The sequence below is a fragment of the Alosa alosa genome, chromosome 12, assembly GCF_017589495.1.
Source record: "Alosa alosa isolate M-15738 ecotype Scorff River chromosome 12, AALO_Geno_1.1, whole genome shotgun sequence".
Taxonomy (NCBI): Eukaryota; Metazoa; Chordata; class Actinopteri; order Clupeiformes; family Clupeidae; genus Alosa; species Alosa alosa.
Window position 1 is genome coordinate 18303323 of NC_063200.1, and position 281956 is coordinate 18585278.

Genomic DNA, 281956 nt, shown 5'->3' on the forward strand with positions numbered 1-281956 from the left:
TCAAACGTCAAGCCCAGAAGATATGTGCACATCCTATCAGCATCATAAAGCATTCTGCATATGGAGTTCAACTTCACAACCTTTTTCCCCCCCTTAAATCAGGAAATGGTATCAATGACTCCCTAAAATCAGACTAAGTACTTGATGTCAATTTATTTTATCAGTGGGATGTTTTCTACGTTTGCCCAAATACCATGCAGGTGATAAGGGTGAGAAATCAGGAGGGACAGGTAAGAAGTTATGTGTGTACCCAGGTGAGAGCTTGTGCAGACTGAGGTGAGCGCGCTGATGAGACATGATGCTGAGACGTGTGTGAGACTTGTGTGAGGTGAACGCAGAGCCACAAAAGACGGGATATGTGAGATGAGGTTTACGTTACAGCAATTGAGACAGGCAACGTAAAGAGGACAGACAAAATGGGGGCGAGTAAGGAAGGGCACGGCAGGTGAGATAACAGGTGTAGTGAGTGAGGGGTGATCAAGTGAAACACACAGACTGATACTGAATTGCTAGCAGAGCCGAAACTCCGATTCTTCAAAGTTCTTTGGGGTTGCACGTGCAACAAACGTTGTTTAAATGTTTAGAAAAAAAACAACAACAGTAAAGTTGACTCTTTTCCACAATGCAGATAGCCAGATTAAAGCTGAGAAAACAGAGAACCAACAGATGTGCAAGAAAATAACTACAGCGGGACACTTCTGTTTATTAACTAGTATGTCAGTGATAGAGCACGTCTATATGAGGGCACCAGCGTCAGAGGGCTTCACAGATGTCTTTTATAAGAACTACGTGGGGCTTCATTATTCAATTAATTCAGCTGTGTTTCAGGAGAAAAATCCAGGAAAACCAGGAAAACTGGTTAGCATTTTTGTGTTGGAGTGGGAAACATTTCTCTTAAAAACCTACCTGTAATTACTTATAAGAGGCACGCGTAGACAATCTGTAGGACTTGCCAACCAAAATATCTTATTATGTGTATTTGTGTCAGTGTGTGTTTAAGAGAGAGCGAGAGAGAGAGGGAGAGAGAGAACGAAAGAGAGAAGAAATCTTACATCACCTGCTGTGCCATCTTTGTGTGTGTAGCTCTTTTTAGAGCACCCGTTATGTGTTTGTGCCATGCCATGGTGTGTCCGAGGCACAGCTCTGGTCATCTGCGTAATTACGGCAGGAGGGACGGCCCTGCTTGTGCCCCTGATGGCCGGCCAGATCACATGACCTGCACTTCTTAGCCTAAGACTGATTATGGAGGAGCAGGTTACACAACCGCTCCTTAAGATGACGGGATGCAGATGGCCGGCAGCTTTAGGGGTGTGTGTATGTGTGTGTGTGTCTTTACAGTAGGCCATGGCACCCGCAGTGTTGTTCTCCCACACCTGCAGTCAGAGGTTTATTATTACGTAGATCCAAAGCCTGTCATGAGAGCCCACCCAGTCTAATTCCATTCAAAGAGCAAAGACAGACAACACTACTGTCCCTGAAGCACACAGAAAGCCACTTAGTTAATAACTAGTTAATCCATATTTAGGTGAAATGTCATTCAGATAAAAAAAAAGAGATCTATCAATAAAATGATTATTAACAGAGATTCCTAAACAAAAGGTATAAAACCCTAAAAACAAGGACACAAAAGTAGACAGATGATAGGCTGTCTCAGGAAAACTGGTCTGCAACACATTTCTGTTCCATATTCACAGTGGACCTCTAGACAATAATGTTGTCAACAATATTTGTCTTGAATCATAAAAACTATAATGATGATTCAATGTGCAGGGTCCCTCAGCATTCTGACAGTCTAGCCTATAATCTGACTAATCAAGCGTTTGCATTAGTGAATAAAAACACAGAACTTCGCTTCGCCGGCATGTATTAGTCCTGTAATACAATGAATGGGCCCTATCGTGCACTCAAGCACAATTGACTTTGTATACTGGTGCTTTTGTCTTGTTTACAAACTCTACTTTAAAGAAAATATTGTAAATAGTCTACTGTCATGCAATTAATGGGATACTGTGCAGAGTTGGAATGTTAGGTCAACTTAATGTGAATACACACAGAGGAAATTGTTTCTCGTTGTTGAGTTGCCTGATGGTAAGGTACGGCCATAGTACACCTGCAGGCGCGCTTGCTTGGCCATAATGTAGCATGTTCTGCACAACGCACACTTTGCTCCTCTCATCTATACAGACACAGTAGTTCCCATTTCTGCAAACCATACATAATCACAAGGAAAAATATTACCACACGAGGAAAATCATTGTGGTGTCCACTAAGATGTGAAAAAATAGGCATAAATCTAGCATAAACATTTCCACGAATCATGGATGTGTTGATGACATAAATTAGGAAATATTAGAGGACTTAAGGAGATGTGATGTTGAACTGCATGCCGATGCCATTTAACCCAAATGCCCAGCAGCAGCACGGGAGAGGAGAGCTTATCTGACAGAAGAGCTGCATCGTCTATAGTGAGGTAATGTTAGATTACATTGCAAAAATATCACCATGCATTCATAACCTCATGATTCAGTGAGAGTGATCCCAAAACATCGGAAGGTACGTCTTTGTGACGTTTCTGTATTACATTTTGTCAAGAAGAAAAATCAATAGCAAACTGTTCCCAACTGAACAGTCCTTATAGCGCTGTGACCCGCTCCTGGCTGCGCCTGACAAATCTGCCATCATAATAGCAATCCGCTATGGAACAAGCGTGCCTGTTGTTAAAGGGAATGTGAGATGACGCTCTGATTGGTTTATTGCACGTTACGCCCAAACCACACCCATGAGTAATGTAGCTACTTCAGACCCCCCCATTTTAGATTTGCGTCGGGCGCAACAGTCATTTATCCTGCCGGTAAAATAGCAACAGCGCGCACTTTGCGTTTGATACTTTCGTTTCAGATCGTTACCACAAACAGATACAGTGCACCATGCATAATGTACATGACAAACTAATGACATTTTTAGATAATACATCCAATACTATTAGGCTTACCAACTTGATAAGAACAGTAAAATGGATGTTGGCATATTAATGATCAATAATAATGAGGGAGACCCCAACCCTGGTGAAAACTGGTACCATGCTGATAATATTGATTGGGTGAGTGTGTTAAACTAGGGCAGTGTTTGGGTGGTTAAGTGTGTGTGTGTGTGTGTGTGTGTGTGTGTGTGTGTGTGTGTGTGTGTGTGTGTGTGAGAGAGAGAGAGAGAGAGAGAGAGAGAGGATGTTAAACTAGGTCGACGGATAGCCTAGCTAGCGTGAGAGTGTGTGTGTGTTTTGTGTGTTTTAAAGTGGGTCAGTCGCATAGTGGACAAACAGCTGCGAGCTGTGCCACTGAAGTAGCGTGTGGCTGGAGGACACCCACGAACTTTGACCCGTCGGCACAGGTCACGGACATGTTATCCTTCCAGGGTACTCACAACTACAGATAGGGGATAAATGCTCCTCCACGTTAATTGTCTGTCTTGTTTGTCATACATGTACAGATTCCAAAAATAATTCAGTGGAAATGCATGGATTCCAGTTGCTGCTACTGGAAGAAACTGGAATCCATGCATTTCCACTGAATTATTTTTGGAATCTGATCCCTTATCATACCTGTTCATTCTTACTCGTTGCTCGACTTATCGTGACTAAATTCAAGATGGCTGCAAACGCTAAACTTTGTGAAGATACTGTCTGTATAAATCGTCTTGTAAGTAAACTACCAGTGCTTTTTCAAAGTTCTCAGTGTCTCGTTTTAAATGTCAGGGCCCTCGGAAGTCTACCAATGAAGTGTGGAGATACATTGAGCCTCGTAAATGGGTGTAAAACAGTGATTTATTTGCATGGCTAGCCCGATGCGGCACCACTATTGAAAAAGCTGTTGGTAGCATCGGCTAACTAGCGCCAGATTTTGGAGTGCAGGGGACAAGCCGAGATGGGCTATGAGACATATGTTCACACTCGGTATCATGTTTCAATACACTTTAGGTCAATATCACACCGGAATTCTCCTTTAAAACTTGTGTGTATACGTACTGAAGACACAAACATTATGGGGACCCCATCCCAGGACCCCACTTGGATTTAACAAAAGGACTTTAATTAACTACATAATTGAGCCACTACATTGAGTCTGGTTTGGTCTCCTTGGCAAGCCACAGCCTCTGACCTGAAGAGGCTAATAGGCCAATCTCTGGCTTTACTCTAGTGTCCTCACCAGTCTGTTTGCCCTCACACACACCTGAGCTGGCAAGTCCCCACTCCACTCTCACTGACACACTGCGTTCTGGCAAAGCCCTGAGCTCACATACAAATGTGAATGACATCACCACCACACCATGGTAGGTCCTGCAGAGCAAAATGAATACTGAAGTCAAGGATAAAACACCCAGGGAATGAAATGATTTTGCATACTGCAGGCTGTTCTCATTGGTCAAAATGTGTATGACATCTTCTTGTACATCTTGGTCTTTTTTTGCTGCCCTTCTGTTTTTTATTATGATGTATTTTGGCATTACTTCATTTCAGGGATCAAACTGATTCAAGGATAAGTGGCCCCTTCTCCCGAGCTAATAGTGAAATCAACTTGAGCAGCATATTTATCCATTTACTCAAACAGGTAGCTGACAATTCAGCAGAGTCCCTTGGGAAACACCCGGTGCAAACTCAGCACACTCCGCCTGGCACAGCACATCCACAGAGAGACACCCGAGCCAAGAGATGCATCGCCAGTCTGCACTGTACCGGATAGGCTAGCGGTGACAGGCTGCCTTCCAGCTACTCCAAGCCCTGACCACACCCACCCAAAGGACTACAGTTCTGTTGCCTCTGTATGTGGGGCTATAAGAGAAAGTACATTTCATTTACGTTTTTTTTTTTTTTTTTTTCATTTAGCAGACAATCTTAACAATCTTAAAATCTTTTAACAATCTTAAAAAACGAGGAGTAACATTTAAGCTGCATTGCAAAGGAGACCTTAGGTAACAACATCACTATAATAAACACTACTACCGGAGGGAAGGAAACAGGGGAAGGTGCATGAAGTGCATGTGCTGTGTGAGTTTAGTCACATTTTTTTGACAGCTGTGCAACTGTCACTTGTAAAAACAAAAGCTGTCTTTGTTATCTGGTGAATTTACTCAATATTAAACCACACAGACAAAACAGTTCTCATTTCTGGTCTGGAGAGTTCTCTTTCAATACCACTACATGTAGAACACTAGAGGTCCCGCAGCTGTTTCATGTCCTGAATCCCCCCCACTGTAACTACCCAGAGAGAAGATGTTATCCCTGCACATCATCATAGTTCCTCTTTCCCATGTTTCTCTGATGCCTGTAACAGCACAGCTTTCAGTCTCCCCTGCCCTGGTCATGCAGGCTTGTGCTGTGGCTGACTGAGCCAACTGACCAGCCTAGCCCAGCTCCAGCTGGTAGCTCTCTGTGAGTCCTGTTCACGGTCAGATGCAGTAGTCCTCCATCCTCAGGTGTGTGTGTGTGTGTGTGTGTGTGTGTTTAGCTGTTTGAGACAGATAACTGCCTGCCAGGCGTCCTCATTAGGCTGTATGTACACACAGCGCACAACAACAGCGGCTTATTTATCCAAACTGAAACATTGGCCGGGTGTTTGTCGTTAGTGACCACTCAGTGGTTTTGTGATGACAGTGGTAAATCAACAAAGATTACCCTTTAAAAGTTCTTGGAAAGACATTTCCATTAAGCATTTGTTTTGCGAAAGATGCCTCAACAGGCATTTGTACAAGACATTTGTCCACCCACTATGGCAGGCAAGGGTGGTACATCAAAATGTGTTGTATGCAGACTGGTTTGTGAAAAAGCTTTACATGTGTGTATGAAAGATAACCTGACAAAGGCCGGGTGAGATATGAGATGCTTTAGCGAGCTTGTGCAGCCAACCATAAAATACAGCCATAAAACACCAGCAGGACAGGACGGCTCCGCAGAGGTGGTCGAGATGAGATCGTTTTTAACATGCCAACTACCTCTCTCCCTCCAGCCACAGAGCTGAGCCATCCCTGAACCACCCGTTCCCCACCATTTCATTCACAAAGCACAGCAGCACAGCACAGCACAGCCCAGCCCAGCCCAGCTCACCCCAGTCTCATCCTTCTCTTTCTCTGTCTAAATCCTCCTGAGCTGCGTGTCGCGCCACAACACACCACATACCTTTCCTCCGATTCTTAATGAGCAACCTGCTGCTCCTTCGCAGTATGCGCTTGGAAGCATGAACCCTTAGGTCTGGCTAGAGGCAGCAGGGCCAGATTGCAGGGGAAAACAGGGAAAACACAACAACATCTCCATCAGCCTCCTTACGAAACAGACCGGGCCTCATAAGCAAAAGGTTTGACAACTGACATTAAAAGAAAATCACATACATCTCTATACATACACCTATGTTTATAATGATATATATTCCACGGCCGAGTCCTGCAAAGTGTACAACGCTGAGATGCCAGACATGTTGAGGACACAAATTACCTGTTTGCTGGCTTACATCAACATGGCATGTTTATCCCACTGATCCAATCAATCTAGGAGGACCATCCATTCCACCACTGCCTTCCACGCGATAAACAGCAGAGAGGGTTGTCATTCTATCATCTCTATTTGGGTTTTCCGCTTGTAATCCCACCCATCAGAGAAAGATGAAGAGCAACAGGAGCAGTGGAATCAGTCAAAAGGAGAAAAAAAAAGCTGACACACACACTCACTCTCTCTCTCTCCCCCTCTCCTCTCTCACTGGCTTGGGAGCTGTTTTTTCACCCTTCCCTCCTGTCTTCTTCCCTCTTCTTATGTCTCCACCTCTCTTGGAGCTATAAAGGGCTGTTTCCATGGCGATGCAAAAGGCTGTGCGAGGATTGGCTGTGACCGCTGTGATGCATTCGCCTCGGTGACAGCCAGCTCTCTGACTAATCAGGGGCTCATTCACGCAGACAGGCCCCTCCCCCTGCGTTTACATTTCCTCTCCGCTCGTCTTGTGGGCAGGCAGCTCCTGTGGGCAGTCACGAGGACTGGCCGAGGGCTGCACAGCACAGTCACTTCACTGCTCGGACTGGCCTTACTGCTCAGCATGCACACACACACACAGGCACACACGCACACACACACATAGGCACACACGCACAGGCACACACACACACACACACACACACACACACACACACACACACACACACTGCAAACAAACAGTATTCCAAGAGGGAATTTTCTACTCATGATAAAACACATGATGAATAAATACAACTGAACTATATATCAGAAATAATAATTAATCATTTAACTCACATAATACAGTCCAGTATTACAACTGTATCCTGTGTGTACAAAACTGTGTTGAACTGCTGGTGGAAATTTGATTTTACAACGATAATTCTTGGTTAATTTGTTTCCTTCTTGAGTTTTCTCTGGAAAAGAGGAGAAGTTGGTGCCATTACGATAGCCATGGTTGACATGAATGGACATGATCTGAGGGAGCCCTCACTGGTACAGCAGGATGAAGATAAAATCATGTGACATACAGTATGACCTCAGGAAAGGCGCAAATACACTTGGCCTCATTATGTCTGTGTGATCATACATTCCTTCACCACAACACATGTCAACAACAACAACATGCCTCAAATGTTAACTTGATGCATGCAGTGAGTAAGTAAACTAAATTAAAATGTGCTGTGAAGGCTAAAATGAGGGGTGAATAAAAGGCTTCAGAAAGACCTTTAAATAAAAGATTTCAAACATGATGAGGTAAGGTTTCCTTTTTGAGAGGCATATATGGGCAGGATGAAGATAGAGATAGAGATAGATAGATAGATAGATAGATAGATAGATAGATAGATAGATAGAAAGATTCTGTTCCCCAAAACAGAAAAAGTTGGGACGTTGTGTAAAATGCAAATAAAGACAGAATGTGATAATATACAAGTCTCGTAAACCCATATTTAGCAGCAAAAAGGACATAGACAAATATAAATTTAGACTATTTTATGGAAAATATATGTTCATTTTGAATTTGATGCTATCAACATGTTTCAAAGAAAGTTGGGACGGGAGCATGTTTACCACCATGCTGCTTCACCTCTTCATTTAACAAAATTCTATACATTTTTAGAGACCATTTGCTAGAGTTTTGAGAATGAAATATTGTCCCATTTCTCCCCGATATAGGATTTCATTTTAGCACCTGCACTCTTCCTCTGTGGAGAAATAATATTTAAATATTTGCAGAATTCTTTTTGGCATTGTTTTCCTGAAATATCAAGGTCTTCCCTGGAAAAGACATTGCCTGGATGGCAGTATATGTTGCTCAAAACCTTTATACATCATTCAGAATTGATGAGTCCAGATGAGTCCATGATTTCCAAAAAGAATGGCAAATTTTAATTGGTCTAACTACAGGACCTTTTCCATGTTACCTCAGTCCATTTTAGGCCCAAATAAGATGGTGGTATTTTCTGTATCATGTCTCAATACATTTTGGGCTGTTATAATATATAATATAATTTTATAATATAAAATATAATTTTGTTATAATTCTGCAGTTTATGAATTGAGTATTAAACTGTGGACATAGACAATGGTTATCAGAGTGTTTCCTGAGCCCACACAATGACAGGTCTGGAAACAGGTCTGGTGTTGATGCAGTGCCATTTGAGGTCCAAAAGACCATGGCCATCCAATTACTTTTTCAGCTCTTTCCCTTGTTTGCAAAGATTTCTCTGGATTCTCTGAATGTTTTGATAATATTATGTCCTGTATATGAGGAACTCACCAAATACTTCACAACTTCATGTTAAGAAGCATTAAAATTACATTGTTTCATCATTTGTGCACATAAGTTTACACAGAGTGATGAATACGCCTACATCTTTACTTCTAGGAGACCCTGCCTCTCTGGGATGCTTCTTTTCATACCCAATCATGTTGCCAGTTACCCTAATTAGTTGTGAAACATTCCCTCTTTTGTTTTCTTTATCATTACACAACTTTTCCAGCATTTTGTTACCCCCGTCCCAACTTTTTTTGAAACATGTTGCTGGTATCAAATTCAAAATTACGTAACATATATTTCCCATGAAATAGTCAAATTTGTAATTTTCAACATTTGATATATTGTCTGTGTCCTTTTTGCAACTAAATGTGAGTTTAAGAGATTTGCAGATTATTACATTCAGTTTTTATGAGAGATACTTTATTGATCCCAAAGGAAATTAAGGTGTCCGTAGCTTATACACATACAGTAGGCACACACACATATGACATCCTCACACACATAGTACACAAATATAAGGGATATAAGTGATCAATATAAGATATCAATAGTGTGCCATTACAGTAAGGTTAGTTTGTAACCTGTTAAAGGAGCGATGTGGAAAAAATGCAGAAAGGTGCAATGGTATAATAGTGCAGGAGAGTGCCATTGCAAGCACATTGCCAGTGCAAATTATATGTCTTATTCAAGTACATTCTGTCTTTCCTTGTCAAGCCTTTTACTTCTATGATGAAACATGTCCACTTGATCAAAAAAATGGTACCCTTACAGAGAAAATACAAAGTAGTACCTTCAAGATGACACTTAGAAGTAATCAATTATATGCCATCCTGTTCTTTTTCTTGTCTACTTTTAGTATCTAAACCATTTAAGCTCACAGCCACTGCTCTAAATGTGTAAATAATTTGATAGAATTTATTGCTGGAAGTATGTCTAAACTATCTGAGATGTCTTTCATGTTAATGATTTGCACAACTGCAAGATGGTCATTGACACCAGCATTGAGCCAGGCTATAACATGACACTGTCCAATGCTGTAATACAGTACATGAGTCTGGTTTCTGCATCTAACGTCACACCTGTAAGAAACTTGAACTGAAGTTGAGAGCAGTCGATTGGTTTGACATTCAAAACTCTGGAAACAGATTATGCGGAAATGTCTCACTCTTCAGTGAGGTATTAAAGTCATCTATAGATGTCAACGGTGAAGTATTAAAATGTCAGCAAGATAGAAGTAAGAATCTCAGAGAAAAAAACACTGAACTGCTTTCTAAAAAAGGGAACAGAATATCATACTTCAAAAGGCATCTTTCAGGAAAAAGATTTCCTTCAGGAAATCATGTGACTCAAATGACTTGAACGCTGCTAATTGTTTTTTTGTATTTCCATAATTGGGGCTGCTGGAACTATACTGTAAATGGACCTTCTCGTAGCCTGATGATGCTCTTTGATTGTGATACTCTGAGTCAGAGATCAAGGATAAGCTAGAATATTCATTGTTACTCTGAATGAATTGACCTCTCATTCTTCAACACTGGCACTTGGTGAATTTTTAATTCCCTTGTGCAAAATATGGTGTTACCATACGCTAAACTCTAGTGGGGTGTGAAAAGGTTTCTGTGCCTTGCTTTAGTGGGAGCGAATATTCTCCAATGCAGGCAGACTTCAGAGTGAGTGAACCCACCTTTGTGGCACACTCCTAAGGCTATGAGCACACCGATGCGCTAGACTACCTGGTCTGGGGATGTTCCTTTTCCTTTACCTCAGCTGAACTGTTATTCTATTCTATGAGTAGTACTTATTGTTGCACTAACAATGTCCTAGAGGCACTGTACCTTTATTGTACCTTTATTGTACCTTGATTGTTGTAAGTCACCTTGGATAAAAGCATCTGCTAAATGACTAAATGTAAATGTAAAAGCTAGTCCTTCAGTGAAGGTAGCCAGCTGGTACGATAGCTGCACAGTATGTATGTTGAATAAACTTCCCTCCCAAGGCCTTGGGAGACGTGCTAGTAAGAGAGGCTAGCACCCATGGGTTTTAGTTCCCTTGCTCGCATGCCTACCTCCCATTTAAATACTGCTGCAAGTTCAAGTTCAAGCAGGTGCAGGGCTAAACCGCACGGTTGGTAAAACACAACAACAGGTATCATTGCTCATTCTGATGTCAATAAACATATTTGTTTTTAGAAGTGAGCCTGTGGGGCTAGACTCCTCTCAGTGAGTCAGTGAACACGGCACACGCACCAGGGCTGGTCGTAGTTAACATGCAGCCATACTATACTCTGGATGTGCCTGTTCCAGATTCTACTGGGAGTGAACACACCCCTCTCCTGGACTAGTCACAAACACACAGGATGCCATATTGTACTCCAGAAGACAGCATTGTGCCTGTTCTTGACTCCCCTGTGCTAATGGGAGTGAACACGACCCTGTGCAGGACTAGTCATAAATATACAGGCTGCCATATTGTATTCTAGAAGGCGTGGATGTGCCTGTTCTAGACAAGACTCCTGTCGGAGTGAAGTGAGTACACCCCTGTGATGGACTAGTGATGCTACACAGGCTGCCATATTGTACTCTAGAAGGTGTGGATGTGGCTCTTCTAGACTCCAGTGGGAGTGAATTGAACACACCCCTTTGCTAGACTAGTCATAAATACAGGCTGCCATATTGTATTCTAGAAGGCGTGGATGTGCCTGTTCTAGACAAGACTCCTGTCGGAGTGAAGTGAGCACGCCCCTGTGCTGGACTTCAGCAAGAGTGACTCTCGGGCTGCCCACCATTAATCAAAGACACTCAGAGAGGGAGGTGGGCGACGGGGACGGAGGAGGGGCAGGAGAGCAAACCAGCACACTGCCCAATCCCATTAGTGTCTGGATGCACTCCAAGCGTGAAGACTGGAAAATATACAGTTGCCTGTGGCAGCAAGTAATGACCCAACCCGCTGCCTGGAGCTGCCGGTGACACAGGCCTTTCTCTGCCACCCCTGGGGCCATTTGTTACCAAGATTAAGGATCTATTAAGACCAACTGCCCATTTCCTGATTGCATTCATTAATAATGGTTCTCTCTCTTTCTCTCTCTCTCTCGCTGTCCTCGGCGGGCTAAGAGCAGCGCCCACGCACTGGCGCTCACAAAACAAACGCCATGACAGCTGAGCCTCTCCGCACTGTGGGGCCACCGACGCTGTGCTGACTCTTAACTACATCACACAGGGCCCCCGCGGGACTAGCTGACTGGGCGTCACAGTGAAAAAGTAGCATCCAGGTTTGTACATAATTGATGAAGCTTTGACAAAGGGCAGGTGATTCGAGACAGCGCTGACAGCCCTAATGGAATGCTTACTTTTCCTCTTGATGTAAACGCTTGCTTGGCTCTGCTTCGCTCAAGCAAGGCTGGCATAGAACACAGAAAACTCTGGCTACACTCTTTGACAGATACCAAATACTACAACACACAAATGTGGGATGGTGAATGGTTTTTGAAAAAGCCTATTCAAATGGTCGGAGAAGTGGATAGGGGCTGAGGGATCAAGCTGTCAGCGCAAGAACTCCCTGATCCAGCCCAGGCTAATAAGCTGACAAGAATGCAGCAAGATGGATGGATGGGCAAGGCCAAGCAGTGCAGGATGGAAAATGAAAACCATGCATTTTCATTGGCAGCAGACTATACTGTTGGCCCACCTGTACATACTGCAGCAGTGAATTACCAATGCACCATCTTCAACTTAACAATACACTTAAGGGCTGGTTCATAGTCTACACTAGCAATGTGGACGCCACTGACAACCCAAGGCTCCCACACGTTTTGAAGTGTCTTGTCATAGTTTACAAAAGCAATGTGGACGATGCACCCCCACCGGAAAACACATGACATGGCACTTGCGCTTGAGTAGCATCACAAAAAAATGGACAACACATTTTGCTATGCAAATGCCAAATTCTCCTCGCATAGCTAGCTGGCTGTGTTAGCATACTTTGCATAGACTATGAATCAAGCTTAGGCCTAACTCAGCACTGATCCATCAGTGCATGACACTCACTTGAACAGCAAGTGTACACCCACAGCTGTAAAGATGTATCTGGGTCATTCCGGGTCAAATAAGACTTATAAGAAGGTTGCTGCTGCACCATCTCAGATATTGTTCAAATCTTGTCTATATGAATGGGTCCTAAAACCAAAGCCTGTAAAATATTTCAGTTTTCAGCTTGTGGTATTACTTCAGTTTTACAGCTTGAAAAACACATTATCTAGGAGGAAGCAATGTTTGTGCATTAATATCATAAAATGTATTATTCATAACCATCCCAATCTTTGTACTGTAGGATGGAAGACAAACAAGTATGACTGAACCATTATCTTTGTATGGCATGCTCACTGATTTTCAACAAGGCTCTAAAATTTCTGTATACATGTGGTATCAATCATTATTTTTGTCTTTAAAATAAATTGTACTATGACTTAAATGCCATGTGGGGTAGCTAGTGGAAGTTGCTCAATGTTTGGGGTTTAAGAGTACAAGTATTGTACCATAGATAATTAGTTTCTCAAGTTTCTCAGGAACAAGCATGAAGAAGCAGAGGTATAACAATGTAATTAACAGGGTGTATGTATTCTAAAACATGGTACAATATTGGGACTTATTGGTAATCTAAATAATTATACACCTCATTTTATTTTTTATATCTTCATGTACATGTGCTGTTGATGCATCAAATATTGGCACAATATAAATAAGAGTATTGTAATTGCAGACAAAATACTGACTGAAACCACAAAAACAGGGTTTATAATTATAATTTATAATTTTTACATTTTGTTCCGAATGTGCCTTACATAAAATCAATGGGCATTCAGTACAAACTTTTAATGGTCCAGTCATACTGATAACATGTTTGTCTTCCATCCTGCAAAGTCTGCGCCGGCTAGGAGTAATACTTTTTAAGATATTAATGTCAATATGGCTCCCAAGATGAGCCATTTTTAGAGTGTAAAAAAACAAAGGCAAAGAAAATATGCAAACCTTGGAACTGAACAAAAAAATATTTGAAAGGTCTATGTTTTGGAACCCAAACATTATACAGTAGACAACTCTGAGATGGTGCAGCAACCATTTTCCTGGATTGGATTTTGTCTGATTTGACATGGCAAGTCAAGTCAAGTCAAGTCAAGTTTATTTATATAGCGCATTTCATACACAGAGGTCATTCAATGTGCTTTACATAAACAAAACCAAACAATAATAACAAATAAAAGCATAGAAGGGCAATATAGTCAAATAATCGTTAAAAGGTAAAGATCATAATAAAAAGAAAACATAAAACACAAGGTAAAATCATTTAAAAATAAAAAGAATAATTAGTAAGCAAAACAAAAAGGCAAAAGTAAAAAAAAGTAATAAAAGACAAGGTAGAATAATTATCAAGGCAGATTCAGAATTTGTAACTTTCGGCACAGTTAGCAGAAAACATCTGAGAACAGTTTGGTCTTAAGTCTAGATTTAAAACTGGCTACAGTTGGGGCCTTTTTGATGTCATCCGAAAGTTGGTTCCACAGCTGAGCCGCATAGCAGCTAAAAGCTGCTTCACCATGTTTAGTTCTAACTGTGGGTTTTACTAGCAGGTTTTTCACCTGGGACCTGAGAGGACGAGAAGGTGTGTACTGCTGAAGCATGTCTGACAAGTATTTAGGTCCTGCTCCATTTACTGATTTATAAACAAGCAATAGTGCTTTAAAGTCAATTCTGTGACTTACTGGAAGCCAGTGCAAGGACTTAAGAATTGGAGTAATGTGGTCAGTTCTTTTAGTTTTTGTTAGAATCCTAGCTGCTGCATTTTGTCACCTGAAGCTGTTTAATAGTCTTTTTAGGAAGGCCTGTGAACAGTCCATTGCAATAATCAACCCTGCTGGAGATAAATGCATGAATGAGTTTTTCTAAGTCATGTTTTGACATCAGCCCTCTGAGTTTGGCAATATTTTTGAGGTGGTAAAAAGCTGATTTAGTTATCGCTTTCATGTGGCTGTTGAAATTTAGATCACTGTCAATTAATACACAAGATTTTTAACAGTATCCTTTGCCTTCAACCCTTTTGTGTCAAGGAGAGTGGCAACCCTAAGTCAAATATAATTACTTCAGTTTTTTCTTTGTTCAGCTGAAGAAAATTTTGAGACATCCAGGTGTTGATTTGTTCTATACACTGACACATAGATTCAAGAGGACCATAGTCGTTTGGTGATAGAGCTAAGTAAATTTGTTTGTGTCATCTGCATAGCTATGATATGAAATCAAATTATTTTGAATGATTTGTCCAAGTGGGAGCATATAGAGGTTGAATAATAGTGGCCCCAAGATCGACCCCTGGGGAACACCACAGGTCAAGGACGTTGGTGTTGAGGTACAGTTACCGATGGCAACAAAGAAGCTCCTTTCTTGTAGATATGATTTTAGCCAGCTGATAACTATGCCTGTAAATCCAACCCACTGTTCTAGTCTGTGTAGTAAAATATTGTGATCAACAGTGTCAAATGCTGCACTACAGGTCCAGTAGCACTAGGACTGATGTTTTACCTGAATCTGTGTTGAGGCGTATGTCATTGGAAACTTTAATGAGAGCTGTTTCAGTGCTGTGATTTGCCCGAAAACCAGACTGAAAGTAATCAAAATACCCATTTGATGTTAGGAAGGTGGTTAATTGATTAAAGATTACTTTTTCAATAATTTTGCCAATAAAAGGTAGATTGGATATGGGCCTGTAATTGTTTAGCATGGAGGCATCCAGGTTATTCTTCTTGAGAAGTGGCTTTACAACAGCTGTTTTCAGTGACTTAGGAAAAGTGCCAGACAGCAGTGATACATTTACAATTTGAAGGACATCCGCCGCTATGAGGTGAAAAACAGTTTTGAAGAAATTGGTAGGCAGAGTGTCTAAGACACATGTGGAAGAGCTGAGATTCTGTACCGTTTTTTCAAGTGTTTCGTAGTCTATCAAGCTGAACTCTGACATCAAGTTTAGTTTCCCTCTGTTTGTTGCTGGAAGTTCAGGTTGTTGAATTTGTAATTGAGCAGATATGTTGAGTCTGATTTTGTCAATTTTACCTTAAAAAAAAAAAGATGAAAACTCATTGCATTTATTAGTTGAGAGAAGTTCAGGCTAATTGTGAGGGGGGATTTGTTAACTTATCAACAGTTGAAAATAGAATATGAGTGTTATTTGAACTTCTATTGATAATGTTAGAAAAGAAAGGCTGTCTTGCTTTGCATATTTCAGAGTTATATGTGCGGAGCATCTCTTTATGGATTTCATAGTAGATCTGAAGTTTGTATTTACGCCATTTTCTTTCAGTCTTCCTACACTCTCTTTTTAGAAGTTTAACTGCTGGATTTTGCCTCCATGGTGCTTTCTGTTTGTCCTTAACCTTCTTGAATTGTAATGGAGCAATGTCATCCATAATGTTTGCCATTTTTGCATTAAAGTGATCAAATAAGTCTTCAGAGTCTGACAGTTGACTTGACTTTAGTGAAAGTGCTTGCTCAAAGAGAGCACTTGTCTGATCATTTATGATTCTCCTTTTTACTATCATAGCTGTGTTTTGAGTGTGTGGGGACATAGACACATCAAAGAACACGCAGAAATTGTCAGATAACGTCAGGTCTTTAACAGCTGTAGAGACATCGAGACCCTTTGTGATAACAAGGTCGAGGGTATGGCCGAGAGAGTGTGTTGGCCCCTGTACATGCTGTGTTAGGGAGAAAGTATCGATTAGTGCAATGAATTCCTTGGCATAATTGTTTTCAGGATTATCCACATGCAAGTTTAGATCCCCTGATATAATAAGACAGTCAAACTCTATGCAAACAACTGATAGCAGTTCACCTAGCTCTTCAAGAAAAACTTTAGCTGAATGTTTTGGAGGCCTGTAAATTGTCAGTAATAAAATCTGAGGAGAAGACTCAGTGACCCATCTGCTTTTCCACCTGCTCGCATCACCTGTGCATCAGCTCCGCTTTGCATGTTACCCAGGGTTACAGCAACACCATCTCTTTCACACATAACAGACACTCACAATGCGTCTTTTCCACTCACCCTACCTGCTCCACCTAACAACAATAACAACATCATAATGTATTTATAGCACTTTTCAAGACACCCAGAGCACTTTCACAGTGAAGGAGACCACCAATGTGTAGCACCCACCTGGGTGATGCATAGCAGCCACTAAACACCAGAAGGCTCACCACCTATCAGCTGACACACATTCCCATCAGCTTATTAGCCTGGGATGGATCAGGGTGGCCTTGCTCAAGACAGCTTGGTCCCTCATCCCACTTGAACCACCTGAATAGGCTTTCTGAAAAATTCACCTAACTGTGCAGCAGCAGCAGCAGCTATGAGCCGTGAAGCCTCTGGTTTTGGATGTGATTGGCAGAATCACACTGTGTATGTGTATGGTGTGTGACTGGCCATGGCGGGCACCTCCCTTCCTCCAGGCCGAGTGGAGCTGCGGCTATTAGCAGTCTCCCTCTGCGCAAGGGCCGGGGCAGAGGAGAGAAAGGAGACGAGAGAGAGAGATCAATACTGTGACTCATTCTTTCTGCGAGGCCTGCTTCATAACAGGATTCGTTCGGGATAAACCTAATCATTTTGGAATGATCATTAGATACAGTGCAGCTTTTTCTTCATTCTGGCCATAGACACCCTGCAGCCCCCCGGCCCTAAATTTCATTTCAGAGGCTCTCAAGTAGCATTCTGCCTGTAGTTTAGGAGCCTCGAAGAAGTCAATAATGTACACAGGGTTTAAATTTAGCACACCATTTGAAACATATACAGACAGATATAGACATTCATCTTTCATTCATTCATCTCAAAACCAGGACAACAACAACAAACAGAACAACAACAACAACAACAACAAGTGGTTTCATCCAATCAGTGTCCATTCTGGATGTTTCCTATCTGTCACTATTTTTTACAGTCTATGGTGTAGAAGGCTACTTGAATTTAGGCTAATTTTCTCTATAGAGAAAAAAGTACCCAATTAAAATGTAAATGCTATTTCTGTATTTCTAACTCTAAAAGCAAAAACATGTGAAAAAGGACACATCATTTCAAACTGTAAAAATTAGGCCTAATGGACTGAAAAAAGTGGTAATTGCATCCTGCCTTTTCAAGCCAAGCAAGCCTAATGCCTTTTGCTTTGAGCCTATCCTAAGAGCACACCATCTGAAAGCATAGTTTTCCCCTAAACAGTGTCTGTAAAAATGAACACACATTCGAACACTCCAGGTGAGAGACAGAAATGAGGATCCGGGGCTAGGGCAGGGCAGGCCCAGAGTTTTGCTGTCTCCCAGGCCAAAATGATGACTAATATCTGCCTCGATACCTGCCAAGACTTTGGAAAAAAGCATCTCCATACCTTAAAGTAAAGGGCCCCATCACACTCCAAAAGGCCTACATCTCAACCCCGTGACAGTGACTGTATTACAATGGTTTGTACAGGGCCTACATAGTTTGTTGGTTATTGTTCTTTTGATTTGGAGTAGAGACATAAGAAGAAGACTGCATGCATTTTGATCTGATGGTTGAATCTGGCTAACGTTAATAAATCCTTTCAATGGGACCTCTGAGAATCTCAGTGTCAGCTAGGCTCCGACTTGAAGCATGGTCATTCATCAAGGAAGACAGACAATCCTAGTGTAACGTAAGCTCACTACACTGATAACGGTAAAGGTAACTCAACACAAATAGGTCAAAGGACCACTAGGCCATAGCCCGTGAAACAGTTGTTTACAGCGTCTGCAAAACCACAAATGGTGCAAAACTGTTAGCCAGGGAAAGGGACGTTGCATTAATTTAGGTGGATTTAATTTCTAGACATGAAACGCATATGCGGCATGGCACAAGGTAAAATCACAAGGTTGTGATTACTTAATCTGACATTGAGTAGAACGCTATCTATAAATTATTCTTGGTAAGCACATGAACTATCCATTAACCTGCAGCTAGCCTCCGTTAAAGCCATGGGTTTGACAACTGCAATAACGACGTTAACGTTAGAACTACAATGAACATTAATCAGAGAATTGCTAGAGGATGGAAACATGACAGACAATTCCCGCAAATTAACAACGTGATTCCACGCTGGCACTGTAGATAAACTGTACAGTTAAGCATTCCGACACTAAATTACACTGTTTTAGACACTGCAACATCAACTGTAACGTAAACCCGTTTCATTAACACAATTGACACACTGTAGTTTCCCTTCAGATAGCTCTGCTTGCTAACATCCGTCTCCTAGCAACATCGCTATCTAGCTAGCCACCGTACTCATTATGACAATTGCTAACATTGGGTTTTAGGCATGCAATACCAATATTTCGGTGCATAGGTTGCAAAAAAAACAACAACTTACCTGTGTTATGTCTGGCTAACAATTAGCCGGGGAAAACATTTCCTCTGACAGCAAAGGGATGGAAAGGGGCATTTTCAAGAACACACCAGCTTGTGGAGACAGATTGGTGTAACGTTAACGTTATTATGCTACCGCATCTGGTGGTGGCTTCATGGGTAGCTATGATATCGATAGCTAGCTGACGGACTGTGCATTTATCCTTGCGTTACAATAATTTAACGGTAGCTAAACGATCATGATAAATTAAATTAACTATGCGGGGAGGAAAATGAGACGGGGTCCCAGGTGTCGTTTCAGTCGCAGTCGGTTATTTTAAGTCTGATCTAACCTTCACCCAAGATTGTTTTCTTTGTAGTGGGATTAAGTTGGCGGACTAAAAATATTGTCAGTGATGGGTGTCATTGGACAGTGGTATTTGTCGGCTGTCTTGCTGTATTAGTAGCCAAGTTTAAGGTAATGTTGGATGTTATGTTAACTGGACTGCCTCATCGTCCTATCTTTTTTTGCAGGCTTGGCAAAGTGATTTGCAAAGTATTATTCCGTTTGCATGATTTTTTTTTTTTTTTGCAAAGCCAACATGCCCATCTAATCATATGTCCCGTCAAAGTAATTTTCCTCTGAATACTTGACTTGAAAGTAAACGTAACGTTAACGTTAAATGAAAATGTTGACATGAAACGAAAGGAAGACAGTCCCAAGTAGCATCCTCCGTTCTGTGTCGGGTCTGAGCTTTTCCACTAATGGCCAGGGTTTCATGCGCTATCCAGTGGTGGTTCGGTTATAAAACAGACTCGATTTCAGTCTACACAGCAGTGAAATGGAAAATTGTAGTTGAGTCCTGTGACGTTCTTCTGTTTGAGCTGCGTCACTCCTGTAGCTTCATAAAGCTCGCACTTTCTGCGCTCACATCAGTGCAAGCACTTTGTCACATAACCAAAAAACATCACTCCACTCACTGCATCAAGGCATGGTTATTTTGACTAACAGGCTGAGGGCAAGAACGAAACAACAAAGCATCAAATGCACAGAAAATATATATGATCAATTTTTATGTTTATTTGAGATACAATTTTGATGTAGGAGTAGATATTTCCAACTGGGTTACAGAGTATTGTTTTTTTAAACACAGTATTTTTTACTGTATGCTATTTATTTATTTTAGGAAAGGCTAACAGTGGAGGGAAAAAACAGTAAGACTGCACAATCATCTTTTCATGCTTGACCATTCGTGGCAGGGGTTGTATGGTGTCTGTGTAAACAGTGGGCTCATTTCTTTTGGCATGCCCAGCATGAGTGGAGTTACATACAACACGTCTGCATGTCTATGTGTGTGTGTGTGTGTGTGTGTGTGCGCGTGATAAAATGAAAACTGTGCAAAACAAAATGCACCAAGTCTTTGCTGGTTTTGGTGTTTGCAAGAGGTCAGGAGAAATAGATGGGACGGAGGCTCAGAGCAACTCCCTGGAATGGGGTGAGAGTGAAATTTGGAATGATTGTGAGTATAACATAAAAAAAGGCCTCTACAGAAGTGGTGATTTCACATACATTATTTATCTATTACATTGCCATTGTGAGACATTCATTCAAGTCAGTGACATCAAAATGAGGATAAAACTCCATTAAAAAGCATTCTTTACAAAACAATTGAGGAAAAGATGTCAATGTTTTAAACTTCAATAAATTAAACAATGCATTGTATGTAAACATAAAAAACAGCAGGGAAACTTCACATTTTTTTACATGGAATGGTTACAGCTATGTATCCCCATTCAGATGACACCTCAGAACTTTCAGAAGAGTAGTCCTACAGCTGGAAGACTGGCCGGTTTATTTTATGCCAATCTGGTGAGCATAATCCAAATAAGCAGTAAGTTCTTCTAGTCTAAGGTGGTCTAGTTAGTGTACAATAATACAAGACCCATTCCTCGTTTTTGTGCTTTGATGGTTAAAATCACTGGACCCGATACCCAGCTACAGACTGCTTTGTTATAATTTTATACACTATATCCATGAAAGTTGAATGTTCATACAGTCCTGTTCTTGAAGATTTACTGTAAATTCCATGCCTCGCTAGTTTAAAGGCAACTGTACACTGTCCGCCCATTCTTGATTTGTTTAAAAGACCAAACAGTACCAAAGCTTCTCTTTGCTGGACCTCTAGTAGTAAATAATGCCATTTAGGAGCGACTCTCTGAACTCCCAGGCTCATGTGAGTGGGGATCTTGGATTGGATTTTCATTCTTTACTTTTTTGTCATTCAAATGGATCACAAGATACAAAAGCTATATCTAAATGACCTGAAAGAGGAGTAAAGCATAAAAGTTCATATCTCACCGACATAAAAAAGTAAACGGTTTATAAATCTGAAGTTTACTAAAATATATTTTTAAAATTCTCCATCTTTTTTTTCTGTATCATAAAAGATCCAAAATATATTCTTGAAATCTACCGTAATAAAAGTAGAAAATATGTACTTCACATATACACATTGCATTTCGTAGAGGGGACAGGGAGTGAGACTAAAAATGAACCTGCTTCCTGCGGCTGTGAGAGACTTGAGACCAGAGAGAGTACTACGTATGAGTGGAGGACCGCAGTACGTTATATCTCTTAAGAGTCATGCGTAACGATCCCAAGTCACGGTTGACTTGCTCCAGGCGGTTTTCTAATGTAACCTGTGACACAGAAAATGTTTAATGAGTTACGTGCAGAGACCTAATGTGATTTGACTATAATTGTTTTTCAACAAGAAAAAAACGAATTTCGATGTCAGAAATAGCCATAACATTTCCACTTTGTTCACTCATATGTCAACTTGAGTTAAAGGTACACTATGCATAGCCATACAGCATAGCCGTAGCGAGTCGCCAACGAGAGAACCAGCCATGCAACTTCAAGAATAGTCAACCCGAAGACATCTCGCGAGAATCGTGAAACATTACCTTGTCAGTAGATATAGATCTTTGGAGATAGTTTTTTCCTGTTGTTATACTTCACCTCCACAACAAAACCATTTTCATTGTGTACAGGTAGAGAACAAGCCATGAGAAGTAGGCTATTTACAACAGCAGAGTAAAATATATCGTGACTGTAGGTGGAGCTCTAGTCTCCAAAAATACCTGAAACTGCATAGTATACCTTTAACTTGAGATATGTGTGTTCTGATATGATAGCATATCTTTTTGGCTAATTATGTTGTTATAGTTTTCTATGTACAACCTGCTACTCATATTCAGTATATATGTGAGAAGTAATAGTTATTAAAAAATATATTCATTCAATGAATTGTAAATTAAAATGTATACACATACATTTTATTCAAGCAGGTTGGTGCAATTCGTACCTCATCTAACCTGGTCTGCAAGGTGACCCTGCCTCCAGCCCCTGGCATCCTGCTTAGGGCTGCCTCAATCTGGAGGGGGGGAGAGACAGAGAGAGAGAGAGAGAGAGAGAGAGAGAGGACGAGTGTGTGAATAAACACACTGAGCTAAATGTGATGCATTCACACATGAGGCCCGCGGGCCACGTCGGGGCACTCGGCTGATGAGCTGAAGCCAGCGTGGCAGCAGTGACCATGGCATCAGGATAGGGGGGCTTTCACTGATCCTGCCCTCTGTACTGGAACATCAATGAGTGAGGACACACACACACACAGGCACATACACACATACACACAGGCACATACGCACACATTATACACACACCTCTAAAAATAGAATTCATTATCTGGAACAACATTCACAACAATGAAGTCCCCATTATGCAACAGGTCACGTCTCGTCGATGTTGTTGCCATTGCGCAGGGCGATGAGACCGCTCTACCCACCCATCCCTCCTACTCCCCCTCAACAGAGGTCTCGCTGTACACACATTATTAAGAGGGTTTACGCCAAAATTATGGGGAGAATCCTGGCAAGCAGCCAGGGCATACCAGATCGTATCTAGACCCACATGCCTGGGATCTGTTAGGTATCGTGTTCTACATTTTTGCCTTGCACTTCACAATCCCCATCATATATATTCCCAGTATCTCCATGGAGGAGATAATCTACCAGCACGCAGCATATTCCACAGCTAAAAATAAAGCAGGATTAAGAGGCTGCAACAATGAGTGCGTATTCCACTAATTGTGGAATTGTATGTACTGAATGGGTTCAGGGATGAAATGATCAGGCCATGCCACGGTTCCCATGATGACGGAAGCAGTAGGATTATCAGGGTTATATTAGGACACTAATAGTGGTAGTGAGAATGAGAAGCAACAGGCAGATGAAGGCAGGAGAGATGCAAGGAGAGAAAGAGGACATGAGGACAAGGACCAATAACAACGAGGAAGAGGAGAAGGAAGATGAAGGACAGGCAGTGAGAGATAAAATGATGAAGACAACGGCCAGAAAGAACACGAAGATGCCAACAGTCAGACAGATGGATGAATGGATGGGTAAGTAGATAGATAGAGAGAATATATGCAGATACAGGGTCAGTACAGGAAGCCGTGAGAGACAGAGGAGTAAGGACCTGTTGCTTCTCCTGTGTCAGATCGTCCAGCAGTCGCTCGGCGTCCGCCAGGGACTGCAGCCGTGACTGGTAGGACAGCGGCACCTCGTCTGGAAGCTCCAGCACACAGCTCTCCGTGTCCGCCACCTCACTTCCTTCCGCCTCCTGGTCCTCGCACCCCTCAGAGCCCGCTGAGTCGCCCGAACCAGGCCCGGCCTGCTGGTCATCTGTAGACCAACCAGCCCCAACTCTCCAACATTAGCAACCGTGTGTACAGCAACTGAGTGTACATTTCAAGAAAAATACCTTTTACTTCTGTTTTTACTAGTTTTCCTGTACATAAAGCCTCTACACACTGTCTTGTTGTGTGTTGATAAAAAACATCCTGAATGAGTCTTTGCAGTTTTATGTGAATCTAATTACTGATGTCCCTATTCATAGAGCCTTATGAGCCACATTAATTGTCTGTGTGTAATGTGTGTTCAATACTAAGTAATAAGGATGATGTACCTCTTGTATTAAAACTTGTAATCCATTGTTAGATCTCTGGAGGTTAGGTACAGAATGAACTAATAGGAATTTACTTGAGAAGTGCTTCCTTGAGATTTTGTTTTAGAACAAAAAAGATCACATAAAGAAAGACATGCCATGTCCATCTGAAAAAAACTGTCTGTTGGCCAAAAGTTTCGAAATTAGTCTTTTTTTAGCTGGAAATTACTATGACCGTAATGAGACTCAGTGAGAATCTTGTAGCAGCAGGTTCAGAATCTCAAAGTTTCTGTGATGGACAGATTACTTAATATGAATAACACTGCAAAGCAGAGTGGTCTCTGGGAGTGACAGAGCAAATGCATAAGGGATCTGAGAAACATCTTAATATCACTTGATTTCTCCTCTTCCTAATGTCTGTGTTTTCTGGGATAACATGAATGACAGGCAGGAGTGTCTTTGGGAAATACCTTCTGTTCTTTCAGGTGCTGAATAATGTAGTCTTTTTCGTGGGCTGCCTTTGAGTGGAGATGAACCAAGCCCCCTTTGATCCGATTTAAACCTGGGACCAATGTAAGATTGCATGTAAGTGACTAAACAGACAACATCATATATTATAGATTATATCATATCATATCTCACACACACACACACACACACACACACACACACAACAATGTATGAATGTATAAACACACACACACACACACACACACACTTGTGATATAACTATATTATTACATTGTGAGTAATGTGTGTATCCCTCTGTGTTGTGCTGTGTTTTGCTGCACCCAGTGGTACCTGGAAGCAGGGTTGCTGAACGCTGTGGAAATGTTTTCCGTTGGGCTGCGTTTAGGACTGGACTTTGCAGAGAGTGGCGTAATCAACGTGTTCCTTGCTGTTAAAGACAAAACAATTACAGGTCTTCATAAAATAAACAGTGCAATTGATTATTCAATGAAAGCATGAACTTGCTGGAAATACTAAAAAAGAAACGACTGAGACCAGCCATTAATGACCTACTATGGTACACAGTTTCCCATGACCTATGGTATTTTGTTTTCTCACAGAAACATGCATCCATTTTAAACAGGAATTTCATGGACTTGGACATGCATGGATATTCAAATACCATGTGGCTTAACAGACAATCTGAAGAGTAAAAACAACCATAGTGCCCGTACAGGGAGTGGCGACAGGTAGAGGTCTCTGGGTTCTGGGAGGGAGAGAGGAGGAGCGATGACCCTCAGGTGACAGGCTTCTTTGGGCCCTTAAAAAAGCTCCTCCTCCTCTGTGTGCAGACCCGCCTCTTTGTTCAGCTGCGGCTGCTACATCGGCTACTCCCATTGGCTCGGCCTCGGGCTTTGCTGAAGCTCCTCCCCTTGTATGCACGGACTGGCATAGGTTGCTGTCCACGAAGCCTACTGTTGGCCTGCTCCTCCCTGACCCTAACACACACACACACACACACACACACACACACACAAGCATGCATCAACACAATCACATACACACGCACGTACAAACACACACACGGACACACATAAACATACATGCATGTACACACGCACAAACACATTGTCATGCAAATGCAGAACACGCAACCATATCCACACATATAGAGACAAGGGAGAGACAAAAAAATAATATTAGTGCACTTTGGACAGAGCAGCAATCAAAGAAACACCTGGGTGAATCTGAGCGTGCATCGTACTGGTAGAGCCACGGTTGGTCTTGGACAGCGCTTTACCCTCCGTGGCTTTGGTCCCCTCCAGCTCGATCAGAGCCCTCATGACGGGGGTCAGTGCCGCGTCCCTCCTCCCTGTGGTGTGCGTCTGGGAGGCCGAGTCGTGCTGGAGCTCCCACACGGGCAGAGACACACGCCTATGATACGGAGAGCGTCAGGGATACTGGGACTTCAAAGCAGAGAGCTACACCTGAGTATTGTCCGTCAGGCTGGAGTAATGTCTGTCTTTCTTCCCTTGTACTTAATGACTGTTCCACTCAAAATGTACTTTTTGTCACCACCAGAAGTTTTATACACCTCTGTGAGTTCATAGACCATAGACATTGCTATTGTATATAGCCATCTATATTAGTCTAATGCAGACTGACAACATAATATTACTATATTTACTTAACATATAACTATCTTAATTAACAGTGACTTGGTAGCATAACTTCCACCATCTACCATCTAACTTCTACCAAATTGCCATGACGTCCGTGTATTATAGAACAACCGAATAAGCTACCATATCCACTGTCATCTATCAACACAGTCATCATCATTACCACCAATAACACCATTATGATCAGCACAATTAGGAGTTCAGAAAGAATGCTACCTTTTGTCTGAGACTCCAGTTTTGTCTGGGGCTTGGCTGGACGCCTGGTCAGCTTGTAGAACTGGGGATTTCCTCATTCCCCCGTCCACCTCATGGTACCTTCTGCTCGGCGACATCAGCAGGTCAGGGTGATGGAACAATCTGCACAGAGTTCAGAGAGAATTGGAATAAATCAGCCTTCATTCCTGCCATCAGCTGCAGTCAGGCACTCTTTGTTGCAGTGTGTGCTGCCCCCTGGAGGCTTGACAGAGCAGCTACAGCATTTACAACTATAATATAAATAGTTCATTACAAAGTTACTGTACATCTAACCATTAAAAGGTTTGTTGCTCCCAGCTAAGTTTTCATATTCACAAAGTGAAGAAGTATCTAGCTTGACTAGAAGCTTGACTTTATTTCAATTAATTCAACTGTAAAAAGCACCACCAACCAAACACCTAAATTTTAAGCGGTGGATGTTGTAAGGAGTGTCTTACCCTGTGGACTGGGTGTGAGCGTGGGAGGCCATGCGGAGCTTCGCTTGGCTCTCATGCTCCAGCTGCTTCACCTGCGACTCCAGCTTAGAAATCACCCTGAGAGACAAAACAGGAGTAAACGTTCTCTCTGATTGCAAACTGATCAAATTCACAAGTTTGGATTTGAGCGTCCAAGAAATAAAAACATGATAGCAAAAAAGATGTCTATTCACCTTTTGAGCTCAGAAATCTGCTCAGTGGCTTCAAACAGCTTGTTCTCGGTTGAAAATAATTTGTCCTGTTAAACGGGATTGAAAACACAACAGATGTTTAGAGTGAAGAAATGGCCTAATCTGCATTTAAAGTGTTAAGAGTGTTATGAGTGTATTATGGTAGAGGAATGTTTCTACCTTTGGCACCATCATGCTCTTTTCTGAGGGATTCATACTCAGTCAGAAGCTAAACAAAGAAACAAACAGTAAGCATGCATCATTTTAGTCTCCATACTCCAAAACTTACTCTGAACAAAGCCATCCACCAAATACCATAGTTATAACTCGGGGTTAAATTGGGCTGGGGCTGTCTGGGGCTCAGCCCTGGCACATAAACCTAAATTGTACTGTGTCTGGTGCTGAGCCCCTGTGCATACTTAGCAGAGGGCAGTCATTCTTGCATATCTTTGGCAATGTGCTTTTTTTGCTAATAATAATTCAAAGTTTTCGCAGTTTGTTTTTAGATGTAGAGAACATTAGAAGTTTCACAGGGTTTTCTTTTTTTCTGTCAGTGGGTTGAAGCTATGTCAGCGCTTGTCAGATGGCAGAGTAAGGTGGATATGGAATATTGTCAGAAACAGACAGTCAAAACAGAATAGAGCCTACATTTACATTCTCTTTAAACATTCTTTTGATTATAAGCTGTTAAATGACAAACATAACTGTTGCATTAAGATAGCTCATGCTTTTGTTCAAATTGGATAAGCAAGGCAGCACATATTCTGGTTTGAGAAGAAATATCAGAGCAACTCAGTTTACTTTGACTAGCAAATGACCAGTACTACAACTACATGGAGAAGGCTTCAAAAAAATAAAATATTTTATAGGCCTATGATAGAAATATACTCCCCATCCCCAGTTAGGACAGCTCTGCCACATAACAAATCCAAATTTAACTTCTGATTAAAACTATATAACATAAAATTCTAGTATTCTAATATTACAACCAATATGTTGTCAAAATGCTGTGGTACCCAGAAGCAATCCACCAAATCATGCCAAACCACTAGCTACCAGCAGGGGGAGCACTACTCACATCCAGCAGCATTTTGTGCTCCTGCTTCCTGTGGGCCTCTTCGCCTTCCAGCTCCTTGCAGGCATTCTGCGCGGTCGCCTCTAGCTGCCTGAGGCGGGTCCTGAGCTTGGTGACCAGCGCGTCCTTCTCCCGGTTGGAGCGGTGACTCTCCTCCAGTCGCTGCTGAACAGCCTTCACGGCACTGCTCGCCACCTCGTAGCGCTCGGGCCACTCTCTCTACACACAGTGGGATGTCACACACATGTACACAAGCACACACACAAACAAATGCACATAAAACACAAATAGAATATAATGTTGCTAATATGGCACCTGGTGAGTGTGGGTCTCCATCAAGGGTTGGTTGCAGTGCATGTGTTTATGTACCCGAGTATGTGTGATGTGATCCTACAACTCCAGCTGCTGTACCGTCAGATTCTCCACTCTGATGTGTGTGTGTGTGTGTGTGTGTGTGTGTGTACTGTACCAGTTGTTTCTCCAGCTGCTGATTCTGCTCCTCCAGCTCCCTGATACGGCGGCTCGCCTCACTCAGTGCTCGATCCAAGTGATTACACCTGACAGACAAAAGCCATCACAGTCAACGCCAAAGTCCATGGTCTTTTCTTTCTGTTACACTTATAGCAATGCAGCGATGGTAACAAATCACAGCCTTTCCTTTCCTTTCCTTTCCCTGTGCAGTCTTAGAAACTTTCTGACAGATTTTGAATCCAATAACACAGCTGAACACATCTGATCATGTTTCAGAATTTGTGTTTAATGCCAAAGATTGTGTGCGTGTGTGTGTGTGCGTGCAAAGGAATGTGTCACAGAAGAGTTGGCGTGTAATGGTGAGTAATATTGAATGTAAGAGTGTAAGAATATAGGTGTGTGTGTGTGTGTGTGAGAGTGACAGAAACAGAGAGACAGGGCACATCTGATAAACGTTTTTCTATGGGCATCCTCACCTTCCCTGAAGGATCTGGTTGCTCTTCTCCATGTCCCGTGGCAGGTGGGTCAGGTCCAGCTTCTCTTTCAGAGAGGCGATCTCTGACTCGTAGTATGCCCGCAGGTCTGCCACGTGTCTCGCATGCTTCTCCCGCAGGTTCTGCCTCATTCTACACACACATACACACACACACAAACACATACACACGTATGATCCCCTGGGCCATAGGTATAGTGAGGACTGCGTACTCTGGCTTTGTAAATGGCAAACAAACAATGGAGCACAGTCCAGGCCACACACTATTCCACCAAATCAACATGTTGCTTCAGGGGCATGGAAGGAAAGGATAATTTTGTAATTTAGTTTAAATATGAATAACCTCTAACCACAATCACAGACTGTACCTTTAACAGGACATGTAAATATGATTAAAAACCAAAGAGAGGAATTAGTACCGCTCATGTTTTAGAGTACACAACTCAGCCTAAGAGTAGGACATGTCATTATTAATATTAAGGTTTTACCTAATGTATCATACAGTTTCTAATTAATGGACTGTACAGTTTCATAACCTGTAGAGTGGCTCTTGCCTTGGCACTTTAATTTGAGCCTCACAATAACTTACAATATATGGTTTGGATATTGAAGGTTAAAAAGTTGTGTATGTTTCTCTTGTCACTTTGTACAGTATAGGTCGGGTAAGCAGGGAGGTGGTGAGACAACATTCAAATGGTGCCACATTTAAAAAATTATGGAATCGTGTTTGAATCATGGTGTGCGCTAGCACCAGTTGCTGTCATAATAATGTCATAATAATTTAAGGTTAAAGTAGTCTGGATGAACCCAGACGACCCGGTTAGCTAATCTGATTTTGCTCTGCAGGTCGGTCTGGAAAGGAGTCAATTGACCCAGGAACGTGTAATAAATCAGGTCACATCACCACCAGGTGAATAGTTAACAGTGACAAAGAACCCAAAGAACCAATTCAAAGGTAGGACAACAGTCTGAATACATGAAATGATAACTGGTGTGTTACACTACAAATGCTGGTTGTAATCTCAATTGATGTGTTACTACAACTAGATTGTTATTCAGTCTTGGGACTATAATGAATAATGTAATGTAATTTTTCTTGTATTTCCTCATTTTTTTTTACTTAAGGCATTAAAATCAATTTCCAAAAGATGATTTTATATTCCTCTTTTTAGTCAGCTTTAGCAGAGGTGCCAATAGTTCTGAAGGGTACTGTACATGAGCTTAGCAGTGGTCTGTAGGATAAATTAGCGGTGTTCAATAGCATTAAGCAGCAGATGGAATAAGGTCAAAGCTCATTGTATTAAAGTGAACATGGTGTTCATGCTTTATGGAGTAAGGCTGTTCAGGACGTTCAGGAAAATATGTAGTACTTGAAGTTCTTCTTGTTTTTCTGGACTGGAATTGCGAATGAGATTTGATTTGCGATATTATATATATAAGTATTCAGTTTTAAAATTGAACACTGATTTCAGGATGAAAATGACTGAAAGAATTTGAGTGAACAAATGGTATTTTGATTTCTTTTTCCAACTCTCAGGTCTAGTCATTAATAATAGCATACAGTTATACAAAATAATTACATACTTTAGAGAACACAGACATGTGTTGGCGGAAATGTCAATTGCTTAGCGTTACTTGGCAAATCACCCATAAAATGGAAGTGTACAGGGAAACTAGAATACAAAGCAAACTGCTTTTTTCACCACTAACTAGGCTAAAATGTCATTACACGTGCCAGACTATGGACCAAGGCAATGACTTCACTTTGACGGTGTGAACAGTGCTGGAATTTTATGAATTCCACACAATATATTTAATGATCAATGACCATTTAAAAGTTTAGATATTTCCATAACATGTACTGCTGTCTGTGAACCAAACAAATGTCAGAATACAATGTCAGAATACCTGCAGGGCATAACTGGCTCCAAAGACACATTCAGTGGCACAGCCATGAATTAATATGCAGTTTCACCACTTCCATGAAGGCTTAACATAACCCTTGCATCCCCTGACTGTATAGCAATTAATGATTCACATTATTTAAAAAAAAAAAAAAAAAAAAAAAAATGTTTAAAAATCTCCTTCCTTTAGATGTTGCGGCATTTGTGCATTTTCATTTAATTCGTCACACACTTAGACCATAGTTCATCTTCCTTTCAAATGAGGGCCAAAGATTTCCATACATTAAAGCTTTAGCAATTTGGTGTTTAAAGCAATTGGTATGTCAACTCTGTAGTTTTTCAATTACCTTTTTTTTAAATTAAATCAAACCATGATTTTGATCTAATATTCTGCATATACATTTTTATGGCCATAGTCCATCGCATGAAAAATATGATGGTCAGGCAGAAAGAAAAGATAGTGAAGAAGAGAGCATAAATGATGACCAACTGTGAAAGGACCTAAAGGCCACACTGACTAATACAAATCAATTTTCAAAACAAATAGGAAACTAAAGCTAAAGAAAAAGTTTTTAGCAGTTAAGTATTGGTTAATAAATTCCTTTCCTTTATCATAAACAGGACACTACAATGGCTTCCTTTTCCTACACATCAGTTATCCAGCTCTATGATGAGTGGCTCAAGAAAGGAGGTATGTTTATGGCCATAACACAGATACTTATAGCATGCTTTAGAAAGCCATATTAGATGTGAGCATTTTGAACGTTTAGAACTTTGGGCTCCTTCTTTAAGACCCGCGGGTGGGAGACTGGCTGCTGATGTCTTCTCCATTGCCCCAGACTGTCATCACTATAGCATACCTCTGCTTCGTCATTTCTTTGGGCCCACAGTTAATGGAGAACCACAAGCCCTTTGATCTTAAGAAAGCCATGTTCATCTACAATATCTGCATAAGTTTTTTCTGTCTCTATATGTTCTATGAGGTTAGTCACTGAAATTATATATATTTTTTAATTTACGGAAGTTAGCATTTTCAAATGAACATTGGGTCAAGGAGCCGAACAAGCTGATTTTCTCTGTTTATGTTTTTTAGTTTCTCATGTCTGGTTGGGCAACTGGATATTCTTACAGGTGTGACATTGTTGACTACTCCAATTCTCCCAAAGCTCTTCGGGTAAGAATGATATTTTACCTTTTAACCATAACATAATCTAAAGGACAGAAAAGATTTAAAGGACTTCTGTAAATCTTGCTTTTATTTCCTCTCATGTAGATGGCACAGACTTGCTGGCTGTACTACTTCTCCAAGTTTATTGAGATGTTGGACACGGTGGATTTCATTTTTAGCTTTTCTTGCCCTTAGTTAACTGAATTTCATTCAACCAAATAGCCGTAGGTTAAGTCGGAAAAAGACGGTTCAACTTACATTCCTTCATATCTACCATCACATTGTGGCAGCGTACACCTGGTGGTTTGTTGTCAAATTTGCTGCAGGTAAGTTAGCAAATTTGTTGGTTGCAATGGAATATAACAGGTTAGCAACTATGGTTTTGGGAAACACACCCCTGAACATTAACACTAGACATTAAAGTGGCAGTAGAGAGTTTTGGTTTAACAACCTAACAGGCATGCAGCATAAACCTTGCAATCACTTCCAAACAGCCCTTACAAACACCTCCAACAGACACTGAAGAAGCTAACTGGTGTATTTTGGTGATCGAGTTGGCCATCTCCTGCTATTACAATCGTTCATATCCACATGGTGTCTCCGGCCTGGAACATAACTCCGTAGTATATGGTCCAGGTGTAATGTAGTGATTAAAGTGGGCTGGGCTAACAAGCAGTACCCAGAAAGTTGTGGGTTTGATTCACAATTGCCACCGTTGAACAAGGTACCCTAAACCTAACCCCAAGTTGTTCCAGGGGGACGGTCCCAGCAGATGGTCTATATACTATAAGTCACTTTGGACAAACACATCAACTAAATAAATAAATAAGTAAATAAGCAAATATGTAAATAAAAAAAAAAAAAGACAAAAAAGAGAAACAAATAAATTAAAATATATCCTCAATAGCTGGTGGGAACGAGCATTTATCCGTAATATGTCACCAAAGTAAAATTGAAGATGAACTTTTTGTAAATTGTAAAAAAAATGTAGTGACATAAAAAACCTAAAAAATATTGCATGGTGTGACACTCTCTGCCTTCTCTAGGTGGCATGAGTACCTTTCATGCCCTGATAAACTGCGCTGTGCACGTCCTCATGTACTCCTACTATGCCCTCGCTGCCCTGGGACCTGCCTACCAGAAGTACCTCTGGTGGAAGAAGTACATGACCGTTATTCAACTGGTATGTCCACTATAACAGTGAAAATTTAAAAGGCATGTACTGTATGGTTCAATATGGTTCCAATGCTGTTACTGTAAAGTAAAGATTATCTCTCCTCTCTCTCTCCCGCACACACAGACTCAATTTGTAATGGTGATTATACACCTCAGCCAATTCTTCTTCATAGAGGACTGCCGTTTCCAGGTCCCCTTGATACTGTACATTTTATACCTGTTGGAATTCATCTTCCTGGGGCTGTTCCTTGATTTCTACTACCATGCCTACATGAAAGGCAAGAGGAAGGCAAAGGTTGCACTTGTATAGAACTGAAAATGGACACGAAAGTGAAACTAAAGAACGGACAACAAACCATGTTTAATGTGTTTACGCTCGGAAAGTACAGGATGACCTAAAGCCCACTGTCCACCAGCACTGACATGTGCGATGCATTCCACTTCCAACGTTCAATAAGTTCTATTGTTTTCCATACAACCCCACATACCCAAACTAAATCATTTCTCCACTGCCATATCGACTAGTACTACTCTCTTCTACTTTTGATGACGCCGCTCAATAAAACCCATCGATATTTATTAAATACTTGTCAGCTGAAGATTTAGCGCTGGCATACAGGGACCACTTGGAATTTGTCAGTGTCAACGCACTCATGTATAACGCTCTACTTGAAACATAGTTCAAGCTACAGTATATCAAAAGCAGATCATCTGACAGTACAAACTTTGAATTTAAATGGTTTCTTCACAATTAAAGAGTTGAAAATGCATCGTTTTGTCACGTAAGGACCTTGTTCAGGTTGCACAGAACTTTTAATGTCTTTTTGAGTATATTAAGAGGGGAAAAAGGCACGTTTAGATGATGCCCCCAGACCCTCCTTTCATGGGTGTAAGATAGCGATTACGCCAGGCCAAGCCTTTGTTCGTTCATTGACACACCCGTGGGCGCAATATTCAATGGAAGTGGGGAGCATGGTGGGGAAGTCATCACTGACTTGGGTGTATGATATGAAAAAAACTTGTGTTGCGCTTTGCACCACGTTGCGCCGGGTGCAAGATATGGACCAGTCAGTCTTTGAAATCCCTCAGATTGCTCTCAGCACAAGTGAAGCTTCAGTCCTGATTTATTATTGAGCTTATAAGCAGTCAGCTCACCCAAGATGTGACTGCTCAATGCTGATATAAATGTAATATCAAAATAGACACGCTATTTATAAAAGTAAATAATTCAGCCAATGCTTCAGAAGCACTTTTCTCAAACAGTTAAAGAAGGACTTTTTTCATGAAACGCTCTAGTTTTATACACAACATTGTGTATAAAACAGAGTGTAGGTGCAGTTGTAGTCACCTGATTGATATTGTGGTTTGAAAGATAGTGTTTTTTGTGTGATATATACATGTACTAAAAATAAAAGTGCTACACGATCTTAGAAGAAATCTTTGTAAGCCACTCGTCCTGCTTTGGTCTGCAGTCTACAGAGGTCTCAAATGGTACCTGAATTTATATGTTTGGTGGTGTGGGTGCATGTCTAACTTGCATTGAGCAGGGTCTGTAGGTGACAGGAACACACACACACACACACACACACACACACACACACACACAGCTAACTCACAGCGAGAGTGTGACGGGGTCCTCCAGAGAAGCGGTCCTCTCCAGCTTGGTGGCACAGCTGAGGGCAGGACTGGTCCTGGGGGCGGAGCAGAGTCTCAAGGCAGACTTCTGAGTGTGCAGCGTGGAGGTGGGCGTGGTGCTGGAGGTGTGTCTGCCCTCGTCCTCGCTGCAGGCACCGCCCTCCTCCTCCGCACCCTGGCTGGCAGCGTCTTGGTGGGCAGGGTCGGGGTCTGGGTGGAGGTGCCAGGGCCCGTGCGGGCTGCTCAGGGAGGACGGCGACGCTAAGCCGGACGTGCGTTCCGACGTGCCCTCTGGTGTGACCTTGGGCTGCTTCAGGCCAACCACAGAGTCAAGGGTCAACACCTGCAGCAGAACAGAAGGGAAAAGGGTCATACATTACAGCAATGTTAACAGTATGATGATGTTATGCATTTAGCAGACATGCTTAGAAAAGGATAAGCTGGGACTTCCATGTGACAGTAAAATTAAAAAAATACAATGACAGCATTGTGTTTTGAGCCCCGGGGTGGACATTTCAAGTACGTCAACAAAAAAGACATTGTACGGATTTAGCATGATCAGCTGGAGAACAGAGTCTCCACACACATGCAGCTGTGGCATAACCCCTTGGTGTTCTTCTGCACTGACGTGGACAACGAGACTGAAACTTCAGTTTGAACAACAACTATTGTACCAGAGTATAAGATACTTAGTACTAGTGCTGACTTGATATGGGTCAAGGACATCTGATTTGATTCATATAATTATTGTAGGTACTGTATTTCTGAACTTTATTAAAGAAAATGATGTCACATTTGTTTTACTATAAATCTACTCAGGCAGGGATTATGACACTGCTTCACTATGCAGGGAGACATACACATACACATACTGGACAGCAGCATACAACTCAACTGTGCAGTGCAGTTAGTCACTTTGGATCAAATCTGACCACAACTTGGGGGAGCTGCAGCTCATGATGCACCCTGATCATATTAGGGGTGGATCAGGACACAGGTTCGATTTTGACCCGAGGTATTACCCAATCCTATCCCCATTCCTCTCCCACTCACTTCCTGTGCCATCCTCATTGTCCTACCACATAAAGGCAAAAAGCCCCCCAAACATATACTGGGAAAACAAACAGTCCATGACGAGCTGTTGTGTCTAACCTGTGGTGGTGTAGAGCTGGGACCGGCCAATGGGTCCCAGTCTCGGCACTTGAACTCTCCGCTCTTCCTGGTCTGGTAGATCTTCTTCAGGGAAACAGACAGGGTGCGCTCTGGTGGCGGGGTCTGTGGATAACACACACACACACACACACACACACACACACACACACACACAGACACACACACAAGCTATGGTTGCTGACATAAAAGCTTATTCCTGAGGGTAGTCCCAGTAAGGATGATTGGATAAGCAATATCTGTGGGTTTAGATTATCTTGCATTTTCAGACACACGAAAATGCACAAGCATTCTGTGTTCAAAGATTTTTCAAATTTATCTAAACATAGAGAGACTTAAATGACCGTAGATAGATCAATATACATAGACAGACAGCTAGATGACACAGACAGATGAGTTAGATAACATAAACGCTGTCTGACCTGGCATTGATCTGGCCATAGGGTTGCATTAGGACTCCTGTCAGGTCCTGTGGTCATGCCCTGTAAAGGGAGGGGGGACGTGCTGCAGAAGCTGTCAGGTAGGGGGCGGTAGAGCTCCGATTCGTCCAGCCGCCAGTAGGTCAGACCTGACCAACCAGAAAGGAAGTGAACATTTGGATCAAAAGCATACAAAACTGCATTCGAGTGAATAAAAATCACAAAATGTATACTGTAATTTCCTGTCTATTAACCATGTTTTATACATTGATTTTGCCAAATTTATTCAGCTATGAGGTTAATACAAAGGGGCAGGCTATACATGGGAATACATTTCTTTTTCAGTCTCCTTTATGATTAAAGTGTGATCTGATTCTGTTTCATTGGGCTATTGGGCACTGTGGTTAATACACAGGTGCAGTTAATAAAAAAAAAATCTCACAACACTGTCCTGCTGTTTATACACAATACGGCTAATACCATGGAAGTCTTTTTGAACTTTTTGATCAATGTTGCTGGGCAACCACACAACTATTTGCATGTGTTGTGGTTGGATAATCCTGAAAAGTGGCCAACTGATGATTGAAATTCTCTAGAAAAAATAAAATAAAAATGTTGGTCAATATCAATGGGAATGTGCCAGAACCACAACACTCAGGAACATTGCCCAAAAAGTTGGCAAGGCATTGTTCACATTTCTTTGCCGACACAAAGATAAACATCAGATGAGAAGCAACAACAACATTATCTATCAGCTTGCTTTTACTCCTCTCCTATGGTGCTTGAGTAATGTTCAAGTTTGGTTCACCCACTAACGCTGGGGAAAGATCAGAACAGATCTGTATTTGTGGAGCATGAAGGCAAGACCCGGCTCTGACCTGAGGCTTCCGACACGAGGCTGTCACTCCTCTTTAGGGAGCTGGGACTGGAGGAGTCTGCTGGGCAGCCAGGCTGGAAATGGGGACGAAAAAAGAGACACACAAAAACAACATGTGGAGGATGCAGTAGAGAGCACAATATGTTCTAGATTTTTAGAACATTTTGAAGCAACCACCACAACGCAGAAGATTTTTGGCCATTTTACATTTCTGCTTCTCAGCACTTTTACAAGGTCACTGCTGGGGATAATAAGATTGCCAGTGGGAGCATGGAGACAACCTAATCACTAGGCAATTTCCACCTGTGACAAATCTTTGCAGAATCATGCATACAAATCATGTCTGCTCTCCTGTTCTTCCTCGATAAAAATATAATAAGAGTGCATATATCTCTGTCTGGTGTCAGCAAATAGTGTCAAACGTTCGTGGCAAATCTGTTTTCTCTCTGAGCACTTAAATTTGAAAGATTTTGTGTAAACATTCCATTTTAACCATTTAACCTGGTATCCCTTTATCCAGCTACACTGTGTTGAACTATGTTAGCAGTGAAGTATCTCGCAAACTGTTTGCAAAGAGAAAACTGTTTGCATATGTTCGCCTATGTTTGCGAATTTGAATGCACCTCAGGAATACCTTAACCCACACATGGGTAAAGCCAGACTCACCTGTTCCTGGTGGTCAGCTGGTGGCGTCCTGCCCATAGCTCCGGCCTCGCTCTTCTCCTGAGCCGGTGGAGGGGAATGCCGTGACCTGCGACCTCCCCTCTTCTGGCTGCGCTGATGCCGCTGCGCCCATGAGGTCAGCGCTTGCCTGGGGTCGTCAGAGGAAGAAAAGAGTCATCACGGACAGACACAGGAAAAGAGCACTTCAACTCCAATCAAAAATCATCAGTGATTTAATAGTTAAAAAGTTGCGTACAACAGGGAAAAACTGTGCTGTATGTGATTCTTAGATGAGTGTGATAATCCCATTTTATACCCATGTGGTGTGTTGTGTGATGTGTTCTGTGGTGTGTGTTGAAGTGTTGAGAAGATATTTACGGGCCAGGCAAGCGTATCAAGACCAGAGACCCAGAGTATGAAGCAAGATTAGTGGGTTAGCGACGCATGTTCTGTCTAAAGCCAGGGTTTGCAATGACAGAGAGGTGACCATCTTCTAACTTGGCTAGATCAGCATGGTGATTTATGCTGCGAACTTAATGTAACCAAGAGATTTGTGTTTGAACATGTTGCCATTGGTGTTGGGAGACTGCTGTCAGTCATGAAGGGGTGTTCTGGTGATTGTTGTTGAGCTGCAACCTGCCTGCAGGGCACGTGCTGGTGGGTGGGTCCAATAGGAGTGGAGGCGGGTCTCTGCTGGTGCTGCTGATTGGCTAGGCAGGAGTCTGCCAAGGGGGAGGGCAGAAGATGAGACTCAGCCTCCAGCTCCACCTCCCAGGTGGAGAGCGTCCCGTATCCGCTGACAGCGCCCTCTTCCGAGCTCTCGCCCGCACTGACTGCCTGGGGTGGGGCGGAGGGGGAGGAGCCTCGGCCGTTCTGTAGGCTCCCAGAGTCGGCCCCTAGTTTGGCGTTGGCGCCCTGCTGAGTGGCGGCTGCTTGCCCCGCCTTCTGTTCCACACTCTGCTTCTGCTGCAGCTGCAATAAGGCCTTAATCTCATCCTGGATGAGCTGCAGACACACAGACAGACACACACACAGACAGACACAGACACAGACACAGACACAGACACAGACACAGACACACACACACACACACACACACACACACACACACACACACACACACACGCATGCACACGAGAGAGAGTGGCACAGGCCTGTCATTACCAAGTCTGACAGCCATTTCTGTTCTGTGCTTGAGACATTGCAAAGGAGTCGAGATCACATTGTCCACCCACACTCACAGCAGAATGACACACACACACACACACACACACACACACACCCCTTGCCATGTAATGTAGTGGCCTCACCTGTATTTGGCACTGGTACTGCTCCTGCTGGGCTAGTATCTGCTCCTGGTATTGCTTTTCCACCAGCTGGAAGAGATGCAGCCATCTTCCCTACAGATGGAGAAGACACACTTCAGAGGATGCACAAACTGTAGCAACAAACCCAGACACGTGGGCTGTTTCATCTTAGGCTGCTGTGGTACAAACACAAGCTAATTTGATTTTCTAAAGTGAACCCTGAGCTAATCGAAAGGGATGTAGTTCATTCTTGTCCTCGTGGGCAGATACAAATAACAAGAAAAAAACATTCACAAGGTCAATTATTTTAAATGCAGCAAGCTGGAAATTAGGTAATGTTTGGCCCAAGCCGTATTCAGCATTTGGATGGTTCTCAATCTCCAGTGCTGATTTTGCTCGTTTCTCTCAATTTCTGGATGAGGTTGGCAGCATCTGGCAACCGCCCGATAGACTTACAGATTACAGATGAGACAAACGCGGCACGGCACAGCACAGCACAGCCCCCAACTGGGCCTTGCCTCCTGTCACCGAATAACAGAGGTGCGCTCCACAGCCCCATCGCCCCTATGTCCTCTACACGCAGCAGATAAACCATCCCCGAGTCCTTCACGCTGAGATGACCATTAGTAATATTTCATGAAGGCAGGACCTTTGGAGGGGGTTGGGGGAGGGGAGTGGATGTTCCCCACATGGCCACAGTAGCCGGGTCAGACGGGTGGAGGGGCAGACTGCAGACAGATCTGCAGTGAAGCCCAAGGCATCAGCTGGGGTGTGTTGTGCTGCTTCACTGGGACGAATGCTGCCCCTACTCCAAGAACCCCTCCTCCCCCCACCTCCGTCCCTCACACAGCAGCCTCTCGTCTGGACCTCAGGGACTCCACATAACACAGTGCCATGCCCAGAGTTGGTTTTTTTTTTTTTTTTTTTTTTTTCTGACTCGGTGTTGGGGCACATGCAATGTTCTCCTCCATCAAACACAATCACAGTATGCAGCAACTCGAGGAAGGAACGGGGAGTTTTAATGCAACAAGGCAAATCAGGCTCCCTCAAACAGACTACAAGCTCCCAGACTGCTTCCCATGGCCAGCTGAATCTCTACTGATGGGGTTTGCTGCAGTGCTAGCGCGCATCTGGCCACATTCTCCCGAGATGTGTGAATCAAAAATGCAGAGGTACTTTGTATCCTATAGGTAGCCAACCACCATCACTGCACAGATGTGTTTTATGCCTTAAGCTACATTTAAGCTGTTGACACCATTTTTGGTCAAATATTTCAGCCCCCTGTAGCATAGAAAGAACACAGGGCAGAAGCCAAATGGAGATTTTCTTCAGCCCAGCATGAACAGGACTAGACCAGCATTTCTATTTGACACACGGTAAATCAACAGCATCATCAACACATAGAAAAAAGCCTGCCCTGTTTCTATACCTGAACATTGCTGCGCAAGTCCCTGCCACTTTGGATGAAAGTGTATTTACTTTCTAGTTCTTACAAAGACAATATTTACTGTTACTCTTAAAGGTATACTGTGCAAGATTTTCCATCTTAATATAACCTTTACGAAGCCAATTTGATGGTAAACAAATGTGTAATAGAGGAATCGTTCACCTAGCATAGCCATACAGCATAGCCGTAGCGAGTCGTTAACAAGAGAACCAGCCATGCGTCTTCAAGAATAGTTGACCCCAAGACATCTCGCGAGAATCGTAAAATATGACTTTGACAGTAGATAGATATAGCTCTTTTGAGATAGTTTTTGCCTGTTGTTAATCCTTCACCTCCACAACAAATGCATTTTCATTATGTACAGGAGGAACAAGCCAAGAGAAGTAGGCTATTCACAACGGCAGAGTAAAATATAAATATATCGCAACTCTAGGGGGAGCTCTACAGCCGCAAAAAAATACCTGCATAGTATACCTTTAAGTGCCTTTTTGCACGGTATCCTGAATATCCGTCCATTAGTAAGTCACTTTGGATAAAAGTGTCAGTTAAAATGAATAAATGTAAATGTACTTTATCCCTGTTGCAGACCAATGCAGCTACACGCTAATAAATGCACAGTCCTCTTACAACTCAAATGAACAACTTGGTGTAGCATCAGTTTGACTACTCTGCAATATCATCATCTCCTCCAATTACACTATAGACATCCTGCATAAACCTGCCATTTGTCATTTTTTGTTTAACACATTCATAAATGACCAGGAAATTGCAACATAAAATAGTTGTTTCCTCACATTAAATACTATAAAAAAAACAGCCTCTGTGCAGCCTCTCTTGTAATACCACTTTGTACCTTAGGTGGCGCCGTTTCAAATACAGTGCAAGTGAATGGAAGAGTGACATCACGAACATAATGGTGTGTTGAAGACATCTGGAATTCTACAGAATTCTACACCAAGCCCCTTTAAACTCAGCTCAGGAGCTTCACTCCATGCCCCACTCCGCCGTGGTCGTCCACGTCTTACCTCGCAGTTCTTCCAGACCTCGGGATCAGTCTGCCCACTGCTCTGGATCTCCTGCACCAGCACACGGAGCGTCTCCAGAGAGCTGGGGTTGATGAAGGGGAGGGGCCTGTCTGAGCCCAACTCTTCTGTGTCTGGACACAGGCCGCTGAGAAGGGGATCCCGAGAGAGACAGAAAGAGAGAGAAAGACTTTTTCGAACCATGGCCTGTTCCAAATCGATCCAAATCCTTCACCATAGCAATGACAGCTCTACACCGGTATCACACATACAAGCATCAGATTCTCCCCACATCCAGAGCTGAATAGCATAGACCAACCAGTGTAAACATTGACCATATTTAACAGCAATAGTTGAATTACTTGTAATGTTGATTGTGCAGTATAGCATCAAAGAACAAAGGAAATATTTGTATTTACATGTTAACAGCTGATCTTTGGATATGTCTTAAGTATATTATTTCAGGTGAAGCAGTGTATTCTGAGGTTTTCTGAGGAACAAACAACACAAACAGGAAAATACTTCCCCACACAGAGTGCTCACATCCCTCATCATAGCCCTCTAACGTCCTCATTCTGACCACTGCTCCCGGCTCTCACTGGGTCCTGTGGAGGCTTCCTGCTGTCCTGACCGCTCCTACCCACTGCACTGACCACTCCCCCTCGCTGCCCTGACCACTGCTCCCCGGTACTCACCGTATTCTGTGAGGGAGACTCCCCGCTGCCCTGCTCCTGCTTGTCTCCTCAGCCACCTGCAGGAGGCCCTCTAGAGTCTGCACCGGCCGTTCCCGCTCCACAGGCCGCTCGTCCTCCGTGCCCACCGGGCCGGACGCCGTGTCCTCGGACGATACGATGGACGCCTCGCTGCCCTTGCTCCTGTTGGCGTGATGGTGGTGATGGTGGTGGTCGGTGGGGACATGGTGGTCTGTGCTCAGGGCGACCGAGCTGGACACGTCCTCAGAGATGCTGTCATCTGTGGACATGCTTAAGGATCCTCAGTGCAGGTGCGGATCTGACGTCTGTAGAACACAGGACAGGAAGGGGATTGGTGCACGAGACAAAACGGTTTTGTATCCCAAAACTATGACATTAAAACTATAGTGTTGTTCACAAGTGGACAAAACCTGATTTGTACACAAGGCTGAAGAAATTCCATTTCATCTGTAAGGAGCCAACATCCACAGAGCTGAATAAATCCCACTTTCTGAGACCGCAAGGCACGTGGGGGCCAACAACAGCAATGTTTGGGGTTTAGCCTCTTTGTAAGAACGCCTGATTCCCATGCCCAAGGTTCTCATACTGATGATTATATAAGGATCTGAAAACACACCCCTAATGCCAACAAACCTAAGTGGACCCACCAGGAAAATCATAAAGCTCCTGCACTGTCCGTTTTTACCAGTGAATGCAATAAATAGTTAGCACATATACACTCTGAGAAAACCATTAGGAAAGACAACCTTAGTCCAAAGGTAAACTAGCATATTTTGTCAGGACAAATCACCAGCAACCAGACATGACAGCTGTCTGTGTGTGGACTAGCGTGCAGATGTGATGTACACCAGGAGGCATAGGCTAGTTCTTCTAAAGCCTAGGCCTACCTGTCAACCAAACTCAAAGGGCCAGAAACAATCTTTTACACCGACAATGACCACAGGAAAGATTATCTTTGAACTACTGGTGACATTGAGTTATAACGAGATCCATTAAGTTGGAAACGCAACAATGCATATGGTTGGTGGAGTGTGTTATCAGAAACACTTCCTATTCTCAACTTGGAGTTACTGACAGACCCCACTGCTGCAGTCAACTATCTGTGCAGCCACTGTGCTGGCTGAATGCTGACGAGCTGAAGTGATTAAGCACAAAGACTGACATTTCTAGGCGAGGGATGCTTTGCTGTGCACACACTGAATAACTCAAACACAGGACAGTGGGGCCGCCTTCAAAAGCAATCTGTCTGACAAGACAGGAAGCTGACAGTTCCGCGCAATGCAGCCTTCTGCTCTGCTCATTCTAGCTTAGTGGCAAAACCAGAGAACATCCGCACCGTCTCGTAGAAAGACCAGGCTGGTGGTTGATTGAGGTGGCTTAGAATTTCAGCAAACTTCGATTGTACAAAGAGTGCTGTTGTTAGCTTTCTGTCTCATCCACAACACAGTGACGTTACGAAAGCCAGGCTTCTCTGCTAACTATCATTAGCTAAACAGGCTAACGTTCACAGAACAGTGAAGTCTCCATCACCTGGTAATGCAGCTGTAACGTTCATCTGAAACTCCGCCTCTTCAAATTCTGTAAGTGTCAGAGGCATTTTATATTCCTGCAGATATCGAAGGGTTATCCAATATAAAAAAAGTTACATTCAGGATAGCTTACCTCTTTATTGGAGTCGTTACTTCTCCCATATTGCCGTTCTCTTTTCAGTTTAACACTGCAGCTGCATAGCGCTGTACTTCCACCCTTCAACAGCACAGTGCCCTCCATCACGCCATTGGCCAAAAAGATTCCAAAAGGACGAACATGATTGGTTCCCAAGCGAACTATCAAAACTTACCCTCATCTAGCACCCTGTGATTGGTTAAAAACACTGAACGTGACACTTTCGGTTGACAAAACAGTGCATCTGATTGGTTTGCCTTTGTACGCGTAGAAGGAAGTGACCTTCGAAAAATCAGTGGCGTGGGATTAAAACATAAATCATAGCATTTTATTTTAGTTTCACTCATTAACATACTTCTTAGATGTTAATTATTTGTCATTTATATTAACGGTACCAACCACATTGTTTGAATAATTTTAAGGTGCGAAACTGACAATTGGAACATGTATTCAAAATACAAACTATGAAATGTTTTATTGGAAAATACACTTTATTACGCAAGGTAATAAATACGTACAAAACGCAAACAACAGGTGTAGCAACTGGCTGTCCAAACTCATTGTATAATGTCATAACATACAAAGTCTTCATTATTTATTGTAATCAAAAAAACGTACACATATTCAGTCCCACATCAATGCTCTTGACTACTCTAACCCTGACACGGCCATGCACTTTCAGTCAATTAAATCAAGGGTGTGTACCCGATTGCATGCATTTTTACATTTCTATCTCAAATTCAAAACTTATTTTACGTGTAACTGGCTCTGACAATATAACTATTTACAGTGCAGGCTTCCAGGTGCCTTTTAAGAGCAATAGCCTAAAACCCCTCATCCCTGCATGTGACGTCCCTCTTCTGTGTAACAAAATACTCAGAGCTCCTGCCTGCCATTCTCCAGCCTTCGCTGTAGAGTTGAGCATGCAGTGCCTCTTTGACCAGGTCTGCGTTCAGTGCGGAGGGGGACAGCTTGCCACGGCTAAGACCTTGCATTCCTCTCTGTTTCTGCCAGACACTCACGGACCAACCCTCTGGCATGGATGATGCCTAAAAACACATACAATAATGTTTTCATCAGATAATGTTCTGGAAAGAAAAGTAGTTGTGGGTGACAGAGGTCATGGTGTGTACTGCAATGTGTATGAATATTTGTGAAGGCTAGAGTTAATCAGGCAAGGCAGAGAGGAAAATATTTACCTCGCTTTAGTCTTTCCATTGCAGTCTTACTCCCAGCATACGTCGGCCGGATCTCCTTCCCAAGCTCCTCAATGATTGCCAGGAGCTCTGCATATTTGTTTTGAGGTACCTGGTTTCCATTTGGCCCCTAAACATACATACAACAATAAGCTACAAGTGAAATGCTGCTTTTTACACGCTCTACAGATGTGTACAGTGTGTGTGTATGTGTGAGAGTAAGTGAGTGAGTGAGAGAGAGAGAGAGAGAGAGAGACCTGTTGGAAGCCCAAGGTTGGTGGCCCAAAATCATTCACCACCGGCCTGAAAGACTGGACTGTTGTCATGTTAGATGTTGAGGATATGTTCCCAACTGAAAAGACAACATTAGATATATGGGTTAGGCAAAAACACAAAGTATTATCAGTGAATGAACACAGATTTTGTACAGAGACTAAGTTTGGTTATTGCCTTGGGCATGCACAGACATCATGCTGTGCCAACGCAGTTGCTGCAGTACTGCGCTCAGACACAGGGTGTCCTCTTAGAGCCGCACCGGTCTGAATCAGATCAATCACCAACCCCAGGAGACAATCATGGAGGCAACGGAACGGGGCTGATTTAAGGAGCTAAAGGATACATCTTTATCACATAGTAATGGCCTCCGCCACGCTACAACCGCGGCAACACATCGACGATATATTCTATGGATACATTGTATCACCTTAACGAAACGTTTTCGGCAGTCGCACTCCAAGGACGGGCTTTTTTCAGTAGTAATAATGGCGGAGAAGAATTAGCCTAGCTCTTAGGATCTGACCTTATATATCTAACTGGACAAAACTACACAAACGGGTCTTTGCCCAGGTATTCTTTGTGAGGCAATTTTTTTACGGTCGACAAAATACGTCGTAGACGAAACAAGAATCTTACTTTTTCGCTCACCTTGGTTCCCTGAAGCACCCGGAATCTGTTGGTGCACATTGGGTTTGTAAGACATGCCCAACGACATTATAAATTGAAGAAATAAAAATGACCCGAAATTCAACGAAGCGTCTGTCTCGGAGACACTTTTTGTTTACAGCAGCGGCGCCGGCAAACATGGCCGTCACTTCTCACTCTGACACCCAGAGCAATCCATCACAATGGGACACATTGGCCTTAACGTATACATCAGATATTTCACACATTAAGAAACCTGCAAGTCGGGATGGTATCCAATCCAAAGTTTGGATAGGACCCAAGTTTCATTAAAAAAAAAAACAACTATAAAACTTAAGCTGTAAAATAATACATGTTTTAATTTCTTAAAAAAGTATGAAATCGTATTTGCTATTCTTAGTTTTATGTTAAAAATGAGGGACACTTGAGTTTGAATTTCATTGAGTGAAATTATACATTTATTATTGAGGGAAATTATACATTTAGTTCTGAAAATACCATTCTTTATGTTTAATGCATACCCAGTGAAATGTGCAACAATGTGAAAAGATGCCAAGCAGATGCATGAGAAATCTTGAGAAAAGCAAGACAAACATGTCATAATGAGTTTGCATAATCAGATAAAAAACATATTTTATTAATACATTCTTAGTAACAGGTTCAAGTAGCATTGGCGTAAAATGAGTTTCCAACCATTATTAAGACTATTGGCCCAGATTTCACAGAGGGGTGGTTTTCAACATCTGGCCATACATGCTCAGGGTGCTATAGGTTGTCCATGTTCAAGCCATCTGTAGGTGTTCATAGCTTGACCTCATTTCATATCCAATACATCTATGGCTATGTAATCTATTTGGGCAAGCTGGATCGATGAGCCCCGCCCCAGACACATGCCCACCAATGAAAAGTGATATTCTCATTTAAGCAGACACTTTAATCCAAAGCCACTTACAGAGAGAATAACATTCTCTAGATATAGTGGTGATCCTCTGGTTATGATTACGCCTTTAGTGGCATTGTGGGAGCCTGTTACAGTTTAATTGCAAGGTCTTAAATGGCATTGAACTAAGTATAGTTTAACCATAAGACTATTGAATGAGTAGTGTAAATGAGACAAGAAAGTCGATTCAATCAAGTGTTTGTCCACAAGGAGTTTTATTGGTCTTTTGCAAGAGGTAGAAGTCTTGCACTGTTCATTTTAATAGTCTTTGTACATCAATCAGTCAGTAGTGCAACTCGTGCAAGGATGAAATGACATTGTCCTTCAAGTGTTTCAACATCTAATATTTTAAGCAAAACATGTTTTTTTTTTCCTTTTAAGATATGCACCTATACACACACTGGTATAGCAAAAAAAAAGAAGCAACCTAAATGAAGCCTACCCTGTCCACTTATACAGCACTCTGAAAAGGGAGGAAAGAAAAATGAAGAGAAAGGAAACAGGAGCTCGCACTAAAGATGCCTTGACGCACAAAAACATTGGCTCGCGATGACGCCCATATTGGGAGGCGCACTGCCACCGGCCACATCGGAGTCCTGCTTTTGAAGAGGTTCCAGTTTGAACAGGGACTCGCGCTTGCTGGCTTGCTGGCTGATTGGCTGGCTGCCTCACACCCGCACAGTGCATTCACATCAAACCTATTCGACCCTCAACTAGGAAAACTGGACATAAAAAAAAGGAGCTCTCGCCATGCAGTCGCAGTTCTCCACTTACTTCGATGAGGAGGCACACACCCCCCCAACCCCCCCCAACCCCACGCTTTACCTCCATCCACCCTCTTCACCAGGAGCATGCTGAGGGACGAAAAAAGACTGAGGCACAAGAGACATGGAGAGAGGGGAAAGAGGGGGCGTTGTTTTGAGTGAGTATGCATGCGTGCTTCGGGCACCTCGGATCGATGCCAAACTTCTTTTGCGTGTCGACGAAAAGAGAGATGACTACGTTCGTGTAGTGATTCCCCTGAGTGTAGACCTGTCAGTGTCATGAGGGGTGCAGTGGAGCAGGCCATCGGAGGGGGGTTCCACTTCCTGCTAGAGGTCACATGTTCAAAAGCTCAAAGGTTACACACAGGCGGAGAAGGAAGAGGAGGTGGTCGCGGCGGCGTGGACAGCACCACCACGACTGTCTGGGCAGCTCTCCTTGCGGCCTCTCTCTCTCTCTCTCTCTCTCTCTCTCTCTCTCTCACTCACACATACACACTACCTGCGAGGAACAAGTCAGGAACCTACTCCTGCTCTTTCCACTTGGAACCCAGAAGTCAGCAGAACCCTGTGGTCTGTCTGTCTGTTTGTCGGTCTGTCTGTCTGTCTGTCTGACTGAGACAAAGCACTCCGGCAGCAGTGACAGCGACAGGAGCAGCAGCCGCGGCAGCATCACGAGGAGCCGACTGGGGCCAGAGGTTGAAAGTTCAAAGGTGAGGAGGAGGGTAAAAGTCCGGAGCCTGCCGGCTACAGGAGGAAGGAGAGTGGGACGGGGTGAGGTGGGGGCTATGTGTTGGCAGAGTGGCTGAGGCTCTGCGGGTGCAGCTGCTGCCACATCTGCTGCTGCTGGACAGCCAGCTGCTGCGACTGGTCCGACGACGACAGGAGGTTGGTCAAAGGGGACACACAGTTGGCTGGGATCAACAAACCTGGGAGATAAGCAAAAAAAAATAAATAAATAAAAAATAACTCAATGGATTCATTTGCCTTAAAAGTAACCACCCAAGGCAGTTATAAATGTTTTACATAATACTGGTTTAAAAACTTGTTTGACCGGTTTTTCCATCCATCTACTTTCCCCCACTCGTCTTCAACCCCAAATTAATTAAAGTTGCAAAAGGCCGATAAACAAAATCAGCTGATCTAAAGCTAGGATTAAGTTCATACCTGTACTCACTCATAAGTGAAATCAAGGTGCAGTAACCTACGGCCAAGTCATTTGTGTTCACCAATTTGCACACATGATATCGAAGTTGACTCTGGCCAACTTACCCACAATTCTCTGCCCGTCTTCCGTTCTCAAACGAACGATCTGCATTTTGACGTTGGTTCCGCTGACGGAGGCCAACACCCCCTCTACTTTGGTCCAGACACTGAGCACCGAGCCGCACAGGACGTAGTAGGTCCTACAGCGTAGCCCTATCTCGCACTGCAGCCCTGCGGATGCCTTCTTGCAGTTCCCACGCCTGAAACGCAAGCGCAAGAGGCATCACAGTGCATTCTACACATCACAGAATCGATTACAGTCCTAAGTTGAGGTATCTCTGCCCCAAGACTATATACATCTATTTATCAGATCTTATATTGCGTCAAATAACCATTGGTTCTTGTTTCATCAGTATAGACTGTACTCTCTACACTAAAATAATGTCATGTATGACATTACCTTGGCAATCCTTTGTGAAAACCTTACATCAAAATACATCACACCGTCCACATATACTTTATGTATTGTGTTTCAGGCACTACAAACGTGTTTACTGAAAGCTGAAGACATTGTTGCAAGGGGGCCTTTTACTTGTCTGTGGGGAACAGGAGTGATCAGGGTTGCCACTCAAAATCAAATGTAAAATTCCATGACTTTCCTGACTTTACCATAACCTATAATGACATAGGCATTGAATAAACTGTTACACTTTGCTTGACAGTATCGTGATACCAGTAAGACCATACAGTGAACATACCAGTAAGCATGAGCACAGATCTCTGCTGAGGAGTTGTACTGATCTATCCAGTGCTGCTTGGCATCATCGGACAGGACCTGACAAATCAAAATCAAACATTAAAACCTCAGCCACTTCACAGAACAAAAGCCCAACAAAACTTTTCTGATTTCTGAAACATTACCCAGCAATGTTATTTAATTTGTCAAATGTGATTTTATTTAATGACTGCAAATTTCCTTGAATCCAAATCTGCCTTGCTTTTATTGAGCATTCGTTACATTACATTAAGCAGACACTTCTTCACTAACAAGAAGTTGGTCTTATCTACATATGGGGCAATGTTTACCTTTTTACACTTTTTCCGGACGTCAGCGTAACTCTCTTGTTTCAGTTGTTTCCCTGTGTTCGGTCTGTAAACCAGAAAGAGCCTCTTCTTGGTGTTGACCTCTGTGACCAAAAGGGCAGTTTTCTTATTGTTCCTCACCTATAAACACATGGGGGAAATATCAGGAGTCAAACAGTATCAAGTCAGATATGTGACATCAGATCCTCATTCTTTGACAATCTAACTTGAATAGATATGAGCATGCAATACTTTTGTGCAGTCCATTTATTTTGACCAGAACCACCAGCAGCCTACTGTGCTACTCTAAACACAAATCATGAAATTAATGAATAAAACACCTTCTTACCTGCACATAGAAGCCATCATCAGCGCCATTGTGTTCTGCCCATATATGGGTGGCATCTTCCCATGACATCCCCCTCTCTACGCTTACCTGTGAAAACCAGAGAATATCAGAAGCCAGCCAACAACCACCTAACTCCAACGAAACACCACATTCAAGAGGTTTTTCAGAAACCTTTAGCATAGCAAGAAAAGCCATGTGTTCCTTCATTACGGAAATAAGTCTTTTCAACAACTCTAAACCAATGAAAAGATCACTTTTTTTTTAATCAAAGACCACTAACAATGGGTTGACCTTTAAACATGAGCACTTGGGCCCTTCAAGGTTCTAAATTCCTTCCTAGTGCTGCTTACTTAAGACACCATGATCAGATTTACACTAGGTTGACTTGTGCTTTCTTATCAAGGATCCAAATTCTTAAACTATATTTACAATTACGATACGTTTATGATTACAATATATATTTTTTTAACTACACATCCATTACTATTCTGGTGAGTATGCAATCACAAGAGTGACATTTTAATTGTTTGACTCACAGTGTACAACTCCACATGACCTGAGGTTGAATATCCAGGGGTCAAGAATTTCTTCATGTCCACTTTCTTCACCTTCTCATCCCCTGAGCCCAAATCTGTAGAGATGAACCAGAACAACACTGAACACAGCTGAATTTCCTCAGAGCAGAGAGGCAAACAAGATGACTCATAATCAAAAACGTACCCAGAATTCCCATGTCATAACGTCCATTCTTCTTGGCATTCTGGATGACTGCTGTTAGTGTTTCAGCAAAGTATTGGAAGAGGGCATTCTGCTGTTGGACTGCCATACCAAGGATCCGATTAAGGAACTTCCCAATGTTGTTATAATCTGCCGACCCAGACAGACATACATACCATCAACACATATATACATGCATACATGACACTTTTATGCAACATAAAATAACAATTACTATCTACTCAGTACTGTAAATCCAATGATTTGTTTTGTTTTGAACCAAAGCCTTAGAATAAAATAAATCGACTGGATGACCATCAGTTGACAATCCCAAAAAGGCAACTCACTATAAGGACACACTAGACAGTAGAAGTCGACCGATTTGTGTTTTTCTATGGCTGGTGTCGATCTGAAGCAGTTTACTTATTAGGTTTGTTTGTTCATTACATGGAAACTCATCTAACCTTTGTCCAACGTAAGGATCCCCGACCGGTCCTCAACATTGATCAGGCCAACGCCTATTAAGCCATTGCGGATTTCTGCAGAAGGAAATGCGAGGAATGTTACATAACCACTCACGTTATGGTGAACTAAGCACATGAGTTAAAGTGTGGTCACATGCTTTTTGTTTTCTGTACCTTTAAAGAAATCCCCTTCAAATTCTGAGGGAGGGGAAACCAGGGGAGAGTCCAGATTGACAATGGACTTCATGACTATTTCCAGCGCATTTCTTCCGTACTGTGGAGGACAGAGAGGTCAGAAGGAGGGCAGACAAGGAGCCGACTTCCTCAAACCACACAGCAATCAAACATCAAACTCACTTTGTTGTCAAAGTTGAATCGGCTCAAGTCTCGTGTCTCTGTTGCTCTTCTGTCACCATGCGTCAGAGCACCCTATTCAACACACATGCACACACAATGAGGTTGGTAGAATGCAAAACAAAAACTTGGCGAAAGCATGTGAGGCAAAAGCAGGCAACATTTGAAATGTTTATGAATGATTTATTGTACAACCTGGAGAATTTTAACACTATGATCCTACACAACTCTACTCATTAGCAGTGAGCAGACCAATTGCAATAAAGGCTCACCAAGCTTTCAAGTCTTTTGGCAACAATTGAGGCGAATCTCTGTTCTCCTGCCAGCTCAGAGATGAGGAACACGTACTCCGGCGCTGTGACCTGATTGGATCTGTGTGTCCGGCCTTAGAGAAGAAGCAGAGCAAAGAGAGAGAGTGAGACAAACGCACAAACCTGTTACTTAGCTGAAATGGACTGCCGGGAATGATCAGAAATGTTCTGAGCCATTAGATATACATACAGTATGTGTGTCACGCCTGAATTCTGGCACAGGGCCTGAGAACTTTAAGCCCTGAACCACACCTCAGACAATGCAGAATGAGAGATTACTTTAAAACCAACATGGAGGTTAGCAGTTTTTGTTACATGGTGCTGGGTTTAGTGCTGCCTTTGTTTTATGATTGCACTAATGCTTTTGCCCTGCTCCTTCCCTGTACTGTCTCCTGTCGCTTCCTGTAGGTGGAACTTGGTGTGCTTACTGGTAGCTGACTGACTCCTTCATTACTGGCGCCAGCCCACTCGTATAAAGCCCGATTTCATTCTCGCGCCTCGGTGTAGACAGACGCTGGCACACCGGCACCTTCTTTTGTTGTTATTTACTTATTACTTAGCAACTACTTAACTTTAACTTTGTTAATATTTCCGTTTTACCTCGGTGGTTACTTTACCTATTTAGTTGACTCGCTTCTTAATTTGCCTGCTCTGCAAACTGTGCGTCAGGCACGGGACTCAGGAGAGCTGATAACATCCCAGCATGTAAGTGTGAGGCTTTTTGTGTATCCTTTTCGGTCCTTTTGTAACCACCTTGGCTTTTATGTTTGTTAACAGGTTTTTTTTTTTTTTTTTTGCTATTTGTAATAATCACGTTTGTGAACTTCGGTGAAACAAAAAGGACAACATTAAAATCAAATGGTTTCCCCGCAAAACCGTTCATCAGTCTTTTATGTTGTGTTATCCAATTTGCCTAAAATTGTTGGTTGGATTCCGTAACAAAGTCTAACAGGCAGGCTACACCACGTACGTAAAGTACTAAACGTACGTAAAGTTTCCGTTCACAGAGTGTATGCTGTAACAAATAGCTTCCACTGTAACCAATGGACCTGGCTACACCACACGTGATATCGGCGCACATTTGGAAAAACCCCCCCCCCTAATCTTACACTATACAACTCAGACGGATATGACTTCAAAACTAAAACAGAGGTCAGCAGTTTTTGCAAAAGTCTAACAGGGAAGCTACACCAGGCGCGTAACTGAAGCCTTCCGTTCGCGTTGCGTCTGCTGCAAAAATTAGCTTACAAAATAGACCAGTCTTCTAAAATGGATTTTACGTGCCGCGAACGGAATGATTTAGTTAGGCGCCTGGTGTAGTGAAAAGGAAACAGAGCCCAGACCACAGCTTACCAAACTGCTGGATGGCTCTGTCTGCACTCCAGGGCAGCTCCAGGGTCATGTGCACTCTCCTCCGCTGGTTCTTCACCCTGCGGTCCGCCTGCAGAGAGATACCCGAGCTGGCCGCCTCCGAGATTATGGCAATGTTCTGCAAACACAAGCAGGGTTTTCATTCACTAGTTCCACACCATCAGTAGGGACTGGGGCAAAAACGTCAGATGAATATGGTCATATTATATCAATGATATGTACATGACATTGTTTTGATTCAAGATATGGGTCTAGATGGGCATCACACCTATCTTTCTTCTATGTTTTTTTTAGGGCTGTCAATCGATTAAAAAATGTAATCGAATTAATTACGTACTCTGTGATTAATTAATGTAAATTAATCGCAAATATAATTTTTGCTGTGAAAGTATTTTAAATATTTACATTCAAATGAATCATTGAATAATCAACATTAGTGACATTAAAGTTCAAAAACTCTTATTATTATTTTCACTGTTCAAATAATGGCGATAATAATCTAATAATATGACCTAATATGTTGAGGAAATAAATTCAAAAGTGCTTCAGGAAGAAGTTTTTTTTCACATACAAGGCATTTCCGGCCACAGATATAACCTAGGGGACACAATGAAAATAAATTAACTCTCCCCTCAATGTCAGCACTATTTCTTTGCATTGATGTGCGACTTTAGAGTTGGCGAACTCCGGTGCAATGCAAATTCCTTGGACTTTATTTTATTCAACACTTTATTTTTATTAACACCATCAGGCCATTTTTTAAAAGTAAATGTTCCAATCAATGATCTAGGCAGCACATTTTCTTCTCTCTCCTTCATTTTACAGTCTAATGGTTACTGACTACGGCTCGGGGTCAAAGGTCATACGGAATCGATTAATCTGCGCTATTTTGTTTTTTTTTTAAATCAGTTATTTTTTTTCTCACATTAATGAATCAAAATTAAATCAGTTATTTTGACAGCCCTAGTTTTTTTTCAGGGTAAGTGTCTTTTATTCAACCCCTTACTATTCTACCAAGAATAGTAAGATAAACCAGATTGAGCCGTGTGCATATGATAGTGACAACAGCAGACAGGTTTCAAAAGGTCAGTTTCCTACCTTCTCTCCATCCATGAAGCGTTGTTTCTCTGTCAGGTTCAGGATCTCCACGGGAACATCCAGCTCCGAGCGTGACTCGTAGGATATGCTGCCGTCATCGTTACTGACAACCCGGCCTTTACGTCCCGTCATCTACAGAGCGCCAATGCACAAAGACATTTACAAACAGTACTGAATGCAAACTCCACAACTCTGCCTGGACAGAGAGATTTAAAAGGTGCTATGAATGGTATTAACTACTGCTTCAGTCACTGTATACAAAAACATCAAACCAAATTGCTGAGAGTGTGTTTGGTGTTAAAGCTGCAGTTGGCAAGTCTGACAGATTGAGGGGACTTAGCCAAAATTTTGAATGTTAACATGTGTAAATTGTGTTCGTCAGTGCGCACCAGACTGCACCAGACTGTGATTGGCAGTCAGATCTCACACAGCCCTGCTCTGATTGGACCAGAAGAACCGAGAGCTGTGGATTTTTGCAAAACAAATAACAGGCTCTAGGTGGAGGTAGAAGTGCGGGTTTTTTCTAAAACCGGCTGATTTATGTTGTTCTGTTGGAGCATAGTGTCGGTTTCAGTGAATGTGATAAAAAAAAAAAAAAAAACCTTGCCAACTGCCGCTTTAAGTGTTTTAGCGTGCGTGCGTGTTAAGGATGCAACGGTACAGTGTGCCCACGGTTCGGTATGCATCACGGTTTGAGGGCCACGATAAGGGTAAGGTTTTGGTATTTTAATATAAACTCATTTGCATATTGAGCACATCAACCTGTCGGTGCTTTGCTACATTAGCAGGGAAGCACTGATAGGTTGCAGGGGTGAGAGGGCCCATGCACTGCTTCTCTGGGGGTGTTTTGTGAATGTCTAACATTTGTGTAGTTTGCAGCACAATGATAAACATTTGCAAATTATGAATGACAGATGTACCGACTTATCGCGGTTCACGTCTGCGTATTAAACCGTGAGGGGCGTATCGCTCAGTTCAATAATATACCGTGGTGTGTGTGTGTGTGTGTGTATCCCACTACTGACCTCAGCCACATTCTCAGGGCCCCCGAGCTCGTCGATGAGCTCGTCCAGCGTGTTGGGGGGCAGCTGCTCCGAGAGCTTCTCCAGCTCCTCCAGTAGGTGGCGCTTCATCTGCTGGGCGTCCTCCACTGCGTCCTGGCTGGTCATGCAGCCATCACTCTCCGTCTTAGCTGGTCAAGGAGACGAGTAGCCAGTTAGTTATCAGGACCATGACCACGAATGAGATCTCAAACATAAACGTCCAGTTGCACATCTGCAATGCCACTATCTAATGACTGCAGCCACTCTGGCTCTGCTTCTCGTCCATGAGTTTAGTCATTTGGTTATTCGTTGATAAGTAAAACACTGACGCGTAGGCTACATTTTAATTATTGTTCACTCGTTTTAAGTGTTGTGTCTTGAAATGCATATGCACATTGTAGGTTGTACACATGTAGGCCTAGTTCTGTAAATTACATGAACAAAATTCACGGATCCTGTCGTCGCCTATAATAAGAGATGCGACATCGGACGGAGGGAGCAAGCAAGGATTAAAAATTAATGTGAAGGCATGTGTGGTTTACGTTGTGTGATAAGCGTATCACGGTATGAATTGAGAGCCATGCTCTGCTTATTACTTGCTCTTGGTTAAACTCACTTGCCTGAAATCCGAAATATTTCCGAATATTTTCTGCTTCTGCCACCTTACCTACAAAACCCTGAGGAACCTGAGGATACGCTTTCAAAGAAAAACTTTGGACCTAAACCACAAACAGGGTAAAACATGCCAAACTTCCTTTTGCAGTACCGGACTAGCACACTAATACATACATGACGACTAAGCGGCTATACGGTTCTTTAACAAATGCGATGAGAAGTGTTGTGATCCTGATGTCGAGGGCTACGTCAACCCACCTGCTGGGGTGACGGCGGCAGGCACTTTGGCTAAGGGCGTGGTGAAGGCGGGCCTGGTGGAGCCCAGACCAGACGCCAGCAAGGCACTCTGAATGGAGTCCGGGTCAATGCTCTTCTTCTTCTTCTTCTTCCCCTTCTTCTCTTTGCCTTTCTTGGAGTCTTTCCGAATGAGCCAGGGATCTGGGGAGACGAATGGAGTGTGAGTGGGGAAAAAAAATTCTTAGTCCTTAGTCCCGTTGAGACTGTTCCTCTTTGACTCTTTCGCTGTTAATTACTCACCACCCTCGTCATCCTCGCTGGACTCGTCCCTGAAAGGGTTGAAGTCGTCTTCCTCCTCGCCGGAGCTGACCGACTTAAAGCTGTCGTCACTCTCGGCGTCCTGGTCCGACTCGTCCGATTGGCTCTCTTCAGAGCTGCTTCCAGACAGCCCTCCTGACCGCCGTTTCCTCTTTGTCTCCTTCTTGATCTCCTGACCTGTAAAGGAGGACAGGAAAAATCTCCTGTTAGCCACTGCACACCCCTAATAAACTAAACAGCTAATAAACCAAACTATCAGCATGCACACAGTGTACAACCACAAATAAAACCAACTTCCACATTATCTACAAGCAATACATTTTCAGGGTACAGTCCATCAGCAGACCGCATATTGGTTCCTATATTAGCATGTTAGTAATGTGCTTTACTGAATCTGAATCATCGAGCAATCACTGAATCAACTCAAAGCAGACACCAACTAAAAATCACCCTTACTTCCACCAATCCTCACTGACAAGCCAAAGCCATGTGTGCTCAGGTGACCTTGAAAACCTTCAGGACACAACCAATAACCAATTTGTCTAAAACCTCCTAAACCTACAAAACTTTGCTTTGCAGGGTTCTGAGAACCAAGTACAAGCAACAGTAACAAGACCGTGACACACACCTTTTCTCTTGGTGCTCTTCTGGTCCTGGGCGTTGTTGTTTGCTGCGGTGGGTTTCTTGGAGGGTAGATCGATACCCAGCAAGCTAAAGAGCTTCTGTCTGTCAGGGGCAGGAAAGTGCTTCTCCACCAGAGACTGGAACACACCCCTGCCAGGAAACAGTCACAGAGAATGAATAAACATACCTAATACAGCGGCCCCATTACAGCTCTCCATTATGGACCTATTGTGGTTATAATGACTGGTTATAATGACTCCTTTTGATTTCCTTAATCAATTTATTCATAACTAACCAGCAGTTAATTCATACACATGTTACATGTATTCATCTCTTTTTCCAGCAGCTAAAGTTGGATATTGTTTTATGAAGCTATAAAATTTGTCTTAGGCTTCTTTTTTGTAATGGAATGTTGTACCACACCCCGATTTTTCTCTAGGTAATTCAAGGACTGTGCCACTGTAGGCTGAAGGGCGTCTTGCCCGAAGTGATGAGATTAAAAAAAAAACTGTTTAAAGTTTTTTTGAGTGCGGTCCTTGATTTAAAAACTTTACAACTATTACCTGAAGGATTCTGACTGAGATTAAGGTGTTGAGCTCATTATTGCAATTCCTTTCTCTAGTGAATTCCTCACAGGTTTCGCAATATGGTGGTGTTCTGTTTGTACATCCAATCACAGTATATCCAAGAGCTCCGTCTTAAAGTCAAGTCAGGAGTTCAGTTCAGTTGAAGTTTGAGGAGTAGCAGAGGAGAGGCAGTGAGGGCACTCACTTAGCAGTGGACACAAAGTCGTTGAGCTCTCCACCTCCCTCCTCCAGGGCCTCCAGTGTTCTGGCCTCTCCTGTCGACTGGAGACCGATCACAACACACTGTGGAGCAGCAGGGGCAGACAGATTAACTAGTGGACACACACACAGACACAGACACAGACACCTTCCTGTCTTAGGTAAGCTTAGCTTATAGGTTGGCCAATGTTGCATAGAGATTCTTCAGAATTGCCTCAGGTGTAAAAAAAAAAAAAAAAAAAAAAAAAAAAAAAAAAAAAAAATAAATTTAAAAAAAAAAAAAACCACCTCAGGATTTGTGACCCGCCTTCTTCCCAATGCTCAACAAAATATGAAGGAGGTTAAGTATTTACATAAACTATACAGTTTATTGGATGGTCACAAATAAAAAGAATAAACATTTCTAAATACGTTAAGAATATGAACAATGTTGTCACTTGTCTTTAATTCTAAAATTAAATCAGTATTGTAAAGTTTTAAATAAGATGGACAGCATTAGTACAGCAGGTAACCATGAAAATTGTGCACTTTTTGAAAGAAACATGAAACTTCTACCATAGTTAGGTTATACCATGAGATTTATTTTCAGATTGGGAGGGAAGTCAAATTTGACCTCTGAGGCCCGGGAGAGGTCAAATCCAAGATGGCCGCCAATAATATTCAAAAGTGCCTCACGTTGGAACCAAACACAGTAGAAAAACACTTAAGGTGTCATTTCCCACTTGGGTGCCCATTCTGTATCTGATAACTTTGAAACCACCAGAGTTCAAGAAAATGCATTTATGTAATGGTCAAGGTAAACAAAACATCAAAATATTCATTTTTTATGTGTCCCAATTAATTTCTTTGTCGTCGCTGTATTATTCAGTTATTAGTTGTTATTTCATGAGATGTGTGGCTAATTTCATTTCTTCACAGCACAGAATTATCCACAGGTGACCCCCCTAGACCATTTTCACAGACCACCTGCCATACCACCGCTGGTTAAAAAAACCCTGCTTCAGAGAGTTGTTGCTACAGGCCACAGTACGCACAATGTAGAGAGCACTTCAACCGACATATTCTAACATGTAAACAGATTGACTATGAACAAACAATATTATTACATAATATTATTTATGTTGCAAATTAATTTAACCATAGCCAGGAAGGAGTTTTCCTTGGTAGTTAGCTTTTGAGTTAAAAAATCATGGACATCGGTCAAAATAATTATACCAGCTAAACTAGAAGATAGTCTGGAATATTTAGTTAGCTGAAGCTAGTTTAATAATTGAACAGATATATTGTAGATATGTCAGCTTGGTAATGTGAAATTTGTTATGGCTGAAATAGGTAATGTTAACAGAGTAGCCTAGTTAAAGGGACACCAGGCAACGTTTTCGTGTTAATTACTCATCTTCGTAAGTCGGTATATGGTTAAATGACTCGTTACAGGGTGAGTGAAGACTCTCTCGCCCGCCCCTATTGCCTGTAGGAAGAATATCCCGCTTGCAAGTTCAGTGTACCCTACCCGCCGACCGAAGCAGGCAGGCTAACGAAACGCTAGAGATTGTTGAAAACGTGTATATGGCAGAGCCGGCGAAGAAGCAGCGAAAACCCTTGACGGAAGACGCAAAGAAAAGGAAAAGAGCTTCAGACCGAGCGAGGGGGAGTTTCGTAGCGAAAAAGCAGCAGGCTTGCCTGGTGTCCCTTTAAATAACCGGTCAACCGGGATTGAACACATTTGTAGCTAGCATGTTAATATAAGGCTGTGTCTTTAATTACTACTTAATTAATTACTTCTTACTGTTAAGACTATCAATTGGGAGATTGTTAGGGCAGGTTTTGTGGTGGACTGATGCTCAATGTTTGTACCATCAAGTACCATGTTGATAAAGGCCAAGAGAGATGGTGGCACAGCCCTCTGCTGGCAGTTTTCTTTGAATGACCCGTCAAAAGAGAAAGATGAATTAAGGATCTCTTTGCGCACTAATAATAACTTAATACAGGGACAACAAAGAAATGAATTGGGGTACATAAAAAATGAATATTTTGATGTTTTGTTTACCTTGACCTTTACATAAATGCATTTTCTTGAACTCTGGTGGTTTCAAAGTTATCAGATACAGAATGGGCACCCAAAGGTTAGTGGGAAATGACACCTTAAGTGTTTTTCTACTGTATTTGGTTCCAACGTGAGGCACTTTTGAATATTGTTGGCGGCCATCTTGGATTTGACCTCTCCCGGGCCTCAGAGGTCAAATTTGACTTCCCTCCCAATCTGAAAATAAACCTTATGGTATAACCTAACTATGGTAGAAGTTTCATGTTTCTTTCAAAAAGTGCACAATTCCCCTTGATTTGAGGGCTTAACCGCTGTACTACATGGTCCAACTTCTGTTTAAACCACCATCACACAGTCACACATGTTCATTGGCATGTGCATTCACCCACATTCAACAGAACACTCACCTTTCCATTCTTGACCTCCTCTCTGGCGAGCTGCACGACTCGGCGCACCTTGGAGGCGATACACAGGTACTTGAAGAAGCGCTGGTGCGCAGACCAGAACTGGCCCCACATGGATTTCTTCATGCGCTGCTCTGCGTCCATCAGGTTGGCTGCCGCCTGGAACTTCTCTCGGGCGCTTACCCACTGAGACACGCAGGGGGGGAATAAATGCTTAAGTAAGGATTACTCTATCTAACAATATCCTAGTGGCACTGTACCTTTATTGCATCTTTATTGTACCTCAATTGTTGTAAATCACTTTGAATAAAAGTGTCAGCTACATAAATGTAAATTACAGCAGAAAAATGGACAACCTTAACAGCAATGAATCTAAACACAACCACCATCACGACACACACACACCATCATAGGAAGAAACCATGATATACCCAATTCGACTACCTACAAAACAAACATAACCTCGTGTGTGGCGGGGACTGACAGACAGACAGGCACTTTTATCACTAAGAGTGACAGTGACCTCACTGATAAAAAGGTGTGCACACAGGATATGACAATCACATGAACTCTGTTCTCTGTAGCAGTGGTCAACTCATGAAGGAGGGGGATATGCACACAGCCACCTCTTTAGAAACCTCATCAAGGGCCTGTCTACACAACGCTGTTTTTTTTTTTTTTTAAACTGGGGGATTTATTTTATCGGTTAGGCCTTGCATCTACACAATCCTGGCATTTTAGGAGGCTGTAACCGGGTTCCGAAGCGGGATTTTTTTAAACCACCGGTTAACTTTTGCCATGTACGGCAAAGCTAGCAATTTTATGAAGACATAGCCCCACCCTCAAATCAGCCACCGCACTTGACCTAACACGCTGCTTGTCGATGAGGGACCTCCTAACACATTATGAGGATTTACAAAAGGGCATTCAACATCTGTACATACCAGCCGCACTGCCTTGTTGTACATCTTGATGTAGTCGTTAGATAAAGGGACTTCTTCAATTTTAAATGTCACACCCTGAAAGCTCAGCTGCCGTGCAATGTACATCCCTCTCAACTTCATGTCCATGGCAACAATCTCCATGGCTCCCACACCCCTGAGGATTGAATAGATCAAAAACCAATAAATTCAAATGAGATACACATATAAACTATGGTAAACAACAACAAGCACTTCCCTCATACACAGAGGCATATAAAGCAAAGCTTAATTGAGTAGATTTGGAAAAAGCGTCTGATTAATGAATGTTTGTTTGTTTGTTTAATTTAAGGCCATTTCTGCAACTAACAGTACCGATCCGAAGCCCATCTTTATGCAAATGAATCCGTTGAACGCGAGGCGACTCTCCAATGAAAGGATGAGGTTGTAGGTCCTTTGTTCTACCACAACGGTGCCTGTGAAACTTTGGTTCCGCTTACAAGACAAATAATGTTTTAACGATCTCTTCCACGACCACCTAGTAGTCCATAAAACAAACGAAACTAGGATTTGGATTAATTTATTGACTGTTGGTGTTTCTGGTAAGGATTTGAGATTGCATTGAGTAGTTTAAATAAAACAAGATTTCCAAATGGCTTGCATAGTTTGTTTAGGCTATTAATGTGTTGTATACTGTTAAGTACATGCCTAAAATTGTGGTCCATTTGTGGAAAAACACTTAAGATACGTTAAAACGAACTGAGTATGAGCTGGTAACTGACATTTTAAACAAAACGCCCACACACGACTGAACGTGGGGAGGCAGCGCGACATCTATGCGACACGACAAAATGAAGTGTCGTGCAAGTGGATCGGTACCGTAAGGCTATTTAATGGCCAGAGCTGATTAATGAATAAATGTAAATGTAAAGCAGGCAGATCTTTGTTTTTCCTGAAAGGTGGGTTCTAATTTGGTCAGATTCCTGCTATTGTTCCCTACACACCCAACCAAAGTGCTCAAGACCTAAAGCTGTTACTGCTGACCGAGAGCCACATACCGTCTCTCCACTGCCTGAATAAAGTTGGTGAATTCCCTGAAGGGCGTTCCTTCACCCCAGATACCAAGGCGGTTCATGTAGGCCATGTTCCGTGGCTCCGATGCACCTGTAATGCAGATTACAACATTGAACAGCTAATGGGACCGGGAACTATTTGCATATATATGTGTGTGTGTGTGTGTGTCCAACATTCTGATGTGGCATTTCTGTATGTCACTTTACCTGTGGCGCTGGCATACACCACCCGGGCTTTGGGCAATTTGTTCTGTAGCTCCAGCACAGCCAAACCGGTCTTTGTGGGTTTTGAAGACCCAATCGGGCAAACATTTTTGGCTTTGTGACACTCATCGAATACAATCTGACAGGAACAGTCAAGGGAAGAACCCACAAATGCATACATGATACTGATGACATGTTCCTAAGACTCAGGTCATCCATTAAACAGAATGTCAAACTTAAAAATATTTCTTAATTCATGACAGATCTTATGTGAACCAATATAACTCCTAATTTATTACATAACTGGAAGGTCATGGTAACCTTTAGATTTGACAGCTTTCAAACATCTTTGCAGCAATGCGTGCTTTTGGCAAAGCTAGACAACACTGATTAAGTGCAGCAGAAGGGCATGTTACGAAACAGCTAAACAAACATATCTAAGCATTGACTCCTCAAGGAATATCCTGGAAGTAATCATTTTTATGGAGGGGGGTTACGCACAGAGAAAGATTAGGCACTTCCTTTGTTTACTGCAAAGGTGTTACTTTCCTACAGCCAAGTGTGTTTACTGATTAAAAGGATACAACTCCGTCAAAGTCATCACCACACCAGTGCAGTAGCTGCTTAAATCGAGTCTTGTACTTCCCTCCCGACTGGCTCTCTCCGATGAGGGAAGAGTAGGTGGCAAAGATCACTCCTTTCTTAACACTGCCGTTGTGTTTCGAGGAGATCTTCCCGTATTTAAACTGGAAAAAGAAAGCAGACAAAATACAAATAAATAAGTAAGTTGTGTAGGCATGTGTGGGAGTGAGAGACTGCATTGTCAGGAGTGGGTTGGAACATGAGTCATAAGCAGCAACTGGTGAAGTGTTAAGACTTAGAGAAAGGAAAGCATTTTCAACCCTAGTTGGACTCAGGTCCTCAGCACAGGCAAGAATCAGAAACAACGAGTTCACGCTCCAAAAAACAAACAAACAAACAAAATGGAAACCCTTTAGTAATGCCACATTCTGACCTTCATGTCAATCAAAGAATAAAGCCCCAAGGGTCAACCTTTTCCACTGATTGCATTTATTATAGTTTATAGATGTGGACGCTGCTCCCTTACGACTACTGTAATGCTCATGGCTACTCTTTTCACCTTGTTCAGTGAGTGGACTTGAATGTTCTTGGCGCCAATATCCCGCAGATCCCTCTCTGCATCATACTTCAGATCGTTGGAGACGCTGAACCTGAGGAACGCAACATAAACCAAGAAGGCATAGAATAGCTCTGTAAATAAAACAATTTCCGGAGAGGTCAGTAAGGCAGTAGGGAAGAAAACAGCTGCACAGAGCTCTTACCAGAGGGAACGTTTCCTCCCCAGTAGGTAGTTCTCGTAAATGACTCCAGCGATGGTTCGGCCTTTGCCCACTCCAGCCCCGTCCCCAATCAGATAGGCCGCTCGGTCTTGGTTGGGAAGGAATGTCTCGTGTTGCTGTTGACGGCAGAGGTCAAAACACGCACATCACAATTCAGTCCTATACACTCCAATCAATTTTACATTAGGTTAGACAGTTGGATCTGCTACAAGGCAAGACATCCTCCTTAGCAAAATCAAACTGATCTCAAATATACAGGAATATTTAGATTTTAAGCTCTACCAGCTGATGACAAATGATCAGTTCAGTTGTTCCAGCCTAGTCACTACTGCTGTAATACATGCAGGGTGAGCATTTACATGCGACACGTTTAACTGTCTGCATGTGGACCGACAGCAAACTGACTGTGGACTTTTCCAGGTAAGAGCACCTGGGTGGTCTGACATTCTTGTCCTACCTGGCTGGCGTAAGTGATGGCCTCTAGCTGCAGGGCAGAAAGCCAGCCGCGGTCGATGATCTCCTCTGGGACAGCCATGCGGTACCACACGTCTGGCGGGTTCACGCTGGACAGTGAGCTGGTCTCCACCACCGGGTCAGGGTGCCGCAAGCCAGTCTTCACTGCAGGAGGAAAAAAAAACAGATTACATTCCATCATCCACTAACAATCTTCTCTTTTTGAACATGTTTGTATAGATAAGTATATACACTCTTTTGATCCCGTGAGGGAAATTTGGTCTCTGCATTTATCCCAATCCATGAATTAGTGAAACACGCTCAGCACACAGTGAACACACAGTGAGGTGAATCACACACTAATCCCGACGCAGTGAGCTGCCTGCTACAGTGGCGCTCGGGGAGCAGTGAGGGGTTAGGTACCTTGCTCAAGGGCACTTCAGCCGTTCCTACTGGTCGGGGTTCGAAGTCCGAAGTCCTAGCCAGTAGGCCACGGCTGCTTTGTCTTTAGGTTGACAGGACAGCTGAGTGTGACAGAGAGCGAAAAGAGATGGGCTAGGATCCGAGAAAAGACTGAGGGTAGGAACCTGGTTCCCCACAGGCCCTTCGACCCGAATATCGACCCTTCGACCGCATGGATGCTGCTGCCTGCTTGAGCCACAACACCCCCGCCCCCCACAGCCCCTTTTGATTGTGATTCCACCCTATGATAAAACTTTCCTAGCTCCAGAAGCCACTGTGATATTAGACTTCTTTATTTCCTCACAGCTTCTCTGGCAGAAGCTGCCTCTTTCTTCCGAAACAGACTCTGACAGGCCCGTGGAGCACCCATCTAAGGGGCTGAATGTCAACTGAAAAGCCCACTCGTGACTAAAAATACCCTTCAAAAATGCATGTGTTGAGTGCGCTTGTGCTCACGTTTCATTGGCATGTACTCCGCATACGTCTCTGCATGGCCCATTTCCTCTTCTTCCTCTTCCTCTGGTTCCTCTTCATCTTTAATGTGTGGTATCTAGAGACACACAGATGAAAAGCACAACATAGATGAAACAACACTCAGAAGAATGATGGCTACAGATGTGACAAACCTATTTAAAAAAAAATTACCGAGGTTGTTGTTCTGCACTCTACAGCGAGCTTTACTATGGTAAACTCATGAACTTTTCAGTGGTACTTGTGTATTGAGATGAACAGCACCATAGTTGGTTACCACAGGCAGAGAGCAGCTTACATTAGTGGGGGAAAAACTCCGCATCTTCAGGTCTTCGTTCACCCAGATTCTGGCCACGTCTTTGCTGGTCACCTCTTTCTTCACGCCATTGTTCAACTCCGCTGTGGGAAGAAGAGCTTAATGAGAGCACCAGTAAACCAGTCACCAAAAAATTAAAACAACCGACAAGTGCACACTTAAAACCCAGCCACCAGACAACAGAATAGAACACTCCACAAGAACCCGTTCAATGCGTTAGGAGAAGAAACTACTAATACCTGCTCTACTCATCATCTTGGAAGAGACCACAATTATTTCTGCAAGAGGGAAAATCATTCCACTTTGTTGAGAGAAGTTCACAATAACATGGAGGAGGCCCGATAGAGCCATTAAAACAGACTGCATTCTAGACACTCAAACAAGCATTTTATAAATAATTCCCAATTCAAAGGAAGAAACAATTCAATTCTGCTGCTTATCAGAGCCCCTACAAAGGTTATCAGCAGTTGTAAGGGGAAGCACACACACACACACACACACCAATTCATAACCCAGCAGTTGAAAGCAGACACACACACACCAATTCACAACCCAGCAGTTGAAAGAGGAAACAAACACAGACACACAAAAAGACTCAAATTCACTCAAACACAAAACCAAATACAGTGCACACACACAGGGCAAAAACCTCACTCACTGGCGGCTGTGGCCGTGGCAACAGGCGGGGCGATGTCGGCCGGTGGCTTGAGCTTCATTAGCTCCCCCAGGCTGCTGGTCTTCAGGGCCCCCGGCTTCAGCAGGTCCTTCAGCTTCACCTGTTCCCGGCCAGGGGGCACAACCGAGCACACGGGCGACGAAGAGGCTACCACGGCTGCCGGGCTCATCCCACGCGCGTGTACCACCTTCGTCACCGTGATGGTCTGCCGGCCGGTGGAGCCCGAGGCGGGCTTGGTGACCACGATGGTGCCAAGTGAGGGCAGCTGGTTGAGTTGGTTTAAGACGAACGTTGTGGTCGACGGCTGTGGCTTCTGCTGTGGAGGTTTAGGGACGTTGCAGTCATCAGCCAGTTTGAAATGCTATGCACTCGTCACTTAAATATCGCATGTCTAACAAAACTGTGTGCATGAGCATCTTAAACAAGAGTGCATGAACAGGAGTCTCTTCCAGAACTAAACAGTTTGAAATCCACTATTGTGTCAAAGGCCTTTAAAGGAGAAATCCATAAATTTTTCACATAGATCTCCGTTTCTCGAGGTCACAGAGTACTGTTGGTACGGAACTGTACGGTACGAAAACCAATTGTTTTCGTTTTTTTGGCACCAACAGTACTTGTGACCACGAGAAACAGACATCCATGTCAAAAATCAGCAGATTTCTCCTTTAACCAAGGTTATATGGTTCCGTTGACAAAATCTAGCCAGCTCCCCCTCCCATAAAATTGCTGAAAAAAAATATTTTTTCTTAACAAGTGGCAGTGCATCTCTTACTCTGATGGTGATTGTTGGGGTGGTGGTGGGCACAGGCGTGGGAGATTGACCAGGCTCCAGCCGCACGATTCCAGCGGCCTCAGCTGCCAGACTAACTCCATCCAGTGCACTGACGGATACCGACTGCAGGTACATGCAAAACAGACACCGTACATTTAGTAAATACCTCTTGAAAAACAAATCCCTACATCAACTGTTAAAATCACTTGTTGGTGCTGTAGGCAGCAGTCAACTAGCGTGGACAAAATGGTTAAGGGATAAACGGGCTAGACATGGAAGTACTTCACAGAAAACGACACATGTTCTTCAGCGACATCTTTTGCATCATCACTGCATACCTGTTGAGGCACAGGGGGTGGAACCGTGTCCTGTGGGTCGAGGTCAAAAAGGTCATTTGGGCAGATTCCACTTTCGCTCAGGGCCGCCAAAAGCAAATCCTGTCCAGGATCCATCATCTGAAAACACAAGAACCAGCACATGAGAACACACAAGCTTTTCCCTCCTGCCCCTCAAAAAGAAGCATAGCACATGGCCCCAGACACAAGGCCGAGTGACACACACACACACACACACACACATACGGTGTGATTCACTCCTCGACCATGCAGCGCACATGCTTAAACTAAAAGAACAAAAACCACACATATTTCTGAACTAACCAGCACCACTGTCGAATAGACAGCACCAACGTATATTTAAACCTTTAAGTGATGTTTCAGAGTCAGCCAGTGAAATAAACAGGTTTACAGAAGCCGAGATGCTAATTGAACTGTTCGCTAATCGTAGCCACATAACTTATGTTCTGTGTTAGAAAGAATGCATAAGCTTATTTTACCTTCGATATGCTACTTCTCGTCTGGTCTGTTTCGAGTTCAAATGTTCACCAAGCTGAGGCTGATCAATCAGTCAAATTTTAAAGTTGAAAAGTTACCAGTTTACTTATCTGTTTCTGATCCAGACCATGTTTTTATTTTGCTAAATGAGTACAGCGTAAAGTTAGATACAATGTTGCTGGCAACACGACTCACTCATGAATATCATAACGTATCATGTGAACTTACACTGGGACACTCAGGTCTCTCTGCGGACACAACATCAACACAAGTGTGGCATTAGTTGACATACTGAAACATCACTGAAACACCACATATCTGAGCACGTGTTTGCAGCTAGCTGCAGTACTTCCTGGTCTGACGCAGCTGGCTAGCAACCTACAGAGATAGCTGGGCTAACCATAGCCTAACGATGTTGAATGCAACCACTGTAGCTATGCAAAATATATGTGCGCGCAACGGGCCATGTCAAAGGGCAGAATAACAGTTAGCTGGGTAAATCACTTACAAAGCAAGCGTCAAACAACCTAAGCGACTGGCTGTTTCCTGCTTGAGGGACACAAACAAGTCACATAACAGCTAATACCAACTTAGTACAACTGACTTCGCTACCTAAGCAGTGACATTAGCTAGGTGTCCTAGCCACCTGGTTCACCAATGTGACCGGTCTCTAGGATGACTTACTATGAAGTTATTATCTACGTATCTGGCCATTGCTCTGTGGACAGAAAGGTTAAATACAACTAAGCGTAGCTAGAACTAAAGAATCTCACTTCACAGCAAAGAGAAACTGTCATGTTACCTATCAATTACCTCCGCATGCCAAGGAGACGATCAATATTCTAACGTTAACGTTACACCCAACCAAAAGGTTGAGCAGCTAACGTTAGCTAGCTAACTATTAAACGTCTTCATCCACTTTGTGTTAATAAACGTTACTGGAAACTGTAAGTCAATCTAAACTATTAACTACGTTGACATATCCTATATTTATGATAGTTGTCAAACTTAGTAAACACGTCATAAGGCAGTGAGGGGCTTAAGCGGTTGGCCTTAAGAGCATAACAGACATGTTGAGAAACGACAATTAACGTATCCAGTGTAATACGAGCCAAGAACAAGCTTATACTCAAAAATGTCTTCAAATAAAGCAAATTCAACCCGTCCTAATGATGTGCTCAGTCACCTCTTGAGGGCTAACGTTATGCTACAAACTGCTAAACTTGGCGCTTGCTAACATTAAGGAGCAGCAATAAGGAGATGAAAACAAACCATTAGGGGCACCAAAACAACCGATTCGCGTTCCTGAACTGATCACTACATTTTAAAAGCCCCCTTGACTTTCAAAAAATGAAATAAAATCAAGAAGCTCACTTGGCGGTGTTCAGGGCTCCCACTTGTCTCTGCTGTATTGAGGATGTTCCTCCTTGTCTACGCTTGTTTGCTAACTACCCGCCGCCATCTTTACCAAACGGCAAAAATCGCGTGTGGGTCACGTGACACTGCGTCCAAATCAGAAGATTCCGTGAGCCAAATTCCGTTTCTTTTTCGCCTTTGACGAACTATGAAGCGTTTGTATAGAAGGCATTCTGGAGCGACTTTAGTTAAATCGAAGTAACCCGTCCTACTAATCATATTTTTTAACTAAACGGATTCGAGAAGCAGAGCGCTTATCCCTAATCACGTGACTACAGCGCCTTCTCCAGGAAATGACGTAAACTGCTTGGTCCTTCAGATACCAAGATTAGGCTACTTTAGTTGAGCCATGCTAGTGAGGTCAAAATCTCCATTTAACATTTAATTTACTTACATTTTCCACAACTAGAGGATCATTCATCTATTAAAATGAGATTTGTGAAAATAATTATGCGTATGAAATATTATTATATACATGTTAATTTGGCCAGAGTCTGTGAAGTATCACATGAAAATGTTGATGCCTCAACCCGCGACCGCTGATCCACTACCATCTGCTACCCTCTCTCCAGCGGCGCCCCCTGATGGATACTCACTGCAGTGCTGCTGATGTAAACATACCGTAGCTGTTCTTTAAATGTTCACATGCTCTCCGCCCGTGAATGAGTTGAGCTCAGAACATGGCGGCACGAAAACTGTGAAAACTGTTACTACAACGGAACCTCAAACACAACCAATGAAATTATCTCATTTTGGTCCAGAAAATAGGTGAAGCTCTGTGGGATGTCTTTCTTTTATCTCTGGAACACATAAAACAGCAGCACAGAGGGCGTATTAGGCTAATAAAGTGAACCGGGACTCTTCTACTCCGGAGAAAAGGGCAGGGAAAACAAGGCTGACATGAACGGGGTACGTGACATCACCTCAGACATTTGGCACTGTGATGTTAGTAATAGGCATAACGCTATAATGGACTGTAACTGTAAGTTACTAATGTTGGCAGCTCGAACTTGTCTTCTGACATTAACATTAACCAACTCTGATGTGACATTAACCACTTTGAACGCGTTTAAATTAAGCCTCCCCTAGGATTACGCTGCCTTAAACGTGTCTCTTTGATGCATAGTAAACGATTTCCTTGTCTGTAGACTCCAATTTAAATATTATGCAATGTAAAGCCGAAACGGCAATTACATTGATATGAAGGGGTTAGCTTTCGACCTCACAGAACTAGCTTGCTAGCAAACAATTAGCTAGAAATAATAAGGCCCGGATGTTGTGGGCGTGTTTACAAGTGTTCCTCAGGAGGCGGATGGCCTTCAGCATAAGTAAATAGTTGTTTTGCTGGTGTTTTAAACTATTCCGCGATAGTTTGTCAATAGACTGTTTTGCCTTTAATCTGTTTATTTTTAGTCCATTTTCATAGTATCTTTTCTTTCAGGACATCTTATGCAATGGACATTCTACACTCCCAAATTACCTGCTCCATTGCAACAGTAAATCATCACACGAGGAAGTAGTTATCATAGAGGGCAAGTCGCAAACGCAAGGAGAATGTATAGGTAAAATGTTTTGCATTTACACACCAATTCAAAGTACAAATAAGCTATTGAAAACATTGATAACTTTAATTTGTAAATATGGCAAGTTAAGCCATAACGTGTGAATAAATATGGAAATGATTAATTATTTGACTATTTAGTTTAATACATACCCAGTAGCTGGGCTAGTCTTTTCTGAGTTGCAGAATGTAATTCTTTCCTTTTCTTGTACTGCAGGTAGAAGGCATGCTATCGTGAGCCCTGACTCGGGTGGGATCAACGAGCATGAGCGTGAGGTGTGGCCATGTGAAGGCGACAGGCTTCCACTACAGTCCTACCCCTCTGTGGAGGTGACGGCAGGTCAATACGCTTCTCGTCCCTTCAACCACAGCAGAGGCCGCAAAATGAAAGTCAAGAAATTCTCCCAGAGAAGGTAGGGACAAATATCTGTGTTCAGATGATTTATTGTGGATGACTGAGGATGAATCACTATTCTGTATAGTTACCCTGTTGTTTTTATAAGATGTTGAATCGCTCTTTTCAGCGAAGAGAGAAAAAACTCCACAAATCGCAAGGTCACAGATTACTTTCCTGTAAGGAGAAGTTCCAGGAAAAGCAAGACTGAATTGGAGGTAAAGTAAATTTGAGTATTTGAGTGAGTCCATCCATCCATGCAGAGTGACTAATTCAATCTCAGATTTGTCTATTGTGCTTCAGCTCACGTTATCCGTCTTCTCAGGATTGTTGTGGAAAGATAATGTGTGGTTTTATTAACATGCAACAACTGAATTTTTTGTTAAATATAACCTTCAGCTAATGTTTTTCTCTCCAGTGTGAAGAAAAGAAACACATAGATGAACTAATCTTGAAGGGGATTGAGAATGGCATGACGGTAACATTTACAAACTCACCTTCAACCAACTTGCAGTATGGTCAACGAAATATGCTAATCTAAGAGACACATTACAATTTTTTCCACCTAGGTTCAGCACATAGAAGGCAAAGGACGAGGTGTCTTCGCAACACAAAACTTTCAGAAGGGGCAGTACGTGGTGGAGTACTATGGCGACCTGTTACAAATTACCGACGCCAAGAAAAGGGAAGCTATGTACTCCCAGGACCCCTCCACTGGCTGCTACATGTACTACTTTCAACACCTGAGTAAAACATACTGGTAAGTCTTATCTTCGTACTCTTTCAGTAGCTTCTGTCCCTTCTACAGGCCATGCATGCATGCAGAACATCAGAGAGGTTGGTGTTTCGACAAGTTGGTGAAATGGGTTCTTTCTGCTACTGTTAAAAGACAATTGTCATCATCATAGTATCATATTTATTTATTTTTTAGAATAATCGCTTTTACTCACTGTATAGACATGCATAGATCAGGGGTGCCCAAATTCTTCCCCGTCAAGGGCCAAAAATGAATCGGGGTGGAGAGCCGCGGGCCAAAACTAAATGTTCATGTCGCTGACCATTAAATTGAAATGCAAAATTAGAATGCAAAAAGGTAGAAAACAGTTCATACGGAAAGTATTCACTTTTTCCACTTTTTGTTATGTTTCAGTCTCATCTTAAAATGGATTCAATCCATTTTGTTTCTCATCAATCTACACACAATACCCCAACATTCCACAAAATAACAGGTGTTTGGAGTGTTTTGTAAATTTGTAAAAAATAAAAGACTGAGATATTCCATTCACATAATTATTCAGACCCTTTGTTATGACTCTTGTCATTGAGCTCTGCATCCTACTTCTATCAATGGTCCTTGAGATGCTTCTACAACTTGATTGGGGTCTACCTGTGCCTAAATTAATTCACTGGACATTATAAGGAAAGGCACACATCTCTTTATATAAGGTCTCACAGTTGATGGTGTATGTCAGAGGATAAACCAAGCCACGAGGTCGAGAGAATTGTCGGTAGACGAGCCATTTTCCCAAAAAAAAGCACCTGGACGACTCTCGGACCATGAGAAGTAAAATCATCTGGTCTGATGAAATGAAGACTGAACTATTTGGCCACAGTTCCCAACGGTGTTTGTGGAGGAAACCAGGCACTGAGCTGCACTAATGTTTGTCCTTTACGCTTCTCTTATCCTCTCAAAGAGATGTGTGCCTTTCCATTGATAGAAGTAGGATGCACGCACCAGAGCTTAATTACAAGTGTCAACAAAGGGTCTGAATACTTATGTAAATGGCATATTTTAGTCTTTTATTTTTTATAAATTTACAAAACTCTCCAAACACCTGTTTTTTGTGGAGTGTTGGAGTATTGTGTGTAGATTGATTAAAAAAAATGCATTGAATCCATTTTAAGATGAGTCTGAAGCATCAAAATGTGGAAAAAGTGAAGTGTTGTGAATACTTTCCGTATGCACTGTCATTTTTAAGAAATAAAGGACACTACTCTTTACTGTGCTTGTCTTTGCACTGAGTTTACAGTACTTTTATTAATATTGTGAAATTATTGAACATCCATATGGCTGTTTTAAGGAGTAGAAATATACAGTGTATCTGAAGCAATCAAAATCTTTGAAGAAAAGCATATGAAGCAATTCTATGTCTTTGAAGGAAGTTATTTGCATCAATATGAATTAATAATTAATATAGAATACAACATGCCCCTATGGGACAAATTACATGAAATGACAATTACATTTTAGCGTAATGCTCTACATAATGTTGATGTTAAAACTTGTTATTTTTTGCATTTTTGTTTGTCCCCAAGTTACCATTAGCTCAATGTTATTTTCTGTGCCACCGAAAATGTCCTAGGAACACATGTTTTGTTTATGCCGTTGAAAGGGTCTATAACAAAAAGTATGTGTCCTTTCTCTTAGTGTGGATGCCACTAGTGAATCTGGCAGAATGGGAAGACTGATCAACCACAGCAGAAATGGCAACTGCCACACCAAACTTCACGATATCAACGGCATACCTCACCTCATCCTTGTAGCCTCCAGGGACATCGACAAGGGCGAGGAGCTTCTTTATGACTACGGTGACCGCAGAAAGTCCTCCATCGCTGCTCACCCTTGGCTCAAACACTGAGGGGCCTAAAGGGAATTCCCAACACCTGGTTTCTTAATAGAGTTTTTAATGTAATTATTGCCTTAGGGATCAGAATGTGTAGACGATGGTGTGTTGGTGGGTAGTAGCAACTCACCTTTAGATGAAGGTACATATTCAAAATGTCCTACATTATTTCTTTTAAAATATTTATCCTATGCTCCTGAGACATGCTAGTTTTTTTGGGGGACACATTTCTTTTTGTACATTTTATATATGAGTAGATCAGTGCTTCCAAAGCATGCGGTGGTAGTGTTCTGTGTTTTTATAAAGATTTTCTTAATCTAACCTGTAATACATGTTTAGCAATAACAATGTCTGGTGTCCAAACATCAGTGAGACACAGAGAGATGCAAGCAAACCCTTTTAACTGCTTCACACAAACTGGAATGTCTTATCCACCTGGAGATGTGTGGCTCCTTTTGCTCTGTGTGTAGTGTCACAAAACCTGAGTAAATCTTTAGCTCTTAACATAGAACGCTGTTCTGTTCCAGAACCCTGCACCTTGTGAAAGTATGTCAATGAATCTTTATGCTGGTGTAGAGGGATTAGTAAATAAATTGTTTTTATGTAAGATGCGTTTTGAGATGAGATGACTTTTCTGTCTTTAATGAAAGATAACCTTCAAGGAAATACTTGACAAAATATGTAATAAACCCCCTATATAGCAGAAGCCTTTGTGGTATAATCTTTGGACATGCCAAAGATGTTATAACTTTGGTCAGGTCATGCTCCCTCAAAAACACATTAATAGCTCATAACTACAAAACATTAACTCATTAAAGACCTTCAAGTTTTAGTGTAGTTGATCTGTTTCTGTTTCAGAAGTCAGGGGTTCCCTTTATTTGTTGTGATTAGATGTAGTAGATATAATCCCTTAATCACAACAAATAAAGGGAACCCCTGATTTGACACCTTAAATGTAGATTAAAGGTGCCATGTGTAAGAATTGAGGTAAAAATATCCAAAAAATGAGCTACACGCATCAAAAGAATGAGAAGAAATAAGGGTGATGATGTCATTAAAAAAATGACAAGGTATAGTGCTGCAGAGATCAAATTAGCATGCTAAATTACTAGCCACAGCCCGACAGGTGTCATAATACCAGTTTCGGCCATGGGAGGCGGTATGCGGGCAACATAACCGCCAGCCAAACTGCAATAGGCCTTTATCACGGCAGCTGAAGCAGGGCTGTTCACTTTCCTGTTGGCAGGCAAACCACAGGTGTTCCTAAAAACATTAACGAGGCCTCTGGTTGAAGTAACTGTGGCCAAATCTGACACTTAATTAGAAACACCTGTGCTCACACTGGAACAGGGCTGTTCACTTCCTACTTCGGCTGCCGTGATAAAGGCCTATACACGTGTCTCGGTTGTTACTCTAGGGTAGACCAACTCACTTTCTGGAGGTATACTGCCCCATCTTTTATGGAATGTGGAGTATGAATTGATTTTTTGGCGGACATTACACATGGCACCTTTAAGGGGTCACACCTTAAAATGGCATTAAAGTAACATTAAAGGCCTGTTTTACAAATTAAGGGCCACTTAATATAAACGTAGTGGTTTTGGTATGTTTTCCGGGGTAAGGTAAATTTGAGTACATCACGTTTCGTCACTGATTCACACTACACCGGGGCACCAGCTGCTGATAGATTTGTTTCCGCACGGAATCTTATAAGTGACGGACACGTTACATGGTTGTTTTTGTTAACATGTTCCATGTAGCTGTGTTAAACATCTCCAATTAGAGACGTTATTACAACTTTGCTGTGAAATTGCCTTGTGCTGTACGTACATTTCTGTGTTTCAATTCGCCTCATGTTATAGTGTGCCCTTTTCAGATGTAATGATGATATGCAATTACAAATGCGAGGTTTTCCTAGCCATCGATTGTTCTTCTAACATGTGTTCTATGTTCTTGTAGACGATGAATGACTGGAGTCCTGTTGCGAAAGTGTATGATCCACTGAAGGCTGGAAGTATAGATGGCACAGATGTGGAGCCTCATGACCGCGCAGTCTGGCGTGCGATACAGGCGCGCTATCGACCCAACAAGGGCATTGGTGGAGACCCTCTCCTCACACTGTTTGTGGCGCGCCTACACCAGCATACCTCTGAGGAGAAGCTCCACCAGGTATTTTCTAAATACGGAGACATTCAAAAACTTCGTCTGGTCAGGGACGTGGTGACGGGCTTCTCCCGGGGATATGCCTTTGTGGAATACAAGGAGGAACGAGCGGTGATGCGCGCGCGTCGGGACGCTAACAAATTAGTGGTGGACCAGCACGAACTGTTTGTGGACTTTGAGCAGGAAAGAACACTGAAAGGGTGGGTACCACGGCGTTTGGGGGGAGGTCTAGGAGGTAGGAAGGAGTCTGGGCAGCTAAGGTTCGGTGGAAGAGACAGACCCTTCCGTAAACCCATCAACTTGCCCCCCACTTTCAACCAAGACAGGCCGACAGAACGAAGGTGGGAGAGAGGAGGCGAGAGAGAAGACTGGAATAAGGAAAGACACCGAGGAGCTTCTCCAGGCAGAGATTCTGGCTATATGGACCGGAGAGGGGAACGAGAGAGGGGCATAGGAAGAAGAGAAGAGCCAGACCGAGGAATGGAAAAGAGAGAAGAGAGGGGGATGAGCTACAGAGATAAAGACTACTATAGAGACAGGAGGGATGACAGACGATCGAGGGATGACCGTTATGAAAGAGACTCAAAAAGAAGAAGAGATGACAAACATGCAGAAAAACACAGAGGGGATGAGAGGAGATAAACTTCAAAATATGACCTCGAAGTCCTCCAAAAGGAGTCTTTTTGGAGGGATTGTGTTGCAGTGCCCTTGGAGTTCAGATAGCCCCAGCCTGCATAGGTGGGTGTGGCTTAAAAATGACAACAACAATAAGTTTAATGCTTCAGTAACTTTAATTTCTATTGGAGAATTGTAACCACTTTTAAAGCACAAGGAGATCCATATGTGACCATGTTATGTGTGACTGGCTGTTGTTGGATTTATTCAGAATGACAGGAATTCAGTCCCCCCACCCACCCAAATAATTAACACACTGTGTCATTGGTAAAATAAAAACCAGATGCCAGATCATCTTAAAGAAGTAAAACTACTACAAGGAATGGGTCTGTGACAAGCCAAATCCTTTTTTACTGTATAAGCCTTGGAACTTCAGTATGCAGTGTGTTCTACAATTTGTAGGCTTATATTCCTTTCTATTATTTCCTAATAAAAGAGAATGCTGCATGTTGTAAATGTCTTGTGCTTTCATTAAGACACTTTTTCTACTTCAATAACTCTGAAGCTGATGCATCAGCATCCACAAGAGAATAACATAGCTGATGGATCCATGTTCCATCCAAGCAGTTGTCAAAGTATCTTAAATTAAAAAAAAATAAAACAACCAAAATATCCCTGTCCAATTCCCTTCAATGCAATGCCAGAGTGCACTTTGATTAGAAGCTGCCAATCATATGCTGATCAATATGGTGAGAAAACTACTTACACAAAAGCTATAAGTTAAGATGGGACTTCAAGTTACTTAATTCCAACAACCCACTGCAAGATGGCATTACATTTTTCCTTGAATCCTTGAGCAGGCTTTCACCTTCAGTTTTTAAGTGCTTTCAGCCTGTCATTGAGCAGAGTTATACATACACACACATATACACACTCCAATGAGCCTATTAAATATTAATATATCCACTTTCAATATGTTTCCATTGCATTGTACACAGATCGCAAAAAGATCTTTTTAAAAAATGCTTCTCCACATGGTAAGTAATCCCTTGTGAGTTTGCCATTTCTTACCCTTACTGGCTGTGCTTTACAAGCCATTAAAAATGTGTTTGTATTCCCTTATCCATTCATCTCCACACCCCCACAGACTTCCTGTTCCTACATGTTTCCAAACTCATTTAGCCTACTCTGAACTGCATTACCTACGAAATCCAACCTTTTCTCTTTCCATCTGGCGTGACGCACTCAGTCTACGTGTCTCGTCCTCCTCGTCTTTCCCACACCTGTGAGCTAAAACAGGGTTAACAGTCTCTTATTTCAGTTTTTGTTCTCCTTCAGGGTGCCTTGTTCCAGTTTGTTCTGGGAGAACATCATCACACCTGCTGATGAGCAGCATTCACACACACACACACACACACACACACACACACAAAGAACCCTTCCTCCAATGCAGAACTCCATGGACCTCTCACCCAAACTTTAGCAGCTTCAGGCCAAGAATGATGCACACCACACGCACAAGTGGAGAGGGGTTGTAACGAGTGTGATGGTTTTGGATAATACTTTGTTGGCTTTCTTTGTCGTTTCTGTTTTGTTTTTGTCTGTTTCAGGAGGTGCTGTTATGGGACAAAGGGGGTGGAGGGGTGGAGGGATGGGTACATGGGATTGGCAGGATTCCCTCTGCGGTGCTGCCATCTAGTGGCTCTGTGGGCTGTTTGCAATAAGCTGTGTGGGTCTGTTGAGGGCATCCTAAAGCGAGCGTTAGTGGAGTCCTTCCGGGGAATCCATGTGCTGTAGCGCTTCCTGTGCCTGCTCTGTATATGGCTCCACCCCTCCGCCCCAGGGGCCGCCTACTTCCTGTCCGGGCTGTTGACCGCTGCGGCGTTTGGAGAAGAGGCTAAACCTTTGTGAGAGAAACAGAGAAAGAATGAGAGGGAGGGAGAAAGAGATGGGAGGGGAGTTAAACTTTGTAATCCTTGGGTTGGGGAGGAGGAATGGGTAGAGAAAATATATTGATACAGAACAAATCTCAAAATGAGCTAAAATAAATAAATTGTATTAGATTAACACACCAGCTGCTAAAAGGTAATCAAAACAATGTATATTGCCTGTCTGGTAAGTGCAGAGTACTGTCTAGAAAAAGACAATGTCATTAACCAGATGCTAGAACAATGTGATGACTCTTTAGTAGTGTGGTTTCTCTTCAGAGGTGATGGCATACCAAATCAAGCAGCATGAGCTGGAAAGGATCTCCGTTATAAGAACAGGAAACATCCGTTTTGCCTCCTTTAAGGCTCAGTATGTAGGAACATAAATTTTGTCTCTGGAATGAAATGAAAGTAATTTTACTTTCTAGTCTACCAGCCAATCAGAACTTGCATGACAGTCTTGCATGAGACTTGAGTCATGCCAAATGTCACGAGAGAAAGAGGCACAGGGCATATAAGGTCCAAGGTCATCTCTGCGTGCTTTATGAATGCATGACAATGGCCTTGTTAAAAGTTTTTACACCCTGAAATGACTTTCATTCCTTCTCTCTCTCTCTCTTTCAAGAGAAGAAAAAAACAAACATGCTATCTCCCATTATACCAGCTCATAAAGCTCAGGAGAATCACCAGTTCATTCCTCCTACAGTCTACTCGGTCACTAAGCCAGAGGCTGAAGCAGTGGGCTGGCAGAGTGTGTGAGTGAGGAGCGAATCACTGATTAAGGGGGGAGGGTTACAGAGGACCACTGGGGTGGGTGGTGGTGGGGGGAGGGGGGAGGCAGCAGGCGGTGAGGAGGCGATGAAGAGACAAACAGACTTAATTCTGACTGGCTGATTCCAATGATCCTTGCTGCTACATATGGAGGCAGCAGCAAAGATGGCCGCCACAAATCAGCCAATCAGAATGCACGGTTCAACTGAGTTTGTTTGATTTAGGTGGGTGGGGGTGGAGTGGAGATGGGAGCGCATGCGGCACATGCAGAATCATTATGTGTTAAAAACAGAACAAGAAGGGGAGGGCGGTCATACAAGAGACATAAGCCGTCTGATTGGCTGTAAAGTGGGGTCATCTGGAATCAGGCCAGCCGCCACCATCGGCATGATGGCAGTAAAGATCCTGTCATAGAGAGGCACACACACACACACACACACACATACATAAAAGTCAAAGGTCATCTTCAGCTCCTCACACACACCCTCCTACACCTGCTGCTTCTGTAGTAGCCATGAAGTAGTTTAGACTGCCAACGGCCCAATAATCCTGATCAGGCTTTAATGGACATGGCAAGTCAGACAGATGGACAAGCCAGCGGTCAACACTCTGTCTCTCTCAGGAAATCTTCTAAAAGAAATTGCTGCTAGAGTAAGAAACTCCTTTCAGGGCCATGGTGAAGTGAGTGTGTGATTGAAAAGTTTTTTTTGTTTTTTGTTTTTGAAGAATGTGAAAAGATCTGTGTGCACAATGTAGTTTAAGTAGATCAAGCCTCACTCCCTCCCATAGGGTTTTTACTGATGTTACGTTGATATGATTGTGCATGCTGTTTGCGTATTTTTCGGGGTTTTACAGATTGTTACATGACTGTGTGTGTCTGGTTGTGTTGGAGCATGCATATGGCTGGTCACCGCTGGCTATGTGGCCAGATACATACAGGCGCTTGATCCCCGACTCAGGCTGAGCAGAGGGACGAGGGCGTGGCATCATCATGAAGGCGGTGTCTGCAGGGGCCGGGGGGACTTCGTCTTCCTGCTCCTCACTGCAGAGAGAGAGAGAGAGAGAGAGAGAAACAAATCCCTGATTAATCAACTGGAAACTTCACCAATCACATGACAGGAAAAGATCAGTCATCCCGTGCTAAATGTACTTCTGCTTTCCAGATGATTTCTTTCCAATCTGCCATTATTTGCTCTCAGTACAGTGCATACGGAAAGTATTCACAACCCTTCACTTTTGTTATGTTATGTTATGTATCTATATGTTATGTATCTATATGTTATGTATCTATTCAAAAAAAATTTTCTCATCAATCTACACTTTTATCTTGGATAAAAGTGTCTTCTAAATGAATACATATGTATGTAAATAAGCCAAATGATTTGTTTCTAATCTGTGGGTGAGTGTAATGATGAGTGAGGGGAAATGTGTGATTGCCTTTTGTAGTAGGCGATCTCCTCCTGTAACATGAAGACTTTGGCTTTCAGCTCATTCCTCTCATGCAGGACGTCTCGAAGCTCTTGCAGTGTGAAGCGCGGGCGGTTGGGGTCTTTGGAGTCCAGATTAGCCGCATCCTCATCACACAGCGCCTCCTGCAGGTCAGGTGGTAAAGTCAGTATCAACCAGCACACAACAGGTTGTGTTTGCGTGAGTATTGTCATTCAGAATGGATTGAAGCACCCAAAGGACACAAACATAGTGACATCTCACTGAAACAGAATTCACAGTTAGCTCATATTCAGTGTATGAGGATGTTTCAAAAAGACACACACACCCATACCCAAACAGTTCAAATCCATGTATTATATTTCAATCATAGGTCAATTAACTCAATTGATCTTTAGCTTTCATTAGCTTTCCATTATGTCAAAACTTTATCAGATCATGAGTTAAACAAGAGCTGTTTAACTATATGAATGTACCATGCAAATCCACAATCTCGTAATCGTAATCCGTTATTATCACAAGTCTAGATCATGGCCTACTTGTATCAACACAACTGCAAACCAACACAACACATGCAAACCAACGGCAATCAACAAGTATCTCACAAAACACATGCAGGCAGGGCACTCTATTCAAGGACTGGACCCTTCTTAGAATGTTTGCAAACTCTGTTAGTTTTGGCTGGGAACACTCCAACGACCAATGCGTTACTCAGCGTTACCCATAGCAACACTGCTTCCTCCTCCTCCACATCATCATCATCATCATCATCATCCTCATCCCGCTCCTCTGCGTAAAAGGAGGCTTGGGGATAGAGAGGGAGGTCAGACCATAGGCCATGTCCTCGAGAGGCACGTGGAGCAGCCCCATCAGACCGCTGGGGGCAGAGATTAGGAGACGCTTGGAAAAAGGAAGGGTCAACTTTCAGCACACCACAGCACTGTAATGTACTGCACTGGGCCGGTTGTAGCGCTATACTGTAATAATTACTGATTACTGACATGGAACCTTGAAAATGATAAAGCTATATGTCAATTTGTACAATGAGTATTCACATGAAAGTCCTTGTGAGTTCACGAGGGAGTTTTTTCTCACCCCTCCAAAACATCTTCAAACATGTATCCCTGGTGCAAATGGACCAAATGTATTCACTGTATAGTAAATCTGTACTTTTACTTATTCCAATGTCGTAGTGCTTTAATTACTACGATTATACAAACAATGACTTCAAGATACAATCACAAAGCATTTGTGTCAGATGTTTCTCAGAGTCCCTCAGCAGTAAAACTGTGTGCTCAATTATGTTTTCTGTTATTACATGAGAGTATAGTACACCTGCTGAAAGTCAGGTGGTATCCAAGGTTTAATGATTAAAAAAAAAAAAAAAAAAAAAAAATATATATATATATATATATATATATATATATATATATATATTTTTTTTTTTTTTTTTTTTTATATAATATATATAAATAAAAAGAGAGACATTTCATATTTAAATACATACAACTAGATGAACTTCCACGTAAGGCCAAATCAGCAAATGTCTGTTTTGCTGTAAGCAATGAGTCCTTCAGAGGTAAACCAAGTTCACTAACCACCATCAATAGTAATAACTTTGGTAGCCAACACATTGCTCAGAGCTATAACTGCCACGTCAGTCGCCTCACGTTAGCAGTCCCATTGTGAGCACAAAAGCAGGACCCAGCAGTCTGTCACTCCCTGGCTTCCTGGCCGAGGCCATGGGTGTGAGTTAGAGTCTCTGGCTGGCCCGGGCTAAATATATCCATAACCTCACCCTACTTCCAGTCAGGACATAACTACACACTCTGTGACTCACCAAATACACTGAAGGGGATTACTCTGCAAGTGTACTGCAACAGCACTGAAAGGTGACAAATCTAAGAGTGGGCAGCAAAATATGTAGAGCGATTGTGTGTGGTATTTTGTTTTACATTACATTTTAAAGGGTGGCCTACTGCTCTGCCATAGGGTGTACGTTCCCTACAAACAATGCATGTCAACAGGCATTCCTATTAACAACATGAAATAACATGGAATGTAATCAATAAAGTCAAGGTGATTTCCCTGTTTGACATATTAGCTCATTCTTTGAACATTGTCTATGACACATTCATGTGTGGATAAAAGCTCTCATTGGTATCAAAGGAAATACATGAGCGTAGTGTATCCAAGTAAAACACGAATCTATGAATACGAATACTACGTGCAGTGTAATGATGGGCAAATGAAGCTTTGGTGAACCACTGAAAGACAGCAGTGTGAAGCTAGCGACACTAATGAAATAAATCCAATATGGCCACCACATGTAGATTTTTCAACATAAAAGTCCTTACCCAAACCAGTATGTAACCAAAAATAATGGTTTGCTTAAGGACTTTTATGTTGAAAAATGATAGTGTGGCGGCCATCTTTTTTTTCAGCTAGTGTCACTAGCTTCACACTGCAGTGGTTCAGTGGTTCACCAAAGCTTAATTTGCCCATCACTAGTGCAGTGCTTGTTGCTATTGTAGGTAGTACATTTCCGAGTTTGTCTCTACCACTGGCATGTCTTACCTGGGCCACCTGTGTCACCGGCTCTTGGGGCTGCTCCTCCTGGACAGGCCCAGTCTCCCGGTCTCCTTGGAGACGCTCGCGGAGCCTGGTCACTTCCTGGCGCAGGGCGTGCAGCTCCTGCTGGCGGGTCTGGCCCGAGGCCTCCAGGTCCACCTTCTGCTCGATCAGAGCCTTGCCTTGCGCCTCCACTACGCTCATCTTGTGCCGCAGGTCGTGGTTGATCTTCATGAGGCGGTTCTGCTGCTGCTGGAGCTGTGAGAGGAGAGAGGAAGAAAGGTGTAAGCGCAGCAGGAGAACAATATACAGCATATAGTGTTCTTACAAAAACATCAGGCATCAGTCAAATTGTCTAATTTACAGTGTTACACTTCTAAGAACACATTCAGAGCATTGAAAACATTGTGATGTATTGTGTAACGTAATAACTTAACATTGTGTATAACAACATCTATTACTGAGTGAACAACCGCTATAAAGTAATTTGTGTGACATTCTGTGTAGGGCTGCACAATAAATAGATGGTGAATTGAAATTGCAATTTGAACTACAGTAATGCAATTAGCTAATCGCAAAGTCTGCAATTAATCGTGTAGCTTGCAACGCTATCCCAATGGTTAATCTTGTCACATCTATGATGTTTTTGATGATTTTTATGTCATCCTCCTTGTGTGACAGTAAGGCTCACCCAAGAGGAGTACTGTGCTTCTGATATACTAAGTTTGCTCACTAATCAGAAGTTACACAACCCCACAACAACCATACACAACACCAAGTATCTCTACATTATAAAATAGTAAAGTGCTGTATCACTAGCACCAGTGTGCTATCAATAGTAAGGTGCAACATCACAAGTGACATTTCAAGTTATTTTCCCTAACTTATTCAGTAGTGTAATGCTGGTAGGAATAAATGATTTGCGAGCCCCACTGGTTTGTAAGGACGGCACCCTATATCTTCTGCCTAATGGCAGCACCTCATACACCTGGAATAGGGGATGTAACCTGTCACTGCAAATTGCTTGTCCTTTCCTCACCACTCTGGATTGTGGTCAAAGAATTGAACTGATGTCCAGCAATCTTGCTGGCCATGTTAACTATCCTGTGTAATTTAATTTTGTTTGTCACTGACAGTGAAAAATACCAGGCAATGGAGCAGAAAGTTAAAATACTCTCAACAAAAGAGCGATAGAAAAGGACCATCACGTCTCTCGCTACTCTGAACTGTCTTAGCTTCCGCATGAAATACAGTCGCTGCAAACCCTTTTTATAAATGGCATCAGTGTTGGAATTCCATGTTAGCTTGGCATCTATTATTGTTCCTAAGTATTTATACTCCCCTACCACTTCAATCCTTTGGCCCTCCATAGTCATCTGCTGGTGGGTCAAATCCCCACTTCTAAAGTCAAATATAATTTTTTCGCAGAAGACAGGACCTGCACCACTCTGTAAACTGATTTACCCAAGCCCGGTAGTTGGTTTCATCATTGTCCCGTATCAAACCTACAATCACTGTATCGTCAGCTAATTTCACTGTAACATGCTCCGGTGTGTTGCTCCTGTCAGAAACATCACTTTGGATATTTTCCCCAAATTGTGCAGCCCTAATTCTGTGCAGTGCTCACTGCTTGGTTAGCGTTAATGTGAATGGTGCGTGATTTACAGCCTCGATGTCTTCACTCTTGAGGGTCAACTCGCGGTCTTTGGCCCGGATCTCGTCCCTCTGCTTGTCCACCACCTCCTTCAGCTTCTTCATCACCAGGCGCTCCCGCTCCGACATCCCTGACCAACACAAAACATCTCATGAGGGGCGCTGTGGTGCAACTGGCTATAACACCCATAACATTCTTGTCCACATGCTCACAGGGACCCAGGATCGAGTCCAACCCAGGTCTTTTCCCAATCCCACCCATCTCTCTCTCCCACTTGCTTCCTGTCACTCTCTAAACTGTCCTGTCATAAAAAAGGCAAAAAAGCCCCAAAAATATATTTACCAAAAAAACACCCCATAACTCTCTCAACATGGCTAACAAACCCCTACTACATGGGAGAAGACTATGGGCCCTGGGATTAACAACATGGGATTATATTAAACTAATAATTCAGGCACATTACAACATCAATCATTACAGTAGTCTTGCATAGAAGGTTCAACAGTTCAATGACTCAGTGCCGTACTTATGGACCTATACTGTCCATGAGCCTGTCTTTAACATTCAGATCTATATGGTGAACTATGGTGAAGGTTCTCAAAGAGAGGCAGCACTAAGGTGCGCTCACAGAGCACTAACATCCATTTGGGAATTAAAAACTCCCCAGATATCAAATGTCTGGAAAACTGGATGTGCACCAGACAAGGCCCACAGTCAGCTGCTATCAAGCTCTATTCTAAATCAGTCCGTTCTCCATTCAGTCTCATGCGTGTGATCCAGTCTCAGGAGAGTCTGAATACAGACAGACAGCTCCCCATCATCACACACACTGACTCATCTCATACACTGCAGGCTGGACACAGCCTGTCCATAACGCTTATGGTAAACACCATTTCATATATCCACCTCAGCTCTACATCTCTCACTAAGCTTCTGCATGGCTGAAATCACAAGGACCTGTTTTTGCCTATAGTGTTATGGGGAGACGAGATAATCAAACAAACTGTACATCCCCCTCACCAAGCCTTTGCATGGCTGAAGTCACAAGGACCTGTTTTTGGCTATCGTTTTATGGAGAGACCAGATAATCAAACAAACTCCCCCCAAAAAAAACATCCCAGTGCTACAGCAAATTGCCGTGCATGCTGTGCCTGTTAAATTGTTAGCCTTGTCAGTTGAACTAGTGTTTCCCTCCCGGCACGACTGCGTCTGGATAGTCTTGCTAATATCAACTGATGAAAATATTCTGCCAACTCGAATGTACATCTGCGGTGGGTATACACTAAGCTCTGACAGAAACAGACTAGAAAAAAGACAAATACAACATAGGTGTGTGAACTGTCACAATGCAGGCGATTGGTAAAGAGGGAAAATATACTGGCTTGTACTGGAAGCATCCTCAGACAGAGAGATAGAGAGAGAGAGAGAGAGAGAGAGAGAGAGAGAATTGAGCTGCTGAACGACACCAGACTCTGATTCCACCTGTCAGGTGGCATCCACGAACACCAGCAGAATACTGAACTGCTGCTGCCCTCTCAGACTCAGTGCAGCTGGCCAAGTCCGAGTTCCTGTCCAGCCTACTCAGAAGCACGTGTGTCTGTGTGTTTGTGTGTGTGTTTGTGTGTGTGTGTGTGTGTGTGTGTGTGTGTGTGTGTGTGTGTGTGTGTGTGTGTGTGTGTGTTTGTGTCTGTGTGTGTCAGAGAGGGAGAGAGAGAGCGAGTGAGAGGAAGAGAAAAAGAGAGACTAGCATCTGAAAGGTTGCGAATGTGAGCTCACAGAGTTTTGTGTGTGTACAGGGTATATGGTTATGGTTATGGTATTTAGCAGACGCTTTTGTCCAAAGTGACATACAAATAACAATACAAAGTTACATTTAACAGTAAATAAAGTTGGTAAGACTACATTAAGGAGAATAGCAATAATAAACAACAATGTCAATTCAATCAACAGTCTAATGAAATACTAATTAAATAAATACTATAATATACAAACCATAACGCATAAGAAACGCTTAATAAACTAAGTGCATGTTGAACAGATATGCCTTTAGACCCCTCTTAAAAGGCCCAAAACTATCACAGGAACGGAGAGCACTAGGCAACTCATTCCACCAACATGGAACCACTGAGGAAAAGAATCTTGAATTTGACCTAGCGTTTATGGCTGCTCATCAGAAGACTGCAGTGGGCGGTATTTAGAGTATAAAGAGGTTAATGACTATGCAGTGGCACACAGGCTGTGCATTGGTGTGTATGTGTGTGTGTGTGTTTCTGTACGTATAGGTCTTTGCGCACAGCAACTCATTAACATTTGAGCATGTGTCTGTGTGTGTGTGTGTGTGTGTGTTGGAGACTGAGGGTTCTCTGTGTGCCTGTTGCTGAAGCGCTCATGTAGTAATGGTTCCTGGCCAAGCTTCAGTCAGAGAGAAGGCTTCCATTGTGTTTGTGCAGAGGACAGATAGAGAGACAGACAGATGGAGAGAGAGAGAGAGAGAGAGAGAGGTGGAGGGGCAGTAAATCGAACTGGTGTGGGGGTAGGCAAAGGTCATCATAGACCACACACCGTTCATTTCTGATTTAAAATACTGGCTGTGATATTTTTGCTTTAGCTTTCGTTGCCAATTGCTCACCTAAAAGGTAGCCTAATCATCTAACAATTACATTGTTTTCAGATTTCACTAACTAGATAAAAAGTCATTTCTAGACGGAAATACAATTTCTCAAAAGAAGCTGATTGGTGCAGGGATGTACCTTCGTGCCTCTGGAGGTCCTCCTCAGTCATGGGGCAGTCTTTGATGGACATGCTGCTGAGCAGGCTCTTGTTTTCCTCCTGCAGCTGGGCGATCTGAGACAGAAGGTCCTGGGCCTCACCTCTCCACACATCCTCCACCAACTCCAGCTCCTGTGAGCACGCGCACACACACACACACACACACACACACACACAGTATTTAAGTGCACACATAAGCACGAACACACACATACAGAAACAGAGGGCATATGATCATAATATCAATGACAGTTCATCGGTAGCGGTGAAGTGGTTAAGAAACTGGGCTTCCAAATAAAACAATGGGAAATTTGATCCCACAGACTGCCACGATTGTGCCCCTAAGTAACCCACTGAACCCCGAGTTGCTCCAGACGGACTATCCCTGTAGATAATGCACTGTAAATCACTCTGGATTTATTCAAAGCTACACAGGGTCAGTCTAATCAGCTTAAATATGCCTTCTCAAGTTCATGCATTCATGCTTCAGTGGGTAACTGGAAGAAAAGACAGACAGAAAGAATGTGGACAATGATGTTTTTTGAAGTTTTTCTGTTTCTGAAATCATCAGTACTGTAAACATTAGTAACAACTAGTTTAATACCTGTGCACAGATTTGTTTTTAAGTCTTGTGAGTGCCACTTCCATTTTAAAATACTGCCTGTCACCATGTCTTTCAAGTGAGGTTGGCATTTCCTGAGAACACAAACAGCTTCCTCTCCATTTGTGGGCCTCTCCTAAACTGCTCAGCTGAATAGCCTACTGGTTATAGCGCCCCCTCCCTGGTAAAGGGTATATGTCAACCTAGGATATAGCGCCCCCGCCTTGGTAAAGGGCATATGCCAACCTATCCCAAGTAACAAACTGCTTGTTGTCATCCTGGATCTTGAAAAACAGGTTATAAGGGCATTCTATAATCGACAGCCTGTGTATGCTGTTGGTTATTGTAGTTTGCTTTACTAAATATAACTCCTGTTCATGACTCATAGGACGCGTAGTTAAGTTGGAATGAGTCCTGACGGACGCTATTTTCCCAGTGGACACCCCCCAAACGTGATGAAGGGTGCAATTGCTCATGACCTAGTTTAGAGTGGGTCACATCCTCATAGCCTCCTACTAACATAAATTGCCCCGAGCACTGCTCTGTTTACCTCGCCTGAAAGTTGGAGCTGAAGCCTACTTACAATAAACTGGGTTGCAAATATGGTACTTCCACGCATGTGAACAGAAAAGAATGTCCCTGGTTTCATTTGTGTTGTTAAACAATTGCAGTCCTCTAGATACCTACTATTACGTGTTGTCTGTTACCTTTTTGTGTTTTTTTTCTTTCTCTAATCTGTCCATCCGTTCCAGACGCAGTTTATCAAGCTCTAGTCTCAGCTCCTCTGTCTCTGGGGTAAGGCTGTTCCGGCTGACCAGCACTTCCAGGATCTCTAGAACCCGCACAACTTTGGGCATGAGCCGTGAGAGGACCTCGCAGCCATACTGGTCAATAATGCGCTCAAACTCCTGGCCCACTACTGCCGCAATGTCATACACGTCCATCACAGTCATGTCGGCCACATTCTTATCCAATACTGTTCCAAAATCTTCCATGATGACAGACTGCCTCCGTTCGCACTCGCTCCAACCGCCCAGATTCTCCACGCCACTGGCGGATAGAAGTTCCTTCCTTTCCAGCGAGACAAACTTTCCCTTGCCGGCTTAAACAGCGAGTTAGGCCGACAGAAGGTTACGCCGAAATCTCTTACGCAGACAATCGTCCCTTCTGCTGTCTTCCACAGGCCATTCTATCGGTTATTTGACAAAAATCGGATGATAATAACAACTGCCCCATTGGAGTCCCCTCGCTACAGCCCGATTCTTTGGTCAGATTGCGCCGGCCACTGCGCATGTCAGAATAGCTGACAGCTGATGTCGCTGCAAGCTGGATAGAATTCAACAATTTTGTAGCTAATTTTACCAGCATGATATTTTATCAGCACAGATGACGAGGGTAGGTTTATTTGTGTTCTATTGATAATAATAACGTTTGCGTGAAAACAGAATGCTTTACATGCTCTCTATCTCTTTTTTTTTTTAGGTGTGTGGGTGTGTGTGTGTGTGTGTGCGTGTCGGCACAGACATGACAACACTGAAATAAGCATTACAGTCCTTTAATGAGGCACTTTGGCTAATAACTCGTGATACAGAGATCTGGACAGCATTTGTTGAGTATTTTGTAGCATATTCACAAAATACTCAACAATAATCAAATGAACATTTTTACACATGAGAGATTTTGACATTTTCCATTATTTCCATAATTTGCAGCTGAAATATTAATTAATGAAAATATTTCAGTTTTAAACAAAGTGGAAAATGTATAAAATAATACATAGTCATAAAACTATCAGAGTGTAAAATACTTGTGATATAACTGTGATTTGGTATCCACAATGACAACTCTGATGAAGTATCAGAGATCTGTGTTGCTTCATGGCCAAGGCTCTAGTGGGAAAGAGGGAAAATCCTTTTTTTTGTGTGTTAGACACATTCACACTCAGAGAAAGCATACAATCTGCCTTCAAACTCAGCACCCGTTCATCTTCAAATGTCCAGTCTTGTTAGACATCAGGTCTGTGACTGTGGTCTGTGAAACTGCAAAACAACAATACAAACAAAAACAAGGTTGAAGTACTTGAGCACTAACATAAAACAACAACAACAAAAAATTGTATATCAAGGGATATACGATAATGAGAAACTGTACAAGGTAGAACACATTCTGAGAGCTTATACATAAAATGTAAACCTTAAAACATAAAAAAATAACTCTTAATAGGCTACATGTATTGATTCATAATGAATACAGTGAACTACAAGGCAAAGATGTCTGATTAAGGGGACTCTTACTGCACTCTTCAGTATTGTCCCAGACTTCTGGAAGATATTGGGTTTCTTGGTGGTCTTCGGGGGTTCAGAGGGATGGGGCTCTGGGGTGGGGGCCCTGTTGGGACTGAAAGCCGGCATAAAGGGGTTGCTTGTAGGAGCCGGGGCAAAAGGGTTGCTGTTGCCGTAGGACTGGGGAACAACGGTGGGAGCCGGGGGGAAAGCTCTACTGTTGCCGTAGGACTGGGGAACAGAGGTGGGAGCCGGGGGGAAAGCGCTACTGTTACCGTAGGACTCTCGAACCATAGTGGGAGCTGGGGGGAAAGGGCTACTGTTGCTATAGGCATCGGGGACGAACAGCGTGGGGGGGAGGGGGAGGGGGTAAGTCGGCAAAGTCGTCCATATTCGGCATAGTCGGCCCTGCTTCGGTGGGAGAACCGGCGATGTCATAGTGTTTCTTCCTGAGCTCCCCGAGACGCACACGCTCTTTGGACAGCTGAGACTCCAGCTCTAGTACACGCACCTATCACACACACACACACACACACACACACACACGCACACACACACACAATAAAGTGTAAACATGTGCTACTACCTCACCCCAAACATACATACAGTACACTTTTATACACATTAGCAGCTACATCAACACAGTCATAAAAACTTTTATGGCACTAGCTGGTATGTTGGGTGTTGGGTGGACTGGAGGGTGTTGGGTGCTTGGCCTACATGCAGCTAAAGGAGTCAGACCTGAGTATTCATCTCTTCAGTCTTCAGCTTGATCAGGGACACCCCAGAGAAGTCCATGACCTCTGCAAAGACAGGAGAACAAGGTCAGATATGTCTTAAACAGACCTAAAGCTCAACCCAACCACATCCCAAACTCACTAAAACACAGCTAGCCAGTGATTACTGCAGTTACAATGCTGACAACTACAGTCTTGCTACAGTTAAGGCCAAATACAGACTCAGTAGCTCAGCCAAGTAGCTTTAGCCTTACCTGGCCAAGCCAAGCTAGTTCCTATCTAACCCAGACAAGTTCCCTCATCTCTTTCTCACCCATATCATCAATCTTCATTTGGCCCGACTTGGTGGAAGTCACCACAGCCGCCGCCATGTCAGTCACATGACGAGAGGCCTGCTGCAGCCTTTGCAACTTCTTGTTGTTGCGATCCGCCTTCACCTGTCAAATCAAGCCACATGTTTCATGTCACACGACAGGACTTGAACTAGAGAGAGAGTTCAGAGATCAAATGTCAGAGGTCATGGCCATGCGGGGTCAGTGGCTGGGGTCACCTACCTTTGAGGCGGCGACGAGCTGGGCTGTGCTGGCAGCAATCTCGTGGGAGCAGACGATCACCTCCTCGTACTTGCCCTGGTCTAAAGCGATCCTGTCAGAAGAGTCACTAGAAGGACAGGTGAAATATTTACTGTATGTGTGTATTGTCTATACAATATATTGTCATTGTCTATTTCCTGTATTGCTAGAGCGACACCTTTTTTGTGTGAACATATTTGGTGAATAACATCCCATTCTGAGTCTGATAAAAATCCAATTCTGATAAACATGTCTGCACACACACAACAGGTGCATGCACGCACGCACGCACACGCGCACACACACACACTTAACATGCATACTCTATTACCCTGAAGCACTCTCCAGCCTGTGTAAAACAGATATACAAGTATCTTATATTCAAAATAAGCACACACACACACACACACACATACAGCAGTTGCGTTGCTCCCCATCCCACTGCCTTAGATGCAGAAATGAGGCCTTCTGTCCAGCAGGAATTCTTGGCGTAGAACTCTTTCACAGATGCTGCTCCCTGTGCAGAAGAAAGGTCAAAGGTCATCACATCCTCACATTACACTGACCCACAGATCATTTCAGCCTTGCTTCCTGTTTCCTGTTTTGTGGCTAGCATGAGTACTGCTCCATGGGGCATTGGTCAGACTGAAATGTAAAAAAACCTGAAAACTCTTAACTACTCACTGCATAAAAGAGTGTGTAGTAAATTCACTTGGTCATATACCTAATACAATCCACAAATTTGCAGTTCAACTTGAACAAATTATTTTCTGGGGCATTCAAGGGGAATGACTTGTCTGTCTTTAGAATATTTATTAGTTCTTTGTCTGCACATCAGCATGGAAAGTCACACTCCCGCCCCACAGCCCTGAGACATCTCGAACATGTTCGGAATACCAACACAGCGAGCGTCTGGCAGGGTAAAGAGACATGCGTTTCACCAAATTCACAGGGGGCTTACCATACTGCAGCATTGTGCATTCACTTAATACATTGTCTTAGTATGATGAAACTGCCCTGAAACAACTATAATTGTGTATGATTAATCATGTTACTATTTTTTGTCAGTCATGCTTACAATTTCACCAACCTTTTTTTTTTTGTTTAAAAGAAGGATGACTGTCCTATGCCATATTTCCTATTTAGTACCATTGACATCTCTAGTTTTATTTTGTATTAATATTAGATACACTTTATGAGGGTTTAAGACTTACTCTTCCACTCTCCACAATGTCTTTCTGGAGGTCTGTCGCTGATGTGACCAACATATGCACAGCCTATGAGAGAGAAGAAAGAAGTGATATGATATTATTGATTAATTACCATCATTACTATCAATGATGTTTTTACAGCATCTCAATTTACCTTCATGAGGTCAGAACAGGAATGGATGATGCTGTTGGGAGAAAGGAATCTTTTATGAGCTCAGAAGGGGGGGGGGGGGGGGGGGGGGTATCATCGATAGCTTATTCAATTACATACATACCAGGTATACATACATTGTACAGGTGTATTTTAATGAAACTGACTGAATGAATGAATTGGTGTATTGAATGAAGCTTCTTCATCCATGACTGACCTTGAGTTGACTTCTAGTTTTACTCCAGGTGCGCCACTCTTGGTGCTGTTTAGTATTTCCTATGGACACACAGACCAATTTCATGATGTCATAATCAAACTGGTTCTGTGAAAATAACGGTGTTCAGTTTCATCCGTGCTGCTATTTAGAGTCAGACCATACACTCATTCTCAGCACAGCCTCTTCAATTGCAGCGGAAGTAGCAGTCATCTCCTGGTCTACAATATCTCCCAACTCTTTCTTCTTGACATCCATGCCTTTAGGCCGCAGGTCCTAGAGAGAGAGATGGGGGGGTAAACACCCATCACACAAGCGATTGTCATATATACATGTCAGCAAAAAACCCTTTTGTCAGTAAAACATATTCCTATTTATCTAACACATAACTGTGATGCCGACATGCACAGGACTTTGACGCACTTCTGTTAATTACACACAGAGTTACACCCAGACCTGCGACTTTTCACTTGTGATTAGCCTTCATATTAGCCCCTGATAAAGGATATATTAATCGTCTCAGCACTCACCTGTCCTAAGGTGAGGATGCGCTGGATGATGTAGCGGATGGCCGAGGGCTCTGCCCCCGGGAGGGTGGGCTGCAGCTTCAGCTCCTTCAGGTACTGCAGGCAGCGGGTGGCGCACTCTCTGCAGTTCTCATTCATACCTGCAGGGGGCAGGAAAAAAAGCCTGTTCGAGCATCACTGCAACACTGAACAGCTAAGATAGGCTAGCACTGGATTCTCAGTAATATCAGATACAGTTAAGTGATATCAAATAATGCACAACAGTCAAGACTATATTTATGTAAGTATGTAGCTTGTTGGTTTAAAGTGTGTTGTTTACTGTATGTGTACAACTTCCATGTAGAGTGCTACTTTTGTGGGTTTTATGTATGAGGTACGCTTGGTCTTGGGAGTGGAGTGGAATATATTTCCACTCCACATTTTATTGACTGCCTATTTGAGTGTCTTTCTGTGTGTGTGTGTGTGTGTGTGTGTGTGTGTGTGTGTGTGTGTGTATGTGTGTGTGTGTGTGTGTTTGTGTGTGAGTATGTGTTTGTAGGTAGTATGTGTGCGTACGGTCAGCTTGGTCCACAGGAGCAGAGTGTGCTGTGGCTGCTCCATTGACAATGGTGTCCGCAGCCAGGTGAGAAAACTGGGTAACAGCTCGCAGCAAACCACTGGCATCTACACACATATGGAAGGCATTGTAAATAATCACACACAAACACACGCACACGCACACACATACACACACACACACACACACACACACACACACAAACACAAATGTAACTAACTAACCTATACATGATTCACACATTAATTCTCTTCTATTGTCATGAGGATGCCTCCCTCACATACACATAAAATATATATTTAATCTAAAATGAAAAGGAATTCTGATCAGAAGTCTTGAAACCTACCATCCTTGTTTCGGAGGTAGCCGGCGTGACTTTGCTGCATCTTGTCGATGGAGCCCAGAGTCGTCTCAGCCCGGTTGATCAGGTAGTCTGGCGAGCAGGTGCTGCGCACATGCAGAGGGTCATCCACCTTGGCCAGGGCATCCAGCACGATGCCCTCGGCCTCCACCACCGCACACTGCAGCAGGGCAAACTGCTCATCCTGCAGCTTCTGCTTAAGGTTAGCTTCACGGCCAGCCTACACATACAGAGTGACAGTTCAGACACCTGTCTGCCATGTACAACTCTGGAAAAAAAAGACAACTGCACATTTTTCTGATGTCATCCTACAGTTGCTTAGTGGCATTTGAATGAGATGACGGTCATATTCAAATAAATTTTTAATATGACCGTCAAACTCATTCGAATGTCACTCAGCAAACGTAGGATGACGTCAGAAAAATGTCCAGAGCTGTATATGCCAATGCCACCGTGTATCTGTCCTTGTGTGCTTGTACTTAGACAAACCTTCACCTGTAGCAGATGTTGAACTGTAGCAATCTCTGCTAATGCTCATGTGAGTGTGTTTGCTAGTATGTATGTGTATGTGAATATGTGTGTATGTTTATGTGATTGTGTGTGTATACTTGTGTGAGTGTGTGTATATTTGTGTGAGTCTGCGGTATATTTGTGTGGGTGTGTGTGAGTGACTAAGTGTGTGTACTGTATGTGTGTAAATGTATGAGTGTTTGTGTGTAGACAGACCGTTTCATGCAGCTGTTGCTGCAGTGCTGCGATCTCCCTCTGGCTGCGGTCCCTGTCCTGCTGCAGGCTGGAGTGCTGTAGAGTTGAGCTCTGCTGCAGCTGGGCGATCTGGGCCTCCTGCTCCATCACAGACCTCCTCAGCTGATCACGCTCAGCCTGCAGGCCCTGCAGCATGCTGTTCATCTGCTCACTGGCCTGCAGGGAGAGAGACAGACACACACACACACACACACTTTAGAAGAATACGCACACACTTCAGAGGAATGCACACACAGACGACAGGCAACATGCTGTTAATCTGCTCACCAACCTAGAGAGAGAAACATATACACACACACACACACAGACTTCAGAGGTATATACACACACACGACATGGAGCATGCTGTTGATCTGTGCACTGGCCTAAAGAGACAGAGAGAGACACAAACACACACACTTCAGAAAAATACACACACACACGCATGTGTTAAGAGGAACACATGCATACACAACCTGTATCATGCTGTTTGTCTGCGGACCGGCCTGAAGAGAGACACACACACTTAAGAGCTGAGAAACAGAACACAATACACACAGGCTCTGCAGCGTGCCATTCATCTACCCACTGGCACACACACACACACACACACACTTAACATGAATACTCTATTACCCTGAAGCACTCTCCAGCCTGTGTAAAACAGATATACAAGTATCTTCTATTCAAAATAAGCACGCACACACACACACACACACACACACACACACACACACACACACACACACACACACACACACACACACACACACACACACAAACACACACACACACACACACACACACACACACACACACACACACACACACACACACACACACACACACACACACACACACACAAACACACAAACACACACACACACACACACTCATAAAGTGTCTCACCGTTTCTTTATACTGCAGCGCCCCTTGAGCCCGGGTCGCCTCCATCATCTTCTCCTCTAGCTCTCTCTTCAGCCGCTCAATCTCACGCCTCTGTTCCTCCTCACGACGCTCCTGACACACACAAACAAAAAACACAAACACACACACACACACACAAACTCTTTGAGTTTACATATTTGAGAGAGCAGGAGAGCCTGAGCAGAACAGGAGACTGGGGCAAAAACAGAAGAAAGTAAGCAAAGCTGAATATAACCCTGAAAATATGAAATCTGTGTGCCACATCTGTAATTAACCTCTACCGTTATCGTTCACTGTCTAACCAGCAGGCTGCACCAGGCACGTAACTGAAGTGTTCTGTTCGCAGATTGTGTGCTGCAACAATTAGCTTTCCACCATAATCAATGAAACTGGCTACACCAGACACGATAGTGGCACGTACATTCGAAAACATTAGACCAGTCTTCTAAAACAATTTTTACGCTCCGTGAACAAAACACTTGAATTGTGCGCCCAATGTAGCCCGGCTATTAGTTTTAAAGAATAAACACTTATTCACAACTCTACTGTACAGGGGTGCGTTTCCCAAAACCATAGTTGCTAACCTGTTAGCAACTTAGTTGGTTAGCAATTGGAAATTGCATTGCAACCAACAAATGGTTTTGGGAAATGCACCCCAGCACGTGTACTTCAGGGACCTAGTAAGATTATGTGAGGGGCAACTTGGTTGTACAGGGCCTCTGTGAGGTATGGCACTGTGAGGTACCACAGAGCATGCAGACAGAGAGGTATGCGAATGCCACCGTTAGAGAGATGCTGCTGGGGGATTAACATCCTCACAACAGAGGGAAGGAATGTTACGACCACATGATGATACTTAAGAGGGCTTCCTGACCATGTGTGAGAGCCTCTTTATTGTCGATCACATAGCAATTGAACATTTTCCTGGGTTAGAGGGAGCATGGAAAAAAACATCTATAAATATTTAAATAAATGAGTGTGTGTTTGTGTGTGTGTGTGTGTGTGTGTGTGTGTGTGTGTGTGTGTGTTGAACCTTGTCCAGGAGCTGTTGCTGCAGTGCTGCGATCTCCCTCTGGCTGCGGTCCCTGTCCTGCTGCAGGCTGGAGTGCTGTAGAGTTGAGCTCTGCTGCAGCTGGGCGATCTGGGCCTCCTGCTCCATCACAGACCTCCTCAGCTGATCACGCTCAGCCTGCAGGCCCTGCAGCATGCTGTTCATCTGCTCACTGGCCTGGAGGGAGAGACACACACACACTTCAGACGAGTACACATACACACAAACACACAACACACACTTCAAGGGAAAATACACATACACACAGACATGTAGCATGGTGTTCATCTGCTCACCGACCTGCAGAGAGAGAGAGAGACACACACACACACACACACACACACTTCAGAGGAATACACACACACACACACACACACAACATGCAGCATGCTGTTCATCTGCTCACTGGCCTTGAGAGAGAGAGAGTGGGACACACACACACATACACACTTTAAAAGAACACACACACACACACACACACACACACACACACACACACACACACTTCAGAGGAATACACACACAATGACATGTAGCATGTAGCATGCTGTTCATCGGCCTGATGAGAGAGAGACACACACTTAAGAGTGGAGGTACAGACACGTGCATACACACTCTAAGAATCAATACACACAGGCCCCGCAGCATGCTTTTCCTGGCCTGGAGAGAGAGACACACACACACTTAAGAGGAACACACTCATACACGACCTGCATCCTGTTGTTGATCTGCGCGCGCGCATACACACACACACACACACACACACACACACACACACACACACACACACACACATAAGGAAACACTGACACTGCCTGCTATTCACTGGTCACTGGTTGAGTGCCTTATTATTCATATACGCATATCCCTTTTTATCATATACGCATCAGGGTTGTGCACAATTCGAATTGCTATTCTGCTTCCGGTTTGCTACCTCAATTGAAATGCAAGTGAAATTCAAGAATTGAATTGAAATTTAAGAGCCAGTTTCAATTCAATTCTGGAATTTTGCACAAGCCTGATACGCATATCCCTTGTTATTCAATATGCTATTCATATTGCATATCACACAGTGCATGCAAAAAAGTATTCTCAAATTCACCTACACAAACCGGTTAAATCACCTTAGTGCATTTTTCTGCAGTTAAACATGTGTATGTGTGTGTGAGAGTGCCAGAGAGAGAGAGAGAGAAAGAGAGAGAGAGAGAGTAGTGTTGCACAGTGTAAGTGTGTGTGTGATGAGGGGAAACACCTACCTGCTCTTTGTTGTGAAGGGTGCTGTTGACCTGCGCCATCTGAGCTCTGCTGCTGTCCAACTCCCTCCTCAAGCGGTCAATCTCCAGCTGCTGATTCTGCAGCTGAGGAGAGCAAGGGCACGAACAGGGTGATCACCTTCATCATCATCATAAACATCTTCATCATTGTCCTCATCCTCATCATCATCATCATCATCATCAATTTCAGACTTCACAGAAAGAAGTATAAGTATAAGTATAAGTATATATATAGAAGGAAGTGGAAAAGGCGGCATGCAGACAGGTTATAATATTTCTGTTCTGGTATTGGGAGGACCTTGTTAGAATTGTATTTGGGGATGAGACTCTGGGAATATGATACAAAGAAGAGGACATTTTGTGTTATTTGGTGACTAAGTGGGACACAAATCAAAACAGGGTAAGAATGTCATATGACTGGGTGAGAGAATCATGAAGACGTAGTAAAAGAAACACACAAACCAGTTATCCCATAGCTAAAAGAGCAACACACAAACCAGTTATCCCATAGCTAAAAGAGCAACACACAAACCAGTTATCCCATAGCTAAAAGAGCAACACACATACCAGTTATCCCATAGCTAAAAGAGCAACACACAAACCAGTTATCCCATAGCTAAAAGAGCAACACACAAACCAGTTATCCCATAGCTAAAAGAGCAACACACAAACCAGTTATCCCATATCTAAAAGAGCAACACACAAACCAGTTATCCCATAGCTAAAAGAGCAACACACATACCAGTTATCCCATAGCTAAAAGAGCAACACACAAACCAGTTATCCCATAGCTAAAAGAGCAACACAAAAACCAGTTATTCCATAGCTAAAAGAGCAACACACAAACCAGCTAAAAGGGAGCTATAGGCTCACTGGTGTGACCCTCTTCCAGTGAATTATGCAAAGCTAGGCTAACAGTGTCAGACTGGGTTATTGCACACACAGAGAAAAGAGGGGCACGCATGCTCTTATCTAACTCTGGGGTAGATGGCAGATAAGCTCATTTTCCCAAAGGCTGGTGTGTTTCTTTAACATGCAATAAGACCAGGTGATGGGCTCATGGGAACAGGGTAGATAGAAGTATATGCCGCAGTGGCGCACCTGAGAGCTGTTCCCCATCCTCATTCTCTCTAGGTCCTCTGCCAGCTGCCGTCTGCCCTTGACAAGTTCCTCCTTGGCCTCCTGCATACTGGACAGCTGCTTCACTGTCTCTGCATTCTGTAGAAAAAAACAAACACACATACACACAAACACAGAGGGAGAGAGAGAGAGACTTCATGTTACATATACATATTTACAATTTAAATTCAGCCATCACACATGCATAGATGCAAATATATGCACATGAACACTCTGAATTGCAAAACATATTGTACACATTCACATTATTTTTGAGGACACACATGTCCAAAACACACTCACACACACACAACATTTACACACACACATATTCATGCTGGTAAATAAAGCATGTGCGTGCACAAACAAACACACACACATACACAAACACACACACACAAATCCTGCCAAAAATGCAGGATACACAAATATGACATAGCTAGCTACAGATGGCTACAGTGGTTGAGGTCCAGCACCTTTCTCATGAGGTCTGCGTGTCTGGACACCAGATCTGCGTGCTTCTCCTTCAGCTTGGAGAAGTGCATCTGTGCAGCCTGTGCTCGACCTGCAGGTGGGATAGACAAAGGGGACACTCAGACAGTGTGGTAGAGGCTTTAACTCCTCTCTTTGGGTCAAATACCCAATGCCTTACATCAGTTCTGGTGCTACCACACCTGTCTATACACATCAGTGCTGTGCTTTTGTATGTGTATAAGGTATATGCACTTCCATCATGTGCACATATATCAAATGTATCTGTATATATGTGGTGTTTAGATATGGGTGTATATGAAGGTGTGCATATCATATGCTTGTTCCTATTTACTGTATATTTGCATATGTGTCTACCTGTATATTATTTATATACTATGTGTCTGCCTGTATACATTTTTGTGCATTTACGTCTGCTTGTATATATTTGTATGCATATGTGTCTGCATATATTTGTATGCGTATACATCTGCCTGTATATATTTGTATGCATATTTGTCTGCCCTGTATTGTAAGCACATGTTGTAAGCACTTACTCCCCGCCTCCTCCACGGCGGCAAACTGTGTGGCGTGGCCGGCGGCTCGCAGCATATCCAACTCCATGCGCATCTGCTCGCGCTCAACCAGCGCCACCTGTTTCTGGTCACGCTGCTCCTCCAGCTCGGCCTCCAGCTGAAGCACCTGTGTTTGCAGGTGGGTGACACTGCGCTGAGCCTACAGAGGGCGACAGAGAGTCGAGGGTCAGGCAGGCATGAGGAATAAATAAATAAATAAATTAATTAATTAATTAATTCGCCTTATTCACCCGGCGGCCAGAAGGAGGCTAAAGGGTACACTTGCTATTACACCTCAGTCCAGCAGATGGTGGTGGTAATGCACTCTGTTTGAAAAAACTGCCAAGAAAAACTCACTGAAGAAGAAGAACAGGCCAGTGAACACTTCTTTTTCGGTGAGCTTTTTTTCTTTGGCAGTTTGCAAGTTTGGCATTTGCAGTTTTAGCCTCGTTCTGGCCGCCGGGTGAATAAGGCGAATGAATTGCGTTACATGGCTGCGTTACATGGCTGCGTTTATGTAGTGTGCTTTAGCACTTTAGTGTCCACACACACACACACACACACACACACACACACACACACACACACACACACACACAAACTTTACCTCAGCTTTGAGTGAATGCAGCTCTGGTTTTATAGCTTCCAGCTGTTTCCTCAGTGTCTCCACCTCTGGTTCTCTGTGAGGGAAATACAGGGCTTACAGGCACAGCTTATCACTATGATCATACTGTCATTACTGTCTTTCATGCAATGACAGAAGTATTACTGCTCTTCGAAATGCTGCAGATAGTTCCATTAACATGAATGGGCCTTCCCAACGTTCAGAGGTCAGATATATAAGGAATAATGCATTGTCTGCCGGTAGTTATCAGAAAATAAGTCACTTCACGTCGGGGTCCTGTTTGCCCTGTCGGGACTTATTTTCCAATAATGGCCGGCGGACAATATATTATCCTTTAGATATTATGAGGTTACTCTTACTTGAGACAGATCTCTAGGCCCTAGGGTTGTCTGGATTGCCAGTGGTCCATGTAGTGATGTTCAGTTGACACTTGACAGTAAACTTTCATTCTATGAACCGAGTTAAATACAGAAGTTGAGAGGGCTTACCTTATTTCAAATCCATCTTCAGAGGGTTCAGGATACTGATTGTATGCATAGGACTGTAAAATTCAGTAAAAAAAACACCTGGTTATAAAACTTTCTAAAACATCATATTGTTCTCATATTATATTAGCTGAAGAATACGTCACTAGGATTATGTCCGTTCATTTTCATGTGAAGATGTAACCCCACCCCCTGAGCCAGCGCTCGCTCACCATTGGGTAGCCCATGGCCGGCCCCTCGCCCCACGCAGGCTGCTCCTCTGCGACTTCAGGCTGAGTCACCACCACGGGCTTCACATGCTCCGCCAACGCAGCTGCACGCAGGAAGTTTGGAGGGGACTGGATACACACACACACGCACACACACGCACACGCACACGCACACACACGCACACATACACACAAATATTATGACAGGCACAGGAGCACACGCGCACGCACACCCATAAGTGCACACACACGTGCGCACGTGCACACAATATTATGACGTCAAATTGAGACATTATGTCTTGTTTCTGTTTTGCAATGTTAGGTCATTTACAGAAATGTAATAATACTGGTGATATAAGTGAATGTATATAATCCATTTCTCGTTAATCATTCCAAAACAGCAATCTATTACCTCTGGTAATTCAGGAATTTCAATGATCTTTCTGAAGAACTCAATGTCCCTGGCTCTCTTGAAGAACGCTGTCAATCTAAAATACAAAAGAGGTGAGGTCTATCAACCTGGATCAGATAGGGTGAAAGGTCACAGATTAAACCAGGTCATAATTGAGGAAGTCTTTACCCATTGAACTGGTTACGGAATCGTTCCCGATGTTCCAGCAGTGAATCCACAGGTACCCCTGAAGACATGAGAAAACAAAAACACATTGGCCACCTCACATCTGAAGATACCGCATCCTAAATGGCTTACATAATATTTCAAATAAACATCATTCTCTGGTGTTTTATGTTTGTTCCATGGAAATATAATCTGTAACTATGGTGCTACAATTACTTTGCCAAACCAATTGAGCTAAACAGTTCCACCCACTTTAGAGTTACCTTTCAACAGATTTGACGTACCACTTATTAATTTTATCAAATGGTCTCAGATTTTACTGTAAAACTATATATGCACTTCCACGCTGCATACAGTACATCTAGGACAATCTATGAAAAAAGTCAGACACAAAAAGGGCAAATCGAGGAGCTCTACTCACGGCTGTGGAGTTTGAAGAGCAGCTTGACCAGCAGGTGGTAGAGGGGACTGCAGTCCTGGATGACCAGCACCAGAGGGGCCAGGCGACACTGGGCCACTACCGCAGTCGGGCTGATCTCGTGGGTGTCCAGCTGCCCAAACGCTGATAGACAGAGAACACACAGAACTCAGGGATAGATGGATACTCTCTCTAGAACTCTAGATAGATAGATAGATAGATAGATAGATAGATAGATAGATAGATCAGGTATAGATAGATATACACAATCAGTCACTATATGATAAGGATTTTGCAAAAAAAAAACTTGGTAAAAAATCCCCAACTCACCTGTTTCTTCGAGTTTCAGAGCTGCATCCATATAGTCTAGCACCTCTAGTGTCATCTCATACCTGAGGAAGAAATCATTCAACATTGGTTCGGGTCTTCACTCAAACAAACACACACACACACACACACACACACACACACACACACACACACACACACACACACACACACACACACACACACACTCGTTCCTATCTGCTTACACTCTATTGATGTCAACGGCCATTGCTCTCTCCAGGACATCCTCTGAGGCTTCCAGTGTCACAGGGATGGTGGAGTGCTGAATGAAGAAGGTTTATGCTTAAATGAACAGTACATGTATTATTATACCTTTATATGGGATGTGAGTGAACGTTGGAGAAAGACAAAGATGTGGATGGAAGGATTGATGGATGAATGGATGAATGGATGGATGGATGGATAATTAGATAGATAGATAGATAGATAGATAGATAGATAGATAGATAGATAAAGAAAGAGAGGGACAGAGAGAGAGAGAGAGCTGCATGTGAGCACCTAGACACCAACATGTGTTTGATAGTCATTGAACTAGATTATCTGAAAGATGAAGCCTACAGTAACTTACCTTTTTGTGGAATTCAATTTTGATGGCCAAGAACTTGACGTACAGTGCAACAATATGACCATATCGATCATGGAGACTCCCCTGGGAGAAACACAGCCATATATAATACCATAGCACCACAATAACTAATACAACATTTCAGCATTCACATCACAATCCCGTTCAATTAACTTGAGCTAACTTGCAAAGGTGTGTGTGTACATTTGTGTGATAGAGAAAAAAATTCTTATAAAAGAACTTGTAAAGAACTTTGTTGGCGTTGCATCGGTTGTGGAGACACAGCTGTGCGCAGTTCCACACGAGTCATCATTGCCCTTGGACATTTTCAGCCGGTTGGAAATTGGACTAATTTTATTTTTATTTATTTTATTTATTAATTTGTTTGTTCTCTGTCTTGGTGTCACTGGTACACTGGCGACTACGCCGCTCCGTCTAGCATTTTTTGTGTTTGTTATTTCTTAAATGTAGTTCTATGTCTTGGTGTCGCAGATGCGGCTGGCGACTGACTACGCCGCTCGATCGCTATTGTCTTTGTTAGTCTATGTGTCAATGACATTGTCTTATATGTGGAGAGCTTTGGGTTGCACTCTGTGCATGTTAAATGCGCTATACAAATAAAACTGACTTGACTTGACTTGACTTATAAGTGTGTCTTTTTAACCCTTCAAGGTGTGGGGTTTTGAACATTCTAACATAAGATTCTGTTCCGCAACAATTCAAGGTTCTAAAAGTCTAGGTTGAATTCAATGAACCCAGAGCCATTTAAAGGATCAAATAATCTTTAGAACGTTCATTTTGCAACATTCCTGTCACACCTATGTGACGAGCCCTAGAGAGAGATCTATCTATAAGGCTCTGGGTGTGACGGTACATCGGGCTAAACACCTATACTCACCCACAGTGAGCCCATCTGTTTGATGCTTGGACAGTGCCCATATGTGTCCTTCAAGGACTGTAAAGTAACAACAAAGAACAGAGTAAGACTCCAGAAACAGCATACATGGTCTTTATGGTCATTCGCCATTATCATCAGCAAATTCCCAGCACAACAGAAACAGAGAACATTTTCAGACTAATGTTTGCATGAAATGAGCAAATAAAACAATCTTTCACTATGAATATGACATGCGACTTAGCCACAATCTTGGGCAGATGTCGAGAGAGAGATTACAAGCTGAATGTTGAACGAAAATAAGCAAAGAAACAACCCTCCATTTTAATTATGGAAAGATTAAACATCCTCCTTTAGTAAAGAAAAGGAAACGCAAGTAAGAGAGATGGTTATGCTTACATTGGGGTGCCCATCTCGTAGGATTTTGTGTACCATGTGACAGTACTTCCAACTGAGGATGGCATTGCTGGACAAGGGCAGGCTCACTGCGTGTGACCAGAAGGTCACCGCACCACCCTCCTTGTGAGTGCCAAGGATGATGTCTAGTGTGGTTAGGGTTAAGTCATTGACAGTCAATCAAAAAATCAGCTGCTGTTAATTAAGCCTTGACATCCTAATACAAACACCTGTTGAAATCGTTTTTTACAATACTTCATGTACATAGAACATGCTTTCTAATACCTCAATCTCCTGTGCGTAGGAGTCAAAATTACAATAGACCTTCACACATGCACATGAGATGTTGCCATCATGGCCCCAAAGGATACTGCGGGCATGTTTCTCCTTGAGGGAAGTCTCTGAAGTGTTGATACATTTGGTGATGCTGTTCAGCTACATCAGGTGAGGAAAGAATTTAGAGATAACTTTAAAAGCAGCTTCAAAAGTTAACTCACAGGGTTGTTTTCCTCAAATGCTCATTGTTTGTCTATACTATCTGATTGTTTGTTTAGAACATATCTTACCAAACAGTCAGAGATGAGGCAGGTGAGCCCAATGCAACACAACAGACAAGAATCTCAAACAAGCTTAGTGAGTTTTAGTCTGGCATGAGGAAATGCTCCATGCAACATGAACACCTTCAGAATAGTTAACTCCCTGAGATTGTTTTCCATAAAATCACAAAAGTGGATTTCACCACAAATACCATGATAATGTAACCATGTCCATAAAGAAAAAATTAAATTGATGCAACGTAACTACAGAAAACCACAGTTCTAGGCCAACAGCTTTTACTCATAGCCTACAACTACAGTATTGTTTACCTGTGATTTGACAAACTGCTCTTTGTCGGCAGCTAAAGCCTTCTCCGATTTTTCCTTGTCTTTATCTTTAGACTTTGAGGTCATTGTGGTATCCCAGTCCAATCAGCGAGTCTTTCTGGTGCTGTGATGATCCCTTTGGAAAGGATTTGGTGTAGCCTGTTCTCTTCAACGTTCTGATGCGCCGGGTGTCTGGGGTAAACTTACAGTAACGACACACTGACTCGCTCACGTAAGCACAGTAGCACACACCTATACACAACAGTTCACTCACTAGTCCGTCCAGAATGACTATATATCAGGGAGTGAACAGCAGAAAAGCGCAGAAAGATGCGATACTGTTTTAAAAGGCAATGCAAGATTATAAAAACAAAAGAAATAGCACACGGCCAAAAATGTAGAAAGGTATGGTATTCCTTTATGGCCTGTTACCTCCAGTGGGTGTTAATATGTTTTAACTGACTAAGGTGTGTTATTGGGATGCGGGAGGACCACCGGAAACGCTTTAATGTGTCAGGAGTGGAACTAAGCAGGGCGTGCGTGGGGAGGGGTCCCTGTGTTTACTTTCACCTGTGAACAAGCGAAACTGCATTCAAACGTCCCCGAAACAAACGACTGAAATCCAAACGCATGGTATTTTTTTTAAGTAATTAATTATTAATTAATTAAGAAGACAGCTTTCTGCACCGCAACACAACATTTCACTTGTCATAAATACAAGTATGATAATAAAATCTCACCAATTAAAAAATGTGACGTAAGAGAAAAGAAGCGGCTTCCATCATTATACTCATCTCTTAAGCAGACCAACTGGTTTGTTCACAGTGGAGCTGCAAAGAAAACCAAGGTCAGGAGTCCTGAGAGACAGGTTTCACTGCTCTTTAGTTGATGTCATTTGGTCACAGACACATATTTGACCCCCAGTGTCCACACTCAAGTTAATTGTGTCCTTTACATGCTAATAGCTAACTAATAGCAACACACCCTAAGAGAAACTAGATGTACCGCATAGCGGTACAAAATATGACCGCCGCTCAGTCCTGTACATCCGTTCCGCGAAAATAAATCACACTAATTAATTTGTCTCCATCTTTTACTCCATCCCCAACTTTTGTGTATGCTTGTTTGGCATGCCTGTGTGTGTGTGCGGCTGCACAGAAAATAGCTACTGGCGCTGCAAAGGTGAATAGATTGTAGAATAGCCAAAAAAGTTGTAGCATTGTTATAAAACCTTTAAAATCTCTAAACAATCACAAGTAGGGCAGTTCATCACAGTTCATCCATTGCAACTAGATTGATGAAAGGTCACTTACACATGTAGGCTACATTGTATTTGGGAAAAGCAGAAGGTATCAGCATAATGTTATATTTTTATTTATTAATTAATTAATTTATTAATAAACAAAAACATCTCTGTCAGTTCCATGCAGTTTTCAACAGCTATCAGAAACAAAGGTCATTTTTGGATGGATGGATTTTTTGTGAATGTTTCTTCTTCTACATACGATTTTAGTCATCTTTAGTTCATATGATTCTTTATTGTCAATGCACAAATTAAGTAGGCTACCAGTAGCCTGAAACGAAATGCAGTTTTACATCTAACCAGTGGTGCAAATAACTGACATGTCCAAATGAGCCTTCATGAAATGCGTCGCTAGACTGTATTTAACGGGCCAAGTTGAAGAGTTGTTGTTCGTTCTTGTTCGTGCAAATATAGGCTGATTCATGTTCCCTTGCATTGTGTAACTAAGGTCCATGGCTAGTCTGGCTTTCACCAGACCAAGCTCAATCTTTTAAGAAATCAAAAAAAAAATCGCCGGCAGATCGCTGGGTTCACCCATGGTAGGCGCCCTTCTTAAATTTTCCGATTGAGATATCCACGGCTATTCTAAATGCAAAAATGCATTAGGGAGTTATGACAAAACCGTAACTGTTAACAAACTAGATCCTAATAGAAAACGGTTAGCTTCCCTAAGCTACAGGTATAAGGTAGCCTATTTACAACATAAATTGCCAACAGGCTATGCTGGCGACACCGATAAAATCTCCTTTGGAAATCAATGGATTACGCCTTACAGTATCAAGCGGACTTAAGCTGCCACATCGTGGCGAAAAGTTGTAATAAAATTCACGCAGCTCCATGAATCACGGAAAGCGCGAATGAAGTAGCCACTTCTAAATGGGACCCACTACACAGTATGCTAGCTTAAGTTGTGTTGCTAAAGCAGCCATAATGAAGCTGTCATTGTTTGGATACTTCACACACACACGTGCTTTTTAATTTCACAGACTACAACTACCAAGCTGGAATCAAAGCACACCATTCCCCTCTCACACCCTGCACGCACTTAAAACAAATAAACAGGCGTCTCAGTCTCACGTATGTAGTCTATATCCATAGGCAAAACTGTATAAGACCGTAATGTTGGTAAATCATCCATTGCACAGAATGATTTTGTAGCACGTGCAACAAATAATATTAGGATTATGTGTACAGCCCTGCCTTGGATACATCTCTCAAAGTGCGCTCTAAAATATTTGGTTTTGATGTAGATCATCATGGGTGCGTTAATTTTGAAAATAGAGTATTGAAGTAGCCTAGTGGGTGTTTGGGAATGAACGTTAGCTCAGATGCTTTTTGAGACTTTTTGTGGTCTTAATGCAACACTTTGTATACAAAGCACTGACAGGGCCACCCAGGACTGTGACCAAATCAACAGCAGAAAAAAAACTATTTAGCAAGCAGAAATGTCCCAGCCCGGTGTTTGCATCAGACAGGTTATCTTTCAGGTATATTTTCCATTAGAAAACCATCGCGTTAGGGAACGTTGTGGCTAACTTAGCTTGTTAGTAGGCCAGAATGAGATGACAGTCGAAAGATACAATTACAGTGCTGCTATCAATTTGCTTGGTATAACCGCATTTATAGTTTCCTACAAATGCAACCAAATTGGCCTCCATCTCTCAATCAATGCTAACATTGTACCTAGGTCCTTATTGATATTATAAGATTAACATACCTGCAGTAAAAACCAAGCATGTCTGATAAACATTCTCAGATTTATTTCGGCTTCAAGAAGAAATGGGAATTACATTTCATGTGAACATCATCCTATCCTTATTAGCCGTTCTCTGCGGTAAACTACAGTCCTTGTAGGAAGCGTCCATTGTTTTTCCAACCCACTTTCATCTTCCAACAAAATTACGTCTCACTGCAACGATGCGCCATCTAGTGGACAAACGACCACGTATCGCCAATACTGGAAATGCAGCCATGATGATGATGAATATTTGGCTTTCCTTTAATCCTACTGAATTTGTAATTATGTATCAGCCTTTCTAATTGCCGATAGATAGTATGTGCGTGCCTGTGTGTGTGTGTGCATGTGTATATGTGTGCACCGCCATCTACAGGCCAATGAGTGTAGTCACTACACATGTACATATAACCTAAAATTTTTTAGACCCCCCCCCCATGGATGAAATTCTACGAAACTTGGCATACCCCCAGAGAATGCCAGGTAAATCATACACATAAAATTTGGTGCAGTTCTGAACATCTTAACTGAAGATAGGGGTGATTAAAGCAGAATGATATTGCATTTTCATTTTTTACCGGGGGGGTGCAAATCACAAATGAGTGATTATGGGCCAGGTTGATGTGGGCCCTTGAGACCAACATACCATAAAAAATTCTTCATCCTCAGTGCCACGGTTCAGGTAGTTATTTAGGAAAAACTGCATTTTTGGGGTTTTGGGGGGCCCAGCGCGGTGGGGGAGTGGCCCCCAGGGACCAAACGAAATTTTTCCGTAAAAGTCTAGTGGGGCTACATACCCACCAAATTTCATATGCCCCGGTGTTTCGGTGTCCCGGGTATCGTTGACCAAAATTTCAGGAAGTAGATGACGGAAAAAAAGAAAAGAAAAAAACGTTGACAATCCCTATATGACCGCTTCGCTAGCGGCGGTCATAATAAACACCAGTTCTGGAGAGAACAAATGCTCACTTAAATATGGGAAAAGGGAATGTCACCATGAAAAAGACCTATGATAAGCATCTTCACGTCTACAAAGTTACTTTTTTTTAGGTTACATCTTGCCCAGGGCTTAAAGCAAGGACACTTTCTCTGGCTTTAGTTATCATCTTTTTGAAACTGTTACGATTATCCATTTTCAAATATTAAACAGCCCAGCCCACGCCTGAATTTGGGTCCATTGCCTGAGAACTTTAAAGGCCTGCTTTCCATTTTCATTTGGAATTCTGCACAGGATAGGAAACTTGTGCAAGCCATCTTTAAACTATTGGTCCTAAGATAGTCTTGTATATCATTGAAAAAAAATTACAATTTTCTTGAGCAAAACATCCAACCTTGTGTATAACACAAAAGCTCAAAAGACCAAGTCAATTTTCAGCAGATGTTCGAACTACATTCTGTACAGTAGAGAATCGAGATCCACAGACAGTCTGTGAAAAATTGTTTTGAATTAGGTCATATATTTAGCATATAAACAAATATTTACATATGTATATTTACAAATGACCTATACACATAGTAGTTTACATCTTTGGGTTATAACACTGTTGGTTTTTGTACATAAAAATCAGGGGGGGAAAGTCTGGAAGAGAAAAATGTCAAATGAAAAAATGCAAAACATTAACATTAGATCTCAATAGCAAAATCTCAATAGCAAAATGGCAAAACCATGTGAAAAAAATATCCCACTTAAAAACAGAGCATAGTCATTTAAAATCTCCCTCACTTTAATTAGAGGTACATGAAGATATCTATGAAAGTTAAAAATAACTTGGCATATGTTCGGCAGTGCCTTCAGTGGAGTATGTAAGGCCTGTGAAGTGAAGTATGTAAGGCCTGTGGCCCACAGGTCTCTTGGTGCTGCTGAGGATGTGTCCAAAGAGGAAATGGCAGTAATATAGCCTCCAAAAGGGGGCGCTATTGGCTTGTGTCCCCTCCAGGCTTGGATGGACTATTTTTGGTGAGATGATGAATCTGAAGAAATAGCAATGTTTGAAGTTATAGTCAAATGAAATTGGTCAACAGGTCAAAAGTAATATTGTATAAGTAGTAATGTTTGTACTTAGCCTATCACATCTAAATGCCTACCTTTCTAATCAGTGTGCTGGAATGGCCAGAAGAATTCTGTGAATGAACTTCAGAACTACTGTGTTGGCTACTGCTGTAGTCATAGCAACCATTGAGGTTCCCTGCTGAGGCGTGGTTAGGGGATGGGCTGTGAGATGGATGGTGGGAGGGGCTAGGAGTATGTGCGTGGGCAGGGCGTGGTGAGGGGCTTTTTGGTTCCAGGGACAAGCCCTCCAAAGTGGCGACCATCTGCCGAGATTCTTCAAGAAGACGCTGCAGACGATGGGTAGAGGTGCACTCCGCTTCCTGAAAACCCTACACATACCAAAGATATTTCTGGTTTTGCTTACATTTCTATATGTTTTTTTTATTGTCGTTATTGTTGTCTTAATATCATAATACACATCTCCAACCAACACATGCCTCTGACACCAACGCACATAGATATTAGAAAGCTAGATACCGCATTGGGCACGAGTTCTATTAGGTGGCATACGTAAACGCGGCCGCCATATTGCTGGGGGCAACATGTGTACTGTCTATGGGCCGCAATCAGAGACACCTGTTTGATTTCCAGTCAGCGTCACGTGTTTCTCCATTGGCCTCCAGTTATTGTTGCCCCCACCAAGATGGCGGCGCTATTTACGTACGTTTGGGAGCCCAATCTATCTAGCTTTCTAATATCTATGCCAACACACACATACACAAATTACCCTATACAAGTCATTATCACTAGTCAATTCAATGACTGGCCATCTTCATTACTTCGATTCATTTCACTGGGGTACACACCAAAGTCCTCTAATGTCTGTTGGCACGCTCACCTGTTTGGGTGTCGTTGGTGAGGAGAGGTAGATGGCTCTGGGGGAGCCTCCAGGGTTGACTGAGGTCCATAAGACGGGGCTGGCTGGTTGGGGGGAACATGTCGCCTCTCCCTGGCTGAGAGGCAAACACAGAGTCACACCCAGTATTATTATCATACAGTTATGCTGAAGAATTATTTCTTCATTTTGTAAGTTGTTTTGGATAAAAGCATCTGCTAAATGAATACATGTAAATGTAATTATACTGCAGGCATGTTACAGCACCGTTCCACAGAGACTTTGCTAGCTTTGAGTTGAGCCCACAGCCTTGCAGTATTGCACCTGGTGGCCCTGTCATCTACGTGTCTCACAGAACTGAAATATGCATACTACTACAGCCACATAGTGAGTCATACTGCCATTAAAAGTCAACAGGGAGAAACAGATGGCAGCTGGTACTATCAGTAGATCTGTCTTGTGTGGTCAAACCGCTTTCGTTCTTATACAAAATATTACTATACTGTACTCTTACTTTATTCCTACTGAACATTTATTGGTAAACTGCAATCTCCTGTCTGACTGGCATTCTTACCACACCCTGCAGACCTGATCTGTCTCAGGATTCAGGTTGAGGTCAAGGGTCAGGGGGTCAACCTCCACCATCTGCACTGAGTACTCAGACTCTGAGTCCACATCCAACATCACTGCCACCTCCACCTCCAAGCCCTCCTCCTCTTCCTCCCAAAGTGTCCCCCTCTCAACACCCTCCTTCATCTTCTTCACCTTCTCCTCTTCCTCCCCAGATGTCTCCCTCTTCATGTCCTGCTCCTCCACCTTCTTCTCCTCCTCCTCCTCCATCTCAGGTTTCCCCCTCTGCTCCTCATACCTGTCGGTTGCCACACCCACACCTGGCTCGTCCTTCTGCTGCTCCTCTGCTCCCCCACACACTACAGGAGTGTCTCTGGGCAGTTCCTCTTGGGCCACACTGTACACATCACCACTGACTTCTGTCACCTCACTGTGTCTGCTAGCTGGGGACTGCTCATTGACAATGGCTGGAGGTCTGGCTGAAGTGCTGCTGCAACTTGGCTGTGCCTCAGGAGGACATGGTGGACCAGAAGATGAGGTCACTCCAGATAAGGCTTCTCCAATAAGCTGGCCAGTGGACATGGTGTCTATGGGTTGAGCCTGGACTACAGGGATAGTGGCCATATGCTGGCTTGTAGAGGTTGTAGCTGCAGGATGGCTTGTAGAGGTTGTAGCTGTAGACTTGGCTATGGAGATAGTAGCTACAGGCTGCTGGCAAGTTGAGATGGTGATCTCAGGCTGGCTCCAGGAGCTGTTAGCTATCGACTGGCATGTGGAGACAGTAACTACAGGCTGTGCTGTGGAAATAGAGGCTACAGGCTGCATTGTGGTAGCAGTGGATACAGGTTGGGATACAGGCTGTGCTGTAGAGGCAGTGGCTACAGGATGGGCTTTGGAAATAGAGGCTACAGGATAGGTTGTGGAAATAGAGGCTACAGACTGGGCTTTGGAAATAGAGGCTACAAGCTGTGCTGTAGAGGCAGTAACTAAAGGTTGGGCTTTGGAAATAGAGGCTACAGAATGGGTTGTGGAGGCAGTAACTACAAGATGGGCTTTGGAAATAGAGGCTACAGAATGGGTTGTGGAGGCAGTAACTACAGGTTGGGCTACAGGCTGCACTGTGGAAATCATATCTGCAGACTGGCCTATGAGGTTTGGAGGTATGGGCTGGCCTGTGGTGGTGATTGAAGGTTCATCCTGGCTTGGGAAACTAGTAGTTATTGATTGGTCTGTGAGTATAGCTGCTGTAGAATGTCCCGTGGAGCTGGTGCCTACAGCATTGGCAGTGGAGATGGTAGCCACAGGCTGGTTTGTGGCGCTAGTAGGTACAGGCTGGCTTATTGAGTGAATGGCTACAGGCTGAGCTGTGGAGAGAGCAGCTACAGGCTGGCTCATGGTACTGGTACATGGTACTATGGGTTGGCCCAAGACAACAGCATCTACTGGCTCGGTTGCGAGGACTCCAGGCTTAGGGTGCTCCACTGACAAACCACCTACAGGCTCAGCGGTAGAGGAGCCACCTCTAGGTTCGCTGGTAGAGACCCCAGCCTGAAGCCACACCACTGAGTCACCATTTAAAGGTGTCTGTGAGGACCCTGAGCTATCTGCAGGCTGGTGAATGGCATCCTGTCTCTCCCTTTCCAACATTGGTGTTCTTCCTCCTCTCCTCAGCTCCTCTGGCGGTTCTATGGCCCTGTGCTGATAGTAAGTGGGCCCTGCCTCTGTCCCTGACCTCTGAAAGGAGCTCTCCACTGCTGCGTAACCTATACCACTGCAATAACACAATCTCACACACACACACACACACACACACACACACACACACACACACACACACACACACACACACACACACACACACACACACACACACACACACACACACACACACACAGTCTAAGCATCTTCAGCATCAATGTGAAAAAGGAACACATCAGAAAAGGGGAGTATCCCCTAAACAGAAAGTTAGCTAAGGTAAATTACCTGCCATGTGACCTTTGAACTTTGAGCGTCTCCTGAGTGCTCTCCAGGTTCAGCTTGAGGAGCTGCAGGTCATTCTGCTGATTCGCACACACCTGTCAAGGAGCAGGAGTGATTCAGCTTTCACTCCATTTAACCCCCTTAAACTGTCTTTATTACGGTAATTATATTTATTAATTAATAATATTTTTTTTTCTATTACAAACTGTAGTGCAGCATGCATGTTCAACATTTTGAAGTTGCCGAAGAGTGTTACACTGAGTAATACTGTATAAGACTGTGGCATTGTGAGCTGTATAAGAATGTAGCACTATGATTGTGGCCAGGGGGAAGCTGGGGGATGAGTCGGGTACCTGTCTCAGACAGCGCAGTTCGACTTCGGTGCGCTCTTGCTTTGAGCGAGACAGTTCCAGCATCTCATCCTTCCAGCTCTCTCCTTCCCCTAAACACACACACACACACACACACAGGCCCTTAAACTTCAGAAAACTGTGTTAAGTGTTTTAGAGAAGCTGTCTCGCTGTGGTTAGGTGTGCTTGCTGTGCTCTAACCGGAGATGAGCAGATCTCTCCTCAGCAACTGCGTCTCCTGCTTCAGGCGAATCACCTCTTCCCTCTGGGTGCTGTTCTCCAGAGTCTTCTCTTCAAGTTCATCTGACACACACACACACACACACAAAGCATCAAGCATATTGTAAGCCTTATCTAAGCCCTGTACTCACACAGACTACATCTTTTAACTAAAGCAACAGTGCTATTTTCAACTCAGGATGACAACCTTACTAAATAATTTACAACATTTTCAATTTTCCAAAAATACTTAGTCACCTTATGCAACCCCGTACCACCAAAATTAAAAGTAAAGTACACATCCCTTGAAAAGAGCAACAGACATGACAGCATGCTTCGGTGCACACTAACTGCACAACTCCATAGATGATGCTATTTTACCTATTTATTCCACAGAATTAACTTAAATGAACACAACTCAGCAAATTAGAAAAAAGAACAAGATGTTTATCTCAAGATCATTTCATTCCTGAGGGGTGGGATAGGGATTTTGTATTTTTTTTTCTGCACCATTTGATAACAACTATCGTGCATGTTGCAGACTGTTATTTTACATGTCTGAATGTAATAAATGGTGCTAATAAAAAGTTGATCACAAAAAAGCTTCTCACTCTTGTACCTTTGAGCCTTGTGTTCTCGTGGCGGACTTCACGGTACAGTCGTTTCACTTCCTCCAGCTCGGCGAAGATCTTACTCTCCCGCGTCCTCAGCTCCCTCTGAGAGTCCTCCTGCATCCTGAGCCGGCTGGACAGATCCTGGATGTGAGCGATGGCCTCAGTCACGTCTTTGTCCTGATGGAGTTTGCACGGGGTTTACATTGACATTTTATCCAGACGTAGGCAGGGGAAAAACATTTGGGAGTGCAATGCAATGCAATGATAGGTGATCTTTGAGGTGAACTACTGTATAGTATAAGTGAGATATGTAACGCTGGTATTGCATCACATTGTGATGTAGTACTCGCACTGTGTACAATTCATCTATTGTGGGAAACAAAGGTGACAAATGTTATCTATATCAAAGTTACCTAAAAACCTAATTATTAAGTAGTATTGACAAAAACGGTGCAGCAACAACCTTATCTGATTTGACACAGAATGACCCATGAACAAATTGAAAACATCAGCTGTTAGATAACTATGGTGAATATTCCTCCTTTTTGAAAACTGTAATATTCTAGGGGGGACTCTCCCTGCAATAGGTCTGGGTAAGTTGCTTTGGATAAAAGTGTCAGTCAAACAAACAAATAATGAAATAAAATAAAATAAAATATTAATTGCAGGGCCTCTGGCATCACATATAAATGGCCTCATAACTGGGATACCTTCAGTTTGAGCATGGCACTGAGTTCCTCCTCTCTGGCTTGGAGCTGGCCAACCTGGCTGGACAGCAGCGTGATGGTGGAGTTCAGAGCATGGTTCCTGTCCTGCAGATGGACAATTCCATCACATTCAGCACCTTCATAGTTACACAGACCTACATTGCATGCCGATTATAGGCATTTTACAAAAATGCTCTGGCCAAACAATAGTTTAAAGTTTATAGTGATACGTTTAACTGACTAACTTAGCTCGCAGCCAAATCGGTATGGGATTCTTTGAAGGTTTTAGGTGTCTTCCTATAACTTGTTCTGTGCATATGTTCATTTTACTGCACTAAAACACTCACATGTGTTATTGTGAATAACAATACAGATTGGATGATTGACAATCTCAGCTTTGACCCTTACAACCAAACAGCTGACTAGTTTTGAAGACAGGTCAGGTCTATTTGCACAGTAGTATTATGACACTTTCTGTGGTGCTAAGCGGATAAGACTCCCCCTGGACGGGACACCAGTCTACGACATGCAACATCAAGTCATCATCTGGAAATTGAACGAGCAATCTTATGATTGCCAGTCCAACCCCTTAGACCACTGAGCTACACGCTCTACGTTAGCACCACAGAAACCAGAGATAAGCTCTGGCCTTATTATCCTACATGACACTGCAATGCAGGACTGTAGTTGATGGTGGAATAGCTTGTGTCATTGAATTGCATTTTATGAAGCTAAAATAATGCAAGCGTGGTGGAACAATGGTAACGCCACCAACAGACAAGTGGTCGGCCTGAGTTCGATTCCCACCGTTGGGAACCTGTGTCACTTTAAGCGTTTGCTAAACATCAGTCAACTTTAACTTTAACCTTAAAATGGTAAGGTCAATGGCTAATCAGTTTGTAGGCTGGTCAGTAGTCACTCACCTCCAGCTCCTGCTGCAGCTGGCTGCTGTGTCGCTGTGTGTGCTGGAGGTCCTGCAGCTGCTGCTGGGCAGCACTCAGCTCCCTCTGGCTGCTCTTCTCCTGGGCCTCGGCCGTCTGGACCCGCCGCCCCACCGCACGCAACACTTCATGCTGCTGCTTCAGCTCCTCTGTACAAAGCATACATATGCACGCATGCACGCGCGCGCACACACACACACACACACACACACACACACACAGATGATCATTCTGCTCTGGGCCTAACAATGGTACAGTTTGACTGTATGATCCATGCATGACACTGGCTTTCTCAACCAAACGGCTCCTGAGTCAAAAGCCCCATGGAGCAAAATCACATTTACAAGACACAGCATCCCCTATGTCTCTCTTTATATGCCTGAACCTGATGTCCCCACCACCTGCATCATGCACCTGTTCAGCGTGCTGGGGTAGGACCTCAGAAAGCATCGTCATTATGCTGTTGACTCCTGTTGACTCACCCTCTAGGCGTGCACATCTCTCCTCCAGCAGTAGCACGCGCTGGCGATCCTGCTGCCAGGCAAGCAGCTGCGTGTGGTGGGTAGCGGCCATGTTGTTCAGCTCTTGGTCCCGGTCCTTCAGCTCAGCCATCAGGAGCTGCAGCTCCCGCCGCTGCCTCTGGAGGGTGCTATACTCCAGATCACATACTGCCGTCTGAGTGCAGAGGCAACATACATGAAAGGGGGTGACAGTGAGCAAAAACAAAAATTCCTAAACATGCAGCTGCTACCTCAGAAGGGTTGCTTCTTCCTTAGATGTCATAGACACCAATGCACTATGCACAGATTGCAGAAAGATAGATAGATAGATAGATAGATACTTTATTGATCCCCAGGGGAAATTTGCATTCTCTCTCACACACATACACACAAAAACAAAGTACATATTTGACTTAAGACTTTAACTCATTATATAGACAGAAGTATCAATGTATCTACAATAAATAGGAATACTTCTCTAACTTGGGCATATGAAGATGAAAGGTTATGTAAATATTATTCAATCCTCTTTTTTCCCTCTGATAAACATAATTATGTTATTACCTGGAGGTGGCAGCATTCTGACATGATTACACTCAAAAAGGCACAGAGGGGAATGATTTATTTATATGCACAGGACTTCTACCAACAAACCATTGTGATGTAACAGAGCAGAATATTCCACCTTAGAGTTTAGAAGCGAAAAACAAATCCCTGTAACTTTTTCTTTTTTTCAGATAGATCCAAAAGAAGTCTACATATATCAATATCACACACACACACACACACACACAGTGGGAAACTAAAACCAAACATCAGTATTCATTGATAGGCAACATCTGCAAAAAAAAAAAATACAATAATAATAATTACTACTTATCATAACTCAATGTAAATAATTTGGTGTGGCCCCACCTGACAGTCCTGTGTGAGGGGCAGAGAAGTTGAGAGTGGGAGCCGCCTCTGGAATGGCCCGTTCTCTTGTTTGACCATCCTGTCTCTTCCACTAGCCACAGCATCAGGCCTCGCATCCTGGTGCTGAGGAGGCACAAACAAACTGTTAAACTGTGACACAAAACAATGAATGGTTTCGATTTGGCATGGATAGGTACATCAAATGGAGCACTCTCTGTGCATCATTTAAGGGGTGCATTTCTCTGATAATAATAATAATACAAGTACAACGTATTCTGATACTATAACTTCACCTTTTTTACTGGGGTGCTGTGCCAGGGCTCAGCTGGAAAGTCTGGGGAGATAACAGCACTTGGTGGGTATTTCAAAGCGCAATTCTAGTAATTCACAGAGGCTAATTTATATTTACACAACTCTGGAAGAGACCACTGCACATTTTTCTGACGTTATTCTACGGTTGCTGGGTGACATTCGAATGAGTTGACGGTCATATTCAAAATTAATTGAATTTGAAGAGTCCGGAGCTCATTTTTAATTCCTTTATTATTGCTAACTCAGACGTTGACAGACTATTCACCCTTCTTACCACTAGACTGCAGGGATGATCTCCGTGAACTGTCAGCTTGTTTCATACATCTTCTCTCCTGGTTCATCTCAGTGTAAACATCGTTCAAGCCTTAACGTTAAACTACAACTCGTTCAACCAGTCAGATAATAATGGGGAAATATTGGTCAAATTAACCCTGAACGGGATATCATTTAACGATGTTCATTTGTTAAAGACGCACATTATCTATCCAAACTGTCAGTACCACTCTCTCCCAGCTCCGTTTGTTGAAGCTAAAGCTTAAAGCTAGCTAATTAAGTAATCTGGCGTGAAGTATTATCAACGTCAGCTAACGTTAGCTAGCACTACCTGGCTGGCTTTTCAAGACACCAAACATGCCATGACCCTGTGCTGTGCAGCGCTAAAAAAGTTTATGATTCTGAAAATGTAACCGCAGAACAAAACTACAGTTTATGGACTACACTAAAGTGTGCGGATTATTTCCATAGAGATATAACGTAGAGCTGATGTCATGGGTAGACGAGAGAAGTTTTCGTAACTAGCTGAAGATTTCAAATTTCTTGCTGACTGTGTGAGGCGTAATGTTTGAGAGTGCTATAGCAGTTACTACAACAGCCTGTCGTAAAAGTTGGGTTAATATTGAAATAAGTTCAAGTGTGTCATTATTTGAATCAACAATATATATATTATATGATGAAATGAATCGTGTAAATAGAATTTAATTATAATATGATATGACAGCATTTAATATAAGCAAAATATTTAGTCAGGCAAAACATCAAGGATCTATTGTTTCCTTGCCAAGCGTCGGTTCAGGACCCACAGCCATAGCAGCCTGTGGAGGTGTGCTCAACCCTTGTAATTCCTGTTGTCTAGAATCGTTTTTTTGAAATTTCGAATAATAATGCTTAAGACTTTGCTCACATTCAAGTAACACCGAGGTTTCATTTAAGGGGTATGTATGTACTTCTGTTTGTATGCATTAATTTCGTTCAGACATGCCTGTCAGTGAGTTAGCTATGGCATCAAGGTAGCTGTGCTAGCAAGCTAATGAATGGGTGCAAGTCCCACGGCAAATCATACCAGCAGCAGGCTGTTAGCTAACCTGTTAGCCACCAAACACAGGCGTCGGTACTAGTGGTTAGCATACGGCAATACACTACTGATCTCCGTTATGACTTGATTAACGTATTGTACCGAAACAGTTAGTAAGTATTGCTATATTGGAACTGTTTTTTGTACAGAATCCGAAAAGCCAACCAGTTAGATTATCATGCTCAAGTGGATAACATAACCTGTTAAACGTTTCTAAATTTATTACAGGATATTGTTAGCCTGATGTGACATTAACCTTAAAGTAGAAACGACATGGGTTAACTTAGTATTTCTAATGTGGCCATTGGTTTGTTGGAAAGCATATATGTTGAGATAATATCGTCTTGTCTATTTAGGGGTTTAGGCGAAGGAGTGCCAGAAAACGTTTGGCCTTACAGTGATCAGCTGGTATGGAAGGGGCCTACCGTTACTCAGAGAAATGAGGAGTCATGTTTGTCTTTAGTAAACCTCTCTGTACATTTATGCTCACTATTATAACTGCCAATGAGTTGTACTAAAAATGATCAATGTTATGAAGCTTACCCATCTTCAGAAGCAGTAGTTTAACTGTACAGCAGTCAGAGGGACATTTTTAGACATTCTCCAGGCTAGACATGTATTTGTCAGGGTATTGTGTTTCTTTTGTGGATCACACAAATAACAAAAATACATGTTATGCTTTTACACTAATGAAGACTGGGAAAATGGAGATGAGCTAACTTGATGTTCATTAATGTCACTACAAAGTCAAATGCCGCTGGTTTTCCTCATAGACATCAACCAGATTGAATGTGTCTTCACTGTACAGGCAATACTTGAAGGTACTAAGAGAGGTTGTTTAGTAATGTTAAGGGATATTAATCTGTGTATTTTCAATATGAAGAAGAGTAACCATGGCTACCACAGAGGAGTCAAGCTCACCAGAGGGTAAAGAACACCGCGGCTCAGCAGACCCGGATGGGAAATACCCAATGAAGGTGCTTTACTGTGGAGGTAAGGGTGCTGTGTTTCTGCGTCTGTGATTGTGTGTCGTGTAGTTGCTACATACAAGGATCTTTATTGAGATGTCAGTTGCCAAATGTCAAACTCATTGAACAGTGCATCATTTTTGTTGAAAAGCCTGTAACTTGTTTTGTAAATGCATAATGAACAATTGCTACATACAAGGCTCTTTGCTGAAAAGTCATGTCAAACTAATGAAACCACACATAGTTTTTGTAATGCGAAAAAGCTTATAACTGGTCTATTCTCTTTCTGCAGTGTGCACCTTGCCTACAGAGGTATGTACCTAAATGTCTAATTTTGCATTATTGACAAACCCAAGTTTAAAATCTAAAGAGACACACTATGTACAGTTTGGTTAGGTATGTCAAAGATGTTTTCTCTTTCAGTATTGTGAGTACATGCCAGAACCAGCTAAATGCAGACAGTGGCTGGAGAAGAACTTTCCAAATGAGTTTGCAAGGATGACGCTGGGTAAGGGTAAGTATCCTCTATCTTTGACCATCCTTATTTGTTTTCATAACACACAAGGCCCATTTGAACATGCTAGTAATAATAGGAATATTATCATCTACATCTACTTACTCTTTTGATTGATAAGGTAGACATTAGTAGATTAGTAATGATACATTGGCGAATATGCATAGTCTTTAAAGATGGACTCCTTCAACTTGAAATGAAATGGCTGAAATGTAACTTCACACCTTCTTCCTCATGTCGAGAATTGGGATCTATGTGACCCTGCCCCCTTTGCACACACTCTGCACCTGCCACTGGTACTCAGGAATGGTTCTGTACCCTTATGATGTAATAATGGACTGATGCCTGATTTGTCCCACCTGGGCTGTGATTTGTCGAAAACATAGATCCAAAGCAGATCCTTGGCCATGACCTTGACTTATTATTTCCCTCATGATATGTCTTCCAAAAACGTGGTAGACACCACCAACAGGGTTAAAAACTTGATTTTCACTGAAGGTGGTCATTAAACCATTTTTTTGTGTGTATGTGGTGAAATAAGTGAAAGTGCAACAAATTAATAACGTGTACATTGCTGTAGAAGTATAGTCTTGTATTACTCATACATGCATGCATACATATGGGTCTTAATAACGATCTGTAACCCGCATAACCATTGAAGAGCAGGGAAAAAGATTATTTGTCATTGTAATGTGGCTGCTGCAAAGTGGATGTATGTGGAGTGTGCATACAAACATAAGTCTGATGAGTTGATATTCGGAGATGGGCTGAGGTTGAGTTGTGAGTTGTTGGGAGCAAAGTGTCATTGTTCATGCATTCTGTTAGGAGTAGTTTACTGTAAGATGCACTATGATGAGTTGACGTGCTGCTTAACATGCTCTGGTGCAGATAATGTTCCAAGGCAGGAGCCAAAGGCTGGGGATGCCCCTTTTGTTGGAGAGGAGGAGGAGAAGAAGAAGCAGAAGAGAGGTAAGAGCTGACTCATACACTGTTAATTATGGGGTATATACCAAGAATATGGTGCAGTGACACACCTGTGCAAGGTAAGTCAGAGCAAGTGGGTAACCTCCTAATACTAGAGGCCTATGGCACCCTTCTCCTCACGAAACAAAGCCGTATGTAGGGGTGGAAGGTATAAAAGGTATATGGTATAAACAATATAAATTCGCCCTAAGGTACGGATTTTGACTATACCGCCATACCTCTATATGCTGCTAGATAGCAGGCTGACAATGTGGCCAAGCAATCATGTACAATGAGATGACGCAAGAAGTTGTTTTGGATTGCAGAGGCAATTATGTCAGTACTTGCAATGTGAGAAATTAGCTACTTTCTCAAGATACGTCTGTATTATGTGAAATATGTCCTAGTCGTACTGTTAAGATATATATTGAATATATATCATTACTGTCTAATGCCAGGTATATCACTGAACCATGTTATTGGGAATAACTCGCAGACATCCATGTAACATAGTCTAGCTGGATCATATATAGTAAAAAAAAATATGTGGACAGATGTTTGACAGCTTGGTCTGTCATTTAAGTTTGTTATTGTGAGAAAAGTTGACATTACACCAACACATGACATTGCTATCCCAGGTGGACGAGGACAGATCAAACAGAAGAAGAAGACTGTTCCCCAGAAAGTCACAATAGCGAAAATCCCACGTGCTAAAAAGAAATACGTCACACGAGTTTGCGGCCTAGCGACTTTCGGTAAGTCTTTCCTTCTGCATCAGCAGGCTCAGCTTGAGCTCTGTACATCGTAAAGATTAAGATACATCCTCCCTTGCTGATCAGTTTGATGTGTTTGCTCCTCTTGAACAGACATAGAGCTTAAGGAAGCTCAGAGATTCTTTGCGCAAAAATTCTCCTGTGGTGCCTCAGTAACAGCAGAGGATGAGATCATCATTCAGGGTGACTTTACAGACGACATCATCGATGTCATCCAAGAAAAGTGGCCTGAGGTGAGTTTGTGATCCACAAGGGAATTCCGCTGCAGACATGTTATATTAAGAGGTGTGGTGCTTTAATGAAGCAGGATACTCAGTAACAGCCGAGCAGGAAAAGTCATAGGAGCAGATAATGGAGATATTACAGTTCATCACCCAGACAGAAGAAATATTCTTCTGATTGGCTGGTAGGGTGGCTATTAATTCTGTATAACGAGACACCTATGAAGTAGATCTGGTAAAAAAGTTTAATCACCATTCCATATCAATGGTCATTTGAATGGTAACTATAACACCTATGGCAAACGGCGGTTGAGCCTGGAAGCAGGCTTCGCAATAATGGAATCAACTGCAAACAAGCTGCCCACAGTTATCACCGTCAGGACCAAAAAAAGTAGTACAACAAACTGAACAAGTCGGCTCCTTTTAAACTGAACCGCTTGTTTCCTTTGCATGCTATAAAGGCATGACCATGGCCTATATACATAGTGGCAACTGGGGGATAAGCAGGATAATGACCTTTGAGGTGTCCCTATACGGAATGAATGGACTCAAGTCTCAGTGGAGGAAACTCCATTCCGCTGCATTTTGTGGAGTTCTTTGTCTCCGCCTTGTCCATTAAATCCTTATACAACTCGGTGGCTGTTATCCCTTTTATATGTAATATTGGGACCTGTAATAAGAGATGTGTGATCATTGGTACGACATCGGTAACGGCCGATAATAGCTCAGAAAATCTATCAATGGCGTATCTGAAAATATGAACATTTCTGGTATTGTAATCAGCTTAACCTATTAGGGTTTCCGAGGAAGCATCATAGAAATCTGTTCGAATTGGATGATGACTAAATTTTTATTTGAAAATATCATGTCAAATGACATATTTGACATCTACACCATGTTGCAACTATTTCCAATTTTTTTTATGAATAAATCTTGTCGTATGCCTGTATCTGCAACGGCCATCACAATTAGATGAATAGGTTAACTTTAGTACAGGAGAGACCCTTAACCCTTCAGCAGGTAGGATATTGAAAAGATGTATATTGGCATTGGCTATTGGCCAAATCCAAATGTGAAATATTGGCAGTAATCCGCAACTTTAATAGTATTTATATCAGTTGTTGTGGAAACATTAATAATATGAAATGTTTACTTTTAATAAGTGGAGACAGATAATGCCTTTATTAAAGGTTGTATCAGCGATAGCGGGGATACAGCACTTCTGTTGATGTTCAAACAAAACAGAGAGCTAGCTCGCTACTCCCTCCCCCCTCCCTTCTGTGCAATTAAAACTCTCCTAAACGCACATCTCGTCGATTATTAGTTGAAACACTTTATTTTGCCTTTGAGTGGGTTGCCAACCCTTGTTGGTAGCAATTGTTTTTGTGTACAGATCTCGGAGCCTAGGCTGCCTACAGAGACGCGTTTTTTTGGCGGCCTGCTTATGGGGCAGACAGCTAGCGGATTGTTAGGAAAGATTAGATTAATGTGATCATTTTTGTTTGGGCCTTTTGTGGGCCTGAAATCACTGATACAACCTTTAAAGGTGATAATATAAAAAAAAATCACTGGAGCACACATATTGACAAGGCCTTTATTAGACCTGAATATAATAGAACTTTTAATGAAAGCCATTTTCCGTCTCCAGTGATTTTCCCTTTTTTGCTGTTAGTGAATTTGTCCTCTGTTGGGAAATGGATAAATTACGTATACTTTTTTCACTTGAAAGGATGCAATGATTCCATTCTACCATATCCTCATCTGTTCCTAAAATGTGTTACAAATCCCTTGGTCATTATCAATAATTCATTGTTGTAAAGACTATTTTGAGACTGAATCAATGGATTTGCTCCTTAAAAGTATAGGGTTTCAATTATGTATTTGTGTTCAACACAGTATGGCGAGTCATCATTTTCCAAACACAACTGTGTGTGTGTGTGTGTGTGTGTTTAGCAACCAGGCAAATGCACATAATACAGTCTTTGTCCAGTTCTCTCTACAATTGACCAACTGCAATTCAGTTCCTTCTCCATGGAAACAGCTGCTTTTGTGATCTAAAACAGGCAGATTTTAGCCAAGTCATCCTTGTCTGTGTGTTATAGTTTTGCCTCTAGGGGCAGGTATTTGTGCTAAAGCTTTACCTCTAGGGGCAGCGTGGAGTAAAATCTGATGTGGCTCTGGGTTCATTAATTCTGCTATGTTGGGCCTCTCACAGGTGGACGATGACAGCATTGATGATCTCGGAGAAGTCAAGAAGTGAAGACCCAACATGCACTTTTACTGAAATGGATGCGATGTGACACAACAACTTGGCCAAATGTACACATTCACATTAAAGTCATTTTATATCTATTTTATTTACTGTATAGAGAGTTGGTCGGTGGACCTGGCCACTTCCTTGGCATTTTTCTTTTGTTTCAGTTCTCGATAGCTGCTTTCTTTCTTGGTTGCCAAAGGTCTGCTATTATGTGAACATCTTACACAACTTAGCTCACTTCACCTCGCAAACTGTAGGCTAATAAATTTTTGCTGTCAGTAGTTTGTGAACTGTACAGTCCTTTAACTGCAATAGTCACCTCTCTTAAATCTCCATCCAGTGACGCATTGTTTATTACAAAAACAAAAACCTTTTGTAACTGAATAATATACCTTTAAAATAATTAATTGACTTGACTCCTGCTTTGATACAATACACAAAATAGGCCTTTTTTAGCCATACCTCATCTCACTGGTATAGACACATATGACCATTTTAAATTCTAAGCAAAATGCAAGTCACAGTCCAGGTGTATAAATTCAGTGTTTTCAGAAACAACAAACAAACAAACCTATCACATGTAACCTTTCTATCAATATTGTTTTGCTTCCTATAACATGATGAACATTTCGTCAGTTACCCATCATGGTAATGTTGATGAATCACCTCGTCATAGCAAGCAAAGTGTCATGAAAATTGTGTTGACAACAAAATAATTGCAGGTATGAGGCAGAGGATTCATAGCAAATAAAGAATAGCTTTCAAACAGTGGCCCTGACTCTAAACTTCAACACGTAAATAGCTTTGCCATCATGAACATAAACATGATCATGAAAAAAACACAGTGTTGTGCTTTTGGCACATCAATTATTTGGTTTCTTAAGGTTCCTGTCCTTCACGTTATAGCCTTTCCTGAAAGCATTTTGAGGCTCCTGGTATGTTGAGGGGTCTGGAGTTTTAATTGCAACTTGGACAAACTTAAATTCCACATGTAGGTGTAATTATTTTTGGAAAGCATTGCTGGAGTCCATATTATTTTCTGTTGTCATAAGGTATATATACTGTCTTTAATGCACAATCTACCAGGCAACAACCCCTTCCCCCAATCTCTGTAAGAAGTCATACTATGAGAGCTGGTTTGATTTAAACTTTATTGCGCTGATAAGAAAAAAAAAACATTATCTGGAAATGACGACAAATAATACAAACTAAAGACTAAATACAAACTTTGTCATTGTCTTTGATTCCGTATTGTTTAATAGATTGGCTTGGTAAAATCTTGGGATGTAATAGGACTTTAACATCTATGCATCTTGGTGTTTTACATATCAAGGTATTCTTCCTTCATCTCAAAGTAACGCTCAAACCTGGCATTGGCATATCTGAAGGTAAAAGACAAGACATAGTTCATGGATAAAGGCACTCATTCAAACTATTGATTTGTATTCTGATTTTTCTTCTTTTTTTTTGTATTTTGGATATGTATATTTTGACTGGTGTTTGTGAGTATACACATTAGCCTGTGTGAGTTAAATGGCTTTAAATTACATTGAGAGACCACCAAGAGTGAATTAGTGCTGATTCCATCAAAAGTAGATTTGAAATGAACAGGGAGCACCAACATTAGGTAAAATAGACCAACTAAAGACATACAATTTTTAAATTAAATAGTGAAGCTCATTTTGCTCAAAATATATATTTTATGTTAAAAATAAATATTGTAGCAGTGGTTTGAAAACACTCCAAGACCTCATCTGTGGCCTCATTCTGAGTGTCCATATTTCAGAGAATATAGAAGATTCTGCAGGTTAAGGGCAACACACAAGAGTGAATGACAGACTTACCTCATGAAGTCAAAATTGATATCTGAATGTCTGGCTTGAATAACTGCCCATAATCCCCAGAAGAAGTGTGAAGCCTGAAACAATAAGGTAAGATGGTAAATGAATGTAACTGGCTACTTGTGGGATGCTGTGTACTGTACATGAGGCTGAGTCAGTGGGTATCTGAAGGACATGCCAAAGAACACAGACACTCATGTCTCAGACCTGGACAGAGTGGAGTGGTAGTACTTAGGGGTGTGGTTGAGTGTGTGTGTGTTGTCGGGGGAACATAGAATAGAATCTGTGTTGTTGATTTCTTTTCCGCTCACTTAGTGACTGAATGGTGCAGTTGTATAAGCAGAGACGTTTCTAAGGAGGAGACACAGCACTCAGAGATAAATACATGGGGTACAATTAGTTTATAACACCAATATGGGGTAATCTCTACACATATCCCGCCCCTTCCTCTATGCCTCCCCATTCACTCAAATAGGAAAATAGCTGCCTGATAACTGCCCAAAGTGCATTGCAAACGGCCACCGAGTGGGGGGACTTGCACTTTTGTATGATGAACTGGATTTCACTATTCCCTCACACAACTCATCTGTGCTGAATTTGCTACTGAGCGATTAGTTTCACATTCATTTTAGGCCATTTAAAGCCATCTAACCACTGTACTATTTTGTGTGTGACAGCGAGGATGTGTGTGTCTGGTGTGTGGTTATGATGGAACTCACCAGATTAAACTTGCAAACTGTGATATAGAGGTTCTTCACGTCATGCTCTGATACTATGGTATCTGTGCCTGAGCAGCTCTCATATCTCCTTAGGTAAGCAGTCAGCCAGTCCATCTGAAGCTCCACGCTGGGATATCGACTGTAGTCAGTGTCGGTCAAACCTGCAATTTTCATTTAAAAACAAAGAATAACAATCCTAAAAGGACCACATATTTAACAATATGAAATATAATGTTTATTTATTTACTGTACCTGCATATTCATTGAAAAGGTTGGCAATATCAAAGGCCTGATAATTAAAATCACCATATTCATAATCAATGAACTTTACAGTGCCTGAGAAACACAGATTGAGAACATGTTGTAAATACTGTTGTTGGTTGTAAATAAGTCAAGTCAAGTCAAATTTATTTATATAGCACATTTCAAAGCAATAGCATTGCACCAAAGTGCTTTACATAAAATAATAATAATAATACATATACATACATATAAACATATTTAAAAAAAGGGAGAGGTGAGGGAGTCAGGGAGTGTTAAAAGCTAGGGAGAAGAGGTAGGTCTTTAGGTTGGATTTAAAACTACTAATAGTGGGGCAGGATTTCACAACATCAGGAAGGCTATTCCAAAGCTGGGGAGCATAGACAGAGAAAGCTCTGTCACCTTTGGATTTAAGAGAGGCAGAAGGAACACAAAGAAGACACTGGGAAGATGATCGAAGAGGTCTAGGAGGACAGTAAGGAATTAAAAGATCACATAAATACTGAGGTGCTAAACCATGTAAAGCTTTGAAAACAAATCATATGGCAAGCCTATAGTAGATTATTATCTAAAAAAATAACATTTCTCCATCTCCTTATGTCTATTGTCTCATTCTGAGTGATATGCAATTGTTGACAGAATGTTTAAGCTTTGGACCTTCAAAGATACAAAGCACCTTTACCTTGTTCCCAACAATGATATGTTCAAGTAAAATGGAACTGACAGTATGGTGAATGGGAAGTCAGGTTGTTTTTTAAAGGGCGATGCTCTCCTGACAACCTCACTCTCCATGACTTGGCACTTAAGCTCACCTTTGGTATCATTGTAGATTATGTTAGCTGGCGAAAGATCATTATGACACAGCACTGTTGGAGAGTATACGGGACCAAGTCGTCTTTTTAACTCATGCATTTCATTTCTCAGAGCTTCCACACTGGTAGTCTCTGGTAGACGCAAGGAGCTGGGACAGGAGGGAAAGACGAGCTTGAACAGGTGCCATTTATACAGTATCACAGATTCATAATATGAGTCATGTTAAAATGCTTTAGCCTTTGGTAGTGTATTCAATATGGTCTTTTCTCAGTTGATGACAGATTGACCATAATCTGATTGTTCATTGATTGATACGCTGCTTTCAAGACAAAACATAGCACTGTTGAAGACACCAGTTTGTTGAATAATTATACATAATTATATCATTCATTGAATTTGCTGAGGGTTAAAGAGCATGAAACATAATAACACCATAAATGTAATTGTAAGACAGAAGCTGTATATGACTGCTGAAGCTTAAACTAAATAATTCTGGAAATAAATGATTTGCCATTGTGCTATAATGTGTTTTTAATTATACAGTACATGACTCACCTTGGCATCTCATCATTTTCAGAATCCTGTACTAGCTGAAGGAAATGGGCCATTTTGGTCCAGAGGAAAGCCTGAGGGCGAGAGCCATCTCTGGGCTTGATGGTGTGGATTTTTGCCATTTCCTCTGCAATTAGCCTGGATATTAGCACAAAGAGCACATACAATATGCATACAATGTATCTGTTATTTGATAAAGTAAAGAAAGTCTACCATTTGAGAGCCATGTTTAAGTTAGGATACCTTCCAAGAGAATAACACAACCAATTCAGCTGTACCTGTAAACAAGAGGCTCCCTCAGTAGCTTATTATCCAGCGCTATGCCCTGCAAAAACTCATAACAAATGCCATTTTCAAAGCTGCAGTACAACTTGGGGCCACAACTGTGTTCGTGAAGTATGTGAAGTATCTCTATCTCTTTGCGTCGGTCCAGATAGAGGTCTGTCATATTGCCATACACCCGCACTAGCACCACATCATCCGACGACCGCAGGCAGCCTGTGTAACAGCCTGTCAACTGGTTGGTAGTGCCTTCTGTAAAGACCTACACAAAATGAAAGGCTTGTCAATGAATAAATATTAGTTTTGGCACATTTTTAGCTGGCACACAATTAGTGGTGCCAGCTAAATGTCTATGATGTGCAGAGGAAGTAAAATTATACACTTATCTCCATGTGAACAAGGAGGCATAAGAAGTTCATTTCTTTATTTATGGCTTTGTAGGAAATCATGGCAGATGCCTCTATTGACAAACATTCCGTGGTTCCCTTCACAATTTGCTCATGTTTTCAAAGACATGCGTTGTCACATTTATTTTCCCAGAAACGTCACCAAAATGCAAATTGCTTTTTAAAGATGTATTACAGTCCATACAAAGGTCTATCTACTATAATTCAATATTGTGTGTTCTCATTAATTCATTCTTTCAAAGACAATCCGCCCAGTTTATCGTGAGTTGAGGATATCTAAAAAATATTTGTAAAGATGACCCAGATTAAGTAATGTTTAAAGTGTCATTGCAGTGTAACATTTACCTTAATTAAATGGTCTGAACAACTTCATACTTCTATTCACATAGAAAAAAACAGCTGCACATAAAAGTAATCAAATGAAAAAGACCTATTATGTATTACAGTACAGAAAGAAGAAAATGCATGCATTATCCACATGAACACACTGTTGCCATTTTAAAGGCATAATACATAGATGGCACTGGCACGAGTAGCATTGAACAACAGACCTTTGCAATGTCAAGGACTGTAGCCTATTCATGGTATTGCATTTGTGGCAGAGAAACCCGAATAAGTGCAATTCAAACCAACAGCAGACATTAATTTATCAAACTTGCCTTTTTCTTAATGTCTTCTATTCTCCACTGTGGCCTAAGAATCCTCAGCAGCTTCATAATACTGTTGTGGGGATCCTCATCCTCCTTAATGCGTATATTCAGGTGAAGACGCCCATTTTTCTTGCCTGTACAAGTGCCCTCCATTCTTAACAGTGACTGCTTTTCAGACTATTTTAGCTACTAACTGAACTGGTGTAGTTGCTAGAGTCCATTGGTCCGGTCAAGGCTGGCAGCTTATCAGAGTGCAAAGTCCAGAGTAAAACATTAAAAAAGGATGAAGAAAATGGGTTTTGAGAGTAGGCTGTTCTTGTGACTTGGTCTCTTTCCACCAGTGGTCAAGACCATAATTCACCCACGGGACAGTTAACTAGCTCACTATAAAGTTTAATTTAAAATATTAAAACTCATTTTCTGAGCTGCAATAATGATCTGAGTTGATCTGTTTTTTATTTTATGCAAATTAAGGATATAAACACAGAGATTTTAATGCTACATTTTAACCTTTTCCCCGCCAATCAGTTTCCAATCCCTCTATCAATCTTGTTTGAATTTGATCAACATCACTATCAGCTGCTTTAATATATGGTGTCAGGGTTATGTAATGCTGACTGTGTAATGTTGATTAGTCATCTAGGTGTCAATGGTATGAAAATGGGCACATTAGCCAAATTTGTTTGCATGTGTGTAAACATTAAAGGCAAAGGCGACCTGAACTCAAAGAAAGCTGGGATGCAGCCACAGCCTTATGTAGACATACTGACTTAAACCAGGGGTTCAAACTCTACTAAAAGCTCCACAGTTTTGCTCTCATGGAGAGGAACTCTACTACGAGCAAGGAGGCGAACTGTTGTTTCTTCAGCACACCACAGCTGGATCACGTTATGGTACCTGTCCTTGTGGTGGAGTTCATGCTGGGCCTCATGTCGAACTTGATAGCCTTGTGGATGTTCGCCTCCCAGAAGATCTGGAAGTCCCACTCTGTTTACCTGGCTCACCTGACCACCGCTGATGCAGTGTTGATGCTCTGCCTGCCCTTCCGAGCCGACTACTACATCAAGAGCCGAAACTGGATTTATGGCTCTGTCTTCTGTCAGATTGACCTCTTCATGCTTTCAACCTGTCGAGCTGCGGGGATTTTCTTCCTAACCACAGTGGCCATTGACCGCTACTTCAAGATACTTCATCCTCAACATCGCATCAACCGCATGGGCCTACGCTGCATCAATGGGATATGCTGCGGCCTGTGGCTACTTATTTTCACCATGAACATCTACCTGTTCACAGGTAATCACCTGATCAACCTTCAATGTGAGACCTTCACTATCTGCATGGACTTCTCCCTGCTACACGAGTGGTCTGATATCTTCTTCATACTGCAGTTTGCTATACCTGCTGGGATCGTTTCTTTTTGTACCTATAGCATCACAGCTCACCTGAGGAACAACACTGTCAACTCTATGGGCAGAATCAGCAGAGCAGTGTATTTTGTGATGGCTGTTGCCTTGGTGTTCATCTTCTGCTATCTCCCAAGTACAGTGTCCTGTTTAGCTGTGTTGATCCTAAAGGCTTTGTACGATGACTGCTCACACTTTCATGGGGCCAGTGTGGTGTTTTATTATTTGATTTGTCTGACCTATTTCAACAGCGCCTTAAACCCAGTGCTGTACTACTTCTCCAGCCCTGCCTTCAACAGAACTGTCCGCAACTTCTTCTGTAAGCTCTTTGGAAAGGAAACACAAGATGCACAGAGCAACAATGGAAATGACAGTGTGGCACCAAATGGTAATGCCAAGTAATCAGAACTCCATTTTTTACCACATAAAACACATGCATTATAATTCAATATACCAGAACATTATCTTTAAGGCCTAAAATGAACTGTGGGAAATCTAAATATTTCATGACTATAACGAAAAAGACAGTAATTTGTAAGTTTGTAATGCCAAGTGCCAAACATTTGGAAAAACACTTTATTCACAATACACAATCAAACAATGCATGTAGCCTACTTGGTTGTATAATTGCTTTAAATGTGTAAGCCATGCCCCTTAAATATGCACTGCTTATTTGAATGATATCAGCATGGCAGCTTTTTTGGTGGTCATTTGCTTTGCATTCAGCCTACTTTGCATTTACCTTCCTTACCTGGTAAGCCTGGAAACATGTTATCTGGAAGAGTTTCTTTGTGTCTCTCTGTGTTTCTTTCTATCATAACCCCTTTGCTTGTTTAGCCTTCATGGTTTATTATTACTTGAGAAATCTCCACTAAATCTGAAATAACAAAATACAGATAAAGCCTTTCAAATAAAAAAAAAAAAATGGTAGCAAGTGGATTCTGTCCAATTCTGTTCAATGATTTAGGGGTCTCATGGGGGGCTGGGGGGGGGGGGCATACAAGCTGAACTCCACATTACTTACATTAACATCATTGTATTTTTTTTTTTATCATTATCCTCCTTATTTTTTCTAAAATAGACTGCTTACTTATATTTGGCCATGACACACTTCCATTGCTGCTGTTTTTCTGTTGTGCTGTGAGTTCCTCTATTTTTACATTACATTACATTTGGCTGACACGTTTTTTATGATGTTATTTTGTTAAAGTATGATAGGACAGCAGAGAGTTAAGTTCTCTTTTAAAATGACTGGCAGCAGGCAAGCAATATGAGAGAGACATATAAGATGGAAAGGCCCAGCAGCAGTTGCAATAAAAGTTGTAGTGCTTGAGTATAGTTGTTCAAAGGGTGGAAAACTTTATTTCTTCGTTCAAGTTTATCCTGCTCTTCTATTTTTGACACAATGTTCTGCAGCCCTCCCATGTGGTTTTACATCCCAGTCAACATGCAAAATGTACAAATGTCCTCAAAGTCAACTAAGAGGTTTGCGTGCAAACAGGCAAATGCTGCCACAGCAAAGCATTATTTCTAGATCTTCATATTTCCTCTCTTCTGCAGTAGTATGTGTTACTTGCTATACAATCCTTCTGTTATTGCTTTAAATCTTATGTTTTATTAATTATATTCAATCAAATGGATAACTAATATAGTGACTTTAATCTTGTGTCATATATGTATTGGGTCTTGGGAAAACTTCCACTTTAGCCTTGCACCTTTGGGGTTTGTGTCCCTTAGAGATAGTTTCCCTCTTTAATTCCAAAATAAAATAAAAACATTGGTAATTTATTTGTCTGTTCTTATTTGTGCAAACACAAAAGCTGCCTATTTCTAGAGACAGGTGTATTGTGACACAAATATCTTTTGTTGTGATGCTGTAGGTTCCTAGCCTGAGGAGCCAGATCCACATCAAGATCAAGACGTAGGGGCTGGGAACTCACTGGGTGCTCAATCCGAGGGGCGGGATAAACGGTTGTCTTTCGAATTCCCTCTGCACGCAATAGGATAGCGCTACAACTCGTGAGTCCCATGCGTTTTCCCACCAGCGGAGCTAGTTGGCTAGTTGATCAAACTTTTGGCAACTTAAAAAAAGCCTAACTCAAGTCGTGCTGTTCACCAGCAGCAGCATCCATATTCTTTGTTTTCAAGTAGCGGGAAATTAACGCGGAACCGCCGGAAGTCAGCCGTCATTATGATAAGCCCGCCCACCGACTCTATACATGATGTGATTGGCCTGATCGAAGTTTGATTTTTCCAGCTCGCAAGCCAAAGGAGAGTTGCTAGACTACCCTGACTGCAAATTAAATTTGCTGCTGCTAGGGTGCGTCTAGATTTCTAGGCTAGGGAAGAACCTCGGGCACTCATTTGCTGCTCCTTCCAATAGCTAATCATATCACAGGGATTGTGGCCCCAGCCGTGGCGCGACTGGCTGGGGCACCTGCACCGTACGCCGGCGCCCTGGGTTCGATTCCCGCCTGTGGTCCTTTCCGGATCCCACCCCGACTATACATTAAAATCAATTTCTGGGAAAGCTCTTGGCTGGTTTGAATCTTACCTTAAAGGGTGTTCTTTTGTTCTTGTGGCAGCCGTGACCTACTGGTTAGCACTTCGGACCTGTAACCGGAGGGTTGCCGGTTCGAACCCCGACCAGTAGGCACGGCTGAAGTGCTCTTGAGCAAGGCACCTAACCCCTCACTGCTCCCCAAGCGCCGCTGTTGATGCAGGCAGCTCACTGCGCCGGGATTAGTGTGTGCTTCACCTCACTGTGTGTACACTGTGTGCTGTGTGTGTTTCACTAATTCACGGATTGGGATAAATGCAGAGACCAAATTTCCCTCACAGGATCAAAAGAGTATATATACTATACTATACTATATTATATTATACTATACTTTCAACATGTCTTGGCAGGGACAGGTATCAAAGTCTCATGAACTCACCACAGGTGTGCCTCAGGGATCATTATCAGGGCCCCTGCTTTTCTCTATTTACACCACGTAGGCCAGTGGTTCTCAAATGGGGGTACGCGTATCCCTGGAGGTACGGTAAGCCACTCCAGGGGGTACATATACATACATATATTTAAAAAGTAGAATCCATGCAAACTACTTTTAAAACAATTATTTAATAAATATTTCAGGAAAATATAAGTTCATAAAATGAATTTTATATTTCAGTAGGCTATTCAATTTCATTATCCTAAAAACCCAGAGTCTCCCGGATGGTTCGACCCAACCTGTCACATGCCACCCGCCATTACCTGTCAATCACTGTCAAAACTCAAACGATGGAGTCGTGGTTGAAGCGTAGCGGTAATTCTTGTGAAAACACGATGGACAGTGTTCTGTTTTAAGTCTTTTTTTCTCAACTAAAAATGCTTTGCACTGGTTAGGGGGTACTTGGTTAAAGCTAGCTGTGTCATCTCTGAGAATATTTGAATCCTTTTTGTAGCTGATATGGTCCCCCATAAATGGAATTCCACAAAATTTGGCATGCATCCAGAAAAGAGTGTCATAATGATACTCTAATGCCTCATTGACACTATACCTCAAATGACTGGATATGGGATGTGTTGACATGGCCCCTGGAGACCAACATACAAAATTAATTTGGTTATATCCAGGCCCTACGGTTCTCACAGATAAGATAAGATATTCACAGAAAACTGTGTCCGGCCATCTACACCCCCACGAACTTAATTCCACAAAACTTGCCATGCATTCAGAGGGTGTCATAATGATCCTCAAAATCGTGTAGCTTTGAACATGTCAGCCAAAGATACCTGATTATAAAACCTTGTTTTTGCTGTTTCATTTTTAACTAGGAGGCAATATACCTCAAATGAGTGGATATGGGATGGGCTGACATGCGAACATACGAAAAAAGTGGCCATCCTAGGTCTACGGTGGGTGGGCGATGGATCAAAACGAAAAACAATGGTTCCGTGTCATCCTTGTGGGGCTACATGCCCACTAAGTTTCGTGCAGCCCGGACACACACACACAATTAGACGCTAAATACGTTTAGTTGTCTCTGTATAATGACAATAAAGTTTAATCTAATCTTAAATCTAATCTAAATAGGAGGTTTCCACCATTGAAAGAAAAAATGTTAAAACACCAGACTGGAATTGGCTAAAATACATATTGTCAAGTCACAGTCCTTCTAGGTAAAATGTTCTTTGGACTGATGAGACAAAACTGGAGATTTTTGGCGAGTCACATTGGTGCTACATTCACAAAAAAATAAAGGTGGCAAAGAAAAGAACACCATATTTTGAAAATAGAGTAGTAATTTTAGCCACGACTGTACCTAGGCGTAAACAATCTTCCATTATGACTGTTCCTAACAAAGGGGGAGCTGAATTTCTTCCACTGTGTCCTTAAACAGAACATATTATATCTTAATCTTTATGGTTTTTCCATGCCCTGATAAGAATTTGGAACTTGGTACTTGGAACTCGGAACTGGCAGATTTTGATAAAATTATTTCTCCTATATTGTATTTTCAAGGAATAATGATAATTTCATGAATTCTTTCAAGCCATTTATGTCTGTAAAGGTTTGTCTGCTGTGAGAGCCATCATTTCCTTAGATATCCTGGTACTTTACTGTCTCTGAAACAACCTTAGACCTATTTGCATATAGGAAAAGGAAAGCACTGGGCTCTTAGGTTGTCAGCCTGTGAACCAAAGAATAGAATTCCAGTCATGCACAACAGTTGCTGCCCTTTCACTTCTCCTATCCTGGATGAGGTGCTACCCCCTGTTCTCATCTTGGAGTTCATCTTTGGGCTGCTAGGGAACGGCCTTGCCCTGTGGATGTTCGTCTTCCATATGGACACCTGGAAGCCCAATTCTATCTACCTGGCACACCTTGCTGTGGCCGACACCATATTGCTTTTCTGCTTGCCCTTCAGGGCTCACTACTACCTGCGGAGGAAAGACTGGATCTATGGCGACGTGCTGTGCCGCATCCTGATGTTCCTGTTGGCCACCAATCGAGCTGCTGGTATTTTCTTTCTCACGGCTGTCGCCGTGGACCGCTACTTTAAGGTCGTTCACCCACTCAACCGGTTCAGCCGCATGAGCTTGGGATATGCCACACTGGTGTGCTGCTGCCTTTGGGTAGTCATCGTCAGCCTGACCAGCAATATACTCTTTTCTTCACACCTCTACGTTCTCGACAACCGGATGCAGTGCGAGAGCTTCAACATCTGTATGGACTACACAGCAGCAAGTGCCTGGCACGACACCCTCTACCTCCTGCAGTTCTCCGTTCCTACTGCGATCATTGTGTCCTGCACCGTATGTATCACTCTCCAGCTGAAGAACAGGACGGTGGACACCGACGGGAGGATCACGAGAGCGGTCTACTTTGTGCTTACTGTTGCCCTGGTTTTCATCGTTTGTTTCCTCCCGAGTACACTCTCCCGCATGGCCATATGGATCCTAAGGGCTTGGTACAATGAGTGCTCTCACTTCAAACAGGTCAATTTTGCTTTCTACACCACTGTGTGTTTGACGTATTTCAACAGTGTCCTGAACCCGGTGGTGTACTACTTCTCCAGCCCAGCCCTTAGCGGAACCATCCAGAGGGTTTGGCATAAACTCCTCTGTAGACCGTTGCAGGAGGAGGAAGAGGAAAGAAACCCACCACCAACCACCACCAGACCTTTCTCAGTGTCTGGGCAACTCTGATATTTGGGGGAATACAGGCAAACAAAAGGTTAAAAAAAAAGGTCAAAGCTGAAGTATGGTGACCATAGAGACATTATGTTGAATAAACAATTGTTGTTGCACTTCTGAGGCACTAACTATATGCACTAAATGTATGTAGCCTACATAACTTCTTATCTGTCACCCAGCAAATCTTCTGGATAATTTGTTAGAGCACTGTCCTGTTTCAGAGGAAAACATGGTCAGGTGAATTTGTGATATTGCTGTGAAAGTAATACAAATGCCTCAAATATGTTCTTTCTGTTCTGCCCAAGCCATTGGTAAAAGAATTGGCAGAAATATTCCCCCCTGGAAAAGTACAATAAAAGTAATTATAGGTCATTATATAGTCAACTCTAAACCACTAACCAGTTGGGAAATTGTTTTACATGTCAACGTCTTTCAGAGTATAGCCTAATGCATGCATTCTAATTTGAATTGTTATCAGAGGACAACATCAGAGATTGATAGAAAGAAGAGTGTACAAGGCAACAATGGCAGCAGGAAGATCCACCATCAACACCGAAAGTGCCCATCACCCCGAAGTGCTAATTAGCAAGGTTAGTTAATCAGTAGTGCTATGAGAGGAGATATTCTCTGAAGAGGTGGGTCTTCAGGAGTTTTTATATCAGTCCAAAAAGGGCTATCAGCAGGGGCCCCTAAATAAAGTGATTGGGAGCCCAATACCGGTGAATACCGGTAGGTTATTTTGGGTGGTGGAGGGAAACCAGAAACCTAACTACCAACATACAAAGAAGCAGCCCTGTGTGTTTTTTCTTCTTCTTTGAGCTGGTGGCAGCTTTGCAGTAGTCTATAGATTGTACAGTATTATTATCAGAGATCATTACAGCTGATTCAGAATGCTGGAGCACGCCTGGTCTTCAATCAGCCAAAAAGGACACATGTAACTCCTCTCCTTACCCTCCATTGGCTCCCTATAGTAGCTAGAATTAAATTGAAATGTCTCACTTTGGCCTATAGGACACTGACTGGATCTGCTCCTAATTATTTTAACTCAATAATCAAGGCGTACATCCCCAACCGCCCACTGCGGTCTTCTGATGAGCGTCTGCTATGTCGACCAGTCTTAAACATACTGTAGGTCTAATTCAAAACTCTTTTCCTCAGTGGTTTGTAGTTGGTGGAATGAGTGCTCTCCGTTCCTGTGGTAGTTTTGGGTCGTTTAAGAGGGGTCTAAAGACATTCCTGTTCAACATGCACTTAGTTCTTTAAGCGCTTCTTATGCGTTATTTTTGTAAACTATTGTTTTATTTCCATTAGGCTGTTTATTAATTTTACATTATTGTTTATTAATGATATTCTCCTTACTGTAGTCTTACCATGTCATTGTTTTATATATATATATATATTATTGATTGAATGGACATTATTGTTTATTATTGCTTTTTCCCTCATTTTCATTGCTCACTTTATTAGGCTATTGATTGAATGGACATTGTTGTTTATTATTGCTATTCTCCTTATTCTAGTTTTACCAACATTCTAAACTGTTCCCTGTTACATTTTTAAATATGTTGTTTTTGTTTTGTGTGTCGGTTTGGGCAAAGGCGTCTGCAAAATCCCATAACCATAACCATAATTAGCCTATAATTTTATGTTTGATATGGGCCAATAGGAAATAACCATAAGGCCTATCTTGTAGGCCTGTTACACTTGTAGGCTACTCAACTAGCTGTATAATCTATTTCATGCACTATTTGTTTATTAAAATAACTGATTAAATATTATTTTTGTAGGCCTATTGCATTTTGAGGACAGTTTTAGTTAAGTTGGCATCTAGGCCTGTTCAGTAAAAGTGCTCTAACGGAAATGCCAACACATGAGGTGTCAGATTTCATTTAACTGTTATGGAAAAAATATGAAAATAGAAGGTTTGTGTAGTTTTGATCGATTCAGGCACATATGGAAGAAAGGTTCTTCGTCTTATGTATGTGCAGGCACTAGGCAGCTTAACTTCTGACTGTCTTGAAGTATTTCACACAGTTGCGTAGTTACTGTAATACCAGAGAATGTCTGGTAATACTATGGTAATACACATGGGAACATTACGTCACCATATCCTCACTGACAGAACAGTCCACTGAAGAACTAACGGGAGTAGGCTACGGGACTTACTGAGTTTTGTGTGGGTGTTGTGAATGATATTTAGGATTGCAACGGTAAGTCATAAGACCTCGTATGTGGAGGCTTTTTCTTAACACCACTGCTTGGTATATCTGGCCGTATTTCTCCTTTGTTTCTGTTAACTCGGTTCGGATAACGCGGTCGTGTTATCAAGAACAGACTGTGTAGTTATCTGTAGCTAGCTGTAGAGATTTCCTTGGAATCATTCCTTCTGAGCAGACAAACGTCATCCAACAGCCATTTGCACCAATAAATCAGGCGAGCCAGATGCTTTTGAATGTAAGCTTTCAAATGTTTAGACAGTAATAAACAAGTCTTGCCTGTTAATGTCAATAATGGAACTAAAAACACCGAGGTTTTATCATAGGTAGCTAACCAGTTAGCTGAACTGCTAACCTGTGCTAACGTAACGTTAGAAAAATATCCTCTGGCAATAGTTACAGTGGCACGCTGGTTAGCCAGCTTGATAATGCACAACACCTCATTTGAATTTATCGATCTGGCCTGCGATCACCAGGCTTCTTATGTTTTGTAAATAAATGCCTTATGTAAATAATCTCAGCATTGTGTTGTTTCCCTCATCTGTTAAAGTTGGTACCTGGTGCTTAACTATTACATTGTACCTATATCTAGCTAGCTAAGCCACAGTTATCTGCTGCAAGTGTCTCGTTTTGGGCACTTTGGTTAGCTATATGCAGTCAACTAGTGCGTGTATGTTTATCTGATAAGTGTATTGTGAAAATTAAGAATGATATTTCTTTCCTCGTTAACTCATCGTTTAGATTATGTTTTACATAACTGTTACAATCAGCACCGATTTCAAAATATTTCAGACCTAACCGACTCCTAGCCAGACTGCAAGTTCCCTATCATACGCCCCTTTGAGAACCAGCTTGTTTTCACTGTTTACTTACAATATCCTTACACTGTACATGTCGTCTGTGTCTTTACACTATGAAAAACATTACGATACCTCCTCTGTCGCACCCTAAATGCATTTGGATTATTTGGTGCGTACGTGCATTACAAATGTATCCTAAGATGTGAAAATAGCTTGATTCCAATGCCTTTGTTAGTGCCCTGTTGTAAACTCACATTTTTTTGACCTGGTAACACAGATAAGATGAGCATGAAGATTATCTCATTAAATTAGTATTAAATCACATGAGATATCACATAATCAGAACAATGGAGTAATTGTGTCTTTGTTACATTTTCCCCCACATTTGTCATGCCTGAAGGTGAATCATATCCAGACGACTGGAAGGGAAAAAACATCCTATAGGTTGTGGGGACTTTGGAGATCAGTTTCTGGATTTGGAGTTAAATGTTTAGGCCTGGGTGACTTGCTACAGTTCTTTTGTCAGGAGTAGGTGAGATAGCAGCACCATTTCATGTGTAAGGAGTGGGTTAATATCTAAGGTACAGATTTGTATGTGTTGGATAGTTTAGTTGGAGATTTCTGGGGACGGGATTAGTCAATACAGGTGGATGCTGGAGACTGGTTAGTGTAGCTTCAGGTGTGAGGGGCACACACTCGGAGAAATGAGCACAGGAAAGCCCAGCGGTCTCAAACCCCCCTCCAAGATCAGCAGGCCGGGGCCCCCTGCCAAGACTTCACCCTCCTCTGGTGAGACCGCCACACCCTCACATTCCCATTTAAAAAGCAGATTAGAGTAAACCTTTAAATGACCTATGGCAGAGATGTGTTTTTTTTTATGTAAGATCCAGGCACCAAATGGAAAATGTCATCATTGTGTGTAGTGAGTTCTGGGTAATGCCTTTGGGAAATGTAGATACCCTTACCAGAGGTGCTCATTGAGAAAATCTCAACTAAAAATGGGAATGCTTTGCACATGGTTGAAAATACATTATATGGATTCTATAGTGATTCCAGGGGATGTACAAACTAAATGCGTAAAATGTATATCTGTCACAAGCAATTATATACTTCTGTTTTCTTGTCTCCTTGGTATACATTTCACTAAACTCACGTCACTGTGTTCTGGTTGTCAGTGGGTTCTAAGGCGGTGCCCCCTTCCAGCAGTGGCTCACCTGCCCCCCAGGACTCCCCGACAGTCGGTGACTTCCACGTTGGTGAGCGTGTTTGGGTGAACGGTAACAAGGCTGGCTATGTGCATTTTGTCGGAGGAACCCAGTTCGCGCCCGGCCAGTGGGCGGGCATCGTTCTGGATGAGCCCATCGGTAAGAACGATGGCTCTGTGGCGGGCGTACGCTACTTCCAGTGTGAGGATCAGCGCGGAATCTTCACCCGCCCCTCCAAGCTGTCCCGCACACAAGTGGCAGAGCCAGATGCCAACGGTGCCCCGGCGACACCCAAGCAGGCTGTCCCTGCTGCCAGTGCCCCTGCTGCCACTGCTGCCACACCTGCCACCCCTATCACACCTGCCTCCGGGGTTAAGGCTGGCTTGAAAGCAAGCGAGTCAGTCTCCAATCTGTCTGAGACAGACTCCACCAAGGCTAAACGAGTACTGAAGTTGGGGGACAGAGTCCTGGTGAGCTGAACCTTTGAGAAAGGAGAATTTCTCTGGTTGCATGCAGATCACATATCCTACTTTTTAACATTTTCTCTTATGAAAATGTATAACATGCTCTTTTAAAAATGCATGAAACAATATTATTTAATTATTTATAGAACATATAGCTATAGGTATAGGCATGATTAATGTTAATTATGTTAGTATGTATTACTAATAGATGCATTGTTGATTTAGGTGGGTGGAACTAAGGCGGGTGTGGTGCGTTTCCTGGGTGAGACGGAATTTGCTAAGGGTGACTGGTGTGGTGTGGAGCTGGACGAACCGCTGGGGAAGAATGATGGTGCTGTAGCTGGTAGCAGGTGGGGAGATAAACGCACACACACACACACACACATACACACACACACAAACAAACACACACAGGAATAATATCTGTGCCACATATACACATGCAAACACATGGACTCACACTCACAATATCCTCGCGTGTCACTTTTCACACCATTAATACCAGTGTGTACAAGTTAAATATGGACACTATGCTTACTTTGTTTGAGTTAACACACCAAATTAGTTTGAGACGCCATTGTCTGATCTAATTTGTTTGAGATGGTTTTCTGTTTGTGGCAGGTACTTTCAGTGCCAGCCCCGGTACGGGCTGTTTGCTCCCACGCACAAGGTGACGCGTATTGGCTTCCCCTGCACCAGCCTGTCCAAGAGCATGAGCAGGAGGGCGGGGCTCCGGCGCAGCCCCAGTGGCTCCTCAGCCAGCTCCCTTAGCTCCCTCGCCTCCTCCACCGGGGGCAAGCCCAGCAGAGCGGGCCTGGTGAGAGCACTCACACACACACACACATACACACACACACACACACACACACACACACACATACACATACACACACACACACACACACACACACACACACACACATACAGTAGTTCACACTCACACACACACATAGTTCACCCACACACACACATACACACACACACACACACACACACACACACATACAGTAGTTCACACTCACACACACACATAGTTCACTCACACACACACACACACACACACACACACATACAGTAGTTCACACTCACACACACACATAGTTCACTCCACACACACACACACACACACACACACACACACACACACACACACACATACAGTAGTTCACACTCACACACACACATAGTTCACTCACACACACACACACACACACACACACACACATACAGTAGTTCACACTCACACACACATAGTTCACTCACACACACACACACACACACACACACACACATACAGTAGTTCACACACACACATACAGTAGTTCACACACACACACACACACACACACACACACACACACACACACACAGTCTAAGCATGTGAAAAAGGAACACATCAGAATTGTGTCGTTGTGGTAAATTGTTTACTGTTTTGTAAATGTGTTATAAATGTTTATGCGTGTGCGTGTGTTCTTCCCATAGCTGACAGAGACATCGGCGCGGTATGCGCGTAAGATTTCTGGCACAACGGCGTTGCAGGAGGCCCTGAAGGAGAAGCAGCAGCACATCGAGCAGCTGCTGGCCGAGCGTGACCTCGAGAGGAACGAGGTCGCCAAGGCGACGAGCCACGCTGGGGAGGTGCAGCAGGAGTTGGCGCTCCTCATGCAGGGCCAGAAACAGGTCCGTGTCTGTCTCATCTATCAACTTACATCTGATTTATTGCAGATGCGCAACATGTTAGGCTTTGTTGATTATTTCTATTGGCATATGTAGTTCCAGGTGTAGATATGTGGTAGGCCTACTATGTAAGTACCAGAATGTAGTATGCATGACATTGTAGCATTATAGTATTAGTATATTCATACTACTATTCATTGTATTGTTCATGAATAAATAATGATAATCTATAGATAATAGATAATGCTAATGAATATAAATTGTTTATTGTTATAACATGTTTACTTAATCTTTCCTTTTTGTTTGTTTGCCTATGGCTCTCCCCTTTTCTGTGTCTGGTGGCCCTCTGTTTCAGTATGCGGTTGAGATGGAGGCTAAGCTGGACCAGCTGAGGAGGATGGTGGAGACTGCAGATCGGGATAAAGTAGAGCTCCTCAATCAGCTGGAGGAGGAGAAGAGGTGAGACTGACACAGGACGTCAGATCCTCATCATCATGTCTCAATCGGCTTGAGGAATAAGACATACTGTACATTCAAACGTCAGAGTAGAGTATTGAGTACAGAGAAGAGTATTGAAACTTTGGAGAGGACCCTGCTTAGCACATGTATATATACGTACTATGTGTATATATTGCTTTTGAATTCAGGTAGCATTGAGGAGGTGTTTTAGGGATTTAAAGCATGATTTCATTTAAATCATAATTTCATGCATAATTTATTATTATTTTTTTTCAACCAGAACCTGTTTCACATTATTTGTTTTGGTACATAACACAACCTTGCCATACCAGCCTTCTACATATTCTCAGTATGTAGAAAAGGAGATTTATTAGGATGTTTGCAGGATTAAAGGATTGGCCCACTGGACTGTACTGTATGTGTAAGCCCTGCAAGCAAGGTTACTTTCTCACAACTGAAGCATGGCATGCGCAGTGTTCAAAGATGAGAAACAAGAGCTTTATTAACACACGGCTTGTGAACAGTAAAAGTATCTGTTTATGACATACACCCCCATATTGTAAAAGTAGTATATTTCACTCTTTTAGATAAAAGTGTCTCCTAAATGATGTAAATATGTAAAAGTCCTTCAGGTTCCTGATGGCAGCTGGTCCTATAGTGAGATTTAGCTCAGCCTAGAATTGTATTTATAGGGCCAGGAGAAATCATGTTGAAGAAGGTCATTGTATCCTTGTTTTATCTACTAGGAGAGTTGAAGACCTTCAGTTCCGTGTAGAAGAAGCTTGCATTACCAAAGGTGACCTTGAGGTAAATAAATATTCATACCTCCACACAGACATATTCTGTCATATCAGCATCCCTGATTGTAAAATGTGATTCAAAGTATTCTATACACTGCAGTTTTTGCAAATTTATGTTGCACTGTAGTTGCATACAAACAACCATGAAAGAATAAGCTTGAGGCAAGATTGAAGTCTTCAATGCCACATAAGATTTTTAAGACTAGTCTTCATATCTGACGTGAGCTTGCCATTGCAGGTTGAAAATGTAACCAACGGGGCTTCATTACATATTGTTATCACAATGTAGGGGTAGAGTTAGATGAAAGAAAAGAAAAAAGTGGAAGAAAAAAGAAGACAAAGAATGGTAATATATAATGTAATATGCACAGAAGTATGTGTACAGATATTTTCTAGAATACCAAATAGCCAACAAACACCAACACTGAGATTAAAACTACAAACAAAACAGAACAGAGACATAAGCAAGATTAAAAAAAGAAAAGAAAAAGACAATATTATCAAGTACACGAAATCCTCATTTATTTCATGCAAGCAGTGACTCTTCTCCAGTGATCCCCAGTCAGCCTCAGATGCTGGTATCGTCCAGAGTGCATGGCTGCCTCTGTCCTCTGCTCTCCCTGCTGCCTGCAGCTGCCTATCTGTCCGTCAACAGTGTCTCCAGTGTGTTAAATGAACATTTAATTGGATTCAGATGGAGACACTGACTCGGCCGGTCAGGAATTTCCTCCTCCCGGCTCTTGCGCTGCTGCTGCTCTCTCCCGTACTCCCATGGCAATATGTTTAGGGCAAATGACCCTGGAACAGAACGAACGACAAACTGTCCAGTCGTATCAGACACTCTCCCCTCGCCCCTGGGCTTCGCCCCGCCACCGTTCGCTGTCAACCCATTCGTATAAAAGCCACTAATGTGCTTGTGCCCTTGATGCAGCATGCGCCGGTCCTCCAGCATGCCAGAGTTTGATCTATGGGTGAGATTTACTCTCCCCCTACATCCGCCAGGCACGCCAATAACTTTTCCACCGAGCTGCTGCCTAACATGTGCTTGAGTGTGAGCGTAGCCCAGTTCTGGCTGACTAGACATCAGATGTGGTGTCAGATAGCCGTCTGAAAGCCAGCCGTGCCCTGGAGTGGATACTGTGCCGAGTGCTCTGTGGTGGTAATGTGATAAACACACAAATAAATATATCTGTCACTTATCTGTATTCATGCACACAGTGGCTGAGGCATGCTGCGTAAAAGCCTAAGTACATTACTGTATATCCATTGGATTTTAAAACTGGAACGTCAGTGTGGGTGATCAAATTTTTACACATTAGCAAGTATAAGTACGTTTCGTTAGGAAGTATTAGTAAGTTTCTGCATATCCTAATTGGATCTCTTGAGATACATGTACACCACCACTACAATCTGGGGTAAGACCACAGGGCTGTCTACAGGAGAGGATTACCTAGAACAATTTAGCCCAATAATAGCAATGTGGGGTGGTTCTATGAACCCCCTGTTGCCAGTGCTCTTCCCATCACCTTGTCTTCTCTTCAGATGGGTCCATTGCTATTGCTCTTTTAGCCAGTACTGTAGATCTCAAACCATACTGTCAGTACTGTCCTTCTTTCCTGTCGCCTCCATGACAATGTCTTTTTTTTTTTTTACCTGCTCACCAATGCTGAAGAGTTGAATAAGAGGTTGAAGGCAAACACAAGGAACACCTCATCTCCATTACTCTTAATGCAAGGGAGACATTTCAGGGTCCCTCTTTCACCTGATCTGGGGATTGATGCTCTGCCTAACTGTTCAACTTCTTTCTTCACCACCTGGCAGCTTTTTATACTGCTGCTGTAGGAGCTGTTGTGTAGAACTGCATCTATTCTCTTAACACTTGCCTTCTAAGCAGATATTTGAGTGATCTTTTACTGTAATGAAGACAATGCTGTTATAGCTGCTGTGTAATCCTCTTTGATTCATTCATTCATTCATTCATTCATTCATTCATCCATCCATTCAATCATGCATTTGTTTATCCATTATTTCACCCATTCATTTGATTCTTGATCCTTGATTCTTAATCCATCCATTCATGGCACGTTCATCCGTTCATTTGTTCCTTCATTTGGTCATTCGACTGGACCGGTGTGGCTCTCATCCCCGCTCTTTCCTCCTCCTCTTTCCTGTACACATGAATTCAGACTTTGGGTCGGTGCTCCATCTTACTTCATTTTTGGTTCTCCACCCCTCTGCCCTCTGGGAGCCTTGCTAAGCTTGGTCCTGCCCTGCCCTCTGCCTGGCTCTCTCCTCTCTCTCTCTCTCTCTCTCTCTCTCTCTCTCTCTCTCTCTCTCTCTCTCTCTCTCTCTCTCTCACTCTCTCCTGCCTGTGCCACTGCCTTCTTTGTCCCCATTCATGAGCAGAGGGTGATGTCAAGGCCACCATGTGTCTCCTCCTCCTTGGCATTGAGCTTGCATGTGACAGCGGCGCTGGTGTCGTCTCTCTTCCTCTTCCTTCCTTCTTTTCTGTCCTTTCTTTCTTTCTCTTTTTTTCTGACTAACAGACGCAGACCAAACTGGAGCATGCCCACATAAAGGAACTCGAACAGAGCCTGCTCTTTGAAAAGACCAAAGCTGACAAACTCCAGAGAGAGTTAGAAGACACTAGGGTAAATGGATACCTGAGGTGTGATCGTGGGGGCCGTGCGGGACGCGGGAGGTGGCTGGACACACGTAGGGGCCACTCTCTCTGTGTGACAAAGTGACACAGTGGTGGGGTGTGAAAGGGGCCCAGCTTTTAGGGCAATAAAAAGCTGAGGTAGGTCACCAAAGCTTCAATTATCGCAGGAGAAAATTATGTCATATCTGATGATGACTCTCTGATGATGAAGTCACAAGACCATGTGGATGGTGTTTGCTTTGTAATTTGTCATGCAACAATTCCATCAATTCCATTTTTTTGACATTTACATTTTTCAATTCTTAAATTCACAAAGACACTGTGTACAAACTAAGGTAATCTTAATTAGTGGAGGGAAATGTAAAGTTTGTTAAGTTCATCTGGACATAGACACAGATGGAAACTACAGGTTCTAAAAGTAATGCTCTTTAATTTACTTAACAGAACAATTTTGAAACTATAATGGGGAAGTAATTGATGAAAAACAGCTGACTTAGGGTATGGCTAGACATCTCACATGCTCCGTGAGGACAGTATGCTGTTGTTGTTGACCATCTGGGGAATTCGGCGTGTTTTGAGCATGCGTGGTGAGCGTGTGGTCTGTCATGTCCGCAGCTGGCCACCGTGTCGGAGCGCTCGCGCATTATGGAGCTGCAGCAGGAAGTGACCGACCTGCAGCAGAGGCTGGCAGCCGCACAAGCCGCCGGGGGACCGGACTCCCCACCAGCTCAGGACAAAAAGGTGAGCGCACACTGGCCCAATGCTCCTCTTCCTCCTCTTCCTCTGTCTCTTTTTGTCCCCTTCCTCTCACCGGTCCTCCTCTTCCTCCTCTTTCTCCAACTATTATCTCTCTTTGTCGTCCTCCTCCCCCTCTTCCTATCTCTCTTTGTCCTCTTCCTCTTTCTTGTCCTCCTCCACTCTCTTGTCATCCTCCACTCCTGTGTTCTCCTCTTCCTCCCTCTATTCCTATCTCTCTTGTCCTCCTCCTCCTCTCCTTTGTTCTGCTCTTCCTTCTCCTCCTCCTCTTCACTGAAACGAAAATAAACCCATTTGCTGCTCCACTGATGCGTTCCTGCCCCACTCTGGCCCACAGGTGAAGGAGCTGTCGTGCGAGCTGGAGGGGAAACAGAAGGAGGTGACGTCCCTCCAGCAGAGGCTCAGCTCCGCGGAGCACGAGAGGACCACCCTGCAGGAGCAGCTCAGCAGCCTGGTACGAGTCCCACACAGGACCAGCTGATGCGTTAGAACGAGTCTGACACAGGACCAGCTGATGCGTTAGAACAAGTCTGACACAGGACCAGCTGATGCGTTAGAACGAGTCCCACACAGGACCAGCTGATGCGTTAGAACAAGTCTGACACAGGACCAGCTGATGCGTTAGAACAAGTCTGACACAGGACCAGCTGATGCGTTAGAACGAGTCTGACACAGGACCAGCTGATGCGTTAGAACAAGTCTGACACAGGACCAGCTGATGCGTTAGAACCAGTCTGACACAGGACCAGCTGATGCGTTAGAACAAGTCTGACACAGGACCAGCTGACGGGTTAGAACCAGTCTGACATAGGACCAGCTGATGCGAGGTTAGAACCAGTCTGACATAGGACCAGCTGATCGTTAGAACAAGTCTAGCCTGGGACCAGCTGTGGGTTAGAACCAGTCTGACATAGGACCAGCTGATCGTTAGAAGCGAGTCTGACACAGGACCAGCTGATGCGTTAGAACAAGTCTGACACAGGACCAGCTGGCGGGTTAGAACAGTCTGACATAGGACCAGCTGACACAGGACCAGCTGATTAGAACAAGTCTGGACATAGGACCAGCTGATCTAGAACGAAGTCTGACACAGGACCAGCTGATGCTAGAACAAGTTCGACACAGGACCAGCTGATGCTAGAAACTAAAGTTCCGACACAGCTGACGGGTTTTGGGACCAGTGTTAGGAAGAGAGGGGACGGGTTAGAACCAGTCCGACACAGGACCAGCTGAAGCGTTAGAAAGTGCATTTGGGTGTTAGAGAGAGGGAGTGAGTGAGTGATGAGCAATGAGTATAATTGTTTCAGCATCACTAAACTCATCTGTGGGTTATGATTAAAGATGCTCAAGGTAAGTTATTTATTTATTTATTTATTTATTTATTTTTAAGATGGGCAAGAATGAGTGGTTAGGCAGAATTTAGCACTTCTACGTCTTGTAGAGTGGTTACCATCCATTGTGGACCACAGTATGGTACGAGCCGGAGGAAGTGAGGTGCTATGAGTGGAGTGGGGTTACACTACAACCGCTTGAGTTGGATGGCTGGAGAGTGGGCCCACAGCTATGGAGGTGTTGGATGACCGTAGAGTAGAATTACAGCCTCGCTGGTTTAAACACAAACAGAGTCAGCTGATGGAGAGCAGTAAATGTGTTTGGGTTTTAGAGATGTGTGACTTTTAAAGAAGAGCAGAATGGGTCATGGTTCAAGATGCTCAAGGTATGATGTTTATTGAGTGAAGAGTGTTAGTTAAGCTAACTGTTTACAACTGGGTAATATTATTGATTTGTGTGGACAAGCTGTTGAGTGGACTTTTGCTCAAGCAGAGCTTGCTGTGCAGAAAAAAATGACAACATTAGCAGAATTTGTAATATATTTTAGTTTATACCATGGTCTAGGTTGAAAAGGGTGTCGTTTTAAAAAGTGATATACTACACCTATAAAATTATTATGACGTTGCTTGACAACGCCTGAGTTAGTCCGTTCAGATGTGACTTATCAACATTCCACAGTGTTGCGATAAACAGCTGAAAACGATTTTAGCTCTAAAACTCATTTAGTATTAATAATTGATTTCATATTTATTTATTTCGTAAGTGACCATGGTATAAACGGGATACTGGCCTTCGATGCGTCCATTATCAGAAATAAATGGACTTCGCGGAAGCTTTGCTTCGCGTTGGACGGTTCACCCCTCCGCGTCGTCCATTTATTTCTGATAATGGACACCTCGTTGGGCATTATTCCTTAGTTATTGGAGGTCAGCAGAAAACACACACACACACACACGAACACAAAAATGATCTACATTTTACACACACACACACACACACACACACACACACACACACACATCTTTACACAGCAAACTTTATCACTTAGCCTTTTATCTTAGCATGACGTGGATTTGTGTGAATTGCTGGTGGCACCGGTGCATGGGAGTTCCTTTCATGCTACTCTGTCATCTGTGTCTGTGCCTGCAGAGAGAAAAACTTGATGAAACATCCCTAGAACACCAGAAGAGTGCCAAGAGTATGCAAGGTAAGCAAACTGCGCTGGGTCATAGCAGAAGAGTAAGGGGAGGGTTACACTGCTTTCATTTGGGCTGCTGTCCATGCTGGGTCCTAAAGCTAGTTGTGTGTCTATTTGTGTGTGTGTGTGGGTTACTAAAGGTGTGTTTTGTGTGTATTTATGCTTGTGTGTGTGTGTGCATGTATATGTGTGTGCTTGTGTGTGTGTGTGTTTCATGTGTGTGCCTGTGTCTCTGTGTGTGTGTGTGTGTGTGTGTGTGTGTGTGTGTGTGTGTGTGTGTGTGTGTGTGTGTGTGTGCAGAGTTGGAGCAGAGCCTGACTGAGGAGCGGGAGCGGCGGGATGGAGAGGAGGAGGCGCGGAGAGAGGAGCACCAGCAGGAGGTGAAGCAGCTGCTGGAGAGAGCTCAGGCTGCAGAGGAGCAGCTGCAGGTGTACAAGGCCCAGGTGAGTGCACAACACAGCACTCACCTACATAGCGGTCTGCCCTGGGGGGGGGGTTTCTGTTTGCCTTGGGTTTTCCGTGAACGTTTTGGGAACACTCACAAACAGTTTGAGGAGGTAGTGCTCTGCGATCATGTTTGAAGTTGGACGGGGAGTTGCCATTGAGTTTACATAAGAACGTTCAAATTATCTGTTCAGACACAAACGTGTTTGATGTGAACGTTTGCCTCTGTTCAAGGAATTGTAATACACCTCAGGTCTTTGGGTTCAGAGCAAATTTGGGGTCTAAAGCTTGGAGTTTAAAGTAAGAAATCACGTCATCTATTGGGGTGACATTATGTTGCTATATGAGTGTACCTTTCACATGGCTTGATCTAGTTAGAGTAGATCTCTCAAGCTGATGATACATGGGACAACATTTTGTGCAATTGCTGAGCAATGTTACTCATTAATGTGGTTATGGCATGTTCCCACTGATATTGGGCAACAATTTCTTTTCTGGAAAACTTTAATCATAAGTAGGCAAACCATCATAATCATCCACAATCAGAATAAATGGCCCAGCAACATTGCTCAAAAAGTTGCCCAAGGTATCATTTCCTTCAGTTGAGCGTGGTAGATAGATGATGTGTAAGACGTAGGGATGTAACGATTACCGGTATAATGGTAAACCGTGATAAAAATGTTGACGATAATAATTACCGTTTTCATTTCAAACATCATGATTATCACTGTTGATTACCGCGGTGTGGAAACCGTGTGTTTAATCCTTCCCAGCTTCACCCGAGCCTGCTTTTGACATACAGTACTGTAGGCCTGGTACAATGAAAAACAACTGGTAACCTACTGATTCTGTTGTCTAATTGATGGTTTTAACTACGATTCGGATTAGGCTTCACCTGATTTTAAAAGGCGGAACTTTTTCACCGCAAAATGTGCACTGTATCATGTAGCCACTCTTTTTATGTTTGCGTCCACATTAAATCCATTCCACTCACGTTATCAGGAGAATACAGTAGCCTAAAGTTTTATTTTGAACGCTTACTTTCGTCTCACACATTGCATCTAAATAACAGAAATAGCAAACTCCAAGTTGTGGTAGGGTAAGTTAAGCTATAAGCACATAGCCAATTAAACATGAAGAAAAAAGTGAACGGGACACTTTTTGAAACTATTTCAGCTTGTGTAGGCCTACCAGTGCTTTCCGAACATATTGAACACACTTTTAGAAATACCGTGATAATACCGAAAACCGTGATAATTTTGGTCACTATAACCGTGAGGTTAAATTTTCATACCGTTACATCCCTAGTGAGACGCCATTAAACCTGAAAATTGCTGAAAAAAAAGTCATTATATGCATTTTAAGAGAAAATTGAGTGTGTCATCCTGTGCACATAGACATCTTCCTTTTGAATGCTAAACTCCATTAAACCTGAACGTTGCTAACACAGCCATGTCTCTCACAGGAGACAGAGTCAGCGAAGAGCCTTTCTCAGGCCCTGGAGACCATGACCCAGGAGAAGAAGGAGATGCAGCAACAGGTAAACAACTGCGCTTCTCTCAAACAAGTGTGGAAGAGAGTTCATGGCCGAGTGGTGTCAGTGAATGTTTTGTAATGTGTCAGTGAGTGTTTTTGTAGTGTGTCAGTGAGTGTTTTTTGCAGTGTGTCGTTGAGTGTTTTTTAGCGTTATGGACTCATGATGATTAACATTAGCCCAGCTGACCTAGTGGGATGGGAACAGACTGAGGGACGTCAGGGAGGACTCTAAGTGGGTCAAGGTCGTGACCTTCATCAGTGGTGATGTGCTGTAGTGAGTTGAGCTTCTACTGGGACAGTAATAACACAGTGTAGATCAGCACAGAATGGCTTATGAAAGACTATGAATCATATAGTGTGATATGAATCATCTCTCTCAAAAGATGTAATTATAGTTGTTTGTTGCACTGCCTACATTTTGGGTTGTGTTTATTGTTTATTGCCACATTTAATGTGTTAACATTCTGTGGGACAGTATGTTTTAGAAGACTACATCATCCTGTGTTCAGCACAGAATGGCTTATGAAAGACTATGAATCATATAGTGTGATATGAATCATCTCTCTCAAAAGATGTAATTATAGTTGTTTGTTGCACTGCCTACATTTTGGGTTGTGTTTATTGTTTATTGCCACATTTAATGTGTTAACATTCTGTGGGACAGTATGTTTTAGAAGACTACATCATCCTGTGTTGCTACCAGTTGTTTTCGGTTAACATAAACATAAGCTGTTTATAGTTGTATACAGACAGCCGTTAGGATAGTGTTCATATGCCTTAGCTTAATCAGCGCAATGAAAACGTATTTTTCTGTTTGGAGCAGAAATGAATACAACTGTGTACCATGGTGGATATCAGTAGTATAAGTTCTGATGTACCAGCAGCACTCATATTATCATTGAGTTCATCATGAGCTCTTCAATGTATGTGTGGGTCAATAGAATGGGTCTGTTAACGCCGTTCCGAGCATTCAGCAGTGGCATTCAGCAGCAGTAGTTATGAGGGGGGAGTGGGCTAACCGTACCGCTGCATGAAAACGCTGCGTTGCCCCGCAGCGCTACATGTAGAGCAGGCTGGCGTGTGTGCGGGCACATGTGCTGAGCTCATGCATACATGCTTGCATAACGTCTCAGATGGAGAGGGTGCGAGCGAGCGAGGGAGCCTGGGGGAGTTCAGACGCCACTGTGACTCCCAGCTCAGGCTGGAGCACTGCTCAGCTATAGGCCGCGGAGAGAGGAACACATGTTCGAGGCTACTGCACTCACCCGTACCCTAGTTCACCCTGTACGGTTTTCAAATGTCAAGGGAATGGGTGTGCATTTAATATTCCATGTTCTGGGGGAAATCTGACCTAACGAGTGATTTAAACTTGTAGAGGATAATTAAGGTTTTGGAAGTCTTAGGCCATGGATATAAATGTGATGACGAACTGTGATGGCATTTGGGAACTTATAACCTTCTACTGACCATGAGGAAAGTGTCTCCTCACGTTTTTTGATAGGTTAGAAAAAGCTTGTCTTTTTTTACAGCCCTCTTTCTGCCACCCACAATTGAAACTTCAACAAGTTGTCTCCATAGATGTTTCCCAGTGTTCCGAATTCCTATTTACTGTGGTGAGCTGCACCTCACCTGCGTCTCACACCTGCAGTGACCTGTATCCCAATATCTCCCCAATTGCATCTGTCCCCAAAACATCTGCTAGGCCTACCCAGTAATACATCTGCACCCTGACACCTGTCCTGTGTGCTGATTGCTTTGCTTTTAGACCCTAATGTGTTCCACAATCTCATTTGTTTCACAAGTCCAACTAGTCAGCCTTCTAATCTATTATTGGATGTATCTGTTTGAACACTAGGGAGTGTTCTTACTCTTCTCTCCTAAAATCATCTTAAATGTTATACTTGAAAAATGTCACACTTCAGTGGACCTTTTTTCCAAATGTATGCCTGCTTTGGGTATAGGCATTTGAAATATCCACTCCGTTGCTGGGCCTCTGTTGTCGTCAGTTACAGTGAAGGTCATGCTGTGAGAACCATTAAGATTCAAATCACCAACTCCACAATGTCTGTGTTGGCGCCTGGGAAACCCTCATGTTAGCTTTTGGGCCTCGGCTACTTTTCATGTCATGTGGAAATCTTATGTTGTATTTTATGTTTAGTCTTAGCTTGTTTCCTTGGTCCTTTACCTCTATTAAATTTGATATTTTTTAGGGTTTGTTTGTCTTGAGTATAGTCATTTTGAAATTCTGCTGTTGTGTTAATGTTATTGTAGAGCAACTTGATGAGAAATGCCATATACGGCCTAAGTTACTGTCATAATAAAAAAAAAAATAGGAGGGAGGCAGATATGTTACAAAATAGCCAGCCTAGTATAAGATACATTTAGTAGATTTTTGCATCGCACTTTGCATTGCAAACAAATATTGTAATAAATGTAAACAAATGCATAGAAGAGGGATGGTACTTATTCATGTTGATGTTAAGTTTGCTTTTAAACGTATCCATGTAACTGTTGCTGTAGGCATTAGTGTCTGATTGCCAGAGGAAGGCTTTAATACAGTTAGAATATTTTGTCTGCAGTAGAGGAGGATGAGAGGCTTGTGAGTTGTTGGCATACATGTTGTTTATTTGAGCATACGTATGACCAGTGGCTGTGACGTAATGGCCAATTGCATGGACATTTGGTCTGTGTGTGTTTGTGTTTGTGTGTTATATAAGACTCAAGCATCACTGTGCCTTCTAAGAATGGCTACTGTGACATCATCCGCCAGCCCCTCCCCCATGAGTGCATACACAGTGTAATGCAAATGATTTGACAGAATGTCAAGTGATGACCTAACAGAAGTAGGAGAGAACACTCTTTGCATTCGCACATAGTGTCACATGATTATGCATGCGCTCAATAGTGACACGTGCAGGTACTTAACGTACTGTATGTCGACAGACTCGTTAGATTTGAGCTGTGCTTTTCTAACTGTAAGATGAATATATGATTGCAGTAATTACAGATTGCATCCTTACATACAATTTTCATTGACAGTTTAGAGACAGCTTTTTAGAAACAATGTTAGAGACATCGAACTGTAGCTTAGATCACTGATTTCTGGCTTATTAGTAGTCAAGCATTTTGCCTGAAAGTACACCTGTGTGTTTGTGTTTGTGTGAAGAGGAACTGGATAGTGAAGACTAGTGGGGAGTTTGTATTGGCCTAGGAGGAGGTGTGTTGGATTGCGTTCATGTGTATGTGTGTGTGAGGACTGAAAGGGGCATTGGGGTTGTGGTAACAGCAATGTTGCTGCTGCTGCTGCCACATGTATTGTGTGCACGTGTGGTTGTAATAACACACACTCACAGAAAAAAAGAAAGAGAGAGAGAGAGATGCTTGTATCGGGACAGCGGCAGCTGGGTGATTCTGCATGGCTGAGCAGAACATCGGTACGCTGCAATAGAACCCCCTCACCCCCAACCCCCTCTCACCCACCCACCTACCAACCCACCCCAGCCCCCTGCCGCTGCTCTTTAGCAGCAGCTTCTCATCACCACCATATTGGGAGCACAGTGACTCAATCACAATAGGTAGGCCAGCGAGGCCCATCACTAGTCACATGACCTGCTCAGAGAGGAGAGAGGAAATACTGAATGGAGAGAGAGAGGATGGAGAATGGCAAGAGATATGACACAAAGAAAATATAGAGGTGGGGATGAAAGAGAGAGAGAAAAAAGGGAGGGAATTGAAAAAAACATATATAGAGAAGATAAGATGACAGAGCTGCACAGAGGACAAAGAGAAAGCGGGAGACAGAAAGGAGGAAGGAAAGTGAAAGAGAGAGAAGTGTGAGTGCAGAGGAGAAGATGGATACAGCGGGATGATGGGAGAGGAGAGGAGAGAAGGGAAGAGAGCAGAGGAGAGGAGGAACAATCCAGTGGACGGAGGGTGGAGCTTGCCCAGTTACATAATGGAGGCTGCTAACGTAACGCATGTTAGACTGTGACTTTGTGTGTGTGTGACAGCAGCAAGCTGTGCCCTGTTGTCCACTCCGCTCCGCTCCACTCTGTTCCGCTCCTCCGTCCCAACTGGAGATCGGAGATGCTGGATCCACAACACAGCTGCGCTGTTTGAGCTGCCAGATCCGGAACACTCGCGCAACAGCACTGTGGAATACTGGGATACGGAGATTTTAGATCTGCGGAATTCACTGGAAAACTGAAGCTCTAGATTTTTTTGGGGGGGGGGGGTGCATCCGACTGCCGTGCATGTAGGTTTTTGGAACATAGAATTTTCGAGGCGGCCGATTTCGTTGCAACACTATAACATTGCTACTGTGAATTCTGGAACACTGAAACACTGACTGTGTAGCTGTGCAGAACATTGAAGTGGTTGACCGCTACAGTGCAAGAGTGCTGCTCCAGGGAGGTAGTGGTACTTAGGTACTTAGTGTACTCGGCCATGGATCTGATCTCAGTGCATCACAGCTTCTCCAGCAACATCTACACCTCTCAACTCCAGGTAACACATGCCCTCATGCATGCAGACATACGCTCCCATGTTCAGTCACATGTAGACAAAAAGGCTTAACACACATACTTGGTATCACTGTGATTCTATGTGATACTTAATGGGTAGGTATTTGTTACAGTTTGTGGTATTCTTGGAGCAAGCATGATTTAGCAGAGATTAAGAGATAGGGGATGAGAATGTGCGCACGCGTGTCTGTGTGTCTGTGTTTGTTTATGTTTTGTCTGTGTGGTGTTGTCTACTAACTTGATTAAGAACCCATCTAGCATATCAGCGATCTTGTAATTAATCTGCAACCGTGCCACAGTACTAGATGAGAAGCAGAGAAAAGCCTCAATGTAAATTGATTTGAAATTGTTCAGTTGGACAACGTTGAAATGAAGTATTGACTCGTGCCCCAGTCTGGTACAGTCACCAGCACGATTAAGGGTGTCAGTCTCATCTGGTGTGACCAATTTTTTAGGTCAGGTAAAAAAACACACAATGCTACAGAATGAAAAAGATCGACTCGGGGATAGAACCAGAATTAGTTACACTGGATGAGACAACAAAACAAGGTGGGACGATACTCTCTTTTTTACTCCGTAATTATTTAAGTCAGTTCAGCATAGTGAAGAATGTTTAGTAGTGTTTCAATTTGGGGATTATTTGGTTACTAGGCAGACAAAACTCCATAGACATTAGGTCGCGTTTTTGTTGCACTTATGAATCAATGATGTGCTTTTGGGTTTAAATGGGATGTAGTGGTCGTGTTTGTAGTAGCACAGTGCAATAATAGCCAAATCTATTTTTAGCTCAAATAAATATCTAACTAAATAAAAAAAAACGTGGGAGATATTTAGGAAACAAAGATATTGCTGAAGGAAATTTGACCAAATGTAAACCAATACTGTATAGTACAGTTATTCAATTTTGGTGTAATGTAGTTAAGATGCCAAAATCAGATTTTCCCAGATGCTTGTTCTCACATGCCTGTGTTATTTATGGCTCAGTCCTTTGAGATCCTTTGGCTTTTGAAGTGTGTTGTGTTTTTCTGTTCTGTGAGATCTGTGTGAGACGTCATCTAATTTAGTCAACCCCCAATTCTCCCTCTACCCCTCTCTTTCCCCCTCTCTCATTCCCTTTATGCCTCTCTTTCCCCCTCTCTCTACCCATCTCTCTCCCTCCCTCTACCCCTCTCTCCCTCCCACTACCCCTCTCTTTCCCCCCACTACCCCTCCCTCTTCCACTTTCTTTCAATTTTTTTCTCTGCTTCCCCCTTCCTGTCTCTCCCCCATTTGCCACTTGATGTCTCCTCTTTTTCCTCACTGTTTCCATCTCCCTCTCTCTCTCTCCATCTCGCTCTTTCTCTGGGCAGCTGGAGGCTCTGAAACAGAAGAACTGTGAGTACCAGCAGGAGCTCAGCCTCTCACAGGAGAAGCTCAGTGTGGAGAGCCATCGCATCGGCAGCCTGAGCCGAGAGATGTGAGTGTGCCCGCCCCCCTCTTATACTGAGCTCGGCTCCTATTCACATATGCACACACGCACGCACGCACAAACACACGCACATATGAACACACACACACACACACACAGAAACACGCACGCAGGCACAAACACACGCACACGGGCACACACGCACACATGGACGTACGCACGCACGCATGCACACATGAACACTTATACAGACAAACACACACAAACACGCACGCACAAAGACGCACACACACCCCAAAGACATCTAAATCTGTCTATTTGTTGTTGTGGATGCTGATGTGGATGCTGGTCTCTGTTGGCCTTCCAGTGAACAGTGACTCCTCTTTTTAGGTGTTTGAGTAGACCATTGCACTCATTGCATGTTTTCCTTATAGCCCAGTGGCTATGTGTAAAACAAAGGAGACTTATTTCACCACCTTCACCTTGAATGAGTCAACATGTTGTGTTGGGGAAAATTGCGCAGGCCTGAAGCAGTCACTGTATGACTGTAATCCTGTTGGCGATGATAATCCTAGCTGATGATGTGGAGTGGAGTGAGCCATGCCTCAACATGTCCATATCAGTGTTGTTTGTGGCACTCAGTGTTCTCTTGAAATCATGTGAGTCATTGCATGGATGGGACATCATCAGCATGGCTCATGATTCCGAGATGACGGCTGCGTGCGTGCGTGTCAGCTCACCACCAGGTGGCCCAAGAGAGTAAGGGCTGATTCAGACTGCCTGCGTGGTGTGAACGTGGCATGTCTGTTGCGTGTCAGTTGCGTGGCGGCTTGTCTTTGCGCACCAGAAACGTGTCTGACACTGCGCTGCGGTGGCCTCTCTGCCTACTAAAACATCTCTTCATTTTTGTCCTTCACTGTTTTGAATGGAAACGCTTCCAACACGATTGCGTGTCGCATGAAAAATAGGCGTCGGCCCTATTTCTAGCATGTCCGCGTTTTCGGCGCGTCTGAGACGTGCGTGTCACCCAGGCGGTGTGCAAGCTCTAACCTGTTAACATGGGAGCCGAAATAAAAACAGACACGCCACGCAGCTGACACCCTCACGCCACAGACCCGGTCTGGATCAGCCCTAAGAGGGGTTACAAGAGGCTGGAGATAACGGCATCGAAGGGTGTCTGCTATCACTCCATGCAGTATGGCTGTGGAGCATAAAGTGGTATAACTTATAAAGTGGTATAACATAGAAGTGGTGTATGTGTAAATATATATTTATAAAGGCAAATTTGCTTTGGTGAAGAAAAGTTTCGTTGATAGATTACAGATACCTGGGTGTTACAGGCTGGGTATTTTTGGACGTACCAGACTTGAATGACAGGTGTATTTTGGGTGTAGCAGAGCGGAGCTGTCTGGTGTTTGTTTGGGTGTAGCGGAGCGGAGCTGCCTGCTGTTTGTTTGGGTGTAGCAGGCAACTTTAATAAACTAAAGCTGAGCTCAGTCTGAGCTCTGGCTGCCTCTGCTCTGACGCCTCGCTCCTGACGTTCAGACTCTCCAGGGAGTATTACATCACCGGCCTGTCCTGCCCGCCTTCACGCTCAGCCTGAAGGCCCGTCACATGGGAGTGAGAGGCTGCTCGACTCGGCTCGGCTGGTGAGGGAGGGAGGGAGACATGCGGCTATTCCTACTGCTGAGAAAAAGAGAGGAGGTCTGGGGATTGTGTAGATTGTGTGTAAGGTTAAGCCTATCTAGTTTTAGAAGAGAAGGATGACTGTTGATTTGAGAGGAGCATCTTTCCCGTTGAGACAGAATCATCTACACAGGTGAGGCTCAGTAAGTTCCAGTAAGTTCCAGACTGAGTAAGTTCCACTAGTAGATGGACTAGTGAGAAAGAAGTAGTTTTTCAGAAGGAATTCTATTGATTCAGTAAAAAGGTCTCTCCTAAAGAGAGCTGTAGATTTTTCAATGAGAGAGGTAGATGAGAAAGTAGAATGAAAAGCAAACAGTCTTCTGAGGTTAGAAGACGGAGGGATCTCTTGCTGTAAGTGAAGACTCTTTCCTGATGAGAAAGATTCTCAGGTGAGGCAGCTGCACTAGTTTGAGAGAAGCATACTGAGGCAGACGAGACACTACAGATTGTTCTAGAAGAGACACTTCAGAACCTTCTTTGTGCTTCTGATTTTTGGCTCACGGCTCTTTTTGATCTTGGGTTTGATCAGTTGTCATTCGGAGACAGAACCGGTTGATTAAAATTCTTCAGAAATGTGTCAGAATAGTTGATTTGAATATATCTATCTGAAATTTCAGATACACACACAGTGGCAGTAATGCCGTTACTGTGTGTTTGTGTCTGTTTATACAGATGCCTCTCTAAATACAGACACTTGACCTTGAGTTGTCTTCCTCTCAGGCTCTCAGAGATAAGTGATTTTGTAGTTAAAATTTGACACAGTCCAGTCTCGCATCGCTGCATGAAGAATCTGATTAACTTCCGCATCGGAGCGGCGCAGGAGGTAAAAATAGAGAGCCGCGTTTGTCACAGTTGAAGGAAAGCGTGTCGGCCTGCGAGGCGTTTGGATGGCGATGGCACACTGTCTACTGTACGAGCGTCTACACTGAGTCACCAAGGCAGCATTTACAAACATGTCTAATCATATTTGTCTTTTGTTTTTCTGTTGCGTTTTCAGTCTTGATTTCGGTTTCATTTAAAGCAAATGAGAAAGAGATACAGTATGTATGAGAGCCAGAACCATCATGTCAGAAGTCCAGGATGCTCTACATCTCTTTCTATTGCTTCTGAAGTCGTGTCCTGCGTAAGGCAGAGTGATGTTTTGAGGGTAAATGTTTGCAAACTGAGGGAGGATTAAGGCAGCGGGAATTGACATGTTTACAGATTGGGCTTAGTCGGCTCATAACTGGGGGAGACTGTGGCTTCTTTGCAAGGGAGTATAAATAGAGCAGAAATAGGATAAACGAAGCAAGGTTGTCTTTTTCAACTTCATGCTCCAGTCCAGTGTATTAATTGCTAAATCATAGTCTGGGCCAGTCTTCCTGTCCTTGCCAAGTGGGCATGTGCAGTGCTGTTTTAGTTACGTGCAACATTTAATCTATTTTTGCAATCGTGTGTGTGTGTGTGTGTGTGTGTGTGTGTGTGTGTGTGATCAAGATGATGTGCACATGTTTTCTTAATGTAAGGCCCTACCCATGAACCTATGATCTTGATCAAAGAATGCATTAAGAGTCTATATGTTCCTTGTATTGCCTACTGCCTGCAACTTTACATTTGGAATTTCTGCAAACCCTTCACTCATTTGTGAACTTCTTCTTCTTGTTTCAACTATTCACACACTAATAGTCTGGCCACACACTAATAGTCTGGCCACTAATAGTCTGGCCATGTGGTGTTTAAATTGAATGACTTAGAAGAGAGCTTTTATTATCAAGGGAACCTAAGAGAGGCTGATTGATTGTTGCGAGAGAAGAGCTTTTCTGATTGAGTCAAAAGGAACACAATGAGCTCATGGGATGCTGTGATTGGTCTGAACGGCTGACCGTATTCTATTTCCCCCAGTGAGGAGCTGAAGCTTGCGACCAATCAAAAGAGCCAGCGTCTGGCGGCGCTCCAGGATGAGAACGGGAAGCTGGCCCACGAGCTTGACCTGAGCCGGCTCGAGGGCCACGCCCACAAGAAGGTAACTTGGCAACCAGGACGCTCGGTTACAATGGATTGGTTTCACACGCTTCATCACAGCAGGGTATCTGGACACAGGACCTTTGGCTGATGGTTTAGCTCTTTTCCTGGTGGGGACGGTATATTTAGAGAGTGTTTACATTTGTCTGTGTCTGTCCTTTTAGATTGAAGATAAGCTCTCCAACAACCAGCTGGAGATCTCTGAGAGGTAAGAAGTGTTTTACAGTGTCATCTTTACATCTGACTGGCTGGTTACTATAAGCAGTATATAACTGGGGTTGTGTTTGATACGTAGGAATGGTTCATTATTTTACTTAATGCAGTCAGTTGCCTGTTGGAACTTGAATAATCTATGTAGATTTACATAACAGAATGAACATTTTAATAATGAACTTGAATAAAATATCAGAATAGTATTCTCTGCTTTAGATGTGTGCATATCAGTAGTGTTTGCTTACTAACAGTGCCAAAGAAGAGGCGCATGTGTGGCAGATGTTCTGTACATCAAAAGATGTTTCCTCTTTTTACAGGGACAACTCCAATGCTTTGATGACGGACAAGGACAGAGAGTTACAGACGCTTAGAAATGAGGTAATGTTGCTGGCTAATTACCATAAAATGATGTATGTAAAGGTTTTTAGTTCATTACATTTCATTTTTAGGTACCTATAGTGTGTGATGCACACGAGGAGTGAGTTTTCTTACCGTATTTTCCGGACTATAAGTCGCACCTTTTTTCATAGTTTGGCTAGTCCTGTGACTCAGGTGCAACATATATATATATTTATATATATGTTTTTTTTTCCTCTTCCTACTCCGGTGCGACTTATAGTCCGGAAAATACGGTACTAAAGCAGGTGTGAGGAGAATGAAGTGTGATGCTAGCAGCTCATTTTGCTGACACAGATTGCCTATAGCTGAACTTCTTGCGGCTGTAACTCCACCGTGTAATTTTCTCCGGCCTGACCTGAATATATATATCTGCCCTTCTGCCCTGTGTCAGATTGCCCTCCTGCGCGGTGAGCGTGCCGTGGTGGAGACGCTGCGCACGGCCGTAGAGACCCTGGAGAAGGACAAGGCCCAGCTGCAGAACCGTGTCCGCAGCCTGGAGCAGCGGCTCACTGGAGAGCCAACAGCAGCGGGCGACAAAACACCCTCAGGTCAGACAAAAGCACCATCAGGTCAGACAAAACACCCTCAGGTCAGACAAAGCACCATCAGGTCAGACAAAACACCCTCAGGTCAGACAAAGCACCCTCAGGTCAGACAAAACACCCTCAGGTCAGACAAAACACCCTCAGGTCAGACAAAACACCCTCAGGTCAGACAAAGCACCATCAGGTCAGACAAAACACCCTCAGGTCAGACAAAGCACCCTCAGGTCAGACAAAGCACCATCAGGTCAGACAAAACACCCTCAGGTCAGACAAAGCACCCTCAGGTCAGACAAAACACCATCAGGTCAGACAAAACACCCTCAGGTCAGACAAAGCACCATCAGGTCAGACAAAACACCCTCAGGTCAGACAAAGCACCATCAGGTCAGACAAAACACCATCAGGTCAGACAAAGCACCATCAGGTCAGACAAAACACCCTCAGGTCAGACAAAGCACCATCAGGTCAGACAAAACACCCTCAGGTCAGACAAAGCGCCCTCAGGTCAGATAGTCTGCACTCCAGGGTACCCACCAGCAACTACCAACAAACTATAGGGAATCTAATCAAACTACCATCAAACAAATCTTATCTGCATTTAGCATTTACTGATCTTAAACGTACATAGTGTGCACAGTGACAAAGGTCAGACAAAGCGCCCTCAGGTCAGATAGTCTGCACTCCAGGGTACCCACCAGCAACTACCAACAAACTATAGGGAATCTAATTAAACTACCATCAAACAAATCTTATCTGCATTTAGCATTTACTGATCTTAAACGTACATAGTGTGCACAATGACAGTCAGGAAGATTATTTGGTCCCATCAACAGTAAACACATACAATTGTGTCATATTAAAGGGAGGAGTAATGGCAGTCATAGTTGCCCTGTTTACACTGTAGGCAAAATTTGGAGCTTGAACTTATTAAAGTAGCTAGCAAATAAGCTCTGCACAGCCAGCATGACAGCGCATCCAAAAGTGGCTGAATATGCTGAATGCATTTGATGCAATGCTAGTGGCTGTATGCCCTGATCTTTGTTGAAAGTGTGTGCATGTGTTACTTCATGCAGGTGATGCTGCCCTTGACCAGCTACGGGAGGAGAAAGAGTTTGCTGAGGGACAGGTAAGGACTTGCATCTTGATTTTTAACATTTTCAGTAGGTTTGTGATATTTTTTTGCACATTTAAGGTAATATAGAAAATAACTTCTTTAAATTGTTTGATCTTTCCGAGTGTTGTGACATCTGTAGGTCTGTGTAATACATTGCGCAGATGTACTGGGACACCTATCAGCCTACTATTAGAAAATCTTTTTAGTTTGTCAGTTTCTGATGTCACAACAATAACAACACCACCGCGATGCATTTAAAGTGCTTTATCAAGGCAAAAGTGTTTGATTAGTGAACAGGGAACCTCACTAACCACCATCAATATGTAGCATCCCCCTGGTTAGTGCTGACAAATGCTTCCTTACTTCTGCAAGTGAGTGATAGTTTACTCTTTGTTGTGTTGGTCATTCCTCACTCTTCTACTCCACTTTAAAACAGATAAACTTCCTGAACTCGGTCATTGTAGACCTCCAGCGAAAGAATGAGGATCTTAAAGGGAAGCTGAAGAAGATGGCCTTGGCTGAGTTCAATGGGAATGATGAAGACGATGGGTGAGTTGACGCTAGAGGTGGAAAAGTTGGGATTGATTGACAGGTGAACTCAGAACTGACAATGAGCAAGTTTTCCATTGGAGACCGGACAAAAGTGTTTGTACTGTAGCTCAGATATTTGGTTTCATGGGGGTGTTTAAAGGGTGCTTAAAATGGTATTAATCACTGGTGTTACACTAATTAAAGATCTTTAAGAAGAGAATAAAATATTCAAACAAACCTAAACAATTTAAACAAATAAACTAAATGTGTAGCAATACCATGGATTTCAGTTCTGGAACTATATTCTGTCTTAGTTGCACTGTAATGATAGCTAATGGGGAACTGGCATAATGAAGAACCAGTGAAAATAATTATAATAATAAAATAATTTGCCTGTGATGTATACTGTCACTAAAACCTTTTGTTGGTATCAATTTATCTAAGTCAAGCCAGGCATGAGACTTGAAAATGAGAGATAAACTGTTCTGATCTGTTATTTGGGTTGATTAGTCTGCACACTATTAATAGTAAGCTGTGTACGCTCTCAAGACCCAGGAGGTCCACAAAATTACCTCTGTCTACTTCCATTAGTCGTATTGACACTGTCTTTAAATCTTATCCTGCTCTCACAGCTTAAGAGAAAGGAAGTCCAAGAAGAAGGCGCCTCCTCGGGTGTTCTGCGACATCTGTGACTGTTTCGACCAGCACGACACAGAAGACTGCCCTACCCAAGCCCAATCACCTGACACACCACCCCACACCACCTACCATGGCCGGCGCTCGGCTGAGAGACCCTACTGCGACATCTGTGAGGCGTTCGGACACGCCACAGACTCCTGCAATGACGACCAAACTTTCTAGAGACAAACATTCCATCCAGATCTTCTAGAGTACACCATTCCTGCCTGGGAACAGGCACTGCACATTCCGTTTTCCCTCTGATCCTTTCATATTTATCAGTGTACGTTCTTTGTACGTATGTGTGTGTGCGTCCTCGTCATTATTTCCTTACTAAAATACCCCCGGTCAGAGATTAACCCTGTAATCTTTCCTAGGTTGAAAATGCACAGGAAGCTATGCTGCTTGTCTGAAAGGAATTGATATAATGTTTGTGTGTGTCCTGTACTGTAATTCAGTACTGTATGTTACTATGACTTCCTACAGTGGAATCTGACACATGACAGCACCTGTACTCCATGAAACAGCCACAGAAAAAAAACTAGAATCACAGAGCCAGATGTTTATACACATGTTTATACACGTTTGTTACAAGTCCGGGGACAGCCATGACTAAACTTGGTCTAAATGAGGATGAGAACGATTTGCATGATCAGTGAATTTAAATCATTCTAAACCAATCCAATGCCTTGTGACGGAGCAGATCGAACAAAGTTGATTCAAACAGAATACAGTCAATGCATGCCTTGCTTTTGTCAAATCTTGGGTGTGTTTTAAAAGCAAAGTCAGCCTTATCGCTCCTGGCATTCAGCATAAAGTTATATTTTACAAGCAAAGCTCAGGAGGAGAGCAGCATGATGAATGATAGACTTCACTCCACTGCCATTTAAAGAGATTTCTATCACTCCTGTCTCCCAGTCATATTACATGCACAGGTAAACTCATGAAAACCAAAATACAAATGTGTTGTCTCCAGATGTGCACTCTTGGCACAACGTGCCAAAGTGAGACTTGGCCCCGCGAGACTACATGAAAACTGACATCTTTCAAAGAACAAATCAGGCTGTAACTAAATAGGTTCCATAGTGTCAGACTAGGCCACACCAGCCAATAAAAAAACGTATTGCACTGCTCACTTTAATCCCTTATGCATTCAAGCACTCCCTTTTAACGGTCATTCTACAAAACTATTTAAGTTATACTTTTTATATGAAATGTAAAAAATACTTGTTATATCATGTTATGTGTTATGTTATCTCTGCAAGACACCAGTTATTGAAGCACAAATTTGGATCATATTGTATCTGTCAATAGTACGGGAAAGCTGTAAATTTGATATGGTTAACAAATGAGATTTGTTCAATTTCAAAGCTGTAGTATGTGATTTCTTCTTTGTTTCATCCATGCATACTGATACATATTATGCTAGTTTAACTATCTTGAAAACATTTACAGCATTTTAGAGTTGAGTCTTAAAGGACTCATCCGAATCACTTTGTTTTTCACACTTTAGCACAAATACATGTGCATTCCAAAAGAGAGATTTTAAAAGGGATTTTTTGTTGTTGTCAATGTTACATTGCTATAAACGTCACCAGAAATCACATACTGCAACTTTTTAAAACAGCTGCATTTTTTGAAGGAAATTGCACATAGGGTGCCATAGCATCGAAATTATTTAAAATATATTTTGAGACTTATTCTGTTTGTATGAAGGTAATATTTGACAGCACTCGTTTTAGCAGCATTTATTCACAACGCTTTGTGGACTTTCTACATAAAATTGTGATGGTCTTTAAGTAGTGCACTGTTTTATGTACTGTTAACTTGTACTAATTCAATATATGTAATATATTGCAAAACAAGAGTCAGTGTATTTTTTTGTTTTGTCTACGTTGGGTTAATGCTTTATATAATTGCATTGGGAGAAAGAGAATTGGGTTTTATATATTTTCAGATTTCAGAAAGGATGAGGATTAGTTGAACATGGAACACATGAAAACCATGACTTAAAACTGTACACAAAATACATGTATCAACAAAGCATTTTGACATACTCAAAAATATTTAAAGTTAAGAGTTACAAAAAGAGTTTATTATTATTAAATCATATTTATTCACTATTAAAAGCAGATTTTGTACACATTAAACAAGGCAAAGAAAAATAAATAGGTAACACCATGTTTAATGTAGAGCTATCATACCAAGAACCAAAACGTGTTCAAAGAAGAGGAATGCTATATCTAAGTGTTCATAGCGTTCATTGTTTTCTTATACACCAATACTCTAATGTGTAGGACAGGTTGTTAGAATCGTAAAACAGTGACTGACAATGTGAGGTGTTACACACAGATAAAATCTAACCTTTCAATAGCAGCTTGGTTAAACTGGACATGAGGTATTTACTGGGTCACCTAGCTTTCTAGAACAAGCCATCAAATGGTGGTAATGTTTGTCTTTTGTTTTAAACATATGGACTCCAGGGGTATGGGAGGGCTAACAATGGATGTAAACTGAAAAGATGTAGCCTCCAAATGCACTTTACTCCCAGTGAACATTTGCATCCTCCAATACCACCACACATCTCAAAAATCATAAAGTGTGTTTTTTCTGTTTTGTAGGTTTTTGAATGCAGTGACAGAGCAGAAGAATTCTGCAGCAAAAATCCCTATCCTAAACTTTAATGCTGTTGGAATACCCCCGTAAAATAGGTCAAATATTACCAATTTTGTGGAATGCCCCCTAAAACAGGTCATACGAAAATCCAACATCCCTCACAGTTTGTTACACAATTTGATATGCAATGCCCAAAATAACATTCAGCGCTCCAGCATGCTGTGTGCTTACAGTTCGCTTGCACATCTGCTTCATAAAAAAAAGAAATATATATATATTAAAAAAAAACTATTACAAGAGTACTGAACACAATCCTTAATGAGAATACTAAAAATGCTAATTACCTCTAATTTTGTGTCACTAGGATATATTCACTTCATTATAGACTGCTGTTAGGCGATGGTTAAATAACTAAACCTAATTTAACGCAGAAGCCCCTTGAGGCATGAGTCCTCTGCAGTAAGCGCCACAGATAAAAATGTTTTTCATCTGTGTGTTCATACCCAGGGGATTGCAGTCTCTCAGATGTGAGGCTAACACAAGGTCTCGTTCTACCACAGAGCACTGAATGTACTTCTATAGCTGAGGCAAATTGGTGCATATGCCACTTATGACATCTAATTGGGTTGAACTCTTACGCTGCACTGGGGTATGAGAATGATGGCATGATGGTAATGTTAACCTGATCTGGTGGGAAAATAAACACATTTTTCTACATGTAACACCTCTGTATGTCCAGAATAGAACAGATCACACTGAAGGGTTCTAGAGAGGAGTGAATGATGGGGCATTAACACTGAAGGGTTCTATAGAGGAGTGAATGATGGGGCACTAACACAACTTGTGTGAAAGTGTGGTGCCTGTCTTATGGGAGAGGTAGCCTACGCCAGGATGCACCCATACCATTGAGGAAGATACATCTACACTGTTAAAAGCAACTGAGGCTGATCTACATCTCTTCCTTAGGCTCCTTAGAAGGTGACTCCTGTTTGGTCTTCTTACTTGGAGGGCCCTCCTCTAATTCCTGCTCAACATAAAAAAAAAAAAAAACATTTGATTAGCTTATGCATGTAAACAAGTATAAACAAGAATGTGTATAATTTGCTTAACAGTTGGTATTCAGCATTCAACAACTTATGAATAGTTTAAAACCAGTATGACGGGTTTTAACCTAAACAGGGAAGCAATTCCCCATGTAGTGTTACCTGAGTGTATTTCGTGGCATCTGAAGGGAGGTCCTGCCCCCTAGTGGTTTGGGGGCTTCGTTTGGTCACAACAATGACAGAGTTTTCTGCCGATCTGCTTTTCACTGCATTGACAGTTTCCACAATATTTACATGACCGTGACAACATTGACTTCTTGATACAATTCATTACATTTGCGTAAAACCTAAGTTTAGAAATGGTCATTAATGAATACCCATAAATTATTCACCTGTACTGAGGCATCCAAAAACAGGAAATCAATCCAAATTGGACCAAAATTCAGATATTACATATATTTTCTGCTCTTTTGCCTGACATTGTAAGGAAGCGTTTCATTTATTTTTAACACTGGTTGCTACATTAGATTGGGAGTCCCCATTGAGCAGTTCATATTTATCCACTGAGAATCTGTTCAGCATCCCAGACAACAACCAATGTGTTAAGCCTCACCTGTCTCAGTGCCTGAAGCCTGACTGTCACTGCCCTGATCCTCGGCCTGTTCGTTCCTGGCATCCGCACCATCTGTGTGGGTCACGCCAGCCTCCTCTTTAGGAGCTGCAGTGTCGCTGCCCTCCCTCTGGGTGGCGCCACTGAGCTCAGGCCCAGGGCTGCTATGACTGTTGGCCTCCAGCTTCACAGGTGACGAGTCTGCGATGGAGCTGTGGTTACTGTTTTCATCTGAGGAAAAACAATCCCTGAGAAACCGTCAAATGCACAGCGCAATAATATGGGAACTGAAACTAATATGCAACATCTGGCCTTTCACAGTATGTGCTGGCCCAGCTGAGACACACCCACACATACAGACACACGCACGCACATACACACACACACACACTGTACACCAAACCATACACACACACACACACACAAAAGCTTATGTACAAAATAAGCTCAAAACACATCCACACACAAGTGCACTCACCCAGAGACTTACACACACATACAGTATGCATAAAACACACACACACACACACACACACACATATCCACATTCACAAACAAGTGCACACACCCGAAGACTTACGCACACATATGCATAAAACACACACACACACAGAGACAGACAGACACACACACACACACACAAGCGTATGTACAAATGGCTACACACAACTGACACCAAAATACAGACTTTCCCTCTTACCATGCATATCTATCATTCCTGGGGAGGAGCTGTTTTCGGGGGTTGTGACCTCTGATCCATATTTCTCATCCTGTCCATTCTTCTTGTTTTTATTTTTCTAAAATGGTCAGAAATAACTGTAAATGAAACATCATGGTGCTGTAGCTATTTTACCCATGTTCTCTTTACTTCATCATTTTCAGATCTCCCCTGCTTCTAATTATGATAATGCATAGCACCCTCTAAACATCAGTTCAGTGTGGCTGTATAGTTATGCTAGAGTGCTGAAATTTCACTTTAAAAATCTACTTAGGAACTTACATCGTCTGACTTTGACTCTGCTACAGGAACCCATTTATATATACGCAGTGATGTATCGCCCACTGTCACCCATTTCTTCTCCCTGAAGGTAGGCACATAATAAACAACATTCACTCGTATTTACTGTTGAGAAAGATCACAAAACTGCAAAAGCACTAGAAGTATTTTTCATGGTAGAAGTTAATAATTATGAGACGACAAATGTGAAGGATTCTGACCATTTCATTGCACTCAAACTGACATGTTTTTCTCAGTCATCTAACTAGGTCAAAAAACAGACCTTCCAAGATCATGTTACAAATATCATGTTGAAACACTTTAGTTTGAAACGTGCATGCACAATATAATAATTCTTACTAAATGTACTCCACAATTGTTATAAGAAACAGCTCAGAGGTAATGTTGGCTGTTCCGTTCACCCCCCCCGTCACTGTCAGGCAGCGTCTCTGCATTCGAGACTTCCACTCTCCCTCCCGTGACACGCCTGTCTGCGTCGAGTCGCTCAAAGCGCTAAATTTAAACCTCGAGAATGTCTTAAAACAAGTAGACTCTGGGGCACCGGCATGGTAAGCGCAGTAGGGAATTTGTTACTGGATGACTAGAGTTGCTAACGGGTCTCAGCAGTCCGCTCTCCGCTCGGTTTTCGCCGGTCAGGGGAGGAGGAATGGCTGCTCGTGACGGCAACGACATGGCTTCTAGGCTAAATCGATATCCGTGAAGAAAATATTACGTAGCACAGATGTTATATGAAATATTAAGTAATATGTAACACCTCTTTTATTCCCAGCTCCCAACTATCTGTTCTTCAGACAACTTCGTTAAAAATGACCCTTCTTCCTTATGTTGTGTATAGCTAGGTCTCTCGTCTCCCCCACTGGTTGAGCTGGCTGACAGAATAGAACTGGCGTTAACTAACTAGGCATCTTACCATTTTCGTACTTTCTCGATAGCGGCCATAACCCGCTTGATGTCATCTTTGGCCCTGCTCCGGGTCTCTGCGCGCACCGACCTGCCCGACATGACGGCTCACGGGTTCAGCAACTCGTACAGGCAACTGCGCTTTCAGAAAACAGGAGAGCGCCCCTGCGCGAGCGGATTGCAACGTCTGTCATGTACAACATTCTAGTCGAGACGTTTTAAAGACAAAATGGACAAAATCTAAAACATGAATCACACTAAAGTTATGGACCTTGTTGATCAAATACATCTTGCTTATTTTAAAAGGTGCATATCTGTGGATCTTTCTCTACACACACAAACACCATTGAACTTCAACAGGATCCAAAGAACTGATCTCAAAAACATTGACAAGGTCACCACAAGAGTAATGTGATCTACCTGATGGTGTTAGCTCTAGGCCAATTATGATTTCTTCATCCGATCCATAACTATCTAACACCCCATAAACTTGGGAGGTGATCTTTTATGTTTATCACTTGATTGAACAACTTAATCTAATGTTTGTCAACTGACAGATGCAAGTAGCATACTAAATATGTGGGTATGGAAAGACAGTAGGCCTATGGACAAAACTGAGATACTTTTTTGTTTAATGACATATCATGATTAGAGAGTGAGACACCTCATTGATCAATACTGATCAAAAACACAGACCAGTTCCCTACATATAAAGCTCATGTTAAAAGTATTAACATTTATTGTGAACAGCAACACTATGATTTACAAATACAGATCAAGTCTGTACATTTTATAACATAGTCCTGAGGTTGCAGAATATTCCAGCCATCCGTTCTTCCCTCTGCTGGAAAAGGAATATCCAGGCTAGAGTTAAAGTAGGATGACAAGGAATAGAGAGGCATGTCTGACCTCTAACCCTTTCCTGCCCCAGTACAGAAAAATATTCTGTTCTGTTGTGAATACATTTCAAAATAGTTTATAAAACACCAATATTTTTAACTGGTTTGTTTTGGCAAAAGTTAAGCTTTCCGCACAGACTTCAACAGGACCTCATATGCCTGACTGTCTCCGAGTCTTGGAGAAAAATGAGCTCTAGTAATGTGCTCTCCCAGCTCTGCTCATTCCACAACTCGCTCAAACTGCAGGTGACTCACTCACACCCACATCCACTCTGTTGAGTTGTATGCTTTGGGCTTTTAGGTGCCCTCGGTGTCCAAGTCCCAAGATCCGATTATACTACGAGTCCCGCCGACCAGACATCTGGTTATCAAAGTCCTCAGTACTGATTTTACCCTTCTTCAGTTTCTTGAGGAGACGGGTATCGCTCAAGAGTTCAGCCATGTCTTCATCTTCAACGTCAGATCCCTGCACACAGAGATAACGGACTTATCAACACAGAAAATGAGTACTCAAATGCAAATAAACACACATAGCAGACTCAGATTTGTGAACGAACATGGAACATCTGACAAAGGTGTTTTGTACCTCCGTCCGTTTTCTCTTGGCAGCGTTCTTTTTCCTTTTTTCTTTTTTGTTGTTCTGTTTGGACCAGGCTTTGTTCTTGATGAAGCTTTTCCTGGGTATCTCTGGTTTCTCTTTCTGTTCAGCAATCTTCTTCTGTCTCTGTTTCTCCCGCTGTTTGTCCTTGAAGCGGATGGTGTCTGTATCCACCGCCTCTTCCTGGAAGTCGGGAAAACTCTTGCCCCTTAGTTCTGGCATCTTAGGCATGCGGAGAAGCGCAAAGCCCCGGGCCAAAGTAGCAAAGTCGAGATCTGACAGAAAAAAATACACATACACACACACACACACAAAAAGCATTGAGCCCAATTATGGGAGTACATGTGCAGTGTCGCACATGCGGGAAAGCTGATGAAAGGTTTGATTAAAGGTGATCAACAGCATCGTTGAGCAATACCTTTTAACTGAATGCGTCAGACGAGATTATGTAGCCTGTGGGGTACAGCCTACAAATCAGGGCATCGCTGGTAACATGATAAACTGACTAACATAATGATACCTGCGCTAATGGCAGATCAAATAAGAGTCTCAATATGCGCCAATATCTGATTGCACTCTACATGTCACAGGTAGAGACTCACCTTTGATCCTGAAGATGAGGCTGCACTCATGTTTGGCGTAGGCCTGGATGTAGGACACAAATGCTCGCATGCCCTTCTCAAAGATAGCACGGTCTGAAAGTGCAAGGGCCTTTACCTTTGGCAAGACGTCCACCACGTCCTTTATACGAGGTAATTTTTGCAAAGGGCACTGACAACAGAACACACAAAACACATACATCAGGTTTGTCACTAAACCACGTGCTTGGAATACCCCCCAGGGCACCGAGTAGATATAAACAGGGAGTGATATTACAGTACCTTCTGGTTGATGGACAGGAAGTTGACATACGTCTCCTCCATGGGCAACAGGAAAACAAGGGCATTGCCAGTGTTACCAATGCGAGCAGTTCGGCCACAGCGATGGACAAAAGAGCTGTAGAGACAGTGAGAGTTGAGATTAGTAAGAGCTTCTGTTGTCTGTTAAAAAAAGGGGTTTTCCTCTGGTAACACAAAACAGACTGTATAGAGTTTCTGTATCATTAACTCAGGAACATTTCAGATCTCTTACTGTATTGTTAGAATGTTTGTTGTTCACCCTCTACAAAAAATGTTAATGTTCTGCAGCAGTAAAAGGTTTTATTTTTTTTTTTAAGAAAAGTAATTATTGTATGTATGTATGTATGTATGTATGTATGTATTTTTTGTATGTAGATGTGTAGAATGAGGATTAAGATTAGTGAACAGTGATGTTTTGAACAGACAATGAGGTTTAATAAATGCAGTCTGCACTGACACAGCGATGAAAAATGTAAAATGTTTCGCTGTTAGATGTGTGTAATGTTATAACGTGTAATGTGTGAATGTTGACAGACCTGGCACTGCTGGGAGGGTCATACTGCAACACCCAGTGGACATCTGGGATGTCGATGCCTCGTGCCATCACATCTGTGCACACCAGAATCCCACTAGAACAGAAAAGAGACAGAGACACCTGAGACTACAGCATTCTTCGTGTGAAGTCAAATGACATAGGCACACATCTTATCTTATTAAGATGTGCTTCACAGAAAATTGAACACAGGACATTGGTATTGGACCTACGTGCAATTCATCTGTGTGCATTCCCTCTCAGTATACTTTCTACATTCACATTTTGGGCTTCATTACATATTTGTTGAGACAAATAATTCAATGGATTCTGAGGAGAACAATGACTCATGCCAGCAGCCCATAAGAAAAAGAGCTGTTGTCCTTCTAACCTCTTGAGCTCTCGGAATTCAGAGAAGATTTTACTGCGTTTGTCTTTCTTCTCCATCTTGCCGTGGATGCACAGGATGGTGACCTTCTTGATGAGAGCCTCCAGGGCTTTCCCAAAGTACTCCACACAGGCACAGGTGCTATGATCCCACACACAATATGTCATCATACAGTATACAAATGCCTTACTTAAACAATATTTTACAGCTAAAGTTACAGTTGACTGGTATTGAGCAGACACTTTTATCCAAAGTGACACAAGTCACAATGATTCTCGAACCTGGCCCAACAAATTGTCAGGTGGTGACGTTACCACTGCTGCATCATGCCCGCATTATGTCATCAAAAAAACACAGTTAAGTCCTTTAAAATTAATATATTAATTTTAAAATTAATATATTTCAAATTTTAAAATTAATATTGCGCTCTTCTTTCAGTAAAAGTGACAACTAGGCATAGGAGCAGAATGGAAAGTGTGTTTATGCACTGTTTGTATGCAGTGTCAGTGTGTCTGTGTTCACATGAAGCAGATGATGTTGAGCCTGCTACACACCTGAAGAATACCAGCTGCTTCTCATTCTTGTGCTGCCTCAGGAAGGTCACCAGTGTGTTGAACTTCTCCTCAGCTCTACACATCTGTACAGCCGACAAGCCATGTGACACAAAGAAATACACATAACAATTACCATAGGATGTCTCTCTCTCTAGTGACACTTTTTGTCTAATCAAAACTTATATATCAAACTCAAAGCGGGTGTTGTGTACTCACAGTGTAGTAGTTGCTGAGTCTCGCTGGGGTCTTCTGAGAGTTGCTGGCAGCTACGCCCTTCTCCTTGACTGCGATTCGTACAGGGTTACGAAGCCCCGCCCTCACCAGCTTTTCCAGTTCCTGTGTCTGAGTGGCGGAGAACAGCCCTGTCCTCCGTTGCTTGGGCAAGTAGCTCAGGATGGTGTTAAGGCTGGCAGCAGGAAAATTATTATTATGAATTCAACTGATTGATTTGGTGTTTGAGAACAACAACGTGATGTGATTACAAAGATGGGAGTTATTTAGTGTGGCTTAATGGGTTGTTGAAGGACTTAATGGGGAGTACCGTACCTAGCCTCAAAGCCCATGCCAAGCAGACGGTCTGCTTCATCCAGAACAAGAACATCCAGAGTCTTCACACAGCTGGCCAAATCCAGTCCATCGGCTTTCCGACGGAACATGTCTTCCAGGCGACCCGGTGTTGCCACAATAATATTTGCCCTATCAGAAGAGATCCAGTCAACATCACTAATTCAAATCCTTGAAACAGACTACAAGTCATTAGTGTCAACTTGGGTAGTTGACAAGTATGTGTGAGAAGTCTGAATACATACCCTTGGCTTTTAAACTTCTCCACATCATCGATAGGATTGCTGCCACCAACCAAAAGAATCTGTCTGCAAGGGGGTAACATTTTCAGTCAAGCTCTAGTAATGTAAATCTGGGGATAGGATCTGGCTTACAATAAAAGTTATTTACTGACCTGAACTGGGGATATCTTTGCAAGAAACGTCCCACAACCTCACTAATTTGTAGGGCCAGTTCTCGGGTGGGTGTGATGATTAGTGCACCAATCTGAAAAGGCAGGTTGTTTAGGTAAAGTACTACTGATTTTTCTGTTGCTTGCTATATGCCCCGAAAACGACATAAAACAAGCCTTAAGGTATGCGAGTCGCTGCATTGGATATACCTGTAGCTTCTTAAGCTTCTCCTCACGTTTCTGGAGAATCTGAAGAATCGGAATCACGAAGGCAAGAGTCTTTCCGCTGCCAGTCACCTTCGATCAGATCACACACAATCAGAATGTTTCTAACAGGATGCAGCTGTTATGCTGGATCAACATGTGGTTTTATACAATTATGCTGAACAAAACCTACCGCTTCGGCAGCCACATCTTTATTACTCATGAAGAGAGGTATGCAAGCGGCCTAAAACAGAAAGAGTGGTAATTTGTCATGTAATCATCTCATGTAAACAATAGTCATGCTGGACAAGTGACATGATGAAAATACCTGGACTGGAGTCATGTGGGTAAATTTCAACTCGTCGAGAGTCTGTATAATGTTGTCATCCAGTTTTACTGGTAAACTGTCCCATTTTCCAGCTGTTGAGTTATCCATCCTACATGAATAAATTCACTTGATACAGCAACAACTCCACTATCTGCTCTGAGCGCTCAACCTCTGTCTGAAACGGTCTGAAACCATGCTGAACCCACTTCCTGTCTGAAGCTATATACAGTCCGGATAGGAACACGTTCCACAAACTTTGGTTCCGCCATCACTCTGTACAAGGGTCAGTGACATATAAGGGTTGGTAAGATGAGAAAATTAAAAATATGTTAAAACCTTTAAACAAAACATGCCTGAGATTTGCTAAAGTGTATACTTTGTATTTCTGTTGTATTCATATTATTTAATATGACGTGTATACTATTTTTTTAACAAAAGATAGAACTAACAGCCTGCTAAATTGTCAAATGGTGTAACCACAAAAAGGACAAATATCTAATATGTCTCACCTCCTAGAGTTCATGCAATTGCTCTCATGAAATTATTAGTTTATTTTGTAATATCGTATGAGAATATGTTATTATTCGAGATTATTCTGACGAAGTTTTTTCCTATCTTACACTTCACTTTTATTAAATAATGCGCCCAGGGGTGTGGAAATTACCGACATAAGGTGTGGTCTGGCACATGATCTAAAAATCGCGATCTAAAAATCATTACGCCACTGACCAAGAAAAGTCTGGTCTATAGCGAAAGGCGCATTTGAAACACAACTGAAGACATACTGTCACGAGATGTAAGCAGCAATTCCACTGCAGAATAAATGTCCTTAGGTTATTTATTCAGTCATTCGAACATTATAGGGGGAAGTGTTGCTTTTTCAGGCTATGTTTTTGCTGGTAACCCATTGTCAGTCAATAGTGAAAGTAATTAACTGTGTATAACTGTTTTGTCATTGACTATGACACCATGGTGAAGTTAGTTTCACTTTGCCTATTGTTCAATTAATAGACAAGTGCAGATGTGTGTAGCCTATACTCTGCTAGGTTTTAGTAAAGAATGGCTTAGTGGAATACCTGTTCCATACGGTCTTGCGTACAAGCAGATTCCTTCAAATACACTGCTGACTATCAAAATACTGATGCGCTGTTTGATGTTGCCCTGCTTGCTGTTAAAGGGAATGACAGATGTCCTCCTCATTGGTTTAAAGGATGTTAAGCCCAAAACACACCCATGACTGATTAAGAAATATAAGAGCCTCCTTTTTGCACCAGGCACCTGACGTTTGATAACAAAACCACCCCAAATGTGGACTGGACAAACCCCTGAATGTATTTATGCTATTCGCTAGTGACCATGCATTTTAGATTGCTAAAATAGGGCCCAAAGTGTGTGTGAGAGAGAATAAGTGTGAGTGAAAGAGTGGGTATGATCATTTCTTAACAACCAACCAACAGCAGGATCTGCGCTCACTTGCACTCTGTGGCGAGACGTTTTCCTTTCTTGTAGGCATCCATTGGGGGACAAGAGGTACATTTTATATATAATAAATGTATTTATATTATTTATTTATAATTTGAATATACTGTTTACATACATCATAATAAAATATTAAAAAATAATTATGGAAGTTTAAATTTAAAATGAAAAGCTTTGACATTTCAAAAATCGCTTAAATTGCAATCTAATTAAACCCTTTTAAAGTTATTGTTCATGCTTAACAGTTAGGGTCACTATTTAAATTATAAAAATAATATAATTGGCACCTAAAATGACATACTCTTGGCCCTGAATCTGACCAAACTGGTCTCAAACAGAAAAGACCGGTTACACCATTTGACATTTCTATTGAAAAGCAAAATTTGCAGGCATTATTATGGACAACTATGTACACACTTCACCTTTATGTGAATATTCAAACACAGGTTTTACATTAAATTGAATATTTTATGATTATTATGATTTGTAAACATTTTCAAAAGGTCATACCATTTGACATGTAACCTAAGCTTGCCTGGCCACGGCCTAAACACACTATTATGTTACTTTAAGAGAGTTGCTAATCTTGACTCATAGCAGTTGGGGTCTTGAAGGGTCCTTCTCTATGACATAGTTTCCTGTCACATGATCCTCTGGCATAATAAATACAAAATTGCTCCTTAAATGATGGTTACACCACTTGACATTTTAAGTGGTTGATGTGGTTAATGGACACGATTCCCCATATTAATTAAAACATTCAGAACAATGGGGTTTCATTACTTGTATTAAATATAGAAATGTTATTCTGCAAGATCATGCCAGATTATTTTAGAAGGGATTTGAGAGATTTTCACATTTTTTTCAGCAAGTGTAATTATTTGGTTCATGTTTTTGTGGTTACACCGTGTTGACAATTTTACCCAAATTCAGTTAATACTCTTTCAAAAATAAATAAATCCAAAACTTTAAGATTAGGGTTTGATGAAAATGATATTTGAAAATAATTTGTCAAATTATTTTAAACTTTTACCAATTTTAAATGTATGCAACCCATATGTACACAAAAAAATGAGTGTCCCGTCATTGACCCAAAAATACATATAGAGAGGCTTATACAATGACTTGGAACATTTGGACACTGTTAAGAGATATCAAAGCCATATCTGAAAACGCATCCAGATGAACTAAACTAGATGGACCACTACAAGAATCACCAACTCATCAATATATAGAGAAGGTCTCATTCTTCTTTTATTAAATCAAGTTTCACAAACATAAGCATTTTACTTTACATTTGTACAGTTCAAGCCATTCATTCACCTGCATGTCATTTCAGTCATCACTGATACAGAGTAAGCAGTGGCCTTAGTTGAGAATCTGAACTGACAGAAAATTCTAATTACAAAAATACTTAAATTAACATTCCTATTTGATTCTGACAAAAGGAACAGTGTAACGCAAATTAATATATATCACACCTCTCATTCAAACATTTTAGTGACCGCAAGCAACCAGTAATAAACAGGGAACAGAAAAAATTCCCACTCATGTACATAAATATTTTACTTTCTATGTGCCTCAAATGTATGACAGGATTAAAAATCTACACCGTAAAAGCCCAAAGCAAGAAAGATGTAACAGCATGGCGTAGTCCGTGGAACATAAGATCCACTACTAAACAGATAGTTCATTCGTTTACAAATACATTCTGAATATTTCCTTCATCACTGAGCACTTATTCAGACTAATAAGCCTAAATAATACTCAACTAAACAGGCAAGTACATTACACAATAACCTTTTGACGGTTATTTATCACTAGTAGCAGTCACCACACCTCAAATCTTGCACAGCACCCTCTGTCTGTGACTTATGGTTATCACACATTTACAGAAATAATAAATTACAAACGCCCTCTTAAAAATGGAGATAAACAGGGACTGTGCTGACTTTGAGGCAGACAACAGAACAGAATGACATCAGCTAAATGGATTGTGTGGAAAGAAAGATGATTGTGGTGGTTCGAAATATACTCTCTGACACTTGGGAGTATCCACAAGACCGGCTTGAATCCTGAAGCTGAGGTGTTGACCAGTTGAGCTCACAGGTTCGGAGTTTTATACGACTCGTCGCACTTCGAAGAACCTCTTCAGATAGTAAATCTGGCCCAGTGTCATGGCGACTAACACTAGAGCTTCAAAGAAAGACCAGAGCACCACTCGACTGTTGGTGTTGTCATTAACTAGAAAAGAACACAAGACCATAAATCAATTTAAAAAAAAAACTTGCACAAATATTACAATTGATCAGAAATTATGAATGGTTATAAAACTAGTCATTATACTATATGATCTAAAACACAAACTCAGAATATATATCGAATTCAGTGGGGAGCTGTTGCCTTCTTCTTTGCTTGAGGGCAATATGTGACAGCATGGAACAGTGATAACATTTATGTTGTAAATGCTTGTGTAGCTGGGAGAAGGATGGGCAGAAGAGAAATGTTCCTACTCGCTCTGTGGATCCTTTCACGGACCTCCATGTACTCTTGTTCATGCTTCACTGCTGTCATAGCAACGGCCATCTCATTAATCATCTCCTCCAGTTTGTTCTGATGGGCTGGAAAACACGCACACTGCGGTCACAAACATGCCAGTGGAGATAGGCTACACATGGTGTGGTATTACAAGCACACACACATAGACATGCCATTGAAATAGACAACACACAGCAACTTAACAGCTGTGCCTCAAGATCAAACAGCACCAACAATCACATACAAACCACACATCACTCACACACACACACGCTAATGTATTACACATGCTCTCATTACAAAAAACTCACAAATTAACACACATCAGTAGACTTAATTCCATTTTAGGCTTGAATATTTTCATTGTAGAGTTGAATCTTTCAACACAAAAGTATAATTAAAGGGTATAATGTCTGGACACCTCATTGTTAAAGAATATAACTTATCTACTGAAATCATGCAGGAAATGTGACTTAAGGACGTTTCTGTTTTCAGAGCTCACTTATAAAACACAATGGTCTGTTTTTACTTAATTAGTCCCCATTTCAAACAGAGGCAATTCTCCTCATCCTGTTAAAGGCTCTTGTTAAGAGGTCACCAGTTCAAGCTGATCAATTTTACCATAAAACCAAGTGTTTGAGTATTACCGCAGAACAACTTTGATAATATGACCAAAATGCATGTTATGCATGTTAGATCAGTGTCAGCCATAATGCAGAATAGCCCTACCATCCCAGTGATCTCCAGCACCTGAGAGAAAGGGTGTTAAGTTAACCATCATAACCACAATGAGTAGCATTCTTTAATACACATCTCAAAATTGAATAAAGCTGTTTCTGGAAACAGCTAAAAGCCAAGTCTTCCTTATATCCCTTTAGCATTTCAATGGGATGTTTCTGAACATTGTTACAGAAAGGTATCTTTAGAGCCAAGATGTTTGACACTTATCCATGTTAAGTTAGAGAAACCATCAGAGAGCTCTAATCGGTACCTTCAGTCTGCATGTCGTCGCCTTTTGGAGCCTCGCCAATGTCAATAGTGAACATTACAATCTTAGGAGTCATGGTGGACATTTTGTTACTGAAGCAGAATTTGTATGTGCCGTCCATGTGCGCCGCAACAGAGTACTTCCCACTAGACTCTCGGTCGCCTTTATAAATCTGCTTCCCATCAGGTCCAGTAATCTGTAGAAAAGACAGGTATATCTTGTGTTAGTGATGTCCTCTGTTAGAAAGTGTTTGATCAGTTCCAATCAGTAAGTAACTATCCAATGCAATGGTGAGTTATGCTGAAACAGCATCTGTAGAGTAACATTATCTTCTAATTTCCCTCACTTGTAATATTATCAGTTGTCAGTTCCATATCCATTTTTTTTGCTACAAGCAAAGGACGTCTATCCTATCCTATGAAAATCTGAATGCTAGACTCTCATTTCATTGGATGTGGTCTGGATTCGAATTATGTCACCAATGCCAAACAAGCATCTGATACAAACAATAAGATGTACAGAATGGGCTACAATTGGCAAAACATTATCTTGTTATTTCATATCTTATTTTTAATATTATTAGTTTTCTTCATTCTGAATTACATTTAACACCTGCATCTCGTGCCAGCTAACCATGCCTTAGGCAAACCATCACAGCAACGTTTTGACAGACACGGACAGACATAAAAACATAAAATCATTATCCAGCCTATGATGAGCGAGGTTGATGGTAACTGTTAGCTAGTTTGACATTAGCCTCGTGAAATGAATGAAAGCTATCGTTACCAGCTGTTCAGGCTGAAACCAAATTGTACTCTTTCAGACGATCATGTGAACGACAGAAACATAATCCAGAGAAAACTGCTCGATAGTGACATCTCACCTCCACATCAACGTCAAGAAAGCCTCCTTCTGCAACTTCGAACATGAGGCTCATCTTGGTCCCTGAGTTTACTCGTTCATAGAAACACTCATCGGCGTGAGCGTCTATGCTAACAAAGTAGCCTGATGCTGTGACACAGCAGAACGCCAGGAGAATGAAAGGTTCAAAAGCCCTCATCATCATTTTTTTTTGTGTCAAAGTAATGTGAACTTCCACATCAAGGCTTCAGTTCAGCCCATTCGATACGTTAAATTACTGTAAGGTGGTTGTTGGCAGCATACGCTAAAGGCGGAGAGTTGGGACGGATCTCGGCTCAGCTGCTTTGGTCCTTTTGCCACGTAAATCTTTAGACGGGTCGTGAGAAGGCACAAACAATACGTCAATGATTCTCGAATGTAAAAATAGTAGCATAAATGCAAAAGTCCCTTTTTTACACCCCTGCACATTGTCTACAGTACAGATATTTTTGATCATATATAGTCTAATGTGTGTAGACAGATACATTGTTTAGGAGGGAAAACAGTCCTTTACATGCGCATACGATGACGTTTCATATGATCTGGTGCTGTGCAAGTGCTGTGAAATGGATTGAATTACATAATACCTCCCTTTTCGAAATCTACATTTGAAATACCAACAGGCTAAAAAATCGAATTAATATACACAATAATTCCATTGCACCCACACAGATGAACATGTCCTCTGATTGTGGTGTGCTCATACAGATTAACATGTCTTCTGATTGTGGTGTACTCAATCTCTCATTCTCTCTCTCATGTTTTACTTCAGTAATGATATATCCCAATGTTACTTTTCTCCAGCAGTGCCAGTGTGATGTGGGGCTGCTCGGACTGGCTGCTCGGGTGCGCTTGTGATTCTACTGCGCAGGTCAAACTTCGGAATTGTCGCATATTTGGTGACGTTTTAAAATCGACTTGCTGTGGTCTATGAGACCGAGGCCTAAGCGTTTTTGTTTCTTTATAATTTCAACAAATGTCACTCTACCACAACCCGTTCTGAGCGGGCATTTAGCCTTATGTGGCAATTTCTCTGGACATAAACGGCGCTACAAAAACAAAGTTGTCAACAGTTAGCGAAGTTGAAGCAACTCTCCCAGTCGAATACGAGGCGAGAAAAATATGACATCTCGTAGGTAAGATTTTAGAAAACGAAAAAGACTCATAAATGGTGCAGTATTGGTACCCTTTGTCCTTTTGGCTTTGCCGTAAATTTGTTTAGTGTTGGTAGCTATTGTTAGTCGCGTAGGTTATCTTGGCAAAAGTGGTTTCTCTTCAGGCCCGCTGTCCCTCTCGTTTGTGTTTTTCTTAAAAATATCTGGGTAGCGAACATGTTAGCTAGCGGAATCAGCTAATGTTAGATAGCCATTATAGCTTGTTAGCTAGCTAACATAGGGAAGTCAGCCAATATAGGGAAGGCATCACGTACAAAATGTAGCTAACTAGCTAGCTCAGTAGTTTCTGTGCTGTTCATGTTTGTCAGCTGTGGTGAAGACAAAAACTTGGTCTAATCAACTGCCATTAAGGTAATAGATTCCATACACTCTAGTCAGCAAACGAGTTAACCGTTTATGTAGCTTGGTACTTAGTGTCTTACAGCTATTAAAAAGTTGCAACTTAGCTAGCTATTTTTGTTATGGTCAAGCTAACTTATGTATTGCCAGGACGCTACCCATGGTATCCCACCACTCTGACCCAACAGTGCGCTGAAATTAGGCTACTACCATAGGCTACTACCATCAATGGATAATTGACAATGACTGCAGTCTTAAGGGAAAAAGGTGACCAATTGTCTGATTGCCAATTTACAAACTAGGCACTTGCGGTAACAGTATGGTACAGTCTTGGGGGGAATTTGCGCAAGCCGCTTATTTTGCTGCATTTATTTCGGATGTATTGTGGCTACATCAGTGGAATGATGAAAGTAATGCCTCGCACTGGTAGATGTCAGGCTTAAAACAGTATGTGGTTCTGGACGTACTGTACGTTTCATATGGTAAAAACACATAGTAAGAGCACTGTAGCTAAGTTTGGTGTGTAATTGCACGTCTGGATGCGAGACCTCTGTGAATGATAAGAGGGTGCCGCCCCTCCCGCGGGGCAGGTTACTGTGCAAACTTAAGTGGTGATGTGATCTGTGATGCTTTATCAGGTGGTTCCACCCAAACATCACTGGAGTGGAGGCCGAGAACCTACTGCTTACGCGGGGGGTGGATGGCAGTTTTCTGGCCAGGCCAAGCAAGAGTAATCCTGGTGACTTCACGCTGTCTGTCAGGTGAGCATCCCCGTACTTGTCCCCCTGGTAAGCTCATTCAAACACCACAACAATCGATCAGGTGGATCCCGTCCGGGCCCACCAGCAGGTTCCCCAGATGTTTTGACTCCAGTTGTCATCGTATATGTGTAATAAGTAATATCTATATGATACAATAAAATTAATCAAACCATCCTCAGGAAGGAATATATGGACCCTTTCAAGAGAGTTCCATTATCAGCATCATAGTTGGCCCCACAAGACTTCCTTTTTAACATTCCATATGTTATCTTAATGCAGAGGAAGTAGCTTTGGGCCCAAATAGAACGTTCAAGCATTGTTTTTGTTTTTATTGTTGAAAGGGTCTATACATTAAATATAAATATGTGACTGTATTGTCATGCTGCTGAAAAAAAAGAGACAGATATGGGAGGTAGGGTATTTCAAAAAAGAAATAGCAGCACATATGACAGCAGAAATACGACAGCAGCACATAGTACACCTATATAGCTTGTTCTAAAATGGATAGTTCCAGTCCTCGATTATGATTGGCTGAATTGCGTTCAATGCCACTGTAAAATCCAGCACAAACATACACCTTGACCGCATTTTGTTCTATTTTACTGCTCTACCATAACTTGACACTAAAGTTAAAGTAGATGCGTCTCGACATTGCTTGGCAACCATTCAGATAGATGGAATCTATTTCTTGGCGGAAAAATGATTATCTATGAATAAATAATTTCATGTTACTGTGCCTTTATTTTATGAAATATTGCCAGATATATTATGTAGTAACCGTTTTAGAAAAGCAATAAGCCACTTGAGTCCGTAGCTTGGAGTGATTTTGGAACAGCCTAACAGCTAAGTGGTGTTTTAGGCAGTCTACGCAACACCTCTTAGCTGTTCTAAAATCAGTGTAACCTCTCAGGGCTTATTGGCTAATTTGTTTAGTGGGTGTAGTAAAGGAGTACATGATCAAACAACAATCTAATACCCGTGCTGAAATGGCCATGAGAATGACGGCCCTCACAAGGTCTCATTCCAACAAATCCGGCCCACTGCCTAATATGTATCTGACCCCCCTGAGTTAAAGGAAGTTGGGCACTGCCCAGATAATGCCCACATAACCCCAACCTTTTAAAGTTGATTAAAGGAGAATTCCGGTGTGATATTAACCTAAAGTGTGTTGAAACATGATACCGAGTGTGAAAGTATGTCTCATAGCTCATCTCGGCTTGTCCCCTGCACTCAGAAATCTGGCGCTAGCTAGTCGATGCTACCAACAGTTTTTCGATGGGGGTGCCCTGGGCATCGGCCTAGCCATGCAAATAAATCACTGTTTTACACCATTTACGAGGCTCAAAGTAGCTCCACACTTCATTGGTAAGACTTCTGAGGGCCTTGACATTTAAAATGACATTGAGAACTTTGAAAAAGCACTGGTAGTTTATTTACAAGACGATTTAGTTTACCGTTCGCCGCCATCTTGAATTCAGTCACGATTCAGTCATTGATTCCAGTTGCTGCTACTGGAAGCAACTGGAATCCATGCACCAAAAACAGCAACAAAAACAACCTGGGCAAACCTAGCCCATAAAAACATAACAAACTGTTCCAGCAAATCACAGACAAGATGCGCGTTTAGGAGAGTTTCAATTGCACGGGAGCAGCACAGGAGGGAGGGGGAAGAAGTAGCGAACTAGCTCTCTGGTTTGTTTGAAAGTCAACAGAAGTGACGTTACCCAGCATCACTTAGAGCACCTTTAATAGTATAGCCTGACATTGCTGCGTTAAACAGACAATAGATTTCTGAGTAAGATTTGGAAGTTTTGTTCAACCCCTGTGTTTTTACAGGCGAAATGGGGCGGTCACTCACATCAAGATCCAGAACACAGGTGACTACTATGACCTGTACGGAGGGGAGAAATTTGCCACGCTGGCTGAGCTGGTGCAGTATTACATGGAGCATCATGGGCAGCTGAAAGAAAAGAACGGGGATGTCATTGAGCTCAAATATCCCCTCAACTGCGCAGACCCCACATCTGAACGGTCAGTCTCTTTTTAAAGCAATAAATATCAGATTTAATCCACCACCACCACCACCACAACCCCAGGAAGCATTCATATCCATTCATGTAGGATATGCAGGCTTGCATGTTAGTCTTCCAATATGCTGTTGAACAACAAAGTTATTTCCAATCTTTTTTTTTTTTTACAACTTTGTGTGCAAGTAACTTTTGTGTCTGTGTGTCATTCTGGGTTTACTTCTTGTAAGAGATCTCTCTGATCTTTCTCCTAACCCGCTGCAGGTGGTTTCATGGGCACCTGTCAGGCCGGGAGGCAGAGAAGCTCCTGACAGAGAAAGGCAAGAATGGCAGCTTCCTGGTGCGCGAGAGCCAAAGCCATCCTGGCGACTTTGTCCTATCTGTACGCACCGGCGACGACAAGACGGACACTAGTGACAGCAAGCCAAAGGTCACCCATGTTATGATCCGCTGTCAGGTACGTGTGTGTGTGTGTTGGTCAGTAACATTAAAGGTGTAGTTTGAGTTGTCTGTGAACTGGTGAAATATAAGCCTTCCCTGAACAGTAGATCACTCTGCATGAAAATGCACTGCAAATGTGGTATGCAAATGTGGTGAGCTGTAGGTGTCATGTGGGGTACAGCATTAGTTGCTGTAGTTGGAGCACAGACTATGTAGCTATCTGGGGGTATAAGTGTGGTTGTGGACAAGGTCTGTCTTCAGTGTTAGGAGTGTGTGTGTGTGTGAGGACATGGTGAACCAGCGGTAATGTATAGCCTTAGTAATATAAATGCAGTAATATATATCCTTAGTAATGTATAGTCTTAGTAATGCAAATGCAGTTGTTTCTTTGTCAGCTGTAGGAAAGGGAATGTTGCCAAGGCAATGTTCAGCAAGTACAGTTGTGTTTTTGTATGTAGTGGAAATATGCATGTAGATGTAGCTATGCATGTGGCGGTACCATGTGGCGGTACCATGTGGCGGTGCTTGATTGTTGTTGTGGTAAGGGAGAATGTTGAGTGTAGCTGTATGCCTATTTTGTGATGTGCCTTGTATTATAGCAGCAATGCTGGAATCCGTTCATGAATTAAACTGAACTGAATCGTTGCACTTAAATTCTATTTAGGTACCTCCCCAATATCCCTAAGGGGCTTGCATAGTATCTGCACATGTTTAGTTTCCCATAACTTACTCAGGGCTGTACGTTAACTTTTTTTGCAAGTAGCACTGGTGCTACAGAGGTTAAAAAGTTTCTGTAGCATTGATATAAAACCTCTAAAATCTCTAAAAACAATCAGTTCATCACAGTTCATCAATTGTGGTTGGGATCTAGGCCTACTGCAACTGGATTGATAAAAGGTCATGTAGTTGTAAACATCTCACCTGGCTACATTGTGTTTGAGATGAACAAAAGCTATCAGCATATGTTATATGGTTGTGTTTTTGTAAAAACAAAAAAACAATCCCTGACAGTTCCATGTGTATCAGATGGGCGTAGGCAAGAAGTAAACCAAGTCCATGCATGTGTTTGCCTAAGAGCATGAGACTTTAGCTCATGATTATTCCAAATCATGGTATGGGAAGTTCAAGCACCCTTTCTAAATTACTGTGAATGATTTGGGTCATATGTGTTTTCATCTTTTTAATACTGGGAGCAAGATGTAAGCCAGGCCTTTGCAATTGTGTCTAGCAGCATGACCTGAAGTACGACGTTGGAGGTGGTGAAAAGTTTGACACCCTGACGGACCTGGTGGAGCACTACAAGAAGAACCCCATGGTGGAGACCCTGGGCACAGTGCTGCAGCTCAAACAGGTACCCATGACCACTTAGCACCGCTAACCGATAAAATAAATTCATTGGTTAAAAAGAAAAAAACAGCGTCATGTAGATGGGCCCTTAACCCATTCGCGCTGGATGCTGCATGACGCAACATTGAATCTCCCGCTGGATGCTGCGTAGCGCAGCATGCTTTTTATTTCATGTTTCTAGGTGCTACAGAGGCTTAGATATTACATTTTGGTAGACGTTGACAATTTTTAGTATGTTTTCAGAAAACCCTCAGGAAATAAGGTTATTTAGTCTAGAATGCCATAGGATTCTATAGGCGTTTTTAGCAGGCATTTTAGGAGTAAATGGGTTAAAGAGACGGTAATACACAGCGGTAAAGCACACAAACAGCATGGCGTCATGCATTTAGAAATTATGTCAAAATGAGTCAGACATACTGACAAAATTGGAGCCATCTGCTGCGCAGTATGTGCTTTTCTTGGAGCGAAATCACGTGTACTAAACAAAAAATCATCCAGGTCTGCGCTGTAAGTGATCATATTTGGTTAAATTGTTGTCATTTGTTCGTCCTTCTGGAGGCTTTGCCTTTGTCTGAGTTTACGTCTAAAACTAACAAGCTCTAAAAAATTTTGCAAGCTTCCAAGCTGATATTTGTGCACATTCTGAAAAATATTCTGCTACTTTTTGAAAAAAATATGTATGTGCTTAGGCTGTAAACTATTTAAGAAACATACATAACGTCCTGGGTGGCTAGTGGGAAGGGACATATGTAATGTCCCCTTACCATGTGTCATGGAATTTGAGAATGTTTCCTCCTAGCTACATAGTAAAGCTTTCCTTAATAATGGTAAAATGTTGCTTTAAAAAGTCAGGCTTAACAGATGTACTTACATAAAAAGTCAGGTTACGTCAGAGAAAAAGGGTGACCGTGAAAATGAAATGACCTTACCATAGCCCTGTAGCTATGGCAGATGATCCCGAAAGGCGATAACTACGTCAGCAGACACAGAAAACAACACGTGAATGTTGCACGACCCCCCAGTAGCGAAGCATAGTGGACCGAGGTTATGCAAGAGGACAAAAACAAGCGAGGATGAAAATGATTTAAGGTGGAATTGAGATGCACCACAGTGAATGGACGTTGTATATGTACCCTTTATGAAATGCGTTCAATGGAAAAGTCACAGATTATTTATGACCATCCCATTAAAACGCAAATTGGTCAAATTGTGATTGACTGAAGGGACTGATTATGTGGCCCTGATCAACTCGAGTTAACAACTAATGAATGTCCTCCTGTCCTTGTGAAGCCCCTGAACACGACACGCATCAACGCTGCAGAGATTGAGAGCAGGGTCCGGGAGCTGAGCAAACTCGCCGAGACCACCGACAAGGTCAAGCAGGGCTTCTGGGAGGAGTTTGAGGTGAGACACACACACACACACACACAGTGTCACACAACATACTCACAGTATCATACACATATACACATATACGAAAAAAAATCAGTATTGTACTTTTTATCACACACACACACATTTATTCAGTCATACCCAAACACACACCGTCATGTACTTAAATCACCGCACACTGATGCACCCTCTGCGTTGTCACAGACTCTACAACAACAGGAGTGCAAGTTGCTGTACAGCCGAAAAGAAGGGCAAAGACCAGAGAACAAAAACAAGAACCGATACAAGAACATCCTCCCCTGTAAGTAGAACCTCAAACTGTTGCGTCTTATCCCTAAGCAAAGGACACATGATGTAAACCTGTCTAGTTTTAAGGTTACCCATATGTATACAGTATGTAGTGTGTGAATGTCCGTTCAGCATCTTTTTGTTTTGGTGCTGTATGCATCTCCGTTTGGACATAATGCCGACAGTTATTTGTGTACTTGATTGCTTTGTGGGTGTGGCTGTGTCTCTCTCGCTGTGTCTCTCTCGCTGTGTCTCTCTCGCTGTGTCTCTCTCTCTCTCTCTCTCTCTCTCTCTCTCTCTCTCTCTCTCTCTCTCTCTCTCTCTCTCTCTCTCTCTCTCTCTCTCTCTCTCGTGTGCGTGCGCTGTGATGCTTTATCTTCTTGGGTGACACTCCTTGTCTGTCTCTTTATCACAGTTGACCACACGCGGGTTGTCCTGAGAGACGGGGACCCCAGTGAATCTGGCTCGGACTACATCAATGCCAACATTATAATGGTAACAGAGAAACCAGTGTCATGTGCCTCATTTAGGGTGGCCACACCAGACCACACTTAACATAATCACAAAGAACTCTCACAGATCAGAAGTAGTTAGTTATCAGGATGTCTGCACCAATACAAATCCTAAATGGAATCCAAATCCAAACTTTCTAATGAGGAGACACAACACTTAAAGAATCTCCCATAGAAATGTATAGGGTTAATTTGTAACGCAAACATGGCGGTCATCTACACATATTCCGCCCATTCCGCCGCCAAAAGTTGACATGTGAATACATCATGCCAATCATGTGGTATGCTGTGAATACATCGTGCCAATTATGTGTTGTGATCTCGCAGCTGGAGCGAGGTTGGTGTGTCGTGATTCGTGTAGCAATGCGCACACGCAGTTCTACCCGAAATAGATGCCCGATAAGTGCCCAAAAAGCGTTGCAATATGGCCGCCGAGTGGAGGGACTTGCCTAAAAGGACTTTGGCTTAACACAACTGGTTGCATTTATTTGGCCATCCCAGAAATCTTGTTTTGTGAAATTCTCTCTAGCTCAACTGATTCTTGTTATCTTGTGAAGAATATCAGTGGTTTTTATAGATCCACATACGCAGTGTTGGTGTCCATAGAACATTATGAAAATTTACGAAAAAACGTTCTTTCAATTGTCAGATACGTGATGCCTTTCTTGTTTTTCTGTGTGTGCTGATCCCACAGCCGGAGCTCGATGCAAAGTGCAACAACGCTAAGATGAAGAAGAGCTACATCGCCACCCAGGGCTGCCTGCAGAACACCATCAGCGACTTCTGGAGGATGGTCTTCCAGGAGAACTCCCGCGTCATCGTCATGACAACCAAGGAGGTGGAGCGGGGAAAGGTGCTGCTTCAACCTCTGACGTTGATTTTAACCCATGACATTGATGGAAGTTGAGAGTACACCGTTGCCAGTGATGAGCAGTGGCATTTATACCACAGTGAAAAGTAGTGTAGTAAAATAATTTTGTCTGTAAGTAATGGAAAATGCTAACTTTTAGTGTCAGTGTAGTGTTATTGTTTGCATTTGTACCAGTGGCTAATGAATCCCCAGAGCCCCAAGACTTGGCACTAACTCAAACTGAAATCTAGATTATTGCCGGCACTTGTCATTGCCCATGATATAGTACATGATGAGTTTGGCCCCAAAGTGGCTGCTAAATTATTTAACCTTTTAAGGGTCAGGTCTTATCCTGCAACCTGCCTCTAAAGTAAGTGTCTGTGTCTGTGTCTGTGTCCACAGAGTAAGTGTGTGAAGTACTGGCCTGACATGAACGCCCTTAAAGAGTACGGAGCCATGCGTGTGCGCAACGTCAAGGAGACGACAGCACATGACTACACCCTCAGAGAGCTGAAGCTGTCCAAGGTGGGACAGGTAAGACGTTTCCCATACAGTCAGACTAGCCGCTGTTGGCTGTGGGTGTAATGATGGCTGCAGCTCATTTGTCAAGGTCAGATGCAGCTATTTTCAGGGGAGATTGATACCAAAAGTGCTTTGGTAGGATTTGAGATTACTTTGTATAATGTGTGTGTGTTTGTGTCTGTGTGTGTGCTTGTGTTTATTTTTTACCAGGGCAACACAGAGCGCACTGTGTGGCAGTATCACTTCCGTGCCTGGCCAGACCATGGTGTACCCACAGACCCCGGCGGCGTGCTGGACTTCCTGGAGGAGGTGAACCTGAAGGAGGAAAGCAACCTGGAGCCGGGGCCCATAGTGGTTCACTGCAGGTTAGTACTAGACTGGACCACTTACTGGTAGAGCACTAGACTGGACCACTTACTGGTAGAGCACAAGACTACTAACTGGTAGAGCACTAGACTGGACCACTTACTGGTAGAGCACTAGACTACTAACTGGTAGAGCACTAGACTACTAACTGGTAGAGCACTAGACTACTAATTGGTAGAGCACTAGACTGGACCACTTACTGGTAGAGCAAAGGTAGAGCACTAGACTGGACCACTTACTGGTAGAGTACTAGACCAGACTACTAAGTACATCAGCCCCTCTATGTAGTGCAACATTGCTGCTTCAACACATATTAGTCTCAGTCATTGCATCTGGGCTAGTACAAAAACTGAGGAAATGTTATAACAGATGTTATAACATTAATTAATATGGCTATAGAGATGTAGCGGTTGACATCATAAACCATTTCAGAGCTGTACTGGCTGGCTACTGATCAGAGCCATTTTTCCTGCCAGTGGGTCAATTGTTTTTAATTTTTTGTGATGTAGCTGTTACAGCTCTATGGCAAACTTTTCATGTTGCTTCATGATACTGTTATGGTTTTATTTTTCTGGTGTGACAGCAAGACACCATCATCGTTATACGAGTTTTTCTTTTCTTTTCATGTCTCTTCTCATCCCTCGCTCATCCCTCTCTCTGTAGTGCTGGGATTGGAAGGACTGGAACGTTCATTGTGATCGACATCCTCATTGACGTCATCCGAGAGAAAGGTGAGTGAGCCGTTGCATTGACTGGCAACATTGATTGTGTACTGGACGATTCCTTAGACACGAGTGTGTGTCACTGTTCAAAAAAGGACTGAACTGCTCTACTTAGGTCAGCTCAGGTGCATAGAACCACAGTTGAAATGAAGAGGTGAGAGTTTGTTTGTGACTAAATTATGAGCAATGGTGATAGCAGCAAGCTGAAAATGTTTACTCCTAATTTTGTGTTTTTGCAGTCATCTTTTATTCAGTGTGCAGACCAACAGTTTCACCTCATAATTCACTGTTCAGAAAATGTTTGGCACATAGTTTTTTTTTTTATTATGGAAATCAGTTTCTCACAACAGGTCAGGTGCAAGACAGAAGTATTTTGATTGGCATGTGCAAAGTTTTTTTTTTTTTTGGCATACAGTAATACAGTCTCTCTCGCTCTGTGTGTGCGTGTGTCCGTGCAGGGGTGGACTGTGACATCGATGTGCCTAAGACCATCCAGATGGTGCGTTCCCAGCGCTCAGGAATGGTGCAGACAGAGGCTCAGTACCGCTTCATCTACATGGCCGTCCAGCACTACATTGAGACGCTGCAGCGCCGCATCGAGGAGGAACAGTGTGTGTGTGTGTGTGTGTGTGTGTGTGTGTGTGTGAGTCTGTGTTAGTATGAATGTGTTATATGGTGTATATTGTACTTGTTTATCATTCTCTCGGTGGACATATATTTGTAAACAAATTAGAGCTGGAAAAACTGATTGAGTCGTTTTGTGCATGTCTTTGCTGCTAAGTGGAATATGTTGTGGTCAAACCCATCAACTTTAATCATGATGCTACTCAGATAAAAGCATTTTACCAAAGATTTACAACTGTGGCCAATTGTTCTCATCGTTTGAAGATGTTTGACAATGAAGCAAATAGTTCAGTGTGTGTGTGTGTGTGTGTGTGTGTGTGTCTGTGTCTTTACCTCCTGTAGAAGAGCAAGATTAAAGGTCGTGAATACACCAACATTAAGTACTCTCTCTCTGACCTGACTGCGGGGGACCAGAGCCCGCTGCCACCCTGCACCCCGATGCCAACGTGCCCAGAGTGAGACACACACACACACACACACTCTGCCACTCGATATGTGCCTCTTAAGAGTGAGTCACTATACAGCTGTGGACAAACCATTCACACACACATTTATACACACCATTATACACAGTCATAGTCACATTGCATCCCAATGGCAACTTGCCCAGAGTGAATCACACATACAGCTGTGATGAACACACACACACACATTCTTCCTTGTGGACAGATATGAGACATGAAACTGAGATCTCCAATTGCTTCATTTTTGCTGAACTTCTATTCACAAATAAACAAAAGCACAAATAAACACCTTTGTGTGTGTGTCACATACAGTCTGCGGGATGACAGCTCCAGGGTGTATGAGAACGTGGGTCTGATGCAGCAGCAGAAGAGCTTCAGATGAGAAGCCGAGCACTGTTCCCCTGAACAGGTAACCAACACCACCAGCACCTACATCAACACCATCACCACAGTCACCACCAACATCTACATCAACATCACCACCAACATCTACAGTGCCTATAAAAAGTATTCACCCCCCTTGGATATTTCCCCTTTTATTGCTTTAATAAATGGTATCTTGATCAACTTAATTTGGCCTTTTTTTTTAAAAGTATATATTTTTGGGGCTTTTTATGCCTTTAATGATAGGACAGTGGAGAGTGACAGGAAGCGAATGGAAGAGAGAGCAGGGGTAGGATCTGGAAAGGACCACAGGGTGGGAATCGAACCCGGGTCGCCGGCGTACGGTGCAGGTGCCCCAGCCAGTTCTGCCACAGCTGGGGCCTAATTTAGCCTTTTTGACAATAATTCACAATAATCCCCTCTTTATTGTCAAAGTGAAAACAGATTTCTACAAAGTAATTTTAATTAATTAGAATAATAATTTAATATATAATGCAAAATAAGCTATTGCAGACATTTTCACCCCCTTCAAGTCAGCATTTAGTAGATGCACCTTTGGCCACAATTAATGCATGGAGCCTGCGTGGATAGGTCTCAGTTAGGCTTGCACATCTTGATACTGCAATTTTACTCCATTTTTCTTTGCAAAACTGCTCAAGCTCTGTTAGGTTGGAAGGGGATCGGGTGTGAACAGCCCTTTTCAAATTCAGCCACAGATTTTCTATAGGATTGAGGTCTGGGCTTTGACTCGGCCTCTCCAGAACATTCACCTTGTTGTCTTCTAAATCATTTCTAAATAATTTCTCCGTTACTTTCACTGTATGCTTAAGCTCACTGTCTTGCTGGATAGTAAATCTTCTCCAAAGACGTAGTTCTCTTGCAGACTGAATCAGATTGTCCTCAAGGATTTCCATATGTTTTGCTGAATTCATTTTACTTTTACCTTTACAAAGACTTCCAGGGCCCACAGCATGATGCTACCACCACCATGCTTCAAATTAGGGATGGTGCGTTTTTGGTGATGCGCAGTATTTGATGTCCGCCAAAAGTAGCATCTGGTCTGATGGCCAAAAAGCTAAATCTAAGTCTTATCAGACCGTCGAACCTTCTTCTATTTGACCTTGGAGTCTCCCACATGTCTTTGTGCTAACTTTAGTTGATTTAATAAGAGCTTTGCCACTCACCCATAGAGCTTTGACTAGTGAAGGATTCAGGCAAAAGTTGTTGTATGCATAGTTTCTCCGATCTCAGCTGCTGAAGCTTTTAACTTATTCAGTTGTCACAGTGTGAGTTGTGAGTTGTCACAGGTGCCTTGGTGGCCTCCCCCACCATTATTCTTCTTGAACGGTCACTCAGTTTGTGGTGACTGCCTGCTCTAGGCAATTTTACAGATTTGCCATACATTTGCCTTACATTCCTTAATGATGGATTTCATTGAACTCCAGTGGATGTTCAGTGACTTGAATTTTCTTTTGTATCCATCCCCTTATGCTTTTCAATAACCTTTTCCTTGAGTTTGGAGTGTTCTTTTGTCTTCATGGTGGAATCATAGCCAGGAACACTGACTAACCAGTGATTGGACCTTCCAGACGCAGGTGTCTTTTTATATTACTACTATACACATTCACTGCACTTAGGCAATCTTCACTAATTGTGAGACTATTAGCACCAATTGGCTGACCACTGTTAATTTAGGTCAGTCACTTTATATTTATTTTGCATTATACATTTTTAAAGAAGCCCTATGCAACAATTTTAGCAAAAATGACCTTAATTATGCAGGTTGAGAGTCGTTCTGATGGTTCTACAACACTTTTTGGGTCGTTTGGTGGGTGCTTCGTCTCCCCTTCTCCGCGGAAAAACCGAATATGCAACTTTCTGGTCCCAGTCCGAACAAATCCGGATGTGACTCAGCGGAAGTATCCAATCGTGCCTCGAAAATGTAGTCAGATTTTAGTTTCTAAGAAGACTGCAAAACAGACTCCGACTTGGCTTTGTTGCTGTTGAAATTGTAAGTAGCCTACCCTTGAATGAACTTCGTTTTTGTAATGTGGTTTGATAGTCTCTTGAACAATGTGTTTGCTCTTTATTTTGAGTCCTGTATGTGTTTAGCTTGGTTTCTTGATGGCTAGCTCGCTAGCTAGTGGGGGTTTAGCGTAGCAGTCACTTGCTACCGAAGCTGAAGGGGGAGGTATGTCGTGAAAAATTCGAGCCCAAATCAGGCGAAAACCCAGAAACAGCGAAGGAATAACCAGACCTGCATAGGGCTTCTTTAATTAATTAACATTACTCTTTGAAATTTGCTTTCACTTTGACATTAAAGAGTGACAACGAAGATTCCATTTATTAAAGCAATAAAAGGTAAAATATCCAAGGGGGGTGAAATCCTTGTTATAGGCACTGTACACTACCAGCACTAACATCTGCACCACCTACACCAACTTCTACACCACCTACACCAACATCTACACCAGCTACACCAACATCTACACCTCCAACATCTGCACCACCTACACCATCAACACTAACATCTACACCACCTACACCAACTTCTACACCAGCTACACCAACATCTACACCACCTACAGTACACCTACACCTCCAACATCTACACCAACATTTACACAACCTACACCACCATCACCAGACACCAACATCACCACACTAGACACCATCATCACTCTCATCACACCACCGTCACCACCAACATCACCTCCATCCTCACCTCAATCTCCCCCACCACTACCATACCCCTGCAACTCCAAAACAACTGGATTCTCTGTTAAGTAACTGGAGCTCGGTTTCCTTCATGTGTAGAGTTTTAGTGAGCTGGTAGCCCAATAGAGTATCTGGAGCAGCACGTCTCCTTTATACTGAGCCTGTTGTAGTTTGTACATGGAACCTCACAAGTAAACCTAATTAACTACATTTATCTAATCACGTGCTGTCCCAATTTGGCTCCCATCAGGGAAGCCTCATCAGATCGGGTTAAAGGTATTATGCAACATAGAACTCAGAGGCATATACTGAAAGTATGTGTTACATTTAGTGAGTTGTTATAGTTAGTGGATTATTTTTATTTATTGTATAATTCTGTATTATAATTATACAGATATGTATGTTTGCTTACTCTTTATTGCTCTTTGTCCCCCTTCTCTGTGTGTGTGTGTGTGTGTCCATGTCCATCCACACAGGAAGCTGTTTTTGCCACACCTGACTAGATCATGACCACACAGAACATGAACATGACGAGTAAAAAAAAAAAACGGAAGCCACACCTGGTCTCCACACCTGGTCTGCGATCAGTGCCTGGAGCTGGACCCAGCCTCTCCACACACACCCTGAAACCACTGTGAACATCACCGAGCCTTATCCACACACACACACACACACACACACACACACACACACACACACACACACACACACGCACACTTACATGCATACACATATACAACTCACACACATACATATATTATGGCCCTCTAAAGTTACCGATTGGCTTTGGAGAAATTTTATCCAGGCTGCATCTTTGAAGTGTGGAAAAGCTTTTGTGCTCTCTCTCTCTCTCCCTCTCCCTCTCTTTCTCTCTCTCTCTCTCTCTCTCTCTCTCTCCTTCCTGTTTGTTGCTCTCTCTCTGTAATAATCTGTTCATTTTTTAACCAAAGGAAGATGCGTTAGAGTAGTTTTCTGTGGAGCAATGAGGGAGAGCTTAGTGGAGGAGGCCTGTGCCAAAAACAAAAGAATAAGTCAGCGTTAGCGGACGCTGCATGCCTCTGCCATCCTTCCGCCTCAGCCTGTCTTAATGGGAACGGGCAGAAGAAACGCCCTCTGGTGGGCAAAGGGAGTTCTGCCATCTGTAGAATACCTAGTTTTTGTTTTCTCTCTTTGTTTTCTCGTTTTAATGAAGATAATTGTTTAATATTCTGTTACTGGAGCTAGTGTTGGTAAAGGTCATGGCGGTGGGGCTGAGGAAGCCTACCGGGACCTAAGATTCGAGGCCTCTGGTCTGTGCTTTAGCCAGCAGGTGAAGTTAGAGAGCAGGGGGTGGCGGTGGTGATTTTGTGGGCTGAGCATCATTGACCTGGTGATTGTGACCCAGCAGTGAGGATGTTCGAGGCCTCTCAGTCCCATACATTCCCTTATTTCACCCTAGAATCTTTCCCAAACCCAAGGGGTCAAAAGTCAACTCTAGGAGTCCAAGGATGGTGCCAGTGTTTGGTTGGTAGTACGGGGTTAGGGTGGTTGTTTTGCTTTTTAGATATTGCCTTTTGGCTATCCATTGTGCTCCCAGAGTATAGTATGCACTACTTAAATCAGGAAGAGACTGTAATAAGGCCCTCCCTGCTATGACTCATTGACCCACACTGTGAGTCTCTGTCTTCGCCCTCTCTTGACCCCCATACATATACACACACACACACACACACACCACCACCACCACCTTACAGCTGGCTGCCTTATTGTTTTACTCTTTCTTTTTTAAAATTCAACTCTCTTTTGTACTTTGGTTTTCTCTTAAATGCCTATCATTTGATTCACCACATGAACTTAAAGCCCAGAATCACTGTTGGAAAGTGAATGCACATTTGAGCTCAGCCAGCATTTCCACATACGTTTTTGGTTCCACATACATTTGTTTTGGTTGGTAGCCTTGGCCACAATGAGAACTCTATGATGGATGACTTCATTTTTATTTGTAATGATTAGATGTGCCCTGTGTGGTCTACTCTACACTTGGTCTATCATTCTCTATTTTTGTGTGTGTGTGTGTGTGTGTGTGTGTGTGTGTGTGTAGGTGTGGGTGTCACTTGGAAGCAAAGATTTTGCTGTGTGTGTTTGTGTTTCGCAGCAGATTACAACTCGGCACTCTTTCAGTTTTCTGTGTTATTTCAACTGCAGTATTGCAAAAGTGTACCTTCTTCACATCAGTAATTTAAAAGTGTTTATGTATTGTCCATATGTGCTCGATGACCAAGCTAATGAGTGATTCCACAGCATTTCACTTATGAACCCATTAGCCTCCTGCCTCTCTGCCCTAACAGATACATACACACACATATATATACACACACACACACACACGTATGTGTGTACATACTCACACCTATGGGTGACATACACCCCACACATACACTAATACTAACATCCAGCCATGCCTATTGTTTCCTGGTCATGTGGTGAACTCTGCTATGAGTTGAGAGGGCTCAGATGCCTTTGTAGAGGTTCTCCATATTCTCCAAGGAATAAGTTTTATGCTTTTTTGCTGCGTCTTGATTCTAAAGTGATCCTAAAAGAAGAGTCCGTGTGGGCAGAGACTGATTAGAATACATGCCTCCGGTCCTTGGGCTTTTATCCAAATCCTGTGTTGCTGTGCTGTGGGCTGACAGCTCTTATAGAGGTCAAGACTAGTGAGCCAGGTGTGTTGTTTTTTTTTGTTTGTTTGTTTATGTGTCTTTGTGTGTGTATGCCCACTTCCTCATAGTTCTCAGGCCAGTTGTGCCCCCCCCCCAACCCTAAACAAAGGCAGACACACACGGACATGCACATCTGAGAATGACGTTTCACATGCTGTGGAAGCTCTCCTACGAAAATCTCAAACTCACCAGGGCATATGCACGGCACCCTGGGGCCAAAACTAATAAGACCTGCCCTTTAACAATAGTGCGGTGACCTTAGGTCCAGTGGCTCTGCTTGTGTACCGTAGTGTGTCTGTTCATTGTACTGTAGTGGGTGTGTGTGTGTGTGTGTGTGTGTGACCGAGAGTGGGTGAGAGAGAGAATGGGTGCTTATTCGTCAAAAGTGTTCATGGTTTGTGCCGTTGTGGTGTTTTTGTGTTGTGTGTGTGTGTGTGTGTGTGTGTGTATGTGTATAAGGGAATACAGCTGTTGATATGTCAGCTCTTTTCTCTTGCGTACAGAAACTCTTACACACACTTGTATTGATCTCTACATGTGTTTAATAATAATACACTTTTCTCTCTCTTACTCTTCTCACTCTTCTCGCTCTCTCTCTCTCTCTCTCTCTCTCTCTCTCTCTCTCTCTCTCTCTCTCTCTCTCTCTCTCTCTCTCTCTCTCTCTCTCTCTCTCGCTCTCTCTCTCTCTCTCTCGCTCTCTCTCTCTCTCTCTCTCTCTCTCTCTCTCTCTCTCTCTCTCTCTCTCTCTCTCTCGCTCTCTTTCAACATGTCTCTGTCTCTCTATGGGGGAAATTAATGGTCTTCAAATAAAAAACACCACCTAGTACATAAAACTATAAACTCAAAATACCTAATGTGAAATGTATTACCCTAAAAAGAAATGGTCACGGAAAAAGAAATGTCGAACTCAATGCAGGCAAACTCTATTTTTTAACTTGTATATTGTACATGAACATCTTGTAGAGGAGAATGTACTTAACATATCTAATTGCCAATAAGATATACTGTATGTTTAACCCAGCCACTGATCTCTAGTGAGCCTTAGAAAAAAAGCAGTTTACTGTATTGTGTGATTTATCAATGCAAGTAACCATGATAACTTCTTTGACAATAAATGACAAGCTCACAACTGTATGATTCCCTGTCTTTCTTTTTTTTTTTTTAGCTTCTCATTTTCAATCTATATCTTATTTCCCATACTGGATGGAACACTCTGTTAAGTGGACATTGATGAAGACCAGCCAGAAAAGAGACATTTAAAACAAACAGTGGAATGTGTTATCTTTTGAAGATTTAATACAAAGTTAATGGTTTGCTACAAAATAATACAGCAATTTCCTGTGTATCAGCCACATTATCTATAAACCACAGAACGGTAACTGGCAACTGAAAAAAATCCATGTATTAACCGCAGTGCCCAATAGACCAATGAATCAGAATCCGATCATGCTTTAGCCATAGAGAAGAATGAAGAAAATAAATTTGTATAGGCCCTCCCATGTATTAACCTCATAGCTGAATAAATATTGCAAAATCAAGTATCATATCAAATAATCATGTATAAACCTTGGTTAATATGTGGGAAATTAAAGTAGTGTAACATGTCTTCCTTCTGAAAGCTGACACAAAATCAAACAATATTTGATCATTTAACTTCAACTGAACAGCGACAGGTAACAGCGGTAGCCTACTGTTATAGCCAGAGTCAGTCAGCATCATGTAACATTAATGGCGTTATGAATCCTGTAACATATATCATATAACAGCGATGGCTTATTCGAAGACGATCTGCATGGATATATAACCACCCAGAAAAACTCAGAATGTGAGTGATAAAGTTCATTAATTGTATGAAACTTTTTATTAGTTATCCATTGCAGCATCGCCTATATTAGGCTGTTATGCTAGCTCAGCTCATGTTGTTATTTTGGTCATGTGGACTTGATTAAACGGGTAAAGATAATTCATAAACTGCTTATTTCTTACATGACTGAAGCAGTAGCCTAGGTTCAACAGTGGTGTTTGAGGTTGCTGTGTTAAGTTGTTGTGTGTGATCGCTAAACAATTAGGATCAAATCAGTTTATTTTGACATATGGGAGTTAGCCTGACCTATAACGTTAGCCTATAGCACATAAGCCTATTCTGTTTTCATTTATTAGCATCTGTTGTGATTATATAATCAAATGACACTCATGATAACTTGAAATAGAAGGACAGAAGATAGGTGATTGAAGTCCACAAGCACGAATTTCACGAGACAAAGTAAACTGTTCCGGTAAAAATCATCTTGCCATGTTTAAAATGCTGCACTTTTTCCCTTCATAGCCTATCTCTGGCAATTCATTTTTGGATGACTGTAGATAGTAGCATTTTAGCCTACGTCTTCGTAGACAGTAGGCTACACCATTAGGCCATCTTGAGAATAAAAGACTTCACAGCTGCTAACGATCATCCTCCACAACCACGAGGATAATAGGCTAAACGGTCGTTCGTCGCCTTTTTGCTTCTTATTGTAAAACCAACTGTTAGTGCCTACACAAGTGGTCGGCATCCCGGTCAATATTTGATATCAAAATTTCAATTTTGAAGCTATTTATAACTATGTTTAGCCTATGCAACCCGACTGTTGTAGGCTTGCCTACCACTCTCTGCAGTGCCTTGCCTACCATTCTTGCCTACCACTCTAGTTGTAAACAAACGGTCACATGACATTATGACGTAGGTGCAAAACCTTAATAGCAAAGATTCTAGAACAGAGCAAGATAGTTACGTCATAGGCATGAAGTACGCTCTGAGCCCGACAGTGCGCCATTTTGGTAAGCTCAGCGCAACATTTCATATACAGTTCCAATTCTATGAGCCCACCTGAACAGCTGTTTTTAACATTGCCAGCTGTTTTTTTTTTTACTCGGTAATGAACTGCAAGAACTGACAGTGTGAAAGGCCTGATTGATCTTTTTCCAAGTTTACACTGAATAAGAGATCACATAAATTCCCATTGAGAGACTGTATAGCCTACTGATAAGCTAGCTAGCAGGCAAACTAACTTAGCTAACGTTATATTATCACCATTGTTCTTTTTTCTACCTGTAGGCTACGTTAACCACAGAAGTTCGTTTTCAAAAATCATTAGCCTATATACAGGCTGGAGCCAAATTAAAACATGTCTTTGTAAATGGATTTGTAAATTATGCTACGTTTAATTAAAAAGTGTTTCTTGCGTGCGTTCATTCTCCCATTCCCTCTCCAAAATGTTCCTGTTCTAGGCTGGCCAAGTGCATGAACCCAAGTGCATCGGTGCGCGCGTCACATGAAACACAATTGAGACAATAGATTGACCATATTGTACAACTGCAAAGCCTTATCATTGGCATGTTACATTCATGACATGAAAATTGGAACTTATAGAACGAAAATGACAAATTACGCAGTCGGCTAAACGTTTTAAACTTGCGCAAAACTGATGAACCCACCATCGGTGCGTCGCATAAATTAAAACACAAATTGAAGCCGCACAGCTTGACCATTGGACAATCAAAACCTTTCCATAGGCATGCAACGTTTATGACATAAAAAGTGGAATATGAACGCATTTCATCACACCTGACAAATAAACGGGGCTGTGGCCGCGATTTGACTGATTTATTGAGCTCTCAGCGCAGTGCTGACTTGCGCGTCTTTGATGAGCGTATACGAAGGAAAGCCCTCTAATCGGACGGGCGAGACTGACAAGTAGGCCAGCCCGTGGCTACGCGTAGCCTATGTCAAACAGGTGCTTTCTCTTCGACCTCCACAAATTAAGCTACAGTTAATTCCGTAGTCGTTTGAATAAGTTTGCGATGGACAACGCGACTGACAACGTTGTGATAAATAGGCATTCTAGCTTTTGCAAAGTCAACTTGAATGCATCAATTTTGAACAAAGTTGTGTAGGCTACACCGCGCCAGTTGTAGTCTGCATGAAGTTCTTGCACAAGCCACCGTTTTGATTTCCGGAGAGAATAGGTGCTCTAAGCACATCTCTATGAAATAATGTAGCCTAGACTAATACATATTTTAATATTTAAATAAGCAATCATGGAAACAATAAGTCAATAGGCTAGACAGATATTGTGAGTAGGCCTAATGCAGGAATGGACGTTACAGTTATTCAGTAACTATAACGAATTACTGAAATTTAAATTGTAATGTGTTACCTTTAGACTACTTCGTTTCCCAATAAAGTAACGAAATTACAGTAACACGTTACCCCCAACACTGGCCTATTGAACTTTGGTGGATGATGGACAGATGTCAGTGCCCTAGCCTAATTTACCCTCGGAAATAATTCTATATTGTCTTTATACAATATATTTAACTGGTCTAGACATGGTGTGGTCTATTGGGTTTCACGTAATTTCAACATACAGCTTTACAGAATAAATATTGTTAACATGTTAGGATCAGCGCCATAGGATTCCCACGTTAGCCAGCGTCTGTGACGACACCTGAGCTTACCAAAATGGCGCCCATAGAGTCATAGAACGTACTTCAACATATCCAACGTATTCTCAAAGATTCTATAGTTAACTTTTAACGCTTTACCAACCGTCTCTGGTATTCTCCTGCCAGTAATCTATCTTGCTCTGTTCTAGAATCTTTGCTTAATAGGGAGTTAAGGCTGGCATGGACTCTGGAACTATGAAGTTCACATCTCAAGATCCATCAAAGGGATTTTCTAAAGAAAGTTTGATTGGCTGTGGTGCATTGGGCATAGTACTGTACACCCCAGGCCACTGGCTCAGTCCCACCCCACCCTTGCCCTGCGCAAGCTAATCCCACATGTGCTAATGGGGGGGTGGAGAAACTAAGTTGGAGCAGACCAAAGCTGAGTGGAATTATTGGCTAACTCTGGCTAAACGCTAACTGTTTATTTAATTTCTTTAGTTATAGCTACTGTAACTATGGTATATATCACTATTTAGTCATTTAACTGATGCTCTTATCCAGAGCTATTTACAGAAAACTACTGTAGATGGTTCCCCTTCCTGGAGCAGTTGGGGGTTAAGTCCCTTGCTCAGGGGCACAACAGTGTCAAGTCTGTGGGATCGAACTCTTGGACTTTCTTGGACTCTGGATAGATAGTCCAGATAGATACTCTCTGCTCTGCTGAATCCCTGGCTTCTGTGTGTGTGTGTGTCGAGCTCCCCTGGACCACAAGATCATGTCGGGATGGCTGCTTTTCCTGGGACTGGCCTCAGCTGCGATAGTGCTGCTTCTGCTGCTGGTGACCCCTCAGAGGGGCCCCAACTTCCCTCCCGGGCCCCCTGCACTACCCCTACTCGGGAACCTTCTCCAGCTCAACATGAAGAACCCTATGCCGGATCTAGATAAGGTAACACAAACCACCACAGAAACACGAGAACAATTCAGAGCATGTACCCTAACAAGGGGTGCGTTCACTGGAACAGTGGTTAAACAGAACCTGATTGAGCGCTTTCTCATAGATATAATGATGCTCTTGGGAAAGGTATAGCCTACCTTTTAGGTACATAGAACATCTGCAATCTGTACAACATGGCAGTGCTCTTTGACTAAAATGTTCATGGCAAGGAGGATGACAGGTATACACAATGATTTGGAAGCCTTTTATTATATTAATTAGAAAGACAATTTATTACAACCCCAACATAGGAAAAGTTGGGAGAGAGAGAGAGAGAGAGATGGGGTGGGATCGGGACATGACCGCAGGTCAGATTTGAACCTGGGTCCCCGTGGGCACTTGGGCCCATTTATGGTACGGGCACTGTAGCCTGTTGCGCCACTGCGCCCCCCACATTCTGTTTTTATTTGCATTTTAAACAATGTCCCAACTTTTTCTGTATTCCTGGTTGTAAATAATGTTCTGAGATGGACAATGACCGTTAATTGTGAAGCATATACTACAGTGAAGAGAGGCCCTGATTCCTGGCTAATGAGCTCATCTTTGGTGTGCTTTTACCTCCAGATTGCTCGTTGCTATGGTAATGTGTACAGCCTCTTCCTGGGCAAGAGGCCAGCAGTGATGCTGCATGGGCTGCAGGCGGTCAGGGAGGCACTGATGATGCGGGCCACAGACTTTGCAGGAAGGCCACAGGGACTTATGATCAACCATGTCACAGACTCCAAAGGTGAAGAGAAATCTAAATAATTGTCTGAGGTCTAAAAATCTAGGTTCCTTCCAAGATTTTCAGGCCAGAGAATATGGTTGAAATGGTTCACTTTGGTCTATAGTTTAGCTGGCTGTTCGTAATGAATGTAGTTAAATAACATGGTGTTATTTTCGTGCACAGAATCAGATTAGTGTTGCAACAGGACTTTTTAATGGAAAAGCCTTTGTATGGCTCTAATTTCACAAAGCCAGCACTCACTGGGCACAAAGATGTTTTTTCCACAACACAGGAAGACCATGTGGTATTTATAGTACCACATGTGGATGTGTTGTGTTCCAGAATGTTGAAGCTGGTAACATGTTCTGTGGGGTATACTACGAAGCACGTTAGACATATCTAGGCTATGTAGACATATCAAGGCTTGACAAAGTCTTGACTCAGGGGTATACGTTAAGTGATACTACGATTGCAGTTATGTGATATATTTGTCAAACTAGGCTTTCAGCTCAGATCTGTGCGCGTTCTCGGTGTTGGGATGACTTTGGCCAATCGTGTAATGTGGAGACGCACAAGACCGCCTCTATTTAAAAACAATTACTTCCGCATTCATGAGCGATAGCTTAATCTATACTGCGGTCATTTTTTGTGTCTAACCTTTAACATCAAATAAATCAATTGTCATCAGTTGTTGTATGGTATGCACGTCCATAGTGGGATATTTGCACGCACAGCACTGTTAAAGCGCATTCGAGATCCAAAATGTTAGTAGAGGCGGAGCTCCACCTGTAAGATATATGACAGAATCCTACACATGAGATAACTTCGTTTTTAAGACAATTGATTGGTCAGTAATGGATAATGGAAATTGAATAAGGTTCTTGTGGATTTACAGTACTAAATTTCTCATGCGTTGCAAACATTTATTTGTTATCATGTTTTTTCTCTCTCATGTATGTTTTAATAATCTCTCTCTCTCTCTCACACACACACTCACACACACACACACACACATTCCTCAAGGGCTGATTATGGCAGATTATGGGGTGGAGTGGCGGGAGCACCGGAGGTTTGTTCTGAGCACTATGCGGAACTTTGGGCTCGGCAAGGTCACCATGGAGCAGAGGATCCTGGAGGAGACTGCTTTCATCTGCTCACATTTAGAGAAGAACAAAGGCAAGACATCCATCTTACTGTCCACACGGAGACGCTTTTTAGGTTAAACGCAGAGGTTTTGCTTCGTCTTGGCCGAGCGTCCAAACGAATCCTGTAAACGCACTGCCCGAAACCGCACTTTTCTGAAACCTGGTCCCAGAGTGGAAAAATTTGAAACCGTAGCCCGTTTGAATTCGTTTAGACAGCGAAACCGCACATCCTGCTTGCGTATCGATGATGTCATCGCCACACCTCAGCTGCCCTGGACTTAGGCACTTAGGCCTAGTCCACACGTACCAAACCGATCTTTTTTTCCTCCGTCTTCCCTGGAACCGTATCAAGAATATTTGCGTCCAAACGGATCCATCTCAACACGACTCAACACGTTACTTCATACCCCAGGCCTATAGGTGGCACTGTTTCTTTACAGAAATTGACCAAAGTTTGTGCTTTTCAAACAGACAGAATAGGCTATGACGAAATGGCTAGTGCAAGGAAACCAGAATTGTTTGTGTGGACTCATGGTGAACTGTCAACTGTAAAACTAATAAACTTTATTTTACGGTTTGTGAAGGGTGCAGTTCCGTCCTTTATTTGGCTAACGCAGGTAGGCCTACTAATCACCTTTACTTTCTTTGGTTTTAGGATAGTCCATGATTCACATTAGTTTTGGCTATCACCGCAATTAGGCTACTAAACGCAAGGCTTACCCAAGTTCAGGGCTATTCTGTCGCCACATTTATAATATTGCTATAAAACCTTCGTTAGTAACAGTCAATACGTTTGCCTATATCAAATCGCGCATTTGCATTCAGTGTGCTACCATCGGCTTAACGTGAGTTCTACGCGTCTTTGTAGGCCTATGCTTATATCTGATTTCACTCGACTGTGAATGCATGTATGTTGTAAGACATGTAAAATAAATGAATGACACTGGCACTACCATGGGCGGACTGGCCATCTGGCATACCGGGCATTTTCCCGGTGGGCCGATAGAATAGGCTATATATAATTTAATCATTTTGGCCAAGGATCGGCCCAAAGGAAGGACAACCAGCGGCCCATTGGTTACATTTCCATATTGACACTCGACTAATCCTATAACAGCTCACGTCAGGCCCACCCCTCGCATTTTGGCTCAGAGCCAGGATTTTGTGAGCGCGTCAAAAGTTAATTAAAGTTGCCTACACGAAATTGCGGCGGGTGCGTAGTGACAATAGTGCAAAAGTAACACTGTAGAAGCTTCAAAAATACAATATTGCAAGTAGGCTAGCATATCAGCAACATGTTGAAGTCGAGTTTGAACGAGGTTGTAAGCAAGCATAGGCTACAGAGCAAGGGACAGTGAGCAGGTGGTGGAGCCTAGTTGAGGCTACATGATAAGAACTCAGTGGTGGAGCAGGTAGGCTATGTGTGACATGCCATGCTGACGATGATGATTATGATGACTTAGGCTATTAATTGCGATAAGGTAGCCTAATGATAACGTAAGGCCGTGCTGTGATTATAATAACAAATAGCGCAACTTAAATGTTCTAAATGAATGATTTGCCAACCCGGAAAGCAAAAGAGTGTCAAATCGATGTTAATTGTTGGTCAGATTGATCAGTTTCCGTCAGACGCCCAAAATTCAACATCGATGGCATGAGTGGTGGTTGGTCTCTCAAAGTAGAGCGTCGAAAGGATTCTATCTTGGAAGGGTTATCATGATAAAGATGGGCTAAAAGACTGTAGACTGACGGAAATGTAGGCTACAAAACATCAAGTCATATTCATGCACAAGCCAAATACAGTAGGCCTAACCTATACGACAGGCTACTGGAAGACATTAAAGATAATTAGTTAATGTAGCTATAATGTTCCAAAATGTACCAGCAATGTAGTATAGCCTACAGGAATGAAATATTTCCAGCAACAGCCCTGTTTATTTCGTGTTGTTTCAGTTGTCCTACAGTGATAACTGGTATAAATTACATTAATGTCTAAGACAATCTGGGTAATTTAACTCTTTACACATAGGCTTCAGTAATGTTTGGTGCTGCTGTCAATTGTAGCCTATTGAATAATTTGGAATGATTTGGAATGAATTGAATTCAAGCAGAAACTCTTCTTTGATAATTGCTTGTTGGCCTACTTGAATATGGAGATCATGTGCTCCATGGCTACCTCTGATCGGTCAGAGTGATAGCCAATGAGGCCTACATCATTTTCAGTTCTCCATGACAGTTGAACATATGCATAGTTAAGGAGGGTAATGCAAATATTTTGTATTTAATTAGGTGTGCCCGACCGATTTGAGGGCCGCTTGGGCCAAATATGCCAGGGCAGATTTTTGGTCCCAGTCCGCCCCTGGGCACTACGCACAAATTAATGTATCCTAAACTTACACCGCACTTTCCTAATAACTGAAGTTCTCTCGCATCACTGACAGTAGCTAGAATGCATAAAAAACACCGGGAAAAACAGTGTTCAGTCCACCAAGTCATAAGCTATCGGCGCTGCGCAGCACCAGTTGTGATATTTATCTTACGGAGTGTAATAGGCAATGTCATGTATGAAAACTAGTATTGTAAGGCAATAAACAAATTCAAACGGGCTACGGTTTCAGATTTTTCCACTCTGGGACCAGATTTCAGAAAAGTGCGGTTTCGGGCAGTGCGTTTGATTCGTTTGGACGCTCGGCCAAGACGAAGCAAAACCTCTGCGTTTAACCTAAAACGCGTCTCCGTGTGGACAGGCCCTTATAGTATTGCCTAACAATACTAGTTTTCATACATGACATTACCTACGATTACACTCCGTAAGATAAATATCACAACTGGAAGCTGCAGCGCCGATAGCTTATGACTTAGTGGACTGAACACTGTTTTTTCCCGTGTTTTTTATGCATTCTAGCTACTGTCAGTGACGCGAGAGAACTTAAGTTATTAGGAAAGTGCGGTGTAAGTTTAGGCTACATTAATTTGTGCGTAGTGCCAGTGTCATTCATTTATTTTACATGTCTTACAACATATAGGGGAGAGCCGGGACAGTTGAAACACTTTTTAATTAAACGTAATTTACAAAGCGATCGTACCACACTGAAAGCTAATATTTGATCACTAGTAACCTACATCTGTCCTCTGTCAAATACAGATGCATTTTCAGCTTTGAACAAAACCGTTCAGGAATTATTACAACAAAAGTGGGGCGTGCGTAATGTTTCATTTGTCCCTCCTGGTCGGGACAGTTGAAACAACTAAGGGGACGAATGAAACATACAGTTTAAGCCATATAAACGTCCAACAACTTCGAAATTTTACTACATATCATGAATGGTACTCCCAAAAGGTTTTATTTTAGATAGATTGTTGCAGGGCTATACGTCTTTGTGCATGTCTGTTATGTCTCACTGCCATCATCATGAAGCGTGTATGAAGCGGTTTTTGAAATATGCCCTGTGGATGATTCTGCCATGTTTATAGCTAGAACGGTAAGCTTTCCCATTTATATCATGTTTATATTGTTGAAAATGTCGTTTCACCAGGTTTTTACGTGGGTTAGGCCAATGCACATCCAAATAAGTAGGCTTAACGACCCACCGGCCGTCAGTCTCCATAGGATAACATGGGAAAACTCAACCCCCTACCTGGTGGGCCCAAATGTATTTTCATCTAGCTTAAACTGTTTTTCTATGTCTTACCTCCATAAATGATTGTTTAAACACAGCTATTTGTGCATTTAATTAAAATACATGGAGTTACAGCCTGGTCGATCGATCGGGACGATTGAAACATGTGTTTCAATCGTCCCGACACAATCGTCCCGACACTATATGTCACCATAGCTTGTTTTGCTTTCCATGTAAACAAGCATGCTATATGAAAGTCTGGGATTGTGGAGAACACTAAATGGTCTACTGAATAAGCATTAAGTCAAACCTTGAAAAATGAAAAACACTCACTGATAATCGAAAAAATGTAACCGATAATGAAGTTTACTTTTGCGCATCAAAACTTGTTTATCGCCAGTAACTCCGTGATAAAATGACATAGCAGGAAGATATTTGGCTGATAGAAGGAGGTTAACATGCTCTATGTTTTGACCGAAGGACGTCGGTCTATCATCATTACACTCGGAGAAAACTGGATTGTTTCATTCGTCCCTTGTTTCAATCGTCCTGGCTCTCCCCTATACACGCATTCACAGTCGAGTGAACTCACGTTAAGCCGATGGTAGCACACTGAATGCAAATGCGCGATTTGATGCAGGCAAACGTATTGACTGTTACTAACGAAGGTTTTATAGCAATAATATACATGTGGCGACAGAATAGCCTAGAACAGTGGTCTCCAACACGGTGCCCGCGGGCACCAGGTAGCTGGGGCACCAGGATGGCTATGAGGCGCCCCCAGCGCACCTTTTAAAAATAGCCAACAGGTCGCCTGCAGATCACGCTCTAAAAACACGCTCCATTGTTAAGTTTTCAATAGATATATAGTCTAGACCAGAACCATTGTAAAAATGTATGTAGCCATACATCTGTAACATTAAATTAATAATGGTGATACCTTACAAATTGTAGCTGCGTTACATTTTAGCCTTTGGCTACAAATCCGTTTCCCATTCAATCTTTAAAAAACAACGGAAGCGGAGCGCACGCTGCTCGCATGCATAGACAGTAAAGGGGGAAAAACTTGCTCGTCTGGTGTAGCCAATGGAAACATATCTTTGCAAAAGTTCTGTGGCCATTCCATGTTCGTCAAATACGATTCTTGCATGATTGTTCAAGGACTGAAAAACTATTGCTTTAGCTCACAGGCCTTTTCTCCTCCGTAGGCTACTGCCGTATAATAGCGAAAATTGTGTGGCATGCATGACTGAGCAGGACTGTGCATGACCTTTTTTGTCAGATCATGGAGAGATTTCAGGTGTGCAATAACTTTACGGAAGGAACGAAAGGAGTTTTCGTATGTTAGGGTGGTATGGGCGATTACTATTGAAATGTTAAAACCGAATTGTCCACTGAAATCAGGACTTAAACAACCCCTGAATTCATAATGGTGGGTGGGTATAAATTGGGTACAAATTGTAACCCAAATTATTAATTGCACAAAAATATTGTTTTTTGTTAAAAAAAATTGGATTAGATTCCCCATGCAAACTTTGAAATTAACAAACTGAACAAAAATGTTGGTAGTGTTGCATAGGCTATTGATATTAAAGTTGAAAATACAGTTGCTTAATATATAAAGACTTATAGGCCTACACCATATTGATAATTTAAAAGTAAAAATCACATAGGCCTATTATTTAGGAGGACTACCCTTGCAAAAAAGGGGTGAGGGTATGATTGTTTCAAATGAGTAGCCCTCCATATGATTTCGGGTCTTCAGGTAGCCCTCATTCCCAAAAAGGTTGGAGACCCCTGGCCTAGAACTTGGGTAAGCCTTGCGTTTAGTAGCCTATTGCGGTGATAGCCAAAACTAATGTGAATCACGGACTATCCTACAACCAAAGAAAGTAAAGGTGATTAGTAGGCCTACCTGCGTTAGCCTAATAAAGGACGGGACTGCACCCTTCACAAACCGTAAAATAAAGTTTTGATAGTTTTACAGTTGACTACAGTTGACAGTTCACCATCAGTCCACACAAACAATTCTGGTTTCCTTGCACTAGCCATTTCGTCTTAGCCTATTCTGTCTGTTTGTAAAGTGCAAGTTTTGGTCAATTTCTGTAAAGAAACAGTGCCACCTATAGGCCTGGGGTATGAAGTAACGTGTTGAACTTGAGATGGATCCCCCCCAATTCCAATCCTCCCTCACCTTTCTTATGCAGCCCTTGCCACTTAATCTACTAAACCCCTCTTCTACTGCACTTTTACCCCCCAAACTTCCTTGTATCCTTGTATCCTTGTTTGGACGCAAATATTCTTGATACGGTTCCAGGGAAGACGGAGGAAAAAAAGATCGGTTTGGTACCTGTGGACTAGGCCTCACTTACTTGCGCAGAAATCATCTTACGACGGGGCTCATATGTGATTCTTGAAACTTTTGTATCACTCCAATTCCAGCCAGAATAAACGTGTGTTGATACATGTGCCAGGTGTTGACAGCTGGTGGAAACAAGCGTAGCCTAATTTAAATATCACCCCCCTATATGTGCTTGTTTTAAAGACATCGCCCCTGTGTGTGTGTGTTACAATTAATGAATAAATAACACAGTTGGATTCTTGCACAAATATAAAGAACATAATATTGGGGGTCATGAGTTACCTTACAGTCTGCCTCATGTATTGTATGGTGTTTTCCACACAGATACACCTATAAATCCCCAGGTGCTGATCCACAGCGCTGCATCCAACATCATCTGTTCAGTCCTGTTTGGCACCCGCTACGAGTACGAAGACAAAGTCTTGTCCTTCATTGTCAATAGCTTCAAAGAAAATGCAGAAGTTGCCAACAGCGCTTGGGCCGTGGTAAATATCTCTCTTTTATTATTATTTATCAGTTGTGATGCATTAAGTAACTTGAGTAAATTGTATACAAATGATGAATTATTCTGTAGATAGACCCAAAGTCCTGAATGTCTGAGAAGGCTCTGTTTTGTTTTTTAGATCTATGACACTCTGCCAATGCTGAGAAGTCTGCCCCTGCCCTTCCAGAAGGTGTTTAAGAACTACGATGCCCTGAAGAAACACACAAGAGGCATTGTGGCTGAACACAAGCAGACCAGGGTCCCAGGAGAACCACGAGATGTCATAGACTGTTACCTTGATGAGATGGAGAAGGTCTAGCGTCTAGCTTTTCTTCTCTTCTCACCCTTTTTACCATATACAGTACTTAATATCTATTACTAGAATATCATGCAGAAGATATTGTTAGGTGCTGCTGAAAAAAATCAGTAGTACTGGTTCTAGAAAGCAGTACTACTAGCCAATGTCATTGAACATGTCTACTTGGAGTTATGAGCTATTGTGCTCATTTGTGAAAAACTTTCTACTTGCCAATCCCCTTGTCCCACTTTTGCCTCGAGTGGAATTCACTCTACAGCCATCATACAAACATTATTTAACTGATTTAACTGCTTCCTCTGGAGACTGTCTTGCCTATGGATTGCATTTCATCTCTTGCTGTCTATATCAATGACCTTGTGTTTGGTCACGTGCCATTGGATCACAAGTGAACAACGGTAAATGCCACAATCTTCATCCACCAAGGCACCATCTCATCGCTCAAACCACTCACTGACGTTGTTTGAGATGCATTTGGCAATATATTTTTTGTAATATCAATCCTAATGTCTCCTGATGCGTCCTTGACAAGTGATGAAGGCAGTAAATTCATGTAGGCAGTAACGAAATGTGAACATAAGTGATCAGCAGCATCTTTGGCTTTACACCTTGGAGATGCTTGATAGACAGGTGTAAACGGTGACGTGTCCCGGCTGTCCACTTGGGATCTGGTCACCCAAGGTGCATTTTAAAACCATGTGTAAACGGGGCCTATTCCCATTCCCTTCCTGCTCCACTAATGCCTCTGGTCTTTGCAGAGAGGTACAATGGGGTCTTGTCTGGACGAAGAGCGCCTGGTCATGCTGCTGCTGGATCTTCACTTTGCTGGAACCGACACAAGCTCCAACACTCTCCTCACTGCCTTTCTCTATCTGACCACTTATCGCGATGCTCAAGGTGGGTTACTACTTACCCTAGGTCAACAGAAGTAGGGCTAAGCACAGCTGTTTTGGTGGAAAACAATGTATGATTGCAAAGAAAAATACACGTCAACAAAACCTCTACTGTTAAGTCTGTTCAGATAAGAGCATCTGCTGAACAAATACAGAATGTGAATATAAAAGTGCACTAAAGTGAGTCTGACTCAATTTGAGTAATGTGCTTCATATCATAACATTTTGTTCTCTGGGAGCGCTCATATTGGAAAAATAGATGACATTACCTGTTAGAGGAAACTGAAGGGCATAGGAACACCCCCATACACTCACCCTGTGTCCCCAGTGCTTTGCCAACAGGAGATCGACTCAGTCCTTGGAGAGAGGCCTGATGTGTCCTACAATGATCGTCATCAGATGCCCTTTGTTATGGCAACCATCCACGAGATCCAGCGCCTGGCGAACATCGCCCCTCTGGGGGTCTTCCATGCCGCCACCAGGAGCACGTCACTCATGGGCTACCACATCCCTCAGGTGAGTTGCTCCTCATAGGTGAGGGGATGGTTAGATTGACGTCACCACACCTGTGATTTCTTTGCCTCGGGGGGTGCAGATTCCAGGGAACAGCAGTTAACGTGATGTCTCACAGGTTACAATTAAGGCTAAACGTGTGATGACAATAAGATCTATTAAGTGAAAAGTACAGAGTGACAGTCTGAACATGTGAGAGTTTATTCACGTGCGACAGGTGAAAAGTACAAAACAAATTTCTTGAAGAGTTTAGGGTTTAGATTAGATTAACCATGCGAGTGTGCAATGAACTGCATGCCATGCACTGTAGCACCCACTAAATGATTTAATCGTAAGTGAAGCCAGTTTCGTGCCTGGAGGCTCCTCTCCAGACTCACACTCGTAGACATTTACCAGGCACGCTATTCTAGATAGTTCCCTTAGGTGTGAGGTGTGACCCCACTCTGGTCCATAGCTAGCTCATATTATATCAGCCTGGCAGCTTCTTTCAGTTTGGTGCCTTGGTGATTAGCTCCCAACCCCAAGGGTGTGTGCTTAGTGGTACTGGGAGAAAATGCCATAGTTGAGACGACAACAACACACAGGTGAAAATCAGGGAGATCTTACACCAGTATACTTTCACGTTGTCTACCTTGTCACTTTCCCTGGTCTACTGCATTTCTCAAATCTACAGCATCTCCTTGATGTTCTCAGGACACCCTTGTCATCACAAACCTGACCTCTGTCCTATATGATGAGAGCCAATGGGAACGTCCATTTGAATTTTATCCCGCCCACTTCCTGAACAACAGAGGGGAGTTTGTGAAGCCTGAAGCTTTCCTGGCATTCTCTGCAGGTACAAATTTGTTTATTATTTCAGATGTACACAGGAGATTTCCTGAGATTTCTAGTGCTACAAGTAGGGGATTTCTCACTGTTGCAAATCAACAACCAAGCCTATTTACCATAAAAAAAACACACCAAAAAAGGGCAAAAAAGCATCACCAACAGAACAGCCATCGAGAACATTTCACTGGGCTCATCAAGCAGGCACCTTCCTTCATTGGTGTTTCATTGAATTAGGCCCAAGATACCTCCAGCAGGCTCAACAGTGGTATCTGATGTCCCAGACCCACCCCCCTCCACATTCATGATGGTTTCTCTACCCACAAATACAGACAATTATAAAGAAGTTGATTTAGGCCCACGTGTTGCATGTATCACATGCTCAGTGCCACTATATGGGTGGTGCATACAAGGCTGAGACTACGTCAAAACTAGAAGTAGATCCATGAAGATAAGGTTATGGAATGTAAAATCTGATTGCTGATCAGTGGATATGCAAATCATATATTTCACTTACAATAGTTTTCCCTCCTCTTTGTCGTCAAAGCACTACACTAAAAACTGTATGGCATGTGGTGTGACCTGTGTGTCTGATGCTATCTGTGTAGGACCTCGTGTGTGTCTGGGTGAAGCCCTGGCTCGCATGGAGCTCTTCTTGATTCTTGTCACCTTGCTTCATCACTTCCACTTCGTCTGGCCAAGGAACAGCAGCAAACCAGACCTCACACCTGTCTTTGGGGGGATCCAGGCGCCAAAGCCCTTTTTCCTGGAGGTTCACCCACGCAAGAGGAAGCGGAGGATTATGGCCCAATGAACCAGGAAGTGGTGTGCATAATTTACATTTACTGTACACTTCCCAACAACACTGCAGTTACATTTACAAAAGGGTTCTCCAATGTTTTCTCAGTTAGCCTTTTAAAATGATATCAGATTAGTAAACAGAATGTGCCTTTGCAACATTGGATGAATGGTTGCTGATAATGGGCAATGTAGATATTGCATTAAAGATCAGCCATTTATTTCTACAACAGTCGAGAACCCTTTTGCAATTATGTAAGCACATAATGTAATCTGAAAACTGCTGCCCTGATTATAAAACAGTGCAAATGATCTCAGCTGGTATTCTGTCTATAATGGAGTGGAATGGAAAATTTTAAGTTTCTCCAAACTTTTGACTGGTAGTGTAAAAACAGTTCTTCTGATGACATTTTGTACCCCTATAGAATGTCATTGTGTTTGTCCTCAAATGTATGTAGCCTATAGCCTGAAGGATTTTATTACAAATATATATAGTTCTGAGAAAATCTGTATAGAAGTAGGTAAAGCCAAAGTGAGGATTTAAATATAATAACAAATATATGACATATATATGTGTATATATAACAAATATATTAAACTATTTCAAACATAAATACATAGTATTGTTTTGAATGGTAATTCATGAAATAACCTGGTTCGAAATATCTTGATAAAGCCGCTGATTATCAGTGACTGATATCTTCGTGACATCACTTCAGCGGGCTTTCTAGGCAGCAGCATCTCTTGACTGATCCCTGTGGCTGGTTACTCTACTGCAGGTCCTGCTCTAATTCAGGTCGGTTTTGTTAGATGCTGTTTACAGCCAGTTAATGTAGTAATGTAGTTCATACAGTTTCGTCGTCTTTATCATTAGAAAACCGTTCAAGTTGCGCTCCACAGATATTCGGCTAGTATTAGTAAAGCTTGAGAGAGAAGATGGTGGCTATTTTACTCAGCTGCGCTGTGCGGGGAGAGAATAAGGATGTACGGAGCGCCGACAGGGAAAATTACAAGGAACCAGCACCCAAGTCAACGCATGACAAGGGAATCCACTTGCAAGGGATTGTCTGGAGAAATGTTATTCTTATGGCTCTTCTTCATGCTGCGTCCATATATGCCATCTTCTTGATACCAACAGCACGACCTCTCACCTGGATTTGGTGTAAGTCGGAGCGAAAAAGATTCTCCTTCCGTAACTACGACGGTTGCTTGTGTAACTTCCAAACTCTCCACCGAGATGCTTGCGTGAGGGCTACCTTTTCTGTGTGGTGTTTTAATCCAAATTAGAATTGTTACAGGGAAAATATGGGTAAAAATGTGAATGTTAGTATTTATTGAATAATTCTGGATTGATATTTATTTGTGATCTATACTACTTATAAAGGATGTTACTGATGCAAAACAGCTATTATGGCACTGGATGCATGCTCACTAGAGGTACATTGTATAACAACGCATGTGAGACCTTTGTTCCCTAAAACGGTGCAGCCTAATTGTGATGGAAAGATGTCAACAAAAGAGTGATTAATATTCCTGTTTATTGGTCATTGTCATTTTAAAGGTATATACATTTGAGGTATTAGATGCACAGGAACACTAGGAATGTTTTTCCCCCCATGCCATCAAACTTGTAAAACTTGCAAGATGTAGCAATTAAAGTAGACTTAAGCATAGGCTACATCATGCATACAGGATCTAAAGAAAAAGTAATGTTCCACAATTGCAATAATCACAATAGGCTTTTCTCATAAATTCACTTCAATGGCCAGACAACACATAGTCCAATGAATCCTTAGACCCCTGTGGACTATTAAGACTAGAGGCTGAATGTGACATGTAGCATGGTTAGTGTCAGGAACGTCAGAAACATCAGGTGCAATAACAAGGAAATTCACTAAAAAATGGGGAGTTTTGTTTCTATGGAAACAAGGGTCTGGATCATAGTCAGGCTTCTGGACAATCAAGTAGTGAAAGTATACCTGTGTTGTCCACTCATGATTTTATACATCATTTTATACCCATGTGAATGGCGGTAAGTGCTTAAATCCTGAAGAATCTTGAATTCTTAATACCCTTGTGGCATGTAGCTAACAATATTTACATTTATTCATTTAGACCTTAAGTCAGCTTGGGCAATAATTCAATTGAATTATTGAATTAATCAATTGAATGCCACCCCCACCCTCCTAGTGGTTTGATGTATTGTCTGTCTGTTGATATCCTTCATCAGGACTGATTCATTGCCTAGTAGCAGATTGGCCATCTGGAGCCCTGCTTGGCCGGATAATATGTGATTTAATTATACTTCAAAACACTTCAGCCCAAACAGACTTCTACACACATTTAGCACACACAAGTTACTTCTCAAATCTTTGCCAATGAAAATTCTTGTTAGCCCAGTTGTGTCAATTGATAGTTTTCAGATTATGAGAACAGCTCATATAGTGTATGGTCTAGCAGTGTCGGACTGACCCTTATACTCTGCCCTCTTGTTTTTCTTTGTAGCCTATGTATGCTTCTTTCTCACGGCCTTGGGAGTGACTGCTGGGGCTCATCGGTTATGGAGTCACAGGTCCTACAAGGCAAAGCTGCCCCTCAGGGTCTTCTTGGCTGCTATAAACTCCATGGCCTTCCAGGTGATGCATTTCTGCTTCATTTTTTACTCTCTGTTTCATTCATTTAGGTGTTCACACTTTGAGTCACTTTCCTGTGCATGGATTAGGCCTAGTCCTAAACTAAAAGCTCTCTCATTTGAAATCTCCAATGAAGTAATTTTTTTAGTCAAGGACGAGGGCTTTTTCCATGTACGGGAAACTGTTTGATTATGTTTCAACTGTCTGTTTGATATGTGGTGGTGACTGACATTCTCTGTGTTCACTTTCTGTAAGTGGTATTTCCAGAGACAGCAGAACGGTCAGTGACAAATAATGTTTCTCTCACTGTTGTGAACAGAATGACATTTTTGAATGGTCGCGGGATCACAGGGTGCATCACAAGTACTCAGAGACAGATGCTGATCCCCACAATGCCAAACGGGGGTTCTTTTTCGCTCACGTTGGCTGGTTGTTCGTCAGGAAGCACAAAGACGTCATCGAAAAAGGCCGGAGGCTGGACGTCAGTGACCTTTTGGCAGACCCTGTGGTGATGTTTCAGAGGAGGTGGGCTGTTGGGATGAAATATGTATTTGAGGCTTTGTCAATATTACATTTTACAGTACATTTATTCATTTTCAACAGATGCTTTTATCCAATCTGACTTACAGAAAGAGAATAACATTCAAGCAACAGTGCAGAGTACCTTATCTAGGAATTACTACTACATCTGTCAATACTGTTACGAGAGGAAACGAGTGCCGACAAGTAGTCAAAGTGTGGTAGGAGGAGAAAGTGGTAGAAAAAGAAGAAGGTAGAGGAGGGAAGAGAGATGAGTGCATGGTAAGTGTGTGTTGTTGGGTGTGTTAGGTTGTTGGAAATGTTAAGAGAGGAGGTGTCCTCTATTGGAAGTGGTACAGATATGTTGTATTTATAAACTCTCAAGTGTACATTGCTTTTTAGCTTCATGCAATGAAGAAAAAGCAAATCTGAAAAAGCAAATCTATGCGGTAGTCAGAGTCAATGGGATCCCAATGGCAGGAATGTGCACGTGAAGAGAGCATAATTTTTGAATGACTCATTAAAGGAACATGACTGGACAGAGCATTAACAGTTAGACTAACCTGTAAAGAGAACAACGCCTCAAAGTAGTAGGAGTTTATGATTATGACTAAGAGAACAATAACAGATCTCACTGGAGGAATACCTGCCAGCTGTAATACTTAGAGAGCCCCTCTGCTGAGACTGTAGATGGATAGTGTTGATACTTCCTGACTTTGTACCCCCTCTCTAACAAAGAGGGTTGTAAGGAACGTGATAACATTAGCTTGAAATCAGAGTGCAGATATGATTGAAACATAACAGGTTTGGCCCACTGAATAAACAGGGCTATTGTAACATTCCGGAAGGCTATAAAGGAAACCTGAGAAGAATTCTTCACGCCCACATGGCTGGTCCTTGAACATTAACCAATCCCTCAGTAACAACCAATGACTGCATTTAAAAAAAAAAATTCTATTCATCATATTATGCTAGGGCAGAGATAAAGGAGTGATTGAGAGATGATTTCACTTTTAATGTTTCATAATTTGTCAACTGCGACTTTCTTCTGCAGTTACACCTTTACTGTTCATATTCCCAGTCTCAAGTGTAATAAACTATGTAACAGGTCATTATAATTATGGTCACAGACAGTAAATCGCTGTTTAAATTGTATTTGATTCTTGCGAAAATTCATTCATTACATACATGTTTTTATTTTTTCCCAGATACTATTTAATGTCGGTCCTTGTGATGTGTTTCTTGGTGCCCACTCTGGTGCCGTGGTACCTCTGGGGAGAGAGCCTGTGGAACTCTTACTTCCTGGCTGGCATTCTGCGCTACACAGTCTCCCTCAACATCACCTGGCTAGTAAACAGCGCCGCACACATGTACGGAAACCGGCCATATGATGTAAATATAAACCCCCGCGAAAATGGCTTTGTCACGTTTGGAGCCATTGGTGAGTTGATATTTACAATGTTCTAAATGAGGGCTTATAGTTTTTACAGCTGTATCATGTACTGAACTTCAATTGATTGAATGGCATTGAATATTGCATACAAGAAGAGTGCAAAATGGCTCAGCTACTGCACAGTAGATTTTGTATACCCAAAATAGTCATGTTTGTGTTTCATGTAAACTCTTTATTTGACCATGATTTCTTGGGCAACTTCTTTTGGGGAAATTTCAGGAGAGGGTTTCCATAACTTCCACCACACCTTCCCCTTCGACTACTCCGCCAGTGAGTTCGGACTACGTTTCAACCCCACCACCTGCTTCATAGACCTGATGTGCTTGCTCGGCTTGGCCAGTGACTGCAAGAAAGCCTCAGCACAGATGGTCCAGGCCCGCAAATGCAGGACGGGAGAAGGAAGCCTGTGAAGATCCGCTCAGAGGGCCATCATTCACTTATGTAGGGGCTGAATATATAAAGCAAAAGTCCTGCCAGATATTTGCTCCTACTATTTATTAAATCAGGTAGATCAGCTAAATTAGTGAAATTCCCTGTGTTAAAGGTACACTATGCAGGTTTAGGTATTTTTGGCGGCTGTAAAGCTCCCTCTAGAGCGATATATTTATATTTTACTCTGCTGTTGTAAATATCAGATTTCTCGTGTCTTATCCCCCTGTACACAATGAAAATGATCTACTGTCAAGGTAATGTTTCACGATTCTCGCGAGATTTGTCTGGCTGCCAGTCTTGAAGTTGCATGGCTGGTTTTCTCGGTAGCGACTCGCTACGTCTATGCTGTATAGCTATGCTAGGTGAACGATTCGCCTATTACAAGTTCATTTACCATCAAATTGGCCTCGTAAAGGTAAAAATCTTGCATAGTGTACCTTTAAGTGAATAGGTAGAACCAATACATGGTAGAACTTTTACTTTCTGAAGCCAGATATTAACACTTTATCAGTGTGTTTATCCTTTTCTTCTTCAACTTTTTTTTGTCAGTTGCCAGTTGTTTCATTGTGTCACGGTCAAGGCTGTATGGAACATTTCTTTAATTGTATCTCAACCATTTTCCAATTACATTTAGTTGAACATGAATCTATTTATTGACTAAAGATTATATTTATCTTTTATCTATAGATGACAAATGGGGAGGGGTAAGTAAGTTAATATAGTGTGCCTCTCTGGAGTCTTCACAGATGGTTTCATCAACTACATTCAAAAGAAATGTATGGATAGTGTGTATGATGTAGCAGAGCATTACAGAGACAGAAGCTGTAGATCAGATGAAATACGGGGATCATAGGACACATCTCACCAAAGTATACAATGTGGATTTAGAGATGATAGGGAGAAGTAGCCTCACATTTGTTTCCTGGTTAATAGTGCTGGTTTGCCATAGATTTAATATTTGTTAAAAAAAAACATGCTGTATGTTTACATAAGTGTAAAATCTAAATGTATTGGACTGCTATGGTTGGATTTTTATATATTTTATCAACAGTTATTTGGGTGTGCCACAGAGCAGGACTGGAAAGGGATAAAACATGGCCACCAGGCAATATTAATTGTTAATGCTGTCACAAAAATAAATTATTTCCTTTACAATTCAATGAAATTAGTTAAATTATATTTGGATTTTATTTAATTAATCTCATTCAATAAGACAAAAGCAACTTGCATAAATATTGCCAGGGGTCAGTTTGAGGGAGACCCCTACAAAGGTCAAAACAAGCTGAATATGCAACCCTACTTAATTTCACCATAGGGTTACAGACTTGCCTTAGCACCTATTTGAATGTACTGCCCATTGCTGGTCATGACAGATTTCAAGTGTTTGACCACTAAACAATCAACTGTTTGTATTGTTGAGTATTGAAGTGTTTTGATATTTCTTGCGCGATATACCCCATATGGGTGGGGGTGATGAGAAGTATATCATGGTTGTTTGGGTAATAGTGAGATAGCTTTTACACATTTACAATTTCCAAAGTCCACAATGACTCGATTGAGGAATGTATGGTTATTTGACTTCTTTATCTACAGAGGTCAAGATTTCTACCTCCCTCTGACATACAGAAAAGTCTATATTGGCGACTCAGGGTTATTGGTTTAGTTAAGGTTGCAGTTTAACCACTCTGCCAATGGAGGATAAATTAGATGCTTTTCATTTGTCTCAGTTTATATTCAATGAGACAATCCTAGCCTCCTTTTGCTTGCACAACAGAACACAAAGTGTGGTAGGCTACATTTACTTACAGTTTTACACTTATAAAGCCTATACATTGTCTATGTCTAAGTACATCTAGCATATTGTGATATTTGTGTAGTGCGAGAACTATCATGGTAACAATCAATGAAAAATGTGTGTATGAATAAGAAATTCTGTCATATTGTTGTAGCCATTTAACAATATAGTTGTAACCACTATTATCTTGAAGAAACCTTTGTTGAGTCAGGGTAATAGATGCCATCTTAATACAGTTATTAAAGGACACAAGTTTGATAGGCATATATCAGGAATTATTCCATCTCTGCAGAGCATTCAGCAGCATTGACATGGCTCGTTTTCACAATTCCTCTCATGTTTACTTTTTTTGGTAATTCTAAGAAATGTATGATGAGCTACAAATGTATTAAGGTTTGTATTGATCGAAACTTCTAAATACATGTTAAGCCAAACCTGGTCTGATTTGTGCATATTTGAATAGACATCCCTTTTGAATTTCTGTAACGTCGTGTGTGCAAAACTTGGCAGTTTAATTAAATCCATAGATTAGCCTAGACTATTGGGTAGGCTGAGCTATTTAGAGCTGAATTTGCATAAGTTGTTTTTTATTTAATAAATTCTATTGACTGGCTATGTCCTTGTCAGCACCACCTACCAGTCTCTGCTATAAATGTATACTGTAGGCCTACTCTTCCATAAATAAATCATGTGTAGACGTTTCTGGTGTTGCATGCATATTACACGTTTGTGAGCTGTGTGTAGGCTAGGGGATAGACTATTGAATTCCTACGTAACGTCCCTTAAGAGTTCCCAAACATTGTAATCGGCAGGTGCCTGTTTAGTTACTAGCCTAGAATCTAATGTTAGATGAAAGGAAAGTGGGTCAGGCAGGCCTACTTCACTTGCAGCTGCTGTCTGAATGTCCACCGATTTATGTCAGCTCTAGAAAATCGTATGCGTAGCTCTACAATTTCTGAGGAAAGCTAGTCTATTCGTTTGAGGTAGCTTACGTTAACAGCCAGCCTTCAGCAACGCTTTATTCAGGCAGTTGAGCGATTTCTTTGACTTAAGAAATTTAGCCTATTCTCTGCAACGGGCAATGTCGTTGAAGAGGGTCTAGTAACACGATGGTCGATGAAGACTTCTATGCAATGAGTAGACAACCGCCACACACATAAGAGGTGCTGACTGTTCAGGAGGTAAGCCGATTCCTCGGATACTATAATGGCGCATTATAACCTGGGATTGCATATCATCAAAAGTCCACCATTTTATTGGGTTCGTAGACAATTGTCTCTTAGAAACAAGTCCAATAGCCCATTACAAGTAGGCTAACCCTCAACTAGGCGATTACAGTTAGCTTTATAGATGTGTTCAAAATGGGCGTTGTTCGCATCTAAACCTTACAGTCTATGATCTAAACGCAGTCGAAGTGAGTTGGATGAGGACCTAGAACGTGTCCAGTGCTGTAGAAAGTTATAGCCCATACTATAACCTCTGAGGTCAGATAGAGGTCACTGACCTCTGTAATATGTTGTGACACTACAGGTGAATGAGGTAAAAAAAAAAAAAATAGATATCACCATGAAACTTTCTCAGTTGATTACTCATGTTAAAGGAGAATTCCGGTGTGATATTGACCTAAAGTGTGTTGAAACATGATACCGAGTGTGAACGTATGTGTCATAGCCCATCTCGGCTTGTCCCCTGCACTCCAAAATCTGGCGCTAGTTAGCCGATGCTACCAACAGCTTTTTCAATGGTGGTGCTTCGGCATCGGGCTAGCCATGCAAATAAATCACTGTTTTACACCATTTACTTAGGCTCAATGTATCTCCACTCTTCATTGGTAGACTTCGAGGGCCCTGACATTTAAAACGAGACATTGAGAACTTTGAAAAAGCACTGGTAGTTTACTTACAAGACGATTTATACAGACAGTATCTTCACGAAGTTTAGCGTTTGCAGCCATCTTGAATTTAGTCACGATAAGTCGAGTGAGAGTAAGAATGAACAGGTATGATAAGGGATCAGATTCCAAAAATAATTCAGTGGAAATGCATGAATTCCAGTTTCTTCCAGTAGCAGCAACTTAATATATCTAGTAGACTTGATATATATTTCGGTGAATTTTGTAGACAGATTAGAAGTCATTCGCACCAGTGCGCCTATTTTTTTTTGTTTGCACTCCCATGCCATCATTTTTACTCGCACGTGCGATTGAAATGGTCGCACTGTGCCCAATTTTGCCTAATTTGATCGGCTCTTCTGATCGGTCTTCATAGTGCTCAGAACAAACTATGTTGAGTCAATATCGGCCAATAATGATCGGTGGCAGATCAATCGGAGCATCCCTATGTGGTTGCATCACCTTGAGACTTGTAACTGAAGATCTATGCTAATATTCCATCATGTGCTCTTTACCACAGAGATAACGTTAGAAGGCTGTGGGGACCACACTGAATGACAGAATGAGGAAATGTAGTCCCTGGGCGTTTCTTCCTATTATGTTTTCCCTGTTCACAGCAGCTGGCCTGTGGGTTGTGTAAGTATTCTATGGGTTCTAAAATCTACTAGTGGTCTGGTCTGTGTCCCTTTGTAACTGCCTATTTGTAGAAAGTAAACAACAATACATATATAGGTCATATGAACTCGGTCTGCTTACTTTAAAAGGGGAGGTATACTTTAAGTCTTCACTATACTCATGGGGCAATTAGGCCTAGATAAAAGAGATATGTACATTCTTCTCCTTTTAGGTATTTCATAGCAGTGGAGGATGACAAAATAATTCCTCTAAGTTCAGAGTACAAGTAGGTGACTTCCCCTGAAACATATTCCATACATAAACATATACTGGACCAGATGACACACACAATCTAATCCTGTCTAATAACATTTATTTTCCACAGAAGATCGGGCCAGAAGTCTCCCCCCTACATAAGGTGCAGTCAAAGCACACTCTAATGATTTTACCTCATAGTAATTATGAAGAGTGTATGTTTTTCTCTTGCTAGTTTCATTCTTCCTCACGTGTTCATACTCCTCAGCATTGCAGGCAATGCACCGCCAGCCAGCTGCGTATTTAGCCAAGTCATGAACATGGCAGCATTTGTGGGTAGGCATGGAGCATTCATATCAGCTTTTCAATTATTTACAATACTACTTCAATACAAAAACTTCCTACTGTTTGTTTACTGCATGTATTCATAATATCCATCTGCAGAATACATAACAAATTGTGTCATTGGAATTCTTGAAAGAGAGAGGTTGTTGAAAGGATAGGTGATGTTTGATGATGTTTGCTTTGTGTCCGATTACCATGTGAAAGGGTTTGTATTTCAGGAACAGAAGGCCTTTGAGATCTTTCAGCCCTGAGCACATAAAGCATACAGCATTATAAATGATCATATTCTGTACAAATATAAATTATGAAAAATATTATTGTATTATGTGTATTACATTAAAACATCAGATCAAAATGTTCATTTCTGCTATACTTACAGGATTCATTCTTGGTGTGCTGCGATACCTTCAGCTAAAGCCACGTATGCACAAGCCTTGGATGAATATTGGCGGTCTTGTGGCCTTATCTCTGGCCTGCTTTGGAATGACCTTAGTGGGGAATTTCCAGGTACCATATTCTGACTCTTTTCATCGATTTACTAAGTCTAAGGCCTGTCAGACACTGTTGAGCTAGTCTGAAAACCTTGACATTTTCATATATTTCACAAATCAAATCATCGATGCGAAAGTAACACATTTCTGAGATTATCTGTTTCTTATTAAGTTTTGTATGACAATCAATATACAGCATTTGGCTTTTGCTATGTTCATTTGCCCAGCTTACCAATGATGAAGAGCTGCACAACGTAGGCACATCAATGACCTTTGGCCTGGGAACTCTGTTCTGTTGGGTGCAGTCCCTCATAACAGTGAAGGTGAACTTGCGGAACGAGGGCAGACGGGCAGGTATCCCTCGTTTCCTCTTGTCTGGAGCAGTCACTATCTGCATGCTGCTTTGTATCCTTCCTTATGTTACACTTATGCATTCATTTACCACTCGGCTATGAAAGCCAACAGTCACCAACCCAACGACAAACTCACCACAGCACATATTGTGGATGTCTGCATGACAAACTTATTATCAAACTAGGAAAACAGTGACACACTCGAATTAGCAAAGAATGGAAATGCTAATTGCAGTTGCTTATTTGATCTTGGCAGAAACTCACTTTGCACATGCCTAAAAAACATTCAAAATGTCCACATTTTATATTAAGGAATCATTACTATACTGTACTCAATGTTGTTGAGATAAACTAGGAGTTAGGAACATGTAATAATAGATTAAGTATATTTTTGATAGTAGTTCTTATGTTTGTGAGTCCTGGGGCCTCATTTATAAAAGTGTTGCGTAGAAACCATCCTTGATCTTAGATCATTTCTGAAATGATCGTACGTGTGATTCAGAGAAAACGAACGTACGCACAAAAAAACGCGTCACGCCACCCTTCCAGATGTGCCCATTATAAATCATAAATGAACGTCAACTTCAGGCGCAGCAGGATGGTTTTAGGTCTCCGCCTTGTAAACACCCCCTCATCAATATCATTAGCATATGTTTTAATGAAATCAATGGCCTAAAAGCTGTAGCCTATGTAAAATTATATATTAAAAACATTAGTATAGGCCTAGCCTATGCCATCTGATGTTAACTAGCTATATGCGTCAGTTCGAATAGCTTAACTAATTATGTTTTTTTCCAGCAAAGCTTTCTGGAAAGAGATCGTGATGCATCCATGTCCATTGTCCTCGCTCCGCTTTCATTCCTTTTGCTTGCAGTAATGTGAATAATCAACATTTAGTATGTTTTGGCCTACTTTGTAGAAAAAAAAATTGGGTAGGCCTACCTTATTAAGGAAAGACCTCTAGGCCTACAGCATAATCCTATACGTTATGGTACAGTAGGCTACTGTACTTTTCCAATATGATCCAGGGTAATATGCTGATTTAGCCTACAAAACAGAGGACTAAATTATAAGCGTGATATGTCATGTAGGCTTAACGTTTCTTTTAGGATAGGCTATGTTTTTTTGCTGAAAAAAAAGTAGCCTAGTTACGGCCGGTCATTATTAATTAATTCTGCATATCTTTGCTATCGTTTTCTTTCAATAATGTCAAATGGCTTAAACATTGTCCTTTATTGTTTGCTTTATGCCTACCTTTATATTTTAGCCTACATTATCCAACTCACGTATTGCCAGTCAAAAAAAGCAAACAGGTCGCGCTCTGCACCTCTTTACTTAACTGTAACGCAACACTAAATATGAAGATGCCCTGCTTTCAGAGGATAACTTCCGTCCCTTGGTTGTGTAGGCTATATATGATATAAAATATCTATAGCCATTGTATAGCTTACATTCAAATATTACCTTTCTGTTGGGAGCTGGGAATAGGCCTATGAGCGCAAATTAGGATGTAGTGGAGGCTAAGCATAAAGTAAACGCAGTTTATCCACCTCTGCAATTTCAGAAATAGAGTTTAGGCCTACCCACCTCTTAGTTTATCCACCTCTCAAAAGAGTTTATTCACTTTTAACATTCAAAACGTTATTATCCAATACTATCCTATATTCCCAATACTGTACATTATCCTCGACCATTATCAAACATGTTCTGAATGCCTTTTTTAAAAATCCGATACGCATGATGCAGTCCACCTCACGAGATTGCAGAATTCATAGTTCACCCACCTCTTATTTTACCACTACATCCCTGGCACAAATGTACTTTTCCTCTCCTAAACGAGGGCAATTGGACATTTTATGGTCAATATTAGATTGGTGAGAACACCAAATATACTAGATCACCTGTAAGAATGTTTCAATCATTCTATCGTAGGTCTTGGTGTTTTTAGATATTATGAAATAAGTAAGCTATCACGTTTTTCACTTTCTTAAGTGGGCTATAGTTCTCATTAGCAGTTTTATGCCAAACCATGAAACATTTAGCTGCGTCCAAAAACTTCTTTAAAAATCTTCTGATATTGATCATGCATATGGCAAAGAAAGACATGAGATCGTTGGTCTTGGAATTTTGAAAATGCATCGCACTTAGACCTTAGATTACTTGCAGTACCCCGGCATTACCACAAGGAAATGGTCGTACGTCAAGTTTGAACCTTACGTGGAGATAAGCACTTTTCCACGTCAAAGACGTTTTTTATAAATCTGAGCGTTGGCATGGATTTGAGCATACGCACAGTCTAAGATCAAATCTGTGCGTAAGAACGCTTTATAAATGAGGCCCCTGAACACCCAGATCAAAATAAGGTGGGACTGAAATGTCCTTGATCTTCTGACCTTAACTAGCACTACACAGATTTCATCCTGATGGCTCAGGGTCTTCACATGCACGCTGCCCGGACGCAGTGGGCCCTTGTCATGTTCTTTCTCACCTTCCTAGCCTCCTTCGCCATCGAGTTCCGCAACTATCACTTTGAGATTCTGTGCACTGACAACCGGGACCCCCCACTCAGTCTGTCCGAGACTTTCTCTGAAGTGTCAGAGTACCAGTCGGATCAGCTGTAGGGCCTGGCTTGGGCAGAGTTCAACATAGTCGTAGGATTTGCCAACGGGAGGAATCAGAACAAACAAAAACAATTGTGATCTACTGAACTCTCTGGATAAAACTAATTAAACTGCTTCTAATGCAGGTTGAATACAACAAAACACTTGTGGCAGAAATGACTGCTTTGTTGGGCTGTCTCAGATATCCAGACAGATGCATTGATTAGCTAAGCACCTTATTTGGGTATTGCCACAAACTCACAATTATACATCAGAAACACACCCATTGGTTGGATACAATTCCTTGTTCTTAGTCCCAACGGACAGGCATGCTGGCTAATAGCCAAAGTATTCTATGACCAAAATGCGGTATCCAGCACAATGTATCCGATCAGTGTCTGTAAGCGCTACACTACATGCATGTTTGCCTGAGGAATGTATTCGACACTGAGCTTAGAATGACTCATTTTCACCCAACTCACAGAGCACAGTTTTGAAAGTAGAAGAAATTAAAGGTAAGTCACTACTTTCTCAGTCAACTCATCTGTTTTTATCTGTGTTTCATCTGTGGTATTTCTGTAAAAAAGAGACAAGAAGCATGTAGGACTAGGATGTTTTCCATGTGTTTACTTCCTATTCGCAAAATCTCACAGGTGTCTCAAGTGCCACTGAGAAGAACACAAATGCATACCATCTTAGACTTTAACAAACTCACATTCTTGATCTTCCATCAAAAGAACAAAGAAGGGATTTCATTTCAGGTCATCACAATACAGTACTCCAATCAAACATAATACTGTAGCTACAAGTTCTTGATACTTAAAAAAAAATGTAATGACAACCTTTGTAATATTTCAGATTATTAAAATGTTGCCGCAAATCAGTTATATCACAGTGACTCCTGTTTCAGATTATTGTGTCCTCATTCAGGGGGCTTGTGAACATGATAGAGAGCCATTATGTCTGCATAATTTCAGTGCTACAAATAGTTTGCTGGACACTCTTCTACAAATCAAAGTAACGTCATGCAAACAGTATGCTCCCACCCCCAGACACAAGACACATACAAAAACATTCACTCATGTGGTATTAGTCACTTAGACAGAGCATCCACTCAATTTACTATGAACATGGATTTAGAATATGTTGCACCAATGAGGAGGATGACTATTATGAAGTCGAATGAGGGAATGAATTTGAGGGATCCCTGCTCTCATAATATACACACACATACACACACACACACACACACACACACACAGACATAACACTGATTTTATACTACTGTTTTCTAGGACTGACAGAAATCCTGGTTGAAACCAGGACATTTCACTAAGACCTGTTTGGCACTTGCCACCATCATTCTTCAAAAACTTTTATTCATAAGTGGAACCAAAGAACTGGAACATTCAGATCGCCTCACACATCTTTATGGCAGGTTCTGTGGTAGCACTGTACTAACCACACCGCTTTCTCTCAAACACAGTTTCTTTTTGTCATCCTTTCACTAAACATTATCTGAGACCAGCACTTTACCTTTCCACATAAATAAAGACTTAATAAAAAAAAGAAGGAAAGAAAAATACGAAAAGACATCCAAAGGAAATGTTGGCAAGAGAGACTGAGGAAAGGGAAAGCTAGAGGAGGATGAGTCGTGCAGGTGTCTGTGGCGTCTATGTTAAGGTCTGCTGCTGAGCTCCAGCTGGCTGAAGGAGGTGATGGTGCTGTAGTGGGCCTGCTCCTCATCCGTCAGCTCCAGGTTGCCTGGCCTCAGCACCACCGCCACGTTCAAGCCCGCCTCCTCGGCAGCCTTTGCCTCTGCGAGCAGCACACACAGCAAAAGCAATCAATCAATTAACTGATCTATCAACCAATCAATCAATTAGTCAGTATGAGACTATTCCATTCTTAGGCCTGAGACTATTCCATTTTAAACCTCGTCTTAAGTAAAACAGTACCTGGCAATTCATGCAAATGCCATGTCAAAATTCAAAATTCATGTAAAATACCATGCAAATGGGTACACACAGAAATGCACACTGACAGACACCACAATTGAGTGAAAGTTGCTGCACACAGATAAGTAAGACCATAAAGTAGGCCATTAAAAGCAAATTACCATCACAAGTGAACCATGTAAGACACTGCTAAGTACTACACTAACTCTTTTTCCAGCAACAATTGTCCGTGTCAGAAAAAAGGTCATTACCTCTTGTGACGTCCGTCAGGAACATGATCTCTTCAGGCGTGCAGCCTATCCGTTCTGCGATCCTCTCATAGCTTTTGCTTTCCACTTTAGCCCCAATGTTTGTGTCGAAATGCCCATCGAAGAGCTGAAGACAACAAAGGCAATAGGTAAATGGAAAAATGTACGCTTAAGCATTCCACATTTTTACACCAATTATCACTAGAGGTTGGGAGCCAGAGGTGCAAAAAGGTTACTTATAACACCCAAAAGCACCAAGGAAATAAGCCTGTACCCCAGATTAAATTTGCTGTGGTGGTTTATATGCTCCTCTGTCATTAAATCAGGCTTAAATTCCATGGGAACAATACTAAATTCTCACGTCTAAAAGATCTCCTTCCACAGAGTATCCAAACAGCAGCTTCTGTGCCTCCACACTCCCTGAGGAGTAGATGTAGACTTTCATCCCCTGCCTTCGCCACCCTCTGATGGCCGGTACTACATCCTGGTACACTCTGTAACACACAAAGATAATATCAGTCATCTTCATATCCTGTTGCAGACTTTTAAGTTATCATATAACCACACCATTCATTAGTAATTATTGAATAGCCATTGGATTGAGTAGCCAGTTGGATTTTTGTACTTGAATTAGACATAGGCACATTTAATCTGGAAAATGTCCAACTGTAAATGCATGTTAGTTATTTCAACTCATTTTGGAGGGAAAAAGTAGAAATTCATTTTACTATGTGATCTAACTGGTATTCCTGTTATGTACACAAATGTTTACATTGACTGTGCATATGACACTTTCACCTTCTCAAGGCATGTTGACACTAAATACTAAAGAATGGGCAAGCCTTCTCTTCAGAAACACAAAACTTCCGTATTAGATCATTATCTGGGTGCAGGACCCTGTGATACAATTAAACCCATAATGCATAATCAATAACCAATTTCTTACACATCTTGAACGGACATTATGTATATTGTTTCAATTTATACATCCCTGTCGCTCAGCTACTGTAAAGAAAAAACACAATTGTGTGTTTGTGTTTGATATCTTGGAAGCAAAACTATTGATTGTTTATTTTTGTCAGTGTAAGTTGCTTTGGACAACAGTGTCTGCTAAATACCATAAACCTAAACAGAAATAATAAACTGTAAACATACTAAGCATCACAAATCATCTCTATCTACTAAGTGAATAAATGTACATTTAAAGGAGAATTCCGGTGTGATATTGACCTAAAGTGTGTTGAAACATGATACCGAGTGTGAACGTATGTCTCATAACCCATCTCGGCTTGTCCCCTGCACTCCAAAATCTGGCGCTAGTTAGCCGATGCTACCAACAGCTTTTTCAATGGTGGTGCTTCGGCATCTGGCTAGCCATGCAAATAAATCACCATTTACGAGGCTCAATGTATCTCCACACTTCATTGGTAGACTTCCGAGGGCCCTGACATTTTAAAACGAGACATTGAGAACTGGTAGTTTACTTACAAGACGATTTATACAGACAGTATCTTCACGAAGTTTAACGTTTGCAGCCATCTTGAATTTAGTCACGATAGTTGCTGCTACTGGAAGAAACTGGAATCCATGCATTTCCACTGAATTATTTTTGGAATCTGATCCCTGATAAAATCATACCTGTTCATTCTTACTCGTCACTCGACTTATCGTGACTAAATTCAAGATGGCTGCAAACGCTAAACTTCGTGAAGATACTGTCTGTATAAATCGTCTTGTAAGTAAACTACCAGTGCTTTTTCAAAGTTCTCAATGTCTCGTTTTAAATGTCAGGGCCCTCGGAAGTCTACCAATGAAGTGTGGAGATACATTGAGATACACAGTGATTTATTTGCATGGCTAGGCCGATGCCGAAGCACCACCATTGAAAAAGCTGTTGGTAGCATTGGCTAACTAGCGCCAGATTTTGGAGTGCAGGGGACAAGCCGAGATGGGCTATGAGACATACGTTCACACTCGGTATCATGTTTCAACACACTTTAGGTCAATATCACACCGGAATTCTCCTTTAAATGTGTGAATTATAGATTGTTAGAGCAGTAACACATTTCCAGCCACTTACTCGCCTTTGATTTTCCCAGTGTTGTACGCAACCCTCCACATGTGCCCCTGCAGCTGTTTGAGTGCGGTGGTCTTCCTGTCAGCGGCCATCTGCCACAGGACATTATCCACTACCTCTCGGATGGCCTTCTCCTCGTCAGTGTGCACTGTCTGGTCCACAGCATGCACTGGGCCTGCTCGGTTCAGTCTGTGATCTTCCTCTGTCTATAAGAGAAAAGATAGAAAGGGGTGACCTGAGAGGTCATGGTTGGATGAATCAAAGAAGAGATTCACTGGCTAGGCCACTGGGTGGGTGAATAATGTTCGATCAGTGCCCAGCACATCACTGCACATTTCTTATCAAACTGAACCTTGGTGCTACATTCCAATGCTCATAATGCTTCGGTAGTCTTATGAAGGCCTATCCACAGGGCTATACTGTAAAACCGGTGATTTAATGGATGGTTAACTTTATGGAATCTTGGCATGTTTTCATCCAGGCTTAATAGGCAAGCGTTCTTGAGATGAATGCATTGTCATAGGACAATATTAGGAGGAGAAGTCTACACAGCCTAGACTGGCACTGTGGGTAAGCTTTTGCTGTGAGTGAGGTCATAAGTATACCAGCTGGCAAGCCTCAGTGAGCTCTGTGCCAATAAGACTGAGGATGCACAAGTGCACTTGCCCTAAAAGTAATTTAGAAACTTGGTAAAAAGTGCCACACTTATTCACATTAGCACATTAGGTTCAAGCTCTGCACAGTGAACAAGTTAACCGTTTGTGGAAGTAACTGAAGAATCTAATGACTATTTACAGTCTTTGAACAACCAAACGGAAGCACACAAATTAGTGGGCCATGATGACGCCTACAACGGTTGTTGATGGATGATGTTACCGAGGATCCCTCTCAGACAATATTGACAGACCTAAATGTGGTTTTCCAATTGATTTTCCAACAGTAGCCTCATAACCTAATTACTCAGTCAGACCATCGCCTATGCGCGTCACAAAAATAGGTTTAACAACATGATAAATTTATATAGCATCAAATATGAGTTTGTTATTATGGTTTTGGACTGCAAGGGTACTGCAATAGTCAAATCTGCGAATCTGGTTAACCATGCAATGACCTATGGCCATACAAATTGCCACTAAAGTTACCACCGACAGTACCACCTTGCAAATGACAAACCGATTCACGCGGCCCAGTGTGAAGAAACATAACACATCAAATTCCACGACACTATATTTGATAAATGGGTTATAATCTATTCAGACGTTAAGTAGCCCATTAGCAATGCCTTCATCATAACAGCTAGACCATGTGGCAATCGATAGCTAACTTAGCCAAGTAAATGAGCTAACATGTTTCGCGTTGACAGTCATCCATCTGACCTGTTTCTTTAGAAGATGCACGTCCTGCTTGCATTCATCCTCTTCCCAGTGATCTGACAAATAATCCTCAAGATGCTCCTTGATGTAGGGAAACAGTATATCCTGTGGGAAAGAAAATAAAGCCTTAACATCACACAGGCAGAAATCTAAATTAGCCAACTGTTTTGTAGCTAATGTTAGCTGGGTGGCGCTAACTTGCTAGCTGTCTAATTGCAACAATAACGTGCTGAACGTTACCTTTACAAAGGTGATTGGTGTGGTAGTGCCTTCAATATCCAGCAGAAACACACTGGTATTTGCTGGAACAGTAACCGTTGCCATTTCACCCCTCCAAGCCAGCAAGTTGCTGGCTAATTCTAGCTAGCTACCCAAATACAACACTGCACTGCACCGAATAAGGAAATGTCAAAGCCTGAAAATATGGGTTTACATTAGCACTGCAATTAAGTCTATCTATCTTAAATAAGAACACAGACAAACTAGATCCAGGCAAGCACAGAGAACAGACAAGTGACGTTACTTCAAAAATAAAAGTCAGCAAGCTATATGGACAAACTACTCTGCAGCCACCGCAGAACCAGACACAAATGAGCCCTTAACATTCTCGTGAAAAATCCTCTACCAGAGTCCATGGCCTGCAGCGCCTCCTGCTGTTGTTGTTGACCTACTAAAAGTAAAAAAAACTTTGATTTGAGCAACATTTTTTTAGTTTCTGGTGTGAAGTGCAGTATGCTACTATGTAGTGCAATACAGTTTTTTAAAGGTCCAACATATTGCATTTCCTGCATATAAGTTCCAAATAATTCATAAAAAAGTATTGTTTGTAAGGAAAGAAACTTTCCTGTGCGCTTCAGAAACTTAAAACATTTATTTTGCTCCTGTCATCTTAGGGTCTCGGCACTAACAAGATAGCTTTATAAATACTGACAATTTGTTGCATGCAGCCAACTCAGTGGAGCACAAAATCCCATGCAGCATTTAAATTCTGATGTCCCTCACTTTCAAATGGGAAGAAGGTGCATCCTCCTCTGAAGACTTTTTGTGTAATAGGCCTATTAGTGGGGCTGTTAAGCTCTTAAAATAGGGACAATCTTGCTTTTTATGGAAGAAGAAACTTTCAGGGTTTGTTCTTGATGACCTAAGCTTTAATTTAAGATCTGGAGGCATTCTAAGTTTGACCTCTGAGGTCAGATAGAGGTCACTGACCTCTGTAATATGTTGTGACACTACAGGTGAATATAAATAGTATATAATGTATTGAAAGTTTTTTACATTTTAATGTTTAAATATGCAAACTCGGCCTTATCTCATAAAAATGCATTAATTTGCATACATTTTAAAAAACAAAATCAGATTGTCTGATAAAGCCAGGCTCAAAATATTATTTTCATTTTGTTGTCAAATGAGATGGGAAAAGAATTACTGAGGGGTTTATGGACATCTACTTCTATTATCCTGTAATTCACCTGTACCTCTGTGATATGAAATATCTAGGCCCGAAATTAGAAATGGGTGTATCTTAGGATATAAATGTGATAGAAATGTAAACGAAATATGTTTTCCCATGTTTCTGGGCATGAGAAACTCAGATAGCATTGATAGCACTCTAAGAGGTCAACATCATTAAGTGCAGTGAAGATCACTGGCAAAAGATCCAATGATTGGGCAATTCCAAGTACAAAGGAACTCATCTATAGCATTGATAGCACTCCAAGGGCCCTATCATGACAGTCTTAAAGAGCATCGTCACTTGTCAAATTTCTTATTCAAATTTAGTAGGATGTCCAGTCCACATTGGGAGTGTTTTCGTTATCAAACGTCGAGCGCATGAGGCAACAAGGTGTTCCTAGGTTTCTTAATCAGTCATGGGTGTGTTTGGGGCGTAACATCATTTAAACCAATGAGAATGACATCTGTCATTCCCTTTAACGGCGCAAAGCTCGACGTCAAAGAATGCATCGGTATTTTGACAGTCAGCGGCGCATTTGAAGGAGTCTGCTTGCGAGACCGTATGGAAATGTCATTCCACTAAACTTTTTTTGCTTTACTAAAACCTAGCATAGCCTTTACGCGTTTGCTTCTATGGTTTGCACTCGTCTATTATTTGAACTCATTGGCAAAGTGAAACTAACTTCACCATGGTGTCAGTCAATGACAAGACAGTTATACGCAACGTAAGTTACTTTCACTATTGACTGACAATGGGTTACCATCGAAAACATAGGCTGGAAAAAGCAACACTTACCCTAATATTTTTCAAATGACTGAATAAAATAACGTTTGAAACAACGTTTATCCTGCAGAGGAGTTATATCTTGTGATAGTGCGTCTTCAGCTGTGCTCTCGCCTAATAATTTTTTAACCATCATTACCAATTTGCAAATGCATTGTGATATGTATTTCGTAATATTTTTATTCTAATTATGTTTCAGGTGCACAATAGCGATTTTTAGACAATGCGCCAGGCCACTCCCTAGGTTGTTAATCGCCACACCCCTGGGCGCACTGTTTAAAAAATAAACATGCAAACGGGATCTTATTTTCCCACAGTTCTGGGGTACAAGGTGGGGCAATGGGTGTGGCCTGGGTGTGGTTTCAGAAGTTCCGGCACTTGGGAACCTAAAAGGTTGTGTGCTGTTCTCTCTCTCTCACTTTCTCCTTTGACTGTCCAACAGTACAGAGCGATAAACAGCAGACTCAGTTCTTCAATTGCATTGAATCTTTTCTTGAAGTCCATTTAAAAATCATCACCAAAAGCTAAGGCCTCTACAACAACTTTCACTGTACTATTTTAGAATGCTGATATGTTACCTGTTCAATGTTACATTGGTAGGAGCTCAAGTTCAAGTAGCCTAGGGCTACATTTTTGTCATGTCCGTATTTATATGGAATTGTTTGGTGAAATGATACCTTTTGTACTTGGATTTGCCCAAACATTGGATCTTTTGTCAGTGATCTTCACTGCACTTAATGATGTTGACCTCTTAGAGTGTTATCAATGCTATCTGAGTTTCTCATGCCCAGAAACATGGAAAAACATATTTAGTTTACATTTCTATCACATTTAGATCCCAAGATACGCCCATTTCTAATCTCGGGCCGAAAAATGTAATATCATAGTGGTACAGGTGAATTACAGGATAATAGAACTAGTTGTCCATAAACCCCTCAGTAATTCTTTTCCCATCTCATATGACAACAAAATAAAAAATATATATATTGTGAGCCTGGCTTTATCAGACAATCTGATTTTGTTTTTTAAAATGTATGAAAATTAGTGAATTTGTAATGAGATACGGCTTAATTTGCATATTTATAAAGAAACTTTCAATACATTTTTTTCTTAGCTTAACATGAGTAATCAACTGAGAAAGTTTCATGGTGATATCTATTATTTAAAATGTTTACCCTATTCACCTGTAGTGTCACAACATATTACAGAGGTCAGTGAGTGACCTCTATCTGACCTCAGAGGTCAGACTGAGAATGCCTCCAGATCTAAAATCAAAGCTTAGGTCATCAAGATCGAACACTGAAAGTTTCATGCTTCTTTCATAAAAAGCAAGATCGTTAAGCTTAACAGCCCCACTATATGCAAACCCACCTGGGCCATCGTTTGTCACATTTCCTGCAGCATGACCGCTTTAAATGAGCTTGAAATACTTGCTTAATAAATAAATGAAACACCATTGTTTTTGCCAACCCATCTGGTAAATCAAGAAGATGGGTTTGTTATTGGGCTGAATTAGTCATACCCAGAGATTTCCTTACAGTGGGTACATAGGAGAACTACATCTGACACGAGCACATACATCTGACACTAGCTGCATATCATGATTAGTTTACAGTTGTTGTATGGCGGCCTGGTTCAATAACCTCCATAGACCATAGGTTGAAGGAGGGGGGTATCAGGAGGAAAGTGAATTCTCTTTTTCGCTTCAAGTACGCCCCTGCAAGCTGCAGCCAGCAGGGGCTTCTCTTTCGCTTTCCGTAGTCTATCGCCACGCCCCTTCATTTTTGTAGTTGAATCTCTGGTTGAATGACATCACGGCCTTTGTAGGCAGCCATTTTATTAAACGCGGCGAGCTGAAAGCACTTGAGGGGATTAGATTTTCCCGGTTTTTCATAGTTATATTAATATACTTTCATTAAGACAGCAGGCGTAATGGAGACAGATGGTCTGACTGATTTCACCTCAGACGAGTGTCCAGAGGGATCTAAAATAAATGCAAGTAAAAATCAGCAGGATGACGGGTAGGTATCCTGTATTTTTATGCTAGGTTAGCAACCATAGCAACTGTTAGCTAGTCTTAGATTGGCCTGCAGCTTTTATTTCTTTAGTTAAGTTACATGTCATCTAGACATTGGCGCTATTTTATATACAGTTGTATTTTCCTGTGTTTGGCAATTGCATGTATGTGTATCTCTTATATAGCATACATTGGTGTTAATGGTGTAACGTTAAATGAATAGCGTTAACTATCGTTCACATGCTAATTAGCAGCCTGCGTAGTTGAGGAAGTTAGCCAACTAGCTTACGAGGATTGTGTTAGCTAAGCTATCTTATACTGATAATGCCAGTATCGTTACGTTACATAGGAAATCACAGCGTGTTTGTGGTTTTCTTAGTTAATTTAATGTTAGTTACTGTGGTTTGAAAGTTGGAGGTAGCTGCGATTGCTAACTCACTACTACCATTATAAGGAGTCTGCTGAAACCTACCTGGTAGTGAACCCAAAAAGTGCTACATTTTGAAAGCTAGCATTCCGGCGTTATGTCGTTGTCAGGCAAGGTGAACGCAACATTGGTGCTTGCAAATTTGCATTCATCACCTACACCCAGACCTCTGTGGTGTCATTGCCTTGAGTTAGAGACGTGATTGTGCTTGTGTTCTTGCTTTTAGGTGTTGTGGTGGCATACATTCTAGTCAATAGTTTGTTAACATGGAGGCTAACATTAGTTGACCTCGTTAGCAAGCCCTCAGCAAGACTTGCTCACTGACGTGGCTAGTTTGGTTCTGTTTGTGCAGATGTTGAGTTGTCGCGCGCTTCACATATGCATGCATGCCCTTGAAATACGTGTGCTAATAACTAACATTTTTTTATTTCCAGGAAAATGTTTATTGGTGGCCTCAGCTGGGACACCAGCAAGAAAGACCTCAAAGATTATCTTTCTAAATTCGGAGAAGTACTGGACTGCACGATCAAAACAGATGCAGTGACCGGACGGTCACGGGGTTTCGGATTCGTACTCTTCAAAGATGCAGAGAGTGTTGAAAGAGTAAGTAAGCCAATATGTTCTTTCAGGTAATGGTTTTCGTTTTATTTTTTTTATCAGACAACATTGACTGTTCTGTGCATAACTGAATTATTCTGATTTTAGCTTTGGTTTTAAGTTGTTTGTCTCCAATAACAGCTCACTGACAGTCTTACTTCATGTAGGTTTTGGAGCTGAAGGAGCACAAGTTGGATGGGAAGCTCATTGATCCCAAGCGAGCCAAAGCCATGAAGGGGAAGGAACCTCCTAAGAAGGTCTTTGTTGGTGGACTCAGCCCAGAGACAACAGAGGACCAAATCAGGGAATACTTCGGGACGTATGGAGAGGTACGTTGCAATTGTTTATGGCAATGTCTTGCATAAGATGTTGCATTTGCTTTAGTGCTTGGTAAACTCAACGTGGGATTTATGAATGGGCTGGACGACTGAAGGGTTGAAAACCTTGGAAATGTAATGTCAAGTTTGAAATTGGGGTCATTCCACGTCAATTAAACCAGGGCCCACGCACTTAGGTCTCAAAAAATTCTGAAGAAATTACCAGGTGTACATGTTATCCAGGAGACACACTGTAAAATTACTCTTATCTATGATCAATACTTTCCAAGATACAGCCAGTTTTACAGGGGGGGGGGGGTCAAAAAGCCCACAGCGCAAGAACTAAACCATGTAGGAGGCTCAAATGTTGCATTCTGGTACATAAATAGGAATAGTATGTAGTAGCAAAATCTTGCATATTCCCACAAGGTGTTTGGGTGCACTGAAAATGAGAACCAAAATGATTTTTCAGACTTGTAATGTCTGCTGTTCAGACCCTGAAGGAATTTATTTTCTGTTCATTGTTTTTTGTGAGTGTTTCTACTTATCTCAATGAGGAAAATAAATCAAGAGCCTATGTTGAGTACAAATATGTCTTCTGAAGGCCTAAACAGAGCCCAGCCAAAAACTCCAATAACATTTTGATCAACTTTGGGGGACAGCTATGACCATGCAGGATCATCCAGACCAAATGTGACTATTTGCAACATACTATTCCTATTTATGTACCAGCATGCAAATTTTGAGCCTCCTACATGGTTTAGTTCTTGCGCTGTGGGCTTGTGAACTTTGACAAAAAAAAGAGTCCGAACAAAATCGACACCCCCCTCCCCCTGTAAAACTGGCTGTATCTTGGAAAGTAGATAGATAGATAGATAGATAGATAGATAGATAGATAGATAGATAGATACTTTCTTTATTGATCCCCAGGGGAAATTCAAGAAAGTATTGATATTACATAAGAGTAATTTTACAGTGTGTCTCCTGGATAACATGGGTACACCTGGTCATTTTTTCAGATTTTTTTGAGACCTAAGTGCATGGGCCCTGGTTGAATTGACGTGGAATGACCCAATGTGAAATTAACTATTGTTTTTTGTAGATATGCTAGAAATAGTGAAGGACTTTGTAAATGGTTTGTGTGAACTGATGGCTCTATGGTGAACTTTATGAAGGGGTTATGTGAATTTATGGCCCTATTGTCACCTTCATAGATAGAAAATATTGAACTTCCTGTCGATGCCAAAACAAATGAAAGGAGAGGATTCTGCTTTGTGACCTTTGTGGAAGAAGAACCCGTTCAGAAGCTCCTGGAGAACAGATACCATGAAGTCGGACCAGGAAAGGTAGGAGGGATACCCTAGCACTTTGCACAATTTTCACCTTCTCAGTGAAGTGTGGTAGCCTGCCCTTAATCTTTTTTGCTGCCAACCCCTAGCATGTATGTCAAGAAATGTTCATATGGCATTTGCATTGAAATAGGGATGGCACAATACCACTTTCTCATGCCCGATTGTGATATCACAACCCTGAGTATCTACTAATACCAATAACATTCCGATAAAGTATTTTCCCATCTATTAAAGCAACCAAGCAGTTATGAATACATTTGCCTAGATGCATGCTGGAAAGACAGCAATGGGCTCAGTGTAGTATTCCTAACAATATATGGCTCAGCCACAATTGCACATTTCTGCAAAGGTGGTTTATTATTCCTATGCATTGCTAAGATGCAAAAAGTCCACATAAATATTCACATAAACAGTGCCTCTATTCAACATTCAATTAAACCTGGGCCCCACAAGCTCACCCTAGACCCTGTATTTGCAGGCCAAATGTTCTAAAATAGATGTTTTACCCATTTTTTTTTTTCTATCACTGATCCATTAATTTAATCAGAGCGATACTGTTCCTGAGTATAGGATTGACGCATCCCCACTTTGGTCTATCTATGTATGGAGACAATGAACAGCATCCCAATTTAAACCGCATTCAATGCACCCGAATTTCTATCAGTGAACCCTATATTTACTTTAACCATTGATTCTCTTTGATCTTCAGTGTGAAATCAAGGTGGCACAGCCCAAAGAAGTCTACAGGAAACAACAGAACCGGGCGGAAGGCAGAGGCGGCTACGGCGGCGGCAGAGGAGGTGGTTTCCGGGGGCGTGGTAGAGGTGGAGGTAGAGTATTGACCGCCTTGGTCTTTCTTCCCCACCTCAATTAGCCCATTTCACAATAGCTTGTTGAACTCCAGTGAATGATACCGTGGCAGGGTAAACAGGGTTCCCACGGTCATGAAAAACAAGGAAAAGTCACGGAATTGTAAAATCCCATTTTATAGGCATTAAAAAATTATGTAATTCAGTCAACTCCATTGAAAGTTTGGGAAAAGTCATGAAATTTTATTGTCATACATCAACTCGGATTTCTCTGCAAAGATATAAAATGGTGGGGTGAAAACACATTTTATACTTTCCATAATTGCCCCCAATCTGTGGCATACAGTAAGCAATTTTGTACTTGAAAAGTCAATGGAAAGGTTTTGAAAGTTTTTCAGTATAAATAAGTGGGAACCCTGGGTAAAGCATCTTGTCATTCCTGTAGACTGTGCTGTAGAAGAGTGACTTTCTACAACACTGTTTACACCTTCAAACCTAAATCTCGGCAAACTTGACAAAGAAGGTTTGAAATAGTGCTACATTTTTAATGAATCTGTTTGTTGACAGTGGACCGCTGGCAAGCAGCGATAGCTTTCAAATTTCAGTGGAATTTGGTTTATACGCTGGCAACATGTAAGTGTGAAATGGGCTAATTGCTTATTTTAGAGCAAACGCTTTTGTTATGCTTTAGGGCTGCACGATTTGGGGAAATATCTAATTGTGATTTTTCTGACAGATATTGCGATTTGTATTTTGATATGCGACGTCAAGGTTCAGTTATGTTGTCAATCAATATTCTTTGTTGGGCCGCTTCTGAGTAGTGCATGAGAACCACAACACCCCTGTTAGGTGAGCTTCACTGTCTGTCACACAAGGAGGATGATGTGTATATAGAAACCATAGACGTAACCATTTGGACATTTGCGAGCTGCATAATTATTAGTATTCTTTGCGATAACCTAATTGCTTCAGTTAAAATTGGGATTGTGTTTAAAAATTGATTACTTGTGCAGCTCTATTTTGCTTGCCTACATATTTACAAATGCAAGGGGCGGTAATTCCTTTGGCTGTGAAATACTGGGTGGGTGAGAAGCAAAGGGACCTGAAGTGTTTCTGAAACTGACCCTTTCTTCTCTGTACGAAGGTCAAAATTACAATCAAGGCTATGGTAACTATTATGGCCAGAACTACGGAAGCTACGGCGATGGATACAGTCAGGGGTACAATGGCTATACGGGCTATGATTACTCCGGCTATAACTATCAGAATTATGGATATGGCCAGGGTTACGATGACTACAGTGGTAAGCACTTGATAAATACTTTAATATGTTTTTTGAAATATAGCGTCACTGTTAACTGTTATAGAAAGCAAAAATGTATGTGTGCATATGTTTAATTGCCATTGTTTGGTTTATTAATATCAATTAATTTGTTCTCTGGTTGATACCATGGTTATGTGGATTGTAATTGGAAAGCTGCAAGGTTCTGCATTTCATGATGAACCTTGGACTCTGAGTGTCTCTTGGTTTGTCTGACTTTGAAGTTTAAATGTGTTCCTCCAGGGCAGCAAAGCAGCTATGGCAAGGCATCACGAGAAGGCGGTAATCACCAGAACAACTACCAGCCATACTGAGGGATTGTCTAGACCTGCTTAGATCATTTTATTTCCCTTGGTAAGATCCTGAACTAAGCTGTAGCTTTGGCCTGACCACAAAGATTTAAAGATCAATAGACACGTATAAACAATTGGAAATTATGAGACAAGCTTTACATCACATTTCTATTCCCAATGCCAAAATTAAACTGAAATGTCTATAGATCTTTAATTGCTAATGCTGGTTTAGAGGTTTGCCTCAAGTTTCCTTTTTTAATGTTCACTTATTTTGAAAGCTTTCAGGAAAACGTAAGCGTTTTTCTGTAGATTTCCTTTCCGTGTTGTTTTTGTTTTCTTGGTCTTTTCCTCCTGCTTTTTAACAGGTGATCATAAGGATAGAGCATAGAGACTTGATAGCATTGTTAACAGGTAACGTACTGCTAATGGGCACAGAGTAAGGACCTATCCTTATTTCTCCTCTCCTTTCCTAATTCTGATATTGTACCTTGTTTGTACCTGCCAGCGGGAACTTCATTGCAGGCCGTGTGTCACCTGACCACAAATCTCTGGGCGTCGCACATAGCGGGCAGAGAGCCAGGCATGCACAAGAAAACGCTGTCCTGTGGTATGGTCTCTTCAACCTTCCTGTACCAGCGTTAATAAAAAACAAACAGACAGACAGACAAAGAAAGCACACACAACCAAAAAACAGCATAAACTGAGAAAGGAAGTGACTTCTCTTTTCAACAAATTTTCCTTAAAGTTGTTGTGGATGTTTTTGTTAACAATTTTTTGAAATGGGTCTCTTACAGGGCTTTTAAATAATGAAATCTAAAGAGTGATTTCAAGATGTCATATTTTTATTCTGCTCTTCTCTGTTTTATTTTAGTGTCCTTGTATTTCAGTTCTGGAACTTCAGAGGTTTTTAATTTCCTTTGTTTTGATTTCCTTAAATAATCCCCCTGTAAAATTGCATAAACTCATAATGCTTGCTTTTTCTTTAGAGCCCCTAGAGAACTCCAAATGATACATCACGAGCCTTTTTTTTGTGATTTAATTTTTTTTAAAGCGGTAATAATACATTTTAAAGATCATATGTAAACGCACATTACTGAGCCAAAAAAAGCTGACCGGAAAATCTACCCTTAGAACCAACCTCGAGGGGTCCAATTGGTTTGAAATGTCCCTAAACTGATTGAGAAGTCCGTATCAGTGTAAGTGATCAGATGCACTCCTTTATGGTGATGTTAACCACCATAGCAGAGGAGCGGAAGCTTTTGCTGGCTGTTCTTTTGTTCTCCTTGCTTTCTTTCCTCCTGAATAACTGAAAGTTGTACATATGATCTTTAATCTGGTGAAGTACATCTTTCGTAGCTTAAAGTGGCAGCTCAAGAAGTGAACAGTCAAACAAGGAGATGAAGTTTTTTTCTTTTAAAGAAAAACTTCAATTAGTCCTGGGTGACTGATCGAAGCCTCTGACGTATGTCTTTTTTTCGTTTTCTGTTACAGGTGGACAAGCTGACAGCGAGAGTGACTACCATTTGAAGGCAGCTTGTGGATTCCTATTCCCTAACGAATCAGTCTTCGCGTATTTTTCATGATAAAGGCCCTGATTTTCAGTTGTCCTCTGGAGATGGAAGACACGCTTTGTACATAGTGAGGATTTTTAGCAATTGTGTTGTTTTTTTTCCCTCCTTGTATGTCCTCTTGTGCTCTGTTGAAGGTGTTGTAGCGTTTGAGCTTACCTTATGTTCTTAAATCTGTATTCAGAAAGTGACCTTTTTGTTTCTGTTTTAATTTTCTGAGGTTTTGGATAAAGGGATCATTAAATCGAGGGTACCATACTGATGCGTTTAATGTGTTTGATCCTGTGTGTCTGCCATTGTTTTTAAGGCAGAAAAGGTCAAGGCAGGTCCAGGACCTAGCCTTGACCTTTTGGTTTTAAATATGATGTTTGGCAGATGTAGTTTAGAGATGTGTGTACATACATACACACACACACACACACACACACACACACACACCACTTCTACAAGTTCCAGTAGTGGGGGGAACTTGAGTAGTGCAGTTGGCAAATATAAATACTTCTTGGCTGAAACCTCCCAATTACCAGTTAAAAACATTTTCCACTTCATTCAGTATACCAGGATTCCTTGTGTCATGTGTTTTCAGGAAATTCAAAGTAAAGAAAAAGGCATTCTCAATGAAGGCCAGAACCTCACATCTCTAGCATGAGTGATTACTATACACTTTTGGAAAGCTTTAAAATGCTTGTGGAAAAATTTGTATGAAAGATCAGAGCACAGAAGCTTGTGAAAGTGAAAGCGGCATAAAAGTTTGCTACTGATACAAATGGACCCAAAATTGGCATGGTATGGCTATTCACCAACACTAACTATTCTGGCAGGATGTAATTTCTGCATGTTAATGCTCCCCTTTAATGAACATAAGACATTACTGTCAATCTGGGAAATCGGTGCCCTTTTCAAATTACTTTATCCTTGTTTTTAACCAAATAGTCTGTCTACTGATTCAAGCAACAAAAGAGTACTCGGTCTATAAAGTTTATTAGAGTGGATTCATTTTTGTACAATGCAACCTTGCAAGTTCAATGATCAACATGTGACATGAAACTTGGGTTAGTTACAGACCAGGGGTATCCAATTAAACTTCAAGGTCCAGAACATAATGGTTATGATCCCGTGTGTGCAGGGGTGAAAGTTAAAATTTAGCCACTTGCAGGTTTTTGATGAAATTTACCAGCCACTCAATTATTTTGTGTCTTGACAGCTACCAGCCGATTTTCATATTTCCAGCCCTGTGTGTGTGGTTATATACAAACCCATATGGCTGTGTATTTTCCTTGGCACCATCACCACCTGGTGGAGTGGGGTGCAGAAGTACATTGCTGTGTCTTATTTGGTATGCATGCATAGCCACATTTGTTTACATCTGAAGTTCCTTTTGGCTTGCACATCAAAATGGTCGCAAATGGATAATCAAATAATCAAAATATTAGCCTTTATGACTGTGTAAAAGCCCACTCTGAATGAAACTTTAAAAGCTCATTCATACGGGGACAAAGAAACTGTTTGGCCAAATTCAGAAACAAATCACTCAAGATGTTGCTACAAAAAGGTTTTCTGTCATCCTCTGATGTGGTTTGGTTTATCTTTAAAATAAGTAGTTCATTACTCTTGATTTAAACATCCACTAAAACAGTGGTTCTCAAACTTTATCTGGCAATCACCACAAGTGGGGAATTTTCAGGCCCCATCTACCCAGCAAAATGATAATGTTAAATTTTTCTTTCTTTCACATTTTGGTTACACATTACATTTCCTGTCTCGGTCCGCTGGATCAGATGTTATTTAAATTCATATGTTGGTCTGTTTGACTTCTATGTTTGTGTGTGGCTATTTTGTTTTGAATCTATGATCTTCCTTGTCAAAAAATGAAAGGCATTATTAAAGATAGGTAGCCTGACGAGCCAGACCCACATTAAAATGTAATCAAACGTGCTGCTGATAGGGTGCATCTAGATTTCTAGGCTAAAAGATAGGCACACACACAAAAAAGATTTCCTCCTGTTCATCACGCCCCACCTGTCATGTCTCTATTTCCCACTAGAGGGGCCCGACCCACATTTTGAGAACCACTGCACAAAACTAGATGTACCGCATAGCGGTACAAAATATGACCGCCGCTCAGTCCTGTACATCCGTTCCACGAAAAGAAATCACACTTCAATTTGTCTCCATATTTTAGTCCATCCTCCACTCTTGAAACTTTTGTGTATGCTTGTTTGGCATGCCTGAGTGTGTGTGTGCGGCTGCACAGAAAGTAGCTTACTGGTGCTGAAAAGGTGAATAGATTGTAGAATAGCCAAAGAAGATGTATTGTTATAAAACCTTTAAAATCTCTAAACAATCACAAGTAGGGCAGTTCATCACAGTTCATCCATTGCAACTGGATTGATGAAAGGTCACTTACACCTGTAGGCTACATTGTATTTGGGAAAAGCAAAAGGTATCAGCATAATGTTATTTATTTATTTATAAACAAAAACATCTCTGTCAGTTCTATGCCGTTTTCAACAGCTATCAAAAACAAAGGTAATTTTTGGATGGATGGATTTTTTGTGAATGTTTCTTCTTCTACATAAGATTTTAGTCATCTTTAGTTCATGATACTTTATTGTCAATGCACAAATTAAGTAACAGTAGTCTGAAACGTTATTGTTAATGCACAAATTAAGTAACAGTAGTCTGAAACGAAATGCTGTTTTACATCTAACCAGTGGTGCAAATAACTGACATGTTCAAATGGGCCCTGATGAAATGCGTCGCTAGACTGTTCATACACATTTTAACGGGCCAAAGTTGAAGAGCTTTTGTCCGTTATTGTTCGTGCAAATATAGGCTGATTCATGTTCCCTTGCATTGTGTAACTGAGGGCCATGGCTAGTCTGGCTTTCATCAGACCAAGCTCAATCTTTTAAGAAATCAAAAAATAAATAGCGGGCAGATCAGGCTGGGTTCACCCAGCCTAGTCCATAGGCACCCGATATTGTTTAATTTTCCGATTGAGATATCCACGCTCTGGCTATTCTAAATGCAAAAATGCATCAGGGAGTTATGACAAAACTGTAACTAACAAACTAGATCCTAAAAGAAAGCTGTTAGCTTCCCTAAGCTACAGGTAGGCTTATAAGGTAGGCCTATTTACAACATAAATTGTCACTAGGCTATGCTGGCGACACAAATAAAATCTCCTTTGGACACCAATGGCTCACGCCTTTACAGTATCAAGCGGACTTAAACTGCCATATCGTGGCGAAAAGTTGTAATACAATTCACGCAGCTCCATGAGTCAAGGAAAGCGCGAATGAAGTAGCCACTTCTAAATGGGACCCACTACACAGTAGCTTAAGGTGTTTTGCTAAAGCAGCCATAATGAAATGAAGGTTTCATTGTTTGGATACTTCACACACACGTGATTTTTAATTTCACAGACTACAACTACCAAGCTGGAATCAAAGCACATCGATTCCCCTCTCACACCCTGCACGCACTTAAAACAAAATAAACAGGCGTCTCAGTCTCACGCATGAGGCAAAACTGTATCAGACCGGTGTAACGTTGGTAAATCTTCCATTGCACAGAATGATTTTTGTAGCACGTGCAACAAATGACAGTCGAAAGATACAATTACAGTGCTGCTATCAATTTGCTTGGTATAACCGCATTTATAGTTTTCTACAAATGCAATCAATCAAATATGCCTCCATCACTAACCAAACGCGATCGGTAACATATAGGTCCTTATTGATATTATAAGATTAACAAACCTGCAGTAAAAAACAAGCATGCCCGATAAACATCCGGCTTCAAGAAGAAATGGGAATTACATTTCATGTGAACATCTTCCTATCCTTATTAGACGTTCTCTGCGGTAAACTACAGTCCTTGTAAGAAGCGTCCATTGTTTTTCCAACCTACTTTTAACTTCCAACAAAATTACGTCTCACTGAAACGATGCGCTATCTAGTGGACAAACGACTACTTATCGCCAAAACTGGAAATGCAGCCATGATGATGATGATGAATATTTATTTTGGCTTTCTTTTAATCCTACTGAATTTGTAATTATGTATCGGCCGTTCTAATACCGATAGTATGTGGGTGCCTGTGTGTGTGTGCATGTGTATATGTGTGCACCGCCATCTACAGGCCAATGAGTGTACAGTCACTAAATGTACACATAACCTAATTTTTTTTAGACCCCCCCATGGATGAAATTCTACGAAACTTGGCACACCCCCAGAGAATGCCAGGTCAATCATACACATAAAATTTGGTGCAGTTCTGAACATCTTAACTGAAGATAGGGGCAATTAAAGCAGAATAATATTGCATTTTCATTTTTTACCGGGGGGGGTTGCAATCACAAATGAGTGATTATGGGCCAGGTTGATGTGGGCCCTTGAGACCAACATACCATAAAAGATTCTTCATCCTCAGTGCCACGGTTCAGGTAGTTATTTAGGAAAAACTGCTTTTTTTTTGGGGTTCGGGGGGCCCAGCACGGGGGGGAGTGGCCCCCGGGGACGTCCCCGTAAAAGTCTAGTGGGGCTACATACCCACCAAATTTCATGTGCCCCGGTGGTTTGGTGTCCCGGGTATCGTTGACCAAAAATTCAGGAAGTAGATGACGGGGGAAAAAAAACAAAAAACAAAAAAACTTTGACAATCCCTATATGACCGCTTCGCTAGCTTCGCTAGCGGCGGTCATAAATAAGTAATCACACAAAGAAACCGATGGCACTTTTTGACCTGGTCAATAATGTTTCAGTGTGTCATTATCATGGCTCTAAATCTCTTTTATTAGATTGCGATGCACAACAACTTCACACATTAGGCTGTTATCGAATTTATAAAATGTTAAAGAGATATCTCACAGCTCACTGAGCCAGCTTCCCTGCTATTCTGTGATTGTGCCAGTTGAATAGTAGTCAGCTTGTGTTGGCCATTAACTAGTGGTGATTGTGTGCTCCCCCTCAATGCCATCTCACATGGTCCTCTGGAGGGGTAGGCTAACATACTGGCATCCTGGCAGTCAAGAAGCTGTTGCCAACTTTACAGGCCAAATGGCCAAAACAATTTAGTTCTCAGGCAGATGAATTGTTGCCACTATTCTTTGTGGCCTAGGCCTACAGTACAACATAGAAATGTACAAATGTATGAAAAACAAGCCTGAAAGACAGGCATATATATATATATACCCTTAATTTTTTTTTTTTTTAAAAATTAAGGGAACACTTCAATACCCTGGATCAGTACTCTGACACTGTTTGTTTCTTAGCACAAGTAAAACTTGAGGCGAGTGTTTTATTTTGCAAGAACTGTCAGACATTCTGTGAATGTAGTTTGAGAATGGAGAAAAGGGTGGAAGGTTTCAAAAAATTAGTTTTAACAAGGGTGGAAAACTAAGTGTTCCCTTCATTTTTTTGAGCAGTATACATAGCCTATATTTTGGGGTTTTTTGCCTTTATTTGGATAGGACAGTGAAGATAGACAGGAAGTGAGTGGGGGAGAGAGAGATGGGGTGGGATCGGGATATGAACGCAGGTTGGATTCGAGCCTGGGTCCCCATGCCCCCCCAAAGCCCTGGACCTCATATATTTAAACCCTGGCTGCAGCCCTGCTCATAGCTGGCTATGGGCCTGTGGTCATTAAAGCACTGTGCATGCCAGAATCCACTACAAACACAAATTGCTGTCATATCAAACTATGAATTTCTCAAATTATATATAGACATGCTACATGGGATGCCAAAAGAGGCCTGTGATTTGGAAGTTGTTGAGATCATGAAATAAGCACTTATCATCACAGTCATTAATGTCAACTGAACCATGTGAATTAGCCTCCCCTCTCCTGGCTTGCAGGGCCTATGAATGATCCAGGAAGTTTATTACGTCCAACTCTCTCTCTGCTCTATTGTGTCCGACAGTTTTGTGGTTGGATTCCTGGGCTTGTTGTGGCTGTCACCAGCCAGTTGTACAGTGCTGTTCTATCTGGCAACCCTTGCTATCCTGGTATAACCCACACACAGTGCTGGGTAACCTCTCCGTTTATCCCTTTGTCTCTTTCTATATATCCTAAGGAATTGATACTGAAGTGGCCATATGACCTGTTGTTTTCTTTTTCTCTTTCTCTTTTCTGGGTCTAATACTCTGGGTCTAATACTTAACTTGTCTCTGTACTCTCCCTTGTTGTAGGACCTCAGCCTGCAAATGCTGCTCCTCATCATCGTATGATATTTGGTAACCTAGCTCTGTCCACTCACTTTATCTCTTTTCTTCCCATTTTTACTCTAGACAACCTCCAATGTGGGATGCTGTTGCAGTCTGTCCATCTGATGTACAGTACTTGCAGAAATACTCTGCTGCCTACCAAACAGCGGCTCATTCCCACCAAACTCTAAACCCCTACCTGATTCCCACTACAGCCATTACTTTGAATGCTGGCTCTATGACACTATGTCATTATGTTGTGCATTATGGACAATATAGACTAAATAATAATAATAATAATATGTAATATGTGAAGTGCCTTAAGATATTTATACATTAATAATACAGAATGTTTTTTTTGTGAATGTGGTTTATTTTTGTGAGGTATAAATTGCTGCAACATTGCAATTTCCCTTTGGGAATTAACAAATTGATCAATCACTCAATCAGTCCATCCATCTATCTATCTATATACTTATTAACAAATGTTTTATTTGATGACTTTCTGCAGCAAATTTAGTAATAGTGTCGGAAGTCTTTCCAAAAAAATGTAAATATATGAAATATTATAATATTGAAATTTCTTTTGGGCTATCATAAGGTGTTCTACTTTGCTTAAGAAACTAGATCTAATATTTTATCCATGAAATTGCTGCACACTCCTATGACCTTCTTTGACTTGAGTTTAGTTTTCCATTAGGCTAGAGGTTAATCTGATGCATGGCTCTGCTCATATCTCATTTCCAACTAGGGCATGCAACAAAACACTTTTAATGTGTTAATATTCTTGTGTATTTCCAGTTGAAGACAGCTTTGATCCTATTTATGAACCATGAATATATGCAGATCATCCTTCATATTATTTTCCCCACCAACACCGGAGTGCATTTTCCATTCTGCGTCAGTACCGACCTTCGTCCAATCGCACCTGTTGCGGCTGTCACATGTGAGCTTCTTTTTGAGTCAGTTAGGACAGTCAGAAATAAATGTAGCAGCCACAGCAAAAACGTAGCAGGCTAGTGAAAGGCTGAGTGTCACTGAGAAGCCTGCGTCATGAGAAATTAGAGTAGACACACCACATAGCAAGCATTACCTTCTATGGGACAGGCTCCAAGCAATATACAGTTCAATTAGGCTATCAGCTGTTGGCAGTAAACATTGTTATGTCCCAAGAGGTAGGATCATAGCACAGGCTTTGAAATATTCTTAATTAGTTAAATAGCTGCAGGATCATTGATGAAATATTCGGAATGAGTTAGTTGGTTACAGTAAATTGTTGTGTAAGTGGCATGAACGTGAGAGGCATGGTAAAAGGCAGATAGATAGATAGATAGATAGATAGATAGATAGATAGATAGATAGATAGATACTTTATTGATCCCCAAGGGGAAATTCAAGAGTCATTAGGCTCACTTATTGAAACATCAGCTAAAGATTTATTACTTTGTCACTTGGTAATATAGCCTATTTATTATTGGGAAAACTAGGTGGTCAAATGATTGTAGATTTTGTCATGTTGGTAATAGGCCTAATGTTTATTTTATAGTTTAACAACTTTTTATCTCATATATCACCAGGGCGAGGCATACCACTCCTTACCTTACCATACCTTGTTTGAACTTAAAATTAAAGAAAAAAAGTGTTTAGCCAGGAGAAAGTGGGAAATGATTAGCCTACTGCACTACCACTGCACCAGAGTTTGTTATTTATTAGGCTATAAAGACAAGAAATTGAAAAGGCCTGCTGCCCGTTGCCAAAATGCCAAGGGAATGTGTTGAGACTAGGCTGTAAACTTAAGTTAACTTTCTGAGGCTTTGACAAGGATTTGTGCTAGTACCACTTCCTTGGCCTTTACATACGTAGACTGGGGTTACACACACACTAGAGATGCTTAATTCAGCAGCTCATAAAGACTTCCCCAAAGCAATACTGAATTGGCAGACATGACAGGTCTTTGGAATTGTCACCATTTCAAGATACATACATACATCCATATAAACCTGTCCAAAAACTGGCAGTGTTCTAGGCCAAGGATAGCTGCACTCAGGGCCTTTGTAGAGTAGGAGAGAAGGCCCTTAAATACTTTATTGATTATGACAATTTTAAGTGCATGACAAATGTGTGCATAGATTGATGTTCATTAAGAGCAATATGGTGTAATCATATTTGATTCACTGTATCAGACCTAGTTGTAGATTCCTTGAGAATTACATTACCATGATATGACAGTATGCTTAAACGTACATTTATTTGCAATCATTTACAGAAATAAAATGCATTCCATCTAAGAATACAAGTCATTACAAGTCCATTCAAGAAATAATTTACATTCCATCCAAGAAAAAAAGCCAATACATTCAAGTCCATTCAAGAAATCATTTAGCTCTGGACTTATGACCACTGTGTTGTCATCTTCCTGGCTGTTAGACTAAAATGTATATTATATTAGGCTATATTTCAATTCTATCATACTGGATACTATGTTGGACACTGGATACTGCTAGTAGGGCTAACCGCCCACTTTGGGCACATAAATCAAAGGGGAAATATATCAAGAGTTTATAAATGGAGTTTGGTTACCTGACACTCACAGCATAGACATCATCCAATTGGTCTGTAGCAGCCCAGATCTGCACTTTTAATGCTCCTCACTGAGCATAGCAGGAAGTTCATAGGATGTCCACTGAATAAGCAACTTTCACCACACCAACCTAACACTATCTGAGGGTCTACATGGATACAAAATGCAACAAAAAAATTAAAATGGACATCATAAGAAGACACGGGTAGTTACATTTTCCCTTGTGCCCGCTTTAGGCATATTTGTATTACAACATTTTAGCAGTGTTTAGCGCAATGTCTGTATCTTGGAACGTGAATAGAGTCTGGTAACTCGATTGGGAAACGTTTGCAACACTTGCATGGCGACGGGCACTAACTTTGACATCATTGGCCCAGCCTTACCAATCACATTGATCAGAGATTCCTAACGTTACTTCTTACTTCGCCTAAACTTTATAAGCTGACAATAAACAGCATCAACAGTCAGGAAACAATGTATGTGGGTCTATGTTTGCAGGTGTTGCTGTGTCTGTTTATCACAATAAGTTTCGGTTTCAGAGTTTATTACAATAAGTTTCATAAGTTTCAGAGTAAAGTTGTTTAAAGCAACGATTATTGATATTTATGATCTGCAATACCAGATGCACATCAGCAATAGAAGAGACATATTGCTTTAATTGCTGCAACACATCTAATACATATCTAAAAAAGTTATGGGTAGGTCCAGGATTATGGTTACAATGTGATTATATGCAAGTATGGAGAAGTACTGTGTACTAGTTTGTACTCACTGAGTTAAACTGTATTAGCATTGGGTCTCTCCCAGAGGAGGCCAATATTTCATATCAATATTCAATATTTGGTCGGCAAACCACGGATGAGGGATCCTTTCATATCTGTTTTTTTATGTAACATGCTCAATAGATGGATTCTGGATTCTGATTTAAATTTGGTGTACCATTGTGACAGAAAGTTCTCAATAATTTGAAATCAGATCAATTAGATTCCAAAGATTGGAGTTTTTTTTGTTCATTTGAGTGTGTGTCATATAATAAGAGAGAGAGACACCATATCTGGTCCTCATTTCCACCTCAGAATGTTGGAATGGAATGTTGAAATGACTGGAATTCGTTAAAATAATGGAGTTTCCTTTTGGACAATATTGTGTGATAGGGATGAAGGTGTGCAGTTGCCTGACTGCTCTTGTTGTAGATGCATGTGTTTTCCTTGCACCAAGTCAGCCTGTCTGATTTAACTAGGGGAAGGGACCGCTAGCAAACCGGCATGGCTTAAAGTGAATCTTCTTTTAATGAAAAAAGTGCCAAGTGTCAGTATACAGTATACTCAAAAAGACCAGACACAAGATTATTATATTCAAAGGCAAATCTGAACCAAATAAGGTCAATCAATGACCAGGCCTCATGACATACAGTACAGAATGGAAAACAGAACATACAAGCAAACAAGACAAACTGGCAGTTAAAAGGTCTAAAAACAACCAACAAACAACAAACCAAGTGGAAGAATAGACCTCTGAGGGTTTCCTACAGAAAGGACCCAAAAGCTGCCATCTTTGCCCATATAAGGAGATCTGGGTAGTATATTTGTCCAGATAAGTAGAGACGAATCTCCTTATATGGGCAAAGATGGCAGCTTTGGGTCCTTTTTGTAGGCGAACTTCAGAGGTAAAGTCCTTTTAGGCAAGTTCCCCCACTCAGCGGCCATCTTGAAACCCACTTTGGGCAGCTATTTTCCTATTCAAGTGAATGGAAAATAGCTCCTCATTAGAAAGTCTCTGGCTGTTTCTCAAAGTCGAGGATCCTCGAGGATTCGTGCTTGGTAGAACTGAGCCCTGCCAGGTCAAGTCCTTCAAAGACGAGGCAAGGCTTTTTCTTAGCATTCGGAACACAGAATGGAACAGATGATACCCACATCAATAAATTAAATGATACACATTTGATTAATTTGCCAAAATAAACCACAGAGCAGCAACCATTGTAAAGAGAAAAGTGTACTAGCTCGCAATCACGCTCATTGGAAAAGGTTTAAATAACCTTCTTAAATGCCTTCTTTGCTGAACTGCCTTAGTACAGATGTTAAATCCTCCATAAATGTGCGCACAGAATTGTGGATGTTCCGAACACACAGAGGATACATACATGCATCCTTGAAAATTCAGCAAAATGAAGGACTTTGGCCTTGGTATAATTTGGTAGACTTTGATGGATGCTTGACATTGGAACAGTACTTTGGACTTGATGACGTAATATCCTTCAAATAGTGGCTACTTTACCTTTGAGAAACAGCCTCTGACTCTGTTCCAATCCACGTACTTACATCAGTACACTTTAATGAAGTGCGCTATGTGCTCTTAATATAGTAAATACTATAATACTATATACTATAGTGTGTGAATTTCAACAGGGTAGGGTTGTCTCAAATCAAACACCAACTCCGTGCACTTAACAGAAATGACGATTGCAACATTTAAACATAACATTACTGGTGTTAAAATGCAATTTGAATGCACTTGTGCACTCATATTAGGTACTGTATGTACAGAAATATGCAAATTGGAACACAGTCTGTCTATGGTCAGTGGTCTTTATTGTACTGAGCTGGCCCTCAAGGTTATATCTTTGCATATACATGTTATATCTAATACATTTAACAATACTAAAAACTACTATTTTTATCCACAAAGAAAAGTTTACATTCGTTATCATCCAAAAATAAAACAATAGAACCTAGTGGATATAAATACATCAAATTAACACCCCAACGAGAAAGAGGTGTGCACACAAAATGGTGTGTAAACACACAGGTGCTCTGTTCGATATCTTCACTATCTCACTATGCACTGAACTATATATATAATGATGAATGACCTTTATATAGTTATTCACTCTATAATGCTTTATGTAATGAAAAAGTAAACATTTCAAAAACAGCCAAAGACAATAAGACAGACAAAGACTAGAATAGGTGAAAACACACAAGGTACATACACATCCACTTGACATGACATGAAAACATAACAAGACAATACATAAAATGCCCAGCAGGTGGTTTAGAGATCAAGCCAGCTGGAGTTGTGGAAGTCTCTCATTTCACAACTGTATATTGCAGCTGTCCGTAATGAACTTGATGTTGAGTTCGGTTGAGGCAGAGAGGACAGCCAAAAATAAATGTAGCAGCCACCGAAGAAATGTGGCAGTCAGAGGTAGCCATTTGTGCCTCAAGGAACTTGAGCAGACACATTTCATGTCACCTTCTTTAGGACGGGGTCTTGGCATATTTTTCAGTGCACATAGTTTCAGTCTGCCTAGCAGCTGCTTGCAATCAACATAGCAGAGCATGGGACATCTTTATGATCCAAGGGGTAAGATTTAAGGGCATGACTTTTAAAATATCTGTAATTATACAAATCCTGCATGCATATTACTGAAAAAGCTTGTAGAAGACTGTGATGGATGTTAGGAATATAATATAAGGAATGTAAGGAATATTCTATATGTTTCAAGAATGTGTGGCATTCAGTTTACCCAGTGCAGTGTTTGTTATATCATATTATATTTGACATTTGTATAACATATATATTCTAAGTGAAGTTATAGTTTGCATAGTATATTTAGAATAAATTCTTATGTTTTTAAGTGTTATTTTGGGGAGGGGTTTACTTTCAAACTTAAAAAAAAAACCTGGTTTCTTAATGCCCGTGCTTTCTCAACTTTTACTGAACTATTCAAGTTTTGCACTTCTAGCTGCTTTTCTCGTTGGGTTGTTGATTGTAATACACTGTAATAAGAAGCAATAAATTGTTTTGCTGAGGAATTATCAGTAGGTATGCATAGTATGCAATTATAAATCTCCAGAATTTAGACTAATTTATTACTTAATATTTACAGGGGAATCATATATTATAAAGTTCAGAGTTATCAATAAAAACTTGGTTAGGAACAGGACAATGCAGCAATATTCTCTTAAATGCCTCCTGTATTTTCTCTTAATGTTCTGTCAACTATAAATACACCACAGGTTCTTAACCATCCAAATCTTACCCTGGTGTGCTGAACCATAAGTATCTCTTGATCATAAATGGGAGTGGATTGTTTGTTATTGGCATAGGTACCGCCCCCTAAGGACTATAAAAGGGCATGTTGTGTCCTGTGGAAATACCCAGACACGCTTTTAAGGGCTTTAAGTATGCTAATATGTAATATCCAATGATTTTGATCAATGGACCAATATTATTTATCTATCAGATAAATGTAATATTCTACTGCACCAACATGCATAGAATTATTCAAAAACATATAATGTAAATGTCAGAGATTATGATATTCATTCATTCCAGTTATTTTTATCTACTGTGTTTAATCATGACATATATTTGTTGTGTGAATGTGTTAATAAATAAACTTGACTGGACAATGTTTTTTTTTAACCTAATCTTGGTAAGAGTGCTCTCAACCACTTAAAAAATGTCTGCAAGAGAAGAGCAAGAGAAAACACGAGTGAATCCATAAAATTATTGGGTACAGGCTACATTAGATCACATTTGGGATATAAATTACAAAAAATAAGAGGAAATTTGTTTATATATCACTTCCTGTTCGATTCCCCATGGCCTGTGATAAATGCTTAGGGAAGTGTGAAATGCTTAAGGGAAGTCTTGAGAGGTGGCTGTAACACTGGTAATAAACCACCCACTTGGGGGGAGTCTTGACAAGCTGCTGACTCCAAAGCATCTACTGTGTGTAAGCCAACGCAATCCTAAACTTGGAGAATTTAAATGCCAAAGAGATAAGCTGTAAAGCCCCCATACTGGCTCAAGCCCTTGTTCACAAGCTTGTGGGCAACTGTAATCTAAAATCATCTAAATCATCATTCACCACATGTAATTGCAGGACTGTGTAGTGTTTTGTTACCATGGGTTTGCTTACTAATACACTCAGTGTACTACTTAGACTATATATCTGAAGAAATATTTATTGTTCCCTAATAAAAGGTTGTTTTCTCCCAATGGCTCCATCCATTGCCTAAACATAGTTCATTGGTGCTTGAAGAAGAAGAATTTGAAAAAGAAAAAAAACATGGGCAAAAATGCAAAGTTCATATAGACCACCACCAACACTTGAATGAACTGACTCCGATCTGTGAGGTCACATGAGACTGAAATAAATGCAACCCCTTCAAAACACCATATCAACTTAGTATGGCTATATTGACACTGAGGGCAACATATACTGGTAAGGTTTGAGGAATTTTCATTCCACTTCATTATAGACAGAATACCAGCTGAGATCAGTTGCACTGTTTTTTTTAATCAGAGCAGCAGTTTTTTTTAATATTACATTATGTGTTTACATAATTGCAAAAGGGTTCTCTCAGTTAGCCTTTTAAAATGATATCAGATTAATAAACAGAATGTGCCTTTGGGACATGGTTGCTGATAATGGGCAATGTAGTAAAGCAAATAAGTAGTAAATCAGGTTTCTAGGCAAAGTATACTTGCATATACAAGGAATTTGGTCTCTGCATTTATCTCATCCATGAATTAGTGAACACACAGAGCACACAGTGAGGTGAAGCACACATTAACCTAGAGCAGTGAGCTGTCTTGCTACAGCGGCGCTCGGGGAGCAGTGAGGGGTTAGATGCCTTGCTCAAGGGCACTTCAGCCGTGGATGTGGGCATTGGAGAGCAGTGCTCAACCACTTCCCCCACCCACATTTTTCCTACTGGTTGGGCATCGACCCGGCAACCCTTCGGTTACAAGCCCGAAGCTCTAACCAGTGGGCCACGACTGATAATTGCATTAAAGATCAGCCATTTCTTTCGGCAACAGTCGAGAACCCTTTTGCAATTATGTAAGCACATAATGTAATCTGAAAACTGCTGCCCTGATTAAAAAAACAATGCAACTGATATTCGGCTGGTATTCTGTCTATAATGTAGTGGAATGGAAATTTCTACATGACCCCAAACTTTTGACCTGTAGTGTATGTAGCATTCTGCGTCTGAACGTTTTTTTTACGCAGGTCAGGTTCAAACTCAAGAGTAAACTGAATGTGCTTTATGTATTCAGTAGCTTTCAGACACACTGTGATCTACTCAGACCACATTTACTGATTTTCTTACAGACATTATAATATATAAGGACAAATTATTTGAATCTTTCTGAATTGCTGCTACACCCCTTGGTGTCTATGAGTTACCTCAGAGCCAGAGAATGTCACGTGCATATGTGCTAGATGCTCAGTCACTTAAGCCTTTCCACATAGGGTGACCAGACGTCCCGAAAAATTCGGGACAGTCCCGATATCCAAGCAGTTGTCCCGAATCCCGAATCCTGCCCTAATTGTCCCGAAAATTATACTCAATCAGAATACTGAGTAGTTATTTTCTGATAAACATTAAAAACTGTCCGTAGAGGTTGAGTCGACTGCATGCAGCCCCCGACGGCAGCTAAGTGTCTGGATGCAGCCCGGCTACTTTGTTTCTTTTTGACGTTCTATAATTAGGCGCGAATATGCACTGATTTCGCAAAGCCGAGGACATTGAATGTGCAGGCAGCGCAGCAGGCGCAGGCAGCGCAGCAGGCAGAGCCAGCGTGTGTGCAAAAATACGACGGAAGTTCGGCCTAATGTCCATGTCGTTTTAACATAATCTACTTAATCTAACAATTATTTTGTATTCTTACTTAATGACCCATAATTTTGGCAAGGCTTGCTATTAGCGTTAGGCTATTATCCTTATTCTGAAAGGTCTGATTTGCACTGTTACGCAGTCATTGCTTTTTTTTTTTTTTTTTTTTCCACAATGACATTTTGAGACTTGATGTTTGAGTAAAAATGCGTTTTGGTACAGGTTTGAAAATTAGCTGTAGGCCTATACCACCCTCTCTCTACCAGAGTCAGATAAAAGGATACCTTACCGTATAGATGGAAACACTGCATGTCTGTTTTGTGGTGAAAAAAATCTGCTTTTTAAAAGCAAAATACATGAACAGACACTTATAGAAACAACAGAAATAGTATTTATATCTCCAGTTCTTCAAGATCAAAAGCAGGCCCAGGTGTGCTAGCTTCAGAAGCCTGCACTCATGGGTGCAATAACCCCGTCTGACACTGTTAGTTTAGTGTGGTCAAAATTACTCCAAGACAACTGGTGTGAGACTGCAGCTTTATTCTCGATACCGGGAGCATGTTACCCATATGAAATGTCAAAGTAACAAGCCCACATATCCGTGGGTGAAACCAGTTCTTATACCCTTAACACACACCCACGGAAAATCACAAGAAACTTCCTTCCAACAATGGTCCATCCATCCAGTTAGTGGATGTTACAAAACCCCTTAACCTTCTTGGCCTAGGTATGTTTTGTGTCCTTACGGTGAAGACAATCGGACACCCTACAGCAAACAGTCTTCTCATTCTCTGGATATTTCCACAGAGGGAGACTTCGGATGAAGGGAACCATTTTCTCATAGCACATGGTTAAATTAAAAAATTCAGTAAATGAGAAACCTATATAAGAATTATACCACACTATCTCAGCATAATTCACTGGAAGTGGATTAGCCCAGTTAGCCTTGCTTAGCCTAGCTAAGCCGCCACACCCATTTTATCCCATTTTCATTGCGATAACACGGCAAAAGAGGATGGAGAAACTAACTTGTTTAGAAAGTCATTACAGAACAGCCACTCCTAAGTCAGTCTCCTAACTTCAGTCACTTAAGTAAACCTTTGTAACTTTAGGATGACCCATAACAAAGCGGAGAAAGATGCCCCTGTTTACACGCGGAATAAGGTGAATAGAGTATGTCTGTATGAAACACTGTGTCTGACTGTCATTTCATACTGTCTGTATATATATACAATGTCTGTTTTGAAATGAAGAAATGTTGCCTTTTAAAAGCATGAATGAGAGAAACAACAGAACTAGCATCCAGCAACAGAACTAGCATCCTTTACTTTAGTTTGCCTTTTGGTAGCCTAGAAATCTAGACGCACCCTAGCGGGGCTAGTCTAGCAACTCTCCGTTGGCTTGCGAGCTGGAAAAATTAAACTTCGATAGGGCCAATCACATTGTGTATAGAGACGTTAGGCGGGCTTAACATAATGATTGATGGCAGAGTTGCAACGGTTCAGCTTGAATTCCCTGCTACTTGAAAACAAAGAAGATGGATGTTGCTGTTGGCGAACAGCGTGACACAATTTAAGCTTTTTTTAAGTTTGAACTAGCCAACTCCGCTGGTGGGAAAACGCATGGGACTCATGAGTTGTAGCGCTGTCCTATTGCGTGCAGAGGGAATTTGAAAGACAACTGATTATCCCACCCCTCGGATTGAGCACTGCCAACGGTGAGTCCCCAGACCCTATATTTTAATGTGGGTCTGGCTTGTCAATCTAGCCTTTTGGGCCTAATGTCTTACTTTCGCTGTTTCACTTCATCCACTTCATTCAATGTGAAAGAAGATATCTGTCATAGCTTAGCTGCACAAATGTTTTTTGTACAATCTCAAAACAGAAAAAGTTGGGACATTGTGTAAAATGAAAATAAAAACCGAATGTGATAATATACAAGTCTCGTAAACCCATATAGGGTCCTTAATGTTAATGTTAACCTTAAAGACAGACATGCATGGCATTACCCCATCCTTATACCACACACTGCCTGCATGTAAACATGTGATATGGACATCGGTGTAGACATGGACATCAATACCTGAATAAAACCTGTTTTATCACAATCGTGTGTGTTGTTGTTAACCGTTTCAACCAAGTCCTTGCTGAAGTGAAGTCTTGAAGTATGGTATTACAACATTAATTGTCCCATCAACAATTGATGGAACATTAACAGATCCTACACAATGGTCTGTTGGTTATGTAGGCCTATAGAATTTATTCTATTTAAAGGCAACTGTCTGAGTGGCCCTCTGTAGGCGATTACGGGAAACTATATATATATACATACATATACAGTATATTAGGATTACAGTTGCAAAACATACTCTTCCAGATACCACTGCATAACTTCTACAGTGTTTTCTGCGCTATCACTAAAACATCAAATAGTGAAGTAAAATATGCAACAGCTGAGAATTTAAGTTATCAACACTTGTAAACGCAAAGGTTTGTGCTTAATTAGTAAAATATTAGGTGGGGGACGAATAGTCAGAAGAAAAAACATCACACTACCAAATAAAATTGTAACAAAGGAAAGCACATGCTAGAGGTGAGGTTCCGGTGTCGATGCCCAATCCGTACCTCCTGTCTGATCCATTCTTTGTGAATCATGTTTGTGGCAGCATCAAGCTGTGGGGATGCTTCTCGGCAATAGGCCCTAGAAGGCTTGTAAAGGTAAAGGGTAAAATGAATTCAACAAAATATATGGAAATCCCGGAGGACAATCTGATTCAGTCTGCAAGAGAATTACTGCTTGGGAGAAGATTTACTTTACAGCAAGACAATGATGCATACAGTGAAAGCTACACAGAAATTGTTTAAAGATAACAAGATGATTCCTATATGGCCAAGACTTCAATCCAATAGAGAATTTGTGACTGGACTTTGTGGGTGCACTAAATACTGACTTGAAGGGGGTATATATTTATGCAATCGCTTATTTTGTACTATATATTTTTTAATTAATTCACTTTTACTTTAAATTACTTTGTTTTCATATTGAAATTAAAGAGTTTTTTTGGCAAATGTGTGTTAAAATGCTTTGTATTGTGTTCCTTTTAATTTAGTTCAGCTATACAAAGGAAAATATGTTAAATAATAAGATGTTAAATATGCTATTGGTTGGGGACAGACAGTGGTTAATCATTCCTGCCTTCTGTGACTGAGACCGACGTACTTATAGGCAAGTCCCTCCACTCAGCAGTCATCTTGGTAACGTGATTTGGCCAGTTATTTCGGGCAACTATTTTCCTATAAAAATTAACGGGGAGGCATATTGACATAAAAAAGTACATCAGGTGAATCTGTGTTTAAATCTGAATTGAGCTATATATCTCCCTCCAAATTGCTCAAATAAGGCTAAAAAGGACAAAAATGTGGGCCGGTGCCGTCAGAATTTTCCCGGTGGATTTTAGTGCCCCACTCTGCCCCTGCACACATACAAACACACCTACATACACAAACACACACACAAAAAACACACACACAAAAAAACTAACTGACATGCATGCAGGCACATACACTCAATAAACACACACAGAAGCACACATATACACATATACACAAAAACAACCATACACTCTGCACACACTCAATTACAAACACAAAAAAGGAACAAAGTAGGAAATGAACACAATTTGGCAAACGTGACTTATTTTTGTTGAAACAATGTGCTGGACTGGGCGGCGGTCATATTTTAAATGCTTTCTTGTCATCTGCAAACAGCCCACAGACAAAGAACTCCAGAATGACATAAAAGCCAAATGTGTAGCAGTCAGTGTGGACATCAAGCGGAATTGAGCAAGATCAAATCCAGCAAAGGGATATTTTGATGTCTCTACTATTCTCAAGTCAAAAGACTGCTATTTTCTTCAGAGTGGATTTATTGCCAAAGAGGAAAAAAGACAGGTAGATACTGGATACTGGAAACTGAGAGCATATGGGGCACAGCCTTGTCCCCTACCTTGATTAATGGAGGAAATAAAGCTATGGTAAATTAGAGGATACCGTGCAACAATATGCAAAAGGATAAATTCCATTTTCTTCCACTTACTTTAATTGGAACCACATGATAGCGTCATTATTGACAGTCATAACTAAGAAATAATTTTAGAGAAATCTGATGAACTATTATCTTCAATTCACCAAATGCTTCTCCAAGTTTCTTATGATATTTTTAGAGATTCTTTAAAGACATACTAATCTAGAACAGAGTATTGCTCTAAGTTGATTGCCAATAATGCTCACAGACCAAAAATATTGTTTAGTACCATCAGCTCTTCTAAATCCTCCTTCTGCTCCCACCACTGAACACTGTGAGAAGTTTCTGAATTTCTTCATTGAAAAGATTGATAACATTAAATCTCAAATTCCTTCCCTAAATTCTAATCCCTCAGTGATAAAACTCTCACCCAGCTGCCTTCAGCAGTTGCAACCTGTGTCACTCTCCCAACTTTGAATTGGTCTCATATGAATCCTCCTCTTGATGTTTTATCTTCACATCTGTTTAAAGTTGTCAAGAACATCTATGAAGTCCCACAAAAAAACATGGTAACATACATACATAATAATATCTCATTATAGACACGCCTAACAAAAAAAAATCAGAAACTTTTGATGTAAATTATGAAATTCTATTAACCAAATGCTCTTCATAACCTTAGAACAACTAACAGGCCAAGAAGCCACTGGAACAACCTGATGTAGAACAGTTACTTTGGACATGAAGTGAATTGAAGAAGCACTCCCTTCAACATCAGTCAAATCCAGCTTATGGAAATATTGATGTTTCTGTTCTCCAGCCAAAACACTGACACTTTTCCCACAGTGGATGTATGGCCCAAGCAGATGACAAGGGAAAGGGGAAATCGATAAGACTGAGTGCATACAGGGCACTGTGCGTTAGTGCCCTACCCTGGTCACTGGAGGAAATACAGCTTATGGTAAACTGGAGGATTATGTCAGAAGATAAAACCATCCCAAATGTTCATGACACACACTATATGAATAGAATAGAATAGAATAGAAGCTTTATTTGGCATTGCATAAAATACAGTGTATTTACACAACGAAATTCAAGGTGCCACTCATGAACAGTGCTTTTAAAAAGACTAAATAATTAATAAATATGTAACAAACAAACACCCCCCATCCCCTACATACATTTCACTCTCTTTTCTCCCTCTCACACACACACACTCCCACCCACATAAAACAGCACATGTAACATAAAACAGCACATGTAATTGTCCTATCCGTCCCAGACAATACACACCCTCCCGCACACATACTGTGTAAAATAGCAGCAGGTTTCAGCATAGAAGTACAAACATGAAATAATGTCCAGAGGTAGTGTGGTTGGTCATGACAGGGGATGGGAGATGGGTTGGGGTGGGAAATGGGCATTATTACACAGGGTTATTGTTTGTTCAGTGAACGTATGGCCCAGGGGAAATAGCTGTTTGTTAGCCTGGCGGTGCATGCTTTCATTGACCTGTAGCACCTGCCAGAGGGAAGCAGGTTGAACAGGTGTTGAGCAGGGTGGGCAGTGTCTTTGAGAATGGATCTGGTCCTGTTGAGGCAGCGGGAGTTGGCGAGCTCTTCCAGGGAGGGCAGAGGGCTAGGCTCTTTTGGGCTGTGCTGACCCCTCTGCAGAGCCCTCCTAGGGTTAGGGGTAGGATTACATATGGAGGAAATGACAGGCATTATTATGTTAGGGCCATCACACTGGATTGGACCCCCCGAAAGGAGGGTAGGGTGGACACAGTTTTTTGTGAATATCTCGAGAACCATAGGAAATGAAAAAGCAATAATGAGGTGTTGTAATCACAGGTATCTCTGGCTGATATGGTCAAAACTGCACAAAATTCGAGGTGTAGGATCATTATGACATCCTCTAAATGCATGCGTGGAATTCTGTTCATGGGGGGCCATACAATAAATGAATTTATGTGTACATTTAGTGACTGTATACCAACTGGCCTGTAGATGGCCGGACAGTTTTCTGTGAATATCTGAGAACCATAGGGCCTAGGATGACCAATTTATTTTTCATGTTGGCCTCCAGGGGCAAGGTCAACTCATCCTATATCCACTTATTTGATGTATAGCGCCACCTAGTTAAAAAGCAAAAAGCAAAAACAAGGCATTGTAATCACAGGTATCTTTGGCTGGCAGGTGGAATTCTGTTCATGGGGGACCATACATTAAATGAATATATGTGTACATTTAGTGACAGTACACTACTAATGCACACACACACACACACACACACATTCATGAACATGCGCAAACACACACATGCAGGCACACACACACACATGCACACACACACACACACACATAAAAACACACACATGCAGACACGCAAGCACACACAGACACACACACATACCTCATTACCCCCACACACACACACTCACAAGTGAACACACACATAGAGAAGCACACATATAGACAAAAGGAACGCACACATGCACATACTTATTTGCATACACAGAAGTTGCAAAAGTAAGAGATGGAGTAGGAGATGGAGACAAATTGACAAGCGTGATTTATTTTTGCAGAGAGAATGTGTAGGACTGAGTGGCGGTCATATTGTGTGCATATAGTGTGTTCAAGGTGTGTGTGTGTGTGTACTGGTGCATGTTGGTGTATGTGTGGGTAAATGTGTGTACACTGGTGCATGTTGGATGTGCTTGTGCATGCTGATTAACCTCTATTCCCAGTGACCTGGGGCGCCCACCTAGCCGCACTGTGGCAGCTGGAAGGAAAGCTATCTGCCACCCTGTTTAAGAAAAGTCCTTTACTGATAATGAAGAACTAGCACCAGTGTATCTGTGCTGTATACAGTAAACCATGCAGTCACTATTGATTAATCCCCTTTCTCTCTCTCTCTCTCTCTTTCTTTCGCTGGACAGGAGCTGTAAGTCCAAGTGGTGGCGAGATGATCTCAAGGTGGTGGAATCCCTTCAGTCTTCCTGCTGTAATACACTGGGTGTTTGTCTTCTGAAATTATTCACATGTGGTTTGGATGTTCCGGACCCTCCTCTCTGATAGGCCCTAGCCCCCCGGTAAGCTCCATCTCTGCTCTGGGTGCTTCTATTTCTCTGGTGCACAGCCAAAAGGTCACTGTGATGTGGGAAATGAATGTGGCCTATTGTTGTATTGTCTATGTGTGCTTTTTTTGTTTTTGTTTTTTACTTTTTTATTATGTGTTAATTTGTTTGTTGTCTAAATAATTACATGTATAAATAGTGCAAAACACATGCATTAATGACTAGCTAGGATGTGGATATATGTTTTATAAACCACTTCCTAATACTATAATTCATGATTCATTCATAACTCAGGAGTTACAAGTGGTTAGTTAAGGTTGGTTTGTGAGCTCATCTAAAGTGAGGACTTTCTATGCCTTACAATTTATGCCTTGCATTTACAAATCAGTTTTTACATTTACATTAATTAATTTAGCTGACATTTATCCAAACCGTTGTGCCCTTGGCCTTTAATTTAATTGACATGTGTAAGTCGATTAAAGTGTCTGCTAAATTAATAAATGTAAATGTAACCTTAAACAAAATTACGGAACTCTAGAAGGGTCATTGCAAGATATTTTTGGTATATATCCAGAAAACGTGCACCCATTTTACAAAATGTTTGTGCACATTGTGCGCTTGTTTTACTAATAGTGCACTCATTTTACTAAATCGTGCTCTCAATTTAGTAAATAGTCCCAAGTGGTATTATTTTTATATTATAATAAGATCAACAAGACTTACCTAGCGCTCTCTCGAAAGATCATTTTGACTTAATTTAAGAAGACTTTGACTTATTTTAAGGAGTCTTATCAAGACAAATTTACCGAACACACTGGCAGACAAATTTGCTTGTTTTTTGGATGAGTTGCCTTAAAATAAGTCAAACTTTTCTTAAATTAAGTCAAATGATTTCACGAGAAAGGTAAGTCTCTTTATACTGATATCAGATTAATAATCTTGGTTAGATTTTATTAGATAAGCAGTTTTTGCAGTGCAATAAGTTACGTGTGTCTTGCAGCAAGACGCTGCGCCATCTGGTGGACAAAGTACGTAACTCCAATACTGGAAATGCAGCCTAAATGATGAATATTCGGTTTTCCGTTATAATTGCCAATACCAATAATATGTGCGTGCCTGTGTGTGTGTGTGTGTGTGTGTGTATATGTGTGCGTGCGTGCGTGTGTGTGTAGGGGGCGATTAAAAGAGTATAATATTGCATTTTATTTTTTTACCGGGGGGTTGCAAATCACAAATGACTGGTTATGGGCTAAGTTGATGCGGGCCCTAGAGACCAACATACCATAAAAATGTAGTCTCACAGGTAAATAGTCATCCTCTGTGCCATTTAGGAAAAACTGCATTTTTTGTTTTGGGAGCCCGTTAAGCCTTTTCCATAGGTGTCAGTGAAGAAAGGAGATTGAAGAAACATGCTGACAAGTCAGGTAGCCTTAGGTTCATAATAACCTCATGCTAAATTCATTTGAAGGTTCCTAGTGATTAGGAGGAACAATATGAGAGGAATTTGGTGATCACTGATTTTAGGACATTAAGCCACGTTAAGCTTTTTGTTTACAATAGGTGTTAATAAAGAATAAATGCTTAATGTCATCTTTGGCCAGACGCGAGGCCGCTCAGACGCAAGGCCCTGGGCGACGGCCCCATTTGCTCACCCCCCCCCTTACAACGGCCCTGCTTCTCACATGGAAAACCATACTGACTAAAAATAATGTGTGAAGTGAAATCATCATAACAAAATGTTTTCCCCACTGTGGCACTTGCTTGATGTTGAGTTCAGAGGCACAGTAGACAGTCAGAAATAAATGTAGCAACCACAGCAAAAATGTAACAGTCCGAGGTGGCCTTGTGAGTCGAAGAGGGACTTGAGTGGGCCCACCTTTTAAGACCTTGTATGGGACAAGGGCTTGGCGATATAGTTTCAATCTGTCTAACAGCTGCTAACAACCAACTTAGCAGAGCTTGGTACGTCTTTATGATGCACAAGGCAAGATTAAAGAATTCATTCATTCAAAAGATCTTTAATTATTTACATTTATGCAAATTCCTGAAAAGATAATCGGTGCTAGACTGATGGATACCTATCGTATATACCTCAGCTTTAAGCTTCAGTTTGAAAGTGTGACATTCAGTTGATCCAGTTCACTGGTGTACTGTAAGTTAAAGTCTTACTGTATATTAGGGAGTGGACAAATTTCAAATGGCCACATTTTTTACAGATGTATGTTTTTACCGTGTGTGCTATGTAGACCCTCAACTTTTCTTGACCCACTGAACTGTTGTATACCAGGAAGGTGCCCTTTTCTCTTAATGAAACAAACAATGACAACAATGAAAAACAAACAAACAAAGAAGACTAATCAGGACTATTCTAAATATGCAGCAGATACAGTACATGCAGAGATAAATCTCAAAAATGTTGACTAATTTATTGTGAAATATTTATGGGGGAATATATATATATATATATATATAAATAAATATATATATTATATAACTATTCATAACTAATTAGTCAGGAAACTATTAGCTATAATAAATGCTTTGGGGAAGGGTTGAAAGTTGACACTGGAAATGAATGATCCACTTGGGGGAAGTCTTGGCATGCTGCTGACTCCAAAGCATCTGCAGTTTGTAAGCAAAAGCAATCCTGAGCGCAGGCCACATAAATGTCAAGGCGAGAGCTCTTAAAGCTCACATGTAATCGCTGCACAATGGTTCAGTGACAGGGGTTTCCCAGGGTTTTTAGTGTAGCCTACTACTATGGAGGCCTTTTGTGTTCCCCCAATAGATCAGTCCAAAACATTGCACATTATTGTCTGATTTCTACTTCCTGATAGCCAACACTACTTACTTTTTTTACTTTTTCCAGGTGACTAAATTCACTGACTGGTCTGGAGAGTTAACTATCAGGATAGCAGAGTTTTCCAGGGAGTGTCTCAGGACATACATACTGTATATGATGATGCAATATCAACTGCAATCCCAACCATATTACAAAACATACAAGACAATTTTAGCTCCAGCCCTGTGTGTTAGGCCCGCAATTTTAGGGAAAAGAGAAATACTCCCTCTGCACCACTTCACTGCCAGCCACTTGACAGGTTAAAGTGGGTTCAGATCTAAGAAATAGACTGAGACTTCTTCCAAAGACTTATCTGTTATTTTGTATGCAACTGCTGCTTCACATGCTCAACCACAAACCGCAGGCATAATCCTGTCAAGCAACTGGCACTTGAAATTCTGAAAAGGTGTCATTAACATGAGAGCACGGCTGCTCACATCCTGAGACCCAGTTGATCCCTCTCCTCCACAACATGCTCAGTGACAGACGGCAAGCAGCCACTACAAACTCTCAACACTGTGAGGGGAGCACCACAGGGTCCATTCCTTTATACAATGTACACCAATGACTGTACCAGCCCCTCACCCACAACCAACCTCAAATACTTTTGACAATACTGCAATTCTAGCTCTCATCACAGACAATAATTCCACATTAGAATATCACAAAATTGTGACTGAAATGTCCCTAAGTGGACAATAAACTAACTAACTTGCATAAAATAACTGTTATGAATTCAATAAAATATGAAAATGGATACACAACATAAAAACGGCCCAGGAGTCAGGGATAAGAAAAATCTAAATATTAATTTATTTTGGACAAACTGAGACTTCAGCAACGATGCCAATGCTTCGAAAGCACAATAATAAATAAATAAATAAACAAAACAGATTCTAGCAAGCTTCCTAACCTTCTAATAGTTTTAAGGAAATTCTACCTTACCTCCTCGAAATAAAAATGCGTGAGTCTTCCGCACGGCTTACCTTCTATACTAACGTCCAACTATTATAAAGTGGGAAACCAAACAAAAAACTCACCGGCCCGTCACCAGTTACAATAGTCAGTTCGAAAAACGAGAAAAAGAAAAGACAATTTTGAGCAGAGTAGCGAAACGGAGACAATAGAGTCAGCGGTCTGTAAACGGCGTGTGATCCGAGATCGAGCTGCGGCCATGTTGGATAAGGCGCCTTTTATAGGCAGGCCAACTCGCAGACGCCAGCACACCTGCGCACAATAAGGATAATGATAGGTAGAGAGAATGCAGGTAGAGGGATGTTCTAGACCATCAGCACCACGCTGACACAGGACAGCGCCTAAATCACTCGCGTCTATTGTGACAGAGAAAGGCAGATTGAAATCTGGCGCGGCCAATACTGGCGCAGTGGTGAGGAGAGCTTTCACGGAGTCAAACGCCGACTGACAAAAATCACTCCATTTGAAGACACGCTTCGTGCTCAACAAGTCGGTCAGTGGGGCAGCCACGGTCGAGAAGTTTTTGCAGAACGACCTATACCCGACCATGCCGAGGAAGCGGCGTAAATCTCGTCGGGTGGTCAGAGCTGGAAAATTCATGATGGCCTCAACTTTTGCTTGGACGGGGCGAACCTGCCCACGCCCAATGATTTTACCGAGGTAGATGACGGATACCTGGCCAAAGACGTACTTTGCCAAGTTAACGGTTAATTCAGCGCGAGACAGACAGTCAAAAACGGTGGAAAGATGTTCCATATGTTCACGCCAGGTGCCTGGAACAAAGTGGCGGGCGCTATACATGAGAAGGTCGTCTAAATAGGCCTCACAGTTTGGGACACCATCTAAGACATTATTGACCGAGCGCTAAAATGTGGCGGCAGAATTTCGAAGATCGCCTGGAACAAAGTGGCCGGCGCTATACACGAGAAGGTCGTCTAAATAGGCCTCACAGTTTGGGACACCATCTAAGACATTATTGACCAAGCGCTAAAATGTGGCGGCAGAATTTCGAAGGCATGCAGACATACTGCAAGAAATGGTCTGGTGTGGCAAAAGCTGAGATCTCCGGGACCTGCCAATAGCCCTTAAGAAGGTCCAATTTACTAACATGGTTGACGGAACCCAAGCGGTCAACGCAGTCATCCATACGGGGTAGCGGGAAACTGTCTGCTTTTGTTATGGCATTTACGCGTCTGAAATCGGTACAAAAACGAAATGTACCGTCGGGCTTTGGAACTAACAGACATGGTGAGCTCCAGGGGCTGGAGCTGGGTTCAGCAATATTGTTCTCGAGCATGTAATTAACCTCCTGCCTAAGTATCTGGCGCTTCAAAGGATTGGCGTGATATGGATGTTGTTTAATTGGCCTACTGCATTCAACTTCGATGTCGTGTGTGATGGCAGTTGTACAGCGAGGAATATCAGTAAACAAATCCTTGTGTGTGCTGACAGATCAGCAGACTCAGGCGCAGAGAGATGAGAGAGAAATGAAGGGAGATCTGCGAGTATTTCAGAGTTTTTAAGTCTGCCTTCGACCACCTCCATAGGAGGGCCGGGAACGTCGGGAGGCGCTTCTGAAACAACGGCGACAATTTCAGCACCATGTGCCGTGGACAGCGACGGAGCTGGGCTGTCATTTTGAGGAGAAACGGACGAGTCAGAGTTTGAAGACGACATTAACATGGGCTGTCGCACATTATATATGGCTTTAACTTGTTCGCGTGGCAGAGTGTGGATTTTTTTTCTGCGGTCCGGCGTGGCGATAACGTAATTTAGATCACCTACCCTACGTTCCACGCGGTAAGGACCTGTGTAATGCGCCTGCAAAGCAGAACCGAGGACTGGTAACAGCACCATTACCTGATCGCCTGTAACAAATTGGCGGGCGACGGCTTTGCGGTCGTACAGTTTTTTTATCGTCATCTGAGAAACATTGAGGTTCTCTTTGGCTAACTGACAGGCATGCTGCAACCTGTAACGCATTTTGGAAACGTAGTCAGAGAGATCGTGATAATTAGTGGTTTCAGTGAGCCACGCTTCTTTCAACACTTTTAAAGGGCCACGCACAGAGTGGCCGAAGACGAGCTCAGCGGGGCTTAAGCCCAAACTCTCCTGGACCACTTCTCGTATGGCAAAGAGGACCAGCGGAATTCCTTCATAGCAGTCGTGCTCAAATTCGTGACAGTATGTTGCCAACATGTTCTTAAGGGTCTGGTGGAACCTCTCTAGCACCCCCTGCGACTGCGGATGGTAGCTGCTAGAGATAACGTGTTTTATTGCTAGCTGTTCCATGACCTGTCTGAATATGTTGGACAGAAAGTTCGTTCCGCGATCGGTCTGGACGACTTTGGGGAGACCGAATATAGAGAAGAACTTCAACAAGGCTTTGACAATGAGAGGCGTCGTTATCCGTCTCAGAGGGACGGCCTCGGGGAAGCGAGTTAAGCCGCACATTATTGTGAGCAAATAAACATTACCGGACTTAGTACGGGACAGGGGGCCTACGCAGTCCAGTAGCACCCGCTCGAACGGTTCTGAGGAGACCGGAATTGGCTGCAACGGAGCAGGCGGGATAATTTGATTTTGTTTGCCTATGACCTGACATGGATGGCATGTCTTACAGTATCTGGCGACGTCACGCCTAACACCTGGCCAAAAGAATTGGCGGAGGAGACGGTCAGCTGTCTTATTAATGCCTAGATGTCCGGAGAAATGATGGTCGTGGGCTAAGCGCAAAATCTCCTCCCTATAAGGAGCTGGCACAACAATTTGGTTAACATACCACGTATCGCGCGCTGGAGCGGTCAACGGTCTCCACTTGCGCATTAAAACACTGTCTTAACTCATCATCACGCTCAGACATTGCCTCTGAAAATAACGAGGTGAGAGACGGATCCTTCTTCTGCTCAATTATAAGCTGATCATGGCTAAGAGCTGATTTACGTGAGGCTGAAGGAGAAATATCAGACGGCTGTGCATTATCAGACGAGAAAGGACGGGCAATGAAAGTATAATATAAGTCGATCTCGTCGGGTTTGGAATCGTCAAGAACAGCGCGCTGTGCCATGGCGCGTGTGACCACACTAGACGGAAAAACTTCAGGATATGCTGTGGGCAAATCAACATCGCCTGAGGCAGCTGGAGAGACAATAGGTGATGGGAATATTTTTCCCCCACAAAGGCCATTTCCGAGTAGCATCGCAACTCCTTCTACTGGAAGAGAGGTGCGGACACCTACAATTACATCACTGGTGATTAAATCGGAAGAGAGGGACACCTTGTGTAAAGGCACATTCACATAGCCCATTTCAAATCCTCTGACCAAGACACTATCTCCAGTACTTGTATTGTCGCTGAAAGGCAAAACGTCTTTTAATAAAAAGCTTTGTGTCGCGCAACAATTTTATGTGAACACGCTTATCAGGCATTCCAGGTAAAGCAACGGTTCCGTCAGTAATACAGGGTGCAAATGACGATAAAGAGCTTGTGGCTTGCTCTGTATTTGCATAAGAGAGTTTAATCTCGTTTTTGGGAAAATTGGAGGTGCACAGGGCAGTTTCAGTTTTCAGTGGCCGAGCAGGCTGTGTCTGTTTTTTTCGTTTTAATTTGTAACAGTCTGCCAATATATGGCCACGCTTTTTACAGTAGACACAGGTAGGCTGAGTAGACTTAAATGAGGACACAACTTTGTCAGAGTTTGGAGACTGGGAGTGGGCTGCATCAGACGCTGGGTCTCTAACCTGTCTGTTTGGCTTTGAGGAGCTACTTTTCACGGTGAGCGTAAGATCGTGCTTGTGGGCAAGAGCATACTCGTCCGCAAGCACGGCCGCTATGGCAGGTGTTAAATCTTTGTGTTCACTTACGTTCGTAGCAACGTTTTGTGGAAGACAGTTAGTAAAATCCTCTACGATAAGCAGGTTACACAGAGCCTCGAAAGTGGTTACATTTTGTGAGGAGAGCCAGCGGTCAAATAGCAGCTCTTTTTCCCTCACAAACTCGACGTAGGTTTGCGCTTTGGGTTTTTGAAATTTGCGGAATTTTTGCCGGTAGGCTTCTGGAACGAGAGAATAAATCCGTAGCACTGCCTGTTTGACTTTCGCATAATCAGAAGCATCAGCAAGCGGTAACGACGAATAAGCTTCAAAGTCGTAGCTACACGCTCGAAGCGCGCGAAGAATTTGTTGACTTCTTTCTCATTGAACGGGGTTAGACTCTGATATTACGGGCAACTTCAAACTCAGGCCGAGGCTGAACACCGGCCTCTTTAGCCCGTATTTCCAACTCTTTTAAATGGACTGCCTTTTCAAGCTCCAATTCTTTTAACTTGAGCTCATGTTCTCTCTGTTCTTTTAATTTAACCTGCTCCCATGCAAGTTCTTTTTCTCTTAACTCGAGACGCTTCCAGTCAAGTGAAGACTTGGGAGAGGCTGGAGGATCGGTAACAATTTTCGGAGCCTCACCAAACACTCCCTGAGCATGCAAAGCCTCAATTAAGTGGCTTTGAAGGTCGGCTTTGTTTAAACCACTACGTACCTCGATTTTATACTGACCCGCAACACGCAACAATTCATCACGAGTTATAGTAAGCAGGCCTTTCTGCGTAGGCGCTTTTGTATACTCTTCTAAATCGAACATGTTGCGAGAGCAAAAGTGAACAAACGAACAAACGCGTTTCAGACAAAA

The 281956-nt window shown here is 41.9% G+C and overlaps 23 protein-coding genes across 55 annotated transcripts in view; 11 read left to right on the top strand and 12 right to left on the bottom strand.

The window, feature by feature from the left end:
• The window catches only part of LOC125304408 (membrane-associated phosphatidylinositol transfer protein 2-like), a 63109-nt gene extending 56278 nt beyond the window's left edge, over positions 1–6831 (bottom strand). The window contains 1 exon segment of the mRNA XM_048258652.1: positions 6482–6831. The gene's annotated coding sequence lies outside the window, so the exon portion shown is untranslated.
• A 13390-nt stretch (positions 6832–20221) lies between these two features.
• Positions 20222–44503, bottom strand: LOC125304962 (M-phase phosphoprotein 9). 5 transcript variants are annotated; one of them, XM_048259532.1, is made up of 25 exons: positions 44407–44498; positions 44275–44322; positions 42727–43049; positions 42035–42179; positions 39566–39655; positions 38896–39260; positions 38259–38403; positions 37594–37666; positions 36719–36864; positions 36279–36401; positions 35108–35469; positions 29227–29376; positions 28749–28836; positions 28283–28498; positions 27388–27433; positions 27208–27274; positions 26996–27091; positions 26520–26660; positions 25859–26055; positions 25356–25619; positions 24973–25069; positions 24642–24733; positions 23704–23909; positions 22529–22597; positions 20222–21860 (listed from the first exon to the last, which is right to left on the bottom strand). In XM_048259532.1, the coding sequence occupies exons 3-25, from the start codon at positions 43011–43013 to the stop codon at positions 21759–21761; spliced, it is 3567 nt and encodes a 1188-aa protein (XP_048115489.1). In that variant the 5' UTR covers positions 43014–43049; positions 44275–44322; positions 44407–44498; the 3' UTR covers positions 20222–21758. The 5 variants fall into 5 exon arrangements, with proteins under 5 accessions (XP_048115489.1, XP_048115491.1, XP_048115490.1 ...); XM_048259534.1 differs by lacking the exon at positions 44275–44322 and having other exon boundaries at positions 25922–26055; positions 44407–44503; XM_048259533.1 differs by lacking the exon at positions 44275–44322 and having other exon boundaries at positions 25886–26055; positions 44407–44503.
• LOC125304312 (elongation of very long chain fatty acids protein 7-like) lies at positions 31778–33801 on the top strand. Its single transcript, XM_048258464.1, has 7 exons — positions 31778–31838; positions 31940–32130; positions 32241–32321; positions 32421–32509; positions 32550–32641; positions 33362–33498; positions 33616–33801. The coding sequence occupies exons 1-7, from the start codon at positions 31778–31780 to the stop codon at positions 33799–33801; spliced, it is 837 nt and encodes a 278-aa protein (XP_048114421.1).
• Positions 44504–44881: 378 nt separating the features above from the next.
• LOC125304716 (cyclin-dependent kinase 2-associated protein 1) lies at positions 44882–46699 on the bottom strand. Of its 2 annotated transcripts, none has more exons than XM_048259204.1 (4): positions 46518–46699; positions 45863–45957; positions 45609–45735; positions 44882–45458 (listed from the first exon to the last, which is right to left on the bottom strand). In XM_048259204.1, exons 1-4 carry the CDS (start codon positions 46594–46596, stop codon positions 45391–45393), a joined length of 369 nt encoding a protein of 122 aa, XP_048115161.1. In that variant the 5' UTR covers positions 46597–46699; the 3' UTR covers positions 44882–45390. The 2 variants fall into 2 exon arrangements, with proteins under 2 accessions (XP_048115161.1, XP_048115162.1); XM_048259205.1 differs by having other exon boundaries at positions 46530–46696.
• A 963-nt stretch (positions 46700–47662) lies between these two features.
• sbno1 (strawberry notch homolog 1 (Drosophila)) lies at positions 47663–70471 on the bottom strand. Of its 4 annotated transcripts, none has more exons than XM_048259931.1 (33): positions 70166–70471; positions 68297–68413; positions 67959–68081; positions 67169–67502; positions 66750–66788; positions 66493–66593; positions 66180–66273; positions 65266–65426; positions 64791–64924; positions 64589–64679; positions 64032–64193; positions 63451–63586; positions 63229–63334; positions 62195–62348; positions 61254–61436; positions 58789–58886; positions 58022–58167; positions 57376–57570; positions 57097–57276; positions 56206–56372; positions 55181–55312; positions 54065–54200; positions 52673–52785; positions 52404–52475; positions 52221–52320; positions 52047–52121; positions 51586–51732; positions 51402–51496; positions 50866–50952; positions 50520–50657; positions 50192–50268; positions 49500–49693; positions 47663–49156 (listed from the first exon to the last, which is right to left on the bottom strand). In XM_048259931.1, the coding sequence occupies exons 2-33, from the start codon at positions 68411–68413 to the stop codon at positions 49014–49016; spliced, it is 4230 nt and encodes a 1409-aa protein (XP_048115888.1). In that variant the 5' UTR covers positions 70166–70471; the 3' UTR covers positions 47663–49013. The 4 variants fall into 4 exon arrangements, with proteins under 4 accessions (XP_048115888.1, XP_048115889.1, XP_048115887.1 ...); XM_048259932.1 differs by lacking the exon at positions 70166–70471 and adding an exon at positions 70064–70082 and having other exon boundaries at positions 67169–67499; XM_048259930.1 differs by lacking the exon at positions 70166–70471 and adding an exon at positions 70064–70082.
• A 370-nt stretch (positions 70472–70841) lies between these two features.
• kmt5aa (lysine methyltransferase 5Aa) lies at positions 70842–75489 on the top strand. Its single transcript, XM_048259934.1, has 7 exons — positions 70842–71116; positions 71649–71769; positions 71986–72181; positions 72293–72380; positions 72581–72640; positions 72732–72922; positions 74591–75489. Exons 1-7 carry the CDS (start codon positions 71108–71110, stop codon positions 74799–74801), a joined length of 876 nt encoding a protein of 291 aa, XP_048115891.1. The 5' UTR covers positions 70842–71107; the 3' UTR covers positions 74802–75489.
• A 903-nt stretch (positions 75490–76392) lies between these two features.
• snrnp35 (small nuclear ribonucleoprotein 35 (U11/U12)) lies at positions 76393–78075 on the top strand. The gene is made up of 2 exons (XM_048259940.1): positions 76393–76608; positions 76746–78075. Exon 2 carries the CDS (start codon positions 76749–76751, stop codon positions 77589–77591), a length of 843 nt encoding a protein of 280 aa, XP_048115897.1. The 5' UTR covers positions 76393–76608; positions 76746–76748; the 3' UTR covers positions 77592–78075.
• rilpl1 (Rab interacting lysosomal protein-like 1) lies at positions 77722–90581 on the bottom strand. 4 transcript variants are annotated; one of them, XM_048259937.1, is made up of 9 exons: positions 90012–90581; positions 88685–88835; positions 85946–86064; positions 84287–84538; positions 82431–82586; positions 81701–81855; positions 81201–81305; positions 80581–80668; positions 79376–79467 (listed from the first exon to the last, which is right to left on the bottom strand). In XM_048259937.1, exons 1-9 carry the CDS (start codon positions 90297–90299, stop codon positions 79462–79464), a joined length of 1320 nt encoding a protein of 439 aa, XP_048115894.1. In that variant the 5' UTR covers positions 90300–90581; the 3' UTR covers positions 79376–79461. The 4 variants fall into 4 exon arrangements, with proteins under 4 accessions (XP_048115893.1, XP_048115896.1, XP_048115894.1 ...); XM_048259936.1 differs by lacking the exon at positions 80581–80668 and having other exon boundaries at positions 77722–79467; XM_048259938.1 differs by lacking the exon at positions 79376–79467 and having other exon boundaries at positions 80575–80668.
• Positions 90582–90843: 262 nt separating this feature from the next.
• On the bottom strand, positions 90844–107720 carry LOC125304600 (huntingtin-interacting protein 1-related protein-like). Its single transcript, XM_048259003.1, has 33 exons — positions 107461–107720; positions 106966–107029; positions 106598–106740; positions 106202–106258; positions 105307–105387; positions 104924–105000; positions 104721–104782; positions 104394–104534; positions 103976–104033; positions 103808–103883; positions 103399–103524; positions 103190–103242; positions 102684–102756; positions 102059–102236; positions 101507–101595; positions 101013–101129; positions 99894–99995; positions 98620–98814; positions 97569–97679; positions 96642–96836; positions 95901–96135; positions 95554–95661; positions 95002–95138; positions 94637–94747; positions 94475–94533; positions 94261–94291; positions 94110–94172; positions 93312–93412; positions 92878–92983; positions 92637–92760; positions 92328–92389; positions 91599–92097; positions 90844–91343 (listed from the first exon to the last, which is right to left on the bottom strand). Exons 1-32 carry the CDS (start codon positions 107542–107544, stop codon positions 91912–91914), a joined length of 3405 nt encoding a protein of 1134 aa, XP_048114960.1. The 5' UTR covers positions 107545–107720; the 3' UTR covers positions 90844–91343; positions 91599–91911.
• Positions 107721–111935: 4215 nt separating this feature from the next.
• ccdc62 (coiled-coil domain containing 62) lies at positions 111936–123472 on the bottom strand. Of its 5 annotated transcripts, none has more exons than XM_048259098.1 (14): positions 120763–121322; positions 120470–120510; positions 120177–120299; positions 119244–119436; positions 118744–118910; positions 117824–117925; positions 117119–117290; positions 116482–116583; positions 116284–116372; positions 115934–116025; positions 113955–115721; positions 113384–113498; positions 112581–112874; positions 111936–112466 (listed from the first exon to the last, which is right to left on the bottom strand). In XM_048259098.1, the coding sequence occupies exons 1-14, from the start codon at positions 120827–120829 to the stop codon at positions 112410–112412; spliced, it is 3381 nt and encodes a 1126-aa protein (XP_048115055.1). In that variant the 5' UTR covers positions 120830–121322; the 3' UTR covers positions 111936–112409. The 5 variants fall into 5 exon arrangements, with proteins under 5 accessions (XP_048115055.1, XP_048115054.1, XP_048115057.1 ...); XM_048259097.1 differs by having other exon boundaries at positions 113955–115736; XM_048259100.1 differs by lacking the exons at positions 120470–120510; positions 120763–121322 and adding an exon at positions 123427–123472 and having other exon boundaries at positions 113955–115736.
• denr (density-regulated protein) lies at positions 121556–127816 on the top strand. 3 transcript variants are annotated; one of them, XM_048259105.1, is made up of 9 exons: positions 121558–121699; positions 122196–122247; positions 122723–122832; positions 123100–123119; positions 123231–123321; positions 124210–124290; positions 124923–125039; positions 125151–125290; positions 127494–127816. In XM_048259105.1, the coding sequence occupies exons 3-9, from the start codon at positions 122733–122735 to the stop codon at positions 127536–127538; spliced, it is 594 nt and encodes a 197-aa protein (XP_048115062.1). In that variant the 5' UTR covers positions 121558–121699; positions 122196–122247; positions 122723–122732; the 3' UTR covers positions 127539–127816. The 3 variants fall into 3 exon arrangements, with proteins under 3 accessions (XP_048115061.1, XP_048115062.1, XP_048115063.1); XM_048259104.1 differs by lacking the exon at positions 122196–122247 and having other exon boundaries at positions 121556–121699; XM_048259106.1 differs by lacking the exons at positions 121558–121699; positions 122196–122247 and adding an exon at positions 121855–121952.
• An 880-nt stretch (positions 127817–128696) lies between these two features.
• Positions 128697–132811, bottom strand: LOC125304659 (ethanolamine kinase 1-like). The gene is made up of 8 exons (XM_048259103.1): positions 132756–132811; positions 132000–132265; positions 131725–131859; positions 131169–131317; positions 130348–130431; positions 130096–130256; positions 129380–129453; positions 128697–128917 (listed from the first exon to the last, which is right to left on the bottom strand). Exons 2-8 carry the CDS (start codon positions 132167–132169, stop codon positions 128857–128859), a joined length of 834 nt encoding a protein of 277 aa, XP_048115060.1. The 5' UTR covers positions 132170–132265; positions 132756–132811; the 3' UTR covers positions 128697–128856.
• Positions 132812–133841: 1030 nt separating this feature from the next.
• LOC125304875 (hydroxycarboxylic acid receptor 2-like) lies at positions 133842–134865 on the top strand. Its single transcript, XM_048259393.1, has one exon. The coding sequence runs from the start codon at positions 133879–133881 to the stop codon at positions 134863–134865; it is 987 nt and encodes a 328-aa protein (XP_048115350.1). The 5' UTR covers positions 133842–133878.
• Positions 134866–139171: 4306 nt separating this feature from the next.
• LOC125304876 (hydroxycarboxylic acid receptor 3-like) lies at positions 139172–140161 on the top strand. Its single transcript, XM_048259394.1, has one exon. The coding sequence runs from the start codon at positions 139172–139174 to the stop codon at positions 140159–140161; it is 990 nt and encodes a 329-aa protein (XP_048115351.1).
• A 2079-nt stretch (positions 140162–142240) lies between these two features.
• clip1b (CAP-GLY domain containing linker protein 1b) lies at positions 142241–170651 on the top strand. Of its 2 annotated transcripts, XM_048258567.1 has the most exons (22): positions 142241–142359; positions 143566–143954; positions 144341–144840; positions 145060–145184; positions 145456–145651; positions 146317–146514; positions 146867–146970; positions 147717–147777; positions 150317–150421; positions 151048–151173; positions 151526–151642; positions 153670–153727; positions 154019–154161; positions 155628–155702; positions 161571–161677; positions 165197–165317; positions 165481–165524; positions 165847–165907; positions 166320–166476; positions 167547–167599; positions 168024–168136; positions 168751–170651. In XM_048258567.1, exons 2-22 carry the CDS (start codon positions 143870–143872, stop codon positions 168977–168979), a joined length of 2778 nt encoding a protein of 925 aa, XP_048114524.1. In that variant the 5' UTR covers positions 142241–142359; positions 143566–143869; the 3' UTR covers positions 168980–170651. The 2 variants fall into 2 exon arrangements, with proteins under 2 accessions (XP_048114524.1, XP_048114525.1); XM_048258568.1 differs by lacking the exon at positions 150317–150421.
• Positions 170652–170917: 266 nt separating this feature from the next.
• LOC125304672 (B-cell CLL/lymphoma 7 protein family member A-like) lies at positions 170918–175155 on the bottom strand. Of its 2 annotated transcripts, none has more exons than XM_048259131.1 (6): positions 174994–175155; positions 174066–174147; positions 173766–173862; positions 173069–173266; positions 172618–172721; positions 170918–172436 (listed from the first exon to the last, which is right to left on the bottom strand). In XM_048259131.1, the coding sequence occupies exons 1-6, from the start codon at positions 175083–175085 to the stop codon at positions 172362–172364; spliced, it is 648 nt and encodes a 215-aa protein (XP_048115088.1). In that variant the 5' UTR covers positions 175086–175155; the 3' UTR covers positions 170918–172361. The 2 variants fall into 2 exon arrangements, with proteins under 2 accessions (XP_048115088.1, XP_048115087.1); XM_048259130.1 differs by having other exon boundaries at positions 173069–173296.
• Positions 175156–175699: 544 nt separating this feature from the next.
• ddx55 (DEAD (Asp-Glu-Ala-Asp) box polypeptide 55) lies at positions 175700–180543 on the bottom strand. The gene is made up of 14 exons (XM_048258951.1): positions 180341–180543; positions 180206–180256; positions 180019–180105; positions 179812–179903; positions 179663–179725; positions 179400–179549; positions 179070–179259; positions 178854–178936; positions 178303–178440; positions 177916–178008; positions 177362–177476; positions 177083–177251; positions 176469–176755; positions 175700–176348 (listed from the first exon to the last, which is right to left on the bottom strand). The coding sequence occupies exons 1-14, from the start codon at positions 180446–180448 to the stop codon at positions 176220–176222; spliced, it is 1755 nt and encodes a 584-aa protein (XP_048114908.1). The 5' UTR covers positions 180449–180543; the 3' UTR covers positions 175700–176219.
• A 2506-nt stretch (positions 180544–183049) lies between these two features.
• Positions 183050–186575, bottom strand: LOC125304426 (transmembrane emp24 domain-containing protein 2-like). Of its 2 annotated transcripts, XM_048258690.1 has the most exons (5): positions 186229–186575; positions 185349–185541; positions 185087–185107; positions 184333–184440; positions 183050–184063 (listed from the first exon to the last, which is right to left on the bottom strand). In XM_048258690.1, exons 1-5 carry the CDS (start codon positions 186409–186411, stop codon positions 183939–183941), a joined length of 630 nt encoding a protein of 209 aa, XP_048114647.1. In that variant the 5' UTR covers positions 186412–186575; the 3' UTR covers positions 183050–183938. The 2 variants fall into 2 exon arrangements, with proteins under 2 accessions (XP_048114647.1, XP_048114648.1); XM_048258691.1 differs by lacking the exon at positions 185087–185107 and having other exon boundaries at positions 186229–186573.
• Positions 186576–187124: 549 nt separating this feature from the next.
• ptpn11a (protein tyrosine phosphatase non-receptor type 11a) lies at positions 187125–201899 on the top strand. 2 transcript variants are annotated; one of them, XM_048258676.1, is made up of 16 exons: positions 187125–187381; positions 188398–188520; positions 190357–190551; positions 190812–191004; positions 192220–192339; positions 193626–193739; positions 193932–194028; positions 194431–194510; positions 195222–195380; positions 195780–195911; positions 196110–196264; positions 196929–196996; positions 197446–197595; positions 197952–198066; positions 198388–198484; positions 201654–201899. In XM_048258676.1, the coding sequence occupies exons 1-15, from the start codon at positions 187368–187370 to the stop codon at positions 198455–198457; spliced, it is 1785 nt and encodes a 594-aa protein (XP_048114633.1). In that variant the 5' UTR covers positions 187125–187367; the 3' UTR covers positions 198458–198484; positions 201654–201899. The 2 variants fall into 2 exon arrangements, with proteins under 2 accessions (XP_048114633.1, XP_048114631.1); XM_048258674.1 differs by having other exon boundaries at positions 187126–187381; positions 195213–195380.
• Positions 201900–206672: 4773 nt separating this feature from the next.
• LOC125304422 (stearoyl-CoA desaturase 5-like) lies at positions 206673–228493 on the top strand. 7 transcript variants are annotated; one of them, XM_048258678.1, is made up of 11 exons: positions 206673–206693; positions 209060–209250; positions 209863–210025; positions 211028–211180; positions 217456–217616; positions 217755–217928; positions 218690–218828; positions 219153–219340; positions 220031–220172; positions 220771–220987; positions 223466–223550. In XM_048258678.1, the coding sequence occupies exons 2-10, from the start codon at positions 209080–209082 to the stop codon at positions 220974–220976; spliced, it is 1497 nt and encodes a 498-aa protein (XP_048114635.1). In that variant the 5' UTR covers positions 206673–206693; positions 209060–209079; the 3' UTR covers positions 220977–220987; positions 223466–223550. The 7 variants fall into 7 exon arrangements, with proteins under 7 accessions (XP_048114635.1, XP_048114634.1, XP_048114636.1 ...); XM_048258677.1 differs by lacking the exon at positions 206673–206693 and having other exon boundaries at positions 208150–209250; XM_048258679.1 differs by lacking the exon at positions 206673–206693 and having other exon boundaries at positions 208150–209250; positions 211043–211180.
• A 41-nt stretch (positions 228494–228534) lies between these two features.
• tmem150c (transmembrane protein 150C) lies at positions 228535–235234 on the top strand. Of its 3 annotated transcripts, XR_007195238.1 has the most exons (9): positions 228535–228973; positions 230204–230319; positions 230531–230584; positions 230684–230716; positions 230822–230889; positions 231278–231405; positions 231617–231794; positions 234155–234857; positions 234996–235234. XR_007195238.1 is itself a non-coding variant. In XM_048258688.1 (8 exons), exons 2-8 carry the CDS (start codon positions 230246–230248, stop codon positions 234361–234363), a joined length of 744 nt encoding a protein of 247 aa, XP_048114645.1. In that variant the 5' UTR covers positions 228535–228973; positions 230204–230245; the 3' UTR covers positions 234364–235234. The 3 variants fall into 3 exon arrangements, 2 of the variants coding, with proteins under 2 accessions (XP_048114645.1, XP_048114646.1); XM_048258688.1 differs by having other exon boundaries at positions 234155–235234; XM_048258689.1 differs by having other exon boundaries at positions 230687–230716; positions 234155–235234.
• enoph1 (enolase-phosphatase 1) lies at positions 234950–240619 on the bottom strand. The gene is made up of 6 exons (XM_048258687.1): positions 240239–240619; positions 240002–240103; positions 238629–238831; positions 236910–237042; positions 236552–236675; positions 234950–236160 (listed from the first exon to the last, which is right to left on the bottom strand). Exons 1-6 carry the CDS (start codon positions 240320–240322, stop codon positions 236021–236023), a joined length of 786 nt encoding a protein of 261 aa, XP_048114644.1. The 5' UTR covers positions 240323–240619; the 3' UTR covers positions 234950–236020.
• A 3425-nt stretch (positions 240620–244044) lies between these two features.
• hnrnpdl (heterogeneous nuclear ribonucleoprotein D-like) lies at positions 244045–251193 on the top strand. 4 transcript variants are annotated; one of them, XR_007195237.1, is made up of 10 exons: positions 244045–244255; positions 245113–245281; positions 245443–245604; positions 246807–246938; positions 247654–247774; positions 248898–249056; positions 249318–249428; positions 249873–249974; positions 250239–250270; positions 250859–251193. XR_007195237.1 is itself a non-coding variant. In XM_048258684.1 (8 exons), exons 1-7 carry the CDS (start codon positions 244167–244169, stop codon positions 249386–249388), a joined length of 903 nt encoding a protein of 300 aa, XP_048114641.1. In that variant the 5' UTR covers positions 244045–244166; the 3' UTR covers positions 249389–249428; positions 250859–251193. The 4 variants fall into 4 exon arrangements, 2 of the variants coding, with proteins under 2 accessions (XP_048114641.1, XP_048114643.1); XR_007195236.1 differs by lacking the exon at positions 250239–250270; XM_048258684.1 differs by lacking the exons at positions 249873–249974; positions 250239–250270.
• The last annotated feature ends 30763 nt before the right edge of the window (positions 251194–281956 follow it).

Coding starts and splice junctions, on each gene's coding strand:
- LOC125304312 (XM_048258464.1), top strand. CDS start 31,778: ATGGCTTCCTTTTCCTACACATCAGTTATCCAGCTCTATGATGAGTGG. Junction 32,131..32,240: donor GTCTCTATATGTTCTATGAG/GTTAGTCACTGA, acceptor TATGTTTTTTAG/TTTCTCATGTCTGGTTGGGC. Junction 32,642..33,361: donor TGTTGTCAAATTTGCTGCAG/GTAAGTTAGCAA, acceptor TGCCTTCTCTAG/GTGGCATGAGTACCTTTCAT.
- LOC125304962 (XM_048259531.1), bottom strand. CDS start 43,013: ATGTCCACAGATGACAGCATCTCTGAGGACGTGTCCAGCTCGGTCGCC. Junction 36,865..37,593: donor CCTCGTGTCGGAAGCCTCAG/GTCAGAGCCGGG, acceptor CTGGTTGGTCAG/GTCTGACCTACTGGCGGCTG. Junction 28,499..28,748: donor AGCAGCTGGAGAAACAACTG/GTACAGTACACA, acceptor CACTGTGTGTAG/AGAGAGTGGCCCGAGCGCTA.
- LOC125304716 (XM_048259204.1), bottom strand. CDS start 46,596: ATGTCGTTGGGCATGTCTTACAAACCCAATGTGCACCAACAGATTCCG. Junction 45,736..45,862: donor CAACCTTGGGCTTCCAACAG/GTCTCTCTCTCT, acceptor ATGTATGTTTAG/GGGCCAAATGGAAACCAGGT. Junction 45,459..45,608: donor AATGGAAAGACTAAAGCGAG/GTAAATATTTTC, acceptor ATGTGTTTTTAG/GCATCATCCATGCCAGAGGG.
- sbno1 (XM_048259930.1), bottom strand. Junction 67,503..67,958: donor CCCCAACAATCACCATCAGA/GTAAGAGATGCA, acceptor AAACCTCCACAG/CAGAAGCCACAGCCGTCGAC. Junction 66,594..66,749: donor CAAGATGATGAGTAGAGCAG/GTATTAGTAGTT, acceptor TTCTTCCCACAG/CGGAGTTGAACAATGGCGTG.
- kmt5aa (XM_048259934.1), top strand. Junction 71,770..71,985: donor AACGCAAGGAGAATGTATAG/GTAAAATGTTTT, acceptor CTTGTACTGCAG/GTAGAAGGCATGCTATCGTG. Junction 72,182..72,292: donor AAGAAATTCTCCCAGAGAAG/GTAGGGACAAAT, acceptor CGCTCTTTTCAG/CGAAGAGAGAAAAAACTCCA.
- snrnp35 (XM_048259940.1), top strand. CDS start 76,749: ATGAATGACTGGAGTCCTGTTGCGAAAGTGTATGATCCACTGAAGGCT.
- rilpl1 (XM_048259936.1), bottom strand. CDS start 90,299: ATGGAAGATTTTGGAACAGTATTGGATAAGAATGTGGCCGACATGACT. Junction 81,306..81,700: donor GAGATCGCCTACTACAAAAG/GCAATCACACAT, acceptor CTCTCTCTGCAG/TGAGGAGCAGGAAGACGAAG. Junction 79,468..81,200: donor GAGTCGGGGATCAAGCGCCT/GTATGTATCTGG, acceptor TCTCTCACAAAG/GTTTAGCCTCTTCTCCAAAC.
- LOC125304600 (XM_048259003.1), bottom strand. CDS start 107,544: ATGACCTCAAAGTCTAAAGATAAAGACAAGGAAAAATCGGAGAAGGCT. Junction 102,757..103,189: donor GAAGATGGATTTGAAATAAG/GTAAGCCCTCTC, acceptor TTTCCCTCACAG/AGAACCAGAGGTGGAGACAC. Junction 94,534..94,636: donor AGGCTGTGCTGAGAATGAGT/GTATGGTCTGAC, acceptor GTGTGTCCATAG/GAAATACTAAACAGCACCAA.
- ccdc62 (XM_048259097.1), bottom strand. CDS start 120,829: ATGAACCAGGAGAGAAGATGTATGAAACAAGCTGACAGTTCACGGAGA. Junction 118,911..119,243: donor GAGATGTGCACGCCTAGAGG/GTGAGTCAACAG, acceptor TGCTTTGTACAG/AGGAGCTGAAGCAGCAGCAT. Junction 116,373..116,481: donor GAGAGATCTGCTCATCTCCG/GTTAGAGCACAG, acceptor GTGTGTGTTTAG/GGGAAGGAGAGAGCTGGAAG.
- denr (XM_048259104.1), top strand. CDS start 122,733: ATGGCTACCACAGAGGAGTCAAGCTCACCAGAGGGTAAAGAACACCGC. Junction 123,322..124,209: donor AAGGATGACGCTGGGTAAGG/GTAAGTATCCTC, acceptor GCTCTGGTGCAG/ATAATGTTCCAAGGCAGGAG. Junction 125,040..125,150: donor TTGCGGCCTAGCGACTTTCG/GTAAGTCTTTCC, acceptor CCTCTTGAACAG/ACATAGAGCTTAAGGAAGCT.
- LOC125304659 (XM_048259103.1), bottom strand. CDS start 132,169: ATGACAGACCTCTATCTGGACCGACGCAAAGAGATAGAGATACTTCAC. Junction 131,318..131,724: donor GAAAATGATGAGATGCCAAG/GTGAGTCATGTA, acceptor CTCCTGTCCCAG/CTCCTTGCGTCTACCAGAGA. Junction 130,432..131,168: donor AATCTACAATGATACCAAAG/GTGAGCTTAAGT, acceptor TGTGTTTCTCAG/GCACTGTAAAGTTCATTGAT.
- LOC125304875 (XM_048259393.1), top strand. CDS start 133,879: ATGGAGAGGAACTCTACTACGAGCAAGGAGGCGAACTGTTGTTTCTTC.
- LOC125304876 (XM_048259394.1), top strand. CDS start 139,172: ATGCACAACAGTTGCTGCCCTTTCACTTCTCCTATCCTGGATGAGGTG.
- clip1b (XM_048258567.1), top strand. CDS start 143,870: ATGAGCACAGGAAAGCCCAGCGGTCTCAAACCCCCCTCCAAGATCAGC. Junction 145,185..145,455: donor GGTGCTGTAGCTGGTAGCAG/GTGGGGAGATAA, acceptor TGTTTGTGGCAG/GTACTTTCAGTGCCAGCCCC. Junction 165,525..165,846: donor CAGCTGGAGATCTCTGAGAG/GTAAGAAGTGTT, acceptor CTCTTTTTACAG/GGACAACTCCAATGCTTTGA.
- LOC125304672 (XM_048259130.1), bottom strand. CDS start 175,085: ATGTCGGGCAGGTCGGTGCGCGCAGAGACCCGGAGCAGGGCCAAAGAT. Junction 172,722..173,068: donor GGCTTCAGGCACTGAGACAG/GTGAGGCTTAAC, acceptor CTGTCAATGCAG/TGAAAAGCAGATCGGCAGAA. Junction 172,437..172,617: donor ATGCCACGAAATACACTCAG/GTAACACTACAT, acceptor TATGTTGAGCAG/GAATTAGAGGAGGGCCCTCC.
- ddx55 (XM_048258951.1), bottom strand. CDS start 180,448: ATGGATAACTCAACAGCTGGAAAATGGGACAGTTTACCAGTAAAACTG. Junction 179,260..179,399: donor GGCATGGGCTTTGAGGCTAG/GTACGGTACTCC, acceptor TCCTGCTGCCAG/CCTTAACACCATCCTGAGCT. Junction 176,756..177,082: donor CCTCATCTTCAGGATCAAAG/GTGAGTCTCTAC, acceptor TTTTTCTGTCAG/ATCTCGACTTTGCTACTTTG.
- LOC125304426 (XM_048258690.1), bottom strand. CDS start 186,411: ATGATGATGAGGGCTTTTGAACCTTTCATTCTCCTGGCGTTCTGCTGT. Junction 185,108..185,348: donor CGACGACATGCAGACTGAAG/GTACCGATTAGA, acceptor CCTTTCTCTCAG/GTGCTGGAGATCACTGGGAT. Junction 184,441..185,086: donor TGCTGGAGATCACTGGGATG/GTAGGGCTATTC, acceptor CGTGTTTTCCAG/CCCATCAGAACAAACTGGAG.
- ptpn11a (XM_048258674.1), top strand. Junction 190,552..190,811: donor GCAGACCCCACATCTGAACG/GTCAGTCTCTTT, acceptor AACCCGCTGCAG/GTGGTTTCATGGGCACCTGT. Junction 191,005..192,219: donor ATGTTATGATCCGCTGTCAG/GTACGTGTGTGT, acceptor TGTGTCTAGCAG/CATGACCTGAAGTACGACGT.
- LOC125304422 (XM_048258678.1), top strand. CDS start 209,080: ATGTCGGGATGGCTGCTTTTCCTGGGACTGGCCTCAGCTGCGATAGTG. Junction 217,617..217,754: donor CCAACAGCGCTTGGGCCGTG/GTAAATATCTCT, acceptor TTTGTTTTTTAG/ATCTATGACACTCTGCCAAT. Junction 217,929..218,689: donor ACCTTGATGAGATGGAGAAG/GTCTAGCGTCTA, acceptor TGGTCTTTGCAG/AGAGGTACAATGGGGTCTTG.
- tmem150c (XM_048258688.1), top strand. CDS start 230,246: ATGAGGAAATGTAGTCCCTGGGCGTTTCTTCCTATTATGTTTTCCCTG. Junction 230,890..231,277: donor GAACATGGCAGCATTTGTGG/GTAGGCATGGAG, acceptor CTATACTTACAG/GATTCATTCTTGGTGTGCTG. Junction 231,795..234,154: donor CACTATCTGCATGCTGCTTT/GTATCCTTCCTT, acceptor AGCACTACACAG/ATTTCATCCTGATGGCTCAG.
- enoph1 (XM_048258687.1), bottom strand. CDS start 240,322: ATGGCAACGGTTACTGTTCCAGCAAATACCAGTGTGTTTCTGCTGGAT. Junction 238,832..240,001: donor TGCATCTTCTAAAGAAACAG/GTCAGATGGATG, acceptor TTTCTCTTATAG/ACAGAGGAAGATCACAGACT. Junction 236,161..236,551: donor CCTGACGGACGTCACAAGAG/GTAATGACCTTT, acceptor TGCTGCTCGCAG/AGGCAAAGGCTGCCGAGGAG.
- hnrnpdl (XM_048258684.1), top strand. CDS start 244,167: ATGGAGACAGATGGTCTGACTGATTTCACCTCAGACGAGTGTCCAGAG. Junction 244,256..245,112: donor AAAAATCAGCAGGATGACGG/GTAGGTATCCTG, acceptor TTTTATTTCCAG/GAAAATGTTTATTGGTGGCC. Junction 245,282..245,442: donor ATGCAGAGAGTGTTGAAAGA/GTAAGTAAGCCA, acceptor TACTTCATGTAG/GTTTTGGAGCTGAAGGAGCA.